This window comes from Aythya fuligula, chromosome 3, assembly GCF_009819795.1.
Source record: "Aythya fuligula isolate bAytFul2 chromosome 3, bAytFul2.pri, whole genome shotgun sequence".
Taxonomy (NCBI): Eukaryota; Metazoa; Chordata; class Aves; order Anseriformes; family Anatidae; genus Aythya; species Aythya fuligula.
The window spans coordinates 85,862,231-86,150,588 of NC_045561.1; the positions used below are offsets into that span (position 1 = coordinate 85,862,231).

Below are 288,358 nucleotides of genomic sequence, written 5' to 3' on the forward strand. Positions count from 1 at the left end.
AAAAATGAACCTTAATTTTAGAAGAGTTGCAACCAGTCTTTACTAGAAAATGGCAAGAATTTTTCAATGAAATAAAATTTCTCAAACCAAATAAAAACAATCAGTCTGACACTGAAATCACATGTAGAAAATTCCAGCTTAGATATTTAAGGTATGAGAATGCTATAGGAAACTGAAGACAGAATTTAGTTGGTAGTACCACTTTTTTTCCCCTCTTTCTCTCTTTATTAATAAATATACATGTATTGTTATAACAGTTCTTTCAAAGGAATTGGCATTTGACTAAAATATTTGGCACATTAAATTCTGATCCCATATTCAAAACCAAATTATTTAAATAGGATTACAATTTTCATAAATATATATTCATGTATCTTCAGATGTCAGGTTTTGTTACAAATAAGCAAATAATTTAAATATCTGTTCATAGTTTGCAGGTCAAAGATACATGGGATGAAGTACAGAGTGGTAATTGTTCTGAGATCAAAAGAAAGGCATTAAAAAACTTTATTGAAATTTGTGCTCTGTTTTTAAAAGAACAAGATTTCAAGTGGTCTTTGTCTTTTTCTACATCAAAACAGTGTTATCTAAACATATATAATTATTATGTACAATTCTCTTGTTTTAAAGTGTCCCCTTGGTAATAGTTAATGAGAGCAACAGAAATGTATTAATTATGCCAAATATTTATTCCATGCTGCCATTACTCCTACTGGTAAATCTAGTGTGTACTGACCTTATTCATTGTATCCAGGACATTATGTAAGGGAAAAGTATGCATAATGTTGTTATGGACAGTACATCCCACACTTACACAGAATCAAAGTACTCTTTAAGACATTTTGTAGAATCTAACCAGTGATACAGACCAGATGGCAAACTTTCAGCATACAGTGTTTGCAGATTTCAGCTGAGCCCTCTAAGAAATCTTTCTGGATGTGAATGGACTTTCTACTCTCTATACATTTTAAAACACCATTGAGGATTTCTGTCAGATCTTCTCTTTAATTTTGAATTTGGCAACAAAGTGTAATGCCCAGAAACCTTTGGAAAACAGTGACAAAGGCTATGGTAAGTGCTTTTTTGTTGTTGTTTGTTTCAAGATTCAGATTTATATTATGGTACTAGGAAAAAAAAAAAAAAAAACTTTAGAAAAATAATTTTGAAGCTTAATTCAGTGGACACATTTATTCTGTTGTTTTCACTGATTTTCTACCTTCTCAGCACTTTATGAATGAAGACCCAAGGTCATGTATTCTGTTGTTAATGGTTATGCTGTTTGACTTGGATTTTCTAGAGATATATACTGATACATACATTTGTAGTATATAAATATATGTGTGCTGCATGACATTTTGTAAGTTTATTGCATTTAGAAAAAAAAAAGTAATTTATCTTCTATCTTATTTTTTAGGAAGTTATTTTTATTACTTTTATTGATCTCATGTATATATTTCTATAAGAAGAAAGAGGGCATACGACTGAATGTAAATTTTAGAGTTTAGAAAAAGTCGTTAAAAAAATGAAAAGGATACCATGCATTTTACATCTTATCCAGTTTTACAGTGAAAATGTCTAGAAACCATCTTTAAATGAAAGCTTAATCTGTAAAGGATGTTCAGGAAGCACTGTGTCACAGAGCATCAGATCTGTTCCCTCTATGATCTCTGTGGAGAACACATGGTGTAAGTGGAAAATAGAAAAGCTTCTGAATTATTTTTATGAGAAATAGGTATGGTTTGTTTTACCCACCTATTTTATATGGGGATCTAAGCCCCAAAGTGTTGATAACTCCTTAACAAAGGGCAATGAGAGATGGTTATTACTCATGTCTTCAGGACTGCATGAGAGAATGTCCGCTTCTAAGTAGTGGAAAGGAAAGAGGAAATGAACATGAAATGATCCACATGCCTAAATTTAGTGGAGTTACTAAAATGGGAGCTTTGCTGTGTAGTGGCACTGTGTTTGTGCGGTAAGTCTGAGAAAGTCAACATAATGCTGGTGGAATATTCTTAAATATATTCTTAATCTTATTTCCATCCAAATCTTAATATGCAAAAATGTTGCTTATTGTTCCAACTGATGACTATTTCTGAAAAGACGGCCCCATCTCAGAATATCTGAGGGTTGGCTTCTGGCTGGCTGGGAAGCTCTCTAGTAGAGACTGAGCTTTATGGAAGTAGCTGAAAGAACAGCTGTGAAAAAATGAAGGGTACTTCTTTACTGGTAAATTAAGCTGGTCCAAAATAATGGCCTCAGCACTGCCACATACAGTTAAATTGTTGGAGCAAGACCTGGTGACCCTGTAAGTGGTTTGTACCCACTAATACTTCCCTAGATAGTGCCTGGGAAAGGTTCAGGTTAGCACATGCCAGGGATGACTCCCACTAGGCAGAGTATTATCTACAGATTTAGCCAGGTGACGCCATAAGCCCAGACTCGGCGTAATGAAGCTGGTAAAATGGAGACATGTAAAGACTGGTATGAAAGGGTGTATTGCCAGAGGAGTCATATAAAACATCCAGTAGAATGAGAGCCCGTGTGGTTTATCTTGCTTTACACGGTACAGAACTATGCTCTGGCCATGTGCCCCTCTCCAGGCCATGTGCCCCATGGTCTGTTCTGCACTGGCTTTGAGGTGTGATCTCCACGGGTGGAGCATATATGTAAAATGTAAAGAGTTATAAATATATGATCAGATTATTTCTAGTGTTTGTCATGCGCCTTATGTTTTCTTTTGCTAAACGTCAAAATGTATTTACGTCAGAATGGGTGCTCTATATTTGCCCTGAGACTCTAAATAGTTAGCTATTTCTTGCTATAAATGCATAATAATAAGCTTTGAAATCTAAATGAATAAGCTTTTTCTTTTTTTTTTTTTTTTTAGAAAATAAGTTTATTTTAAACACTAACATCAGAACTGTGATAGTTTTGGTCACCAATTGCACAATTAGACCTCCTAAGTAACGAACTTCAGCAGTTTTCAAAAGAAATGAAGCCCTATGCCTCTAGGTGGTGTTATGTAGTCATTTAATAACTATGGAAAGGCATAGAAGGCTGACAATCTACACAGGTAATGTGAAAACCAGTATTACTGCACCACAATAAATCTTTCTTTTCCTTTCCTTTCCTTTCCTTTCCTTTCCTTTCCTTTCCTTTCCTTTCCTTTCCTTTCCTTTCCTTTCCTTTCCTTTCCTTTCCTTTCCTTTCCTTTCCTTTCCTTTCCTTTCCTTTCCTTTCCTTTCCTTTCCTTTCCTTTCCTTTCCTTTCCTTTCCTTTCCTTTCCTTTCCTTTCCTTTCCTTTCCTTTCCTTTCCTTTCCTTTCCTTTCCTTTCTTTTCTTTTTTCAAGTAGTAATAACGTTTTGTAATGGTATCACTGCAAGAGCAAGACATAAGATACAAAATTTCAATATTGTTTTTCTAACAGAATGCTAGTAATTGTTAGTTTATTAACTCAGATTAATATGCATTTAAAAGGATTTCTATGGAAAACGTAGTAATATTAAAAAAGTGGACAAATAACAAAGGCATTGTGAGTACAATGCACTCACACAGTGTAAGGCTTTTTCTGCAGTTCCTCCATTTGAATCCAGCCTTGACTTAGAGATGCAGATGGGTCTTGGTTAAAACCCTGGAGAGGAATAACTCCAAACCCTGATGATGTTCAACACTCATTTCCAGTTACAAATTTTGCAAATGTTCCCCATATTTAGAATGAGACCAGCTCCTGGAACCAATTACTCATGATCTTTAGTGTGCTTGGAATCCAGTCTCAGATCCAAAATTTGCAGCCTTAGTACGCTCTCTACCAAGAGTACTGTGGCCCTTGGGACTTTTTTTAACAAAGTCTATTCAGTCTACCAGTTGCTATGATGGCTTCATAATGAGAGAAAATATCCATGAGAAACTAGTTTTGTAATGCCTGAGATCTGCAGATAATGCATGTAAACCAGAGGATTGTCTTATTAGTAATGGCCCCAATTCTGACCAGACCTATAGCTGTTGTTGATTTACCTTTATAGATTAGGGCACATTTGGTTTTTAAATTTCTTGAGAAGTTTTATAAAAATCTGAGTTTTACCTATCTGTAAGTTTTGTTTATAGGTGCTTTAAGTTTCTTAAAAATTTCAAATTTCTGAAGTGTATTATTGAACAGATGAAACAACATTTACCTTGAGCAAACTGTGTAGTCCTTTTCCCCTTTACTAGATTAACGAGAGTTATGGTGAGGAAAAGGTAAGCTTTGCTTCAGTTCTTTGCTGTACCAGTAGGTCAGCATCTGGAAGCTACATTTCCAGATTTTAGGAGAGCCTACCTGTCAAGTCCATAACATGCACAGCCTGTCATAAGGTAAGAGGGCTTCAAGTATAAAGTTTTAGCTTGGAACCATGCCTAACAGTGTGGCTTCTTGAAGCCCAGGACTGTGCTAAGTGATATTGCTGAATGTCCCCATCAGTCTGTAACAATGTATGAAAGTACAGCTGGGACAGCCAGCTGCACATGGTGTGCTCAGTGCTGGGGCAGGAGAGTGGCAGTGACAGGACTATTGGTCCTTGAGATGCAGGTGCAGCAGTGGGAGAACCTGAAACTCCCGTCAAATGAAGATCATGCTGCATGTAAGGTACTTGACAGGTCTGCCAAAATAAAAGAGGTGTTCTCCAGTAGCACCTACAAAACAAGAAAGGAAGCTCTTGCTTTTAACATTTCCCACAGTTTTTGCTGCATGACATGTTTTTCTGAATGAAGGAGTCTTAATAACAGATAGAGCTTGGTGATGCATAGCTCATATGATGTGTTCGTAACGGTACTGGGATGAAGTGGAGAGATACATCAGTCTTCAATTCATGGTGGAAATCCTCCATTTGTGGTACTGGTGTCTTTCAGATCCAGAAGGCTGCCAAAATCGGCAGGCAGCTGTCTTAGAACCTGAGTAGGCAAATTCTTCACTTGATTAGTAGAAGAAGAAGGTTTCCATCCCATACGCTTTTAGTATTTGTCATTAGCATATGTGAGTAGAAGGTATAAAAGTATACATTATTGTGATTTTTTTTTATCTTTTTAGATTTAACCTAACAAAGTGTCATTCAAATGCAGGCATTAGAAATGTAACCTGTTCTTTCACCTGTTGCGCTCATTCGCTCTATGCATGATAATAGTGTAACATCTGTTCTATAGTGTACTGGGACATCTGCATACAAATATAGCTAATATAGTATCATAAGTCTGTCTGCTACTGACAGAACTATCTCTGAGGTAGTTTATTTTTCTTTGGGGGGGTTGTCTTTTTTTTTTTTCCCCTTGGTACCCACTGAATATGATTTACGTTCTTTATAAAGATCTGATGTAAATAAGGCTTGGATTTGATTAATAAAACTTCTCTGAGATAACCAGGATGCTTTCAAGAGGTTTTAGTGTTTTGTTCTAGGCCCTTCCTTGTTTATACTGGCTTCGGCTGTTGTAAGCATGACCACAGAGATAGTTTACTTCAAGTTCAAGTAGAAATGTTGGGTTAAAATTTGGAGAAAAGCATTACTAACTTGGCTAAATGCATTTGTTCCAGAGGTATGTCTCTCTATTCACCCTTAGTCAAGAGTCTCAGCAGTCTTCATTATCTGTGGCATACTGTTCTGGTGAAACAGAAGAACTGAAGAAAAAATGAAAAACACAGGGCCACTAAATGTAATGAAAATGGAGAAAGCCCATGAACAGAAAATTAGCTGTTTGAAATAGCTGCTGAAATGAAAACTTCAAGTTTGTGACAGAAATAAAATTGTGGTTTTTTTTTTTTTTTTGGAGAAGGCAGATACCTGGGATCTAGAAGCAATAGCTAAGACAGCAAGGGTGAACATTGTATTGTCGAATTTCAGACATCAGAGAGATTTGATTTAGTCTCACCATTTTACCAGTGGAGAGAAATAAATAATTCTAGGGAGTGATTTCACTGGCTGTGTTAGTAAGAGAAGAACCACACTTTAGAAATGCTTGTTTCTCTCGACACCATGGGGAGTCTGGATAGCTGGCTCAAAAGCATTCATGAGCACTATAGATTTCTATATTAGTACAGCTGAATCCCATGCTGAACATAATGTGTATGATCCATAGTGTGGATATCACAATGATGGGCAAGTTCGCTAACAGCTGAAGTGAGAGTGTGAGTTAAAGAGGCTCCTGCCCCTGCTTGCCTCTCCTTTCTTTAGAAAATCCTCTGGTTTCAGATGCAAAACTCTCTTAAACCAATAGGTGTTTGGTACCAAATGAATAAACTTGGGAAAATTTTTATATACTATTTGCTAACATCTTTCTTCTTGCAGTATAATGCATAGTTATCTCAAGCTCCTTATGGATGTGTTTTCCTTCCATTTATGTGAAGTTCATTGGCTGAAGCCCACAATTACAAAAAGTCCTCCTAACACTGGACTATCTAGTCTGAAGTGTCCTGTCTTCGATTATCAGCTTTCTCAGAGTCATACTCCTTCTATGAAGAACAATTGTTGGACTACTTCTGACCAGTAAAAGTGTTGCATTTTTATGTAGCCACTACCAGTATCTTGAATTAGTCCCAGAGCAGTGGGGCAGAGTTGGAGCAATATTTTCATATTATAATATATTGAAAGGTTGCAATATATCGTTTGTTACACTGATGGAGTTATACAAATAACAGAAGCTAATTGTGGAAGCGCCATGCTGTTGTGTTTGTTTGTTTGTTTGTTTGTTTGTTAACAAACAGTGCATTACTGAGGTGTTCCATAGAAAGAATGAGAAGACTGGGAAGGTGTGGGCAGTCCAGGAGAATGGGTATCACCATAATTCCATTTTTTTCTGAAGGTCAGGTGAAGGCTGACTTAATTTGATGGCAGCTGAACAGAAAACAAACCTGCTTACATTCCAGAGGAGTTAATTCAATGATTGTGGTGAAGTCAAAGAAGAGGAACTTGGGAGGGTTTGTTCGTTAGGGATTTCTTGGAACAACATTCCTTTTATATGCTTTAACTCATTTATTTTTATCCTAATCAAACAATATAGGAAAAAAAGGTCTTTTGTTTTTGAAGTTGTTATTTATTGTTTATTTATTGTTATTTATTGTTTGCTATATAAATATTGTGCTTACTTGGTTGTAACAAGCAGATAATTTCATAATATTTGTAGATTTATAATTTGCAAAAATAATGATGTTGGAGTATTTAATGAAACTATGAATAATTTATTCTGCTGCTTTCTCTTGTACTTATTCATTAAAGAAACCTGAGGCAAGATCTGGGATGTCAGAAATATTTACATAAAGAACAGGGAGATGTTCATATTCACTTCCATAAATGCATTTAAAGTTTATTTGACCCATATATGTTTGGGCTGAATTTATTTATTTATTTATTTATTTATTTATTTATTTATTTATTTGTCTTTTGTGGAATCTCTCAGAAGTACAGGTCTTATTTTTGGAGTAGCCTGTTTTTCTATTTATTCTTGTAATGTATCCAGGAAACAAATCTGGGATAGAATAAAAGGACATGCACTAGCTAGGATTAAAGGGAAAAACAAACAAACAAACAAAAAACCAGGTATGATCAATTGTAACAAAAATGTGACTAACAAGTCAGAAGATATTCACTAAATTCACTATTCTATCCATGACTTAATGACAGTAATGGAAGGACCTCTTCCCACTGTGCCTCTGTAAAGGTTTTACTGAATTTGTTGGAGAAGATCTCAAAGTAAGAAAATACGGCTCCTCACTGGGATGTGAGTCCCTTTCTCTTTAGGATGCAGTGTCTTCCTGCCTGTGACTAGTCCTGCCTGTGTCCTTTCCATCAGGGTGGAGGCTCTCTTGCTTTGTGCCATCAAATGGTGATTGTAATTTCAGACCTTGGCCATCTTTTGTAGTCGACGTGAGTTGATTACACTTGACTACTGGTAAATTCCTTACAGTCAAGAGGATAAATGTGCAGCAGGCATCTGGTCAGGAGCTGTGACTTTTCCTACCATCCTAACAAAACTTCTCGTATGCAGCTCTGGCTCTATACCCACCTCATTTTCACCTCTTGCATCCTGATAACTTGAGATGTTAACCCAGTAGCCCAGGAGTATCACATCAAAAGGTTGCCAGCTGCTCCCAAATACAGTATTTGTCCAGGTTCACTTTGTCATCAGTTCTAGGTCTTTGTGGGACAAGCAAGGCCTGTGATAAGCTGCTGTACCAGGCAGGTCCTCTTTTCAGCTCCTCTGACTCTGTGCTTCTGCCTGGTGTACTCTGGTATTCCAAGGGCCTGCTCCAAACATGCTGACCAGCAAATGCAAAACAGTTATTTTCTTTGTTTTTCTCTGTATTTTTCCCTGTACTCCCTGAAGGATGGCAAAGAGTATTTCTTCCACAGTTTAACACAGTGATTGGGGTGAGCAAGTGAATGACAAAATGCTCATATGTGCAGGAACAGAAGGAAAGAATATAAATTGCCTACCCAACACCTTTACTACACATAGGGATACAATGTCCCTGCCTCTCTTGTTCCCTTCCAAAAGAAAATGCTCCGAAGACACAAAATTCATGCAATATTTTGTACTTTTAGAAATGAATGTTGCCCCCAGACAGGTCTCAATATCTGAGTTAAAGGCTTAAGTGAAGCTGGAGTGATTATAGAAAGCTGCTTTCTACTTCAGTGTAGTAACTGGCTTCAATTTCAATCAGCACAGAAAACCATTTAAAATCCAATTCTATTTTATTATTTCTTACCATATTTCTGTTCTGGTATTACAACAGACCATGAATATTTCTTGTTTTAATTGCTTTGAAAGTCCATTTACATATTTGGAGGCAAACAGTTTTTTTTTTTTTTTTTTTTTTTTAATATACATCTTTCTATATAAATGTATCAAAATAATTGAATCACATGTTTGTAGGCAAAGGCCTGCCTTGCTGGCTGTCTCTTGCCTTATGTTAAAGTCCCTGGCTTTGTTATGAATGCCAGAAATGAACCTCAGTGCAGGTGAAGGCTTGGAACTCATATACATACTGAAGAGTGTTTATTTTTCTTGGACTTGGAGAGATGTATATTTAACAATGTCCGTCAGCTGGCACTATAAACCAAACAGAATAGTCATATATATGTCTTGTTAGGTTCTTAGACTGCCCTCATTACTGAAATTTCCTTATTTATGCTACAATACATTGAGCAATATCTATCCCAGCTCTTCAATTGTTTGTTTTTTTTTTTTTTTTTTGTCAGCATTAGGACATTTTTCTCTTTTCTTCCCTGTCCTGGTTGGTTGGTTTGCTTGTTTCCCTTCTGGGCTTTTGCTTTTTGCTCAACAGAGAAGGTACAATTCCTACTGGTATTTAAGGTGAAGGATGCAGAGCTCTCTTTATCAGATTTTTTCTCCTTTTTTGACAACCAAGCTATTTGTTTGGTTTCTCTGCTTTATAGTGCACTAAAACTCTATGTGACAAACCAGCCGTATCCTTCAGCTACAGCAGAATTAATCTTGTCTTTAGGTTTTCAGGTTCTGCTTCAGCACTTTGTTACCCTCTGTTGAGAATGATTTATTTCACTTGTTTTGCAATGTTTTTCTGATTTGTCTTGTTTTTAACTTAGAATGGTCATGTAGTTCTATTCTGCTTGAGTTAATTCTCAGATATGTCACCATGGTCTGGTGAGTATTAGCTTTTTTTATCTATTGATTGTTTTCTTGAAGGCTAAACTGTCCCTAGAAGAGTCTTAGTGATGGTCTCTTGGAGATCTGTTACCTGCTGGAAATATTTTATGTTGCAATCCATCACACGTGTAACACTAAAAAACAAACAATGCAGAAGCCCTTAGTGGATGATGTGGCGGGCATCCTTTTGACAGAAATACAAAAGAATAATTTGAGATTCATGAGTGTCTTCTTGACGTTCTAGAAAGATTTGCTTAGGCCTGAGGGAGAAAGAAAACCAGCTTCATATGGAAGAGTTGTGGGAAAAACATGACAATATAAAGTAAATGTAAATTTGTAAAGGTATATATGTGGGAGGGAAGTTCAAAACACAGATCTTGGCTTCCTGCCTCCTGTAAAAGGAGAAATGTGAGGGCAATATTTGCCAAAAATAAATAAATAAATAAAATAAATCTGTTTCTTGTTAAGGAAATCTTAGGCTTAAAATAGATTCTAGGGATAATACAACATACTCCGTGTATCAGCTCTGAATATATAATTGAATCATGAAACTCCTCAGTATCATTTAATTATGCAGTTCAAGAGATTCTTTGGACTTTTCTTAGAAAAACACTGACTTTCAAAGACTGTGCTCTTCAGCATTGGAAGACCTGTGTCACTTAAATCACCAGGAGAGTGCTATCAGTTTGAGCAATCAGCAGTGCAGCTTGCTGCTTGACCCTCTTTTATTTGGCAATGTACTAACCATAAAGACTTAGATCTTGACATACAAGAAGTCTTGAAAACATAAAAATGACCGTAACTGTAGGAATTGCTGGGAAAAAAAATTTGTCTGCTTTATTTGCTTTCTAGTAAAAAACAAACAAACAAAAAAAACACCTTTGATTTTTGAAAATACTACATTCACATAAAATAAGCACATGAAAAATACTATTAGATATATTCAAGACATTAATATAAATTATTACTCTATAAAAATGATAAATATAAAATGAAATATAAAATGTGGAATTGTGCTAGAAATCAGATTCTTCTGACATTACTTAATCACAAAGGAGTGTTTAATCTTATCTGGAAGATGAAACAATTCACTGTGCATCAACTCTGATTGTACACCTAACTTCATGACTGATTTAGGTGAGACAAAATCTGCTCTGATGTGCTACTGTTCATTTTGTGTGCTGACTCCATCCTTGGAGGTACTCAAAGCCATCTGGACATGGTGCTGGGCAGTCTGCTTAGGGCCAATTTGCTTCAGCAGGAGGATTGGAAGATGACCTCCAGAGGTTCCTCAGAGTCTCAACCATTCTGTGATTCTCTGCCATTTTACATAAATAAATTAATAAATATTGCAAATAAAAAGTAGCAATATTTGTAAAGAGAAATGTGGCCTAATAAAGCAAATAATATAATTTGTGTATAATTTTCTTGAGCCAGTAGTAGCTCTGGCCTCTGGATTCTCTGCTCAACCTTCTCTGTTCTGGTATGCTTTTGAGTACTGAAAGATGGGATACTCAGGAGTAAGCTGGATGTAGAGCTACCTAAATAATCCTGATAATAAAAAGGAAGAAAACCTACATGGCTAGCAATGGTAATTGAGGTTGACCTGGTGTTTACCTCCTTCTGTTGAGGTTGCTTATATCCTGAAAGCCAATAGTTTACAGGATACAGAATGTTTAAAGTATTCCCTCAGATTGTCTCCATTTCAGTTTCCAGGCAGAGATGCCTTGCTAGGCTTTCTGCAAGTGCTCATGCTACCACTGGCTCAGGTTCCACTCTGTATCCCAACTTTTGACTTCTGCACCATGCAGTTACTTATTTCCCTATTGCACAGGGATTCCCCATATCATCTCCCATCATACTATTTTGGTTTCTCTGAAAAAATTTTTATTTACAAGGGCTGTGAGGAAACTCTAGTCACTTCTTCTAACTTGCAGGGTTTTTCTTCTTGGTAATTTGCATAAGTAGGCAGGTATTGGACAGCAGTCCAGTGAGATTATCAGAGGTGCGTTCTAGGTTTTAGCAATTGTATTGTCAATTGTTCTAGGTTTTTCTAAGCAATTGTATTGTCAATATATATGGAAGAAAAGGGACATATTTAATAGTTTGCTATTTAGCACTATGAACATATCACCGAATCTCTGAATGGCTGAGGTTGGCAGGGCCCTCTGGAGACCACCTGCCCCAAACCCTGCTCAAACAGGGCCATCCAGAGCAGACTGCCCAGGCCCAAGCCCAGGCCCAAGTGGCTCTTGAAGATCACCAAGGAGGAATCTCTGGACAGCCTGTGCCAGGGCTCAGTCAGTGAAGTGCTTCCTGATATTCAGAGGAAACCTCCTGTGTTCAAGCTTGTGCCCATTGCCTCTTGTCCTGGCACTGGGCACCACTGAAAAGAGCCTGGCTCCATCCTCTCTGCACCCTCCCTTCAGTTGGTGACATCCTCCCTGAGTCTCCTCTTATCCAGGCTGAACAGTGCGGGCTCTCTCAGCCTCTCCTCAAAGAGTTTCATCATCTTGGTGGCTTTTTTTTTTTTTTTTTAATAAAATTCCTATTGTGATCTTCCTGTTAAAATTCTGCTATCTAAATTCTCTTGCTCTCTTCCCGTGGTCAATAAAAAAGGCAAAACAATTCTTTTCTAATGCACCCAAGTGAACTGTGCTCATAAAGAACTGTCCTCAACACTGCTGCTTAAAAACAAGGCATTCAAAAAGACTATTTCATTTTCGAGTATCACTGGCAAACTGTGTCTGCATGCAAATGAGTGGAACAGCAATTTAACTGAGCCTTCCTCATTATTGTTTACCAAATTCTTAAATAATAGGAAATAGAAAGGAGTGCTTCAGAAGACTCCTCTTCCCCGCACTCTGAAAGTAAAACCACAAAGTGTAATTTATGGCAAATGTACAGTGATACCTCAAGAACAAGGCCTGTTGTTTGCTGAGCAGTTTGATAGAAGTAAGCTGGCTTGCATGTATCTTCCTCTTCTTTATATTTCAAGCATCAGGTCTTTGATACTTTGTGGAGAATATAATCTTGGATTTCAAAGCCTTGCTTCCACCCCCTTGCAGAGATATTCTTCAAGCATGGATTTGTGCCTGACGCTAAATACTTTATCCCTTCCCTCTTATTTTCCTTAGTGCGTGCAATTTAGTCTTGCAAATGACTATCTTTGAGAGGTGTATGTGGCCGCTTTGGTAACTGCACTGGAGACAGATCTTCATGAAAAAGGTAGTTGGACTGTAATTTACGTCTGGAGTGCATTGGTGGCTCATCCCTGGGGCAAAATTAGGAAAGGCTGTTCCTGTCAGCCGACCCTTTCCTTGCTACAGAGGTCCAGGTGGGTACAAATTTTGAATCTCATGGGCTGCTTACATGTGTTTGAGCCACTCCTTTCTCCTCAGCAATTGAAGCTCTACAGATCCACAGATAACGTAGTAACAGTCTTGGGCTTCTGTGAACAAAATCTGTGGGAGTATTAATGATATAAGAGGCTTAGCTTAAAATGCCTTAAGTAAACTAGGTATGACCAGTCAGCACTTGACCTAACAGGTGTACGTGGAACTGAGCTGGTGAGAGAAAGCAGTGTGGTGTGGAAAATGCAACTACAGCCTGGGGATGTGCAGTGGAAGCAGCTTCCCTCAGCCCGCAGGAAACACAGCCAGGGAACAACGGTTGCTGCTGAAATGGCTGCAAGGAAAACAGCCCCTTCCTGGTCCTCTCCCACCGTCTCCCCTGAATTACCCCTAATGTGCAGATAGGTGGCACTGTGTTCTTGGAGATGTCAAAAGCAGAACTTCCCTCCTATGAGCAGCCCGGAGAGCATGGCACTGTTTGCAAGGACAGAGGTGCTGTTCTTGGCGATCGAGTCCTTGGGTGCTGCAGCTTTAATAATGCGTATCAGATTATTATTATTTTTTAATTAAATAAATACTTCTGGGCTACGTATTTCTTGTTAAATATTCATAGTTTACAAAGACTGCTATGTATCACCCCATACTGCTGCATTTCATTTGAAGATAATGCATTCATAGAGAGGGGAGAGTTCTGGTAAAAACTGCATTTACTGCAGAGGGATCTTACCAAGTTGTGATGATATCTGTACTGCTACACAATTGCAATGAGGGAATTACATCTGTTTGATAACGAGTTTTCCTACAAGCTGCTTGAACTAACGAAGGCAGTGCAGCAGAATTGAAGCCTTCTTAAAGACAAATGGCCAGGCCCTTCAGTGGTTGATCTGATCAGCTGTTGATCTGACAGTAACAAAGCTACGGTTTTCTGGTTCACAGCTTGTTAGATTTTTGAAAAGCTTGAGATGCTAAGGGGGTTGAACACAGTTAAGCTGAACTGCAGGATAAGGATGTTTTACTTGGTCATCTTCCATTAAAAGTGTAAGTGAAGTTTGTGTTTGTTTCATTAAAAGCAAATGTTTATAAGATTTTTCACGTGTGCTACCAACAATTACCACTGGCAGTCGATACCTTCGTGTTTCTTTCCAAGTGTTTTTTCACATAAATTTGCTTCAGACTAGTAGTAAATGGAAGGTGATATTTAGATTACATTACAGTAATTGGTAACAAATCTGTTGGATTCCCTTCAGGGATGAACAACACACAGACAAATCTTGAGAAAATACAGGACTACTGTTATTCAGTGGGATTATTCATGAAACATATTCTAGGTATCTTTTCATGGAAATATTTAATCCTCAAAATAGTATTCTATTTTTATCTAAATTTATCTGAATTTATCCATATTTATCTCATTGATAATCTTATGTCACAGGCTTACCCAGGTAGGGTGCTTGTTTAATTGCTTGATTATTTTTTAACAACTGTATGCAATTTGAGTGTGTCCTATCATAATATGCAAATATCTGCTAAGGGACAGTGAAAACTTCACGGAATTTAGTCTATAAGAGAGAAGGCTCAGAACCAACTTGATTTTTAATAACCTGCATAGGAAGAAATGGTTTAGAATTTCATTCTGTGATTCAAGGACATCTGTGCACTGTTTCCAAGGGGGTCACAGAAAAATCAGGATACGCAAGGTTAGCTCCTGTATACTTGAACTTTTTCTGCAGGTGTTTTAATCTCCACAGGAAATTTTTTAGGATTCCAGAAATTGAGAGAAGCTGAAGGCTACTGTCTAGCCATTGAATGGGCCGGGAGCTAACGTCAGCTAATAGCAAACTGGAAATAAATTGCAAAGTTTTGGTTTGCTTGAAATAGTAAGAGTAATTAGATGTTCTGGGTGCCCCATCCCTGCATATGTTCAAGGCTAGGCTGGATGGGGCTTTGAGCAACCTGGTCTAGTGGAAGGTGTTCCTGCCCATGGCAGGGGGTTGGAATTAGATGATCTTTAAGGTCCCTTCCAGTCCAAGCCATTCTGTGATTCCATGATTCTATGTTGAGTTGGCAGATTGTCCATATTTGCTTTATATAATCTTTCTGAAGGATGTGCTTTAATTCACTGCAAGTTGCTTCTTTGCTTGAGGAAAATTCCCCTGCCTTTCCTGTGTAGGAGGCAATATTAGATTATCAAAGTAGCTTATTCTGGCCTTAGAAGCAATTAATCCATGCTCAGCTCATTTTTATCAGTCTTTGAGCAAGTTACATACCACTCCTGGGGTGTGGCAGCGGAGCAAATAAGATGATTTGCTCTATTTCCAGAGACCTGACTTGGCACTTTCCTCCAGATTTAGGCTTCAGGCTGTCTCCATTTGACCCAGCTGTTAGCAAGTGCCAGGTTTTGGAGCTTCAGACTCAAGTGTCCAATTCTGATACAAATCTTATCACTATTTTTCCTGTCATTTGTCATAAACAGTGTTGAGCCCCTCTAAGTCTGATGGGCCATCTGACATTTTTGGTGTGGTTGTCTGTCTGACTGTAGTGATCTCAGAATTATGCCTATTTCATAATGAGAAGACTTATGAAATGCTGATATTTTTGTTGGCAAAATGCAAAAATATCAAATTTAAAACAACTGAAATGCCCAAGCATTTTAACATGTTTCTTTAATTAAAATATTTTTAAAAGAAATTATTTCTGAAGAAAAAAATATAGATCAAGACATCATATGAAGAAACAAAATGAAAGACACCCTATTTTTATCTCACTGATAAAGCATGAAAAACTGTTACAGGAAAGATTATAAAACTCCAGTAAGAGTTCCTGGAAATTTGTAGCTGTGGCAAGGATCTTATGTCACTGATTTTTTAGATATATGTGATGTGTTTACAACAAATAAAATTAAGATTAATGCAGATGTCAAACAAACAAACAAACAAACAAAAAAAAAACAACACAAAAAACAGGGAGTAAAAAGGTTTAAGGGAAATAAAAATAGCAGTGTTAATTACACAATTCACTTTTAAATTACACCTAGGAAAATAATTTATGTATCTGGGAAAATATTTGAATTGGGGGATATCACAAAGTTTTATTAGTTTAATTAGTTTGGCAAGATTATAAAACAGACAACTAAATGAAATCTATGAACTAGGTGGCAGAAATGTTTTATTCTTTGGTTCTAAAAAAGCAGGTGCTTGAGCTGAGGATATAGAAGATCTAATATCTAAAAAGCAATATCAGTTTTATGAGGTGACAATAGTATCTGGAAAAGCAGAAAAAAATACCTTGCCTTCTCAAAATATAAATCTGAGGGGATGCAGCCAAGATCAGGTTAATCAAAATATGATCAACCACCCTCCCTGCCAGTTACACTGTAAAGCTGAAACAAAGGTAAAAGTAGCAGCGCAATCTAAAATAATACTGCTCTTATGGAAGTGAACAAAAGTCTTATAAAACCAGGGTGTCAGAAGATCCTTCAAGCAAATAAAAAAATATTTTTTTTAGAAATTAAAATACTAATGACTCCTTACCCTTCAATGAAGAGCCTTCTGTACTCTTCAGTACACTTCAATGAGGAGCAAAGTAATGAATAACTGACTGTAGTTGCTCTCACAAAATTTTACCCATAGTAGAGCTTCTCTGAACATACATTTCTGAAGAAACCCTAAACCCACTTGGATAATTTGTTTCTGGTACATTGGGCCAGTTAATTATGATGTACAATATTTGAGAAGAGAAAAGGTATAAGGCACTGACTCTGGATTCCCCCATGGCTTTAGAGAATGAGATGAAGTTATTCACTGCAGTGATGGACAGTTGAAATAAAAATTATATAGTAATGCTATATACATTATATATATAGCATATATAAATATATAAATATATATAGTAATGTATATTTTCCAGAATGAGGTTATTTACAGATATTTTCAAGTCAGGTGGGACCCGTACAGTCAGAAGACATCTGTTTTGATCTTGTCAACAACTGCTGGTAATTTCTGCCTCAAACCACAGGTTTCTCTGGAGCAGCTCAGGACATATTTTCTGTTTCATATTTTCTTCTGTTTTCTAGTGAAGTTGGTACAGAGAAATAGGACAGTGTGAACATTGGCAATCCCTTTTCTACATTTGTGACTAACATGATATCCAGAGATGGCAACATGTCCTGAACTCTCTAGGGCTACATTTGGTCCCCTTTGTCTTGTGTGGCTCTGGCCTTTGGTGTTTTGTTGGAAACAATGCTGAGAGCTTCAGCTTTGGGAGTATTTACATTGGACTCCAGTATCCTGGCTGCTTAATTAGGAGATATCACACTTTCTAGACTTAGTTGTAGGATGATGGTGTAAGTTGACGCTAAGACCTCATGTAGGATGTCAAACTAAAAAGTCTCTTCTGTGGTTCAGTTTCTTATCTTACTATTCTCCAGCCTTCCCAGCCTATGTTTTATAATTATAGTTTCTCTCAAAGCAGTAAGAAAAATACATACATACACATAACAATGTAAACCAATGTAAACCATTTTTATACCACACAAAGTTAGAAGTTTTACACTTTCAAGAATTGCACTGTTATCTATGCTGTAAGTGCTTGTATTTTCTTTGATTTCCATTTTTGCCATTTTTTTTCTTCTGAAATTCCCACTGTTTTATAGGAGAAATATTTATGGGGCACAGCTGGGGAGTATGATTGCAAGTGTAGAAGAATGAGCAGACTTGCATCAGCAGGCCACTGTTGAAACCCACCCACAAGGGCTGGCAGCAGAGATTGCCTCCTAAGAAGTTGCATTGTTTTCCACTCAGTGAATATGCCACTAACTAATGGGAGAGAAATGTTGAGAATCACTCAGTTTCTCTGAGATTTATGAGCTTAGTTAATTGTTTTCTTTGCCTAATTTGTTGTAGATGAATGGATAAAGTACTATTAATATTGACCTTTGAGCAAGAAGTTAAGGCCAGAATAGTCAAAAAGTTACTCATCTGCTTGGAATACCTCAATTTTGTACCATAGAACAAAATCACATGGTCTTTTTAGAATGTGGATGTACGTAACTCACTTCAGTTCAAAGTGGAAGTATGTAACACCATGCTTTGTGCCAATATATTATCTGTTCCTACAATAAACTTCCAAATAGCTGTTTCTATAAAATAGAGTGTTTATATTTTTGTACATTCTAGATACTCTGTCCAAGTTAAATATTTAAATGAACAACATGAAATTAGTATTTATTACTTGGTCTCCAAAATAAAATGTATTTGATACAATGGAAGCATTTGGGACATTTATAAATCTACCATCAACGTCTAAATATCAGTTACTTGACATAATACCTTGTATTTACTACATGTTCTCTTTATAAGCTCAGTGGGAATGGGAGTCTTCCTTCACTGTTCCTTCCTTGTTTAGAAAATATCACAGCTCAAGCAGAATGTAAGCCTGTCTCATTATGGAGATGGGTTTAGAGCACCAAGGTACAGCTAATACTACAGCTCCATCCCATGAGGGCTTGTGCTCACCCCTTGGCATCTCATATAGTTATACCCAGTTACATGTTGAAATCAGCACAAAGAGCACGATACCTCTCTGCTTCCCCCCTACTATCTGTGCAGTGACCCAGCATCACCAAAGGGTATTATGATTTGCGTGAATCTCCTGCTTTTTCTCTGAACGGATGACATGTCTCCAGGTACAAAAATGGATGCGTAATTTTTTAATTGTTTTTCTACCTTTTTCTTTCCTTTCTTCTTTCTTTCCTGCCTCTTCATCTAACCGTAGGTGAATATTGCAAATTGTCACTGGGGTAAAGCTTTCCAAGAGGCCCATTTTGCATTTCACTCTGAAGCACAGCTCGGGTCTGAACAGAGTTGTTAGGGTAAGAAATATTCTTTGCCAGAGACATTTCCAGGGGCTGTTCTGCCATGAATTGGTAGAACTTCACTCCAGAGTCTGAGACTGCGAAGTCTTTGGAGAACGTTGATATGTGGTGGTTTGTGGGCTGAAAAGCTGCCCAATGGTACTCCTGGTTGGTTGATTTGGAGACATGGCTTGGAATTAGCATCAAATAGATTCAGAAGCAAGTGTGGATACACAAAAACATATGCAACGTATCAAGTGATGTGTTCCTAATACTCCTTCTTGCCTGCTTCATATCAAGCAAATCAAGGTTTGTGTGGCTTTCCTTTTCTTCTTCAATGAGAGTTAGAGACAGAGTAGTGAAGCTCTTGGTCCTGGGGAAAAAGGTTGTATTTGGAATAAACATCACGCTGAAAACTTTCCAGCCTAAACCTTTCATTAATTTCCCTGTGTCATCTTAACAAATTTAAACTCTGTAAAAATTATGCTGCAAGAAGTTCTCCCCACGTGTAATTTTTCTTCAAGTGAAGTGCATACCTTTCAAATTATAAACTTCCTACATGTCCTAGGAAAATCCTCACTGTATAAATAATTGAACTCATCTGCTGTGAACACAAGTATTCTTTCTCTAGCGGTCTAAAATATATGCCTAAATACACATCTTGTTCTTAGTGCTTTAAATAGTAATTACTCCTGTGAAGTCACTGGAAGCCCTTAAAAGGATTTGACGGTTTCCTCGCAACCTTTCAGTGAATGTAGTAGCTGGGCTGTGCAGTGCTACATCCACTGATAATTCAGCAGCTGAGGAACTCAGCAAAGCCTGATCCAAACTTCTCAGCTGTTGACAGGCTTGACTTGCTGAGAACACTGGTTAAATATAGCACAAGCGAGCTGAGCTCAACAAAGTCATTGCTGTAACACTGTGTGAAGAGACCAGAAGAGGGGAAATACAATCTGAGAACTAAACTGCCAAAGCCTAACACCACCTAGCAACAGTTGAAAAAACTTTTAAACAAAAGTCTGGGTGAGACACAGACAGTATACCTCCTACTTCTCCTGCCTGGGATTTCTGCGAGAAGCAACTCAGTCCTCTGTTCTCTACCCTATTTCCTTCATTCCTTCAGCTGCTGGTAGACCTTGAAAAGTGGGAAAAGTTTCTCTCTTTGTGTTCTCCTGGGCTGGATCAGGCTACTGCTGTGGTAGTACCGTGGGACAAGCTACTGCGATCTGGCAGTGTAAAGGATCTATTCCTAAGTTCTTGCTGACAGGTAAGACTGAGCTAACCACTCTAATGAATTCTTTTTACAAGTGAGATTCTTTGCTACTGATTATTGTCTGCTCCCTTCTATGAACAATCTTCTGCATGATTTGCAAACTTCAGTAGATAAAAGCTGAGATAAATGTCTTGGATGTTTACTTTAATGCTTTCATCACAGAAAAACGTTGCTCAAATAACTTTTTCAGTTCTTAGAACAAGCACAATCAAGTAGCTAGTATTATTATTAAAAAAAAAAAGAAAAAAGTGTGTGGATTTTGACATGTATCTTGCTTATATCTGCTCACATGCTGACAGAGGACAAACCAAGATTTAAGAATAGAATACATATCACCCCTTACCAGCGATAGTTTAGCAGCTATTAAAAAACAGTGACGGCCTGTATGATAAGTAAGAGGAAATAGCCGTTCAGTAACTGAATTCACTGCATAGTTTGTGACCTAGCATATTTGTACTTTTTGTGTCCTTAATAACTTTCAGTGCGCGGGCACACCTGGTACCTTTCGTACTACTCCAACAGCTCTTGGTTCTTCCTCTTGTACTTATTTATACCGAAAGAATATTAATCTGATTGATTGATTAGCTGCATAATCTGCATAATGCGACTTTCCTAAAAACTGACCTTATGTTTGTTATATCCAAGCGTGCTTGAGCTGGGTCATTTTTTTTTTTTTTAAGTGTTTGTTCCTTTCAGCAAAATTGTTGAGAAATAAGTTCTCAGATCTTCTACTGTGATACCACAACAGAAGCCTGTGTATCTGTTTGAATAACCTATGGTTTTGTAATGGTCATATAATTTATGACAGTAATTGCTCAGTATGATTTGCTTTGTCTAAACTAACAAAAGCTCTTTGGTCAATTGAAGAATGAGTTTCCCTAGGTCTTTTAAACCCATTTTCTTCAAACAAAATAAATTTGGTATCCATTAATTTTTAAAAGATGCACTGATTATGAATTCATCTGTAATATGAATTTAGTTATGAAAGCAACAATTTAAAAAATGCATTTAACACGTGCAAAAACCTTGTCTGCAGATTTATGTAGAATTGTCTCAGATGAAAAATATTTGTCCTAAGGAAGGGACTGATTGGGTCTATGTTGACTGTCTACACTGTTTGACACTCAGTCTGCGGACTCAGGGACTGCCTCAGGAAGCTGAGAAGGTCTTGCTTTAGCTAAATCATTCTAGGTTCACTGCTGCATGCTATGTAAATTACATCAATACCACATCTTAGCGATGATATGCTTGCAGATTGGATGAAACAAAATGCTCTGAAGCAACTTTGACCGGGTGGCTGAGAAAATAACTGCCTATGAAACAATAAGATAAATGAAGTATTAGGATGGAGAAAAATTCTTAAAAGCAAAAGTAATATAGTTTGCTTTTTATTTCATAGCAAGTGGCATCCTACTTAAGCACTAAATAGGAATATTTTTGGTGGCCATGATTTAATGTGATAATGATTACTGTGGAATTACTACAGCACTATGGTATCCCAAGTCTAAATCTCAAAAGGAAACTTTGCTATTACTTTTTAATGTAGACACATCCTGAGAAAGTTATTTTTTCATAAGAAAGCTGTACAATAAGAAATAAAGCTGAGACAAAGATTACTTATACAGTTTTTGTCATCTTGACATAAGAGTGAAAGTTACTGTTTCTTATTTTCATTGAATTCATTGGCAAATAAGAAAAACTGTGGAGAAATGTCAAACTTGACCCTTTGAATACATGTGAATGACAAAATATGGGAAATATGCTAGTTACTGACTGCTTTTTGGTTTCAGTAGTTGCTCAGCATAATATACAATTTAAAAATTTTAGTTTTCTTGTGGAATTTATGTTTAGCAAAGTTTTTAAATGCAAAGGGGAAATTTATTAGGCTCAAAATTTTATCAAATGAAGAAACTTTGGAACAGTCTGATAGTGAATTCTAACACATGGAGTTGTGGTTTTACATACATCTGTCTTCCTCTCCATTTCAAAATGGAGAAGGAGGCTAAAATTACTCTTCTCAACAGGTGTCCACAAAGAGGCTCTGAGATTTTCCAATCAGATCTCTGGAATATGCAATGTGGCTATTCAACAGATGGTTTCATTTTTGAAGAATAGCCAATTCTACTAATGATTACAGTGAAACCAAGCTCAATTTTATATCAAATCAAAAAGTAATTTAGGTTTTGGCAATATTCTCCTTTGTAGAGATTTTCTTGGAAGACAAGCATGCTCATTTATTTCCCCTCTTCTATATTATTTTGATTTTGTTTATATTCCCATAGCCGTGGAAAATGAATGATACTGTTCATGGTGCTAAAGACTGTGTATCCCTCCTAATCTGAATCCACTTCCAGACTCTGCCTGTGGCTCATTCTTCCACCTTCATTATAGCAATATTATAATTTACGACCTCTTTTAGCCAATCTAGTCACAGTTAAAGTCGTAATCTTAACTGAGTATCTTGTCATCACCCCCATCTTTCAATCTCTTTATAGAACGTCTGGTTCTTTTTAACACCAGATTTAACACAAGACTTGAAGTTCATCTTCAAGGCTCGTCATGGTTCTGCCCCTGCCTATATCTGCTGTGATTTACCCTTACTCCTCCCACTTGTATTTGGTGGACAATTAATCACAACTGTGGTGTTAACTGGTCCATCCTCTGTGCCACAGGTTTCAGTAAGCTTGAGACTGATCTAGTGAATAAATTCTCTATTGTGCCTCTCAGTGTAGCACCTGGTGCTACTGTCACATAAAGACTAAACTTCTCTACAAACCAAGCTAGGCTGACTGATGTAGAACTCCTGAAGTTGTGTTTCCTGGTGGCAGTTTGAAAATAAGCACAAGTATGTCAGAAAATCTCTACTTTTTCTAACATCTCCTGTTTTGGTCCTCTGGATCACAACTTTGCCAGTGTAGTCATTTCCATACCGAAATCTTTTTACTGATATAGGTGTATCAGTAAAACTCCTGCTGATAGGAATTCTGTTGGCACAAAAATGTGTGTCACAGTTGCACTGAAGCAGAGGCCAAGTGTATGCCACTGAATTCAAAGTAAGTTTTCCTTAAAGTTTAATAAGATCAGGTCTTAGTGTTCAATAATTAATAGACAAATTTCCAGTCCCCTCAAGAGCATTTGCCAAAAGACATCATCTATATTCCTGTCCATATTTTTTTTCTCAAGAGACATCTTACTTTTTCTCTCATTTCCTGTTTCTTCCCTTCCTTTCTCAAGGAGCTACTGTTGCAGTTTGCCATACTGTTGTAATACATAATCTGAATCTGGGGGAGGGATTTTGCCCTACTGCATATCTGAAATGCCATTTGGAGAAACAGTTATAATGTGTTTGAAGAAGCCAGATGAAACAAGACAAACTAGAAAGAACTCCATCTACTGATACTTCCTATTTCAACAAAAATATTTAGTATTTAAAACCTGAGATAAGAACTGAAATTGAGAAGAATAAAAATGTGCATGTGACAAGATAATGTTATCTACTACATAGAAAAGTTTAAATGTTTCTTTGTAAGAAGCACAAGTGCTTGTACTTTTCGGTTTCACCATCACATTCTGGTGGCTGTCTTTTTAGCTTTTTCTCTCTTCTGTCAGTGTTTCCTGCTGAAGGTTGTTTCCTGATTTTATACATAATGCCAGAAAATTTCAGAGGTCACTTGTCATGTAAAACAGACAAGAGAAGTCAGAATTATCTAGGGCATGAAAGTTATTCTTGATACTGGATCTAATAATTAATATTTCTTAACTTCTCTTTTTCTCACTTAGTAGCTAGTATTTGTACAAAGTTAGTGTTACTAGGAAAAAAAAAAAAAAGGCATTTATAGCACAGTCCTTTAATTATTCTTTGAGGTACTGGCATCCAAAGGACAGGAACAATTGTACCTGTTTCCTGTTGACGAGAGGCTATGAGAGTCTCTAATGTTGCAGGTTGTACGAAGCCTAATGTATTTGTGAAATTCATGGCTCTAATGAATTACATAGTGTTCTTTTTTTTTAATCCAAGATGGCTTTGCCCTATCACTCTCATTCTGCTTTGGCTGAACTATGAATCTTTTCTCCAAGTAAAGCATGCAAATGCTAAATACAAAGGTGATATGCAAAATTACATAGATTGTGATTGCCTCTAAAATGGTTTACACACTTTGCAATTACAGAGAATGAAACAATTCCTACCATTAAAGGCATATATCCTAAAAGCACAATTATGTGTCATTTTGGAATTATTCTTCTAAAGATACACAGCTGTTAAAATACATGATATATCCAGGACTGTTTAGAGGGTGGTGTTATTAAGGTAATGAAGTAGTATTTCCACTTTTTTTCTTCCTTCCCAGTTAACAGAAAATCGCTGTATGTGGTATAATATAAATAAAATAAATAAATTAAAAAAAAAGAATTCCAACATCCACTTCCTTAATTTTACAGCTCTACAAGAGCTGAAGCTTAATCATAAAAGTGCATACGTGTGTGCACGTGTGCATGCCTTTTGTGAGAGCAGAAATGTTTTTTGGCATTACAGAATGGATTGCTGAAGGAGTGGGACAAACACATGCGAAGTACAGGGAAATGGGCTGGAGCCTGTACTTTTTCCCTTAAATGGGCAACCCGTCTAGTTGCCGTTAGCTGACACAACCAAAGGGGTGTGTGAATCTAAAAGATTGCTGTACGATGTCCAAATAAGTTTCATTTCAGAGATGATAAAACTGCAATTAAAACCTTGATCATTTATTATGTGAACAGACTCATCCAGATAGAAAGCAATGGGGTTTCAGAAAAAAAGCAAACATCTCACTGGATTAGCAAAAAAATGTTTTGAGTTTGATTTATATACTTTAACAGCTCTTTAATACAGTAAGGATTGCTTTTTTTGCTTTTCCTTTTTGGGGAAATGGTGTCAAAGTGTATAATGTTTTGTGATTTATGTTGTTCAAAAATTCGTTCCACTGCATGTGCAAAAGTAATATTTTTGGAAGCTAAATCCGCTTTCTATCTGAAGTCCAGAGGGGCTTATAGGTTGGGGAGGTGCAGGGAGTTATCTAACTAGTGCATTATGGCTGTGGGTAGCAAGAGCTACAACTTTGCTAACAAACTTTTAAAAATTGAGAAAAAGTAGAATTACTGTAATAACAGGGAACTTTTAGGAACTGGTTTTAAGGCTGCTTCTTTAAAAAAAAAAAAATAAAAAAGTAAAGGAAAATGAAATGTCATGTGTCCTTGGTAAAAGAATTTTCATTAGAGTTTATCAGACTGCTTGCATTTTTCAGAAAATATAAACCAAATGAATGCAACGGAAAGCAGGAGACTCTTAACATCAGTGTAATCGAACTGCTGCCAACTTGCCTTGTTTATCTAAGAGATCTCTGTGAAAATAAGGTCTTTCCCACACATGCATGAGTCATAGGATGTAATGGGGCTAAGCAGGCTTGCTTCAAGCTTTCTAATGCACACATATCTAAACTAACCTGTTTTAGTGCCTGTTCCTGTAACTAAATGAGATCTAGCCAGACAACAGGAAGGGAGAAGTGGTGGTGAGTTCATGATGCTATTTCAGTGCAATAACCTGAATGCTTAAGGAAACGATGCAATTTCCATTTATTGGGAAAATTACAGTTACTGTGACAACAAATATACACTAAAGAAAACATACACGATTTATCCTCAAGTTCAAATTTGTGAAAATAGTAGATAGGATATTCATAAAACCTCATACTATCCGGTTATATGACTCAAAGTATATTCTTACTTTTAAAATATATAATTCAGATTCTTGGAAAAAATACTCATTTAAAAACCGTAAGCAAGAACATACATGAAAGGGTGGCAAGACACACGTGGCTAACCACGATTGGTTCAGTGTTGAGCTGACAAAAATAATAAAAAAAATTAGGCATATACTTGTCCCACATATTTAATCACAAACCATTTTGGATCTAAATTTTAAGGTAAAGTTTACAGGAGGTCTTCTGTTATATCTCAAATTTCCCACTTTTATTATTCCACAAGGACTTACATAATAAAAGAAACCTGAATCGTATTTCAGTAGGTAAGGATTTCAATTCCTCAATCTGATTAAAAAAAAAAAGAAAAAAATTAACATTCTGATTTTTGACTTTGGGCAGTAGGCAGAAGGAAGGGAACCATGACCATGCTGGATGCCCTCAAGCATGTCAAACAGCACAGAACAAGATGTCCCTTCTGGACGGAGCGACACACATGGCACCAGACCTTCTGAGTGCCAGGGAAACCATGCTGGTATGAGGCAGCTGGCAGTGGGAACCACTGTTGCTTTGAGTGGCAGAATCCAAAAAAATGGAATCCAAGTGACAAGAGATATCACATTGCAAACAGTAAAAGATGGAGTCACAGCTGAATGTCCTCTGAATGGAAGCTGCCACTTACAGGATTCCAGGACCAGAATTTCAGTATAAGGAACTGCCAGAAGCCATCCAGTCTCACTCAAAGCAGGGCTAAGCTCTAGAGTTTGATCAGGTTGCTCAGGGCTTTGATTATTTTCAGTTATCTTAAGTACTTTCAGGTCTCACATCCGGTTAGGTTCACAAAGTTTTGAACATGGCTAGCTGAGTAATATTTTGCTGGTGATCACAATGACTGTATTCGTATCCATGTGCTGTAATACAAGATGACTGGAGAGACAGTTGAAAATAACATAAATCATGGTCCTTTGGTTGACGCTTTCAGAATTGCAGAAGATGAAATATCTGTTTTGTTGTTGTTGTTGTTTGTTTTGTTTTGTTTTGTTTTGTTTTGTTATGTTTGCTGTGGTATATCCTTAAATAAGCATAATAAGAACCAAAAATTTCATTTGTAATTTGCTGCACTAGTTTATATCAGCTAATAAAATGTACACTCCTCCTTCTCCAGGACACATTCTGTTTCAAAGCTGAACATTTAGAATTATGCCATTAAGATGACATCTTTCTGCAAATGAATTCTGAAAAAATGTTAAGTATACTTCATCGTTATATTTTCAGCTAGTCCAGTAAACTGAAAGGCTGGCATAGAGATAGTAAAGAATAAGCAATAAGGAAGGAAAACAGAGATTTTGAGGAAGGAAACCCTGGAGACTGCTCCCAGCTGCTGAGTTCACTTTTCTTACTGAAAATCTCTTTCCAATGGTATCCTAATCAGGAGCATAGAGCAATACACTTATGGCAAACAAGATTCCTAGGTGGACTTCTGGTTAACCTGGGACAAACTTAGGCTCTTTTTGGTCTAGAAGTTGTGGAAGCATCTCTACCTGGTGGTGATTACTGTAGCATAAAGCAAAGGCAAAGCAGTGGTCTTGTGGAACTCAAGGGGATGGGACAAGCAGTCTTACCATACAGGATTTCTCACACTTATGGTGCCTTTCTCATACCTAGAAACAGGTATTCTGTTTCTCTTTAGAGGGATCAGCAAGTAATATTCCTAAAACTGGATGCTGGAACTAGAATTTTGCCATCATCAGTAGAGATGAGTGAAAAAAGCCAAAGGAATTCTCACTGCCAGTGTTGTGCAGAGGTCTTGGATCCCACTGTGTTTGACTAGAGCAAACTCAGCACTTGCTACAGAGAAGAACTTGAGCTAATATCACACGCACACACAGAGGTCATACATATTACCCTTGGAGCTTCTTAAATACAGGCTGCCCAAATACAACCATAGGGGTTAAGCTAGTGAGAAAGCTACTGTGATGTAGGAAGATGGGACCATGCTCTGAAAGACACCAGAGTGAACTAGGACAGACAAGAAGTGTTTCAGCACAAGGCCAGCAAGCATAATCTTTTAAAGCTTAGGGCATCTAAATCACGTGTTAACCAGATAATAGCATCTTTAATTACCCTGCCCTAAATCCATATGGCCAGTGGTTTTAAAAGTAGTTTATGAGTTGGAGAAAAAATTAACTAAATTGATTTTCCTACTTTCAGAGAACTTTCCTACTTTCTTAACCGCAACATTATTTTGTCTTAAAGAGGATAGGTTTAGATTATGCACTGGGAAGAAATTCTTCACTCAAGGGGTAGTGAGGCACTGGCACAGAGAAGCTGTGGATGTCCCAACCCTGGAGGTGCTCAAAGCCATGCTCGATGGGGCCTCGGCCAACCTGATCTAGTGGGTGGCATCCCTGCCTGTGGCAGGGGAGTTGGAGTTAGTTGGTCCATAAGTCCCTTCCAACCCAAGCCATCCTATGATCCTATGATTCTATGATTATGTGATTTTGGAACAGCTTTTATGAGAAAGATGGAGGGGCTACAATATTAATAGCTTTGAGACAGAATTGGTCTATCTGTAAATGGAAATGCAGCATGGGATTGTTCTGGTACATGAGGGCCCAGAAGGACATGTTCAGGGCCCACTCTGTGAACGTGAAAGTTGCCTGGTTATGGAAAAACAAATTCCCCAAAGTAATACCAGTTTCTTGTCCCTGCTATGAGCCACATGACCTATATCTCCATGGTTCTCTGAGAACTGAAGTACCAGAAAAATATGTGAAGCTAGCTATGGACAGTGTAGTACATTTATCCTTAGCTCCAGTAGTACAAAGGAAACACAGGAATGTATCAGGAATAGACTGAATAATCTATGAAAGTGTTCAGTGAATACCCTGAACGTAACACAACAGTTTGTAGCAGCTTCTTAATAAATAAGCAGAGCAGGAACACCAATTCTGCAGGCCACTGCTGTCAGCTCAAAAAATTCCTCTAAGGCAGTAGCAAGTACCTAAGCATGTGGCAAACATGACTGCACACAAGGAGAGTTAATTTAGATACCTCCAGCATTAGTTATATAAACAAAGACTAAATCGCACTGCAGGGAATAGACTGTAGGAGTGACAGGACATCTGATTGATTACTTATTAATGAGAAACACTGGTAAATTCATGTTTCATGTCCGAAATATTTGTGTCATGTTTTAATTTTGTTGTTTATCCCTTTCAGGTAGTTTTGCTTATCCTTTTCAGGTGTTAGGTACATACCGTCGGGAGAGGAAGGCTGGTTAAATGGCTAGCTTTCATGTCAGTGACTCCTTGTACAACTCCCAGCAAGCTATTTACTTCTATACTTTTAATAACACCTGGGATGTTACAAGGATAAATATAGCAGTGACTTTGACACCCTGAGATGTTGCAGTATTGAACATCATGTCAACAGCTTTGAATAAGGAGATTTAAATAGCCTTCCTTGGAAACCAGATTCTACTGGGAGAAGTAGGAATAGCAGTTGAATTTATCTGAGTGACAATAATATGTATTTTTAGAGGAGCTCTCCAGAGGGAGGAAGCATAGCTGTGCCCTGACTTGTGGGTAGAAAGCAATTAGCTATACGCAGCAGAAAAAGGAAAGAGAAGGACCAGGGTTGTGACCAGGAAGCTATGAGGAGAAAAGCATGCCAAAATAGGAGCCAAACTAGTGTCAATACTAAGAGGCTTCAAGAAAAAGAAAACCATTCCCTCAGATTCAGTTGTACCACAAGTAATCCACCGGGCAGAGAAGCTGCTGTCAGCTCCTGGGGGTGTTATTTTGCTAAGAACTGCTACGGAGCTAAAGGTAACAGAAGTCCCCATGAGTACTAGTGGTATTGGTGGTGGTCTGTTTGCTTTTTTTGTGTCAAAAGGAGGGGGCAGAAAGTGCTCAGAACAAGCAGCCTGGTACAAGAGGGAGGGTGCTGAGGGAAAAAAAAAAAAAAAAATTCGGTGGGAAAATTTTGGTGCCTTTGAGGGAAGGGTTGGATATTTGGGGAAACACTGTTTGGCATGTAGCTATCTCAAATCAGCTAGTGGTGGGGCATCCCCAGAGCAGCCATGGGTATAAGGACAGGCCCCACTGACCGATTGTACTGGCTGGAGGAAGAGAGAGCTCCTGGAAAACAGGAGCAGCCTGCGCTGCTGCCTGGCTCCTGTAGGCCCAGCAAGCAGTTTGGGTCTCCAGGCCTGCCCAGTTGGCCAAAGCAATGGTAGCAGCTCAAAGGGCTCTCTCAGCAGCTGGCATTTTCAATAAGGACTTACTCTAGGAATTAGGTCATCATTATAGATTCAGCTTTAATTAAAAACAGAGAAAAAATAGAAGAAAAACAAACAAACAAAAACAAGCACCACATCCTTCACAGCTTCAAGAGTTGAAGGCTACAAGCTCAAGATCTGACACCAGAAGGCCTCTAAAAAGTTTCCACGATGTATTGCTTTAAAATCTCCTGAACCCATGGCTTTGCAAGCTTGACTCAAAACTTTGTACAAGCACAATCAGCAATACCATTAGACAGGGGAATGAGTTTGGGAGCAGGAAGGAGTCCAACACTCATCTATTTGCCATGGCACACATGAGGCAGGCCAAGGTTTGCAGGCACAGCTGCCAAAACACAGCAGAAGGCTGCCACACTGTGCCCTGCCTTCGTGTAATGGCAGCAGCAACTGTGACAAAGGGCCCAAAGCTGCTCCAGAGAGAGGCAGGAGGTCTGACATTATTTATTAGTTTACTTGAGAGCCTTCCCATGGAGGGAAAGACTTGGGTAATAAATTGCCTTTCCATAGATTTCGTAAAAGGAAGATCAGGTCTTTATTGTAAGAGCTTCCTCTGATAGAACTAAAAGGTGCAAAACATGGAAGTCCAAAAAACCTCCACATACCTGGAAGGACTGGAGGGACAGGGGCTCAACTGCATCGTATGCCCTGCTCTGCCCCAAGCAGCAGTGGCAGCTCTAGTCCTCCCCTGGGACAAGATGTGGGGAAAGGTTGTGGGAATAGAAGAAAGCACAGCTACCAAGAAATGGGGAAGAGTGAAAAATGAAAGTTTCCTGGGTTGGTTGTATTAACCTGCAAGAGTGGGGAGTGGAAAAGAAAAGAAATCAGCAGCACCCTTTACAGGATCCCCAGCTATCTTTAGGAAAACAGTTATTTTCTCTCAATGTTTCTGGTGGTAAAAACATTTTAAGGTCTGCAAAAATGCTAGGAAGCTATATATGTACCGTAGTGCTGTTCAGAAATGGAGCAGCGTTTCAGCAACTGCTTTATTGTTGTGGTGAGGGGAGCTCCTCCCCACATGCATGAAAACAGCACCCATGCTCTTACAAGGCTGTTATAGAGCCATCACCACTCTTCAACACACCATGTGTCCAGAAGGTTTGTTTAAAGGTCTACAGTAAATTGCATCATATCAGTTTTTCATTTGTTTGTTTGTTTTCTGAATTTTGTGGGTTTTGTTTTAGTCTCTTGTGTATGTTTTTTTCTTTTTTTTTTTTTTTTTTTTTTTTTTTTTTTGGGGGGGGGGGGGGGGGTTGTGGGGGGGGGTTGTTTTGTTTTGTTTTGTTTTTCCTTTTATAGAGAAAGAACAAAGTAAAACCCGCAGGGTTTTGGACCTATTGTCCCAAGGCTGAGCCTAGTATCTAATCTCTAAACTCCCCTGGAAAGCCTACTTCATTCCTGTTTTCCTGGTGTTCAAACAAGGGACTCTGAGAAACAGACAGCCAGTAACTTCGTTTCAGGGTGGTCATTTGGTTGCTTCTTGAATCAGGCAGCTTGAGATGCTTGAAAACAACTCCGTGTATCTCCCCCAGAGGATACATATACATCACATCTCTGATGTGTCTAAGCTCTCTTGGCCTCCGTCCAGGAACATCCAGATTTCCTGACTCATGGCAATGTACCCTGTCTGGTTGTACTTCATTAGCAGCAGCTCAAAAATCAGAACAGTATTATGCCGTTGCATAAGTTTTTCCAAGCAGTAAACAATAACACCCCGCCACAAGCTTTATTACATTTATCTTGGAATTCAGGATCCCGAAGAGACTGCAGCTTATTATTTTCTTTAATCATTACCCAAAAAGACTGTGAGATGTTATTTTTTAATAAATATTTTCAGGATAGATACGTATCTATTAATGAAATGTTCTGAAAAGGAAGAAAAAATCCTACAGAAGCTACAATAAGATAAGGACTTTTCTTCCAAATGAGAAATGTGGTTATGATTTTATATTATTGTATCAATATTGTTGTCATATCAGCACTTATGTACTAAAACAGTGTGGGCAAATTTTGGGATACAGAAGCTGACAATAATTACTAGGAAAAAAATGCGTTGTGTAGGCGTAGTAACATACCTCGCAATAAGTCCCATTCTAAATAGATCTTTACTTGCATTTCAAGCTTTTGTTTTGAACATTTTAAAAGCAGGAGCATTATCAACTGGCTCAAAGCAGGCTTGAAAATAAATAGTCTACGGCTATTAATGGGGTTCATTAAAAGAAAACTCTGTCTGACTCGAAGGTCTATTTTGGAGCTACGATTGCTCCACTCCCCTGCTTGTGGCATGATGCAGCTGCTCTTTCTTTAATATTTTTGCTGACAGCTACAGCTGACAGATAACATTTCAGTTCACCCCAACATCAACCCTATCTGAAAGCTCCCTTACTTAGGCTGAAAATGCTGGCTTCCTCATGGCTTTACCTGCATCACAGCACGACTGTGTGACTATGAAATTAGTCATACCACTCATTTGTAATGGGGCACATATAGATAGATGGTAACACACTAAAAAATAGGTTCAGGGAGCAAGGTGCAAAGACCAGAGAACCTGAGTGGGTTCAGTGAGAAGGGGACACAGGAATAAAGTAGCCAGTGCTTTACAATGCAGTCAGTCTTTAAAAGGCTGCAGTTAAGAGTTTTATTTTTATGAAATACCAGAGGAGACAGGAGTTTTCTAGCCAAGGGAGAACACCCTGGTGTTCATGTAGTCAAAGTGTGAGAGGATTTCCCAGCCTCGGGGCAGGCACAGCTCCAGCCTGGGTGAGCATTATGGCTGCAGCCAGGCCATGTTCTGGGGAAGTGCACCACGACTGCTGATGGTGCAGCAACAGCTTCTCATCTTTCCCTTGCTTCATCTCCCCTCCCACGCTCTAAGAAAATATGCTTCTTGATCTGGGAATAAAAATAATAATGCATACATAGACATGCAATATGTCAATTGCTATTTGTTGCCATACATTAGTTGTTGCCATATATATATATAATTGAAGTAGTTTTTTATATTCATTACCATTGTTAATACAAAACATATTTTCTCCATCTTAATGCATAATCTGCTAGAAAACAAACTTTGATTTCTGAGTTCATAAAAGTTTTTGGGTAGTAATCACTCAGTAGTACCGTGATGCACACAAAATGAACTTTTCACAAATGTAACACCTTTCCTCCTAGACAAAAATAAAAAATAAATTATTTGCAAGAGTTCTGCCCTTGAGCCTCCAGAGATGTAAGAGAGGGGAAGAAGAAAGTAGAAGATAGATTTGAGAAGCAGACAGCAAGTAAGAGAGAGGCACAGACAGAATGGTGGGAGGGAGATACTGTTCAGTTAGTCCTTTAAAGGATTCCCAGAAAAAATAATTATGATTAAGTCTATGTATATCTTTGTACTATTTGGATTGATGGTTGAACCTAAAAATAAATAAATGCTTTGCTATATTTTTTCAGGATTTGCAATGAAACACATTAGTTTTTGTTTGCTTTAAATATTTTACCAGACAGCAAAATACTGTTTTTCTTATGGGACTCTTCTAGCAAAATTTAAAGAACAGGAAGACAAGTGGGAGTTTGGAACCATGAAAAAAAAAAACACAAAGCAACCCACAAAGGAAAAGGTTAGGATACTTACTGTGAGATAGGGATTAAATCACAGTCCTCCACCTCCCAGGAAAATACTTTAAATGTGAGTTATTCTGGGATGACTGCTTCATTCTCTGCATAGAAAATTTTTCTACTTTATATGAAATACTTAAATATTTACTGGAGCAAGAGCAGACACTTGGGGAGACTCAAAGTTAAATGCAACGTCATAGAGTTTTCCTTACTCCATGCGACTCAATACTCAGTCATGTCAAATACCTGGTTTGAATCATGTGGACTATTTGAACAACAGTTTCTTTCTGTATAGTAAGAACTTTAAACAGTACTTGGCCTTGAAAGGGAATAGGGACTAGTGAAAGAAGAGGACAGAAAACATTTTCTTACCAGTTTTCAGCCTCACTCTGATAGTACCTCTGGCTACCTGTGACTTCAGTGTGGGAAAAAAAAAATCAGACATAGCAAAAGGAACTGTTTCTTACACCGTATTTTCATTTATTTTCTCTGAAACTACATACTGAATTTAACCCGAATCTCCTTCAGAGTACTCAGAACCATAGTTTTAGGTGGGATGAGTTGTTTACTAGAAGATATCACCCAACATTTCAGCTGCAGCATCTACTCAGGCTATTCTGCTCCCAGTCCCCCTGCAGTGTGAATCCTCATGCAGGTGCTCTGGCTTTTCTCTAGGCCATGGGAACTGACTCGACATTAGAAAATTTGGAGATTAACTTCATATTACCATTTCTCTCCATAGATATAAGAAGAAAGCACAAGCCATCACTGAAAAAAAAAAAAAATCTACCAGTACAAATAAATAATACTGTGTCATTGTGCAATCAACAAAGCAATAAAACCTAGGTTTCCTGAGCCACTGTGAATCCAGTGGTGACAATAGATTATGAAGCCTGTGACAATCTAAGAAATATATACAGTATGTAGTGTTGAGTTTTAGTTTTGGTTTATTCTAAATCTCTTCTTTGGTACAATCTTTTTTTTTCCACAGGCTTATCAAGGGTGGTAAAACCGTAGCATTTTTTCATGCAGTTTGCTCAGTCCATCGGAATCTTTGAGACTCTAACTGAAGAGTAGTGTTGCATCTATGCAACTCCTAAAATGAAAACATTTATTTATTTATTTATTTTATGGAAATAAAGCCTTTCTTAAACAGCTTGCATTAAAGCTTCATTGTATTTTAATAGGTCAGAATTCTCAAGGACATTGCAGAAAAATCTGGCAGAGCGTCAGATAGGTTCATCTTAAAAATGCTGTCATAGAGCATTGCAGGCAGGAAAACATAAATTGCAGGTTTTTTGCTTGTTTGTTTGTTTGTTTGTTTGTTTTTGTTTTTTAAATATATATATGTTCTGGGTGCTGCCAAAATAGGTCATTTGCAGATCAAATAAAGGAAAAAACTTAGTAAGCTTGGCTGAAATTGCTATAAGGAATATTCAGACATTTCTAAGGGCATCTGAAAATGTACTGTCTGTGTCAGCTCACCAATCTCTAAACCGTCTCCTTTTCTCATGTACTCTCTAAGAAATCATGAAATCCACTGAGAATAAGATAGTGAATGTGAGAACAGACACTGTTTCTGATGTTGCCTTTACAAATGAAAATATTTGAAAATATGAACTGTGTTAACAAAAGCTGTGTCTTTATTTTAGCATTTTAAAATTATTATTTTATTTTATTTTGAACACGGAAGGGAATGCTTTTGTTGATAAGCAGTCTTATGTACACAGCTAGATACATTCTCAATCTCATCTGTTTAATTCTAGCAAGAGAATTAGTTGATCTAAGTCAACTGCTTGAGTTGTTTTATCTTAAATTTTCTGTGTGAGTCCTTCCTTAAAGTCATGGGAAATATGGAAAAATCAGGATGTTCCATCCAAATACTTCTGTGAGGCTTACAAAGATTTCTCTGACCTAGAAAATAATCTGAAACTCTGTTAACAAAGGCATTTAAAGGATTTCTATTAGTCTCTGTTTTGTCATAATGCTAGCAAAATGTAGCTAATCATCTCTGAATTAGCAAGAGATAAAAATTTGAAGTATAAATGTGAGCAGATATGAAGCTATATTAAAAGCCACGTATGCCAATTGACTTGCAATGATGTTAAGCTGGGACTTAGAAGAGCATAAATATTACAGAGCAAACTTATAGCAAGACGTCTATCTAAGTTTGCCTGACAATTTTCATTAAAATATCTACTATTGTATGAAACAGTTGCTTACAACTTTGCCAAACTTCAGTTGTTCAGGCTGGACGTCTGGCTGAGTCTGAATTGTTTTTGGAAGTTCCAACTAAAATGCTTCAAGCATTTCCAAGAATGAGATGAGAAAAAAAAATGTTGTTTGCCCATGTTAAAACAATCCCACAACCATTTTGCTGAAGTTTTAATGTCTGCATGTTCCAGAGCAATCTACTGAGGTTCAGCTGGGGTACTGCTCAATGGCAAGGAACTGACTCTTGCCATCCCTGCGAAACTTATGCCAGGCTAAGAGCCACTGAAAAAAAGCATTTCACAAAGGTCACCTGGTAGAGATTGGTAGCTAAATTCTCTGAATAGCCTGAGTATGCTGATGCCATTCCAGTTGCTCACACCTCACCTGTTGCAGCTGCCCTGTGCACATGCCATTCACAGAAAGCACACCCATCTCAGGGCTACAGGGCTAAACAGTGCCCTTCCCACTACTGAAGCCACAGTGCAAGAACTGAGGTGATGGATCTTGTTCCTTCTGTTTCAACAATTCTTCCTCAGCACAGCTTGTGACACAGTGGGGAGGAAAAAAAAAGTGTGGATGGCATGATTACCCTTGCCACTGGGAAGGGAGAGTGGGGAGGAACAGTATTGTGACAAAAGATACAAGCAATTCTAAGCTCTGTCAGAGAAGAGAACAATAATATTTTTTAAGATTTTGTACCCGTCAGTCAGGATCTCTTTTAGTGATCATCCACCTTTTTAGGTATCATCCACCACCTTTGCCATGGGATGGAAACACTGTACAAATATGCTTTTATTGGCAATTTATTTGGGTCTTCAACTGACTGATTCAGAATCAACAGTATCTCGGTTCATGTCTCTCTGTGGTCAGAGCTTTGTCATTGCTCTCTTTGGCACTCACCACTGCCCACCAAGCTGAACATCCCTCTGGGTCCACCTTGACTGACCTGCCAGCTATGAGCTCTAGAAGTGCTCTTCTCCATTTCTTCTCCAACAGCTGCAGCAGCTCAGAGCCCAGCATCACCCATCTGCATGGCACCACATTTCCCTGCAAGGCTGTCTTCTCAATTCTCCCCTTTGGATTTGGGCATGGGGCATGCTCCCAAGGTGATTTGCTTAGCCTGTTTCACTTGTGTAGAAGTAGCTATGGCAGCTGCCATTCCCATATTTTGCCATGCCCACTGTTCTCCTTCTCTCTGCTGTGCTCCCCCTCAGGAATTCACTCCATCTGACTGTACCATCTGTCTCAGCACTTCTCATTTTCTTGCCCCCCTCTCAAAAACCAGGGCTTTGCAGTTCTGTTGTGGTTTTGTAGGGCAACAATATGTGTTTCCACTTGTCACAGCTGTATCGTTGTTTGAAAGCAACGTGATAATGGCCATACAGAAACTGTTAAGAATTTATGGATGACACTTTGGCTATGTCTGTTATCAGGAAATTAGACAGTGCCTGTGCCAGTTCTCTGACCCTGAGTGCAATTGTCACTCCATGGTCATATCTAGTCCTCAAACCTCCTTAGCCTTCGGAGCAGGTTGGCTATGTCCAGTCTGCCAGCCCCCAGCAAGGCTGGTCCCCAGCCAGGGCCAGTTCCAGAACCCTTCCAGGAAGACCACTGGTTGGGCTGTGCCAACATTTTACCCGAGCCCTGGCACTGTTTATCCTGCTAGTTTAGACATAATCCTCATGTCATACTCATCTGAGCATGTCAGATGCCTGGGATCATCTGCACAATCACATGAAACCTTTTCTGCATTATAAAGAAATATTTTATTATTATTGAATCAGACTTCTCTGAGATCACAGATAGAGTGACTGCTTTCCAAGAATATTTTGAACATCCAACACTGGAAAATTCTAACATTGGAAAAAAATTTTGTGACGTGTTTAAGACCTTTTATTTTTTTTTAAGTTGGTTTAGGCATTATTTTAATATCTCCTCTGAATACACCTTTGTTTGCTTTCTGCTGTTCTGCTTTGAATGTCTGTTTCCTTGTCCTCCTTTCATTAGATGAGCTTTGAGAAAAAAATTAATAAAGTTTGGGGACAAATGTTTCCACCTGAACTATTGTTAATGAGCATAGCAGATGATACTTCAGTCAGATGAGACAAAGCTAATAACACTCCATTGGGTCTTCTTAGTTCTTCCAAGCAGCGCTTACAGCTACAGGCACAGTTGTGCACAGAATTTCTCAGGACTGGCTTTACCTCTTTTCAACAGGAAACCTAAGCAGGGAAAAAAACTCTGCAGAAATGCTTATTTTAACCATATGTGGTTGTGGAGGACTGACTTTTATTGAACTGCAGTTCAATGAGTACCATAAAAAACTCATACAAGCAATTCTAAGCTCTGTCAGAGAAGAGAACAATAATAATTCCTTGATACATCAAAGGCTAAACTGGAAACAGCCAACAAACCAACCAGAAACTCAAGTAACCAGTTTGTGCTCTTGGCTTCATCAGAAGGGAGCACAAGACTTTAGGTAGTGGCAATGCCATGCATGCTCTGAGGAGGTTTCTGTATTGTTACATGCAGGACTAGAGCACTGGGGTGTGCAGTAACTAGTAGGGATTTGATGCCAGCTGAATCCCTTGCCCTTCTCCTTACAGCCCTAGGAGTTGTTCCCTGTTTGTGAAGCAAAACCTCAGAGGCAACTCTTTCCTGAAGTGATCACATGAACAGTGCATGTTTCCAATGCCCCACGTACAATGCACATTTTCTTAACATTAGACATCACAATTCTGAACCAAAGCAAAAGGGCTTTTATCTGCCAACATCCTTGTTCAAGATCCTTCTCCAAGAGCTGATGAAATCATCTGACATAAAGCAGAGCAGAGGCTGTATTCTTTGCAGAGCTTTGAGTGATACATATTTTACCAACTCTGCCATGAGAATGGCATTTTTGAACAAAACTGCAAAGTGAAAGAAGACATAATTTTAAAAATATGCTTATGTGGAATTTTAGCTGTGACATACACTGTGAACATTGCTAGTGATTTCAGATATTAAACTATTCTGAAGCGATTCAATACACCATTAAATTGTAGCTTGGAAAATGCGCCCTATGTTTGCACTACTTTTATCTTAAGTAGTCTTTCTGGTGTAATAAAATTTTGGATACAGATTGTTTAAAACCAACAACTCCAGCACTAATTCAGCTGAAAAATTTCTGAGGAGCAAATGTTACATAAATAAATATGACTGTCTGAATATACATGTGATGAAGATCCTCACTGTTCAAGAGACTCACCTTTAATTTTTAGGCACTTAAGGCATAACTGAAAGCTTAAAGATATTACTGAACAGAGTGCTGTGACATCGAAGCCGTGGCATGCAACTCATTTGCAGTGACAAACAACTTTCTCTACCCTTCTTTCTGTCCATGGGAAGGGTTGATTTTGGATTTAATTGAAGGGTGAGGCAAGTGCTTTTGAGATAACGTTTTGCAGTTCCCTGCTGCTCTGTTCTTATTTTCAGGCCCATTAGATATTGTTTTGCAAGAACAGCTTTCTCATTTGAACTGCCCAGTAATGACAACAAATTCTTGTGGTTTAAGGCTAACGTGAGCCAGTTCCAGAGCACCTGCCAGGAGTTAAGATTTTTGTGTACCTCAGCTGAGGATACAATTGGCTTGTATGAATGAGTATGAATTATAATTTTTATTCTAAAAGTAGAAGTCTTTCGCATTTGGACAATGAAGGAAACATAACATGTACTTTCAAAAGAATTCAGTGAAAGCATCCTTGGTGGGAAAACAATGTTTTTCATGTCAGTACTGCAGTGGGATAAATGAGCTTGCTTTCAAGGGTCCCAGCCAAGCCATAGTAATTTAAAAGAGCTGAGCATCAAGTCCTTCAGATTTAGCTCCTCATCCTGTCATAAGCAATCAGACAAAACCAGAGAAGTTTGCTAAATTAGCAGGAAGCCACTGACAAATTTTCCCAAGGTAAGGTTTAAGCCTTGCACTCTCTTTTGGCCAACCCCTGCAATTCAGTGAACTTGAGGGAACTCCACAGCATAATTTGTGGCAGCCGGGGACTGCATTTGTTCTCTGCCCTGGAAAAACAAACAAACAAAGAAGTAAACACACAGACTGATGGCTGAAAACAGATAGCCAGGGAGAGCAAGTACAGGGCAGCGATACAAAACTTCCTCTGAGCACTCTCACTGCCTCCAGCTATTTTCAAGTATAGAGATTGGTTGAAGCTGATGTGGTTTATCTGATAGCAACAAGTGAGTATTTCTCCCAAGTATTTCTCCAGTCTTCCTCCAAGCCATGTAAAATCCAGAGACAAGGAGCTCTTCAGATCTGCTGTTCAGTGTGAGAAGAACCACCTCATTTTGTTCATCTGAAGAGAGTTTCTGAAAGCTTGTATAAACCAAAAATAACCAGCCAAAGCGAGCAGGTGCCAGGAAACAACAGGAGCATGCACTGATTTTCTACTAGGACTATATCAGTTGGAAAGATGTCAGTTACCTGCCTTCTTGGCCTCCTACCCAGACATAGGCTGAGCTCTGCTGAGCGCTGCATGAGTAAGTGTGAAGGCCAAAGCCCTTACAATGCACAGAAATGATCAGATACGTCTGTGGGATTGTTGAGAACAGGTTTCCTGATTAATAAAAAGCCTGCACGTGAATTCGTCCTATGGGGTCAAGATCTAGAATTAGTATTCTAAACTTTGTCATCACCACTAGAGTGTTTACCTCCAATATTTCAGAGGATTAGAGACAACAGCAGTCCCTAGGGAGGTTCTACTGTACTTAAACTAGACATAAATTGGACTTAACAGCTATAGTGCTGGAGATTCCTTAGAGAAGCCATCCTTTATATCTGATAAACAAACCTCAGTGAAATAATGTGGCCTACTAGGATTTTCTTAGACACCTTCCAGAGCCCTGGCATCTTTTCATTGACTGCCTAATGAAATTAGTTCATGACCTTTGCCTTGTCAGTGTTCAGCACCTCTTTGTAGGATCTGTGTACCAAGATACCCTGGTGCTTTTGTTACGTGAATTTGTGTCTTTTAGGAATTCCACCACAACCATTAATTCATTCCACAGAAACAACAGAGAAGTCTTGAGAAAATACGGACTTCTGTTTACTACCAGCCTGACCCATCATCACACAGGCACATTGAAATGCTGTGTTTTAATCAGCACTTGCTAAGTATAGCAGCCATGCTTAATTTATCTGCTCTAAATCAATCCAGTTTTACTTGACATGGAAATTATTTAGTTTATGGATTAGGGAAATCGGCCTATTTACACAGTAAAATGTGTGTTAGTCATTGAGAAAGAAAAATAGAAAATGACTAACCATCTTCTTTTATTTATTTATTTTTTTTACAAGACTAAGAAAAATTAAAAAAAATTCAACTAAAGATTAGCATAAGTCAACATGTTACTGTTTTAGAACTACATTAGTGTATTTATGATAAAGTAGTGGAAAAGTAGAAGAGAGATTGGACATTGCTTTAAATTGTTAGGTGACAGTGATTTATGTTACTTTTTATGTGAGAGGAAAAAAATAAGAATTAGCAGTCTGATGGAAAAAAAATCAAAGGAGTGCATTTTGAAAAAAAAAAAAAAAGTTTTGAATTGCAGATATGTAAATTCAGAAACCACTGTAAGAAAATATAAATTCAGCACATAACATCTCTTTTGCAAATGCATCAAGTTTTCTCTTAAAGTTGGTGAGGCCATTTTCCCCTATGTATGAAAAAATGTTCCAGAACATCAGTCTTCTGAAAGCTCATCAGTCTCCATTTATTCATGACCAGCTTGTTTGAAAGAGTTTGGAACACACAGACAGTTTATATTCAAATCAAGGACTACTTTTCCTTGAGATAAAAGTAGCAGTTTAAAAAGGAAATTAGATTGTTGGGAGGTATATACACGACATGCAATGCTGAGGTAAATGGGGAACTTGAGAAATGCATATCCTTTCTGATTGTATCCTTATAAATATATTATGAGAATAGAAACATGCTACAATGAAGGTCACTAGCATTGTCAGCATTAAAAGTGAAACTGGGATTGCTTTGTTGAGAGAAAAAGGTATAAAGGAGGCATGAAGGGAGGATATTGAATAAGGGGAGGCTGAAGAAGATGGATGGATGCTCCTTCACAATGCATGGGTGAACATACATGTGCTAAAAGCAAAAGGCAACAAAATTAAAACAACCAAAAACAAGCAAAGCTATGCAGACAAGCACATATGTAAACGGGTGCTTGTTTTTCAGAGTGCTTGATTAAAGCCAGAAGCTTAGTATGCTTTCAAGGGAATTTTTATGTAAGATAGGGAAAGATGTTAAAATTCAGTAATGCAAGTCCTAAACCATCCATTAACTGATGACAATGGAGAGATGTTTTCCATTCTACTGGATCCTTTCTTCCTGAGCATATCATATTGAATCTGAAGAGATGAAACTGGCATTTTTCACAAGAAACTGGTGAGAGATTTTTAACTTTACTTGCTGAATGAACTGGTAATAACAAACCCACTTTGGGTGGGATTAGGGTGAGTGTGATTAAGATAAACAAAATCTTATGTTTTGGGCATCTTCATAGTAAAATTTGCCTTCAGTGTGCTAATATACTTTATATCAAGATAGCATGCTGGTAATTCCTGTAAAATTTTTGTCAAGGAGTGACAGGAAAGTGAACATATACATAGCTCCATTGCGGCAGTAATTTTGTTCCATTCAAGGTGTATGTGTGTCTGTGCATTGAGAAAAAATACCTTTTGTAAATGATTGATTTTATGTAAAAATGTTACTGGCTTTGGCAAAAGTAAACTTTTTCCAAACTTTTTTTTTTTTTTTTTTTTTTTCCTACAAAGTTTTCTGCTTTGTAGAAGTTCATGAAGTTTTTGTAGAAGTTCTTGAAGTTTTTGCTTCAAGCTCAGCATAAGCTATCTTGTAAGCATGAGAAAACTGAAGTTCTGTACAGTTTTTTCCCAAAACAGACAACAGACAGCTCTCCTTTTAACAAAATGTCTTTCCTCTCACATGTACAACCCATGCTATGACCAAAGTAAATGAGAAACAATCATAATTCTGTTCCTTTAGCTGTATCTTTTGGATACCCTCCAACATAAAATGCATTAGCACGAAAATGTACTTGTCCTTAATTAATTTATAGCTTAGAGCAGAATACCAGAAATAACACTTGAAGTTCAGATACAGAGGTTTTAAAGTCATGGATAAAATATTGTATTAAATTTGTAATAAACCTTAAATAGGGCAAAAAAAAAAAACAAACAACTAATCAATAATCTTAGGAATTTCAGTGATGGACAAGTGAATGTAAAAGATGTTTATTTTGTAAAACATTTAGATTCTATTGAATTTATTGTCATTTTGGAAGACAAAATTATTTAAGTTTTTCCACTACCCTGAACAAGGACATTTAGGACATTTACTAAACTTTTGTGTGTGTGTGTTTTTGGTATTTTGTTGTTGTTTTAAATAGCTTGAAGCATATAGAATATGCTGTAATATCTTGTTCTGAAGTGTGCATGCTAAATGGTTACAGAATCTGTATTATATAGTACAGCTTTATTCAGGAACATGGGGATAGAAAGGGTATAATGGATCATCACATTTATTCTCCTAATATTGTAGAAATCACACTTTATAACCCCCCTTCAGAAGTTTATCAGGTTTCACTGTAAGTGTCGTTAGGATTTTTGCTGCTGTTACTGCAACTGGAAAATTGTTCCCAAATCTCAATGCTCCAGGTGAGAACCTGTTTCTACCTTGTAGCACAGAATAAATTCTAGCCAATCTGTGCCTTTGGGTTCCCTTGCCAACACTGTCATGTAGTTTAAATGGCTCTTCCATCTCCCTGATGTTTCCCTCACTGATATATTTATAGACAGCAACTGGATCGCTTAACAGCCCTTATTTTGCTAAGCTAAACAAGTCAAGCTCTTCATTATCTCTTCTCATATGATAGGTTCCCTCTTCCTCAGTCACCCTAGAAGTCCATCTTTGTTCCTGAACAAGTCTGAGGTAATGTGCTACAAATGACAAAGTACAACAGTCTTGTATAATAGCGTAATAAAAGAAGCTATAGCAAAGAGAGTAATAATTTCAGGCTTGCAAGGATGTGCAGTGCCAAATATTTAGGAGATTGAGTAAAGGTTTTGAAATCTTCTAAGGGTATCTTTATTAGAAAGAATGCTTTTATCTAAGCAGTTGATTGAAATTGCATTATAAAATGTTTTAGGGCTTAATCAAAAGCTGGGAAATCGATGAAAATCATGATTTAGTTGAGAGTTTCAGCCAGCTCAGTATGCAGTTGATTAGACTTGTGACAGCAATCACAGAAGAAAAGGATCTGAGATTTTCAAAGATTGTTTCACAATAATAGAAAATTCCTGTGAATGCTGTATAGAATGTGATAAATCTTTCCTGGGAAAGCCACGGTTGTATTCATACGACGTCTTTAAGAAATTTCAATGGAAGAGTTCAGCTGGTTCCTTAGAGTGAGTGCTGCAGAGTGGGGTACTTGCTGATGAAAGGCACTGTAAAGCAAAGAGAGTGTGGGGACAACTGATCCCACCACCTCCAAGGATGGTAGAGAAAAGGATATTTGATCACATCCAGTATCCCCTGGTTTCTTGCGCGATCGCTTCTTGGAAATCTTCAGGAAACTCATGACTCCCAGCTGTAAAGGCTGTGACAGCTCTCTGTTGTTTTTTTTGTTTGTTTGTTTATTTTAATCCTTACTGAATAAATAGTTTCATCAAGTCTAATGGGTAGCTTTGTACAGAAACTTTTCCCCAGTTGTGCTGAACCTGCCTTCCCAGAGCAGGGGCCATAGTCACTGGTGTGTAGGATGCCTCTTAGTTTGGAGATGAGAGGGATTTTTTTTTTTTTTTTTAAATTTTTTGTACTGAAATCCTTCTTTTTTAAGGAATTAACACACTAATTTCCTTCTAGCTTTTCTCTGTCCTATAAAGAAAAAAAAAGGGGGGGGGGGGGTCATGATAGACCATAGGAAAAGAGAAACACTACTTTTAGCTGGTACACATGCGCACAAAGATCAGTGAAAATGAAATGCTCTTGACAGCACAAGCTATTTCTTAAGTGAGAGCAAAGGGGATTCCCATCCATGGTTAGGAGCAATTCAATACATGCTGAAGAAAATACATGTCAGGGCACTACACAGGTGGCCAGGGGCTGGGAATGGTGGGCTCCTGGCACCTCCCTGGGGTTGGGGCCAGGCCATGGACCCACAAGTGGGCCTGGATCATTTGGGCCCATGGCTGAGCATGGCGGGGCTATGGGGAGCTGGATCTGGCCCTGCTGCAGCCTCACTGGGGCAGGAGGTGATGGCCCTGAGGCTGACTGGGATCCTGGGCCCTTGGGGCCCTGATGATAAATTAAATGGAGATGAAGTTGTAGAGAACATTTCTAACAGTTAACAGGGTAAAATAAAGCCACAGAATTCATATATGTGTCCATATGATGCAAAATACCACCAGCAGGCAGTGGTAAGAAGGAAATTTTCATCAAAGTTGTCATTAGAGTATTTTGGTCCAAATGCCAAAGAAGACTTCAGCTTTCCTCCTGCTGAATTTGGTTTCCCAGTCCATGGTTTCTTCCCACCAGGGAGAAAGGGATATGTATATGTGAAAGGGGAGAGCTGAGGCAGAGTTTCTCCAAAACAGATTTATAGAGAATCAGTAGCTTCACATCACTACGTTGAGAGTAACAAACAAAAATTAACCAATTTACATTTATTCAGTTAAATTGTGATGTTATACCTGATATTTTGATGTCATGTGCTTATACAGTTGGTGCATGGGATCAACACCCTCAGCAACAGGCATGGAAAAACAGGGGACAGAGGAGCCCAAGAGGCAGCCTGCTGTGAAGAGGTGGGATGATTTCGTAGTCCTGTTGGGTGAGAGATGCCAGAGGGCAAAGTCTGCAAGCAAAGCTGCTGCTTTGGTTAGCCCAGCAGGTGGTTAGGAGTGGTTTTGGTGTGATTGTATGATCAACGTGGGTGAAATCCTTCCTGAACATCAGTAAGAACTTCTTTACTGTGGAGGTGATGGAGCACGGGCACAGGTTGCCCACAGAGGTTGCGGAGTCTCCCTCCTTGGGGACATTCAAAAGCCACCAGGACATGGTCCTGGCTGAGTGGCTCTAGAAGTCTATGGCAATATCTCCTCTTGGTAAGATTTAGGAGTAGCTGCTACACTTAGATGACTTTAAAACTATATATTGTGGAAGCAAATTACTCTTAAGGGTATGGTTTTAAACCACATCTCCTATGAGCAAGTTTTTTTGAAAACAATGCACCAAGCCACTATTTTGCATTGAGTACATCAGGTTTTAAAATCATTTAAGCTGATGAAAATCTGGAGTGATTTTGTAAACTCAGAAGAGTCAAGACTCTTCAAATATGAAGTCAGAATTTAGCCCTTTTTTTTTTTTTTTTTTTTTTTTTGTAATTTTAATAGATTAGCATGAGCTGATTAACATAAAACTGTTCTTTATTTCTTATAATATGTGAATTGCACTGAATTTTAGGCTCTTCATTATGAGTACATGGCTCACTTTCTTTTATCAGCCCTAAATACTTGCATGCTAACTTTTAAAGACAATAATCTTGCTGCTTTGTTTTTCAAATTAATTAAAAAACTTTCACGGACTCTTCTGAAGGACAATCTTTTCATAGGGCAAAAAATTAATTTCTGTAAATCCCATGTTCCTCATACAAATTATCTACAAATTGCCTTTTGTAAACTGCCATGTCAAATGCGATTCAGAGCTTGTGGGTATAACAGTGAGATAACCCAAGTCCTTGTGCTTGTAGCAAATGTTTTGTGTGATAAATAAATTACTAAATAAATAAATGCTCTACTTTCTTCTAGAACTTGCTGTTCAAGACTGAAGTTTCCAAAACAAAATTTCAAGAAAATTTAAATATTTGTCAATGAAATAATCTATAAAGCCAAGGGGTTTTACCCTTTAATTTAAGGGGTTTGCACCACTTTAATTGTGATTACATCTGGTTAAGACATCTTTACTGTGTCTATGCTTACATTGCTCATAATACAGTTAATCATGTTCTGTCAATGCAGAGCAGGGACAAAAGCCATCTGTAAATGCCAAGCTGGTATTTACTATTTTGCAAGAATTCACATACAGTTTGTTGAGAAATAATGGGGAAATGTGCCATACATTGTTCTAGCTGCTTTAAGCTTAGACACCATAGTGTTCCTGCTTTATTCCTTAAGTGTTAATCCCCCCATATGTCTGCATTGTTATTAGGAGAATTATATAAATGATTTAAATAGCAGTCAGTCTCTCAATGTTGGCTATACTTCCAGACTTCCATGGTTGTTGGAGTTGTCACCATGGCCCCATCCTTATTTGCCTTGCAGGCTGTGGAAGAAACTGGTCTGCAGCTCCTGCTGTGTTGCTGATTGCCCAGCTGGGCCAGCCAAGGGAGTCACACAAGGGAGTCTGTGGACTATGTGCAGTGTGATTACTGGATGGGACAAGCAGGAGAGCTTACATCTCTGCAGTCATTTCATCATCACATTGCATTGCACTCCGTATATTATACAGAGCTAGTCTATTCAGTGAGGAACCCAGCATGTTACATACCATTTTTTTTTTATTTCACTTGTTACAGCTACTCTCTTTTGGGAAGAGAGTTTTACTTGTTATTGATCGCTAAATTAGAGCAGAAATCTGCAATTTGTAGCACTGGCTCAGGAGAAGGCAGCAGGAGTGTAAGGTTTTACTGCCTGAATTGCTATTTCTGTATCATGTCTTTAAGTGCATCACCTGGTGTGTTCTGAATTCTGTGCTCTGCCTGTGGAGATACCTAGATAAAGTCAAAAGGAATCTTTAAATTAAAATAAATAAATAAATAAATATATATATATACACATACATTTTCAAGGCATTTTAAATCTGGAAGTCTTCAGCCCCTGAGCTTTATCTTTTCTCCAGGGAGCAGCAGGGACTCCAGTCAGCCTCAGGTGGGAGCAGCAGAGCGATGACACAGGGACAGCTCCATCCTCGACCCCCTCCTACCCCCTCCGGACCTAGATTCTAGCGAAGCCCCTGCTCTGGAAGCGTCCCTCGACACAGGTACTGCTGCACACCACGGGCTGTCCAGCCAACACAACGTTTAGGAGTTGCAGTTGCAATAGCATGGCTGGAAAACAACTCTTGAGTTTCCTGCAGATGTCAGCTCCAGGAGGTGAACAAAATAACTTATGTCATCTGCTGCCTTTCAAAGGCTCATTGGAATTGCAGGGCTGCCAGAGCCCTTAGGGGTTGTTGAGGATTAGCAAGGACATCCTGAATGTACAATATTTTCCCTGAAATCTTTTAACGTATTTTTTAGTTCATAATAAGCATCCCGAGTTAAGGAATTACTGTAAGGATGAACCCTTCAGCAGGCACCACTGACTCTAATGACCACATCGGATGCCTCAGTACTGTTTGGGATTTTGCCTATCTTTTACAAGCCCTGTTGCTAGAATTATGTTGGTTACACAATTCTCTTTATTTCCAGTTTTAAAATGTCTTGCGGTGCTGGAATGTACCTTGAAATTGAGAACCCAGATCAAAACTTGGAAGGCAACCACTGACTAGTTTTCTAAAAATCTCGGAACTTTAAGCCCAGTATCATATCATATTTTGAAATGTCTGACTCATTTGGAAAGCTTGGGATTGTGTATATTAATTATGGCCCCAGAAGATCTATCTTAACAATCAGAAAGCAGCTCCATTTGTAGTCAAGGATTGCAAACACAATCTTCCTGGAACTGAAAATTGTACATTGTGCAATTTTTATGGCTTGTATAGCTTTTCTATTTTTAGTGGGTTGAAACCTGTGATACATCTCATAATCTTCCTTAAATTGTCATTCATAATGCTAATTTCCATTAACTTGGCATAACTAAGTTTCTATCTTAAATTTATATAGTTACTGTTTTACCTAACAGTGCTACACAGAGAAAATTTTATTTTTCTCTGGCACAAAACAGATGCGAGTACAGTTAATGATATGTTTCTAGTTAATAGATTTTTTAATCAGATTTAACACAGTATCTTCTGTTTTATTTAAAAATGTGCATGCATTATGAAGTTCATTATCTTTTCCATTACTTGAACAAACCATTTATTTAATCCTTCACCTTTTAAGGCATTTGGAACAGTTCCTCTGAGGTTTGGGAAAGCCTAATAAACTTATGCTTTTCAGCTTTTAGGAGGATACAATGGGAAGAATGATTCTGTTGTATTTTTGTTTTGTTTTGTTTTGTTTTGCTTCCCTTTATAAAATACCTCTTCAAGGTACAAGAGATCATTACATGACACGTTTTTATACACAACAGTCCAGTCTTGTTCTTGTTAACCTAAATACAAATAATGCCAAGTATTTGGCTACCCGTAGAAGCCAAGTGCACAACATTTTTTCATCCCCAACCTTGAGTGCAGGGGAGATGTGTGTGCTGCTGGCACACCAGTCTGTGTGCCACATTTTTCTGTGGTCTGCCACAGAAAAATGCTAAATTCTAGGTTCTGACAATATTTTTATTTTCTAGACTTTCTTATCCATCTAATTATAATCCGTTAGCTATCTTAGGTCAATCACATGGCAAACTCACAGCTATACAGAGACTTTCTAAACATTGCCATTTCATCGCAGGTCAGTTTTATAGCCCTAGAGCCAACTGGCACACTACTGAGTAATTATTTTTATTATTTATGCTGTTTGTTTGACATACACTCAGTGATGTTGTATGGGAGGAATTTAAAGGATATAGTAGGATACGAGCTTTTGAAATTAACTTTGATTAAGTGAGTTACAGAACTTAATGTGGAGGCCAGTAATATTTTGGGTGTTTGACTGAGTTTAGCGATTACTCTAAGGCAGTGATATACGAATACTAAAGATCTGTGCTGATTAAAGAAAACCAGAAAGTGTGACTGGATAGAAATAAACATGAACTGATGAATTTAATTTAGCTTCCTAGCTGATAAATATTTTAACAATAAACAAGTGCATGTATTCCTCAAATTACAGTTAGTTTAGCAGTCTTTCAGATTTAAGGATATAAAATATCCTTAATAATTTGGTAAGGAAATATTTATTTAACTTGAGGACTTTGTCCTGACTTTTCTGAAATCCTTTTGAAGTATCCTCAGCACATATTCAGCAGAGGCTCAGCTGGCTAGTCTGAGTGTGCTTTTCCTGGACTGTTGTGCTCACTAGTCAGCTGCCCTGGGCTGTGGTTTAACTCTCAGCTGGGCAGGTCTGAAAAAAAAAAAAAATTTCACTTCTGATATTCCTGCAGTGTGCATGTGAACAAATACAGATAAGGAAAAGCTCTTATCCGTGGGCCATTCAGGGAGTAGCAACAGGAAAGAGGTTGTACTCAAAGTTCACTTAGACATTTGCATGAGGTATAAGAACATGAGAGAGCTGGGAATAAGTTGTGGGGGTGGCAAAAAATGAGCATGTGAGAATAGTTTCTGTTAGATGTTGTTTCTTTAGATAGCTGAAAGAGCACCATGATGTGATGAGATGAACTTCCATCCTCACAGGAGGAAAACAGGTTATTTTCCAGACCACAGGTGGGAAGCTAAAAAACAATAACAATATCATTTTGAGCAATTCAGACAGAGGAATAAAAGTTAGGCTTTTGATCATAACCAGCATTTATACCTCTTGTTGCACAGAATCAATGGGATTTCAGTATCCTTATTGCCTTTTAAGATCAATTCCCATCCTTTACAATGACAATTTGGGAAAGAGAGAGAGTTTTACTTGAGGTTGTCCTGAGGCACTGTTGGGGAGGGGACCCAATGGTCTCTGCCTTCCTTGCAAGCCACAGGGTTTTTTGCTGTCCCGTGCCAGTCACAAATCTCTGCCTCCCAAAGCATCCCACTGCCTGGGCTGGGGGCTGGCTCCCTCCCTGTGCAGCCAAGATGGGACGGAGCCACCAGTGCTGCCCACCTGACCACAGCACCACCTTGCCAAGGCTGCGGGTCTGCCGCACAGCGCACCGGAGAAGCAGCCCAAAGTAATTTCTCAGTCACCTACACTTCCTTGAAGGCAGCTGAAAAGTATTTAAGTAAACAAATAAGTAATGCTGAGACATTACATAAGTGCTGGAAAAAATATTTTCTCAGACTGTTTTTCAGTAACTGAAGAGAAACAGTGATTTCTCTTTTTATATGCCACTTTCTTAGGTGACTTCTTTACCCGATTTACCAATTAGAATTGCAGATGCATCCCCCTGGCTTTTTTGGGTAATGACCGAACTTTTTGGCATCTTCATGAAAAGTCAAGTCAGCCTTTTCAATTTGCATTAAGAGACCCACTGAGTCTATGATATTTAGAGGCACCCACCAGTTTCTTTCAGCAACACTGTGAACCAAATTGCTTTTCTGTCATCTTTCTCCTCATAAGAAACAGGCATTTGAAAAATTTATGATGATTTTTTTTTCAGATTTACCTTCATTGCCAAAATTGAGTCTCTGATGTATTTCACTTACTCTAACTAAAATAAATAAATAAATAAAATCTAACATAGATCCATTGCTTGTTGCTGTTTCTGAAATTATTTGTTTTGGACAATAATAGACAAATTCTTCCCCACCCCAAGTTTTTCTCTCAGAAGGAGAGTTCAACACAAGGACTTGTGGCTGGGTAGTCAAATGATCTGCTTTCCTATTTAGGTAACCCAGTAAAAGCGAGGTTTTGGCTCTTTTGAATACTTTTTAGAAACACTGGGTTCTCTACTCCTCTCAGCCAGAAGTGTCCCTGAAATAGCGTTTGTATGCTGATGCCTTGGGGAAAATCCACCCCCAAAGCAAAAGGCACTGTTTGTAACTTCATTAATGCAACACTGATTATAGCAGGGACCGTGGGGGGAAAGGGGAGCACAACCTCTGTCACGTCCTAACTTTTGCCACCGAGTAGGCACTCTGTCAGATGCTGATAATGAGGTGCCAAACACGTGCCTTTGCCTCCCTGCCCAACAGCAAAACCAGACTTCATGATGTTGTGTTTATACATCCGGCTCCAGTTTATCAGCCAGCCAAAAGAAGTGCCCAAATTAGGGGCACAGCCTCTTAAGGGAGCCAGTGGTGGCCCTAGGGGGTAAAGCTGAGACCTCCCAGCACTTCCCTGGGGCAGGATGCAGCAGTGTCCTCCAGCCAAGTCCTTTCACAGGGATTCTGGAGCATCAAAGGCCACTTTCCACCACCTTTTCCATGGAAAGAAAGTTGGGGAATGCTTTACTTGCTAGGCAGGAGCCATGGCAGGCTTCAGAGGTGGTCACTGAAGCTGCACGACCAAGGATGGGGACAATCCTGAAGTCTTGACATAGCCTCAGAGAGCTCTGGCTCCATTTCAAGGACACTGCAGATTAAAAATGAAACCTAAAGCCCTAGTTCAGTCACACAAGTAAGATGCTTAAAGCTCAACAGTGTGACTTTGTGCCAGCGCAGATGATTTTATCTTCATGTAGGCTTGTAAAACACCCACTCCATTTGTAGGAGCTCCTTTTAATATTTTTCCATGGCTCTGAACTGAAATTACTTTCTAAGAAAACAGCTAACATTTTTTTACTCTACCCTAGTGGAAAAAAAATAGAAAAAAGAAAAACGAAAAATCATCCTTTTTTTCTTCGTTCTTTTTTTTTTTTTTTTTAATTTTTTATTTTTTTATATTCACAGTGAGGCAAATGAAACAGACTTAGATTTTATCCCTGTTGCAACTGGATTTTAAGAAGTCACAGACATTAAAGCAAGGTGAAACTGGCAGCAAGTAATTTTAGTTGTGTTAATGCAAGACCATGCCGGGGTATTCATTAGCATCTTTTTTCTCTCTTCCTCTGCTACTCAAGGTAGCTATGCTATGTTTTCAGCTTAGCTTGATTTTTTATTTTTATTTTTATTTTTTTTGCTGTGAACTAAAAACCCCAGTGAAGATTTAAGCAGATTAACGGTGAGAGGATGTTCAAAAAAATCAAATCTGCTCAACCTGTAGATGCAGCATAACTATTTAACTTCATTCTTTTCAAACAAAGAAATTATCTAGGGATTTTGAAACCAAGGCATTAGAAGAGCCACCTAAATACGGTTTCTATATATGACAACTATTAAAGTGGATGAGACCATATTCAATGCCCTGGTGAACTTTCTGAAAGTTTTTGTGCTGCTCCCTGTCAGCATGAGGCATTGGTATTATTTAAATCAGTCAGGCTGACATTTACTCCTTTACTTTTTGCCACGTGTTCTTAAGTCAGTGGAAAGCCTGCAGGAGTACTGGGAAATAATGACAGTCACTGGGCTGGCACTGCCAGGAATGAAGTAAGACTCTCCTTTCATTTTACCTCTTCACAAATGGTAATGACAACTGAAGGCCAAGGTTCTCAATAATGCAAGAGCCTGTGGAGCCCCACAGTGCTAGTCTGTTTTATCAGTGATGTGTAGCAGAAGAGCTCAAATTTTGTATCACTAAGCTCAGCGAAGTCCAGGAGAAGCCTGGTGTGAGGTGGGGATGTTGTGCCACCTCTCTCCTTCAGCTGTGGTGTCTCTTAGTGATAAGTGCTGAACTGCTGTACTACCAATCAGTACAGACTTAAAAATACACTTCTAGAATAAACAGTACACTTTTGCGTGCCTTGACCTGACTTGCTTGAAAAAAATATGTTTTCTTTTCTGTTTTCCCACCACCCTGAGCTTATTTTCCCTCTGTAGACTTAGTATTTATGGTGAGTTGCACTTTCTCTGTGCAGAGCTGAGTAGTTTTCCATTTCCTTTGTTTGTAAAGAAGCAGGCTGTGGAGGAGAGAAAAAGACAAGCAAATTAAGCAGTGCCAGGGCATGAGCACAGATACTGGGAGGTGAATGTCTGTGCTCTTAAACAGTTGGAGTGGTCCCTGGCACGCTTTTGGCCCGGCCACTTAACACCCTCCCAAACCATTTGAGAGCATGTTTCGGGAGTCAGCAGAGGCTAGGAGCTATTCCCAGTGGGCAGTGTGGATGCAGCCAGCATGTTATGGATGCTAAGAGGGCTTAAGAGCCTGAAGGATTTTCCAGGACAGCTGGCCTCACAGTCAGAGAGCAGCCCTGGCCATGGTTAATCTCTAGTGTGCGTGTAGCCAGAGAATTCCTTTTTTTTTTTTTTTTTTTTTTTTTTTTTTTTTTTTTTCCCAACAAGAATATTATTGTAAACCCACCAAAATTGATAGTGAAACTCAAGGGCAGGTTTAGTATCAGAGGCTTTTTTAACTTCTTGTTTTTTTTACCTTGGGTAAAGGGTAGACTTGACAGTTCTACCCTTCAGGAGGTAGAACACAGCCCAGCTTAAAGCAGGGGGTTAAGTTCACCTCTCACCAATGGGCCAGGCATGCATGTGCAAGCTGGTACTCTATGTCTATCAACAACTGAAGCTTCCCACAAAGAAGTCACTGAGAGAGATTTGGAACTTGCTCCCTGCTTTGGTTGACAGCTGAAATTTGAGATGCTGCAGATGTGTTTTTGCACTGTTGTCTCTTGGAGACACTATTTGTAGAAGATACAGGTCTTCTGTATAATTATTTTTTTTCCTTTGCTGTAAAATCTGTGAGCATATCTACATCCTAGTTCTTTTTGGTTATTTTTATAAAACAAAAGAAATTAAAATGAGTCAAATGTAAAATATAGATATAGTTGTTTACTAGCTTCTGTGAAACCAGAGCTGTGCCAATCACAGCTACTGAAAAGAAAACTGGATTTGTGTCTGGTCAGCAAGAGACAGCAACACTTTCTTGGACCCAAACCCTGAGATTTGCTTTTGGGACATTTAGCTTTTTGTCTTGTCTCACACTTGTTAAAATCCAAGTCAATTTTATAATAAAGTATCATTTTGAAGTGAAAAGTTGAAATAGATTTTTAGAAAGCTAGTAATAGTTGCCTCCTTTCCTAAGAGTGTTCCCTATTTGCCATGTGGTTTATAAAAACATGTTTCTAGGTTAAGACAGGATTGCAAGGACAGCAGCTTGACTTTACTTTCCATGCCATGTTCCCTTGGTGACATTGGTTTTATGTCTTTTGGTTGGTCACTGTAAGGATAGGGACAAGGGACTTGGAGACAAAGCTGTGATTATTATCAACTGGCTCCTGTCTGTGGCTACTTTCAGCAGTTTTCTGCCACCTTGGAAGCAGAAAATACACTGGTAATGGAGCAGTGGTCTTTAAAAACTACTTAAAAGAGGTATGGCATGGTTCTTGAGTCCACAGTATATTTGATCTTGCAGGTTGTAAGCATGGTTCTGTGGTGTCAACAAAACAGAAATGACTAATGTTTATTTAACACCAAAGATTACCCATTTGCAGGAGTGAAGAATCTTTGGTAGGCCAGCTAATCTGCATCACCTCTCTTACCATTTTCCAGGCGTGTTCTGGCTGTCAGACGATAAAACAAATGTTTAGTGGGTTCAAAACTGAAACTGCTGGTGACATTGCTAGCTTTATCTTCATGTGAAGCTCAAGGTTTGATTTTTCACTCAAAATGGAAAAACCAAAAGGGCTGAAAGCTGTAAAAGAAGATGCAATGAACCACAACAGGGCACAGTGCTCATCCAGCCCTCAATGAGTGGCCATGTCTCAAGAGAAATGTTGAGCAACCACAGGCCCCATCAGCTAGGCATGAGGTATGTGCCCCAGGAAGCCATCTCCTCTAAAGATCTATCCCTTTCCTTCAAGTCAGGAGTAGTCCTGGACACAGGGCACTCCAGCAGGGTAGAAACAAGCCATGAAGAGGGTTGAGTAGGAGCCAACCTCCTCCCATCTCTTTCAGCCCAGCTGAAACATGCTAGAAAGGCCACACCGCAGGCAGATAGCACTTTTGCCACCTAGCTTGCTCCTGGCCAGTCCCTTTCAGCCACTCTGGAGAAAAAATACCTTAACCCTCATCAGACCTAGAGGCATGTTTGTCTAGTGGTGTCAGCTACTTGAGCTGGCTTCTTTGCAACTCCTGTTTGTACTTTCTGGCAGCTGGAAAGCAAGTAATCAAAACATGGATGGAGTGATATATAAAAGTTTATTTTTTTTGACTGAATGATGATCTAATAGCTTATCATTCCTCATGTCTCATGCATCCAAGATGTTTTTCCAGATGAAGCCTGGGAAACATGAATTTCTGTGAAACAAGTCTACATTACTCCTTAGTTCGGTCAGTGTGCATTACTCAAGAAAAAGTATTCCAGCTGAAACCACAAGTTTGTCTGAAAATGACAAAGTTAATGGAATTATACCAGCATAAACTCTGTTCTTTGTAAAGCTGTGCCATAATTTAGCCAGAGAAGAGTTTATCTTGGAGTTAAGAAAATGGTGTTAAAGCAGTATAAATCTGCCTTAGTGATGACCGGGTTTCCTCCTAGCTCTGCAAATTTCTTTTCTGCTTTCAAGTAGATTACACCTATTCAGAATGGCAACTGGATATGGAATTTGCAAAAATCTTTTCTTCTTTCAGAACATTCACGCTTATCCCTTTCCTTTCTTTTTCCAAGTGAAGGAACTATTATGAACATAATCGCTGGTGAATAGAATCCATGTGCTGTTATGCTCCAGTGTTACAAGAATCAATTTTAGAAGCTATAAAATAAATCTTTGATAAAACAAAAAAGCCTTACAGAATCTCATGCTGTACCTCTACAAGCGTATCTGCTGTAACTTTGCTAATGTTCTACCCTATTTGTTAGCAGCATAAAGAGAAAAGTTGACCAAAATGGATTAGGGAATAATGAGCCGGCAGTGACCCGACAGAAGAAAATAATGTAAGTCCTGCATTAAAATCAGTCACTACATTTTTGTCAGACAGCAATAATAAAGACAAATTCTCCATTTTTCTGATAATTAAAGCTACTCAAATTTATTCTGCCCATGGAACAAAGTGTATCAAGAAGTGAGGGAGACAGTGTGACAGCTGTCTGTCATGGGGCAGTATCTGCTTCCTGAATGAGCTCCTCTGAGTAATGCCATGCCCTCTCCCCCTCTCCTGAGTGCAGGCTGCAGACGCAGCTGGCAAATGGTCTTGCGGGGTGGGAAGGAGCCTGCAGAGCATCACTCAGTGCAGGTGATGCAAACCATGCTATGGAGGTAGCATCAGCAGGAAGATGAACGTGAACATCTCATCTTTGGTGCAGGAGGTTCAGCATGCTTGGGCATTGCTCATCCTAACTCTGTTGTGACAAGTGTTTTTCCAGCTCTACAAGTGGACCAGGTGAAAGGGTGAAGGCAGTAGTGGTGTTGTGTAGTAGCCACAAGTGCTCTCCTTGTGTATAAGAATTAGGGCCCTGTGGCTTGGTTATTCAGGCTGTTTGTTGAGTAGAGAATTGCCCCTATTCACAAGGTACCACTGTGCCAATCTCCAACACTGAGGGCAAGCAGCTAACACACACTCTCACAAAAGCACATGTATAATAAGGCCAGAAGGAACAAAGACCTTTCATTGTCTGCTTTTGCAGATAAGTCATATGTATGAGGACAAGAGACTGGGGGACTCTCTTGACAAAGCGTATGATGATTAGTGCTCCAGTTGCAAATGTTTAGAAATTCAGGAAACTCCAGAACTGCTAAGGGGAGATATTTGTTCCTTTCTTCATTGTATTAGTCATTTGGTTTGACACTCTCCTCTGACCGGCATGACTGAAACAAACACTGGAGTCATCTGCGAAAGCAAACCAAGAATGAGGTCTGCATTCCCTTGGCACAGCATTGCTTGGCTATCGCAGAGTCCGGAGTCTGACACATGTCTGCTCCATGCAGCATCTGAGTCCAACTGCGCACAATGCAGCCGTCAGTTCCTACCAGCTCCTTTGGGAATGCACTGGTACCCCCCATCCTTTTTATTTTTTCAGGTCAGTCAAAACAACGATAATGAAAGCTTGCAGAGTTCAGTCTCTGAGGTGGTGTGAACAGTTGTGCCTGTAAATGTTTTTCATGTAACCACCACACTACTGAGGCCACATAGCCTTTGTTCTGTCTATCAAAATCCCTTGGGGCTAAGGACATCCATCCCCATCTGGAGCAGTCCTTGCTGAAGACTTTTCAGAGAACAAAGCCAATTTGGTGTCCCAATCTTCCTCTCTTCCAGATGCCTGATAAGGTGCTGTCTTTTTTTTTGTTTGGTTGGTTTTGTTTTGTTTTGTCTTGGTTTGTTGGTACTTATTGCTTGCAGATACAGCTAATATTTTCTTCAGTCATCACTTGGAGCATATTTCAAATTACCTTATGCTTTTAATTTTCTTTGCAGATCAGTAGTCTTTGGGCAGAGATCTCTGCCATATACCAGGTCCTTCTGCACCGTGCACTGCCCTGCTCCAGTGGCCTGTTCAGCAGAGCTGCTGAAAGTTGCAGTTCCCCATCATGCAGCTCCCAAAGCCACAGCTTAGAAATAATTTCAGTTTTGACTCAGTAATAACACAATTGCACTGACCCTACCATCAATTGTTAGTCTGTCAGAAACCCAGCACTTTCATGTGATATTTTAATCAGTTAAATCTGCAACTGAGCTCCAGACTACAAATTTACAGCCAAAGGCAACAACTATATCATGGCTGTAAATCAACATTATTTATTAATTTATTTTTCTATTATAACATTGTTAGTATTATTATTATTATAAGGGAAAGCACTACAGAGCCAAAATCAGCATGTCCAATTAACAGGAGGGACTGCATATTAAGTTTAAAGAACCCTTTTGCACTATCTGATTCTAATAGCAGAAATAATGGAGCCTAATCTGACCCATCATTTCTGAGCTATAGGGAGAATAAATTGCTGTCGACGGGGGAAAAGTTTGGACCAGCATGCAGCCTGTCCTCTCCTGACATCCTACTCAGCAAATTCCTCACAGATTTCCTCCCAATGTCAGTACAACTAACATAAAGGTTATTTCATAAAATTTTGTGTGGATTGCTAACTGAGGACCCGTGCCCAAAACAACAATACAGACTCAAGTAAATAATCATAGCATTTTTCCCTTATGCTTAAAGCTTCACAGACAAATGCAGCAGAAGAGAGACTGAAGTTTCCCTGCCAAGTACCAATACTGTGAGCACATATTGAAATGAGTAGCCAATAAATGTTGAAATCAAGGTGACTGATCACATAAAAACTTCTTGTTTGACTGACGACTGTTCGGAAAGGTTTCTAGTTTAATGTGCAGTATGATGAAGGGTGGAAAAAAAAAACAAAACAGCAGAATTAAATATTAAATGCTGAAGTCATTATAAATCATACCAACTATTTCTTTAGCAGATCAGGAATGCTGTAAGACACAGAGGTGTGGTCAGGGTGGATAGGAGGAGGACATTTGTTACCAGCATTAGACTAGCAGTGTCCCACAAATCAATTTTGGAACCTTGATGAAAAAACAGATAGACAAAGTTTTGGAGGTTTGGTATTTGCATACCAAAATGTCATGCAACTGGTCTGAAAGTTTTCTTGTTTATCATGATGCTATCAGACATGTGGATGAATATCCAAAATGATAATACCAAGGTCTCATTCCCAACATACAGTGTTTCAGCCAAGATCACTGGTATGTTCTGGCTACTTCACACTGCTCCAATTAACACTCAGTCAGTCTTACAGCTGCTTTGTATTCCTAGAGCAGTGCAGAACAGCTGGATCGTGCCATTGACTTTGGCCTTCAAACTCCTTGGAAATTACTATGTCAATATCAAAACTTTGGCCTTTTCTGTCATTATTTAGGCTTGAGTTGACCTGCATTTCTGGCTTCAGCAAGTAACACCTTCTCATTTGGGTAACATGTTGGAAATGTATCAACATTATAACTGAAGACAGAGTAGGTGTCAGCGTTGCACTGATTTTGGCAGGCTTTTACACAAAGAAAGGCTGTTAAGGGTAATGTCCCTGAGAGTAACAGGCTGTCTGCCACACTTACTGTGATGTAAGACTTGATGCAAAATAAACCTACAAGTGCTAAAGAAATTAAAAAAAAAAAAACTCAAAAGTTTGATTTCCTTTAGTGACAGCCATAGTCTAATTAGCTGGTTGATGTAAAGCTCCAGATCAGTTGGTTAAGATATTCTGCTGCTGTATTAATGAATTAAAAAAAAAATAAATTTGACATCTGTCCTTGTGGTCCTGCATTACCTATATTGATTTACAGCAAATTAAAATGTAAGACTACTCAGTCTTTAAATGGCTTCATGGCTTGCTATCTCTGCTTCCACAGGGACTGGTGGATCAAAGTGGCTGTCTTAAGTTATGATTTGACAGGGTGACACACCAGCTTTCATGAAGTCTAACATACCCAAGTGCATCTGTTTGATTATGCTGTGCTTGAGGTGGATACTGTGTCTCAACTCGTCATGAGTTAAATTTAAATTTAGTTGTGCACCTTCAGGTTGAGTCATCTTTCTACGGAGAGATCACTAACACAACATGTTACTAAGCAGTGTAATGTAATAATCTGTTTTCCACTGGAAAACATGTGTAAGACACACTTACAATATTTATTCTTAAAACATGTAGGATATTCTAGAGTCACGAGGCCATTCACGGTAAGCCATGAAAAATAAGCCATGGTTAAGAGATGAAAGTGGCTGGAGGCTGTGGCCCACAGGGACTCAGAAGGAAATACTCAGAAAACACAGACAGCTTGAATCCCAAGTGCTCTCTCCTGAGAGGAAGCATGGTTGAAAAGTTTAAAATCCATTAAAGTTAAACAAATTGAAAAGCCCTATCTGAGAGGAAACATAGTACAATGTTTATTTTTCCATTAAAAACCTGAGACCTAAAAGATTTCCTGAGGTTCTCAGGTATTGTTCAGGGTTATAATGGAGATCTGTTTTTAGAAAGTGTAATTCATGTGTTTAATCCAAACTATTTGATGAAAAACACACTGCTTAAGCATTCAGGAAGTTAAAGGCCATTGTATACCTGTATCACACATTGTTTGGATAGGAGCTGACCTACAATGCAAGGAATCTCATCATGAAACTCTCTCTCTCAAAAACATTGGGTCTAATTCACTCCTCATTCATGCTGCTGGCTGAATTCCACCGAATTAATGAAGTTAAGACATGAGTAACCAATGATAATAAAAAGCCAATCTTCCTTCTGAATGTGAAATTACCAAAATGCAAGGCTAATCTGAGTAGGAGATTTATAATACTCGCCTACCTCAAGTAAGTAGCAAGCCCTAGCAGGCCCAGCCTAACATTAGCCAAGCAGATTAGTCAATGTATTTTAGGGTTTGCCCCACCACTACTATCTGCTACACTGAGATCCTTATCAGCAAAATGTGTGATGTTGAGAAGCATCTGTTTGAATAATGAACAAGCTGCAAACTAAATCCAGAGGTGAATTTAAGTGAAAAGAAAGATTTGGAAGCAGAGGAATATTCCTCATTAGATTTACTGATACAGAAACTGGGCAAGTTTAAGACATACAGACCCTTCTTCAGCTTTCTTCTATTTGTTTTGCTCATGCAACTAAAACAAGATACATCTCTGTACAAATTTTACTTTTCCAGTATTCTTAGACTATCTTGGGTAAACGGGGCTTAAGTAAAAATGGAGGCAGCAGGAGATACAACCATACACATAATTAAGTTGAAGTTAGGCAACATAAATTTCTGGTGGTTTCCCTTGACTGCTATACAAGCAATTTCAAGTAAGATGATTTTTTAAGAGATTAACGTAATTTAAATTTGCACTGCCTTACATTTTACCTCTAAGTTTGACACTGAACCAAATCTAAATTCATTCTTGCCTTTTTATTTCATATGGCTGACGTATCCTGATGCCAAATAGCAATCAAGGCCACCTACATTTAAGCATGGACAATCATTACAAAGACCTACTTCAACACAGGAAGACCACATAATAGAAATACGGGTCCATATATAAGCATGTCTGAGTATGTTTTGTACATCTTTTTAATACTGATAAGTAATGAAATACGCACGGCTGAATCCATCCTGTGTTCTGCCATTGTTGTTTAGTGACAGAGAATGAAACTTTACAGGATAAATGGGATTTTAAGGGGTGTCAATCTCCCCAGCCAAGTCTGCAGGGTCAAGGGAGAAAAGGGAGAGACAGTTATAGAAGGAGAAAACGGACAGGCAGATTAAGCTAATTTTAGCTGAATGTGTTGATGGTTGATAAATCAAAAAGGGATGACAGATAAGAAAGAAGAGAACTGTGAAAAAAATCTGAAGACAAGGGCAAGTTGTTTAACTTGATATTGCTGAGCAGCATCCAGCAGAGGGAATCATCTTTGATGAAGATGATTCACGGAAAGGATTATTTTAGCAGCTGTGTTTTATGTGACACCAAAGCTACGTTACTTGTAAACTAAATGGTCCCAGGGCCCCATTCTGTCCATGAGGTCAAATAGCACAACCTGGCTGTGCTTGCACTACTGAGCTCTTCTGTTCCAGAACAGGGGGGCTGCATCTGCACTGTCTTTTGGACTGGTCCCTGGTGTGGGACAAGAACTGGCTGGGAGAGTGGTAGTTCTCCTGGACCAGAAGTGTGCCAAGGAGCTGCAAATAGTTTGATAATACAGAAAGTCAAGTGTCAGAGCTCAGGAATATTTGCTTCACCAATGTTCTAGGATAGATATAGCCTAAGCGTGCAGTGTAGGTGCTTTAAGAGAACAGAGACGTGAATGTTCAATAACCAAGACCTAACATTTTGCAGAAACAGTGAATCTTCTGGAAGGAAGGACTGCTTTGATCATGGCCATTTACCTCTTATTGTTTTCATGCCTTCTTGTGCTTTTTATTCAAACTTCTTTTCAGCTTTCCTTCATCGCACTTGCAGCCTAATGATCTCATGCAGTATTTATCCTAAAATGCAGTTTACCACTTGATTTAGTCTACATTCCCAAGTTTTCTTAGTTACCTGGAACAAAACCAATGCTTCACTGAGGGGAGCTATAGAGTGACCATTGCTTATCATGCATTGTCACTCCACTCTCTCATAAAGACTTTATGCTTAAGGAATATACTTTTTGAGAATTTAAATTGCATTTCTGCCTTTCAGGTAAACCTTGTGTTAAAATAGGGCCTACTTCAGCAAGCTGTTTTGTTCAGTAGTAGTTAATTGCAAATAATCAAAACGTTGATTTTTGGAAAGGTCACCCTGGAAAATGTTTGTTATTATTTTCCTGCATCGCTTTAGGCTCCATACATTGTAGCTCATATCAGTGTCCTGGCATGCTGACAAGCAGGGTTACTCTTACTTTAGGACTCCATTAAATTTATAATCAATGCTCTGGATTCACTGTCTGCCACACACAAAGTTACTGAAAAATTTGAGCTTTGTGCCCCCTTCCTTTGAGCATGACAGTATATTTCTGTATTTAGAAGACTGTTGTTCTGCCAAAAGGCAGTATTTCTGCTGTGGCTTTTTGTAAATAGTTTTGTTTATAAAATGCACCTTTATGTTTCTTTCTAGGTAGGGATGAGATCCCGAAACCAAGGCGGAGAAAGCTCGTCTAACGGGCACTTCTCCAATTCCAAGCCTGTCATCAGCCATGCAGAGAACGAAAAACTCCAGGATGATGCCAAGAAAAAGAACAAACCTCATCGGAAGGAAGATGAGGTCATGGTTTCAGCAACTGTCAAACGGCACTCAAGATCACCTGGGCCTAGTGAACGAAAGAACAAGAAGTCCATAGAGCTCTCTAAAGAGGACTTGATCAAACTCCTCAGTATAATGGAAGGAGAACTGCAGGTAAATTAAACAACTTTTTAAATGTATTTTCTATTTATCTATATATTCTTAGGCTGTCCAAGAATCATGGGGCTCAAGAGACAGTGACATGCAAATGTAAGGCAAAGGACCATAAGGAGAGTGCTAGTTGGTTTCTAACAGGATAGTCACAGTTTTAAGTACTGCTTAATTTACCATGTCTATCTGCAGCTACTGTAGCAAGTGATATTACAAACACCTGTCAGAACTGATGAAGAAAGGGGAGTCTGATGGTCTTCAATGCTTAAAAAGAGGCACAAAACAACCACAGGAGAATCAGGTCAGAAAAAGACAACAAATACAGTGAGTGCAATTACAGTCTTAAATACAAATATTCCAGGGAGAAATCCAGAAGTCACTAATACTGGAAAAGGTCTTAAGATAGCCCAGGACCTTATGCATACTCAGGGAATTGCTCAGGTCTCAGTCAAAGCTCTGCCTGTCCCACCTGACCTCCGGCACTATCTGCACATCCCCTTCCTTGCAAAGGTCCATTGGTTTTCTTTCCTGGAGCAGTGCTCACTCGGAAGTTTACTCAGTTGTCCAGATTTGCATATTTATTCAACCCAGTAATAAGTCTGCTATGGCAGACAGCTTAGGTTTGTGTTTAACTCACATCCCCCTAATTTCCATCCAGTTTCAAAGGTTCTCTTTAACAATAATAAATCACTGAACTCTCAGGAGTCTCAGCCATTAGGGAAAATGCAATTTCAAAATGAAAAGCTGAAACACAGTATTTGAAAAAGTCAGTGTGAAGACTTCTGACTTTTTATAACTTATCCCCATTTGCATTAGGACTGCTTGCCAAATTTATACATTCTTTTGTTTCCACTCTAATGCTATTTTTCAGTGAATCTGTGGACAAGCAGAAAAAACTTGTCTAACCTGTGTGAAAACATGCTATATTGTGATGTCTTATTTCTACGTAACCATTATTTAGCATTTCACATCAGGCTTTAGTTTTTCCCTGAAATTTGCATTCATTTTTATCATCTTATCTGATTAAGGGAAGCAATTGTTTTAGAAGTGATCCATTAATTTATTTGGTACATGAGTCATCTGAGTTATACCATTACTGCAACTCTGTGATTTCATCTCACTTCAGGTTGTCAGAAAGCACTTTCAAGTTTCAGGAAATATGCATTTAAAGTAGATAGTTGTGTCACAAAGACCAAGAACAGTCATTTGGCAGTGAAAAACTGGGGAAAAAGGCAAAAAAAAAATCTGCTGAATGCAATTTTGCTATGAAAAAAATTGTATCATTATAGAACAGTAGTCATAGTCATAGCACTTCCTTTTACTTTATACAAAAACTAGTATGTGTTAATTCCTAAAATATGGAGCTAGCATGCAGCTCTGGGGGTGAGTAGAGCCAAATCTGATTATAAACATATTGTTCTCATGTAGTTCAGAAAGATTTACCCTGAAGTCACCTTTGTGGTCTTCAAAGGGGATGTGAAGAAAGTCACTAATACTTCATGGGTGACATTAAATGTGGTCTTTATTCTTATCTCCGAGTAACTCTCTTGGTCAACACATGGAGCTGTGGCTCTTTGTCCTTGTCCTCCACTTCATAGCCAAGTTACACAACCTTTAAAGGGCTGCCCACATTCTCATTATCCCTATGAGGAAGATGGGGATAACTGCCATCTTCTGTTAGTATGGGTTGAAAATCCTCACCAAGGTTATACATGCATTGTCCCGCACAATACTTTTAGGGATATTCCTATGTAGAAGCCCCACAGAGACGTTAGGCTGCGCTAAAGCATCCCAGCATCACAGGAGGCTTCTGAGGACAAACACACTGACAGCTGTAAAGTGCATCTCTTTGTCTGCTCCCTCCAGACAGCGACAAGAATCATTTATGTTTTTAAGCCATCGGAGTTTTAAATTTCATTTCAAAACCCCCTGTTTGAGGCAGTTATTTAGCTGGTACCTGTGTTGAACCATTTCTGAAGTGGGCAAGCTACAGCTCTTTGGCCTGAGATGAGAGCCTGGCTTTGACACTGCAAATGAGGATGAGCCAAGGCAGACTCCAGCCAAGTAAATACTCTGGTATTACCTCCTGGCTGTCACAGTGACCTAATACACTGAGTCATTTTGTGGCTTTTCATTTACAGATCTGTACAGACATTGCTAGTGACTGGCTGGCATTTTGTTGGACTGGCAAATCAGACTGTGGGTTTATTTTGAAGCCACTTCAATATTGGCAAAGCAAACAGTGTATAGGCACATGTAAGGAGATTTTTGTTTTGAGAATAACAGTGGGCCATACCTATAGGGTCATCCAATAATTTCTGAAGAAAAAAGTGCAGTAAAATACACTGACTATTTACTCAGCAGCCAGCAGCAGAGGCCTTACATCTGTACTACTGAACAGTGTGCAGGGTGACACTGCCTTGCACTCTCCAAACAGAGAGCCCAGTTGGGGATGCTATGGTCATGGCAACCATGGGCTTCCGCAGATTAAATTAAAAACTCTACATATGCTTCATGTGCTTAGTTCTCTATTTTCACCTGACATCGTAGCAAACACAGTCACAAGCCATGTTGCTCCAGGTATCAGTTCTGAGTCCTTACTTTGGGACTCGATCTCCCAGCTGTAATTTTGAAAGGTGAAAGTGCCAGTAAACTGTGAAGACATGCCTCAGCAGTGATGTTTATGTCTTCTTCTTCTTTTCTTTTTTTTCTTTTTTACTCTTTATTATAATGACCTCAGGTAGCTTGCTTTCGTTTTAGCTTCCAGTGCCAAGTTGGACTTGGCTTTGCCTGTCGTCAAGTTTCTTGGCTGGGCCCTGTGCTCTTACTGCATGTAGAGAGGAGAAACTTTTCATCAACTTCTGAGGTCACTGGAGCTTAGGCCTTATTTTGTAAGAAAACAAAAGGGGAGAAAAAGTATACAGGAGCTACAGTGATGAAAATGTGTCCCAGTATACATGGCAGGAGAGCTCTTAAGTGCAGCCTCTTTAGAGGAGAGTGAGAAGAAAACAGACTGATGACAGGAATTGATTTGAAAGGCCTTGTAGCTCAGTAGAGGGTCTTTTTTCTTGAGGGCTCCCACTGCTCATATAATAAACCAGTGATTACATGGTCTCTAACATGCATTGGATACACAGAGATAAAAGATCCATGAAGGTGTTTTCTCCATATACAAGGGAAAAAAATAATCTGATAATGCCATTGGAATAAATTGGACTATGAATCACAGTGTTAATTTGTCTGATTGTTGCAGTTGTTTCAGTCAAACCAATGTGTAAATATTACTAATTACAAAGCAGCACAGACAGCATGAATCTCTACAATGACTACATAATCCTATCTGTGGTAAACAGATTCTTGTCCAACAGCCCATATATTTGGCCTGTATGCTTTCTGAGCAGTGACTGTTTTTCTCCAGCAATATCAGCACTGATTTTCAACATTTCCTGATTAGGGGTCTGAGAGGAAATGGGGGGCAGTATTCATACATGTTTACCATGCACTCTTTTATTGCATGTTCAGGGGAAAAAAAAAAAAAAAAAAAAAAAAATATATATATATATATATATATATAAGTTTGTTTAAAAACTACAAATTATTTAATTTTTTAAGAGAATTCATTCCTTTGTTAGGTTCTATGCCTGTTGCCAGACAGATGAAACTTTAAGTTTGGGAGGCAGTTTTCTGTATTTCACACCAATTAAACCAGGACCAACTTTTGCACTCAAGGCCTTTGTTATAGTCTGTGCTTTGCAGCATTTCTCCAGTGCAGAAATGGCATCACCCCCTGCAGCTCAGCCATGCGTTCTGTTGCCTCACCCAGTGAGGTCCTTTGCACTCTTTAGGACAGATGGACTGGCTTCCAGCTTCTATTTGACAGAACCAGGTAGAGCTTGCCTTCAGGCTGTTTCCAGACGTTCTCCTTGACCTGGGCATTTCAGGGGAGGGTTTGCAGAGTTGGGTGACGACACTGTTGTGTTTTCTCTGGGAAATACTTAGGTACAAGCAGCTGTACATCCTGCTGTGAGGGAAATCCTCTCTCATAACAAACTCAAATAGCCGGTTCCCACATGGGTAGTATAGTAGCTAGAGCATGTTAACATTTTAAAAGACATTTTAGCACTTTACCACCTGCCTTTCTATCAGAAGACTAAGCTTTGTATATGTAAAGGGTGAAAGGAAAATTATTTCCTGTTTCCATTTTCTGTTTTCTTCCTTTTTTATATATGTACATATTTTATTAAAACATTTTATTCTATTTTTACTCTATTTTATTCTATGATAACTATGAAATAAAATGACTTTATGAAACTGTGCTATACAGCAATCATGTTTTAAATAGCTTACCTCTCTCTACTGTTTAATGCTCGATGTGTTTGTAGATGGCAGTCACACACCTTCTGAGTCTTTACTTCACTGTGCTAGCTGTGCCACCTTCATTTTCTATAGCAGAAGAAGCTTCCCACTCTTTCAATCATCATTTGATCAGCACCAGTTGCACTCTAGCTTTGTCTTTCCTAAATGTCTGCAGCTAGAACTGTACATAGTGTCTCAAACATTGGTTTTAATATTTCATTTTCTATGCTGAAATGGCTTTACTTGGCCCTTCCATCCCTTGATAAAATGATTGATATATGAAATGGTTTGACTTAGTTGCTGTAGTTGTATTATTTTTCTCCTTCTTCCTCTTGCTGCAATGTGTTAACTTTCATGCAATGCCTTAAACTGCTTTTGTTTATTGAACTGCTTTGTCAAGGAAACCTGAGTTTCCTAAGAAGCTGAAACACCACTGTGACAGACATCTCAATATTACTTAGTTAAAAACACCATACAAATTCCTATATTTTTTCTTCCGTGCCTTTCTTGATACTCTTGAATACATACAATTGAATATTGAGTTCCCCAAAAGCTCAAGATCTGGAAATACTTTAAATAGGTGGGTGGAAATCAGACGTGTTTCTTTTGGGTAATGTTACAGTTGCAAGATAAAGCTGGGAAAACACGCCACAGCACTGATCCAGAGGGAAGAATACAAAGCATAGTGAAGAGGAAAGAGCTTCCAACTGATCACTAGTCATATCTCCCAGTTTGTGAAGCTGTAGTTATCTGTAGAGAAGCTTGAGTAAGTAAAGGATGGGTAAAGCCACAGAAAAGTGTGTGTAGAGTAGCTTTGCCTAAGTGTTTATAACTGTGAAATCTTGTTAATTGGATTGACATAGTTTAGTATTTTCTGAATATATCACACAGACAAAATTCAAATCCCCCTACAGAAAAACCTTGGCATAGACAGAGCTACAGGGAAAAAGTGAGGATAGGGTTAATCTGAGGAGAGAGAGGTGACAAGGATAATAGAATGAGAGGAAAGAGTTTGGGCAACAGAAGAAAAAGAGTGTAAGGAAAGGGGGATGCAACAGTGATAAATGGATACAAGTTAGAAATGTGGAAAAGGGATGTAGATATGACAAGAGAATGAGGAGACAGATGGTATGGGCTAGCATAGCAATATCACTACGAGGAGCTAAACAATTCTCTCCTGTCTGACTGAGTCCTTGTTTGTTTGTTTGTGTTTTCTTCGTGGAGCAGGCTTTTTCAGGACAAAATTTAGGGTAGATTTCAGACCACAAATTTATAGCCAGAGATGAATTTTGCCTAGAATAGTGTGCTTTTCTTCAATTCACAACCATTGCTGTGCAAAATGCATGAAATACAGGGTTTGTCTAGCAAGTCACAGAAATTATGAATTTTAAAATAGAATCCTGCTGGTTTATGAAAAAAAAAAAAAAGATAAAAAAAAAAGATAAGACAATTCACTGAAATATAGTTAAATTGTGCTATTCAGGCAATTTACTACTGTGAAGTCAAGGGCAGAGGTACTATCAATTATAGTAATGAAAAAATCATAGAATGGTTTGGGTTGGAAGGGACCTTAAAGATCATCTAATTCCAACCCCCCTACCATGGGCAGGGACACCTCCCACTAGATCCAGTTGCCCAAAGGCCCATTCAGCCTAGCTTTGAACACCTCCAGGGATGGGGCATCCATAGCTTCTCTGGGCAACCTGTGCCAGTGCTTTACCACCCTCTAAGTAAAGAATTTCTCCTAAATGTCTAACCTAAATCTAAAAAAGTTTTTTACTTTAAAGCCATCACTTTTTGTGATGGTTTTGTGATGGACACTTTTGTGACAGACACGATCATCTATTTGGTAATAAAACTGCTTTAGAATTACATGTTTTTCAAAGTCATTATCTTTAATAAAATGTCAGTATGACTGGACAGCTGTAGGCTGAAAACCACTTCCACAGAGTTTTAACATCCTTCTCTGCTAATGCCTGAACTGCACTCACTAGAGCTAGATCATGTTGTTTAGACTTGGAGGGTCAGCTGGACAGGAAGGAATACTGGAATAACTGTTTCTGATCCACTAAACATCTTGTCTAGAGGGGAGGGAAGAAGATGAGCAGCTTTTTTTTTTTTTTTTTAATTAATGCATTTCTGTACAAAATGTAACAGAAAGTACTGCCCCAGATCAACTTTAAGTTTTGGTCTTGGGACCAGTGTCCTTAACTGATCCTCCTTTGCAATCTTCTTCAAATCATTTTAGTCACCTGATGTCACTTGACCAGGTTTTTATTTGTTTGGTTTTTGTTTTGTTTTTTTCATGTACGTAATAAGAATTGTACACTCAGTGCAACAATAATGAGAACATGTATGTCATTTCTCATTTTCCTGGGAAAAGGCTCACTCTGTGGGAGAGAACATGGCCAACCAATTTGTGATAGATGCTAGATGCATGGACTTTCTGCCTTTAAAATATCTGGGATTCTCAGGAGAGCTTGCAGTAAGCATATCTCTTATGTGTCATACTGCTGTCCAGTCCTCTGAGTCACCAGCTGTTAATTTAACATTTCAGTTGTAGCTAAGTCTGTTTTTATTAACTTTGCTGTCCCCGTTGTGTATTTATTAAGTTTGTGTCTCCTATTCTCCAGCTGACAATCAGATAAGCTCTTGAGAGCAAAACTGATTATTTTCCATCCAAAATGAGTTTTAATAAAAGCAAATATAAGCCTTTATATAACAACTGTGAGAACATGGCTATCTGAGAAAGTGTCTTGTTTCTAGGGTTAAAGGCTCCACCTATTGGTTGACTAAAACGAGAGAAATGCAATATTTCAATATAGAAAATGGCTGGTCCTACTGAACATCCTGTGTCTTGCCACATTTTTGCGAAACTGCTGGCTTCAGTGTAAGACTTTGCATGAGGTCCAAAGTAAAACGAGCTCAGTGACATATGTCTGAGAGCTGTGCACACACGACACTCAAACTGATGCAGGGCTGAGAGATCATTAAGGGAAATCCTTTTCTAAGACAGGAATGGTTTGAATTTTTGCAAATGAAGAGCTTCTTACCCTGGAAATGACTATTTTTATTTGGAAAATAAAATAAAATAAAATAAAATAAAATAAAATAAAATAAAATAAAATAAAATAAAATAAAATAAAATAAAATAAAATAAAATAAAAACATAAATTCTTCCAAGCCAGCAAAATTAGTGGAACTGACTGAACCAAGTACAGTTAGAAGGTACCTTCCAGGTGTTTGTGGCCTTTGTGTTTAGACAAGACAGGAGCAGAAGTGTTGATGGAGTCAGTTTTATAATGAAAGCCCATTTACCAAGATTGTCCCAGGCAGTTTCAGCAGTTCAGGCAAAATGGTAGTTTGAAAGCTCCGGTATTGTTCCTGGGGATGCAACGGGGAGATGGAGAAGGGAGAGGACATCTGAGAGAAACTTGGGGAAGACAAGAGGAAGGACAGATGTTGAACACAATCAGGGGGATTTTGGAGACAGTGGGAGGCTATGAGGACATTGTGGGCATTGGCAGGAGTCCTCATTCTGCACCTTTCATTGTCTGCCCTCGCAAAGTCACTTTTCTCTAAGAGCTTGCTCCACTTCCCTTGTCTCCTCTGACTATTCCTCTGCTCAAGTAATTGGCTGTACTGGTAAGTGCTCGCTGTAATGCAACCCTGCTATTCTTGCCCATTCATCAGTCATCAGTAACTTGAATGCGTATCCGTGGAGCACAGAGCACTGGAAAACATTTTGTTGAAGCCAACAAAATGCTTGGACAAGAGAAAGTTGTGTATACAGTTTATTACACATGTATACACGCTTGCTGCTGTTGGTATCCTGCTCTGAGTTATGCAGTCTCTGCAGACAAGGCAGAAGGATTTCCTCTGAACTTCGTCATCCTGACAGCTATGGCCCCAGTGGCACCAGCTTGTCTCTCACTCTGACCTACTCCACACATGCTCATTCCTGCCAGAAGCCAGCTAGATGACTGCAGAAAGAAACACCTGTTTGGGTTTGTTCCTCTCAGAGAAACACCAAGAGGTACATGTACTTACACCAGCATCTTCTAGTGCTTACCTGACGTTCAGGTCAGACCATCTAATTTCAAGTGCTTCAGATTCTCACAGAGGCAATGAAGCACTTTCAAAAACCAGTTTGTAGAGCTTGAGTTGCACGTCTAATTAAGATGATTTTAAGTTTCCCATGGACTTCAGCAAATTGGATGGTAATGTAGAAATACATAAACATGGAAGAAACAGAGGAATACAGTGAAATGAAGAGAAGAGAAACGATATTGATGTCCCAGTGCTGTATTTTTCCGTAGCATTCAAAACCTTAGAACCTGGGGATCTTGTATGTATTAATAAATTAAGTCTCCTGACATTCCTGGGAAGTATTATTTCTTTTACAAAATGGAAACTGGAGCATTATGAAGGTTAAATCATATGTGGTAAACACTGGAAAGAGGTTAATGGACAGAACATGGATCTCTTGAGTTATGGTCCAGACTTTTTACTGTAGCATTAAAGGGAAGATTATAACACAAGAAAGAGGAAAGGAAATGCTTTTCCTTTCATTACCCTTTCATAAGTCATCTTTTTTTTTTTCCTCTCTCTTAATTATGTGCTAACTGATCATAAAATAATTTGTTACAAAGGGAAGGTCTCAAAGGAAGGCACCTTACTACACAAGTCCAGTAATACAAAGACACCTTAATGTGTGTGAAAAGTATTGCAATTTTACTGATTTCCTCTGCTGCTAAAGTGCCTCATGATCTGCCGCTCACCTAGGATGTGGAAAGCTGCAGAACATTTCCTTAGCATGAAAAAAGGCAGAGGAGGCACTTATGCTATTGGAGTTTTCTATGTCTGATTTGGTGTACCACAACCAGGGGGTCTCCTCTGCCTTTGCAAGCATTGTAGTGACTGCCAGCTGCTGCTCTGAGATGTTAAGCTGATTTGTTAATTACCTCATTTGTTAGGTTGCACACCACAACACAGCAGCCACGTACCAGCCAGGAACTGTGAATGCAGTCACTCCTGCACTGGCGTTAACGATTCTCCCTGCGCAAGTGTCCAAAAAGGTGCTTTAACAGATGTTCCTCCCTCTCCCTGCTGGCTGCTTGCATCAATGCGGGGCCTCCGCTTGCTGCCGGGCTTCAGGTCATGTGCAAAATGTTATTATACGCTTAAAGTTGGCTGAGACGTATGGTCTGAATGGCTGGATACGGTAAACCCAAACCAGCGGGGTTAGCCCTGGCGGTGCATTCCTGAAGTATGTAAAGCACATCCCAACATGCAGATTTGTGCGCATAATTGAAGGTGACCTCCTGTATCTGTCTCTCCGTGCCGAGTAAATCATGACACTGTAATTCTTCATGCTGCAGTAACTGCCCTGCGATTTGATAATATCGAGCAAAACGCTCTTTCAGTGTGAAAAGGCAGGATAACCCAGACCCTAATAATTCTGAAAACATCAAGCAGTGTGGAGTTAATACTTCTCGAGGCCTTACCATGGGAATTTTCTGGCTGTGGCCCAGACTACAGATAATTAATTATGTCAGTGAAAGGCTCTGGTGGCCTGTTTTCTTCAGAAAAAAGTGACATCATCCATGGAGCTCTCTGGCAATAAAGCAGAACAAAGCTGTGTGGGCAGGAAATAACAGACAGATGTCTTCTAGTGCTCATTTGATCTGTTTCGAAGCTTGCTGTAAGAAGTAATATACTGTTCAGTACTGCTTCTCCTCAGCTCTCCAATCTTTAGTGCGGATGTTTTTAAACATAAGAGGCCAAATTAATTCTTCTGGAGCCACTTCAGAGGATTTATGCAATGGTTGAGCTGGTCTATCACGTGCCTCTTCTTCAGTATTGATTTTAGGAGGACTTTCTGTGTTATCACTGTAAGATAACTCACAGCAGGATGAGATACACCACGTAGTTCCAAGGGCTTTGTACAGGGCCAGAAAGTTCTGTGCGGTATGAACAATACAGGACAACCCTGTTTTACATCACCAGTGTCACAAGACATCACTTGTATTTCCTGGTATATTACACTAAACTTTTGTACAAAAAGCACTGGAGGTCACTTCTCAGCACTGAACTCATCTCTCTACTTCCAGCACAGATCACTTACACAGACCCGAGTCCAGAAATGTTAGAAGAAATTAGTGCAAGTGAACTCCACAGTTTTAAGTATCAGGGAAGTTAGCTAAGATGACAGGAAAGAAAAAACCTTGCATTGTCTTCTTTGCAAGAAAAACAATGCATACATGTCATTACCTACCATTTTCAATGGCTAGAACCATTAGGTGAGTGATGCAAACGTGGCTACTTCAGACATCCAGTATAGGAAACAAAAATATTTCTTGAGTTTCTAGCAAAAATGAGCTTTGTATGATGCAATATACAGTAAAACATCTAACTTCCTAGCTTTGAAGCACTAAATGTATCTGTCCCTGAAAATAAGTTTACATTCAATCCTTGCAGCAGTATGTAGGGATAGCCTGGGGAAGCAAGCCTGTAGCAGGTGTTGTTCTATTAGGCAGGGTAAGTTTTATTAATTTCTCTATTTGTGCTCATAGTATCACAATACAAAATGAATAAAGTTTGGTTTCTTTTTAGTTGCTTGAATTTCCTTCCAAGGTAAGAAAAGAAGGGAAGTTACTGAGTATAAACATGCGGATTAGTGTTAGGAAAGTTTTACAGATAGAGTTTTTCAACTACTGTTGCCCAAAGATGCTGTCTTCATTAAATTAAACTAAACAAAAATGCTGTGGGTCTCTAATGGGAATTTTCAGAAACAAGACTATTCCTGCTGGCTGTGACACAGCATGAGCGTGTTCTGGATAGTGCAGAAAGCAGTGTGAGAGCATCCTCCCAATTTCCTTTAGAGGCATGCCTTGGTCGTGATGTTTGCTAGCTCTAGGTGAAGTTTGCGAAGTCTGCTGGAATTTAGGAAATCAGACACTGGGAAGATCACAACATTGCATGGAGAACCTGTGACCTTATCTAGTTTCTGATGCAGTGCGGGGCAGCTGTTGCACTATTAATAACCTGAGCTGTGTGAAGCACAAGTAACAACACCACAAGTAACAAATTAAGGTTCCTGTCTGTGGTTTTATAGTTATTTCTTGCCATTAATCACTAGCAAGAAAAACATGATTTCATAAACATTAAACCTCTGTTACTTGGTGTTTTCACTCATGCAGGCATAATAGGGTGTCATGATAACTGGGAAAGAAATACTCAAAAGATGGAAATATCAGAACTTCCAAATATTGTATTAGTGTATTCCCTCTTAGCTCTGCTCCTGGTCCTGAATTTTCAGAACTACTTTCAATAAATTGAGAGGAGTCTCATCATGTTATTGAAGTGTTTAGGTCGCTCTGAAGTCATTAGATGTATTTTAGATTGAACACTGAACTGTAAGGGACATGGTTACAGATTTAGAGAGCAGTAACACTGTGAATTTGCAGGAAGACAACTTATGAACAAACAAAATTCATGAGAACAGTTTAGTAAATGGCCTGGCAAAGGATCTCAAGTTGGATTTTCCTCTCATCTGACAGTGATTACTTTGAATCCATTTGGCCCATCTTGAATGCAACTGAATTTTTTTCCCAATTTACTAGATGCCTTATATGAAACGAGTTTGACCAGCCCAGTCCCATTTCCCAGGTGACAAATGGGCTATCGCAAAAATTCCCCGTTTAGTGGGTGCTAAGTTTTGTTCACAGTCTCACGGGAGAGGCCAAAGACTGTGGGAATGGGGAGAGAGGGCTGTGGTAAATTGGCAGGGCAGTGCAGGAGGAGGAAGCACGTCCGAATGCTGGGCTTGTGTAACAGTCTTTCCATTGACCAGGAATTTGGTTGCTAGGCTGCCAGTCCCCTTTTACAAGCAGCAGAGTCATGCTATTGTTTCCTAAATGGTTTCAATTTTATGCAGGGACCTCTTTACATCCCTTCTATATCATTTAAATATTTTACTAGGCACGTATTAAAGTGAGGTTTGGAACTCAGACCCCTGCTCTGCTCAAGCCTGTAAGCAGAAGAAAGCCCTTCTCTTTTATTCTGCCAAAAAGTGAGTATTTCAGGGTAACCATGCGAAAAGTGGTCTCTCGTTGGCCTTCCAGTGGGGCAGCCAGCGTGCAGGCCTGAGGGGAGGAGAGCATTGTGCTGTGGGAGTTCCTGTTCCCAAGTAGAAACACCGACCCTGTCACCTAAGTAGGTGCTGCAACCACTGGGCAGTAGGGAAGTGGGACAGGAGAGCAGGAGAAGCTCTGCAAGACATCAGTGTTTGAATTTCAGCCCCTCTGTGGATTTACTAGAGACTTGAGGTCATCATCCTTTAGATTTGGGCACCTCCAGTAAGGACAAAACGAGGCTTAGACAGATGATACAGTTTGACGTTGCAGTTCCTCTCTCAGCAGGGACAGTAGGAGTTTGGTGAACAGGGAGGCTCTAAGCAGGCTTTGCTCCTGAAGAAAACGAATGTGGAAAAACACCTCTCAACCTATATGGCCATTTGTGTTTCTTGCCTTGAGAGTATTTCTAGGAGGTCAAATTGAACTGCTCATTCATCTGACTTGATCATTCCTACAGTTTAGAGGATGAACTGTTTCAGAGCACTTTGTTAGCAGAAAAATGTGTTTATTTTCTGAGAAACCACAATCTCAACAGTAAAAAAAGAAGTTTATCTTCAAGTTTTCTGGAGGACAATTTAAGTCACAACATGCTAAAGAGGCAAATACACTTATTTTCTAAATTCTGTATCTTGGCTTTCAAGACCTTCTCTGGCTATTTGCAGTCTTCTGGACTTACTCAAATAATTGTAGTATTCTCTCATCAGAGCACCACCAGAAAGAAATGGACATGAGAGAGGGTTTTCCTTTGCCAAGCACAATGTTTCTGTCACTATAATAGCTAAGAACTTTAGCCTGTGATTTATATACAAGTTTACTTCCCATTTGAAATCTCTTCCTTTGTTTGTCTCCTAGCTTATGATTTATGCTAAACAGCATTGTGCTTTGAGGCAATGGAAGCACATAAAGTAGATGTCCATCAGAAGGGACAGCTTGTCAGTATAGCTCTTCCTAGCTAGGAAGAGGGACCTCTTGTAACTCTTTGCAGGTACATGTGTTGAAGTAACCCAAATGTTCCTCCCCAGGATTATTCTTGTTATCTGGAAATGTTCTGTGTCCTGAGGTTTAATACGGTGATAGCTGTTCCCCATACACGGAAAGAAAACATCTTCTTTTGGGTCTTCTAGTTTCAGTGGAAAATTAGTCATTTGGAGGAAACAAGAAATCATGAATTATACAGGCCTGCAGTTTCATCTCCTTCCCTGTACATTTATCCTGAAAGAGCTTCAGAGAGGTTAATTGGGGTTTTCAAATCCCAAGGTTGATGGGAAGTTAGGACATAACTACCCTGACATGGGGTAGCTGCACTGCAGAATCTTTCTGTACTGAGGCTTTGTCTCTGACCAAATAAAAGGAAATTTCCCTCCGGTTTATTATTAGCACAAGGCCTCATTTTTTTTTTCTCCAGTGCTTCCTAGCAACCCGAGTGTCTGTTTGTTAGTTTTCTTTTCACAAACTGTTATCATAAATCCATGGAAACAGAATACTTGGTGAAGTAGGCGATACCCTTGAAAAGATAATGACAGAGTACTGGCCAAACCCAGAAAAGGCAGAAGGCACCTTGCCATGCTATCGTCATCCATGTCCCGAGTGCCCACAAAGGGGAACATGAGAGGGCAGGTGCCACCCAACCTGTCCCACAGGCTGGCAACCCTTTCCTCAACCTGCAGTGAGGGGCCTCTCTGTTCAGGGTTTCCAAGGCTCTGCTCTGTGCTCTGGAGCTTAGAGCATCACAGCTTTCCTTTAAAGATGGCAAAGTGAATAACTGGACGTGGTCTGGGGGCCCCTTCTCTAGGTGGCCCAGCTAGAGCAGGGGGTTGGAGCAGATGGCCTCCAGAGGGCCCTGGCAGCCTCAGCCATTCGGTGGTTCTGTGAATAAGGACCTTCAAACCTTCAGAGCTCTGTCTGAAGTTGGACACTTTCCCCTTTCTGACTTGGGGTGTCAGTCCTTTGTTCACCTGCTTCCTGACATCTCTCCTGATGGCTCTTAGGGGACCCAAGCCTTCAACATCCAGAAACCTCTCTTAACTGGCGAGTTTTAAAATGCTTCAGGGACTTTCTCATTCCCTCCTGCTAACATTGCTCCACTTCAGTCGTCAATGATTAAAGACTAATGAGGCTGGAAGGAAAGTATGCACAGCCGTGTGTAACTGGACAGGAGCTAACGTACTCACTGGGAAGGGCAGTTTGGTCCATCTGTCAGCTTTACTGGCACTAAATCACCACACCGGAGTTGTCTCTGTTTGCTTTACCTGTCAATGTTTAATTATGCCATGTGGGGCCCGACAGCTGCAACAGGAGAGAATGAATTCACCCTCCTTCCTTCCCTTTCCCCCCTCCCTTAGCCGAGGCTCCCAGGTGGGTCTGTTCCTGAGAAGTGGGGGTTTGGAGCTCCCTGTGCTCAGCACTAAAATGTGCCAAGGTTTCAGCATGGTTGTGTCCGTGGCCCTTGGTGCACAGGGCAAAAAGGTGCTGCCTCCTTTGTCCCCATATTTTCAGTGTTCCCCATAAGCATGCCTGCGGTGTGGAGCTGGCAATGGGACACCGAGTTCATGCCTTGAGACAACACAGACATGGCCAGGAAACTGAAGCCAAGGTCCTCAGGTGCTATTTAGTGGGTTCAGCAGTAGGTACTAACCAGAAGAGGTAGGTGCCAACAAGAAGAATTGACCATTTATTTTAGGAACCCAGTGTAGTCATTGTCTGCTGATTGTAGTGAGGTGATGGGACAGAGAGGTTTCCTACTCTCTGCCTTGCCAGAGCAGGTGATGGTTATTGCATTCATTCACCATGGAGGGAAAAAAACATTTCTCAGACTAGAAGCACTAGCCTCATAGTAACAAAGACATTAAGATAACTGTTATTTTTACAGGAATATAAAAAATGATATGTTCTTGAAACTAAAACTTTCCTAAAATATCATTTTTTTCTGTTCTGAGAGTGGCATATTCCCAGGATGTGAGGCAGGGAGGTGGACAGGCTCTCTTGGCACTCCTTGTGACTGGCCTGCATAATTCACTTGTAGTTTTGACATCTGTGAGCGATGCACCCTTCCCACACTCATGCTGAAAAAACTTTAATACCATTCCAGTCTGTTATTTGTATCTTGCAGACAGAGTGACATGTAAAGCTACTACTTAAGGTTACAAAATGTTGTACAGGGTAAGCCCCTACAGTTAGCTGTTTATAATTCACCTAGTTCTCAATTGAGTGGCATGATCTTTGCCTCAAGCTCATTTTTTATTTATTTTCATGTTACTCTATTTTATTAAGAAAAGATTAAATGGTCTTTGTCATTTCCTGAGATTATTTCCTTGCTCATTTCAAAAGCAGATGGTTTTGTGGAGCTGTGATGTCTCTGTGGTATTGGGTAAAGATTTAAGATTTGCTACAGGGATAATATAGACTGCCATTACGAACACTGGAAAAGCATGAAGCTTTGGCCAGTTCATAAATCCTAAACAGTCATTGCTTATATAGGGGCTGGATTTGCAAGAGATTTTTCCTAAAACATCCAAACTTTTCCTTAGCTCTTAATTTGCTTCCCAAGCTCACATGCTTGAATATCTGAAAGGCAAGCAAAAGAAAAATTGGTGCATGTACCCTTCTGCTTTGTATCCCTTTCGGCTTGTGAGAGATATGCCCTCCAGACAAACCAAGGAACTCCTTTTTTTTTTTTTTTTTTTTTTTTAAGCAAACTAAACTGAGAAAACTTTATTTAAAAAGCTACTTGAAGACAACCTGTAGTCACAAAGTCAGACAGGGGGCTAATACAGGGGAAATACTTGACTAGAGGCTGTCTGAGAAATATTAATTCAGTACACTTGTGCTTCTTCTTTTACTCATCCCCTTACTGCAGTCAGTAAACAGCATGGACAGGGAATAAGTGAAAAAATACATGAAGACTAATAATGCTTCCTTGGCTTTACTTTCAACTCAGATAAAAACCCACCGCATTCAAATGTAATGACAGGCAGGAATAGAATAATTAATGCCTGCAGGGACTACATTTGCTTGACACAGATTGTGTTTACTCTGATATCTCCCAAAGTTTTATATTTGCATTGGCAGCCCAGCATTCTTCTCATTTATGCTATTTTCGTGTATGCAGTCTGTACATATGAAATGTCCCTATTTTCCTTCTTTCCCTTGTTGGTTAGCACGTTGGCTTATGGTACTGATTTGCCATGTTACAGGCAAGAGAGGATGTGATCCACATGCTGAAGACAGAGAAAACCAAACCTGAAGTTTTAGAAGCTCATTATGGGTCTGCCGCTCCAGAGAGTGTGCTGCGAGTGCTACACAGAGATGCCATCCTTGCCCAAGAAAAATCTATAGGGGAAGATGTCTATGAGAAACCAATTTCAGAGGTAATAACTTCTTGATTTGCATCTACAAGTCTGTGCAGGGGGGAATCCTAACAAAAAGGGAAACTCTGTGTATTTTGCATGTATGCAAAGCTCACAAGAGAATAATAAAATTCTTGTGCAAATTACACAAAATTGAAGAAAAATTGAATATACTTGTTCTCTCAACCGTCAGAATAAACTGTAAGCAAAATCATTGGGTCTGAACACAAACAATATGGACCTTGTATGCTCCTTAGGGCTGGTGCAGGTAAATGAGAACAAAATCTTTGGGTGTTGCTTTTTTGTTTTCCAAATTTCCTTTCAATTATAAGCTCCAACCTCTATTGCTCACAGCACTGGTAAGTGCTCTGTGACTTTCTTGGCATACTAAAGCTCTATCACAGCAGTAGTTAGGGAAAGAAGACCAACAGAGATTGATTTTGACTATGTTTACGGGATCACAAATCCCTAATCATTTTATGTCTCTTCAGTTCCAGGGCTGTGAAGTCAGTTCAGCCCTAAAGGAGATCTGCAGGACATTAAACCAAAGATTTAAACCCTTGGTTTAAAATCTAAGCAATAAATAAATGTAGAATAGACCTGGAAATGTCTGAGGCCAGTGTGAACGCCAAAATAAGCAACCACTGCTTATGGTTATAGTTTCTTAACAGTCCAGGGCATGGAGAAAGAGCACGCAATAACATACCGTACAGTGCACTGTAGCATCTGTCCAACTCTTCATAGTTCCTTGGTTCAGAACATTTACTGTTTAACCAGGAATTGTATCTACCACAGGGCATCTTTATACTCTGCACCCCTATTACAGTATCTTCTGGGATTTTAGGGGGGTGATAGTAAATAAGGAAAGCAGACATTAGCATTTGGGAACATGCATGAAATACTGGCTATCAAGAGTAAAAGAACTTAGCAGGTCTTTTGTCTAAAGAAGATGATAATTTGACAGGAACCTCAGTCTACAGTAACTTCTGTCATGCTTAGGTCCACAGAGGTTATGTGGGAGCTAAAATAGGATGGTGCAAAAGATTTACTCTCAAAGGCTGCACCCAGCTAGGTTCCTTTACAAAATGGATCAACTCTTTTTGACTGTCGTGGTCAGCTTCTGGAGGGCTGCTTAAGAGCAGCTGCAGCCCTCCTGCTCTCCTATTTCCCCCAGTTTGCAGAGGCACCCTGTGAAACAGCAGCTTTCTGGTGAAGCCGGGGCAGAGTGAGATGCAACTCCCACAGGGGCTGGGCACCAGGTGGGGAGAGCACACTACATTCAGACTTTTTATCTCAGCAGTCCTACAGGTACAACTGTGTTGACGATGAAGTTCAAATTTCAGCCTTGAGCTTATATTTTGCTACTCACATAGGTGCCCATGTCCCTGTAGAGGTACTTGAACTTGGGGTCCTAGGGTCTGAGAGCATGTATTCCTCCTGGGGATTTGTTACTGCTGTTCCCATGTGAAATGAGGAGAGTGCATGCAGCACCTTGTCACGGGAGGCATTCTGCACTGCAGCAATATTGTTTGTTACCCTAAAACCACATGAATCCCTGTCCTTTGTGTATCCAAGAATGATGTAAATGTTTATTGCAAACGCGTTGTCCAAAAAAATTATTTTTACAGGACAGTTACTCCTATTTTTAGGCACTGCTTTATGTAAAGTGCAGGATGTAAAATTCTGGGGCTTGCATTTACCGAACATGACACTGTTTGTTAATAAATCAGATGAAGTAAGCAAGGAAACCTCTAAAATAACCTATTCTCCTTTCCTACAACCCAGCTGGACAGGCTTGAAGAAAAGCAGAAGGAGACATATCGACGCATGCTGGAACAGCTTCTTTTGGCAGAAAAATGCCATCGCCGCACAGTTTATGAGCTTGAAAATGAGAAGCATAAACATACAGATTACATGAACAAGAGCGATGACTTTACCAACCTCTTGGAGCAGGAGCGGGAAAGGTGAGTACCAATGACAGTGCAAAGAATACCCTTGATACCCCAGTATTTTTCAGCTCAGCAGTGACATCGTCTGGTCTTTCCTGTGTTTAAATGGCAATAAACTCATGTAAACCATTGGTAAAAGTCAGTCCTCTCATGTTAGTAGTACATTACTGTGCAAGTCTAGGGCTGGAAGAACACCATTGAACATTCATGCAGTGTGCGCTTGAATTTAAAAATGAATTTGTTTTGACTTACTCATGCCCATTTTGGGTTCATCTCCTGATAGCTTTTGAGAGATCAGATGTTATTTATGTTGGCTAAGGTTTGAGCTGGCTTGCTCAGCTGAGTTCTGCATTTTGTGAAGGACAGGGCACTGTGTCACTGTGGGAGGAATGGGTAAGGAAAACAACCATTTGGTTGTTGGCACACAAATGGTAGGGAATTTGCCATGCCCTTCACATTTAGGCTTGTAAAGTCACTAACAATTTGCATTATTTTTCATATTTCTGAATGGGTTTACCTCAGGCAAGATCTACATCCCCCTGGAAGAAAATATTTTCATGTTTTATAAAATGTGCCCAGCCTGTGACGGACTACCTGAAGGTCTTTATCTAACAGGCTCAACGCTCAGTTTTTTTCCCTTCAAGTATTAGTCCTCATTGTAGGAGTAATTTATCCTCTAAGTCAAAAGAGGACACCTTTTGCAGCACATAGTTTAGGTGAAAAATGAGCACTCGGCAACAGTCTGAGTTTTGCAATATGAAATGTCATGCTCATACCAAACTACTTGAAATCAAACCACAAAGTTTGGTGAAAAAAAAAAAAAAAAAAAAAAAAAAAGCTCTGGGAAGAATACTTAAGGCAAGTTCAAAGAAGAAATGCTTTTGAGGAAACCACAGTCTGGTGGCAGACATTTTCAAAAAGCCAGGAGCTAAATTGTTTAGTGAATTTCCTGAGCTCTGTTCAGTGCCAGCTTTGAGTAGGTGGCACATGAGCTAAAGTGACCGTATTTCCTTGTTTAATAGCTGCTGTTTTTCTGGCTCTTTGTCTTCCTGTGTTCACTGGCAAACTTTAAAGGACAAAAATGTGTCTGCATATTAACAATTTTATTCCCTTAAGAGAAAATAAAAAATCTGTTGTATTTGCAAGTAAGGAGTAATTTCATATCTGATTCTCTTAGATGTCATTTTTTCTCAATGATGAATATCTGTGCATGTGTGGAGATGCAGGCAACTGAATTGCTACAAAAGTAAAGGCTATATTAAAATACCATTTACATTTCTCTTTACATTTTAAATTCACTTTAATTTATCAGTTGCTGCCTTCTTATTATTCCAGCTGAACTCCTGAAGGCCACTAAACAGCCTGAGTTTATAAACTGTTTGCTTTGAACCAATTTCCTTTAATGAACTGATTTAAAAGATTTCTGTCTCACATTACTATAGCTGGCATATCAACTCCCATCCCAGAGGCATTTTTGCATACTCTTCCTGCTGTTCTGTGTCTTTGAAGCTCCAGTTTTCCTATACCCTACAATTTTTGGAAAAACAGCAATAAAAAGGGGGAATTTGAGTTTGAACTTGTGTTGAAATCTTTGAGAATAACCAAATCCTCTAGCTTTAGTCAATGGTACCTCTGTACTGGTGGTGGCAGGTGAAGAGCTGCAGTGCTTTTGGGTTATGCTGAGTGACCAGAGAAACCTGGTGTTTGCTATTTAATCCACTTTGTCCAAGGCACTAATGAGAAAAATCACATCACGTTTAGTAGCAACCAAGTGGAGAGGACGTGACATATGACTAAACGTGGAAAACCAGCATGCAGAACCCTCCCTCTCTAGGCTGCTCCTCCTTCATCCCTTACAGAGCAGGTTAGAAAAGCCAGGATGGCCTGGAAACCACTCACTAGCATATATTTTGAATGACCTCAACTCCTCATCTTTGTTTGCCGAGTGCACATAAAACTCAGGATTTGCCTGCATCTTCATAGGTTTTGAAAACTGGAGGTAGTGTGGTTCAAAGACTGTGTTCCAGGACAGAGCAGACGATGGGATGACTTCTCAGGAAAGCCCTGTAATGGCAGCCAGCAAGAGATTTTTGTCAAAATGACAGAGTTTGCAATAGAAAGATTAAATTGTGGTAGGTTAATATATATGTGTGTGTGTATATATGTATATATATATATATATATATAAACACAACACCATGCTCACTTAATGTGCATAGTGGGACAGAGAACTGGCCTGCCTAAAGGCAGTTCATAGGCTCCTGCCTAGCATTCTTGTTTTATAAGTATCACCATATACATATTTTTTTTATTGTTGTGCTTTGAGGCCCAAGGGTTACTTTGTTAAGAGCTGAGCAGACTTGTAGTCGCCATAAAAAAAGAAAGGGACACTGAGGTGAACTTTGCCCGTCAGCCACGCTGCTGCACTCGCAGTTATAACGTTAATGAGACAGGGTGAGCGGGAGGAAGAACAGTCCTGTGGGACAGCCATTTCACAGCCGTCTGGTACAATGAGAGCAGCCATAATTTCTGTCCTGTTTGCAAGGAATAATTTCTGCCCCTGCAGTGTTTTACCAATCTTTCCTCACTAGTGTTGTCCACACCAGCTTTTAGAAGCCACATCTGCTTTGCCGTCCTGTGAGAGTTCAAACAAGATAAAATGGGGAATTCTCTAAGAGCAGAAATATCCCTTGGTTCTAATGCATTTCCAGCACTCTCATAATGCATTTACTTTGGAATATTTATTTGCATACACTTTCACACATGAACTCTAATCCATCCACAACAACATAATATGAAAGCTAATAGTCTCTATGTGAAACTAATTATTAGGCCAGCCTTGCACAGTGAGAAAGAAGTGAGAGAAAAACATGATTTGTCAAGAATAATTATGCATGAAAGGTATAAAAAAGAGAAAATTGTACACAAGGATATTTGAAATGTAGACAGCTAGGAGGAGCAAAATGAAGCAGCGAGGAGGGCCTGGCTGTTGGTGTTGGCTCTGTGAGTAAACTGTGGAAAGGCTGTAGGAAAATGCCAAGTCATTACAGGACAATGGTAGAAAACGAGATTAACAAAATCTGATACCTTTAGTGGAAGGTGCTTCTGTAAACATGGTGGCTGACGTGTTTTGCAAATTTCCCTATAGTATGCTAAAATCATTGCATAAAGATGAGTATGTCTTGAAAGTTAAGGACAGTATCTTCAATTTTTACCAAAATTGACCAAAATTACCCTTTTCGACACCTGTATACCTCATCCGCTCTCTCCATACCATCAAGATCTTCTTTGGCATTTTACTTCCCCTCCCCAGGACTGCAAATCAGCCCGCTCCCTGCAGCCTCATGACTAGGCTGAGGAATAAGGAGAAGAGCTGGAGCCCCCCGGGCCTCCACAGAGACCTTTAGTGGCAGATGGTGGGGTGAGGGGTCTCTGAGGATGAGGGGTCTGTGTGGAGCTGCACTGACAACGTGGCTTGGACATCTGAAGATCAGGAGATCCCACAGCAGCTGGAATGGTGAAGTTAGTCCTTTCAGCACAGGCACCCCTCCTGGTTTTCAGTGGCACATTAGGAAATGAGCTGGTGGCATGAACTTGGTCACTGGGTGATCTGGCTGCAGCTGAACCAGCTATGGGCACTTCCATACCCCGAAAAATTCTTGTGCAAAACTGGGTCAACATGAAGTTAAATTTGGTTGTTCTCTGGGCTGCTGAGTCCCAGCCCTCAGGCCTCTTTAGGGAACCGTAGGGGAAGAAAAAGTAAATCTTTAGGATCGAGTATAAATGTTTTTGTCTGATCAGCAGCCCTTTTCCCCCCTGAAAAGGGGAAGAGCTCTGCATAACCTCGGTACTGCTTCAAGCTCTTGATTCAACCTAAAAGGTGAGGTTTGAAATCCTGACATTTTCAGAGGTGCTAATCTCTGAACAATTTGTCTTGTACTCTTCTTCTAATCCAGTTTGTTGACAGCATATTTTGCTTCTATTAAAAGCACTGGAAAGCTCCTATTGATTTTAATGGTTCAGAAACAGGCCTGTGGTGAGGACGGCTGCGGCGGTCCCGCGGGATGGCAGAAATAGCCTGCAAGTCTTCCAAATGTGAGGGGGGGGTGTTCTTTCAGATGCAGGGGACATTGTTTGCTGCATACATGGTGCGATGTGGCAGCAAGGCTTTGTTGGAACTTGCTGAGGGTGATCTGTGCGACAGCTTTGTGAGTCATTTGATCATTTCCAGCATGATCCTTGAGACTGCTGAGACTTTTACTGCACCACACAGCGTGTCAGTAAATCACACCAAGTATCTAATGTAAGCATTGTTCATATGGATGCATCGATATTACATCTGGTCACATTTTTATGAAACGCATCATCATCGAAGCTATGAGGATTTTAAGTTGGTTCTTGCTTCTCTTGCTGTGGCTTCAAGTTATTCTTTACAAGGGACAGCGCTCCCTGCACACTGAGGCATTTTGCGCTTTCCTCAAAGGCAGGGCTGAGAGGACTCATTCTGTACTCCCTAAGCAATGCCCTGTTGAATCTGGTTTTAGTTAAACCCTCTTTTTGAAGTACACAACCATAATTAGATCTGCTTAGAGGAGACAGCAGGACTGTGACCCCAGATCTTTCCTCTACAAAGTTTCCTTTCAGCCCTTGCGTAAAATCATCTCCTCTCTGCCTCCCCCATCACAGCACCCCCAGCAAGGAATGCACTGGCGAGTCCCTCCGCGGTCTGTGATAATGCATTCCTCTCGGCTTCGGTCATCCTGGCACTGAGATGCTCTTGGCTGCTCTGCTGGTGATGTAATTCTGGGCCCGCATCACCTGCAAAGGAAACCAATCTGCAAGCAATAAAGCACACAGCCGTCTTGAAACAAAAATGGGAGTGTTGATGTTAGCAGGTTTTAGAAAATCTTCTTTTGTTTTCCCTTTTTACATTTCTGCCTTTTTTTTTTTCTTTTTTTTTCTTTTTTTTTTTTCTTTTTTTTTTTTTCTTTTTTTTTTTTTTGTCCAATCTCCCCCTCTTCTTCTTCCCATGAGACAGCAGCACCAAGTCTTTCACTGGGGAGCGCTTGCATTTTTGTTTCCCTTTATTTAATTGCACCCAAGCAAGTGTAGAGGCTGGAGTGCAAGAGGGCTTGGAGATTTTGTGTACGTTACCTTTCCAGTTTGCATTTTTTCTTGATTTTTATGGAGACTGTAAAATAAAGAACCTGGCAGAAAGACAGCAGGGCAGAGCCTCCATCTCTTGTATAGAGAACAATCAAGCCAAAAGTCTGAAGTGTTCAGGGCTAATAAATCTCTGTGATTTACCAGTTTAAGGCCAAATTCTGTGATAAGAACAGCCCTATACTGAGATATTGGGGTGAGGTGTATGGTACAAACAGACAGCACAGTCTTTGGCCTGCAACTGTGTAATCTGTCGGTGGTTCCTTTGAAGTATGGAAATTAAGTTCTTTTACACAATTATTTTTTTTTGTTGTTTCTTTTGCTCCAGTATTTCTTAGCCATATTCATACCCAGACTTTAGGTTTTTTCATCTGTTCATTGTTTCTCTGTCCTGGTTTCCAAATTGTGACCCAAAAAAAGGAAAAGTCAGCCCAACGGGACTGTGGGAATTCACCATTGCCTACAGTAGTTACTCATCTTTCTGCACATTACTGGCTGTAGTAAAGCACTGAGTCACTCTCTGTCTACTTTTCAGTAATTGCATTTCTAAACCTTTAATCTTATAATGTAGAAGGCAAGGGCTACAGTTTAATAAAAAAATAAACAGTTTTTATTCTTTTCTTTTAAACTGACATACTATCTGTATAGTTTGGAAACACTTTTTTTTTTTTTCCTACAAATGTAATATTTTTGTAGATCACAGATTACAAATTCTGTGGTAGTCTATTAAAAGAAATAAATGAATAAACCTGGCAGTGACAAATACCAGTTCTGCACAGTTAAGTAAATCTGAAGGTCATCCATTTTACAGGTCCTGTTTTACAGTCCTAGCTGTAAAGACTGCAAGGCCGCGGCTGTTCCCTGCAACTTGCTTGAAGCTCATGTTTTAACTAATGATTCTGGTCTCAAGCTCCAACAAAATAGCTCCAAAGGTACCTTAAAAATGAGAGAACAAACAGCCACATCGAACTGTGGAGAAACAATGTGAAAGTATTGCGAGTCTTACACAATGCGAGGCTTGCCATGAGCTGGGACTAATCCAAATCCATCTCTTCACACTTGGATAGTCTTCAAAACTGTCCAGTTTCAGTCACTTCTGGGATTATATAAAATAGCATCATGTGTTGTTTCAGCTATTCTTCCAAAATTTCTAAGTAGGCATCAGCTTCACAGCCCTTGAGAGAGAATTATTATACAAAACTATATGTAGTTCATTATTCCTACCAAGTTTGCTTGCTAAAATCATCAATTCAAATGCTCCCAGGGTCAGATGGGGGGAAAAAATTACTTCATTCAAAATCTACTCACGGACCCAAACTCTGTCCAGGGTGCAATAGGTAACAATTTGAACATTTAAGGGGCCTTTGGCATGTTTCAGAGTTATTATACTACTGAAATAAATATCAGTTCATGATTCTATTGAGGCCATCTTTTTAAGTTGTCATTTTTTTAGGCAAAGAAAATGAGAACTGAATCGGGGTCATGTTGGGAAAATTGCTTCCTCATTCAGAAAGATTAGAAACAGGTTTTAGTGAACGTGCCAGGTTTCACTGAATTTCTAAACATTTTAGACAGATGCCACTTATTTACAAGTATAAATATATGCTAAAAAGGCACTCAAGCTTGAACATGCTGGGCATTTGCTTTATGTATAAATGGAAGTTTACCACTGCAGAGATGTACAGAAGGACTAGCGAAGAATATGACATACTATGTTTATTCAAGACCTGTTCTACACTGTCAAATAACTTTCAATAACTTATGTGAAGAACCTCAGGGTTCCATCTGATCTGGGGTGCCGTTCTGACTCAGTGAGCCTATACAAGGAGCTGTCCTAACCCTAAAAAGATGCAAAGCTTTTTCAATCCTTTGCTGTAATTCCTGCCAGGATCTCAGGTGCCTTCTCCTTATAGATATGAGTACATAATCGAGGGCAGTGGTAGAGTGGGGGTGGCAGAAGGAAGAGAACTGGGAGAGGAATGGATGCAAGTGAATTTCTGTCAGTTTGGCATAATTGAGAGGTTGACTTGCTGTATTGTTGGGGGAGACAAGATCTGAGTCAACATCTCCCCTAAGGATTTATTTTCTTAGGAAGACCAAAACCAGGTTTCAGTAAAAATGGTAGGTTCCACAGAAATCCTAACAATAATGCTGCTGTTGGGCCCCTGAACATGTAATTTTACCTCTTCATGCCTCATTTTTGTTCCTTCCACACGGGAGCATGTATCTAACCAGGACGGGATAACTGGCAAAGCTTACCTCCATGGCCATGAATTAATCCCAACTGCCTGGAAGGAACTTGGGGCATCCCTGTGTGTTGAGGCTGCCAGGGTGACCCAAAGCTGCAGGCAGGACCCCTGGCTCTGTACTGTTTCTGGTATCGTCTCCCTAGCCGTAATCAACAACACAACATTGGGGAAGAACTGGCCCCAGTCTGACGCAGTATAGCTCCCCTTATGTTTTCATATCTATGTAAGCCAGAAGAGACTTCTGGCAGAAGTCCTTTTTACTTGTGAGTTTAAGTGCCAAGTACCATGAGGCAATAACTTTATTTAAGACCTCTGGACAATGCTGGCAAATAATAGCTGATAGATTATAGGCATGCCACCAGCAGCGGAGAATACCAGTAATAAGTTTTGTATTTGCATCATTTCAGTTTTCATTTCTTTTTAAGGCTTATATGTGGAAAAAATCTTAAGGCAGAATGAAAAATAATAAAAAATAAAGAACAAGGGGATGCAAAAATCCAAAGTAAATGTTCTCGTGAAACTTGCTGTAATTTGTGCAAATGTAATGGAGAAGGACTGTAGAGTAAAATATGTATAATTGAGCACGTATTTATAAAGCGCCTATGATACTAATAATGAATTGTCAAAGTTTGCATTTGGACTAATTATTTAAAATTTTGTTTTACAAAGGCCACTTTGTGTGTAAGAAAATTGTTAGAAATATCACAAATGGAAAGCTAGTGGCTTAATTCATAAGACCAGCTAGTCAAAAGCAAGCAAACAAACAACAACAACAACAAAACATACCAAATAACCCTGTGGTTATGCTGTTCACCTGGACTGTGGGAGACTTTCATACCTCCCATCACCCTGATGGGATCTGAAGTCACCTCTTGGAGGAAGCCTGGTCACGTTGTTGCATCTCCTGGGGAGGTCTCTTCCCACTCAAAATTGTTCCACTTTTACAAATCATTTACATGCTTTTTGAGTTCTTTCCACCCAAGGGGTGAAAATGTCCTTGTAGGTCAGTGCCTGGGGTATTCAGACTCCCCAGACACAGGAACTCACTGGGCTGGGACTCTGTCTCCTGGAAAGGGAGGATTTCTCACTTGTTGGTTTGGCAAATGGTGCCAAGTTATTGCCTCCCTGTTTGCTGCTTTTCTTAAAAGACAAAGATGGATGAAAAGGCTTATTCAAGATGAACAAATGTTTCACTGAATTTCACATTTTTTCTTGAATGAGAGAGAAAAATAAAGCTTTTTTATTATTATTTCATTTGATAATTACTTGTTGAATTTTTAGATCAGCTAAGGAATTGAAAAATCAATTATTCACACAGCTCTGTTATCCAGTTGCTTATGGTGGGAAAAGATTAATAGTAACATAGCTGAATATGTAATGCCCTAATGAGAAAGGATAATGAAATGAGCAGAAAATGAGGCTAAATTACAGCAGAGCAGCAGCAGTGCTTCTCTGATGGTAGCAATTATGTCATAGGTGAAAAAGTGCCTCTTGGTGACAAGTATATATATCACAGGCTGAAAGTTCCTCTACAATTCCATATGAAATGTTTATTTTCAGAGGAATTGGAAATGGATAGAAGTATTCTCTTTCAACATTTACATATTGGGCTTTGCCTGGATGACTTAACTCATTTTAAAATGATGCATAGCTTTCAGCGTTTTTCATTTTGCAGATTACTGGATGGGATACAACCCAGTTTCCAGAAGTGGCAGGGGCAGAGCACTGTCCATCCCGGTGGTGTGGGTGGTAGAGCTCTGCTGCTCGCAGTTGTTGCACGTCTCGTGCCTCTGTGTGCTGCTAATCCTTCGGCAGAGAAGACCGTGTCCTGGTTTGACTGGCTCGTGTCCTCACCTGACAGGCCAAGCGCTGCTGGTCCAACTTGCTTTCACTGACAGGCACTATTGCTTTGTGCCCATCGTTAGCACACTGAGCTCCCTGCATCCAGCTTCTTTGGGTCTTAGGAAATAACTAATCTGTAAAAACACCAGCCTGACTCCGAGTTTCATGAGCACAAAGCTGGCACTGGTGCAATTCCTTTGAAGTCAGGAGAGCTCTTCTTGATTAATGGGATAAATGAGTAGGAACTCCAAAAATGCATATATAAATGTAGCACATACAGCAGTTAGCAGAGTTACAGCTTCTGAGTAAGAACTTGCTCTCCAAAAAAGTAACGCATCAACAATATCTATTTCCTTTATGATTATATTTTTACATAAGTTCTGTCTGCATTTATGTTCATGATAATAAGCACTTAGGACCATACTATTTTAAAATAATTTCTATAGCCAAATAATGTCTTTATATTTTGAGTTATTTTGGCCAGTATCGCCTACTGGTTCTGCCAAGGAAGCTGTAAGCTTTTCCAAACTGTTGCCTCTCTTGTTGTGTGAGGCATCATTTGCACTTACATCACTATAACATTTTGAAAAATAATAGCAATTTGTAAGTGAGGGATGCACAGTGGAAGTTGACAGCTGAAAACCAAATACACAATTAGAAATCAGCGGGACCAGGACACGCAGGCGGTGCAGTTGTTCAGAGGGCAAGGCAGAGATGGTAGAAAAGAAGCTGTAAGGCAAGCAGAGGCAGGAATGGCAGCTTGCAATTTACACTTACTGTGTGAGATTGGCCTCACGTCTCATATCAGCTGTGAGATGGGTTAATGGGTTTGGTGTTATGGGAGAGCCGTGGGCTCTGGGCAATCAGACTCCCATTTTTTTTTGCTCTTAGCAAATACAAATATAAGGTTAAAATAACAGGTTAAAAATATAAGGTTAAAAAACAGTGAGGGCATTCTCTGCTGCAATGGCCTCTCAATAGACACACATCTAATGCAAGCAACAAACCCAACAAATGCATGAGCTGTATCAATTAGCTACGTGGTAGTAGAAAAGCTTTGTGTAGGTGTAGGGATCTTTTTTTTTTTTTTTTCCCCATTTATGCTGCACATTCAGAACACAGGGGCAGAAAGAGCTGGCAAAGCTGTGTTTGTGAGACAGATGTGGTGGGCAGGTGTGTGCTCCTTTGTGTTCTGGGCAAGAGCTGAGGGTCCTGGCATGAGTGTTAACAGAAATACCTTCTTAGCTCTTCAGACTGACAGTTGGGACATGGCATATTAGGATGTGGTGAAAGCCAGGATTACTCAGTGCTGATGTTGTTAAAATCTATCAGTCTCAGTTTAGGTCATAAAAGCAGCAGCTGATTGCTCTTGCACAGCATATGAAGCCTTTAACTGAGGATCCATTTGCTAAATCACAAAGTTTGGAGCTCACAGGAAATTATGTTTAAAAACCAGGAAGGAATCTTCATGAGATGATTTATTTTTCTCTGTTTTTATAGGTGCATATTGCTTTATCCTTACATCAAGCTGTGACTGAGGTGGCAAAATGTAATATAAAACAGTGCAAGCATAGCCTGCATTTCTTAGAAAATCTGAGATCCTGCACTGAGAGAGAGAGGTTCTTTATATTGACCCCACTTGAGCAAAGTCTTGTTCTCAGGCTGCATGGCTGTTGTACGAAGCAGCTGGAGAACAAGCTTGACTAGCACAGTGCATGCAATTATTTGAATGATGGCTGCTTCCTATATGTAGTTTTTTAAACTTCTTCAATCTTTTATTTGTAAACACTCGTCCCTTGTTTTCATGGTGACACTATCTCTTGGTTTGGTTGATGTTAAAACAAAGCAGTAATTATCTGGAGTCTGTTTTCTCTCACTTTTCCTCCCCAGTGGTTTTATTCACTCTACCAAATGCATTATTTCAGTGACATATCAAATAAGAAACAGCGAGGTGGACAACTTCTAGTTTTAGATGCAGGACTCAGGTGTGCATGCTTTCCAGCCCAAATCAGTTCCTGTATCACATTGCTTTGAGGAGAGGTCAGTGAGAAGAAGCACAAAAGAAAAGGAAGTCCAAAAAAAAAAAAAAAGAGCTGGAATTAAAGCAGTTAATCCCTTCAGGGGCAAGAAATGAACAGATGGAATAGGAAGGTAAAGGAAGAGGAACACCAAAGAGGCAGGTTTAGGGCAGGGGATGGCAGCGGCAAAGCAAATAATATGGAAGTGAATATGAATTAGAGTTTAATGTGAATTAGAGAACCAAGGGAGTGGTGAGGGGAATGAAGTGTTGGTGGACGTGGAGTCCTGTAGGCCTGCCAGGTGGATGACAGATGGAAGAAAGATGGTGGAGGTGAAGATGGAGAACAGACCAAGCTGGAAGCAAATGCAAGACCAAAATGCAAGAAGATATCTAAAGAAAGATACACCAAAAATAAAGGAGAAGTCTTCATATTTATCATGTTCAACACGTGATCAATAGCACAGTCACTGGGACTTTCCTGAACTTGTTTGCACCAGAATATCATACACTTGGAGGGGGGGGGGGGAATACTTTTGCCTTAATTTTCATTTTCTAGTTAGGGAATATTCACTGCAATTCTTTATGAGTTACTTGCTTTAAAAGTTATTTACAGCTCTTTATGAGTTTCATGCTTAAAAATGTGACCCTTACCTCTGGGTGGAGTATCTCTGTACTGTAACCCCATGCTCAGAAAAGTCAGATGAGAGGGAGGCAAACGAAGGGGCAACAGCAGAGCCAGCTATCAACAGAACAAAAGCAACACACTGGTGAAAATCAGTCAGGCTTACTCCTTTGTTGTTAATGTCATTCTTTCTTCTTGTGATAGCCACCGTCATTTCTTATGCTGTATATTGTAAGAGTACTTGAGACCCTTTGCCATCTGAGGAGGCCCAATTGTACAAATACAGAACAGGAACAGGCATTTTCAAGAGCTGCTTGAAAGACCCTGAGATTTGTCATGTCACTCTGAAGTAAAATAATTGCTCTAAAATGGGAGGTTTGATAGAGAACATTTATGGACAGACAGAGGGTGCTGTGTGAAGGAGCAGAAGCTAGGTTCTGCTTTGTGAAAATGTAGTATGGGTGTTACAATTAATTTTCTCTTTAAGAGAGTCTCTGGAAACACATCAGCCTGGTCCCACACCCTGGGCCATTGTGGCTTGCAGTCTCTAAGTTCCAGCACTAAAAGTCCTCCATCACTTAGGTTTCATAAGAAAAAACGGTTTTCTCTGATAGTTTCCCATGGCACATATGCCCTAGGAGAACTGTGAAGCTGCTCATGTCCCAGACCCAAGTCAAGTGAAAGAGGCCAAGACATCACCAAAAGATGAAGCATCTCTCTCCTGGTAATCTACGAAGAGTCACAGCTCTTCCTGTTCTCAAAGCCTCAAGCTCACTCCTCCATGTCATTTCTCCGTATGAACACCTAACACATCAAAAGTGAGTAGATTAGTAAAATGAGAAATGATAGGGACACAGCAGAGAGGGTGCTCTGATTAAACACAGTTGTCAGTAAAAATGGTAGGTCTACAGGGGGCAGCAAGGAACTATCCTGCCGTGTGGAATTTCTCTGAGGTCCTGAACACCTCTGATGTTGACTCCAGAGACGCTTTGGTCAAAGGGCCACAGCCAACTTCTGTGACAGTATTGGTGCCTATTCACAAAATAAAAATCAAAACATACTATAAAAATGTGTCATTGACTAGGTATAACTAGTGTAAATGTCTCCTTTTTAATCTGGAATCATCTTTATTTCAAGGAGGTCAGAGTGTACCCATACCCCCAGTGACTTTGCAGATAACACAAAAGGGTTGTGCTGCCATCCAGAGGGATCTGGACATGTTGGAGTGGTGCACCGATAGCAAAATCATGAAATGCCAAGTCCTGCACCTGGGAAGAACAACCCCATCCACCTGTACGCACCCATCTGGAAAGCTGCCTGTCAGAGAAGGATTTGGGGACCTGGTAGTGGACACAGGAGGTTCCCTTTGAACATCTGAAGCAGTTCTTTACTGTGTGGGTGACTGAGCACTGGCACAGGTTGCCCAGAGAGGCTCTAGAGTCTCCCTCCTTGGAGACCTTCAAAAGTGAACTGGACATGGTCCTGGGAAGCCTGTTCTGGGTGGCACTACTTGAGTACGGGTTGGACCTCATGGCCTCCAGAGGGCTGTGCCAGCATCTGGGATTTTGTGAGCCCCACCAATGCAGGTTTTGCTATTCATCGAGAGAAAAAATGAGTGATATAACTTCACGTGGTGTATTTCTGTAACCATCTATGGTTTGCAGTTAAATTTGCGCTATTTATTTATTAAAATATCTGAGTCACACATGCAACTGTGAATATATTAAGCTTTCCCAGATACCAGGAGGATACACACAAGTGTTATGGAAGTAGAAATGCAGAAGAAAACAAACAAACAAACAACAACAACAACAAAGTGGAAAAGAAAAACAAATCCAGAACTGCTTTTTTTAAAAAAAACCTTTTGAATCATGCTTCCATAAAAGGCAGCATGCCCTAATGTAGGGCAATTTTCATGCTGCAAAGAGAAAAAGAATTTTAAATCTAATCAGCATGACATATTTAGAAAGATCTGGGGAGTAATAAAAAAGCCTGTATGTGAATGTGTGCATGTGTGTGTGTGCATGCACAGGTTTTTTTTTTTAACAGCTGCATGGAACAACCTGTTTTAAATAAGAACAAAGGTGAACAAAGCCAGTTGTCAGTGTATCTCACCAAATGAAGTTTTTAGTGTGCATGATGTAAGCCATATAAAATGTATTGCCTGAGATATAACAGCACAGGGTCCAACTTGAAGTCTTTTTCTCAGGCTTTTCCTACAAAGTCATGTTTCAAGAATTTATTACATCTATCTTCATTATTTATTTGTGTTCAGAAGGCACAGCGTATCACCTTGTTCACCGTATCTTCACCAGCAAATTAATATCAGCCTCTCCCCTCCCTCAATATTTTAAGTTTTCACATTTTGTCAGGATACCACTGGACTCATATTAGTATGTTACGCTCAGAGCAGGCAACTGGGTGAGTAGAAATTGTTTGACTTACAGATGAGTTTGACTACCAAAAGGAAAAAATGAAACATCATGGAAGATTTTCACTGTTCTTGAGGTTTTATGAACAACAACAACAAAAAAATACCAGTCTTGCAAGCTACACAAAGTACTTTTTCATGTATATAAGTAAACACAAACTCAGGAAGAGCTTTGTTCTGTTTTGCACAAATAAAAATATTTGGACTTTTTGTTAGATGATAGAAAACTTGGAGAGAGTTGCAAGGGCTGCTTTCCTTGTAAATGTTACATATGTTTCTACACAGAAGATAAAGAGCCAACAGAGAGTAGGGTAGTCTGCTGGAAAGATTACAAAGCCCTGTTTACAGAGAATTTTATAATAAGGCAATCATTTGTTACAAGTCTCTACGATCTACAAGAGAAGTCCATTGCTGTGCACAGTTCACTGAATTTTAAAGAGAGCAACATATCAAAGAAATGTGTAGTCTATTAGCACATCATTAAGCAGTTAAACCAATTCCATCCTTTGCTTCCCAGTTACTCTCCTCTATGGCAGAGACAGTGCCAGATGCACAGTACAACTTCTGACTTTCAGAGGTGAGCTGGAATTTGGGATTCCTAGCTATTCCCTCCCCTGCATGAACTTTTTTTTTTTTTTTCCTTCTTATCTGGCCTCACCATGTTGCAAGTGCTGCTTTAGTCAGGAATTCTTGGACTACATCATCCCAATATCCCAATGACAGCATAAACAAAAAGAGACATGACGTTCTGGGGAGCAGGTTAGATTTTTCCAGCCTTTAATGTGACTTAAAAGTGATGGTATTGTTGAGCAATAACAACATACAAAGTGTCTTTATACTTATATATATTTATATATATATATATATATACACACACACAATATTCAATTACCATTCAGTAGAAGTTGTGGAGGTTGAAAGCCAGTTTGGCCTTTGCTGTGACGTCCTACGTGATGCTTTCTCTACCTTTGGCACTGCTGTAGTGGTGGTACCTGGAGTAGTTGGCCTGGTGGTGGAGAACACTTTAATTATTAGGTCCAGTGGGGGCACAGACATACCTCAGCTAGTACTGGCTGGGCAGGCACAGCACTGCCATGCTGTGCCTTCTTTAACAAGTCTTGCATCTGCTGGCTCACAACCAGATGACTTCTGTGTGTCTGTGTCCCATTCCCTGCATTTTTATTTCTAAGTCATGGAGTAAGCTGGGGGTTCTGATGGTCTGGGATAAGAGCCCTGTGGGGCGAGCTTGTGGTCACAGGTGCTATTAGTGGCTATCATGAGGCAGTGTATGTGATATATGTCACCTTGTGTCAATGATCCAACCTATTTTCGGTATCTTCCAGCATACAATTGGGCAGGTCCTGGAACAGGCTGCCTGGAGGGGTTGGAGGCACCTGAGACTCAGGTAGAGCAGGCCCTGTGCTTGGACCTGCTCTTAGACATCCCCAAGGTCCTTTCTGACCTTGACCATTCTGTGTTTTTATGATTTGGCACTGTCCAGAGGATGCTTTGGGCTTCCTTGGGACTCTGCTCGCATCTGGGTGAGCAGTGGTGGCATTCTGTGATGCGGCGGCCTCCTCAGAGGCCTTGCTGTCCGCTGCTGATCGTGGTCCAGCACGTCCACCAGCAGATGGCTCAGCAACTTGCTTGCAAAGTGCTTCGCACCCTTCTGGTATGGATTGCCTCGAGACTGCCAACATGCTGTTGCTACTGATTATTTTGCTAACGCGGGATGCAGACTTTTATGCAGGTGATCTAAAGGATCTAAATGCTTCTGGCGATCCCTCTGGGTGCCAATGGTTGATTTTTATTGTAGTGTTTCCCATTATGTATGTGGTGTTCTCTGGCAATTCTATGTTCAGTTGAGACTCTGATGAGTGTGTAGTAAAAAGAGCCTTGAATAAAGAGCATAAAATCAGTCATTAAGCACCTGCTTTGCAAATGAACACTGTCCAGCTCGTATACAGAGAGTCCTAAGTAAAAATAATGATAGAAGAGGGAATTTAATAGTTTCCCAAAAATATAAATACACACTTGTCCATTTTTGTGGATAATGATATTAGATGTGATAAGTTTTCAATGTTTTGGGATATTACAGGCTTCTTGAGAAAAGGGAACAGGAAGAGGAAGAGAAAAGAAAGGGGTAAGGAGAAGGGAAATGGGAAGGGCAAGGGAAGGGAAGAATGGTTTCTAGTTCTCCTGGTAAAGACTGAAGATGGAGACCATGGCCAATCTAGGGAGTCATTTGGTAAATAGAAGGAATGCCCAAATTCTTTTGTGGTGGTTGGGGAACAGAGGTGCTGCTGCAGGACTTTTAAATGCCAGGAGTGGGCAGAATGGTGCTTTGCAGACTTTATGCATACTCTCGGTTGGCCTTGCTACTCTGCATGAATTTTGGAGACCAGACAAGCACACACGTTAAGTCCACTGGGGATTTTCAGGTATTCATGCCTCCACCAGCAGCACGAAGCATCCCGGTGAGGGTTCCCCGAGGATCCTTTACCACAACCCCACATACCCCAAGCCCGGAGGGGGCTTGTCGGGTCCCGAGCTTGGCGAAAGGCCACTAAGAGGAGATGCTGCCCGAAGCCCCCCGCGGGCCGGGCAGGGCCGGGCAGGGCAGGGCAGCCCCCTCCCCTCTGCACCCCCCTTCTCCCCGCCGCACCCCCGGCCCCGCAGCCCGGCCGCCGCCTTCCCCGCTCCACCCCTTCCCCTGCCCCGAGCCGGCGCGACCGGCGCCGCGGCCGGCACCGTGCGGCGGGGACACGGAGGGGACACGGCGGGGACACGGAGGGGACACGGCACGGACACGGCGGGGGGACCTGAGCGACAGCTCCGACCCGCCGGGGGCTGCGGGCTATTCCTTTCGGTAGCTTAAAAAAAAAAAAAAAAAAAAAAAAAAAAAGTCCATTTATAAGGTAAGATCATGCCAATTTAATAATTATTTTATTTATTTATTATTATTGTTATTACTATTTTGAGTTGGAGTAGCTCCCATCCGTGCGCACGCCACTCGCGAGCTGGATGCCCGGCATAGGCAGGGAGCAGGGGGCTGCCCTGAGAGGGGGAATTTTGGGAGCTGCTGCTGGGGCCGGGAGGGAGCCCGGAGGGAGCACCCCCAGTGCCGAGGGGTGCCCTGGGGCTTTCTGGGGAGAACTGAGCCCCGAGGGGTCAGGGGAGGACAACCACGGGGCTGGCAAACGCGATCGCCGAGCGGAGCGCGGCGCCTTCCTTTCCGATGCTCTGCTCGCCCTCCCTCCCGGCTGGGAAATTAATGGGGGTGTCTTAATTGGGATAGAGGGTGGGAAAAAAATGCCTGTCCGGTTGTAATGCTGTTTCATTCCCTGAGCAAGTTTCGGTTGTGGTGTTGTTCGTCGAGATCTTTGGTGCGTTCCTTACCTGGAGAAAGTATGGGCAGGTCGGTGGGGCGCTGGACCTCGTAAGGGTTCCTCCTCCTGCCTTACTCACTGTGCGGGCTGACAGACAGCCTCAGCACCGACAGACTGCTTCGGCACAGGGGAATTTCATTTGTACAAAATCAGGGTTAGGAATTAAAAAAAAAAAAAAAAAAAAGGAGAAAAGTAGCATTGTATGAGACAATCAATGCCAATGTAAGACGATTTCCTAAATCGAGAAGATGTTTTCCATGATATAATTTGGGCACTGTCATGTAGTTTTGAAGTAGCAGGAGTATTAATTTGCTTTTAATTTTATTTTATACAATCACTTCTCAAAAGTTAATTCAGCAGTGAAGAATATGTTTGTTGTTTTTTTACACTTTAATTTTGCATAGTAAATAGCCACAAAAATGTGTCCTTAGGTTCACTAGAACTGGTAACTATTTTTTTTTTTTAACAAGTTGTATTTGTTTTCATATTTGACCCTGTGATAACAGAACAGCATCTCGGGAAGTTCTGTAGCAAGGCAAAACAAGCAGATGCCTCTTTGTTAGTCAGCTTTAAAGTCTGATGAATTGAAAGGAGAAAGGAGCACAAATGTAGTTTGTTTATTGCTTTTCCTGCCCTAGGACCTGATCTCATTCACATCTTTCTTCTGTCAGCTGAGATGCGTATAAGTGTATAAGGTATAATCAGGCCTGAAGCTGATGATTTGAAAGAGCTGTCTAATTTTCAGTTTTCCAGCTTAAGTGTTGTTAGGCCTGATTGTTGCTTCCTAGGGAGCCTGGCCACCTTCTGCCTCTGCTTAGTTTGAGTTGAAATTGTAGGTTCTCAGAGTCCTTGAATCCAGCCTGGTGGCTGGGACACAGAGGCAGTCAGAAATGGAGAAGTGGAGAATTTCCCAGTGGCCATAGAAATAATCTTCAAAATCAGCTGTTATACATTAAACAGAAAAAAAAAAATAAAAAATAAAGAGGGAACTGCTTTATTAAGTTAAAGTACCTCTTGGTGGTGTTTGTTGTCCCTGGATTCTAGCACTCAGCCCCTCACATCACCTAATGGGCAGCAGCTTTTGACCTCCTGCTAGGAAGTTGTCTAGTCTGCCTAACACTGCACCAATGCAGTACCGACTCTTCAGGGCTCAAGTGGAAAGGCAGAAGAGAGGAGCTTGTGAAGGTGTTTTCTTGCCCAGTCCTTCCTCAGGACAGCTGTGTGAGTGGCAGAAACGCTGCCAGCTGGTGTGGTTGGCCCCTCGTGGAGGAAGCAGCCTTCACCAGCTGCCAGCCAGCTTATCCTTGGAGTGACTGTGTCCTTGTTAGTGTGCTTCTCTTAACCCTCACTTCCCAGCCACACACAAAATAGGGTAGAAGTCATTACATCACATCACAACAAGCTTTTAGGAGTTGAAATGGTGAAGGAGGTACTACAGGAGAAGTACATCTGAGGTGGCTTTGTGCTAGAGCAGCAGTAAAGAGCTCTGTGGACCTCCAGGCTATGTATAAACTTAGCTAAAAGGTGCTCCTGAGATCTTACCTGCTTCCCATCCTCCTTCCCATCCTTCTATCTGGTGTTCCCTCTGCTGCCCCTGGCTTGATAGTGCGGGAAATACCTCTTCAAATATCTCTGGCTTACTCTCCGTGTTGGCCCCTCTTGTGGGTTCTTCATTAAACACTTGGAGATACCTTGAAAGCTTAACTTAGTCTTCTTGCACTGGGGGGAGCTAAACTAGGCCAGCACAGCTAAAGTGTGGTGCCAAAATGTTGATGTGTTGATGCACACATGAACTGCTCATTTCAGGTCATGTTCTGCCTTACCAGGGTTTCCTCGCATAGCTGAATTCCCAATTTCTGCCTTAGAGGTGGGAAAGGCTGTGCAGTCATTGGAGATGTTTTTCTTATCTTGATGGAAGCACTCTGACAAAAGGAAATGGAAAGTGCAGTGCAAACTCTGGTATAATTTTCAATAAATGTTTTGGGGGCTTTTCACTTTTACATTCTGTGCTTAAGACATTCTGAAATGAATGCTTCCATAAGAGGACAAGTGGCTTACTGGAAATCACCAAGCATCTTGCCCTGGATAACTGAAACTTCTTTGTGTTTTCTTAAAAGATTGTAAGCCATCTTGGAGAATTGCTCTCTTATCAGCTGTCAGTGCTAGGCATGGCTTTTATAGTTCCCAGTTTGCTGTTTTGATTATAATTCAAATGCATTCATAAAGATTATGGTCCTTTAGAAAGCAAGAAAATGCTTACTGATCACTATTTGCAATCTTTCTGCAAATGTAGGCAAGAACTAATGCTTGATTTTGGCTCAGGTCTTGCTGCTGTTACTTCTTCTACCATTTACAAATAAAATAAGTCCCATCTGAAATCCAGTAATGCTCATCTAAGTTGTGGTATGAAGTTATCACTGTGTCTTTCAAAACCACCAAAACATCATTCTCCAGCTCTAAGTTATAATTTTTGTTGGAGTCTCACTCAAGTCTGAGAGGAGATGCTGTGAAAATAGTAATGTGGGGTTCCTCCTGCACATCTCAGCAAGCAAATGTGACATATGCAGAAGTAAACCAGCAAAAACAGTGTATATTGCTAAAATAAGTCTGTAGCTTTAGTGCTTCAATTAATTGATCAGAGTTAAGGGAACGTTAAACCACCCTGATGGCTAACCAGCAGCATTAATCCAGTGCAGACTCCAGCAAGGAGCCCTTTCAGTCCTTGTTCATTCCCATTGGAAGGACTGGAGAGCCATCTGTGTCCTATGTCACCCATCCTTTGGGGCATAGTCAGTGCCCCTCGTAAGGCAGGAGCAGTGCTTGCAGCAGGCTGAAGCCCTGCCTGTGCTGGAGAACTCTTCCTTCACAACATACCCAACGTGCCTCTTTACAAACCCAGTCTGCACTGTAATCCAGAACTGTCTCTTGCAAAGACGTTGACACAATAGCCAGACTTTCTGGCAGCAGGCATCTGGCTGAGGGGGGAAAATTGTATGGTTTTGGCCAGGTTTCCAAACGGAAAAAATGCCTTCTAGACCTGAAGGAGTGATTAGCCCCAGCCTGAGCAAGTAATTCGGGACAGGTAGGACAAAGCATAGACATATAACCATAACAAAAGAAGTGGAGCAACATCCCTGGAGGGACAGGGCTTGGCAGATATCAGCATCCCAGCCCACTTCTGACAGTCTGAAGCATGGAGGAGCGAAGGGGAAGCAGAAAGACCTTGTGCAATGAAATGCTTCAGCACCAAACCCACAGGAAGGAGGGCAGGGAGGGCCTGGTGCCCACTCCCTCACACCTCCACTCTTGCTGGCTGTTTCCAGCACATGGCTCATCAAGAATGTTAAAACCAAGTCTGTAGCTGCTCTTCTTCCACTCTTGTGTCTGCAAATCGACTGATTTATGAAAATTTTCCTGTTCTTAATCCTGCGGTTGGTTTTGTGCTGTCATGGCACAAACCATGCCAGGCTGTGCCAGAAGCTTCAGTAGGCCGGTGTCCTGCCCTGGCACCAGGATTGGGTACCTCTTCCATTGTGGTACAAAATTAGGGAATGGTGTTGTCCTAGGATGTTTTTAACTGAGGCAGCTAACAGTTTGCATATAATTGTACGTAAGGATTTGCTATTTTATTTACCCAATTTACTGTAAAGGAGAAAGGAGGGTACTGCGCCAAGCTCAGCAGCGCTTTTCACTGAGAAGCAGGTGTTATGGTGAAGCAGTTACAATGCGTTGAGCAGATCTGCCTTCCCTTCATCCCTACTGTGGTCTGTATGTTTGAGTCCTTTATACTCTTATTGATGAATGCAGATAATATAATTATACCCAAATATTTCTCATCTCTTAAAAAAAAGGCAAACCAAGACAGAAAATACAAGGACTGGACTCAGAGTGCCAAACTGTTGGCTTGTCAGTATTTTGACTAGCTCACATTTCATTATTAAAATGCTGCCTTTTTTTTTTTTTTTTTGCATATTTTGACCCTGAATGCAGGTGTTTTCAACCTCCTGACAACCCAGAATGCAGTTGCTCCAGACAAATACATTAAGGACACACGTGCTCTGAGTCTCTGAGGTGCTTTCAGAGTTTCATCAGAGCCCACGCAGGTCGGTGTCACTTAGCAAACACCAGCAGCAGCAGCAGTCAGATGAAAAGCCTGGTAGCAGAGCAGTTGTGAGGGTCAAGATGGGGCAACACCACTTTGCAGTCCTGCTGAAATTCCAGTTTAGCCACTGAGGTATGAGAGTTGTACAGCAGACAAAAGCAGGAGTGAGCTTCAAGTTAACTTTATTATAGTGGTTAGCAATACCGTGGAAGAGGTGTAGATATTGTTTATTTCTTTGGCACCTGCGCAGCTTTCCCATCCATCCCTCACAGAAGCAGCTTCCCTGGCTGTGGAAAACAGAAGTGTCATCAAGTGTCGGACTTCTGTGAAAGCTCACTTGCCAGATCCTAGGCAGTCCAGTTTCACTGTCTAAAGGCTGAGGCAGAATAGAAGGCTCCACGATGTTTCCTACCTTGTTCAATATGCATACATAAGCTAATTCACCTAGTTGTATTGGCACAGTTATGGTATTTTTGCTTTTCCCAGAGGTGCAAGTCCCATTATTCCACACTGCTGACTCTCCTAAGAGTTGCAGCATGGCAGTAACAGGCAGTAATGTTCTTTCTTCTCCTCCATTTGCTCTGTCTCATCCCTGGCTTAGTTTATCAATCAGGTGTTGGTTTTGTTTGTTTGTTTGTCTGTTTTCAGAGAGGGATTGTCTCAGCAGCATTCCCCACTAGGTTCTCAGATAACTGTGAGGCCAGTGAATTGTTTTGCACTCTGCATAGCATCCTGGCTTCATTGTACCTCCTATAGCAACTGCTGGGTAAAAATCACATATGCCCTTTACGAACAGCCTAGGAATTCAAAATCATACACAATTTTCTGAGCATCTCTACATAGAGATAGGCTTTCAGAAGGGAATATTTTTAAAAAGAAAACAAAAGAGTCTTCTGTTCTTTGAATTTATAGGTGCCACTTTAATTTTTTTTTTAAAGATCTTGCATTCTTGTATATATGTTCGTGACTTTGGGAGCTGGTTCGTTCAGAGCTCCGCCAGGCTAGTTCCCACTGTTCTGTTGTGGCAAAAAAAAAAAAAAAAATATATATATATATATATATATATATTCTGTGAGAGCACGCATCCTATTTCTTTATAAATGTAGCCTGGGAGAGAGAGGGAGAGTTCTTGGCAGAAACTTTTGCATGAAGCAGTGTGATGGAGTAGCTATGGAATATATTTCATGCTAATAAAGTTCCTCCTTTGGTGTGAAAAGGGAGTGCTTTGTGAGTGGCAGCAGGTCTTTTTTTTACTTTTTGACATTCTAACGTGACCCATAGTGAGGCATATGCCAGCATGTTTTTTCAGTCCTTTCCAAAGAGTTGCCAAAACTAAAGAGATTTTTTTTTGTGACCCAGCAAGGTTGGCTGCAAGGTTTGTTTGTTTTTCCCTCTCCTGCTGGTTCCTACTATTCTCTTACTCCCACATCCTATCCGACTCTTGTTTTCAAATGCATTCTTCAGCCTTCTCCTTCCCTACCTACTGCATCCTGTTCTGCTTTCTGACTTCCTTTTCTTTTCTGATAGCTTTGCATTCTAGTTCCTGTTCCTTCTGGTCCCCGAGGGACAAAGAGTGAAACATTAATAGTTGCTGGAAAACCAAGTGAATGTGGCTAGTTTTATGAGTTTAGAGTTCAGGTCAGCGCTCTGGGAGACATTGCTGGTGTTTCACTTTGTGCCCCGGAGCTCCCTGCACCACTTCATTGCTGGGGCAGCAGAGAGGAGTGTGTACCTGGGCTTCACCCACTGCCATGTACAGTACGGCATTTTACATAGCAATACTGATTAAAGTCAGTCTTTGCTAAGATTTGGATCTTTCAGTTACTACAAGTCAAATTGTGGTGGCAAATTGCTCTGCTGTTACCACCTTATTGTTTGTCGCAGTTAAAAGAAGTTTAAATGTTTCAGGCATAGGGTGAGCAAAACAAGTGGACGTGAAACATTACACTTCTTTATATGGGAGTTGTAGGTGCTTTGACAGTGATTTGAAAAACGTCATTTCACAATAAATTAAGCATGCATGCCTGTATCTTTTCTAAATCATACTGCTGTTTTTACAGTAACGCTCTTATATTAGTAGGGGATATATTCCTGTGTTATCTGTACCTCTTTATCAGTTGAGGATCACCATCCTCATAAGTCTGTGCTTTTAATATATGCAGATGTCAATGCAAATGTCTTGTGCTGATGTCAAAGTATTCTCACTATAAATCACAGATACAAAGTACCTATGAGTGTGCTTCACTTTCCCATTGAAATGTTGTATAGGTAATGGGTAATGCATTTTCCCATGCTGGAAAATGTAGGTCTATATTATCGTTCTGAGGATAGATCTGATTTGTGTTTTTATATTGTCTGAAAATACAGCTTTAAAGGCTATATAGTAGAGAATTTTCCAGCTACAGTTAGCTGTAGCCAAAGGTTTGATGGGTCTGACCTTTGTAGTCAACAATATCTGCTATTGGAAATGGAAATGCAACAGGGAGAACAAACCTCTCAACATAAGAATTGCTTTGCTGGCAAATTTCTCTTACTGCAAATTTCTTATGCCTGGGATGCCCAGATGGTTATCAGTCATGTGCTAACATATTCTTTTGTCCAGCTGGTTTGTTTATAACCAGGATTGATCCATTTATCTAGTTGCATTAGTTTTTTTTTTTTTTAAATCTTATTTTACACATTCTTATGTATGTAAGACATTATTGAGGAAATCACCTTTTAAAAAAAGTTCAGTATAAATGGATTGGTGAATAGATATATCTGTCCTGATATACCCTTATCAACATTATCCTAGCTGAGAAATAAATGTAAAGGAGTTAAAAACTGGTGTGTCTGCTATCTATACATGTATAATATTTCACTGTTTTTCAGAATTCTAGATGATTATTTATAATCTTCTCTTAATTTTAGAATTTAAAATAGTTTGTCTTGGGAATGTAAGTGTGATAGGTAGTTACTTGTTGGAAGGCTACCTACGTTATTAATGGAGAAAAAAAATCCTAATAAAATGAAAGTGAGTTAAAAATGGAGAAAAACACCAAACTGAGAAATGTGCCAAATATGTATATACTTTAACGTTTTTGTTGTAACTTGTTTCAGGTTGAAGAAACTTCTTGAGCAGGAGAAGATCTATCAAGCCCGTAAGGAGAAAGAACATACAAAGAGACTCAGTAAACTAAGAGAAGAACTTGTCAAGCTCAAGTCATTTGCACTCATGCTGGTGGATGAAAGACAAATGCATATTGAACAACTTGGTCAGCAAAGCCAGAAAATACAAGATTTAAATCAAAAACTAAAGGAAGAAGAAGAAAAGCTTAAAATCATTACTGCAAAAGCAAAAGAGGATGGACAAAAACTGATGAAGTTAGAGACAGAACTTGAACACAAAACATCATCATTTTCTCAAGAACATGAGGAGATGACGGCAAAACTGGCTAATCAAGAGTCACATAACAGACAGCTAAGGCTTAAGTTGGTTGGGTTGACTCGCAGAATAGAGGAGTTAGAAGAAACTAACAAAAGTCTTCAAAAAGCTGAGGAGGAACTTCAAGAACTAAGAGATAAAATAGCAAAAGGGGAATGTGGGAACTCTAGCTTAATGGCAGAAGTGGAAAACCTTCGCAAGCGTGTGCTTGAAATGGAGGGAAAAGATGAAGAGATCACAAAAACCGAATCCCAGTGTAAAGAACTGAAAAATAAACTGCAAGAGGAAGAGCACCATAGCAAAGAGTTGAAACTTGAAGTGGAAAAGTTGCAGAAGAGAATGTCAGAACTGGAGAAGCTGGAAGAGGCTTTCAGTAAAAGTAAGTCTGAATGCACCCAGCTACACATAAACTTGGAGAAAGAAAAGAATTTAACTAAGGATTTGATAAATGAGTTGGAAGTGGTGAAGACTCGAGTGAAAGACCTTGAGGCATCAGAAAGTAAGTTGGAAAAGGCTGAAATAAGCTTAAAAGATGACCTTACAAAGCTGAAGTCATTTACTGTGATGTTGGTTGATGAACGGAAAAATATGATGGAAAAAATAAAGCAGGAGGAAAAAAGGGTTGAGGGTCTAAACAAGAATTTTAAAGTTGAACAAGGGAAAGTTATGGATGTAACAGAGAAGCTGATAGAAGAAAGTAAGAAATTTTTGAAACTGAAATCTGAAATGGAGGAAAAGGTGTCTAGTTTGACAAAGGAAAGGGATGAGTTGATTGGCAAACTGAAAAGCGAAGAAGAAAAATCCTCTGAACTAAGCTGTAGAGTTGACCTGTTAAAGAAAAGAATTGATGGTATGGAGGAAGTAGAAAGAGAAATTACGAGAGGTCGAACCAGAAAAGGACCAGAGCATGGTTGTCATGAGGACAACAAGATTAAGGAGCTTACCATTGAAATTGAAAGACTGAAAAAACGTCTCAAACAATTGGAAGTGGTTGAAGGAGATTTGATGAAGACAGAAGATGAATATGATCAGCTAGAGCAGAAATTTAGGACTGAGCAGGATAAAGCTAACTTACTTTCTCAACAGCTGGAGGAGATGAAGCTCCAGATTGCCAAAAACAAAGCAATAGAAAAAGGTGAAGCAGTGAGCCAGGAGGCAGAGTTGAGGCACAGATTTCGTCTGGAAGAGGCTAAAAGCAGAGATTTGAAAGCAGAAGTTCAAGCTCTTAAGGAGAAAATCCATGAGCTGATGAACAAAGAAGACCAACTTTCTCAGCTTCAGGTTGATTACTCAGTTCTGCAGCAAAGGTTTATGGAAGAAGAAAATAAGAACAAGAGCATGGGACAGGAGGTTCTGAACCTAACAAGGGAGTTAGAGCTTTCTAAGCGTTACAGCCGCGCTCTGAGGCCCAGCATGAATGGACGAAGAATAGTCGATGTTCCTGTGACGTCCACTGGTGTGCAAACAGATGCTGTAAGCAGTGAAGCAGCAGAAGAAGAAACTCCAGCTGTGTTTATACGAAAATCCTTCCAGGAGGAGAATCACATCATGAGCAATCTGCGACAGGTAGGTCTGAAGAAACCCATGGAGCGTTCTTCAGTCCTTGAGAGATATCCTCCAGCGGCGAATGACCTTGCAATGAGGAAATCTTGGATACCATGGATGAGGAAGAGGGAAACTGGGGCTCAGGCAACTCCAGATAAAGGAGCCCGAGCCCATGGTAGTCCAGCGCATCCTGGGGAGGTTGTCCTTTCGCCAAAACAGGGTCAGCCTCTTCATATTCGGGTGACACCAGATCATGAGAACAGCACAGCTACTTTGGAGATAACTAGTCCAACATCAGAGGAGTTTTTTTCAAGTACAACTGTCATTCCTACTTTGGGAAATCAGAAGCCACGAATAACCATAATTCCCTCTCCAAATGTTATGCCCCAAAAAGGAAAAGGCAGCGAAAGTCCAATGGGCCCAGACCGTTCTATGTCTCCAGTCACGATTACAACATTCTCCAGAGAAAAGTCTCCAGATGGAGGGAGAGCACCCTTCGTCGACAGACCTGCATCACCGATTCAGATTATGACAGTATCAACATCTGCAGCACCAACAGAAATCTCTGTTTCTCCTCAGTCACAAGACACGACCATGGGAAGGGCTGTCTTCAAAGTTACACCAGAAAAACAAACCGTCCCAACTCCAATCCGGAAATACAACGCCAATGCCAACATTATTACAACAGAAGACAACAAAATCCACATCCACTTAGGTTCCCAGTTTAAACGCGCTCCTGGTGCCACGCTGGATGGTGCAAGTCCTGTGATAACAGTCAGACCAGTGAACATAGCAGCCGAGAAGGAGGTTGTCACTGGCACCGTCCTTCGATCACCCCGGAACAACCTGTCCTCGCGACCTGCAGCGAGCAAAGTGACAAGCACTATCACTATAACTCCTGTTACTACGTCTTCCACACGAGGAACACAGTCAATGGTAAGCAGCATGGTCTCATGGTCTCATTTTGTAGTCTCTGTGGTAAGGAGAAGGGAGATCATAGTTTGGGTTTGGGACACCAGCAGGGCAAGAATGGGTGGGAAGAGGATAAAAACTCTTGACTTCCCTACATTTATTTCAGATATAAGCTTAAACATAAATTCAGAATTTACCTGATTTCCCTGTGGTGGAAATGGATATTTTTATACCAGCATTGGACACTAGTATACTTTTGGCATTATCTCCCAAAGGATCAACTCTGAAAAGAAATCCCTGCAAAGTTACTGAAAATAATGTCAATCCTGTAAAATTCCAACTGAAAGAAGGAGAGGGACAAAGAATGATGGAGCAAGAAACTCTATTTTTATTTTTCCGAAGTGCAAATTCTGACTCCTGAAAATACTCCTAATAGGTTTTGGCCCAGCTGGAGAGTCTTCAGAGTCTGATCACGCAGGCTGGTATTTCTTTGGTAGAATCCCCTTACATTTATAATTTAATTAAGATCTGCTGTACTGAACTCCAAAGGAATGAATAGCCAGACATGGTATCATTGCTTTTGGCTCCAAGTCTTTTTCAGCCAGCAAATACTAAAGATCTTTCTGTTCCTCTGACATTCTCAACTTTTATAAGGGCCATGTTACAATAGTGCTTCCTCCACAATATTAGAATCATAGAATCATAGAATCATAGAATGGCTTGGGTTGGAAGGGACCTTATTTTTTGCTGATCTCTCTCTGTGCCATAGTGGTGGTTCCCTAGTTTCTTTTTCATAGAAAATCAAATTTAAATCAGTCTCTCACCTCTGTATTTAACCACATTGGACGAGATTTTTTGATAGGCCTACCTCCAAGGTTTACTAGGCCTTGGACATCGTTTTGCATTGTTTTAGTTGGGAAAGAAGGTTTTGACCAAAATATAAAAGCAGCAGTACTGAATTAGTCCAAAATATCATTTAGCTATACAGTAGCTTGTAGCAGATGCTTTGGGTAGAATTATTTTAAGTGAGTAAACATAGATTAATGTTTCCTTCAGTGTCTGTTCCCAATTTTTGGCTAGGTGGGTACTTCTTTCTGAACCAGAGCTTGTAGTCGCCTCTTTGTGTTTAATAGACTGTGGTAGATTTTTATTTTTATTTTTTTTCAATAATTCCTCATTCTTTATTACTGGATGTCTGTCCCTTCTATGATGATGCTCTGAACCATGACACATAATTTTTTTTTGTTTTGTTTTCAACTGGCTAAAAAGTGGCTTCTTTCTTCACTTCATCCCTGATTTGGAATGTAAGGAAGAATCGTGGCTCAACCCTGCAATTTACTTTATCTTATGCTTTCCTTTGTTTTTTAAGACCCCTACCAGGAAACTTCTAACAAGCCCCAAAGTGCTTTTTCCTCTCTATGAAAAAAATAAAAAAAAAGGAAGAGAAGTTGAATATTCACCATCTGGTATGCAAATGGCTGTTTTATAAACACGTGCAATACCCCTTGTTGAAAAAACAAGTTGTAATCATTTACTTGGTAACACTAGAAGAAACCAACATAGATACCGTTTTGAGGGGGTGAGTTCATAAAAGCAAAGAAGACAAACCCATACAAAGCTGCTTTCTTAGCTCACAGGTTTTACTTTTTTCTAAGCTCTCCTCATATGAGATGCTCTGTACAATGTACTTATGCAGTACCAAGCTCCAAAGGGGAAACTAATTCTAAGTTTCTCGCTGGCACTTTCTGCTACAACAAATTTACAGTTACAGTTTTCGTATCTGAAAACATGTGACTCTTGTTCCAATTTGAAGTTATAGAGTTGTCTTCTGTACTGCAGGCACTGGAGCAGTTAACTTTAAGGTGCACACATGGTACTTTCAAAGATTCAGCCTGACCTGTGGTGTCTGCCTGCCTAAGAGTCTAAAGCCAGAGACTGGTTTTGTGGTGGAGCAGGTAGGCGGGTGGAGGACTATGGGGCGTTACTGTTGATTTACAGCAACTCTTCTGGTTCTCTCCTGGTGACCGAGGGCACAGGGCACGGCTGAGAGGCTGTTGGGTGCCAGCACTCACTGGGAACACATTAAAGTAGCTATAAGGCTACTCTCATTTGGGCAGTGTTTAGGTTGAGATCAGCATCTAAATTTACATTTAGCTCTTTGTAGGCGTCCACTGGGCTACCGTGGCTGCACTTAGTGACCAGGCCTCAAGTCCCACCCATTCAGGATTCAATTGCCTAAACATACTTCTTTCATGCCATTTAAAGTGCTGTCAAGTAGGCTGCCTAACTTCCAGCTGCTTTATCAGAGGTTGCAGGTCTACTTAGATCCTCTCTTATCTACCAGCCCTGTGCAGATAGCTTGAATAGCCCAGAGCATCTCAAATTGCACTGGATACCTTTGCCTCAGCTGCTGAACCGAACCGTTTTTGTCCAGGGTAAGCTGCTCCCCGATCTGATTAAGAACAAATGCTGAAAATGCACCTCTGTTATTAAAATATCCCAGAAGTGAACATGTGCATGAAAGCTCTCTTTTCCATCAAATGCACCACGCAAGATCTGTTACAAACCACCAAAACACAGTAAATGTTGTGTACATTCAAATTGCTTCTCGCCCTTTAATGCAACTGTCCGACCTCACTGATTAATGCACTTTTAAGTGAGCTCTGCTTATCGACCCAAACAGCTTGGTGGCTGCACGTATTTGTCCCACAGTCAGAATGCAGTAATGTGTTCAGTGGCCTGCCTCTGGCTGCCTGCACTGCTCTAGTACCATGCACAGCCAGCTCACAGCCAGGGAACTTCACCCTGCTTTCCTCTGGAGCTGCTTCGCTGCCAAGTTGTGCTGGCTGCACAAGAATTGAGCGGGTTTTCTGGGGTTTCGGCCACAGACATGACTGAAGCCTCCCAGCATCCCGTGCCTGCTTCTGCCGTCACTCTTGCTTGCACAAGGGGACGTCTTGCTGAAGAGCCACCTTTGTGCTGTTTTTCTTTGCTTAGCAAACACAAAATGCTTTTGCAGCCGTCTGTGAAGCGGGCATTAGCTTCTACACGATCAACATGTTTGTATGCCACAATGAAGGAAACTAAAAATTTTAAAACAAGTTAAGAGTTCTTTTCAAAGTGATTTTGAGTGATTTAGGCTTGAAATGAGTAACTTGAAAGCACCCAAATCCTTAGCTAATAATTAACATGCGAATAAAGCTGAAGAAATGCCTGAGATTCCAGCTACTTCATTTGATTGCCTCATGTTTACACACTGTGGAGCTCTTTCAGGGAGCACAAGATGTTTGTCATTTGGGTTCCCTGGGATGTTGACATATTTTCCAAGGCTGATGGAATGCATTTGCATGTTTTGCCCTACAGAATTGTATGGACCTAACTTGTTTTGACATCTACATGTGAGTTCCATATTAGCCTTTAGACTGCTATTGTAAATGTTGCTTTTAGTTATTGAAAATGGCTTCCTTCCTGCCAGGCAGACAGCATTCAAGTTTTCCAATTGTGATTTTTTTTTTTTTTGTGTACACATAGGGTTTTGAACTGGTTTTAGAAGATTAAGGAATGGCTTTCCTTTGAATGCTCAGGATGCAGACAGACGGCTCTGATGCTACTGGCTGGAAATCCTTCGAGAGAGAAAAATGCTCCTTCGTGGAGCATTTTTTAAAAGCATTTTAAAGTAAATGTGCAAATACATGTTACAATTGACAGAATCCCCTAATCCAATCTTCCTCAGCAGCTTAGTGTTATTTTGCTTATATGCCATAACTTGCAGAATTTATTCATTTAGCAAATAGATCTTGCTAGGATTTCAGGATCGTACGAAAAGTGTTGCCTTTTGTGAGATCAAAATCTTCACTGCTATCTGAAAGGAAAAAAGCCAAATTTGACATTCAGCTGATGCAGAAGTTGTCCCTGTTAACGTGTGTCTATATTGCAAACTACAGAAGGTAATGCACATTTTCCTCTCAGGACTGTCATGGTTGTAGGTATTTCTTTTAGGTTGCAGTCCATAAGGGCTAGCTTCCAGTTTTGGTCAATATTATCTGCCCAAAAAAGACCAGTTGGCTCTTTTGAATCTTTTTGTCCTATCCAAGTGCTCCTTGTATGTTTACACAGTGGGATTTGATTGCCTGAACCTATGTGTGGATTGCCGTTTTCAAAGCCATGGGATAGCCTGCCTGGCCGCCAGCTGGCACTGTGGATGGGCACAGATCCCTGGTAGCTGCTGTGCTGGATCTGCCAGCCCTGTGCAGAGGGCTCAGGCCCTCAACCAGCTTCCCTCCAGAAGAAATGAACATTAAAAATTGCTCTGGGCCTTTTTAATTTAATTTTATTTTTTTCTGATGTCCCCTAACTTGAGGATCAGTGTGCTGTAGTTAAGGCAAAAGTGACCACCTCCATGCTGCCCTGAGGTAGGCCTGGAAATGCGGTCTCCTTTGCCAGAGTTCACCAGGTCATGGCTATGGCTCCCACGTCCTTCCTCCTGCAGGAGAAGGAAATCCAAATCTTTGCCCTGTCTCTGTCCTGGCCCTATTTGCTTCCTTCTGCCCCCGTACTTCCCGATGCAGAAGTGGCTCCAGCCATGGCCCAGCGTACTTGGGGAGGCAAAGTTCAATTTTATTTACATGGCTGAGAGATCTTGTCCCAGCCCTGAAAACATGGCAATTAGTCAGGGCTCAGCTTTAGCCAGTCAGGCCTCTGAGTGAGCCCTGCATTGTGTTGTGCTGCAGAAGCAGTTCTGCAGGCATTCCTGTCCTTAGGACATCTTGATCCAAAATGCTACCTCAGCTCTGGAAAGCTAGTTTCACCCTGATTTTGTACCTTCAGCCCTGCTCTAGTAGCATTTGCTGATGCCAGGTTTGAAATGCAAACATTAATTTGCTAATAGGCATGATTTGGGACATTGTTGCTTCAGAGGTAAATGAAGAACCAGTTAAAAGTGTATAATGAGAATATATGAGAAGCAAAAACCCTCAGTTCACGTAATTTCTCTCTCTGTGTGTCTCTTTTGCAGACAGGACAGGATGGGTCATCCCCGAGACCTACACCCACCCGCATTCCTGTGTCAAAAGGTATGAAAGCAGGAAAGCCAGTAGTGGCAGCCCCAGGAGCAGGAAATGTGACAAAATTCGAGCCTCGTGCTGAGACTCAGTCTATGAAAATAGAACTGAAGAAATCTTCAGGCAGCGGTTCTGGCTCCCTGGGCGGGGGTCAGGGCTGATGGCGGTGGCTCAGGGGGTATGGTATGTTCTGCAGGTGTTACTGCTACCATGAACTCAGCCCCCTGTCTGTGTTTGCCCATACTAACGAAGCCCGGTCACTTACAACAAACTAATGAGTGTGTGCGTTGACTACTTCAGTAACAACATCCTTTTGCTTTCTCCATGAAGGGGGGAAAAAAACCACCAAAAAAGGCATTGTATGTCAGGAATACGTTCAGCCGGGGAGGTGAGAACGGGCAACCACACCAAGTTATTAATCCAGCCCAGGAATTCTTAATGATAGACTTGATCAGTTTTAAATAGATCAAAGGAAGATCGGTCACTTTTAATAGATTGTGTCCCATGTTAACAGATCACTTCCCACCCTGGCTACTGGGTGGAGCACCTGCCTGTAACCCCCTTTCTGAGAGGCTGCCCTGTCCAGGGATGCAATGCCAGGATGCAGTGACCTTGAGGTTTTATTTTACTAAAAGGCCGTGCCTCAGGTGCAGGAGGGAGAGGCAAAGGACCACGCTTTGTGGTCCTTTGTGGTCCCAGCCTTCACTCTAGGAATCTCTCTTTTAAATCAGCATTTCTCCCTTGTGAGCTGCTTTCTCAAGGCGGTGACACAATTGAAGGGGGTATGGAGGTTGTCCAATGCAGGCAGCAGCAGCACTGAGCAGCAGTGTATTTCTTCCCAAGTGGGGTCCATGCTTGCAGTCAGTGCTTACAGTCAGGGTCTCCATTCTCTGACTTTGACTGGGTTACTGCCAGTTCTGGGGCTGGATGCAGGCAAGTGAGCCAAAAAGTGTTTAGTCTTTAAAAAGAGCTTCAGAGAAACATTGATCTGGCCAAAATCAATACAGTCCATTTGTGCCTGCTCGAAAGACCACAGAAGTCTATGAAGCAAGTCATTCAGCTGGCTTCATGAGGTTTGCAGTTTTCCTTGTTGGATGGACTTGTGCTCTATAGTTAAACATGAGTTCCCAGGCATCCTTATGGGGGACATTAGAGGGGAAATCAACACAGATTGCTGGCAGCAAATTGCTATCTAAAGGCACAGCTTGTGCATGGGCAGTCAGATAGATAGGGTTTGGTATGCGAGTTACTCTCAATTCTCATTTGTTTGAAATATTTTGTCTTAAATACAGACCACCTAAGAATACCATGGAGATTCATCTTTCTTCTCTCTTTGCAATTTCTTCATTTACATGTTTGCATTTTTAAGCATGTTTTAAGGAATTGTTCCAGCATGGAAATGGTGTGGATATTGATGATTGTTATGGCTATTTATTTAATAACACTAAAGTTATTAAAGGGCATTTCTATTAAGTGATCAATTTTCACAGGAGAAAGTTACAAACAAAAGAAACTGAGCTGAGCAGGCTGATAAATAAGGGTTTTAAAGCTTGTATGTCTCAGCCATCACGGAAGACTGTAAAGGACCCAATGGTTAGGAATAGCTTTCGGAAGGAAAGGCAGGAAGACAACGCATAAATAATAAATACAATTCACAGGAAAGAAAATGCACGAGTGGGTGAAATATTAAATGGCTTTTTGTCTGGGAGAAGAAATTAGATGGAATAATCTGCCACAGAAGGTCAGCAAAATTATATTCAATCCAAGCAATGTTTAGTCTTCAGTCTGTGCTTTGCAATGCTCTTCAATTTAAGATCCAGATATGGCCATTATCCCAGAGTAAAGCTGGCATTTTTTGATTCACATGAAGGACACTTTGTCTGTGATGTAAAAGCTGCTGTCATATACAAAAAGAAACAGGCTTCCATTTCTACATGTGTGTAGCACCTGCAATACCTGCTAATTTTAAGGTTCTGGATCCTATGACATCTGCAAATCAGATTCACTTGAGCAGCATTTTTCATAATATTCGAGAATTTCAGATAAAACTTGGAGACTGGAATTATCAAGCGGTGTGGTTTACCATGCCAGAAATGCATCAGATCCTCTCAACTAAGTGTTATCACTTAAAAGCTTCAATTTGTCAATAAATGGTTGCTGAGATCTTACTGTTCTTGTAAGATAGACTTGTATTTTGTAAGATAATAAGATTGTAAGATAGACTTTTCAGCAGATGTTTGAAGAAAACACGTTATTAAGAGCTTTTAGCTGGATAGTCACTCTAAATACTGGCACTGAAGCAAGCCTTTAGTTCAAAACAGTCATTTAAATAATACTGCAAACATGAGCCTCAAGCTAATGTGGCTTGATACAGTGATGAGCTACAGCTGGCTTAAGCCTTCCTTCTCAAATATTTTTTTCAAATAAATTAGCTATTCCTTAGTTAACTGTTGTCATACCCAGGACAATATTCTACCTGTGCCTGTGGTTGAAAAATTTGTTTTGCCTAACATCCGAAAACACTAATTCACCTGAAGAAAGAAGCCAGACTTAAAGTACCTGAAATCCAGGACATGAAAATCAACACAACTGAACCAGAACTGCAGGCACAAGCTAAGAACTGCGCTTATAGAGTCAGTAGGATTTTATGAGACAGACTTGAGAAATTCCAGACAGGTCAGACCAAGGATCTTGTTATTTTTCCCAGGGGCAGCACAACAAAAAGGAACTTTTGCTCCACAGCCAACCCAGCAGAAGTCCAGGGAGTTGGAATCAGGCAACTAGTTTGACTGTTGGCTAAAATTATGTATTTAGTTGTACTGAACATTTTCTAACATCTGTTTTAATTGACCTGAGATTTTTGTTTCTTAAAGTCAGAAAAAAAAAAAAAAGAAAAGATGATGATACCATAAAAGCGTAGAGCCTATAGTTTAGAAGTCTTAACAGTTGAAGGCTCTTGAACTTCAACAACACTGAACATGTCAACCACTTTCAACCTGACAAAGCAACAGAGGTCTCAAGAGGAAGGAGTTCTTCCAGTTTAATGAAGAGGGTGACTGAGAGAAGGAGCAAGACCTTAGCAGAACTCTGTTGCACAAAAGAATGTAGCATGAGCTCACCTTCACACAGTATCAAAGAACAAACACAAGAGAGTGATGGCAGAAATGCCACAAGGACAAGCTTTGCTCAGACCTCAGATTTTACTCGGCACCAAAGGATCAAACTGTGAGACATAAATCCATAGGAAATTACTCGGGCCTTTATTTATGGGGCTTCATTCTGTGTATTTTACATAACTGGATTACAGTGCAGAAACCAATCTTCCTCTGGCCAGGTGACCATCAGGGATTACTCATCCTCATGCTTTCTCTCTCTTCCCTTTTACTCTGTATTGATTTTTGTAATGAAGTGGAACAGTTTCAGTAGCAAAATGTATTCAGCTCAGAGTAATAGTGGTGGTTATGGTGGTCTTTGAAACAGGAGAGACACAGACTTGAATCCCTTCAGGCACAGGTGAAATTGAACCTACAGCCCGCATATTATGGAACGCTTCTCTTACCATGGAATTTTGGTTTAAGAAGTGAAAATTTCTATTTCTTTCCCTGTCTTTTAAGATCTTCACTATTGTAAAGACATTGAGAGAAAGGGCCTGATTTTCTGTTTTCATGAGATTGTTACAGCCTGTGAGTGTGTAACAGAGGAAGGAGCCTCTGGCAAGGCTTAGCAAGACACCTGAACCTCAGAGGTGGGGCAGGATTCAGAAGTTACAGCTTTGTCCTCAGCATTACACTTTTGGCTGGGTTTAGGTGTCTTCCTGCTCAGCATGCTTTTTTTTTTTTTTTTTTTTTTCTGTATCCAGTGCTGAGTTCTGTGCTCTTTGTGGGTGATAAAGATGACAAGGCATCAAATATGTAATTCTTAATTTCAGTAGAGGAACCAGCTTAGCAAAAGCAAGACTGTGGTGCCATGAACATTTAAAGCAAGTAGAAAACCTCCCCCTGTTGCCTAGTCACAGCAGTGCCAAAGACCTTGTTTGAATCCAGTCACCATTGAAAATCCATGTTACTGCCTGAGATGTGCTACATGTCTTCTAAAACACGCTCAGTATTTACACGGCTATTTGGTGGTTCTGATCAGAAACTGAAGCGTGTGTCTTCAGAGAGAGCAATTCTCCATCCTGCTGCGTTTCAGGTGCTTGGCACAAGCTGCAGCAGTCAGGACAATTTTCAGACCAATTACATGTTCCTATCACACACCAGTGGCTGATTTCACTGAGTCAGTTTGAAACCTGTAGTTCGCTGGCAGGAGTTTCTGTGAGCTCATCCTCTGAACTCGTTTTCATTTAGGGAAATGTTTTTTTTTTTCCCCTTTGGCAGTGTGAGTTATCCTCTTCCCTTAATTCTGACTGAGCTCACTCTTTCAGACCTGTATCCAACATATCTGATCATAGATGTTCACTTCATTTTGAATTTCTCTTGCTACCTACACGCTGCTCTTACTTGTTGGTTTTTTTTTTTTGGAAGATGCAATCAGGGTTAAATACTTACAGATTCAGAGCTGTCAGCTCTGAGATTCAGGTATGAATTGTTCAGGTATGAATGGTTCCTCCCTTTAAAAATTCTTTTCAACAGGGTTTTAAAAACAGAAATACTGACACATGATTTGCTTCTGTTATTTGGGTGTGCACTTTCTGTGGTACATACATTTCTGTATCAGTTGGTGGTGTTTGTATATATTGTAAGAAGAAATTAAACTTTGTATATAAAAATTCTATCAGTTGATGTGGTTCATTATGGGAATTGGTATTTTTGATAGGCCAGCTGTTAATTCTGTGTTTCCCTAAGAAATTCCAGTTTACATCAGGGAGACTGAAATCAGAATTAGCATTTTTACATTAACATACCTTGGTTCTCTTTTCCTGTCACTAAAATAAATTCAGTTGCATTTAAGTGAATTCACAGCACCTTGAAATGTCCAGACCTTTAACCCTAGAAAAATCCATGTAATCATATCCTACAGATATCATATTCCTACAGAGGTTACACCTACAGAGCTCTGACAAAATCTACCCTCCTATAATTGCAGTTTAATAACTGTTCGGACACCTATTTTAGTTACTACAGTATGTATATAATATATACACATTACATATATAACATTTCAATACAAAATAAATTTTTAGAAAAAACAATACTTGCAAACACACGTGTGTGAGAAATTAATGAAAAAATTAATAGTGGAGGTAGATATTATATATTATTAAAATATCTTTCCTACCCTTTTCTGCAAAAATGTTATATTTGGGCTGTAGGAGGAAGACTGATTCAGAAACCTATTATATTTTTGCTGTTCATTTAGTAATTGCACCTTTGCAAGGAAGATGGTATTTTCTGCAGCCCGTTTAGTTCTTAGAATTTTGTAACTAAACTCTGGATTAATAGAGAATGTGCAAATTGAATATTAAGAAAGTGTTTTTATAGAGTTCATGTGACTCCCACTGAAGTGAAAGGGAGATTTCACCTGAGGTTATAATCTGATACTAATTAAATGCAGCTTTTTGCATCCTCTTCAAGAGCTTGTTAGAGAATAGCACTGGTTGTAAGGTAATTTTTTTACTGTAGTTTGTGGTTCTTTCATATTGCTTGAGTCTCTGAGAACAGGTATACTTATATTTTTGAAAATTATTTTTACTGATAAATTATATAAAAAGGGAATGCTTTTACTTCGGAAATTCTATTATTTAATCTGACATACCATACTTTCCTGAATGCTGCCTTCAATCCTGCTGTTCTAGCTCAGCGTGGATGAAAAGCATAACTGGAATCTGCCATCTAGTGGAAAAGGTCTGGCATGACGAGTACATGAAAAACGGCGATTCTCTTCCTTCTTACACGTAACTAATTCAAGCACCTTGCAAATATTTGCAGGCAAAGGCAAAAGTCAAGACAAATGTAAAAGGCAATAAAGACCTGGTTGATTTAATGTCTTGGCTTGCACACTTTTTGAAAAATCTTCAGGCTATTGAGAAAGAAAATGTTGCCTGTCCGAGCTGTGTGCTCAGAAGAACCGAAGACCAGGTGATCACCTTGTATTTCAGCAGAGCCTGGAGATTAATCTGGGAGCTCCCGTGTTATACAGAGCACAGTTAAACCCAGCCTTTCAAAGACAAGGCAAACACTTCGTTTTGCATACTGTGGGTGGAATTTATGTGCATTTAAGTCAATAGTGTAATTCATGCAGACCTGCTGAATAAAATCAGCATAGGTTTCTGAAGCAAAATTGAATTAAAAACAAGAAATGAGCCCATACATCTTTCTCATCCCCACTTCAGAATTGCCAGCTGGGTTTTGATGGCTTTGCTCAGATGGGATGCAAGAGTCCCAATTTCAATCATCCTCTACCTGATGCAGGTGTGGGACTGGAACTGTTGTGTTCCAGTGGTTCAGCTATACAATATTCATATATATTCTTCTTTTTCCCTACGGATGACCAAGTGGTGGCCTCGACACTGAAGTGGAAGCCGAGGGCTCCTGAGCCTTATCCTGGTACTAACTGAGGTTCCCCTTGTAGTGCTAGTCAGTGCACTTTTAATCAAACAGGGATGTGAGAGCAAGTCTACAAGATAGTTCTTGAAGAAAAATGCATTGCCGGTGTAATTGTTCTTCTTTATAGTGACTTGCAACTTCTCTACAGCTTCATAAAACCAAATGTTTTGCTATCTTTTCTTTTAGAGAGCGTCATCATTCACCAGTTACGCATGAGCTCCCGATGAGTTACCAGCCCCGTAGATTCTCTCTGTGCGTGCTGCCCTCCTTACCAGTTGGATGGATCACTGGAGAAGCTCTCTACCATCAACACCAGGGTCACTTGTGCTACTGATTCTTAGTGGAAGTATTTATTGCTTCCATTACATTTTATGTATTTTATCTTGGTAGAGCTTTAAGAACGAAGGGCCTTGCTAATATTTTTGAAGGGTACAGGCCGGGATACAGGGGGAAAAGCAGTCTTTCTGCCAGCTGAATTTCACTTTTATTTGCAAAGCCTAAGACACGCGCTTGATTTTGTTTGATGTTTGCTATATAATTTATTTTTATAATATACTTTGTAAAGTAACTGTCCCGAAGTTGCAATTCCTGTTGTCCATGGCGCATTTATTTGTAGAATACACTGTCAAATTCGCAATTCGATATTTTTGTAATATAGAGTATGTAAAGAAAGAAAAATTTAACTTCAATAATGTTTTGTTTTTAAATGGAAAAATAACTCAGCGCAATTTTTTTGCCACCATATGATTCTGTGAGACTAAATACTCTGAAGACTGCTGTATGGAATTTGTACTATTGCAGAATATTTCTTGCACTGTGTGACTGTTTGGCATAAAACTATTAACTATTAAAGTCCAATGTCTTGAAATACAACCAGATTTACTCATTTTAAACAATGTAAGCCGGTTTTTAAAGCTGTGATTTTTTTTTTCTATATAATGTATGTTTTTATTCTGCCTGTACCAAAAAAGTTGATTTTCACTACACTGTAACTAATAAATTTTCACAACTATGCAAATGTAAGCAAGTGTTTCAATTTTAACTCTAATTTCTTAACGTTGACAGTCTTTGCGTATGCATTTGTTTATAGGGACAGAATGTATGGCTTTGGAAGTGACTTTTTCTGACAGGTATTTCACTGCAGTATCACAGTGACGTACCTAGTAAAACCTAATATTGTTTATGATCCAAAGAGGGATCTATCACCAAGCACTCAATGACATAATTGTGCTAACCTGGTGCTCTCACTGCTTTGGCAGATAGGTTCGGTTGATATGATCAGACTGTTTAGTGCATGACTAACAGGACTGTATACATGAGATTCCATGTGGTGAACTCAGCATTTTACACTGGTGGCTGTAGCTTTTCAAATAGCACCCAGAGACTTCTGTGGCAGCTACACTTAAAATGATTTTTGAATGAATTACACATAAAGCTGGATAAAACCCATGCCAGATCTTTTTTTTTTTTTTTTTTTTTTCCTTATACATTTCATAATAGATTACCTTTAATCTAAGTTGTGGGCACATATTTAAAATACCACATTTTTTTTTTTTTATTGTAGAAGCTACTGGGAGAAACTATTTTTTGGAAGAGAAAGCAGCGTTGCTTGCAGGAGATATGTTGTGGGATGCCAGAAAAAGTGCATTAACTCAGTGTCCCACTGAGATGAGTAGGCCAGTTACCTTTGAAGCTGGAATAACGCATTGGTACGTAGCCAATTTGATCTTCATGCTTTAGTTTGCTTGCCAACCATGGGAGCTATTTTATCTCCTATATACGAGCTCCGCACCAAATGCTGAAACTGTAGAGAGTCAGGATATTTTGGGACCTGTAGGAACTCTCTTGGAGTTGATCTGCACTGGGAGGAGATAGCCAATGCAACTCTACTGAGTAATCTAAACAAAATAAATGCTGTTTATACTTACCAAACTAATTTGTTGCTATAGCTTTTGACTACACCAGGACTTCAGCAGGTAGGCTTTTTTTTTTTAATTTTATTTTTTAATTTTTATTACAACTGACAATTACGTAGCTGTGACTGTAGGTCAAATTTTAGAGTGCGTTGAGAAGAATTCCAGCTTTCAGAGAGTAATAGAGCTTGGGGTGAATCATGTTTAGTATGTGCCATGTTTCAATTTACTGTGCAGTGGAATGAACATAGTGCTGACCCAAATCTTCTAGTTTCAAAGCATCACTTGTGAATCCAGAACTATCCACGAGCTCACCTGGAATGAAATTACCAGCTATTTGAAAGTGACAGTGACATGCCTGAAATAGTTTTGCATATGAGCAACATATAATACAACCTTACTTTGAAGTTGAGACAGGATTAAAAAAGATCCTATCAAAGTAGAAAATATTTTCCTTGTCTAGATTTTAATATAAAGCTGATTCAGTATGAGTGTATGTACAAGTTGTCCCCTTTTGTTTTATGATTCATAAACAAATGCATAAACTTTTACGGTTTCGCAAATGCATTATGTTTTTAAGCTTTAAAAAATAAAGACTTGTTTAAAGCATATAGTTGTGGTGTATTTGAAATCTTTTAGATTTTAAAATACTGTAGATGAACTGCAGCACTTTATCAGAATGGCAATGCTGGTTGTAAAAGGTCAGTAGTGACACACACTATTGCATCATTGGTAGTGGTTTATGCAGGTAAAATAATAAATTCTGATCTGACACCTGGCAAGCAGCAAACTATTTCATTAAAATGCCTGGTCAGTAAAACTCCTGTGTGCAAGGGGTGCTTTGGCAGGTGTATTTCATCCTCAGTGCATTTATGTTCCTGGGCATTTTTTTAAAGCTTGCCTAATCTGGATTTGAATCTAAAACAAGTAAACTAAGTGCATTAGCCACATAATTAGCTGATACTTTGGGAATGCTCAGGAAGAAATGTATCAATGTAGAATGAAAATGTGGTTTATTTCTACAAGTATTACAATTTTAAAGAAATTAATCATGCAGTGTTTACAGACAAAGACAACATAGAGGCTACCTGGGACTGCAGATACCAGTAGTTTTTAAGCAACTGAAAATCAGTGAAAGATCAGCTTTTCCTTTAAGAAACTCTTACAGAGGATTGAAAGACCTGTGTTAGTATAATTATAGGTGATAAAATATGATGCCCATTAAAAAATCTCTAATACTTTGATTTCTGGAGAAAAACTTTTACAGCCACTGAGTTTTCCATTTGCCCCGTCATGAAACATGGTTGGACACAAAGGAGACAAAACTACCTGTTTTGTAGAACAGCCTGCAATGTAGAAAACAAGATATAAAGAGAAAATTGAGGTTACTGCCCTTAATGTTCCACTTTCTACTATTAATTTCTGGGTTTTAGCTCTTCCTCTGAACAGTAACATTTAATTTTAAGCCAAAGACTTTTTATTTAATGCTTGATTTCACCTACGTAGATTTGTTCACTGAAATAATCCATTTGGCAGTTAATGCGTTTTATTTGCCTTAATTGACTACTCGATGTATTAGTGGTTCTAACAGCATGATGTTTTATTTCTTTAGATTTTATTTTAAAGAGCATCAATTAATTACTTTTTTTCTTTTCCAGAAATAAATGGAAAATGTTAAAAGGTAAGTGTCAGAAGAAGATCATTTAGGGGTGCTTAATAGAATTCAATTAAAAAGTAAGTGTCAATTGTTGTTTAGATTAACCACAATACATTCATTTTTGTAATTTTTGTACAATTTTAAGGCTCATTTAATACCCTCAAAATCAGACGTCAGTTTTCAAAGTTCAATTTTGTAATTTCAGCGTTTGGTTTGAGGTGGTCTGATGTGTATTTGCTTCTTCCTTGTCTTAAACATTAGCATGTGTAACACATTGAGGGTTTGACTGTGTAATATGCCTGCAGCATTCATTGCCAACTTAATGCCTAACGAATCCGTTTGCCATATCATATATTAAAAAAGAGCGTTATAAGTGTATGTTTTTGTAAGTATTTATTTCTATATCTGTTTTTCTTATAACTGTCCACAAACCAGTACGAGGCATACAATATCGCACAGCACCTCACTTTAATATTTCATGAGCATGAACTATGTTGGTTGGACTTGCCTGGATATAAATTAATTTCTCCTAGCGTAAAACTACAGAATAATATCCATCCAAGATGGTTACAGGCAATAAAGTAGTGCCAATATATTGAAGTATTCATGCTGATATTCTTTATTTCTCTAAAGAATGGAGGTAACATACACCCCGTGATTGTATCCATATTTAGGTTCTGAGAATATGATTATCTTGGTAAAAAGAAAAAAAGCATGCTTGTAATTAACCTTGTTGTTACAATGAAAATATATGTATAGGCTAAGCTTATAGATGAACATATGCCATTTGATATATGGCTCCATTAGCACATCAAATGGAGCAGATCAGAACATAAAAGTACCAAGCCTGTTCACATCTTCATGAGAATCATATAATCACGGAATGGGTTGGGTTGGAAGGGACCTTAAAGACCATCTAGTTCCAGCCCCCCTGCCATGGGCAGGGACACCTCCCACCAGACCAGGCTGCCCACAGCCCCATCCAGCCTGGCCTTGAACACCTCCAGGGATGGGGCATCCACAGCTTCTCTGGGCAACCTGCCTTGCCACCCTCTCAGTAAACAATTTATTTCTTATATCTAATCTAAATCTCTTTTAGTTTTAAAGTGTCACTATAATCCCTGACCAAGAGTCCCTCCCCAACCTTCCTGTAGACCCCTTTTAAGTACTGGAAGACCACCATAAGATCTCCCCAGAGCCTTCTCCTGGCTGAACAACCCCAAGTGGCTCAGCCTGAGGTCCCTCAGCTGTTAGTCCTAATTTGACATTTCCTTGGATTGGATTTAGTCTGGTCCCCTGGGCTATAGTTTTTTTTGTTTGTTTGTTTGTTTGTTTGTTTTTTGAGGAAAACTTTCACACCAGGTTGTGTTTCTCAACGGAGGGCCTCCCTGCAAGATCCTGTAGGAAGTTACCCCCTATTGTGTGTGTTACACATAAATGATGGTGCCATATTTTGTCACTGTGGCCCACCGCCCTGCATCACTCATGTGGCTGTTCCCCATGGGCTGTCAGAGCCCGTGCTCAGCATAACCGCTTGCTTGCAGAACAGAAGTGGAAGGTGTATTTGTGTATTTGGTTGTCTCATTCCATGATGACAGGCCCCATTTGATGGACCTTGTGCCAAAGCTCCCAGCACCATCCCAGTTAGGACTGCAAAATGCAGTGGCCTGTGGTGCCTGTGTGTCTCTGCAAGGATGAACGGATGCCTTTCCACCAAGTTTCTGCAATGGCTGTGTTCAGCCCTGCCAGCGGTTGAGGTGGTCCTTCACTGATGGAGGCCATGAAGATGCTGGGTGTCTAGGAAGGGTCAGGGTGGCATGGGAGGAATGTGATCAACCCTTGATGGTTTTTCCTGAGCAGTTAATAAAATGCAGAAGTTAAAAAGACACAGATTCCCACCAGAATTCAATGTGCCCCTTCTTGCCAGTCCTCTTGGACCTGGCATCATGAGTCTAGCATTTTGCTGCCATCTCACAGCACAGGTTTACAAGCAGAATTATTCCCTCAGCGGATTTTTTGGGGGGCTGAGGGGGCACAAGCTGCTGTAACTGATGACAGAAGACAAAAGATAATAAAGAAAAGGGCTGTAATAGGGTGAAGGGGTTTGGCTATGGGGAGCAACAATGGCAGGTGGGCCCACCAGAAGCTGTGAGGGATGTGTTAGGGACGAGATACAGTTGTGGTGCAGACACTGCAAGGAACACGATTCATTTTGGACCCCTAGATAAGTGCTGAGGCCCCGAAGCGACTCAATTTTAAGTTTTAGCTGCCCAAAAACCCAAGGCGCCCGAGGACCGTCGAAACGGGACGTTTGCTCCCCCCAGCGCTCTCCGTCGGTATCTCGGATGTCCCCACGAGCCGCACGGCGCTTATTTGGGGGGAAAGCCGGTTTTAAAACACCCAAAAAGCGCCGCCTGCGTGACGTGCTTGTGAAACTGCTTCATTTTTATTTCTCCTGAAGGCCACACCAACGGGGGGTCGGATTTTTGAAGGGGAAGCGCCGACAAGAGCCAGAAACGCGGTCCCTCTCAGCACAGCGCCGCCACCCCGTAATCAGCCACCCGCCTAACGAGCAGCGACCATTACGGGCGGCCACAACCCTCCCTCACAGCTCGGCGGGAAACCCGCCCAGCCGCACTGCGCATGCGCACCCCCCAAAAGGGCGGGAGGGAGGGGGCCGTTCCGTTCCCCCTCTCCCCCGGGCAGCCGTGAGGAGGCTGCGTCACCTCCCAAGCGCTCGGCGGTCACGTGGCGGGGGCCGGTCACGTGCCGAGGGCCGGTCACGTGCCGAGGGCGGTGGCGGCGGCGGTGGCGGCGGGGCGGGCGGGTGTCATGGCGGTGAACTACAGCGCCAAGGAGGAGGCGGACGGGCACCCTGCGGCCGGCGGCGGGGCCCAGGGGGGCAGCGGGGCGCCGGGGGGCGGCGGAGGGACGGGAGGAGGAGCAGGGGGAGGAGGAGGAGGCGGCGGCGGGGCGGTGAAGAGCCGCAAGCCGGACAACACGGCGTTCAAGCAGCAGCGGCTGCCCGCCTGGCAGCCCATCCTGACGGCGGGCACCGTGCTGCCGGCCTTCTTCGTCATCGGGCTCATCTTCATCCCCATCGGCATCGGCATCTTCGTCACCTCCAACAACATCCGCGAGTACGAGGTGTGTATGTACAGTGTGTCTGTGTGTGTAGGGGCCGCGCCAGGCCGGCTGCGGGCGGCTTCCAGCCCGGACCCCAAATCCGCCCCCTAAAAGCTTCAGGCGTCCCCCAGGCAGGCCGTGGGGGTCCGGCCGGTGCCCCCCGGTGGGCTTTTAGGGAGCTCAGTGCCTGGATTCACCCCTGGCACTGCTCCGTGAGGCAGGACGGGGAGTGTACACACCACAGCTGGGGTGTCCCGCAGTCATGGGCAGCGTGTGTTTAAACAGCTTGTCTTTAAGCAGTTTAACTTTACAACTATGGGTATTACAGCCTTAAACAGTCCCGGGTAATATAGTTTCAAGGTAGAGCTCTGCACTGAGCGTACGGCTCCAGTTCTTACGTGTAGAGGTGACTTAATGTTTCAGGTGCTGCGTGGGAGGCTGGTGTGTCAGGAGTGGATTGGAAAACAAACTCTGAAGAGCGTAGCCTTTCCTGGTTATACCTTCAAAACCTCAGAGCCTTTTATAATTCATCACACTGCTGTGAAAAGCTGCTGAGTGTTAACCCCAAAACTAATCTATACATCGCTCTGAAGTCTGTTTGATAACAGAATTGCTTTGTCTTATAAGGAAACAACCCAAAGGGCTCAGAGACAACCTTGAAAAGGAAGTTGACAGCTGCCATTAGTTCCAGTAAGTTTAATGGAGCCAGGATTGATTGTAGAAAAACACAGAGTAAAATCTGCAGCTGTTTGTTGTATTGGCGTATTGGAGAACATGAATTTGTGGATATAGCCATTTTAGCTGTCAGAATAACCTGTCTCTTTCCAGTAAGTGATGTTCAAAGCAGTGGCTTGTCTAGTGATACCCAGGTGACAGCAAAACTAAATTAACTAAAAAAGCCTTGAGACAGACAGTGAATGGTATTATCTTTTTGTATATTTACTAAAACATGCACAATGTTACAATAAAGCTAATTTAAAGTTCACTTTCCTTTTACACTAAAAACTAAAATTCCACATGATGAAAAGATGAAGTGGAAAATCTGGCATGTATTTTTCAGTATTTAACTGTTGTATGTAGGGATATTTGTGAAAATCAATTCCTTCTTGTCTGGAAGTGTGAGTAAATTTTCAGATGCACAATATCAGAAAACTGACACAGGTGCTTCAGGGGACATTGTCCTGTTGTCATGGACATGTTGGCCTTTAATGCCATGTTATAGTCTTATTTAAGGGTAGTACAAGTGCTTGTTTTCAACAGGGTGCTGAACTGAGGAAAAAGAAAGCTTGCTAATGCTTTTTTTCATAATGGCATTTGAGATAGCCGTTTCTTTACTAAAAGAACACACAGTCTTATGCTGATTTTAAGACAAAGTATAAGTAGGTGAATCTCCTTTTTTTTTTCCATTTTGACTGATTCTTGGTTGTTCTGTAAGGACAGGAAATTCAACAGTTCCATTTGAGTCCTTGTGACTGCATTCCTGCTGTGTACGTACTCATTCTATGCTGTTGTTGCTTAGCAGCTCAGTCTTGTAGTCCTGTGGAGTTCAAGTAGGAGCCACAAAGAAGATGTTCTCACCTAACACATACAGTACTGACAGCCCTAGGTGAACAGGGAGTGTGACTGATGCTTCCCTGTGCAGTCAGATTATGTGTATGAATATAAATATTTCCAAATTTATATTTGGAGACCAGATGGCAGGTGGTGGCCTTCTGTTAATTTCAAGGTAGTCAGGGTTGGAAAGGGGTTTGTTTTACTAAGTGTGTTCATTGTTTACTGTCTTCCTCACCTGCAGCTCTCTGAAGTCAGGTCATAATGTTTTTCTGAGGGCAGGAGGGACGGAGCTCTTGTCTTTTGAGCTTGATGTCGTGATCAAACAGGATGTGTAACTAAAAAGGAGGAAGCCCATGTTCGGTTCTGGGATGCTCATGCGTTTTTATACAAAAATTGTGGGAAGCAGGAATATATTTGTGCATATATATATATATATATACACACACACATGTAGGTACGCACAGCAAAAGAGATTCTCTTTTTAAAGGCAGGTTGCTCCAGTTGAATCTGATGGTGGTGGGCTGTCTAAATCGGAAAAGACCTTACTGTCTCAGTTACAAAACTGGTCAGTAAAATACTTCATCTAAGTGGCTCTCGCCACCCCGAAGGGATGCAGTTCAAGACACAGCTCTCACCTGTATGCCTATCTTAGGTCCTTGCTTGGTGTGCTGCATTTTGGTAGTAACCTCCAAGTGTTCTTCACAAGTAGCTGTCAGTTTGCAACTCTGGGAAGCTATTTGTGAAAGCTGGGTGCGGTGACTAAGCTCTTTTAAAAATGTAACTGGGGGAGGAAGCAGAGGTAGTTACTTACACCCACCTCAGACAACAGCCAGCTTGTTCAGTGCCTGCGTGTGTAGCTGCCTGTAGACTTGGAGTGTTGGAATTGAACATGATCTGTAACTGATGTCCACAAAATTTCTATTTGTGTACAGTTCAAATCCTCCCCAGCCCTCCCCTGGAACTAGATATTGCAGTCGTCAGCATCTCTGAGAACTGTGCTGTTCCTGTGCAGGTGCCAGGACTGGGCAGCAAAATGTAGCTTTTCCATTGATTTCCTTTATAAGCTCTCTTGAGCTTGAACGTGGAAGATATCCAACAGCTTAAATGCACTAAGATTATAGTTTTTTTGTGTTGGTTGTTCCCTGGCTTTTTCTCACTGTTTGTTTCAAAGGGGATAAACAACCATTTACATAGGGTCTATCAGGAACATTGCTCCTTTGGGTGGAAAATGAGGAAAAAGCTGCATAAGTATCTATCTTTTGTACTATTCTTTGCATAGAAAGATATCCTTATGCTTGATACTCTTATGACTGCTGATGTGAATTGCTAAGAAGTAATTAAAATGCCCGATAGACCTAAAGGCATTGCTAGGAATGAAGAAAGAAAAAGCTGGGAAAGAAAGTACATGGCTGTTGCATGCATCTTCAGTGCTGCCTGCAGTTCTGGTAACTCTGTTTCAGAAGTGACTCAGAACTTAATGAAACCTACAGAGAGGGATATCGGAGAGAAACAGGATTGTGGGATGCCTTCTACACAAGTGGCCAAGCAGAACAGTATAAATTTGTGACAGTGTATGAAGTCTATGAAATCACAGATGGCTTTGAAAATATTTATACACAATGTCTCTGTTGCTTCTCCACTACAAAGATGTAAATTGACTGGGAAGGACAGCAACAGACTGAGACTGGGCTGTGGGTGACCGATAAACACCAGTAGGTATACCCAGGTCAGGTGGATTTCTGCTTTGGCTCGGTAAATCCGTTCTTATGTTCTCAAAGTAAGGGTTTAATTATTTGTCAGGAGATGCAGATCTGCCTGTATCCCTTTAGTGTAGCTGCCTGATGAATGTAACCTACTATGAATGCAGGAAAAAAAAAGTCTGCAGTTACTGCACAGGAAGGCTTCTGGTTACCTTTGAAGTTGATAGCACTGATCTGAAGCATGGTTTTGTTTCGATATACATCAGTTTCATACTCCACAAACTTAGTGAATTCTTGACAAAAGTGAAGTCTTTAGATCTTTTGCAACCTTCAAGTATTGGTGTTTTGTTCATGATCTAAAACTTCTGCAGTGACTGAAGAACTAGCTCAGGATGTGGATGTTTAAGGTCTTTCCAAAGAAAATGTTTTTCCCCTATAAAGCAGGAAAACTGCAAGCAAGTTATCAATAAACGAATCAGCTGCATCATTTGTTTAGAGCCACGTTGGTCTGGTCTGTAGCTGAACAGAGCTGTTGCAGACTGGTGAGGCAGTGCTACTTCGGTGTCAGCACAAACTCTGTACTGACCTTGGTGAAGGAAACAAAGATAAGGTGAGTCTTTCTCCCTCACCTAATGGCTTCTGAAGCTGATTTGTTTCAGCTGGGCTTGTTTAGGGTATTGGGCTCATCTGTCAGAAGGCTGGCAGCAGAACACAGGCTATTAAAATCCCTTTGCTGCAGGAAGGGCTGCAGCTTGTTTTTTAACAGTTATCAGAGAATCTACAGGAGGAGAGACCTTGAAGAAGATCCAGAGGAAAACAGGCTTCAGTTGTTCCTTGAACCTACTTGTTTTATTTAACCGTAATACAGACATTAGCACAGATCATAAATTGTTCTAATTCTCAGTAATGTTTGACTGCGGGCATAAATCAGGACAAACCACTTGCAGCAGTCTTTCAAAAAAAAAAAAATAAATGCAGGAGTTGTAGTTCAGATGACACTGGTGTAAAACAGTTCATTGCCTTAACTTGGCATGTGTTGGACTGAGTTTTAATTCTTGATAGGAAGCTCCTGTGTCTAAGTACATAGCTCATAAGCAGATGGAAGCTGTCTCCTCCTACACATGGAGCTAACCTGTTGAACACAAGGTAATTCTTCCCTGGCATTCACACACTGGAGCTGTACATGAGAGAGCAAGCTAATGCAGTCAAGAGACTTCAGTTGGCAAGGGCCATGGAACGCCAATAAGTGCATGGCTGCTCTGGATATGTTATTTATACTGTACAGGTATTTGAAATCCATACATCCAGGCTACTTTTTCTTGTAGCTATGCTATTAAATACAGATATTTTAATAGGCTAAATTAAGTGATCATCTTGCTCATCTGCTGGGGTTCTACTGTTCTTGCCTGACCAATATTAGTGTCTTCATCTTCCCTACTTTAAGAGAGTTCTTGATCTTTAAGAACTTGGTCTTCTGTAAAATCCTTCTGACTGATTCAATGCCTGAATATGGGCAGCAAAGCAAGTTCTCTCATGCAAGACCTTTTTTTTATTATTATTATTATTAAGGTAGACTTCTAGAAACTTAACTTCTATGGAAGGCATGTAATAACCCAAATTTGCTTGTTTTATATAGCGTGTGTTTGGAAACATGATGTTGTCCTGAGTATTTGGTGTTTGTGTTTTGGGTTGGTTTTTCTTTTTCTTTTCCCAGTGGTAACGGCCCACCCCGGGGCCAAATTTGTTTGAGGCTCAAAAGGAATACATAGAATCGTAGAATTACAGAATCATTTAGGTTGGAAAAGACTTCTACGGTCATGATGTCCAGCTGTTAATGTACCACTGCAAAACGTACTGCTAAACCTGTCACAAAACACATAGATAGAATCACAAAATTGTTTAGGTTGGAAGGGATCTTTTGAGATCATCATGCAGGTCTGAAAGGGCTTTTGGAACTGAGGTGCGATAAAATTGCAAAATATCACATCAATTCTCTGGCTTATTGTTTTTCTTTATTCTCCCTACTCTAAGATAATGATTTTTTTTTTCTGTTACAGATTGATTATACAGGAACAGACCCTTCTAGTCCCTGCAACAAATGTTTAAATGTTTCCTGGGATAGCACACCGCCTTGTACTTGCACCATCAATTTCACCCTGGAACATTCATTTGAGGTATGCAAAGTGAAATTGGAACAGTGTGTGTGGTTCTTTCCCTAACTGATGGGAAAGCTGCATCCCCATAGCCTTAACTTTTTTTTTTTTTTTTTTTATACCTTAAAGGATTTTTTTTCAGTAGTACTTTGAATTCAGATCTGATTGTTGTTTATCTTTTCGGTAGCAGGGATGTGATGTTTTTAATGCCTCTCCTTATCCAGAATTGTACACCATTAAATGGGATGCTTATGTTTTGCACATCTGGATTTACTTGCTGTGTCCTAGGTGTGTGTCATGTGCTTGGCAAGTAGATCAGCTATTCCTGCACAACTTAAACTGAGTTCAGCAAGAACTGGCAATACCAGATATGTGCTTTCTGGTAAAGTTGAAGCAAATAATGAGGCTTATGTGCTTAATGTTGGACAAGAAAACTGCTGGGATTAGTTGTGGTGAATGTTATTCTGATGGTTTATGGTGTGTTGATATTGTTTGACTTCAGAATGCCAGGTTATGTTGGAATAGCAATTTGTGTACTCAGTGTGAAGAGAATTGAGCCTCTTCCTACTTTGAATGTTGCTGTAAGATAAAACTCAGTTTAAGCTTTCAGGTAACTACTGTTTGTTTCATTGATCCATTGTGTGAATTAAAACCCCTCTTGTCCTGCCTTGTAGAGTAATGTATTCATGTATTATGGACTCTCCAACTTCTACCAAAATCATCGTCGCTATGTGAAATCTCGAGATGACAGCCAACTAAATGGAGATAACAGTTCACTACTTGTAGGTATTCATACTTCAATATTAATAAGCAATTAGCAGCTGACTATTTCATAAATCTTCACATAGTTTAATAATAATGAGGTTCTAGAATTTTCGCATACCAGAGGGCAACAATAAGGAATACATATTTTGTTTAAAGAAAATGTAAAACGTTGTGGTCTCACAGCAATTGTTTCATTCAGTGGACAGCAGTGCAGTACTTCAAACGCTTCTGAAAATTGAATAGTTCTACGCTGTCTTGTTACCTTCAGTCAGTATTACTTGTCTGTATCTGTTCCATCCGAAGCTTTCATTTTCGGTATAAAATAGTACTTACCTTGGATAGTGTAGTTAAATGCATCTGTTTTTACAGGCTCGGGTTTGATACTGAACATTAGCATTATTGGAAAATACCAATACTGTGTATTCTGCTGAAAGCACTGTGTAATGTGTAGGTAATGTAATATTTGCAAGGAATGTAAATATCTTTGGGTCCTTGTTCCATCAGGATTATTTTACACCTTTATATGTAAGCTTTTTTTTTTTTTTTTTTTTTAAAAAAAAAAAAAAAAAAAAGAATGGGGAATAGTTTCCAGAAATTACAGCTGGTGACTGACACTAGATTCTGGGGGGCTTTTTTTCCACTTGTGTTATTGGCATGCTGTTGGAGTCCTTGAAACATTTTGCATTTTCTGCTATGCTTGGCTTCCTATTACAGTCTATTTTCTCTAACACTGGTGCACACTGGAAAAAAAAAACAATCCTTTAAAGGAATACTTGAGTACTTGATGTTAGAAAACCTTATATTAAAATATAAGTCCTAACAGCCTCCAAGCCTTCATTTTTCTAAGGATTGCCCATCATGGGATTCCGACTTCATTCACATTTTAGTTTATAAGTTCCTGCTTATAAAGGAAAAAATGAGTCATGTTTGACTAGCACTGAATACTGAAGTATTTGCAAATCTAACTTGTGAAAAGATCGTGGTACATTTAAGATGTACACAGAGGTATTGCAGTAAAAAACAGGTTAGTTAGATAAACTGTCACAGACTGATCTGCCTCTTTTTTCTGTTTCACTGTTAGAATCCAAGTAAGGAATGTGAGCCTTACCGCACGAATGAGGACAAACCCATTGCTCCCTGTGGGGCCATTGCCAACAGTATGTTTAATGGTATGGTAATACTTCCAAGTTACTACTTAAATGTTTTCATGGTCTTGTGGTGCTGAAAACTGTTCTGAGTAAAGACATCATTGGCTCTTGTTTTTTGAATTAACACTCTTCCATTGTTCAAAATATCTTGTTTTGTACTGATGTTGCTTTTTTCCTAAAATCTAACAACTAATTTGATCTGATAGTACAGAAGGGACTAAAATCTGCTGTGAGAGACTGTTACAGCTGTGGAATAGACTTAAAGATAGTATACATGTATATGTTTAGCACACTGCTATATAATATACATGGATTCTAAAAGAACAGTTCTTGGTTGTGGTAGGCAGATAAATGCCTTGTCCAGTTTTGTTTTGTTTTCTCCTGGAGATAATTGTTTCACTACCCATCAGGATTATTCATCTAATGAAAGTTTCTGTACCTGGCTTTCCAATTTGATTTTCTCCTTAGATACCTTGGAATTATACCGCATTGATAATGACACAAGGACTCGTATTACTTTAATTAAAAAAGGCATTGCATGGTGGACAGATAAAAATGTGAAGTTCAGGAATCCTACAGGAGATGGGAATAACTTAACTGCACTTTTCCAAGGTAAGAAGAATGGGACATTTTAAGAATAAAAAATCTCAGACACATACTGATTCCCATGGATTTTTACCTCACTATGTTTTAGTAAGTATGCTAATTAAAAATATTGTAGTTCTCTGAAGAAAAGCAAACTAGCTGAGTAGTCCTTATCTAGAAAAGTTGTCTGTTAGCAACGAATGATGCAAATTTTAATGTGGAAGTGTATATTTTCTCCTAATTTTACTGTAATCACTAAAGCCGGGAAATTAGGACATCTTTTTGTTCCTATTTTAATCTTCCTGAAGTTTCAGAAAAACTCTTTCAGTTGGTTGGCATCGGATTGATTGCATTGACTTAAGCCTGTTACTCCTATTTTGTGTATTGTTCAGTTCCCATATTTTTCTGGGCTGTTTGGATCTCAGCTATGCTTTATACTGATTACATGAGAGAGGTGGGAAGCCTGTTCCATTTCAGCTTTGAAGTTACTAGTACAGAAATATATTAGCTGATGGGGTTTTCACATCTGACAGGTAATGATTATTCAGTGCATTCAGATCAGGTGATTGCACTGAAATTATTCCAACAGGTATTCAAATAGAAAGTTATTTTTAAATTTAGAAATCATGTAGATTTTTCTCGTTTCTTAACGCTGCTTGTGGCAATTTAGTTCTGTAGTTTTTACTTTTCTGTCTCTTGGCATTTCACTTTGGTAGTTTGTCCAATGTCCTTTATGATGGTTAAAAGGTTCCTGGCTTAACTGATATTTCTACTACCAGTTGCTGTTTGGGGCATGGAAATATAAAATATTTTGACATTTTTATTTCTGATAACATTTTATACCTTGAATACTGAGAAAAGCCTAGCACGTACACTGCTGTAATACATGGTTTTAACTTGAGAAGAAATCCTGCAGTTGTTTAACCAAATTCTTCAAATGGACTTGCAAATGGAGAATGGAGACAAATCTTAACTTTTCTACTGGTAGGTTGTGCAGAGTTCTCAGAAATCTGATTCTTTGTGGTTAGAAGCAACGGATTTCTCTCATTTTCTAGGGTTACAGTCTGGTAAATCAAAGTTTCTTTGGTTGGCAGTGTCTAAAACCAATCTTCTCAGGGCTCTAGGGACCATGTATATATGCAAGGTATGTAATAGCTTTAGGTTTTACCTGATGTGGATTTCTTCCATAGAGACAAATTATGTATTACCAAATCATACTACTCTTGAAAAGGCAGATAATTTACCCTAATGCATGAGGGTAAATAAATATGCACTAGTATTTAAGCTGGGTACTGTGCAGGTGACTGAGCACTGGCACAGGTTGCCCAGAGAGGTTGTAGAGACTTGGATACCTTAAAAAGCCACCTAGATGTAGCCACCTAGATGTATGTGGTCCTGGGCAACCTGCTCCAGGGAACACTGCCTGAGCAGGGGGTTGGACCAGATGGCCTCCAGAGGGCCCTGCCAACCTCAGCCAACCTGATTCTGTGCAAATAAAAAGTTCTTTAACAGTCCAGTAATACTGCAATAGTAATGACCCAACCTGGCTGCTCATACTGCTTAGAACTTAATACGTGCAATACTAGAATGCATTTTGGTGATCCAGTGTGTCACTTAGTCCTCTCTTTGGAATACTTTGTTATCTTTGTTTAATTTTAGGCACGACGAAGCCTGTAAACTGGCCCAAGCCAGTGTATATGCTGGACACAGAAGAGCCTGACAACAATGGCTTTATCAATGAAGACTTTATCGTGTGGATGCGTACTGCTGCTCTGCCAACTTTTCGCAAGCTGTATCGTCTCATTGAAAGGAAGAATAACTTACAGCCTACCTTGCAGGCTGGAAAATATTCTTTGGAAATCGTATACAGTATCCTTTGAAAAAATTCTTAAAGCTGCTAAGGGTGTTAGCTGGATTACATGGGTATACACCTGTGAAAGTCCAATGCAAACGAGCTTCTTTTCTTACCGTCTATTAAAAAGATGGTAGTGAGAGGTGTGGTTGAAAACTGGTGGTGAGAATTTGGTAGTGCAATTACTGTTTTTTTACTTCTGTGCAAGTTTATAGTATTGTTTGTTCTGTTAGAATGTGGAATTCACTCAGTTTCTAAGCTTTGTATGGGAAAGAGTTGAGTGACTTCAGGATAGCTGTGTGAAGTTTGGAGTTATCTGAACTAGTCAGATTATCTGTAGGGGAGTATCATGCTTTAGAGAAGCCCCAGAGGTTTTCTTTCTTTGCATGTTATCTCTGCCTTCTGTTATATCATCTTGCCCAAAAGCAAATTTTGGAGGACCGTAGTATCTTTTTTGCACAATTGAGTGCTCAGAAGGGTATGGTCAGACTCATTCACCTTTCTTATCACACATCTTATTTATTTTTGTGGATCCTTGCAGTCCCTGCTAGCTGTCTTTCATTCAGGACCTTGGGGCCTGCTTTGCATCTTCCTGTGGCCATGTGCTGTTGTCAGGTTACTGTCTATTTGTAGACTTGCTCTGCTGTGTAAGTGCTCAAGTCCATGCATGAAATTAAATTACTAGCTTTATAATGAGGGGGAATCACATGGCTTGGATGCTGTAAAGGAATTGAGAGAGACACAGGAAAGAACAGAGGTATTTGGTTGCCTAGAAATTTGAGAATACATTCTCAATCTGTTATCTTCATGATATAATGACAATATGTAACCTAGGGCAGACTGGCTTTGGAGGTGAGAAAAGAAAAAAGCCAGAGCTGTGGATCGGGTAGGTATAGGTATGCAATTGCTTTTGAGACAAACAAAAGACAAGGCGGAAGCGCAGGAAACTAGAGGAGGTGGGTTGTCATAGCTACTGATTTCTTAGAATTAGAAAACTCTTAATGATAATTTAAATAGCTACTGCAGTATTTTTCTTTGCTGCAGAACAGCAGGGAGTGCATGTAAAACTGAATCAAAATACAGTTAGTAAGAAAAACTTGGTACTGAAATATATTCAAGAATTAGTTTGGATTTCCCTCATTTTATTGAAGTTGCTCTCAAAAACCCACAAATCATGTGTTGCTCTTCACTTAAAAGGGGTTGACATCTGTACCGTGGCATTTTTCCTGGAGCAACGAGGTCAGTCTTTGCCTAAAAATCAGCTAAATTTTTAGTATTTTCACTTCTAGTATTCAAAGGACATTAATGTTTGGAGCGTGATTGAGATGATCCAACACTTTAATGTGCCTGATGAAATAAAGCTAGGTTTGGAAATGTGCTTCTTATTTTCCTATATGTGTCTCAGATTATCCTGTACACAGTTTCGATGGACGGAAAAGGATGATCCTAAGCACCATCTCATGGATGGGAGGCAAAAACCCCTTTTTGGGAATTGCGTACATCACTGTTGGGTCCATATGTTTCTTCTTAGGAGTTGTATTGCTGATCATCCATCACAAATATGGAAATAGAAACACTAGTGCAGACATTCCTAATTAATCTTGCATTCTGAAAGCAAATGTACTGCATGTGCATCAATGCCAGTCCAGGACGGGCCCAGTTATTGAAAGGTAAATCTCTGTTAATCTCACTCCAGAGCCTGGGTACATAATTTTTATCTAAAGTCCCCCCCTTTCCCCTTGCTGTGGATTAACTCTTGAAAATGACGGGTATACAATTCGCTCTATTGATTGTATCTCTGCCTTTGTCAGAAACAATTCTCTGATAATTGCCTCTAACTGGGCAGGCCACTTGATGCACATTGCTCTGGTTCCTTTGATGCATCTGCTGCTTGTTCATGTGCTGTGTAATGTCAGGATGATTCAGTACATACGGATTGTGTGGAGAGAGACTGTTGTAAGATACCTTTTAAATTGTTAACTTAGCAGATTTCAGGTGTCAGTGCTGTTGAAAAGAAAAGTCAAGTCTTAAATGTTTTTTCAACTTACTGTCTTGTGTGCATGGACTCTTATATTTCTGGCTGAAATTTTAATATATTTATATAAGTTAAATATTTTTCCTGTGTCCTACCCACCTCTGTTATGTTAAATCCTTGAAGTGCAGTGTGAATTACAACACTTGGAATTCCTTTTATATTTGCAACAAATGTGCCTGGCCAGTAAACTAGCATCCTCTGAAGATATCAGAAAGCCTGTTTGTTAATTATCTGTTTAAGTCCCTCTTAAATTTTGTTCTAAACGGGGAAATGTTTGTTGCAGGTAGAACCTGCTTTTTTTTGGTAGTTTGCGTTGCTTTGTTGTACCAAGTACTAGTTTATCTATTGTGCTTGCTGGTTTTGCTTTTTAAGAGCAGCTCCAAGCATTAATCAAGATAAACCTAAAATGTGCTTTCTGTTCACAAATTTGGGTTGATTCCTTTCACTGAAGGAGTACCCTAATTTTCTTGAAGCGTATGTATTCTGAGCTGAGCAGGCTTTGTTGTAAAGGAAATATCCTGTTCTGTTATTTGGAGTAAATGCCACAAATTCTTGCAGTGTTGAGATGCTAAATTAGGAATTTAAAAGTTGAGATGACAGTAACCTCTGTTATTCAAATGCAGGTTGAGCTTGCTGTGAAACATAATTTAAATATCGCAGTTAGAAGCGATATGCAGGTTAGTGTCTTAAATCAAACTCCAGAAAGGTTCACTTTTAGGTAAATTCAAAGTTAACGGTAATCTGTAAAATATTACTTTTAGGATGATGCACAGAAATTGTAATGTATATGGTGGAGATCACATTATATGCAACTAGCTTGATAAAGTATTGAGTATATTAAAAAGACCTAATAAATTCTGCAAACCATTTATTAAGAGATTTTATTTCTTTCTTGAACATGCGCATATTTTTGTCTGGATTAAAGACATTCCTATTAAGAATTCCATTACATTAAGAATTAAATTATAGTTTAAGCGAGTTGTATTTCTGGGACTGTGTATTTGTTACAAAAAGTTCAGTAGTTTAACTTATAGTTGGCTTTAAACAACACTTAATTTATCAGAAATGCATGACTATTTTTACAGAATTACTTGTGTAATCTTTTTCAGCTAGCAGCTGAAGTGTATCGCTCGCTATAAACTATGGAATGGGGCCATGTTCCAGGGTGCTAGCTTTCTGTAATGGCATATAATAACTTGTTTGCACAGTACAGTGTGGCAGCATAGGACTTTTAAATACTCAAGACTTTAGTGTTGTAGCTATGTTGCTGGAACTATAGGATAAGGGTATATAGTATTTGTATATTGCAAGGGAGAAAACTTGGAGAATCTTAAGCTGCCTTTCATTTGTAGAGTAGTTGTTAGTCCAAAATGTGGCAAGAGTAAGGGGATGTTTTGCAATTACTGGTTATTAAAATATTTTGACTTCTTAAAACTGTTTGTCACTTGAAAAGTAAATGTTTTGCTTTGTTCATAGTTTTTTTCTTTTTCCAAGTTGGGAATGCTGCTTCTTGGGCTGTGTTCAGAATTGAAAACAAAGTATTTTTCTACCTTGAAATGTTTTTAATGCCTTTCCTTTTTCCTGTTGACCACTGATGTGGCTGTCAGTGCTGTTTGGATCTTCTTAATGAAGTGCACTGTTTGGTTCTTGCTACAAATAAAGGTCTTCTCAGAGCTTACAGCTCTAAATACTTGTCAGGCAATATTCCTGATGAACAGTATACATGAGGAGCTTAAAATACTTACAGGAGCTTAAAATATTAGGTTAAATTTGTAAACTCATACTTTACTCTGGCTAATTTGCCTTACAAGTAGATAACTTGAGATCTGTGGCTTTTGTATTTCTTGTAAGCTGCCCGTAAGTCGCATTCAAAGATGAAGTCACGGTGTCCCTGTCTGACACTTGCCAGGGCAGTGTCGCTGTCCCAGTTTTCAGTGTCATGTGTTGTTCATGTGTTGTATTTGGATTTGACCACCTGTCACCTGCCCTCTTCAGCGGCACCTTTCTGTAGTATTTGCTACTAGGGCTCAGAAATAGAGAGCAGTGCCTCTCTCCCTTCTCAGTGTCGGGTAGGTGGTTTCCAAGCCTCACCCAGTTGAGGCAGTGCCCAAGCACGGGAGATCATAAGCTTCCTGGAAGTGGCTGATGCTAGGAGAGCCTGCTTATGAATGACTCTTTCCTGGAGAGAGTAATTTGGGAAGCTAGGATATGTCTCTGTCTTTTGAAGGAGCTCTCTGAACAAATTCTCTTGTGTATGACCAAGTTCCTTTTGGTCTTGTGTCTACAATGTGGTCAACATAACTGTAACACAGCAGCATGTCCTCTCAGGTAGGTATTATTAAATTGGGTTGGGCTATGTGGGGAGTTGTTGGTTGCACTCAGAAGGAAGAGTTAACAGTTCATAACTTAAATGTGAAGGATCCTTTACAGCCTTTGCCTCCCAAGGTCACATCAGCACTGAAACACGATTCTCAGCAGCCTGGTTTTTCTTTAATTATGAATGTTAAACCTTGAAGAATGCAAGCCTCGTATTTTTATAGAAATATCCTTGGGATGAAAGGCCATGAAAATCTACTGTCAAGTAATATCCACAGGCATATGTATCTTCTTGAATCTGTCAAATAGCACAACGAACATACTGGCATTTGCTCTGGATTCACAGCAGGCGTTACTGACTGCACCCTTCTCAGATGCTGTAGCTGTGGTGGGGGGAACATCACTATTATGTCTGTAGACACACATGTCCAGAATTCAGGTGAAATATCCAGTGGAAAAATATGGCTAAGCCTAATGTAGAATATACATTCAATTACTTAAAGTTACTGATTGGAATGCAGCTGGAGATGAACAGGTTGTAACCATGGAGTAATCTGGAAGTGCTGAAAATGATTGTCTTCAGGAACTGTTTGTCATAAGAACTGATCTTGCCTGAAAACTTGTGATTTAACCTTGGTCCTTTATCTTTTGTCTTATAGAAATTCTGCATTTATTACCTCACTTTGTTCCCTGCAACTGAACTAGCTGTAATGACTTAAAAGCGAAGAGGGTAACCATGCAAGGGCCTTCAGGAATGTCCAAAATAAAATACAAAAATAAATCAAGCCAGTCCCATGAGGGTTTGTATTGATCTAGTCAATGACTTTAAAAAAAAAAAAAAGTCTTTAATGACTACATGTGTTGAAAAGCCTACCAAAAAAACTCTTCCATACTTGAAGGAATAGATGTGGATCTTCATGCTACTTTTATTTCTAGGTCTCTCTATAGCAGTGCAGTCAATTTATGGGCTCTGTCATAGAGAGTACAGTTGCATCTCTTCCTCAGATCAGAATTACTTTCATGAAAAATACCATGTGCTGTAGCTTACAGAATCTGTTCTAATTAGTGTATTTCCTTCTATACCTTAAATGTCAACACTTGACAGTTTTGATTTAGACAGATGACCAGTATGATAAGCCTGATGAGAATGAGCATCCTTATATGACCAAGTCTCAATTAAGAAACTGCCTTCCCCTGAGTCTCCAGTTCCAAACATGCTCAACCAGCATTTGAAATAAAATAATGCTATCTGTAGTTTGAGTTAATGCCAAATGCTGCTCTGTCTGAAGATGCTGTTGGAAATGTTCCTATTCTCTGTTGGAAATAAAGTGGGCAGGAATAATATAATGAATCAATAAATAGTGAAGCTCAAAAAGTTTTAAAAATTATTTGAAACAAAGTAGGTAGTGTTTTTCCAAACCCTTATTTCAGTTAAAGATGACCTGAAAGAACTGAACAGAGTTATGTACAAGTACAGTTGATTGTGTTTGGATTTTACAAAGTGAAATGGTGAGATGTTTTAAGTAGAGTTAGAGGGACAGGAATTAATGACCTCCTTAAGTCTGTTGTGAAAATATGTGAGACTGGACCATGCTAGCAGTGGAAGAAATAGTTGTTTAGAAGCATGTATCCAGAATTAGTTTCAAAAGAATATATCCAGAATTCAGAGGTCAAAATTAGTGTAAGCTTCATGGTAGATGCTTGTAAAATTTGGAACAAATCCTTGTACTCTGTTATGTCTGATCATTCCCCCAAGGACCTTAGAAGTTTCCCCTCTTTCTGTTAACCATGATACAAAGCTTCTGTCTTGGGGAAAGCAAGTACTAACTACACTGCAATTTCTGACTGCAATCATAGATTGGTGTTAGGTCCAAGTTATGCTATTCAGAGTCATATCTGGTCCTGCTTGCTGTCTTTTCAAGCTGCTGCTGTCTCTGCCACTGAAAACAGATTCCATGCAGCAACATCCCAGAAAGCTTCTTGCCTATGCAGGGTTTAAAGCAGTGGACTTGATATAAGAATAGGGGATGATATACTGCCAGTCAGTCCAACAAAAAGAACACCCACACACAAAGCAGAGCGTACACTGTAACACCATCAAGTTCTTTTAATGTAGTTTTAGTGTCTTACACAACTAAATATAACTTAGCAAGTAAGTTGTGTTTTCTCCCATACCCAACATGGATTTTGACGGGGCTAATCAATTATTTTGTTTGCAAGAAAAAAAGTGAACCAGTGGGCAGGCAAGATTCCAGAAGTTTTTAAAAAAAGATTGTGTTCACCTATCTCATTCTGCCAGGGGTTTCTGCATCTACAGGCACACTGAATGCTAACTTGGTTGTTTTTCTTAATGTAACTTCCATTGCCAGTTTAGAGAGAAAATTATTTTGTGCTAGTAACTACTCATCAAATAGATTAATGGCCATGCTCCTTCAAACCTAAACAGAACTTTTCACAATGGGTAATGATTAACAATTCATTGTTCTTCAATAAAATACGTGCAAAGGTTACTCTAGCCCCTTAAGGAAAAGCAGTCTGATCTTTTAGTAAAATATCCCTACCCTCAGGTTGCAGTTTCTCTTCCTTTCACTCAAGTTCTTTTTCTCATAAAACAGCAAACACAGATGACAATAGTTCTTGCTCTAAGCAACACTCTTGTAGCTCTGATTGGTACGTAACCCACATACCAAGTTTAAGTGTGGCCTTTCTGTTGTGAAGTGTATTTTGCTAGGCAATAGCACTACAGCTCATGTTTAAACATACCGGGAAATAGTCCACACAGCAGAAATTAAGCAATAATCACTCTGCAGATTATGATCATCTAACTAGTATTTAAAATCCAGTATTTAAAATTTAAAACCAAGTATATAATAACCAGAATATGAATTATGCACTCCTGAAAGATTTCAAGAGTAATGAATGGAAATCTATCTTACAGTAGTAGTAATGTATTCTAAGTGTTATTCTATAATACACTGCTTGAGTGTTTGGAAACTTTATTAAATAATTCATCCAAGTTATTTTTTTACATCACTTCATTTTTCTCTGACTATGCTATCTAAAAGGTATTTTAAATTTCATACTCAGCTAAGGCTGTATCTATAAATACCCCTACATTTTTGCATTTTTAAATAGTTTCTTTCTGGGGCATCTCATCAGACTGAGAAGTGCTGTGCTTTGAGATATGATCCTTGTTATTTCTATACTAGGTTGAACACTGATTTGCTGTCTTTGACAGACGTTATTCATCATGAGGCTTGGCACCAGTGCGAAAAGCAGTGTAATGCCAAAATTGGAGTGCACTGCAACTGCAGCAAAACCACCGAGTAGTGCTCCTAACAGCACTGTATTTCAGGGTCAAGCTGAAGCGCGAGAAGATGAAGTTACAGGGATTGATCTACAATGCAGAGAACAGGCTTGTCAGAGGACTTACTTAAAGGGCAAACAGCTGCTTCCTTTAGGTTCAAATAGGCTTGCGTTTCATACAAATCTGGCTTTTTACCTCACTGTCTCTGATTGTGTATTGTAAATCATGAAAGTGAACTTGGGTTTTATTTATTTATTTATTTTCGCATGTAGAATACTCAGTATCCTTGCTACTAATAAAGTTTGAGGAAGTGGGTAGTATGTGCTTTAGTATTGTTCTTCCAATGTGTTGCAGCTCGACGAGGGATGTTGTGTTTATCCCAAGGAGCCTATGAGCCACTTGACTGGGACTGAGCACAGCTGCGGCTACCTCAGCACCTTGCCCCCAGTAGCATCATTGAATCATAGACTCCTGGAGAGGTTTTGGTTGGAAAGCACCTTAAAGATTGTTTAATTCTATCCCTGGCCATGTGCAGGGTCACCTCCCACCTGACCAGGTTGCCCAACGCCCTATCCAACCTGGCCTTGAACACCCCCAGGGATGGGGCACGCTCGAGGGTCCCAGGCTACCCTTCCGACCCTCTGCAGGTCCAAAATTTTTTAACAAAATCTTCCTCGGCGCCGGCCTGCAGCGATAATTTCACCGAGGGCCAGCTTTGACCTAGAGGAGACCGAGAAAACCCTCGGCTCCATCACTTTCCCCCTCCCATCCACAAGCGCCGGCGGCCGCCATTTTGTGCGCGGCAGGGCGGCGCTGAGGGCCCGGCCGCTTCCCGCCGGGGCCGCCTCCCCTTCCGCTGCCCTTGCCGCTGCTGCCGGGAGGTGACGGGACCAAGAGCCGCGATGTGGCGGAGCCTGCTGGTGAGGGGCCCGGCACGGCACGGGGGAAGGGGCAGGGGGCTCCCCTGGGCGCTGGGGGCGAGTTGCAGGTGGAGGTCCCGCTGCCATTTCGGGTCCCATCCCGCTCGCCCCACCTAGTGAGCGGCCCCCAGCGCTTGGAGGGACCGCGGCTTCCTCGCTGGGTCTAGGCCGCTGCTGTGACTTTACTATTTTTAAAAGGGAGAGGTTGTGGTGTGTGTTTGTGTGGGGTGGGAGGCGAGGGAAGAACCGGCATCATCCCTCTGCCTGCCCCCTGGCAGCGGTGGTCGTTGTAGGGGTGGTGGTGGTGTTACTTCGTGGGGGAAGAGGGAGATCCTCCTCTTTTTGGGGGACACTGTTGAAAGCATAGAGATTACTGAAAGGTTCAGCTGAGTCTTAATTTTGAGACGTGGCAGACCTTGAGCCACCAGAAGGATTTCATTGTGGTGGCCTGTCCTGAGCACCTCTGCAATTCTGCAGCAGGAATTTCACGTCCTGGCTGAGCGTCTGTGAGCTGTGCAGGTAACATTGCCTCCTGCAGCCCTCTGAAGGTCAGTCAGCTCTTCTGCAGGCTGCTAGCTGCTGAGCTGCAGCTGCGAGAGAAGATGCTCGTCTGCACCAACACACCTGTCCTAAATACAGCTCCCAGTGCTGTAGTTAAAAGTCAGGGGGCAGTCACAGCAAATGGTGCCTAAAACTGAGGTCTGAGGGGGCTGGGGATGAGATCTTTCTCCCCAAAGGGTGGTAACATAGAAGACTTGTATGGTGCAGACCTGTAAATCTGTTGTTTCTTACTGAAAGTAGTTGTTTTGAGTTTTTCCTTTTTAGCTAGCCAGTCAATCCATCCATTAAGTAGTCTCTTGGAGGATTTACTGAATTTCAAATCAGTGTTTTGTGGTGAAGCTTTTTTTTTTTTTTTCTTTTCCCTGAAGCGGCCCCCTTCACTTCCATCCCATTGTGGTTATAGCTGAAAAAATCCACTGTTCCTAAAATGCTGTTTATCTTTTATTTTAGAGCCTTCGTCAAATTTCCCAGAGGACCATAAGCACTGCTTCACGCAGGCAGCTTGAAAACAGAGTTCCTGAGAAGCAGAAGCTTTTCCAGGTATTGAGTGAACGGTGTATCACCTTGTAGAATAGCAAGGTTTTGGTAGATTGTAATTGCATATATATTGTTTATAAAGAATAAAGTTTCTATGCGTAGTTGGTACTGTACAGAATATGACAGAATACTCTGAAATGGACAGGAGAAGTAGGTACTGTGAACAAATAAAGATCAAGAGTGAGAGAACAGAACTGTACTGAAAAATCAAACTTAATCATGCACGTATGTTGTCTTTGAGCCCCATAATGAGGATGTGACATTATTATATTTTCTAGTTATGATATTTTCCAGTTATGAAAATGCAGAAAGTCTTAGAGAACTGGATTTCCTCCTAGAAAAATACTGAATATTTAAAAATCGTTTCTGAATGCATTTCGTCCTGATTGGTAGGCCACCTAGTGAGAACTAGTGGTTCTGCAAATCCAGAAGCAGTGGATACTGAAGAGCATACTCATAACTACGTGCCTTAACCTGGAGCAATAGTTTCATATTGAGGGTAGATGAGACTGAATTTAGGAACATGAAAGGCGGAAATGTGTTAATAGTTTAACATTTTAATAGTTTTTGTGTCTTGTTGCTTTCCTTTCACCTGAAAGAGAAGGCCATTTTTGATGGGACACTACCTGAAGAGCGCAGTGTTCAATGACAGCTAGAGAGAAGCAGGATGTTGATGATGGGGAAGGTCAGAGATTCTGTTTCTGCTAGCTGGTGATTTCTACATAACATGTAGAAATCACCTGTCTGGCCAAGAATTGTTTCTTTCTCTAGTTCCTTTCTTGTGCAGCAGCAAGTTCAGCTGGACAGAGCTGTGTATCACCAGCACTAGAGGCAGGCTAGAATTCCAGAGCAGCATAAACATGCCAGCAAGGGTTAAGATCACGTGGATCCAGTGTCCAGGGAGTTTCACTTCAGGTTGAGCAGAACAGTTTCCTGTATGATAGCAGGAACAGTACAGAGAGGCTCCTCCCCTTGCCTCTCCTGTTCCTTATAGTGAGGCCTGACTGTTCTGAAAGCTGATGGGAAGTTCCTAGGGGTGGAAATTGTAACCTGTGGGCCCGAAGGGGCTGGCAGCCGGTGTCTCAAGTGTTTAAGCATATGCTGGTCACTGTTTTAGAAATGAACATGCACACCGTTACTACACCTGCATAGCAAGTGGTTCACCTGATAGCAGAGTGAAAACTTGAAAGACGAGGCTGAATCTAAATGGGGTTTTAAAGATTTTCAGTCTTTTGTGGGTAGTGAAGATAATTTTGTGAAATAATCCTTGTTCCAGGTAATTCTAGTTACGTTAACACAATATAGGAAGAACTGTATTTAAATAGTTTCATTTTGTCCCTTGTTTCCATTAGGAGGATAATGGCCTCCCAGTGTATCTTAAAGGTGGTGCAATGGATGGGCTGCTGTATAGAGTCACCATGGGTCTCACGGTTTTTGGTAAGGCTAATACTAAAACATTTATGCTTTAGTACAATTTCCAACCTGCTAATACTAAAATACTTTTTTGGTATTATCTCCAACATGACGGACACTTCCTCTGTAAATTAGTTATTTGTCTTCTTAAGTTTGTTCTTTAGAATATGTAAAATGTATGTAGAGAAGAAAAAACTTTGGACCTACTATGTATTTGTTTTCTCAAATTTGGCTTCTCATCTGAAACCTTCCCCCCACCCTTACTAATAGTACAATGTGCTGAATACTCCTTCAGAATTCATGTAAAAATGTTAGACAAAGCACAAATAACTAAGAAAACTTACTCTGAAAAGGACTAAAATGTAGTTATAACACATACATATACCGGTTTTCTCACTAGTTAGACTCTTTTAAGTGTTAGGTGATACTTGAATTACTGAGGTTTCATGTGCTGTGAAAACAAGCAGAATATATCCAAACTTCATGGTACTGCCTATATTTATATGTAATAAGCAACTTATTTGTTGCTTGTTACATGGCTTTGTAATAGCCTGTAATTAACTATACTGATATCCAAAGGATTTTCTGTTCATTTACCTTAAGAATGAGTAACCATTGCTTTATTATCATCTATGTAGTTTCTGCAAACATGCCTCTCCCTACTTTTTTCTTTATTTCTATGCCTTTTTTTTTTTTTTTGTATGGTCTGTGGAGAGATTTATTTATTTATTTTTTTACTGAAACACAAATTGCTTATTGTAAATCTTTCTATAGGAACAAACTGGGAAGGGAAAGCTGACTTGAAAGAAATTCTTCTTAGCATTTTGAAAATCTTTTTTTTGTTTCTTTCTTCAGGAACAGGGTACGTTCTTTATGAGCTGATGGTAGCTTCAATGCCCAAGAAGCAGAAATGACTCCAGTTCAAGATGTCCCGGTGACTAGCATCTCTTCGTCCAATTCCATGTGACTATGATGGCAGCTTATATTTACTATAAGCACCTGGCTTAATGCTTGAAATCATAATTTAATTGTAACATGTTAACTGCAATCAATAAAGCAGTTCTTATGTTGCTTTGAGGTGGTGTGGTCTGTACTGTGTATTCTCTGTTAGAGTGATTTTACTTCCAGGAAATGTACATTGAGTTGATCAGTATGCAGATAACTGAATTGTGAGTATGTTAGTGCTTTGAAGGTGAGTTAAATGCCCTGAATCCTCATGAGAAAATAATACCTTGTCTTTATTACAGGAATTTTATCTTCTTGCTTCAGTGGAGCAAATTAATCTGGAAATAAATTATTGGAATTAGACTAAATGTACATGGAAGTTAATGTTGAGGATTTGATAATTACTCTGCATCTTTGCTAACAACTTCAGCTGCTGGGAGATTTCCCAGGGATAACCAGGAGTAACTATTGGCTGTTATTGTGTATTTAGGAACAACTGTTATATCTGAAGTAGCTAATGCTGTTAGTGGGAATGCCTGGTATAAAAAAAGCTGCTTCTAGGAAGCATCTTTAAGTTGGTGGGTGACATGAGAATCACTTAAAAGCTGCCCTCATGCCTCTTACTGCAATTACTGAGGAAGAGCATTTCTGAGAACCAGTGTTAGCTGAGCATCCCAGCTAGGTTTTATGTTCCTAAGCACAATGTACCTTTGTAGTCTTGCTGTCAAGTTGCTACCTACCTGCGCTTCATTGTGTGTGCTTGAACTTGTCTTGACTGTCTGAAGGCAAACAATCCAGATAACTGGCAGGGGCAGCGTTCAAAAGTGTTTGAATCTTATCCCACATTCTGAGGTGGAAATGAAATGTTGGGCCATATCCCAGAAGGGTGTATTTTGGAAACGCCATTCTCACAGCATATATTGCATTGTTCTCTGAGATCACTGTGCGATTCCATGTGTGGAACTTTTTTTTTTAATAGTCCAGGGAGGTGAGAGGCACATGTCAGGGGTGGAATCTCAGAATTCCAGTCAGTGTCTCCATCTGTTGCTGCCGTCTACAATAACAAACACTCATCTGTTTCCCCTCTATGTCCTTGTTAGTCTGATGTTGTCTGTGCAACAAATAAAGCTTCTAAAAAAAAATAAACCATTGTCTCAAAGAAACAGTGGGTCTTCCAAAATGTGACAGTGAGCACAAAAATCTAGCTTCCCGTGACAGTGCTATTTTAAGCCTCTTCTGGATTAAATTGTTTGAGAATTTTTCATTGCTCTCCTGGAGAACCAGAATATGCTTGTAAACTTGAGGCAACCGGGAAGGGAAGAGGCACTACGTTCTGAACTTGAGCAGAATAAAAGATCTTCAAAAGGTGTGTGAGGGGAAAATACCCCTCAATGGTAGTCTCTATGCAGTGTTTGGGGTGTGGGAATCTGTTTTAAAATAGCATAAATTATAAGGATCCTGTTATCAGGTAGGCAGTGAAGCGTGCATTTCTGTGTGCGACCTAGCAGAGCATGCAGCCTTCCTTGCTCTTGCAGCTCAGCAGCTGTGAGCGGTGCTGTTGCAGCAGCTTTGCTGGTGGAGCAGCGCAAAGCAAGCCAGCAGAGAGGTCTTTGTGCAGCAACGTCACCTGGATTTATAGACTGAGCCTGCTGGTGTTAACTGCAACCGAGCCAGAAGCTGCCTGCTGACAAAAAGCTGTTTCGGAAGTCAAAGCAAAGCCAGGCACGAGGGAAATGTTTAGCACTGAAGGCCAACAACGAGGGCAAGGGAATCGCTATTTAAACAACAACGTGCCTGGCTTGGCCACTCTTGTAACAGAGGGGATCGTGGTCCTGGTGCTGGGCTGATGCCCCCGTAGGAGATCCACAGTGGTGGGAGCAGCCCATGGGCCACTGAAGGTGAGCAGGGAAATGCCTGTCCTCTGTTCAGCCTGTGGTTACTGCCCTTCCATCAGTATTTTCTGGAGCTAGGCATTAAGCTGATATGCAATATTGCTACCTTACTGCAGCCCTGGTTTTGATTTATGTGCGGAGTATTTTCTGTTTCCCAAAATGGGAACCACTAGTTCACATAACCTTTATTTTTAGTTTTTCATGTTATTGGGAATGGTAGCTATGATTTTGGCGATGTTACACTTGAGAAGATGGGAAAGCCTCTTGGAGTTGAAGACAGAGAACACTGTCCTGGGCTCCACTGAGCTGGATTATTCCAAATGTCACCCCGAAAATACAGAGAATGCCTTCTGCTGGATAAGTGATGAGTACGCCATCTCTGCCACCCTATTTTTCATTATTTAACTTGTTAAGTTTGCATTGTTTTAAGCTTAACAAAGAAAGCTTACTAGTGTGCCAGCTTTGGCAGAACAGAAAAATAGTTCATGCTACTGTAAGAGAAGTGGATATTTGAATTGTAATCAGACAGATGAAACATCAAAATTAAATCCAAAGAATTGTTTTTCTAGTTTAAGCATCCCTTTCTGGGACTCCAGACGTACAGACCATGTTTTACTTTCTCCATCAGGAAGATGGCTCAGGACTATCTACTCCTAGAACTGTGCCCCGGGCTGCGTTTTCTTGGCTGCTGAAGGTATGTATAAACCCAAGAGGCCTGGCGCACACAAACATTTCCCCAGTAGAAGTCTGATGACTAATAATACACAATATCACAGCACCAGCTTCCTAAAAGACAGCATGAAAAAAATGTTCACAAACTCAGAGGAAAACACCAGAGATCTCCTAAGTGTATGATCTTGTCTATGCTTTTTTTTTTCTTTCTCTCTCTTTTTTTTTTTCCCCAATCCTAGAGTAAAAATACCACTTTTTCTAATGTTGCTTACATTGGGTATTGCTGCTCTGAACAAGAAGCAGGCATGCTGAATTTATTTTGGCATCTTTTGGAAGCTATACTTCCTTATTCTCCCATTCTTTCCCCATTTCATTACAAATGAAAGAGCTGGAGATTGAGCTTCACAGTTGCCAGCATGAATCAAAGACATGTGAAATCAATCTGATCAACCTGACTTGACCCTAAGTGAGGTGTGTAGGTGATGAGTAAGTCAGAACCAACATAACTTTCATGTGCATACTTGTGATTTTTTTTTTAAAGTTCCTTTTAATAATAACACCTTTTAATCTAACTTGCCTGAGCCCTTTCACTTATTTTTTACAGTACTCAGTCAGAACTGCTGGAAAAATAATGGCTAGTCCAGAAACACAGCCTGAGAAGGATCCCTTGGCTATGTTGTGCTGGTTTTCTCAATGTGAGTATTCAGGACTTCAAGCTCAGTGGGCAGTGCAGACAAGCTGTCAGATACATTTTGGTCTTGTCTCAATATTTCTCAACATTTATTCTTGTTGGTCACAGGTTTTCTATTAGGCGAACTGATCACAGGCTTTTTCTCGGTTTTCTCAATAAGGTACATTCCTCCCTGCAACAACTACGTGGTCAAGATCCCCGTGTTGTTGTGGGAAGCTCAATTCACTCGTAGGACTGATGAGGGACTTGAGGGAAGTCTGTCTCCTGTGCAGTCCCCAGCCTGACAGTCCTGGTCTCAGCTCCACTGGGACTGCCACTGCCTGTGACCAAAATATTCTTTCCCATTGCAAATAGCCTGCAGAGTCCTAGAGAAAACTGCTGAAGATGGATGAGTCTGTCCTTTTCTAAAGTGCTTCTGTCTATGAGTTTCCAGCCCACCAATCTGAACTTTCAGAATGGTAAGGATCTTTCTTCTCCTGTTTGTAATTATCTTTCCTATTCCTCTGCAATATTTTACTGTTACAACCAAATTTTTCTGGAGAAACTGTCTGTCCCCTGTCTTGTCAAATCTTTGCTGGTTGCAGGAAGACAAGATGATATCTGGTGGTCATGGAAATAAACAGGAAAGGAATGATCAAGGAAGTTCAAATGATTTATAAGCTTTACATATAGCAGAATTTGGAAGAAGCTACAGCGGAAAAGAAGACAGGAGGCTGGGAGGTTTAGAGATACCTGATTTAAAACTTCCTAAATATAATTGTTAAAAACACCAAATGAGGTGACTGAATTTTTACAGTGTTGCTTCATAAAGCGTATTGCAGAATAGGTGCTCTTGTTCCTCTGCGATCAATACTTGTTTGATAGCTAATGGAGAAGTAAAATAGGAGTAGTGTGTCTTGTGATATATCAGTCTAACAAAAAAGTTTCTCTATCATTAGAGTTATATTAAGAAATAACTCTCTTCTCAAGGCTGCCTGTGAGGTTCAGCTACAGATGCAGCTCCCTGTGCACCAGCAACAGCAGAGGAAAGTTTTCCTTGAAAAGAACAGTGAGGTATTCAGTGGAGATGCTTTATATGTGCTTTATAAGTGTGTCAGCTGCCACAAAGACCCAGAAACAGCTTGTGCTGTCTTAATTTATTTGTATTAAATATTTGGTAGAGAACTTTCTCAGGGTTGAAAGAGACATGTGGTTTGTTGTCCAGTTTTAAAAAAATCTGAAACAGCAGCAAAAAATTAAATACTTGTAGATGGCTGTCTTTCATTTTCCACAGAAGTTTTCCATTTTTACTAAGAAAACTGGGCTGTGCAGGAACTGAAGTATGCGATCTGCCCTTGATGTTTGTACTACCAAATGAAGATCCCTCTAAGCACGTTCATGCAAATCTCCTGGGTTCATTCTCATCAACGTGACAGTAATGTTATGCATAGATATTCACGGATGCTTTGTGGAAAAAGAGAGGGAGGGAGATTCAGCGCTGCCGGAGCTTGCCCCACCTGCTGAAATAGGTGGCTCCCAATCCCCCTGAGCAGCTCCTGTTCCTGCAGGAGTGCAGGGAGGAGGCTGGGATTTCTGCAGGACCTTTAAGCTACAAACATGCTCTTTAACTAGTTGAATTATCTCTGTTTATTTAGTATCAAAATGATTCCACGTTGTTTCATCTCCACATGAGCACTTACTCTGGATGACTAATGCCTCGGGACCTGAAATTTATAATGGAAAGGCTGACACATACTTGCAATCTTATCTGCCGCAACACTATGCAAAAGGGAATTATATAATTAAAACTTCTTAACGATCTCTATTGCCCAGTGGGAAGCTACAAGCCCCAAAGGAGCCAGGCCAACTTTGTTATCAAGGTTTATTCAGTGACCTCTTAGGAGCAGCTGGGCACATCTTGCTAAATATAGTGGGATGTGCTAATACGTGCTGCTCGGGGGGTGTGGCCCTGGGGCCACCATGTCACGGCACTGGGAGGCTGGTGCACCTTCTCCCTACGGTGGTGATTTTCTGAACCAAGTGCCTAAAGTTAGCCTCCTAAGCTCATATTCAGGCATTTACATAAATAGCCTGATTTTTTAGAAGAGCAATACCAAGAAATTCTCTTCTATTAAAGCCATACAAATAATAGAAACAATCTTACAACAACAACTCTGAAAGATTTTATTTTTTCTGGAACTAGCGCTCAAACATACGTCCAGATTTCTGGGAAAAGAAGAGGGGAACGGCAACTTTTGGTTACCTCAGCTTAATTAGTTGAGGGGTGTAAATGCATTTTCTGACAGGAAGTCACAACACTTGGGAATGGAGCAGGAGACACGTCATCTGTGTTACTAAGCAGCGGAAGTTGCATATGATGTGTTTTAGAGAGGCTGTCACAACTTCTGTCACAATCCTTGCCTTTCTGTTTGGGTCTAGAGCCAAAAGCAGTTGGGTAGGGACTGCAAACTACTACTAACCATCCAACAAACTGCTGATCAACATCAGGCACACTTGCTGGTCTCATTCAGGTTCCCAATGAGTAGGTATTTAGATGAGCAGACTACAGAGCATGCCACTGACAAAGGACTTGGCTGACAAAAATACCAGGGACAGAAAGTAAAAGTGCTCAATCCAGTTGCCTACACTTGGTCCTGGAGCCATCCAGAGCATCCTGGGCATCAGCAGCTGAGCCAGGCCCTGTGGACGGAGGGTGGCCAGGCTGCGCAGGCACTGCTGGTTTTGTTAACTGGGTCTTCATCAGCTACAGTGAGAGTTTAGGTGCTGGGTTCACATGCGGGCACCTAAATGTGAGCGTCTTAACCCAGAGCTGAATGCCACCCGAAGTGCAGGACAGAGCAATGGGTGCAGTCAATGTACTGAGCAGCAAAGCTGCGATGGCAAGGCCCCAACACCCTCTGCCCTTGCAGCCTTTCCAGAGGTTAGAGAAGGAGATTCTGCAGTTTTTATTAGAAAATTAGGTCCAATCAGATACTTCTGGCATAAAGAAAGATACTTCATCCTGTAAATGCTGCTCTTCTTAACTGGGGAAGAGGATCATGATGGAATAAAGCTGAGCGGTGTTTCAGGGTGTAACTGAGTACCTTGTACCTGAAAAGCTGTTTGTTTAAAAATACTATGCAGATTGCAGATTTTTTTTTTTTTTTGTAATAACAATAAAAAAAGAGCTAGCAGCAAGCCCATTTCTGCAGACCAAGAATACATCACAACAGAAATCAGGACAGCGCCAGAAATGAGACAAGTTCAATAAACTGGAGTGACTAAAAACTGACACGGTAGTGAGGCCAGAGGGAAAGCATCCAAGAGAGTGGAGGAAAGGGCACACAAGAGGAGACATTTTAACAGTGTCCTGCAAAGGCTCTCTGCAAACTCTGGAGGTGTTGATGCATGAGAGAGACACAGGTGAAAAAGGCTGCCAGCACAGTGTGGGTAGGAGCTTTCAAGTAACCTTTAATAGCAGAAACAAACCCCAATTGTTTTCTGTTTACACAACAGAGTGCTTCTGATACTGAAGCACAGGGCAACATCTATTTATAATCCAAATAAATCTTATGTTCTGGTATTTGGAACTGTCAGCATTCAACATATTGGGAAGCAGCAGCCACAAGGCTGCATTAAAAAGTAGCAGTTTAAATCTGCATTGCTTTGCTCCTTGTATTTCCCCCCTTATTTTCTAGACAATTATGAGTTGTGCAGGAGAAACAAATTTCTTGTTTTTTCTGAAGTTAGCTTGAATGGAGTTCATAAATGTCCAGACAGGTGATTCCTAGGCAGATTCCTTTAATACTTGTGCTTGACTCTTGATTTGCTTGCTGGACTTTTTTCCCACAAAAGGTCAAAATTTCCATGCTCATCAACAAGGGTTTCCTGTGATAGTGACAAAACAAGTTATTAGCTATTGCCAGCCATTAAGGAATGGCTTCCCTAAGTATAGTAGTATGGAGGATTTCTCTTTGCAGCCTTAGTGTACTTTAAATAATGGGGGATGAACTAAATGGCCTTTCAGCATCATTTCCAGCCTCATTTCTTACGGTTCCAAGCATTCATATCAGATTCACTAATAAGTATTTAAGCTTTTGACTGTTTGTCCTGCTGAACTTGCAGGAAGTTTGGGGCTGACATTTAAATCCTCTAAACCTTCATGGAAAGATGCATATCAGGAAGAGAGGGCAGCACAAACTGGGCATTGGCAGCTCCAACCTGCTCCTCAGCCAGGGGAATCGCCACATCCCTTCCTACTCTCAGACCCTTTTGTGACTTTTGGGGAGAGAAGGACAGCATCAGTGCCCAGCCTCATGACAAGGCATTCAGCCTTAAAATTCCTCCAGTATCATTAATTCTTCTCTTGTCTGCAACAATGTAATCAGGTTACTCATTAGGTCATGCAGCTTGAACTTTGAATGTCTTGTCCTTGCAGGCACAAGCTTTCCTTTCCCATAAGCCTACATACCACCTACACAGACCCTGCTGTCACAGTATATAATTATATTTTATTGATATAGATGTACTGAGAAGAATTAGCAAAATGTTCAGCTTCAGAGCCTGGCACTGCACCATTTCACACCTTGCTGTGGATTAATATCATCTGCTTCTTTGTAGTGGGTGACTACATTGGAAGAGTTGAAGGGTTACCAAATGTAAGGGAGCTCATGGCTATTGAACTTTTATTGTACTTGAATTAAACTCAGACACTTCTGTGTTGTTCTGCAAGTAGCAGCCAGTGGCTGATGATTTTTAAACTTTTAAACAGGCTTTTATAAGACTCCACAATTGCACTAGAAGGCCTGTTCTCTTCTATTTATACCTCTGCATTTGAATGATTTATTTACTTTCCCAGCTCTGCTTACTTGTTGCCATGATCATTCCTTACTTCCAGAGTATTACACGACGGGAAAAATAGGTTATAGAAATTAAATTAATAAATAGTTGCTATGGAAAATACCTGGTGAGGTAGATAATTATTTCATAGCTGTAACACTCTGCAGGGGCACTGCTTCAGTAAATGAGTGGATTTGAGACAGAACCAGTCCTCTGTGAACACAGTTAGTACAAGAAGCCATTCCTCATTACGAGAGGTCAAACCAGTACTGCTCTCTGAATACCAGCTCTGAAGTGAAATTATCCAAATAAATAAACACCAGGCTGAGTTCCTCTCATGCCATTGACTGGAAATCTCTCAGAGAAGGCAGGGCCTGCAGGAAGCAGTTTGATGTATTTTTCCTTCAGCATTTGATGGATACAGATATAATACCATGCAATACTGGCTTTATGGCTGATTTAGAAAGGAATAAACAACACGCTGAAAAGGTCAACCTTTGTGTTGTAAGGGAAGAACGGGCCTCCTAAATGACGGCATTAAGGCAATGCCTAATTCCCATACAATGTGGTGACAGATGCGGTGACAAACCAGCAAAGTACCTACGGGGTCGGTGCATGGAGGGCACTGGTAGCAGCACAGCTTTGCCCGTGTAGCAGCACTAAATGCTGCATCCTTTCAGTGTTTAATGTTCAAGGAGCTGACACTTTTTGGATTCTTCTGCTGCGTAAAGCTTACACATATGTTGGCGTACATATGAGTAAAGGCATTTATCATGTTCGTACATAAAAGCAGCTGCAACTGGCTGTTGGGAAGCCACAGAAGCAAAATCTAGTGTGATATCCACATGGAAAATGATATTCAAGGTTTACAGTGCTGAAATGCAGAACGTCCTGTTTTATTCTGCCCTGGCAATACAGCCCGAGGAAACAAGGAAAAATGCCAGAAGCACAAAGTATCCTAATTTACTCTAGACCCCAAACTATTCCAAATTTTCTAAGGAATCCCTAGATACCTGCAAAACCACTACCACATACCCACATGAGAAATGGGAAACATTTTAAAAAGTATAAATACAAATTCACATTTTGATTTTTTTACTTTTAAATTTGTCATAAGGTCTCATTTTATTCAGTTTAAAGAGCAAAGAAAATGGCAGAGCTGGAGTGCATGGTCTTAATGTGTTTAACACTTGTCTAGGAAACAAGCAGACAGGAGAGTGTTAGTAAATGTTTATGCATTTCAGAAATGCCTTCTGCATCACATATTATGTACTCAGACTATGAATGTACATAGCAACAGAGCTGATTAAAAACAACCCGTTTTGCCTTTTAATTGCTGTGATATACGGCAGCACGAGCTCTCAGTGCAGTTGGTTGGTGTGTTTTGCATGTAAATGAGCGGGAGCATGGTTAGTATGGTCAGTTAAAGGTAAGAATGAAGTCCTGCTGCCCTAGGAATCAATGAGTTATTTGCTCTTGCCATCCTGAGCCTTATTTCACTCCAGGAAATTGAGCAAAGCTCAGCTGTGAGGGAAGGGGGAGAGTGCTCTCGTCATATATACATCATACATATGTCATCATGCATCATCCCACTGGTGGCTGTGAGGTCCTTGCCCCTCCATCAGACCCGCTGATTCCAGCACTTTCGCTCACGTTAATTCAGTTGTAACATTAGTAGCAAAGTGTTTATACATATAAAAACAATTGTTCTGAGTGATTTGTATTTTAAATGGAATAACACATATTCTCTTCTTTTCTCATTGTTGGCATTAATTGATTTTAACAAATGCAAAATCTTGGTCATCCTATGATGGAGAAATCCAGAGCACATTATAAAAAGCAGTCTTGGTGCGCAAGTGATAAAAAATACCTCGTTTGCATTAATTCACTTCCTGTGAAGGATATCTTCTCACAAGCCCCTACGTCCATTCTTCTGAAGCTATTGTTCCCGTGACATACCACATTTATATTGGTGTTCTTGGCATGCTTGCTCAGGAAATGAAATTAAAATTAAAAACTCAAAATGAATTTCTTAGAAATACTGCCTTTCCGTATATCAGATCTGGATAGGAAGAAATTAAATTCCTTATGCCAAAATGCTGAAGGAAAAAATCCAACTCAACAGCTGGGCAAGAGGGTCAATAGGTCAAGAGCATCTGACAGTTTATCGGTGAAGGAGATGCTGCTTTTGGGAAGCACATTTTATCAATACCAGACAGCTGAAGCCGTGGCATGTCCCTAAGAGCAGCTGACTCACTTCCAAAGTGTCTGGAAATGTCAGCGCACGTCTTCTGGTTATCACTTTCTTTTCAGCATGTGGGTCCGCATGCAGATGGCAGGACTGCCGCAGAGATGAAGACAGCTGAATTCAGCTCAGGAGGGACACGTCCTTCCGTCGACACGTCCTTGATCTCCCAGTCCTGCGGAAAAGGGCCCGGGAGCCTTCCTCCAGCACACTATCAATCTCCGCTAACGGGCACTTCCACCCCAGCTGGACCCTGTCCTGACTGCTCGGAGCTTCACGTGCGTGCAAAAAGCTGACGGGGGCCAACACGCTGCTGAAATCTTACAGGCCTCTTCCAAACAGACCTCCCAGAGGTGTTGGTGCTCCTCAGTTTTGCAAGATTTCTCCCCTCCACCTTCATCTGCCCCTTTCTGCAGCTTTTATCATTTTGTTTTCCAGGTGAATTGTATATATATATATACACATATATATATGAATTGCTTGTATTTAGGATAATGATAATTATTTTATTCAATGATTTTATTTACAATCCTAGTAATTACTATCCTATTAATTGGTTTTATCATCGTCCCGCCGCCCCGCTCCCGCACCTGCAGCGCCGTGCCCGCGCCGTGCCGCCAGGAGGCGCCGCCGCACCGCGAATGGCGCAGCCCCGCGGCGTATGGGGTGTATAGGGCGGGGGGCGTATGGGGCATATAGGGTGGGAGGCGTATGGGGCAGGGGGGCAGCACCCCGCGTCCCTCGACCGCGTTCTCGCCCCCTTTTCCCTTCGTCCCCAAGGGGTGAGCGCGGAGATCCCCGTGGTTTATCGGTTTTCCTTCTTCCAAGGGGTGCGGGAGCGAGCCCCCAGCAGGGGTCTACGTGTCCTGTATGTCCTGTATCCCCCCTCTTGATGTCCCCCTCCCTTCGTGTCCCCACCCGCGGTGCGACCCCCGGGAGCCCAGGGGGGCTGCCTGCCTTCGAGGGGTGCGCTTTGAGCTCGAGGCTCCCATCATTTAGGGGCAAGGGGCAAGGGCTCGCCCCCCAGGCGAAACACGTCGGGGGGGAAGGGTTGGGAGGTGTTAACATATATCTGTCGCTGGTTACACAGCGGGTCGGGAGGGTCACTGTGGGACCCCCTCCCCGTTCCTATCCCCCCCCGGGACTCAGTTTTTCCACCGCTCGGCCGGAGCGGGGCAGGGAGGGGGCGGCGGGCCGGGCCCCTGCCCCCGGGCGCGCTGCCGCGGCGCCCGGCCGCCTCATGCCGCAGGAATGCGCGGAGGTATGCGCCAGTTTCCAGCAGCGGATCCCCTTCCCTCGCTGGAGCAGAGCGGCGCATATATCATCCGGTGGCAGCAGTCCACCTTCCCTGCAGTTTCGTAACCGCTTACGAGGGTAAATTGAGCGTTGGGAACAGCCCTCTATTAAGGAGCAGATTGAGAAGAGGCTCTTCCCACTTGGAGGAGGCAAGTCTTCCCCGACGGACCCCGCACGCCGGCCGGGAGCTACGCCGAGCGAGCCGCCGCTGCTACGCGCCGCTCCCTCCACCAGGTGCCCCCGGAGCTTCATCCTTTCCTCCTCCTCCTTTCCTCCGGCTCCGACGGCTGCGGGCACCGCGGGACGAGCCTCCCCGGCACCCCGCAGCCGGCCCCGAAGGTCTGTGCCTGCCCGGCAGCGGGGACCCCCCATCCTTCCCCGGCCGCCCCCCTCCGCCGCCGCTCCATGTGCACCGCGCGGGCGATGCTCCATAGGCTGAGGGTGGCGGTGATGGAGGAAGGCTGGAAGGGGGCACAGCGGGGGCCGGGGGCTGCTGGCAGCCTGGAGGGACGCGGGGGACCCCGTCCCCTCGGCCCCGTCCCGAAATGCCGGGGGAGGCGGTGTCTTTGGCTTTGGCTGGAGCCCGGCGCTCTGCCCCGGTGCCCGCAGCTCCCTCTCCTTCTTGCGCCCCTTCCCAGGGCTGGTGGCTTTGGTAGCCCGTGGGGTTTTCCCGTCTGTTTGCTTGCCTGTGTCCTCTAGGGTCTTGCTGCCGGCTCGGAAGCGGTAAATGTTGCTCGCTGCACGGTCTGTAAAATTCTTTACCTTTGGTAGTCTGAACTGGTGTGAGGTTGGACTGCTACTGGTGTTGCTTTTTATTTATTTTATTTGAAAGTGGTTTCTTAAGATGAAGCCTTTAGTCATGCTCCTACGGTTGCTTTTGTCCCTGTTGAGCCAGCTCAAGGACCTCTCCTCCAGCACTTCCAGGCTTTCTTTCACACATCTCTGAGAGAAGGGAACGAGGTGTTTCTAGTGAATGCTTTGGCTGAGAAGTTTTGCTGCATGAAAGAAAAATGTAGATTGGGAACGGTAGGCTTGCAGCGGTGGTGAACTCCAAGATGCCTTTGCAAGATGAATAATTTTGGTTGTTCTTCTGGAGGATCAAAAGATGGCACTCCAAGCCCACACAAGATTTCCAGGACAAAAGTCCTTTTAAGCATTGTTTAAGTGATCCTTAAACTCACTGCAGAATGCATAAACTGTACTCAGGGACAGCCGTTTCCCACGCAGGGTGGTGAGAAGATTTTGGAGCTTTCAGAGCAAGCTCATGCTAACCTTGGTCCTTGTGTTAGTGTCAGAAACTCGTTACGGTCAATTTTACTCTTTGGTTCCCCCACTGTATCACTGGACTGAAATGATTGCTTAGATTGCTTAGTTTTTAGTTGGGCTCTTGGTAATTTTATGTGTAGTATAATTAGTTGGCTAAGGCAAGTGTACCCAGCTGCCCGGCAGGCGACCGGCAGAAGACTGCTAAGCACAGTGTCAATAACCGGGAAAGGCATTCCTGGATTTTGGTAGCCTGCTAAATGCGCCTTGCTGGTTAGCTCTCTAGATGGCAGAAGAATATTTTCCCCTTCAGCTGTTTCTGCTATGATTTATGGCTAATGATTTATGTATTTTTCTTTTGTTTTGCTCTTGGCACCTTCATGATAAAATCTGTTGCCTAATTGCTTGTGGGGTTCTCTTTCCTCCAGACTAATTATGATGTATGTTATGTGATGCATTTATGGCTTTATTCAAACAAATTACCCCTCCCCTACTTCCCGAGCTAAAAAACAAACAAACTTTGGAAACACTGATATGCATATGTAATAAGGGCCACACATACTGGTCCTTACATAGGAGAAAAATCGTTTGGAAGTTTTGCTGGAGTAATCGGGAGCAGTTTGACACGACTTTGAGCATAGAGAGTAAAAAAGATATAGCTGCTTGTGACTACGAGCCATTAAAGTTGCCTAATCCCACCTATTTTGCTAGACAACCTGCAGTGCTTGTGAGACTCTTTCGCCCGCCTGCTCTTTATAGTGTATTTTAAATCTATTTTCTCTCAGAATGTGTAAATGAATTATCAGATGTTGAAACATCATGGCTAGACAGACGTGTCAGGTTTCAGTTGTGTTACACACACTTCTGTATAATCTATTTCATACCTTCGAGAAATGAAGAATAGCACATTTGTAGGCAGAATGCCTCAAAAAAACTTTTATTACAGTTTCCAAGATGCCTTGAGACCACTAAAACCCAGCTAACTAAGTGCTTCAGCAGTTATGAAAAAGAAGCCGAATGAAATCCCCAGCTGAAAGAGACATTTGGTTGATTCAAGGCAGAAATGACCTCTGAATTAGCTATCATCACACTCGGCGATGAAGTCATGGAGCTCCCTTCTGGCTCCTGCTGTGCAGAGGCATGGATCTTCACCGCGCTTCCCCAATCATATTAACCCTAACGAGGTCAAAGCTGTGTACTTACCATGATTAGAAAAGTATCAGTAACAAAAGGCACATTATTGTGAGACTAGACTCTCCAGTTAGTCATGCAGATCTGTCACAGTTCTGGACGACTTTCAAGTCTAGAGGTTTTAACCTGGTCCCGTGGGTGGGGGCTGGGGATAAGGGAACAAAGTGAAATCCATGGTTCATCTTTTTTATATTTCATGAATACACCCACACGAGCCTCTAATCCATGCGACTGATGTCCTTCTTTCTTCCCTTTTTTCCCCCCCACTGCTGCAGATTCATTCATGTTGTTGTGAGCCGAAAGGTCAGAAATGAAGACAGTGCTGTGCTCGGCGGTGGCTGTGCTGTGTGCAGCTGCCCTCCTCTCCTCCATCGAGGCTGAAGGTAACCGAACCCCCTGCCCCTTCGCGCGGGGTGCCCCCCTGTGAGATAACCTCCCACCAGGCCCGAGCTGCCAACTCTCTCCCTCCCTGTTTTTGAGTGTCACTCCTTCACCTTCTCTCTTTCTCTCCTTCAGAGAAACGCCTCTCCTTCCTTGCCCAGCTCCTTCTGTGCTCTGTTTCTCCCGGCTGGTCAGCCGAAATGTAGCTCCCTCTCTCTGTCTCTCTGGTGTGCTGTCCACACCGCCCTGTGGGCTGGCGGCCACCCCGGGGGAAATTCAGCACCCCGAGGAGCCCTGGGCACCGCTGGGGCCCACGCTGCTGCCCCATGCCTGCTGGAGCTCTGCTGGGCTGTGCAGTTGTGGTTAGTCGTGATGAGAGAGGAAATGAGAAACTCACCACCCAAAACCACCCGCAGCTCTGAAATAAAATACTCCAACAGAGTCTGGCTCTCTGCGCCTGTGTGTTATGTTCGGGCTGGCCTCCTCACCTCCTGGCCACCCCTGCTCAGCGGGGCGACCCCCGGCCGAGCCATTGGGGTGGCCCGACCCTTCCTTGGGGACACTTTGGTCTCTGCGGTGGCCCTGGTCTGGGGGTTGTCCCTGGGGAGATGTTCGCCAAAGGGTGTCTGGGCCCGGGCCAGGCACTGCTGTGGCCACTGGGCCCTATAGCTCTGGCATACGTGTGGCACCGTCATCCCCAAAGTGGCCTTTTTCTTCTTCTCCTCCTCCTCCTCTTCCTCCTCATGGGCCCCTGGTCTTGCTGGAGGTTAAGGTCCCTGTCAGCCTGTCAGCCCAAGGCAGCATCCTGCTGTGGGTTGAAGACCTGGGGAGACACACTGCGCCAGTCTTGCCTTCTTGACATGGCATCTCTGCCACCCTGGTGGATTAGCATCGAGTGTGAGGTAACCTCTGCGTGGGCTGAACGGCTCAGGTTGCAGTAACAGCAGTCCTGTTAGCAGGCTCTGCCAGGAGAAGTAAAAAGATCTGAGGCTGCGTTGAACAGCCTGTGTTGAAATGACTTGTCTGACCTTTGGGACCTCCATCATAGGGTGCGCCCTGGGTTTGAACTGGGAAAAGCAGAAGCCAGTGCCTGGTAATTCAGTTTTTCCCTTGCTCCTCTTTTTGTACCGGGCTGAAAGAAATTTTCTGATTGTGGCCTGCCTCAATTGTCTGTGTCTGGACCTGGCTGTCTTGGCTGATGGCTGCTAAAAGCATGGCGTGTCAGGGATGCCTCTGGGATGTTTCCCCCCTCGGCTCAACTGCTAGCATGGGGTCACGCAGGCATAAAGGAGACCAGCTTTCTGGAAAGTATAGCATTTCTGCTACTAGTACAACATCTGGTCACCCTAGGAGAGGATCAGCCTGCTGCCTCCCTCTCACGCTACGTTGTTGTTGGCTGAAGAACTAAAAAGGTCATTTAAAGTCATTTCAGAGTTGCATTTCAAATGCAGGACCACTGTGCTGGAGAAAACAGATGAAGTGCATGGTTTTGATGGAAGAAGGGAGTGTATGTTTTTGTGCATTCTTGCCTGTTTTAGGAGGGAGCTTGTTTGGAGCTTGAGTGATGTTGCGGTTGTCCTACATTGTTGATTGTGGAGTGGACTATTTCAAAAAATATGGGTGAAGGTGTTTCATTTAGATGTGTTGTGGATTAAAACACTTGTAGTTTGAGTACTGCTGATGAAAGCTAGAAAAATGTATTGGAGAAGCACATAGTTATTTTGTAAGATTGAAACTAGATACATCAGTCAAGCTGGCCATGTGCGTTTAGCTTTCATTGTGAAGCACGCACCATTGTTCAGTAGAAGAATGAACAGAGGCTGATCTTGTAAGTTATGGAGCACTCCTGGGTAGGACTGACATTGCTCTGCTTCAGAAATCTGTGTTAAGTAAAATGCATAACTTACAGAGATTGGTTTTCTAAGTGAAAATTCTCATAGCTCCAAGGTTCCAAGGTAGAGAACAGGAAAGTGTCTTGAGCAGGAAGAGCAGTGAGAAATAGTGGTGCTGAAAATAGAAATTCAAAACTAGGAATACCTTAAGACTTGCTCTAGTGAGAACTGCTGTTGTAAAGCCTTTTGTAGTGTTTTTTTTTTTTTTTTTTTAATTATTATTATTTTTATTATTTTTATTTTTTGACAATGCTGTCCATCTTTCTGCACTGTTTTAACTTTGTGCTTTAATTTTGTGTCATTTTGTACATTGAATATAGTTCCGATCTCATTCCAGCTTAACTCCTGTCTGATGAACTGACTTTCTCCTATGGATGTTTGTCCCTTTTGTCTATTCCTCCCAGTTCCACATCACCCTGTGACAAAGTCTTCTCCCACCAGTCCTCTCTCAGGCTGCTAGTACAGTTGTATGACTGTGCATTTTTTTTTTACTCCTTTTTTTTTTTTTTTTTTCTTCTTTTATTCCTTTGATTCTCCCTATAGCAGTCTCAGGAGATGAATTTTCTTTTCCTGAGCTATATGCAGACGCTTGGTGGGATGACAAAGTGAGAGGGGGGATAAGGGAGAAGAGCATATGATGTGGTCAAAGTTGATCTGGGATGGGAAGGTGGCATGAAAGCAGAGGGAAGCAACAACAAAGTTCTTCTGTCTTCTTTCAGCTTTCATTTTTTTTCTGTCTCCCCTGGGAGCAGATCTGGTGTTTATCTGGTACTGCTGTTCACATTCCTAAATACTCCAGGATGCAACTGGTTCTTCATCAGCATCACAGCTGCTCTCCAAGTCCTTCGTGAGAGCAGTGCTCTGTTGCTGTTGGCACAGCAGTGAAGTGCAGTAATGGTGTTAGAGCTTTTCTATAGAGATACAGCAAAGCAGGGGTTTCTGTTTGGACATTTACTGTGGCAGTGGAGGGGGTAAAATCAACTTATAGTCTGAATACATTCACAGCATTTTACTGGGGAAGTTGCTTATTTATCCTGGACAAGAAAGCAAATCTCTTTTCAAGCTCTGTTTTTCTGTGCATTTCTTTTACAATGAAGTTGTACTTGTTTTAATTTGCAGTCCTTCTGATGTCTCTCTCTGGCCTTAAACTTCTCGTGTATGATGCTGTATTTTATGCTTTATTTAAGTTGTTTCTTGCCCTTTTGGTCCAGCACTGCAATACTGCAGTGTGTTTGGCGTATGTCCTTGTGTCGAGATTTTTTTCTGTCATAGTATTTTTTTTCTATCTGTGATCACATGCAGCCAGGGGGAAATCTGTGTCCTTCTGCTAGAAGAGAATGTTTTCATTATTTTAATTTTAGTTATGGTTAAGCCAAGTAGAGAAGTACGCGAATAACCTGTTTGTTATAATCTCAAGGTAGTGCTGTTATCATGTTGTGGCTCGTGTAGTGTGTGACATTTGCTAAAATCAAGGGATTTTCAAAGGCCCAAAAAAGTAACAAAGAAATCATTGGTTCTGTGTGACCTCATTGAGCATGTGGTGGCTCTGACTTTTAAATGTTTCAGGAATTGGTTCAGACCTAGAAAAGTCTGTTTGCTAGGGTATAGAGAAGGAGGGAATCACTGAGCCAAGCATGGGACGTAGTGTAGGATAAGGTTTGTGAAGTGAAGAATCTGTCTCCAGGACATTCAATACAGTAAGTGACAAATAATTGCAGCACATTATGTACAGAGGATCAGAAAGTTTTTCATGGAATGGTTTAGAGACAACCCAGGATAGTTGAAACTTCGAAGGTTATCCACCTAATTAGCTTTGGAACTGGTTGGTGGGACCATTAGTTTATTATCTTTTGATGTCTGTTTTCTATCTTTTGATAAATTAGCTGTTGATTTTTGAATTCCTAAAGACAGAACCATGTAGACTGAAGCATGAAAGTGCACTTTGTATATACATGATGGTGACTGTAACTACCTGTTTTTCCTAATTCTAATTAGAATTAGAAGCAAAGTGTATGTGTATGTCTATGTACATACACACATGCACGCAAATATATATGCACAAACATGCCTAGAATTTGGTCAATATTCATGCATGCAGAGTACGTATGTAAATATGCAACTATGCTTAGTGGCATACATCTTCATATATGTAAGTATACACATTTAGCTGTTTTTCTTTCAAAATACACTTATGTGAGCTACATATCTCGTATTTTGAAGAAACTTTGCATATACATATAAAATAAAAAGAAATGAAGCCGTACAGATGACAATGTTTCTGTGTTGTTGGCAATGAATATCTAGCAAGGCTGAGAAGCTGTTCTTTGCTACATTGCTAGGCCAGAGGTCATTCCTTCTCCCACTCAGACTGGCAAGATTGACTTCAGAGGAGCTTGTCTGGGTTGGTGATCTAGTTAACTGTGTCACTCCAATATAGGAAGAAAAAAGTAGATCAGGAGTTTTGGCCTCTTCCAGACTTGGTGGGGCTTATCTCAGTGTGAGCAAATGGCCTTATTGTTCAGCTACCATGGCCTGTGTACTATTTTAACATGGGCTAACATCTTATTTTACTAATTAGTGTTAGTCTTTTCCAGTGATGCAATTACAAATTTGTTTCACATAAGGACTGTGGAGTGCAGCTACTTCCAAATTATATTACTTTTAAGACTGGTTCGGGATTTAAATTGCTTGATCTGCTGATTATATTTTTCATCTAACTTGTTAAGATATTCATTGGGATCCTCTAGCAGTCACATTGTCTTATCTCTAAAAAGCTGTAGACTTTTACACATTTGGTTTGTATTACCTGTTAAGTAATACAAGCTAACATAGGACATACATAACATTTGAAAGATTCTTTGCTGTATATTTTTTGTTTATGAAAATATACTGTTATTACATATGCATATAATACAAAGTGAATGAAATATGTCTATGAAATATGAAATATTGTTATTGTTTTCTTTTGTGGTGCATAAAGCAGGATATACAATGGAGGAAACTATCATAGCTTTAAGAGTGGTGGAAATTAACACGGTGTAAACATTAAAAATTGACATTATACAGCAAGTTAAGTTTTCATGACAATGGAAACCTGTAGGGGAGCCATACATTTGTATGTATGAAGGGAACACTGAAGTATCATCACATTACAATCATGATCCTGTACCTTGACGAGTCAATGAGAGGTTTGTCCTGGATTTTGATACTCACGGGGCCAGACTGATCAGCACTGTCATGGCACTGGACGCGGATGTGCAGCTTCACTTAGGCAAATAGTCTTACATCAAAACTGCTTGCTTGAATAAAGCTTAGCCTCTGTTGAGTGGAGTTTTAAGGTTTGTCCCTGCAATGGGACAAACTCCCACCAGAACCAGGTCTGGTCTGATTACATATTGCAGCTGTCTTGTTTTTCCAGTGGTGAGTTCCGTTCTGGAAGAAGAATTTCTTGGAGAACTGGTGGAGTACCAGTTGCCCTCTTGATGGTGGTGATAAGGTTTTTATCATCTAAATATTTTGCTGTACTTCTGATCACCTTGCTTCTCTCAGTCACATGACCATGGTTTGGTCTTGGTCCTGCAGCCAGTTTCACATGGGTGAGATTTGCTCCACATGCAGGCTGGTGGATGTTTTGGAGGTTCTCTTGGAGTACCAAAAGCTCATGAGCCACTCAGAAGACATTTTGATGACACTGGATCCAAATTTGCATTTCTTCACTCAAGCAGAGTTCGTTTTCACATTTCCATGGGAGAAACACTCAGTGCTTTAGTTTGATGGCCCATCACAGGCCATCTGCTGAGAATGAATGGATTTAAACTGCAGCAACAAAGACTGAGCTTAGGTGTCGGTGATAAGGGGAGTGAGGCACTGGAGGATTTCTGAAGGAATCCAATAGTTTTGCCCATGTTGGAGGTCTTTAAGAATGATCTGAGCAACCATGTCAGGAGTGACATGGGATAGCTGATTTTGTCTTGACCATGGGATGGGCAAGGGGACTTTCTGAGGTCCTCTGCGACACCATTGTTCTAAAAGACTGTGAATACCTGGGTGAATGGATACGTTCATTATGTATCAATGTATTACTCTTTTTAACTGTCGAGATCCACATCTGAATTTTCATAAAGCAGATTAAAATCCTTTAAAATGTTCAAGACTTTTCCTCACAGTCAGTTTTTCAGTTTATCTGGAATCCGGTCATTTGGATATCAACAAGTTGGGCTGCTGCTGTCCTTCAGCAGTTAAAGCCTAAAGTCTCTGCTGCAACATGCCAATTTACTTGCAAGGTTGGTGGCGCTATTTTTTCCATGTACTGAATTTTTTTAAAAGCATGCTCAGGTCAGTTGTCTCTGCCTTTGCATTAAATTTGTCCTGAGCCATTGCTACTGAAACAATATTTTATAATGATATTCTTATTACCTAAATGTATTTTACTATTAACATGTGTTGCATGATTTTGATACTAAGTAACTACTCCGCTGTCTCTAGCATTGTGATACTCATAAACTGAATGATGAATAAAATGTGCATGCAGGTTAATAGTCTAATCTCACTGCCTGTGTATGGACAATAGGAAAAATAACAATTACTTCAATACTACTGTATCAGTATTTCAAAGCCATATTATCCTATGGTTGGAAATGACAGTAAATTAAAAGAAATAAAACCAAAACCTCCTACAAAACTTGTTTCCATTTTTGGAGTTCAATGTTACTTATTGCAATTGGACAGTGTCTTTTCATAAGTTTTATATGTTCTAGCATTTATTTCTTGATCTGCTCTTTAAATTATGCTCAAAACCAAAACAAAAGTCTTATTTGAGTTATGATGGAGATCTCCCATGAAAGCGTGAAAGGTCTGTCTATTAAGTATGCCTGCAAAATGGTCTGCAGAAGTAAAGGAAAGTATGGCTGAATCTAATCTTACTTTGTAGACCTATTTAAACAATAATATATAATACACCTACCATGCACTGACAGTGAGTCAGTAAAATATTGCATGAATAAGCATGACAAATTTACAAAGAGAATATCATTATAAAATATTTATGAAACGTCTTTGTGTAATGAACCTTGTACATGGAGGCTTTTGTCCATTGTGGGAAGCTAAAAAAATAATAATCAACATTTCATTTACATATGCATGATGCTGCAAAATAGCGTATGTAAACTATTTCTTCCTGTACTGTTCAGTTACTTCTGTCATCAGCTCCTATAAGTTTTATTTGCAGTCATTTGTTCAGATCACTGGTACCCTCTTTGCTGTTTTCTATAGATTCTGTAAAATAAATGTCCATAAGTATACTTTGATGTTGTCTTTTCATAATTAACCATTGTGATGTATGGAACCATACTGGCATTTTGTGTCAAAATGCCACTACTAGTATGGGTACACCTGCTGCAAAGGGAACATGAAAACATCAGTTTACACCTTTGAATTTGTACAGCAATCTGGTGTAAACAGGTAGAACCTTATTTTTTGTGAGCTTTCACATCAGCTCAAATATTTCAGCAAATTCCAACTATTACTAACCCCATATATTCACCCCTTAATTCCTCCATTCTTTGCAGCCATATGCAAAGTATGTCTCTTTAGTGGCTCCTAGGAACCAAGGGGTGGAGCTTTCCTTATTTTGAAATAAAATGATACATCAGTCTATCATTATTACTGATATACATTTTACATGTATATTCCTATCTAGACCCTAACAGAAATTGTTTTACTGAACATTAAATGCCCAATCTTTCCCCGTATTCTTAAAATATATATATTTTTTCTCTGCCAAGTTTCTAGAATCAGTGAAATTGATAAGAAATATGGCTGTGCAGAGACTACACTCAAAAGCTGATCAATTCTTTGATGTCTAATTAAGAAGAGTGCTGTGTCCTCAATGTTCTAAATGATCTCATGGTATTGTAAGCAGGTTGTGATTTGGCATGCTTGACATTGCACCCAGCATGTACAAAAATTTCCTTTAATTGTTATGTGAAATGTTTGCATATGTGGTGATTATCTGTGAACTCATTGTACATGTATCCAAATGTGTTTTCTATTGTGCTTGATTTTGCTGGCCATTCTTGAATGTCTTGGCAACTCAAGAAACATATGTTCTGTGCTGTCCTCTGTAATGCGTATACTCTTTGATGTTTTGTCATATTTTGTCGGCTTTTATTTTACTCTTTTTCCAACAACATATCTCTTTATATTTGTTGGAAACAAATTTATGCAAAGACAAGTTTAGTAAGCTTTGCTCAACATTATTTTATTTATTCATTTGCCAAAGCTTGTTCAAACTTTTAAACATCCACCTGGTATAAATCTTTTGCAGTTAATCCACCGTCAGACTTGAATTTTACAATTATAGATGAACATAATGTTCAAATGTCATGGAAAAGGCCACCAGATGAAATAGTGGGTTACAGGATAACTGTTGTTCCTACAAACGGTGAGTTCTATAAAATTTTGTTACTTAGTTTTGTAAAAGCTGGGTTCATTTTTACTTGTATCTAGTTAGGTATGAGAACCGCTATTGACATCTTTCTGAAGTTTATGACTGTCCCAAGTTAGATTTTTTTTTTTTTTACCTCAGCATTTACCTTTTGGGAACTGCAGATAGTAAGCTTTGTTTTCTTTTCCTTGGCAAGGAACAAGAAGGTAAAATCCTCACTCTGCTCTTCTGTGCTTTTACCTTAAAGTTAGGAAATTGCATTGTACTTCTTACAAGTACTTCTCCCAAGGGAGATATTGCATATGTCAGGTAGTGATGAAGTGATGTCATCTAACTTCCATAACATGGACATAATAATGGTTGTGTAAGACATCCATTATTTTATATAGCTTTGAGAAATAATCAGTGTAAATCTGATACTAGACCAGAACTGGATCATGATTTGTTAAATTATAGTACATTTGGTATGTGCATTTTAAGTTTCAAATTTCCTGAAATTTATTAAATACTGCTGTAATTTTTTCAGTATTGAAACAGGTTACATAGAAGTTTCATGTTTCAAAATATTTCAGGAAAAAAAATCATATCATTCTAAAATTGTCACTTGATATTTAGCTATATTATTCTTTGTTGCATTTTTTGGTTGTTTTATGATCAACTTGTCATTGATATTACTGGATTTAAGTACTGCATTAACCGTTTTATATATTTATTGCAGATGGACCAACTAAAGAATTTACTCTTTCACCTAGCACTACCCAAACTGTCTTATCAGATCTTATACCTGATATAGAGTATGTTGTATCAATAGCTTCATATGATGAGAGGGAGGAGAGTCTACCTGTTTTTGGCCAACTGACAAGTAAGTACATGTAACAGAGAGAATAGAATAGAATAGAATAGAATAGAATAGAATAGAATAGAATAGAATAGAATAGAATAGAATAGAATAGTTCATTTGGAAGGGACCTGCATAGATCATGTAGTCCAAATCACCTGACCACTTCAAGACTAACCAAAAGTTAAAGCATATTACTGAGGTCATTATCCAAATGTCTCTTGAACGTTGACAGGCATGGGGCATTAATCATCTCTCTAGGAAACCTGCTTGACCACCTTCATGGTGATGAATCTATTCATAACGTCCAGTCCAAACCACCCCAGCACAGCTTTGTGCCATTCCCATGTGTCCTGTCATTGGTTACCAAGAAGTGGAGACTGGCACCTCCCTCTCCACTCCCCTCCTCAGGAGATTGCAGAGAGCAATGAGGTTGCCTCTCAGCCTTATTTTCTCCAGGCTAGTCAATCCAAGTGTCCTCAGCCTCTCCTCATAGGTCCTTCTAGCCCTTTTTCCAGCTTTGTGGCCATCCTCTGGATGCTTTCAAATATCTTAACAGCCCTTTTACATTGTGAAGCCCTGATCTGCACAGGTATTCAAGGTAAAGTTGCAGCAATGTTAAATACAGCAGGAGAATTACTTCTTTTGACTGGCTGGCTACACTGAATTCAATGCATCCCAAAATGTGGTTTGCTCTCTTGGCTGCCAGGGCTTTTTTAGGCTTTTTTGGCTTTGTTCCAGTTCTTCAACCGATTTTTTTTTTTTTTTTTTTTTTTTAATTGAGCGTAATTTATTGCAAGAGCAGAGATAAGAGGAGAGTAGCATGTAGCATGGGTATACAACTCATACAGAGGTCTTTGCAGAAGACTACTGCAAAGCTATGTTTAGCTGACATAGACCTACTTCCTATCAACTGCATCTGCATTCAAAGGGAAGACTGTCATTGACCTCAGTTAAGAAATGAATTGGACTGGATTTCTGTGAAGATTTTTTCAATCATTTATATTTAATAACTGTGAATTAAACACAGCAGACTGTATTTTATGACACATTTTTTCACATGTCTCAGACTATACAAACAACCACAGGAAAATTACTTATGATGAGTTTCCCAATGTGTTAGAGAGGGGTATTTCATCTATTACCTAGAGATGTACTTGTACAGAGGACTCCTAGTTATTCTAGTTTCTGTATTTTGTGTTGCCCTGAAAGCTATGTCATCAATTTTACAATTACAGGGGATGTATTCATAACTTGTATTCATGTATTCATGTTCTGAGGCTTGTCAGATTTGTGTCCCTAATTCTTTACACACTTTTCTTTGATGTTAAAAAATTATCCTAATTTCCTCCATTAATTCTGCCTATGTTGTGCTTTGTGCAGTTCAGACAGGTGGTCCAGGGATACCAGAAGAAAAGAAGGTTGAGACTCAATTACAAAGTAAGATGTTTTTTCTTTCAGTTTATCTGATGTTTTAGAGATAATTTAGATCTGGATCAAGGGCCCTATAAAGTTAAGCTGCTTACCTTTGTTACTTAGCAATAAAGTTAACTTTTAAAGTTGTCCAGACTTAAGAAAACTTTGGAAGATGGAAGGAATTTGTAGCTACACTGAAAGGATGACCTGCAGAGTTGGTTCTGAAACCTAAAATGTCATACAACTAATTAAGGAAATCCACAAGTGTCTTAGTCCTATCAATAAAGGTCATCATCTTATGGATACAAGGGAATTGCAGAAGAAACTGCAATTACTATGGGGAGATAAAGATGGAAAACAGAAGTGGTAACAAATGTATATGTTCCCATAACATCAAACTATTTCAAAAAGTTTTATATCTGAGTTGTCATCTGCTGTAGGAAAACAGATCTTGTGGAATAGAATGAGAGGTGTCTCAAAACTGAATTTGTAAGTAACAGTTCCCTTTTGGTAATGGCAGCTAAAAGGCTCTTATCTGTGTTCACCTAGGTGAATAACGCTTCCTCAAATAAGATATTCCAGATAAGAATATGAGTCTATTCAATATCTGTTGATTTTGACTTTTATCTACTAGGTTTCTGTCAGACATTTCTCACTGATTTGTAAGAATGAAACTGTTCATCTGCTGACAAAGTTTTTTGTTGCCTCCTTTTTTTTTTGTTTTGTTTTGTTCGTTTGTTTGTTTGTTTGTTTGTGTGTGTGTTCCAGGATGCTCCATAAGTGCAACAACAGATTTAGTTTTCCTGGTAGATGGTTCATGGAGTGTAGGGAGAAATAACTTCAGATATATTCTGGACTTCATGGTTGCCCTCATATCAGCTTTTGACATTGGGGAAGAAAAGACAAGAGTTGGAGTTGTTCAGTACAGTTCAGATACAAGAACAGAATTCAATTTAAATCAGTATTTCAGAAGAAGTGATCTTATTGATGCAATTAAAAGGATACCTTACAAAGGTGGCAACACAATGACAGGTACAGATTTCTCAAGTGTTTATGAAGCATTTTACTTTTTATGAGAAATTTGCTTTAAATCCTGATTCATTTGCGCATAATAAGAGCACAACTTGTGTTGTTTTCAGGTGAGGCTATTGATTACTTGGTTAAAAACACCTTCACTGAGTCTGCTGGAGCAAGAAAAGGCTTTCCCAAAGTAGCAATTGTCATTACGGATGGAAAAGCTCAAGATGAAGTTGAAATTCCTGCAAGAGAGCTTCGCAACATAGGAGTTGAAGTCTTTTCTTTGGGTATGTTGAGTTTTTTTTTAATGATTAAGTGATTAGCATTTCTAAAGCAGTAAGGGACATGTTTTACAAATTCTGGGTTTAAAGTTTTGCTATACCACTGTTTCCACATCTGTGTGCCTTGAAATGTGCTATTTGTAACCTCCAGAGTGGAACATAATAGTTGTATTAATTGATAGGAACTCAATCTGATGACTAAGAGGGTTTGCAAATGCCAATGACCCTTAGCCTTACTGAAGGTATCACATTATTTTCTCATGTTGAAAATGGAGTATATTGCTTCATTGCATTAACTTATTTAGTAGTTTTGTTATTGATAATGACAGAAGACAGAACTGAATTAAACTCAGCTTTACTCCCAGGGTATTCTGATACTTTATTAGTACATTTGTAGATGGCTGTATTTAATGGCCTCTTATGGTATTTAATGGCCTCTTATGGTCCTGACTATTGTGTCTTCCAGGAATCAAAGCAGCAGATGCAAAAGAACTCAAGCTAATTGCATCTCAGCCTTCACTGAAACACGTCTTCAATGTGGCTAATTTTGATGGAATTGTAGATATACAAAATGAAATCATCTTGCAGGTGTGCTCTGGTGTTGATGAACAGCTGGGTGAATTGGTTAGTGGAGAAGAAGGTGAGATACTTTATATAAATGCATTTATTGGTATCAGTTTATTCTTATGCATGTTTAAGGGGCCTAGCCCTACTTCCTTTTTGATTTGTTTCTGAGGTCTGATCCTTTGCAAGTCTGGAAAACAGGTTTCAGCTTTGTTCATTAAAAGGCAGGAGGACAGAACATGTGACAGTAGATTTGGAATAGCTCCATTATTCCATAGTTTCAAGGGCAACACAATGCTGTTCAGTTATCGGAGTCTCATACAGCCAGTTTGGACACTGGCTTCATTTCTGTGGAAAAATGTACCAAAGGGAAAAATCTGCTTGGTGAAGGGGCAGAATGTGTAATAGGTTAAAAAACAAGGAATGAAAACTGGAGAATGCTGTAAAAAAACACAACGCGGACATCAAACTGTATCATTGTAACTTTCTGGCTCTGTAAGATTCTGAGTAAATAGCTATTCTTTGCCCAAAATGGCAGTAGGATGACTCAGCTTTCTTAGTGCTCTGCTCAGGTTTGTATTTGTTCAACTCCTGTAGTATTTTCCTGTGGATGTAGCTTTCAATTCTGATTGAAACAGGATTAAAGCAAGACAGCAGTTCTCCTGGAACTGCTACTACACTTGGGGCACTACAGATGCATTGCTTATATTTCTTACCTCTTACTGATGTGGACTTTTCTGTAATTCTGTTGTGTTTATTTATGCTAAAAAAAAGATGTGATTTTTAGTAAAGATTAAGCAAAAATGACTACATTTATTTCAGAAATAAAAATGTGCATAGAAACCTGCTTATAATTGTAACTAATATTTTGGGTTTGCTTTCAATTTATTTCAGCGGTGGAGCCTCCTTCAAATCTGGTAGCTGCTCAGATCTCCTCAAAATCTGTTAGGATCACTTGGGATCCATCCACAAGTCAAATAACTGGCTACCGGGTACAGTTTATTCCAATGATAGCAGGCGCAAAACAACATGCACTGAATGTGGGTCCTCAGACTACTGCTCTGAATGTTAAAGATCTCTCTCCAGACACAGAGTATCAAATTAATGTTTTTGCAATGAAAGGACTGACCCCCAGTGAGCCAATAACTATAATGGAAAAAACACAACAAGTAAAAGTTCAAGTGGGTGAGTTAGGAACTACTGTGTTATTTTCACACAGTAGATTTTTGTTGTTTGAATCTCTGATGCTTGCTTTAGTATCATATCTTTGTTGTTTATAAGAAAGAGTTTTACTTGGAATGGTTTATTTCTATCATAAAAAATGGGATATAATGCATGAGCTGCAGATGCAATTGAAATGCTGTGGCTGTTGAATACCTGTTTATAGTGGTGATTCTTTTTCTTTACAGAATGCTCACGTGGTGTGGATGTAAAAGCTGATGTTGTGTTTTTAGTGGATGGCTCCTACAGTATTGGTATCGCCAATTTTGTTAAAGTAAGAGCCTTTTTGGAAGTGTTAGTTAAAAGCTTTGAGATATCGCCTCGAAAAGTACAAATAAGTCTTGTCCAGTACAGCAGAGACCCCCATATGGAGTTTTCTTTGAACAGATACAACCGAGTGGAAGATATAATTCAGGCTATTAACACCTTCCCCTACAGAGGTGGATCTACTAACACAGGCAAAGCGATGACATATGTGAGGGAAAAAGTATTTGTTACCAGCAAAGGATCAAGACCAAATGTGCCAAGAGTCATGATTCTTATTACTGATGGAAAATCATCAGATGCTTTTAAAGAACCAGCAATAAAGCTGAGGGATGCAGACGTAGAAATCTTTGCAGTTGGTGTGAAGGATGCAGTACGTACAGAATTAGAAGCAATTGCATCACCTCCTGCTGAAACCCATGTTTACACAGTGGAAGATTTTGATGCTTTCCAAAGAATATCATTTGAGCTTACACAGTCTGTCTGCCTACGGATTGAGCAGGAACTTGCTGCTATAAGGAAAAAATGTAAGTAACTACTATTGGGATATGGTTTAGTGGGGACTGTTTGTGTTAGGTCAGAGGTTGGACTCGATGATCTTGAGGTCTCTTCCAACCTAGAAATTCTGTGATTCTGTGATTCTGTGATAACTTGGATAAGTATATAAAATGCAATGAAAAAAAAAAAAAAAAAAGTGACCCAATGTTTTATTGTTGTAGATACATACAAGAATTGATGATGACATTGACCATATACAAATGATAATTTTAATAGCCAGGGATTTGGTTATTATTTTCAAGCATATTGAAAGCAATTGGGTGGAAAATAATGAAGAAATAGAGATGAAAAAAATATTGGAGAATTATTTTTTTCCTCCCTCCCTAGGTACCTAGAAACTTATTAGTGTGTGTTGATCTGGAATGACCTCAGTGGATGTACTCTGCTTTTACACTGTAGTAAAGGAGGTTCAATTACATCTTGAGTAAAACATTACTTCCTAGGTCTATTCTTTAGCTGTCCAAAATGAGGTAGCTAATCTAAGCTCACATTTTAGAATTTTAAAGGCAATGAAGCAATACAGGCACCTTGAGAAGGTGATTCAATTAATTTTTATGGTAAAATGCATGTCCCTCTGAAACTGGCCTTCTGTCTTCCCCAGCTGTAGAGATGGGCTTAGACAGGACATAAGACAATTAATGCTAGGTCATATTCAGCTCATTCTGACTATACAGCCTTAAGTAAAATAGGATATGAAAATCTTCCCATGTATCTGAATTTGGTGAATTTGGTTAATGTTTGCAATTTAAAAAAATTTTAAATGGCTAACTTTTGGTCAGCTAAAGTTGGGATTAGTTGCACCCTCAGTGTCTCTACCTATGTTTATTAGAACACTAATGTTGAATAGTCCCCAGTAATGAAAACCCCACTCTCTTTAAAAATAAGCCTTTTGTTTCAGGATAGCTTTGAGGAACAAACCAGCAAAGCAGCTTTTGTTTTAGAGGGCTCAAGCAGTCTTAACATCCCCACTGTTAGGCTGACTAGGCCAGCCAAAACAAGCCCAGGATGTCAGGTTTGTGTTTGTGCCTCATGTCAAGTTCCTTGTTTCCCTTTTGATTCCACTCCTGAAAAAATACTGGGATTTATTTTGTCCTATTTCTAATCTTGATCTGAAAAAAACAAAAACAACAAGGATTCTTAGTTTCCATTGAGGGCAAAATGTTATTGCTGCTCATGAGACATGCAAAAGAGAGAACCCAACTTGATTACCAGATTCTAACTTAAGTTTTCATAAGTACTTTTTTTTTTAGATGAATTGCTCTTATTTGACCTAGAAATTGCTGAGTTGGTGCTTCTACTCATTTTCACATCATTTGAGACAACCTAGATATCATCTTCATGAAATTTGATAGCCATAAACAAGTATGGAAAACAAGAACTGTTGCACATATGGCAAAATACATTGTCAATTAGAATAAACTGAGTAATTGAGGGATGTTTTTTACTGATTTTAGAGATTTTGTGTTAAAAAAAAAAAAAAAACAGAAAGTATGTCTTATCTGCACATTTTTTATTTCCATACAGCTTACATACCTGCAAAGAATATGGTCTTTTCTGATGTAACATCTGACAGTTTCAAAGTGAGCTGGTCTCCAGCTGGATCTGAGGTTTTGTCCTATCTCATTAAATATAAAGTAGCAGTCGGTGGAGATGAATTCATTGTTTCGGTACCAGCTTCAAGTACTAGCTCAGTTCTCACCAACTTGCTACCTGAGACTACTTATGCTGTCAGTGTGATAGCTGAATATGAAGACGGTGATGGGCCTCCTTTGGATGGAGAGGAAACCACCTTAGAAGGTAGGCTTCCATTATTCTCAGATACAAAAAAACCATGTGTTCAAATAAGAATTTACTTCATTGAGGGAACCGGTCTATGTGGAACAGCCATCTGAGACTGAGAAGCTGTACTACTACATGCGATGAGAATAAATATTATTGTCTTAATGCATTTTCTAAAGATATAAAATTCCAATAATAGACCAATATTAAATTGTAAAGATTGGATTTTATGGTGCTGTGTTTTTCTGCATTGATCTTTTTATGAATGAAACGTTGTGCTGCAAATAATAAATTCCCTGGCATCAGACTGTGATGCAGGAATGGATGTTGACTTCAAAACATTTAAAGGCAAGAACGTACCTATGTAATTTGCTGTCTCTACATCTTTAACTTGCACTCACAGAAGTTCTATTTCATATGCCATAGAATTAAAGGGGGCTGAAATTAGGTCAGCTGTTTTCCATCAGAACTTCATGGATCTGATCCAGTAATTCTTACTGATTCAAAACTTCCATTGATGTCAGTGTGACTTTATGTGATCAATGACTGTAAATTTCAACATGGTAGCTATCCTTTTTTTCTTGGCAGAGTTGCCAAGATGCATTTCCACTAATTTGAATGAGAAGGATCACAGTAATTTTGATTTTCTTTTCCAGTAGTTGGATACTCAGTCTAGTCTAAACCAGGCTTTTGTCTTTAATATTGATCCGCTCTGCTTTGTTTTTCCATGCTGTCATTAGTGACCTTTGATGATGTAAGTGATTCCAAGGGAGCAATGAAACAGCATGGAAATTTGTTAATTGCACTTTCCTTTTAGGATTCATAGAAATACACTTTTATAAAATTGCTTAGTTTGGATGGCAAGTTTGGAAGATACAAGCTTCACTGTTGGTGTGCATATTTCCATGACTGTACCAGTCAGAATGTTTTTGCCACACATAACTTTCCTTTTCCAAGACAAATCCTAGTCTGATAGAACATGTGGCTTGTGAATGTAAGGGACAGAGAAGGAATAGCTCTAATAAAAATAAACAGTGTTCCCATGTTGTGATTGATACTGCCTTAAATAATTGCCAGCATTTTAATAGGAAGAAATCTTAACATGTCTGAGAAGACTGAGTTCTATATCATGTAAATTTCAGCAGCTCTTCATGCAGATCTGGGTAGCAATTTGAGCTAGACAGCCCTCTTGACAACGAACTTTTGTTCCAGCCTTTTAAAGAATTTCAAATTGTGTATTGTGTTTCAGATCAGTAGAAAACAAATTCTTCTCTCTAAAACTAGGGTTATTAATTGCTCCACTATTAACACGCCTGTATTTGAACAGTGAAGAACAACACTTTTGGCACATCATGTTCCAGTTGAATAATACTTTAGATAGTAAATCTAAATGAAATGAAATGAAAACAAATCATTTGAAACAATAAAAACATTTTTTTTTTTTTTTTTAATTACAGTGCTAAATACTGCTAGACAACTTGCAGTACATTATATTTTAATGTCAGTTGTAATAGTCAAGTTGTGCTTTGGTGCACTCACTCATGAAATGGTTCATATGAAATGACATGAGTTATAGACATATCTTTTTTCAAGGACTAGTTAAATAGTCTACCATGTTTTTTTTTTTTATTATTCTGGGATAACAAACTATTTCCTGTCTTTGAGGTTGTGACTTCATTCAGATTTTTTTTTTTAACAGTAGATGTAACTCACATTTCATTGAATGTATCATTTTTTGGTGAACATTTATCTTAAAGGAGTGGAATTATTTTGGTGTTTGATTTTTTTTCCTGTTACATTTACTTTGGATATTTCTTTAAAATAGGAGAGCTGCCTGTGTGTACTCTGATGTATCTGATAATTATCTGTAAATGGAGGTGGTACAGAAGCAAATAGCCACAGCAGTGAAATCTCTACAATTTGTTGTTAAGAAATTTCCCACAGTGTGCCCCAAGGTCCCTTAGATATTAAAGTTCTGCTGTCACTGCTAAACATAGTCAGACTGTCTTGAGTTTCAGAAGTGGTTGTATAAACTGGGATTCATGCACTTTTGGAGACAACTCTACTGCACTGCTGATTGTAACTCTGGCCTTAAATTTTCAGAAATGACTAATAGTTTGTATTAGTCATTTAAATGACTAATCATTTAAAATGGATCACCTTAAAATGGATGGAATGACAATGTAAGCTGTTATTTTGATAAACAGGATGAGCTAATAAAATGGTTGAAATGGTTTCACTTCATGGACTGCTTGATCAAAAACAAATATTTACAAATTATACGTGTATATTTTTTTGTAGTTAAAGGTGCTCCTCGAAACTTAAGGATAACAGATGAAACTACTGATAGCTTTATGGTTGGCTGGACTCCAGCTCCAGGAAATGTTCTACGGTACAGGCTTGTATATAGACCATTTACTGGAGGAGAAAGGAGACAAGTGACTGTCTCAGCAAATGAAAGATCAACTACTCTACAGAACTTGATTCAAGATACAAGATACGAAGTGTCAGTTATTGCTGAGTATCAGTCTGGGCCTGGGAATGCTCTGAATGGATATGCAAAAACTGATGAAGGTATGTGATCGATGCTATGAATGTAGTATATTTGAGAAAAATTCTGTGCATGTTGACATATTCACACTGAAAAGAGAATAACCCATATTGGCCATATGTATTATTCCAGATGAACAAAGAATTATAAAATTATTCAAACCTCATTGAGAGGTAATCTAAAACAATATAATTTATCAAAACTCTTATATTTCTTTTTGAAACATAAAATATTGATCCTCCGGCATCAAATATGCCAAGGAAACTTGGGTGAAGAATCTACCTGTATGTTTAATTGTCCTTATGATTCTTCTTCCTATTGCCAATGATATAAGTTATGTTTCTTTTCAGCAAGTTCAGGCCCAGTTTGTGCTTCTGAATGGAAAGCAAGGAAAGAATGAAGCATTTGATTTATTAGTTATCACTGTAGCCCTAATGTTGGCTTAGACATAAACTGTATGATTCTGTAATGGGTATCATGCCTTATTAAACTAAATCCAAAGAGTATAGACACATTATGAATGCCTTGGTCATCAGTGAAACTTAATTGAGATTTTAAGTTTATTAAACACCAAAAATAACTAACATCAAAAATAACTCAGAAGGAAGCCTTAAATTGTTAATTTGACATCTCATTACCGGTCTTTGGCTTGATTTTTGATGGATCTTGGTGTGAGCTTATATTCAGGTGCTAATATATGTAAGTGTTCCAGGATAGAGCCTGTAGTTTTAGTAGGAAAAAAAAAAAAAAAAAGGGAGCGAAATGACTTTATTGGGCATTTTTGCATAAGGAAGGTGGGAATGGAATTGTACAATCCTGGTTACAGTAAACTTATACTACATTAGTGCTAGTTCAGGCTATTCAAGAATTGTATTTTCAACATTAAATCCCATGTTAAAGTGACTCAGAAAATAAACCAAGGAATGAATCTTGTTTCAACTTGTTTTCAATATCTTTTGTGCAGTCCGAGGAATTCCAAGAAATCTGCGAGTTTCTGATGCTACAACATCAACAATGAAGCTGTCTTGGAGTGCTGCTCCTGGAAAAGTGCAGCAGTACTTTATAACGTACACACCAGTTGCAGGAGGCGAAACTAAGGAATTGACTGTGAAAGGCGATACTACCTCTAAAGTGCTGAAAGGCTTAGATGAAGCCACTAGGTATGCATTGACTGTGTCTGCCTTGTATGCCTCTGGAGCAGGAGAAGCCCTTTCTGGAGAGGGAGAAACACTTGAAGGTAATTATTTTATTTTATTTTTTTGTTTGTTTCTGCACAGTCATTCATTTATTTATATGGTTGCTGCTTAAGTTGTCTTAAAACATACCGTCTTCCTGAGATATCTACAGAAGTAGATAAGTGAATGAAAAGTAGGCATAAAGACATTCTCCTATGTTACAGGGTTTATCCAAACCTACTGTCCACTGGAGAAAACAACGGGGTATAGTCACTGGTTGTGGTCTCTTGGAAAAACGTATTGCCAGAAGCAGTGTTCTTCTCCACCAGCCTCTGAGATATTCTGCCTTATAACTCAACTTTTGAGTAGTTTTAGTGGCAGATTGTTATTAATGTAATGGGATTAATCAATAGGATTAAAATATCTCATCCATTTGAAAATCTGCAGGGTTTCATCTGTACTGTGACTGAAAGATGTTCAGGGAGTTTATTATTATTATTTTTTTTATTATTATTATTATTAAATAAGCAACATCTGGACTCGGTATAGGAATAATGAAACATATCCTGCTTTTAACTATAGGTGTAAGAACCCAGGGCTGATCATTAACAGGGTGCTGGTAAGGCAGAGCCAGAGACTTATAAGGAGGGCGGACCGCTCTCGTTCTGCCTTTGAGTGGAGAATTTCCCAGACTTGTTCCCTGTGAGCATTCTCAGTGTCATCTGTTAATTGTCAGGGGATAGGGAAGGCTGCCTCCTAGGCCATGAAAGGAAGTGTGACTGTGCTCTTTGCTGGCCAGGTATGTATTGCTAAGGCCTGGCATTTCAGCTCTGTGGGGATAGTACTTGAAAACATCTTACAGATGAATTACGTGGAATTAAAACTCCTCCATTGACACTAATGGAGTTATAGTAAGGATGTACTTGGCTCTCATTTTCCCCGTCAGTTTAACTTTTTGTTTATGTCATAGAGTAAAGAACAAACCAGGAAACCTGATTTAAATAGGAAACCATAAAAAAATCAGTTCCAATAATTTGCTAATGGGATGATTTCATCCCAGTAAAGTTTAGGCACTGATTTAAATGCTGAAGTTTTCAGCATAAACTCTCTAGGATTCTTCTGTGATTAATGAAGAAAGGCAGATATGTCCAGAAGACAGGTAGTCCATCTAAGATCTTGTTTTTCCTTCAAAGTAGTATTTCTCTGTCTACTGACTATAGAAGGAGGATCCGAGAATTAGGCTCCAGCTCCCCACTGCCACTACCTATGTCTCAGACAACAATCCAATGCCCCTACTTTCTGTGATGACTTCACTCTGTCTTAGTGTATGAGGCACCTTGCAATTCATGCTGAAACTCCCTTGGCTTTCACTGCCTGGCCAAACCTCTTTTTTAATGTGGAGCTCTTGAGATATCAGGTGCGTTTTGAGTTCATGAGATAAACCTAGCTTTTTACTCTGTCATAAAGCTTGAACAATAGGGAAGTCTTTTAAAGCATTGCCTAAAGCTTCAGTTAAAATGCATTAGAAAAACAAGAGAGCTGTAAGCAGTAGAATTGAAAAGACAGAGTCATTAGAAAAACAGAATTCAGTCACAGGCAGAGATTGTCTTGTCCTTTCAGTACTCCCTCATGCAGGAGGGCTTGGATTCTCATTTGGACTTCCTGCAGAATGCTATGATAAATTGTTGATAGGAAGAAAAACAATCTGAAAACTGGTTAAAAAGTCAAAGAAGTTGAAAGAATAATTGATTATAGTTCAGGACTGTTTTTTTTTTTTTTTTTTTTTTTTTTTTTTTTTTTTTTATGCAATCAGATGGAGTTTAAAACGGATGTTGCACCTAGAGGGACACAGAGGCCTTCCTATAAAAGTTTTTACTCTAAGCAGATGGTTAAAACCTTGTGTCAAAAATTATGTGATAGTTTTAGTCTTGTAATAAATATGAATACATTAGCATCCTTGATACAACTTAACTGAATTTCTATTCAGTTTCTCATCTGGGAGAAAAACAAACTAAAAATTATGTTTACCATTTAGATAGGCATGACATATTCTTTGACAATTCAGCTAGATTTGAAAACCCTATCACAGCGCACTCCAGAAAATGTTACTTTTTGTATTAAAGCTGTCTATTAAATATTCCTTAGTTATCTAAATTGTTAGTAAGAGCATATGCAGTTGTCTGTAATTACTGAGTGATCAAAGGTAAAGAACAGAATACAAGTTTATTTTTGCAGCATATCTGCAGTTTCAAGGAATATTAAAAATATTTGAATTAGGCCAAAACTCTTTGGACATAGTTAATAGATATTTTGAAAGACTGACAAATAAATGGTACGAAAGTAGGCACTGTTAAAGTGCTTATAGGACAATGTTTCAATGTATAGTACTGTCTTACCTCATAAAAGGATGAAAAGACAAAGCTTGTGAAGAAAAACAGGCAACTAAGAATGAAAGGACTGCAATTTTGGTAACCAAAAGATAACATTCAAAGTTTAAACCCTAGTATAGAAATTTAGCTGAAAAAAGAAGTCATGTTGCCTGTAAAGTCAATACAAACATGGTGGGACTCTGTTGAAAAGTTATTCAGGTCAGTGAAGTGAGTACTTGACTAATCATTAGTTGAAATAACTTGTCTGACAGGCTTGGAATGGGACAGATCTTAACTCCTGGAGAAATAAACTTATCAACAGTAATGACAAAAAAGCTGTGAAAGGAAGCATAAAAAAGTGTTTAGTATTTCAGTTGGTTTTTCCATGAGCCATAGTGTCTGAGAAACAAAATAGTGCAGTGAGTGTTTTTGATTGCCAACAGCACTGAAGTACTGAGTACTTAAGCATTTTCCTGTATCAGGAATCCCAGTGGGGCTTACTTAATGTCTTTGCCATATGGCTTCTCACCAAAGCCATTCAGTCAGTGATGCCACATTTGCTGGCCGCTTCAGTTCATCAACAAATCAAGAGCTAGGGCTGAGATTGCCTCTCATACTAGAACAGTTGTGAGATTCTGGTATTGATATGTAATCTGAAGAGAAGTAAGTTTGGGTGTAATAATTTCAGCTCTAGTAGCAAAGTGATAAAGGAGGAACTGAGGATACAGTAGCTTCTCCAGCTATTGTATAGTCAAGTGTCAGGAAATGAAAAATCCAAACTCTCAGATGTTTATGGAATTTTACTGAATCACTAAATGGTCCCCTGTGACTAAGGGTGTAGACAAACATTCTTACTGCCTTCAGTAATGATTTACTTTGCATGTAGTAGGAGAACTCACACGGCAGTTATTTTATCTCAGTTGCAAGAGTAGCATTCAGCAGAGAAAAACTGGCCCTTATGGCTGGTAATTTTTTAAAGTGCTGTAACATGATTTGCAGAAACATGTCTAGGCATTCAGGTGAAAGTCCTTCAGTTACATATGCTATCACCAAAGTGTTTGGAACTCTCAATGTAATTCCACCTCTGCTTTGTCCTACCCAGCAGTTTGTCAGTGTTTTTAGGCGGTTTTGCTTCAGGATACTCAAAAAATCCTTCCACACAAACCCAGTAATCATCTTTTAATTTTTCATTTTTTTTTTCCAAGTATGTGCATGCCCTTACTGTTTCTCCACATAAAACAAAGAGGGCATATACTCCCCCAAGTAACTGTAGATATTCTCCTCTATAAATGGTTTGCATAGCTATCTGGTCCATCCCAGAGACAAACACATCCCAGAGGAGCTGAGTGTTGCGAACCATTCACAGACAGTGTAGACAGTTTAGCAAATAATTAATCATAAATAAATGTTCCGTACCGTACAGGTATTCAGAGAGCATGAGTTTACTTCTTCTTTGCCTTTGTGTAATAGGAATAGTAAATAATATTTTTTCACCTCTGTTGAAGGAAAGAAACTGTGTGTTTTCCTTCAGTAATCCAGATTTTAGGAAATTTTTGGTGCCCTGCTCTTTCACTCACTGGATCATTTTGTCTCCAGTTATGAAATACCATCCAGAGGTGAAAATTCTGGAGCTTTATATTTCATACTGCATTAAACATAACTGCATGTGCAAAATATGTGCTGTAGAAAACTCTCCACTTTCATACTCTCTCTTTCAAAAGTGCATGGTGATCTATCACTAGACAGCTTTGGTTGGAGCCCTTCTATAAGGGTGGCATGGAAATTTTTTCCTCAGACACATTTTGTTGGCTGTGATTTTCCCCCCCCATCTCACACAAAGACATTAATACTGCTAAAATAAATTTAACCAGTGCAGGCTGGTGTTTGCCATTTGATGAAGCAAGGCTTGTGACAACTGGAGTAACTAAACAGATTAGCACTAATCATTATATTTGATGGTACTTGGTAAAGATTTAAGAACAAGCAAGAAATTCTGACAGGAAACCCTTAGGGAAAAGTCCCCCCCCCATTCCTAAACACCCAAAACAACCCATTTGGTTTTCAATTTTTGTTTGGTCATAAAATCTTACTCAAATCATCTTACACCAAAAATAAAATGCAATGATAAACCTGGTGAGGGTGGTGAGTGTCAATGCAACAGTCAGTGAGCATTTTGTGAGGGCTACTGTTTTTCTAATCTGCCTATTTTTTTTTTTTTTTTTTTTTTCTAGAAGAGGTAGTTGCAAGTCTGACAAGAATTTCATTTTCTGCCCAAAGGTTTGCTGTCAGATGAAAAGAACATACTGTACATTAACTGCTAAATAGATTAGCTTTCATAATTTGCAGTTATTTTAAAGAAAAACAAATACATTAGGCAATCTGCACAGAAATGTTTAAAGATAATGAATGTCTGAAAAGCTGCTGAAATATTATACGAGTGCCCTCTTGCTGGCTGTTACATATTTTTCAGAACAGCTTTAAGAATATTTCAGTTACTGACCCTAAGCAGAAATGGATCAGAAAAGTCTGGAGCATTTTAAACACAAATTTCAGAGACAATTAGCAAATAAACCTTTTTTTTTTTCCAGAAAAAAAGTTCAGTGGTCAGATATTTCAAAATGTTTTCACTTATATCAGTAAAGTTTATAGTCTAGAAATGGTTTTGGTGTAAATGGCTGTAGGTCTTTTAAAAGAAATGAGATTGCTAGTCTACATTAGCATGTCAATGCATTTTACTTCTTACATTTGTACATTTTAGAATAAAAAGCACACGGTGTAGTTTATTATAACTAGATGATAAATTTCATAGAGATTTATGTCACGGTCCATTCCCCTTTGGAATCTTTATGTGTGAGTGATGTAGGGCCCAATCCTGCCATCCTGTTCTAGGAGTGGGTGTTTGTGCTATGAGAATTAGGCTCCACTCACTGTATTAAAGAAAAAATCTGTCATTACACTTTGTAGTTTTAAGTTATTTTCTGCTGTACATATTTATTAAAGCCTAGGTCTGAGGATTTTGGTAGAGGAATCCTTTTATTTTGATAATAAAATGAATAGTAGTTCTTTGGTAAATAAATGATTTATTTTTGCTGTTTCTATGGTAACACAAGAATGCTTTAGAAATGAATGACCTCCTACAGGCAGAATAGTACAAATTCAAGTGACATTTTCTTACAATGAGGTTTTTAGCATATCATAGGAACTTTACGTAATGCTCAAACTGTGTAGTGCTTCTTTCATCCTGACAGAAACAAGGACTCAGTGTTTCCAGGAGATTTAATGCTGTTTCATGCATTTCTTAAAATTATACATTCCGAGATTTTTGAGTCTGACATTTGAAATTGTCATTTGATAAAATTGACATTTGGAAAATTATTTTAGTTTTACATAGCAAATTAAATATATATCAGAAAACACAAAACCACCACCACCACCAAACAAAAATGACCTGCACCCCCAAAAGCAAACAAAAAGGTGTTTCTAGACAATTGAGAGTGGCGTTAACTGATTAACTGTTGGAACAGATGGGTAATATATTAAAGGACTATGACTTCCTGCTGGCCTTATCCTACAGTGGGGGACTCAGGAGTTCTCTAGCAGAGTCTCTGTCTTTTGAGTCAGAACCCTCCTGGTTTTCATTCTCAACCTTTTTTTTCATTCCCACTAGCACAAGACACTTGCTCTAACAGGGTCAAGTGAGAATTTCTTTTGTGTAGCAAGTCCTTCAGGACTTCCACAACGTGTGCACATCCCCTCTCACATAGGCAGCGTGCTTGAGGGCTGGTACTCCAGGAGTAACCAACTACTTTTCAGTTTTCAAAGAAGAATACCAGTTGATAGAAGTGGTTGTCTCCTCCAGTGCTGAGGAGAATTTGACCTCTGGAGTCAACCTGAAAAGATTCTGCCACCATCACATCTGATGTGTACACTTGGGTCCTCTGCTGCAGTGCCCTAGCCTACTGACTAAATGGGATACTCTTGGTGTATGCCATTGGAAACAAGGCAGGACTCAAACCATAAAGGTTTGGTATATGCCTCTGCAAGAGAAGGATCATTTATTTAGCTGATTCTGAATTTAGCTGATTCTGATTTTTTTTTTTTTTTTTTTTTTTTAGGATGCTGGCATAGACCAATTCTCTGTTTAACTTCTATTAAACATGGCTTTGCATGAAATTTATCACTGCAGGTTAATTTTGAAAGTTGGTCTTAAGAACATGTATAGAAAATTGTTTAAACTTGACCCAAACTGCATGTACAGCTCCCACTGAAATCAACTGGAGCTGTGTAAATGTTTCTGAGGATAAAGGCAATTTGAATAAAGCCATTTGATTTTTATGAATGTCAGCATTTAAATTTTAGCTGATTCACACAGTCTTGTGTTCAATGACAACAGCAATTGCCTGAGAACTGTGGGAAGCAAGCCAAGTAGACACAGGGAAACAACTTTAATATTGTATTTTGTCTCTGGCATACTATAGTGGAAAAACTTAATATGGAAACTGGACATTGCAAAAGTCCAGAGCTGGGTGTAAGACTGTCTGAGTTACCAAATTAGTTTCTGAGACTGTGTCTGCATGGAGAGACGGTAGGGATGGACAGGTACTACAAACAGATTGCAGTTCTGAGCTAAGGACTGCTGTGTAGAATCTGGATGGCTAAAACAGGTGACTAGCTTGCTTCCTTGGTCATCAAGGGTTTGAATTGTGTGTGCAAGTGTTTTGTTTCCCTGTGTACTCACTGTGGCTTAAACACTGTGTACTGTTTGGTACTCCCGAGCATCATAGGACTGAATGTGTGTTAGGGAATCATTTTTAAAAACAGCTGCTTCCTCACATACTGATGACATGGGGGCTATATGAAATTAAGGCCACACTTTAGCTTCCAGTTCCAGTCAGGAAAAAGAAGGAGTCATTTGAATGTTAACCGCCTGAGATCCTGCCAGCCAGCACTTTTCCTTCTACCACTTCGCAGTGTCTTTCCACTCTCCTTATCCATCCTGCTTAAACAAGCAGGTGAGAAGCAGATGTACAACAAGCATTTCTGAACATGTGAACCAAAGAACAGAATGACTGCTTCACTATTACAATATATTATTATTATTATATATATATATATATAATATAAGCAATGTACTTTGTTTCATTCTGAAGGAAAAATGTCTCATAGATCTACTTGTATGTTTGCTGGTCACTAAATAATGCTACTGTTATTGTGGAGTGTAAATACGTTTCTTGACTCTGAGTGTAGTAGCTTAGATAATACCTGATGGAATCCTAATAATTTCAGACTTACAGTTGGACTGCATCTCAAACACAGCTGCTCTCCTCATACAAAAGCACTTGTGAGAGATTCTAGTGAAACAGAAAATAAGCTGTCGGTGAACTTCCACCTCACACATGAGGTGCAAATCAAGTTAGTGTGTTATGTTAAAGAAATGTTCTCAGTTGCAGTGTAACACATAAAAAGTCCAATTTCCCTTAGTAGGTAAGTTGTCTTGTCAGCAGTTTCCAACTATTTGAAGTCAGAATTTTCCATTTAGGTCTAGTGGTTTGGTAGGAATCCCAGTCCCTTTCCCTCTCTTACCTTGCCTTATAAAAAAGACTTTTAGTTCCAAAGGATATATTTTTTTTCAGAAGTAACATATTACAGTAACTGGTGTTCATTACAGTCCATTCCAAACAAATTATTTTCCTCCGTTATTTAATGACCTCAATAATGACTTAATCAATAACAGTTTTAAATATACAGTTATGTTTGCAGTGTTTCCAACGTATATCATTAACCGTAGTGTCCAAGAGTAGACTTGCAAAAAATTGTGCTGTGGTAGCAGATACTTTAATACTGAAATCATGTTGTGGCAAAGCCATGTTTTAAAGTAGCCAAAATAAAGTGACTTGTATATTTATATTACATTAAAATATGGAAAGAAAGGTTTTTATTGTGAGACATCTGTGCATTCTATCAAGTTAAGTTTTCCATATTTTTTCCATTTGGATTGCCTTAATATTTTTTTTTATTGTATGAAAAAGCCAAAATTTGGGAGTAGAAGCTTAAGAGCAGACAGAAAAATTGGTGTAATTTACTTTTGAAGGCAAATCCTTTTTCAGGCTTCCAGGAAAATTGGTCTTTGGGGTTTAGATTCTGCCCTGGCTTTTATTTAATGCAGTCACTGAATTCAGTGAGACTGCATGAAGCATGAACTGAGTTGGGTCTTCTCACTGTAACTTTTTCACTATATGCACCTACTATTTTTGTGAACTGGTAAACAATTGAACTTTAGCTAAACTCCCATATCTTAACCTGTTTTTGAAGAGAAGATGCCATAAATTGTGGTGACTTACATTGTGAAGCTAAAAACTGATTTGAAGAGTAAAATTGTAAGAAGTAATGCAGGGTTAGGATGGAAAAAGAATTGCCTTCAGAAAAACATGATGGGATGTCCCAAGATTGTGAATTAGAACTGCAAAAAAAAAAAAAAACAAACCTACAGCACAAAGGAGTTATTTAACAAGCTCTGTTAGCTATGTTTGATAGAGTCAGCTAGGTGGTTGGAGTGGTACCCTCTGATTCTGTAATCTGTGAAGTTGGTGATTCTTATCAGCTTTGCTTGCAGATACATTGATATTAGTTTCTATTTTATCATTAAGCCAAGTGGGATTCACTAGCTCAGTTTTAATGAGGTTGTGCTGGCAACGAGATAATTCCAAAATGAAGCCTTTCTGCAGGTAACCCTGTTTGTTCCAGTGGTATTATGTTTGGAAGCATTGCAGATTTGCAGTAGAATTGAAAGACAAATGAGTATGAAAACTGAAAATGCAGTTTATGACTGTGAGCAACTTGCTGCTCTGTCTTGGACTGAAACTGCTTCATGCTTCTGAAAAGTGAGGTCTGGGTTTGTGATGAGCTCAGACAGTGGAAATTGGATAAGTATTAAATTTCTCTGTGTTCAAAGAATTTTGAATCTGGTCCTGTGGTTGCTGTAGTATAATATACGAATATATTTTTATCAGTGCAGGTGAAACTTAGCCATGATGCCATAAGGCCACCTCAAGCTTTTAAGTCCTATTAGTAATCAGTCTCAGAAATGTCCTGTACAGTGAGATAGGCCATTGAGAATATACGTTGAAGAACCAAATGCTTCTGTGTGTATATGGATCTGTTTTTGTACATCTGGTTTTGTAGATCCCTTTTGCAGATTTTGCTACAGTGAGGCCATTGCATTAAAACCAGTCAGTGCTCTTTTCCTGCCTCAAAAGCCAGCCACTGCAATAGGAAAATTGAACATATGTTATAAATGTATGTTAAACATTAAATAGAGGCACTCCTTTTACTGCACCACTTCAGACCAACGAGCTCCATTTTTAAGCAGTGGAATTACTCTGGTGTGTTAGGTGAGGCTCACTCATCCAGCTGACAACTGGATTTCACATACTAACGAGCTGTTTCCTTCATTCCAGGCTGGCTGGAACAAACTATAGTCAGAAAGAAGGTACAAGTCTTACAAGTGGAGAGATAAGATTGTTTTCTGCTGTAACTGCTGTATGACGGAAACACACTGCAAATTAGTTGTAAACAGACAAAATGAAATAGCAGGTAGATCTAGTAAGCAGTAAGCAGTACTCAAGGAGATAAGAATAGTAATATTAAACAAATAAACGAAGTTGTCAGAGAATTTGAATGGACTATTTCACTCAGGTTAAAGTCTTCTTTATTTACCCCTCAGAAAAAAATTGCACATATGAGGGTGAAGATGAACAAATGAAGGAAAAATATTTAGTTGTGAGTTAAAACCTATGCAAATGAGCTGCAGCACATTTAAGCATTGGTTTCATTCTGATACTTTGCTTAATATCATTTTTATTTTGCAAATTTTAAAGCATAACTGCTAAGGATCTTGTACAGTATGGGATAGGTTATTCATAGCTTAAAGTTAGCTTTCAACATTTTGTTGAATAAAGCAATCAGTTTTCTCTTGGAACTACACATACATGTATATGTTATTTAAACTAGTATTGACAGGCCAAAATTTTGATTCTGCTTTTATGATCATTTTAATTTTCCATTTGTACTTTGCTAACTTATTAGTTAGCACGCTCTTTGTATTTCAGTGACAATTTGTTTTTTTCTTTCTTGCAGAACGTGGTTCACCTCGTAATTTGGTTACCACAGACATAACTGACACTACAGTTGGGTTATCATGGACACCAGCTCCAGGGGCAGTTAATAACTATAGGATAGTATGGAAATCACTTTATGATGATACAATGGGAGAGAAGAGAGTCCCTGGAAATACAGTGGATGCAGTGCTGGATGGCTTGGAGCCAGAGACTAAATACAGGATTTCAGTATATGCAACCTACAGCAGTGGAGAAGGAGACCCTGTAGAAGGAGAGGCTTTTACTGATGGTGAGTGTACTATGGCATTACCACCATTTGTAATATTAAGTTCTTGACAAAATTATGTTTTAAAGAAAATTGACCTTATTTTTCTTCACCTTTACTTTCTGAAAAGTCCCTTAAACCAAAGTCTCATCTCGAATCAATCAATTCTAGCTTTTTCTTTGACCATTAAAAATGTAAGTCTTTTCTATGTCATGTGGGGTTTGATTCAGTGAGAATTACCTCCAATTTGAGATGTGATTTTTGTGAAAATTACTCTGAATCCAGTCTTTCATGGGTTCTTTGTGTGACTGCTGGAAATCTGCTAGAATAAGTGATGTAGATAGAATAAGGATGGAAGACAGTAATTCCCACAGAATCAGTCAATTTCCATTCCAACTTATTTCCCATTTAAATCTTTACAATCTTCAAACTGAAGCTCTTGCAGTGTCCTGCTACCAAAACCTTGTCATGTAAACTCTTCTTGAAAACAACAACTTGAACTCTGGCAGGCTCAGTGCCGTGACCACTACCCTAAGGAGCCTGTCCCAGTGCCTGACCACCCTCTGGGTGCAGAACCTTTCCCTAACCCCCAGCCTGACCCTCCCCTGTCCCAGCTCCATGCCGTTCCCTCGGGTCCTGTTGCTGTCTCAGAGAGCAGAGCTCAGCGCCTGCCCCTCCGCTCCCCTCATGAGGGAGCTGCAGGCCACCATGAGGCTTCCCCTCAGCTTCCTCTGCTCTGGGCTGAACAAACCAAGGGACCTCATCCACTCCTCATATCTCTTGCCCTCCAGACCCTTCATCATCTTTGTGGCCCTCCTTTGGACACTCTCTAACAGTTTTACATCTTTCATATACCATGGTACCCAAAACTGCACATAGTACTTGAGGTGAGGCCACACCAGCACAGAGCAGAGTGGGACAGTCACATGACTGGCTAGCAATGGTCTTTTTGATGCACCCTGTGATATGGTTGGTCTTTCTGGCTGCCAGGGCACACTGGTGACTCGCTACCAGGGCTATCAATAGACCCAGACCTGAGACTAACTAACATTTCATCCTTCTAGTGCAAACACAATTAGAAATTCTCAGTTCTTTGGTCTGGGAGAGGATACTGTAGCCTGCAAAGCCTACCTGACTGTGTGATGAAATACTGACATGGATTGCCATGACTTGGCATGGATTCTGGCATGCAAAGGAGGTTCTGTTTTGCAACAACCTAGATGGTTTATGCTGGTTCTCAACAGCATACCTTTCATTTAATTTCAGATCTTTTGTAACATTTCAACAGTCTGGAAAATATCTCTTAAAAGCTGAGTGCTGCAATCGGTAGAGAGAATGCTTTATTAGTCCTTGTCCTTATTTCAGCACTAATACTGTTCTATATTTAGTGTTCAGTGACTTTCCAAATACTCATGAGTATTTGTATGGGGCCCAACACCCAGGAGTACAGGCATTTACTAGTACTGTATCAGACCTGGAAACCCAAAATTTAGAAAATCTTAAGTCTGTAGATCATTTTACTCATTAAAAGGCTATATATAATATATATATTTCATTTATGATATATATAATATATGTATTATATATTACATTATGTATCATATGTATATTATATATAATATATATAAAACTTTCACTTTAGCATCCTGAATCCATTACTTAACAGATTACCAATAGGTGCTAGTAAATAAAACTCCCAGTTAGGCTGTAATCGTGTAATCGCTCTTTTTTTTTTTGGTCTTTAATGGAAAATGGACTTAGGTTTATTTAGTTCATTACAATCATGAAAGAAAGTAACAATGCTCTGTGAGGTTTACCTGTGCTTCCCCCAATGAAATAATGTAATTTTTAAGGAAAAAAAAAAAAAAAAAAAAAAGCTAAATTAATTTAGTAGGCATGCATTTGAACATATCTTTATGTGACAAAGTAAACATTTACCCATATTTTTGCACTGAAAAGTGTCACCAAATGCCAGGACTGTGACTGTAGACAACGAGACAGAGAATACAATGAGAGTTACATGGCAGCCTTCACCTGGGAAAGTCTTGTCTTACCGTGTGTACTACCGACCACGCAATGGAGGAAGGCAGATGTTTGGAAGAGTAAATGCTCCTGCCACAAGCATAGTGTTGAAGAGACTTAAGCCTCGAACTACATATGACCTCAGTGTTGTTCCAATTTATGACTTTGGACAAGGAAAATCAAGAAAAGCAGAAGGAACAACAGGTATGTGCATACTTTTACAGGGTTTGATCATTAAAGTTTTCTACTGCAAACTGGTAACCATGATACATAGAAAAGCTGTGGTGGAGCCTGCTAAGATTATGAGTTGATATCCAAATTGAAGAAAATGTTAGAGGTTGAGAAGAGAATTTGATTTGTTGAAAATTTCTGTATGAGAGCTGAACACAGCTTTCTGCTGTTACACTGAGGATGTAGATGTGGTTTATGTTCTGACAATACTGGAACTGTTTTGAAACACGGTCACCAGAAGTTAAGGTGTTTTGTGAGGAAAACAATATTTGTCTACAGACTATTTAATCAGGCACTGTCATTTTTTTGTTATTATTTGCATTTTTGTTCTGGATATTGATTAAATAGCTACCCTGCATCCTGTTATTTAGATTTGTCTTCTTTGGTAATCATATTTTCTGTGGAAAACCTAAAATGGCCATCAGATGACTCTGAAGAGTCCTCAGTGAAAGCCTGACTGACTTCAGAGACCACTGCCTTTTGGACAAGCAGTCTTCTCTCTCAGAAATTCTCATATCTTTAATTCCTGGTGAGGGGATGTATGGGGGTCAAAACAAAACTAATTTTCTACTCTGCCTTTAGTTTTTGTCTGATGCTGGTCTTTTGTTTTGTAAGGAAATGGTCTCTTGCTCTCCAGATCAAATCAAGGAGATTTAAAATCAGTTTTCTGCTTCCATAGGTAGAGAGCTGTTACCAAAAGAGATTTTTTTTTTTTTTTTTTTTTTTTTTTTTCCTGAGATCTTTCTGCCCTCGTTGGGCAGAGTTACACTGAGATATGCCATTCTTTATTCTCTGGCTCACCTACCCTTTGCCGTTTAAAAGAGAGAAAGCTAATCTAAGCTGGTTGTATAGTTTTAATCTGTAATAAATAGAAAGATTGATAGTGATTAATCCATGGTCAACATTCACTGTAAAATCAGATGGATATTTAAGATAGATGACATAAATTGCTATCTATCCTTCAGTATGTTGACTGTAGAGGGAGCCTTGACAATAAATGTAGACTGTGTGTCTATTGTTTAGATAGATAAAATTAGGTGAAGTGAATCTCACCCTTCATATCTTGGTACTTGTCTTTATGTCAAAGAAAGGGACAAAGAGTTTAGGGTTGACACTAATACTGAATTTACATATGCATTTTTACACAAAATCATATTTGTCATTTTTTTCCTAAGCAGACCTGATTTAAATCCTTTTCTTACATTCTTGCAGCCTCTCCCTTTAAGCCACCTCGAAATCTGAGGACTTCTGATTCAACTATGTCCAGCTTCCGAGTAACCTGGGAGCCAGCCCCAGGGCGAGTGAAGGGGTACAAAGTAACTTTCCACCCAACTGAAGATGACAGGAATCTTGGAGAATTAATAGTAGGACCATATGACAGCACAGTGGTTTTGGAAGAACTTAGGTATGGATAATAAAAATCTCTCTTTTTTTTTTTTTTTATTTATTTCTTTTTCTTTTTTTTTTTTTTTTAAATAACTTCAGCTTGGGGCTTTGCTTAACCATGATTAGGGATTGTAATACCTGGCAAAATCTACTGTAAATTAGGAAGTATTTATGTCAGTAAAGTATCATGACCTGATGATGCAATCTTTGAGAAGAACCTAGCAGGGCTATTTCTGAGGTTATTCACATGACTGCTGGTGTTCTCATAGGAACTGAAGGAGGCAAGAAGTTGTATTCTGCATTTCACATATGATGGTATTAATGGGACAATGGAGAAGACAGCAGGAATTTCTAAAGTTTCTCTGAAAAGTTCCTTATGTTAAAAAAAAAAGCCTAGTTTAGTTCTTGATTCATTTTCTAAGAAGCCAGAATTTATAAAGTAGGCTTCATGTCAAAATCTGTTACACTGTCATGAATAGTATGCATATAAACTTGTATGTGTATTTAAAATGGGATCATTAAAAATCTTAAATTACTTGAACAAAGAAGACTATAAATTTATGTATAGAATCTAAAACCAGCTTCAGGTCAAAACTTCACTGTCTTGTGGAAGAACTAGTATCTGTGCTTCATGTTTTAACACATTCTTCTCTGTGGAGTAAAACTGTGAAGATTTCATAAGTGAAGTATCAACATTTAGCTAGCCAAGTGACTTCAGTTACAGTATATTTATTTAACTATTGCAGGGCAGGAACTACCTATAAGGTAAATGTTTTTGGAATGTTTGAAGGAGGAGAGAGCAACCCACTTGTTGGACAAGAGATGACCACCCTTTCAGATACTACTACGGAGCCATTTTTATCTAGAGGTAAACATGATTGTATTCAACAAAATGCAGGCTTGGCTTTTGGATAAAAGAGATTTAAAGTTTCACAGCATTCCTTATCATTTATCTAATGCACATAAATATCTATTTGCAGGATTCAGTAGACTCCCTAGTCTGATGACATAACCTCTCATTTGAAATGACCACTAAATATGCCCTAGTTCATGTTTCTAGTCCTCTGCTCCCTTTAGATGATCTTACAAAAAAGATAACTCGGGCAACCCATGTTTTACTGATTACTGAAAGCCATCTGCATCATATTTTCAAGCCATCCACATCTGTGTTAAATCATATAAGGTCAAATTCTTGAACAGAGATCATTGCTCATCTACAGGGGTGTTCACAGGAATAGAACAAAGAATTTTAGGCAGATCTCTAGCCATTTGCTTGTCCTTATATGGTGACTTTTCCTTTTAAGACTAAGATCATATAATGGACAAAGATCTGTTAGCTGGGGATGTCAGGATATTACTGTGCATTATTTAAGTTTATATGCAACATAGCCATTATTTAGTCACTTTTACCATAGAAGGAGAGTTAGTACAGAAATGCAAGTGCTGAGTGTTTTCCAGTATCTGTTTGGGAATTTCTTCCTGCATAGCTAAAAATTCCAATCAAAGTTTCTACGATTGGTATGACAGCAGCTCCCTTGATGTGGTTAATGGTCCTCTGTATATTAACTGAATCTTACAGCCAGTATACTTGCAATTAATACTGGATAAAGAGAGTTTCAGAGTTTCCTCCTTCGTGGAAATCATAAAGAGCTTGTCTGCATCAGGTTGTTGCTTTTTAGTAGCCAAGTATACACATAGAAGTGAGACTTCTCTGCCATTTTAAGATTTCTATAACCATAAGAGAGAAGACAATTTCAGGAGGACAAAGAACCTCAGTGCAAAGGCATCTCAGAGTTAAAAACAAAACAAAACAATATAAAAAAACCTTCTGATAATTGACTCTATATTCTTCTTGCTTAACCTCTTTAATGCCCTGTTTCCACACTGGGCTGTGTAAAAAATACTACCCTCACTTTTTATTGACAACGTTTTTAGAAACTTCTGAAGTTATTGCTGTCCCACTATGTCTAATGCAAGAGGGTAAAACTACGAAAAACTACATAACAGGCCATCAGTGACATTAAAGTAAAGCTGTAATAAGTCTGGCAGAAAAATAATTACACCAAGAGTGGTTTGTTATTTTTTATTACGCCAGCTGTCATTTCTGTCTTGAGTGTTATATTCTTTAAGCTATTTAGTTTTACTAATGCATGGATTTGAGTCATGGTTAATGTGAGAAATGAATTTTATATCTGGGACTGTAAATGTAATAGTACATTATTTATTAATGGGGGAAAAAATTGCCCTAGGTGCCTTTGCTAGAATTTTCCATGTGGGGAACTATGGTAGTTGGAAGAAAAAAAAAAGTCAGAATAGTTTAACTTTTATGTTGTACAAGAAGCTAACCTTAACTTCCATATTAAAGTTATGCATGCAAGTTTTTGAACTAACATAATTTTACTTAAACCCTACTCCCAATTTATTTTATTGTCCTGACTAAAGACTAGATCTATATTTTCTATGCAGAAGAGGATCATGCTTTTAACCCCCAGGTACATGGAATAGTTATATTCATGAGTCTGCAGTGTTGGATCAATTATGTGGAACATATATGAAATCACAATATCTTTCAACTGTGATGAGTGTGGCTGATTTTTCTCAATGGGATTTCTTCCATATAAAGACCAGAAGCTCTGATGGCAGGAAGCCAGAAAATTTGCAGCTGGTAACACAATCTACAGGAAAAGAGAGAGAGCAAGGATTTTTTTTTTTTTTTTGAAATGGCTGTGGATAAAATTGTGTCTTTCTGCTTTGTATAAATATTTTGTGATTTTCCTTGTGATGAAAACAATATGATGCATATTTCATTCTGTAATTTGTGAATTGAAGATACCTGAAATATCTTCTTACATTTTCAGAACATTGCAGCTTTATATAAATGTTTGTTTTTGTCCCCTCTCTATTTCTTGAACTGTGTTTATGTTTGTGTATCTTCTAAACTGTGACCTTTCTTTCCTCTACGTGCAATCTACTGTACCACCTGTCTTTTGTCCCTGAAAAACCAGAAATTATATTTATATGAAAGTGGTTGTTATATATTCTGTTAATTCCACTGCTACATAGTTGAAAATTGAGCAATAATTTAGTCATGAACAATAGACCAAAATACTGTGACTTTGGATAATCTGATAATGTTCACTGCCATGTCAGTGGTTAGCTCAGTAGTCCTTTGGAAATCCTCTAAAGTAGTTTACAAAATCTCTGAAAGATGGTTATCAGCCATCTTTAAAGACCAAAATAGATACTGACATGACAATAGGGAAGAGTACTGGCCCTGACATTTTAGAAGGCTTATTTCTAAAAGGAAACATACATGAAAAAAATTTATACAGCTTTTGCCATGGAACTAGTGACTAGTGTGAGTAACGTTCACAAATAGGTCATACTTGACAGAGTGCCAGTGAATAAAACTAGAGCTATTTTGGAAACTAACTCATGACATATGTCATATAAAAGAGGATTGGGAAAGAAAGCTGTCATGCTAAGGCTATATTTTTCTGGTTGAAACGTATCATGCTAAGGTTATATTTTTCTGGTTGACATGGCAGGTTTAGAATGTAGAACCAGAGCAGAAGCTGATATCGTGCTGCTGGTGGATGGCTCATGGAGTATTGGGCGGCCAAATTTTAAAACGGTCAGGAACTTCATAGCTCGTATCGTTGAAGTTTTTGATATTGGTCCTGACAAAGTACAAATTGGTAAGTTGTCATATGTCAGAGAGAAAATAAGGCATAGTTGCTGCATAGCTACATAATAACTGTGTAATAATGGCTTTTTCCAGGTCTTGCACAGTATAGTGGAGATCCCAGGACAGAATGGAATCTGAATGCTTACCGAACAAAACAAGCTTTGTTAGAGGCTGTAGCCAACTTACCATACAAAGGAGGCAATACTCTAACAGGTATGTCACACCACTAGGATTTTCTTAAGCTCCATGAAAAGAATTCTAGTAGCTGAGAGTGGAATTGTGTAGGGGGCTCAAATTAATCCGTGGTGAAAGGGCCTTATAATGCACTCCAGTATGGTTGGAAGAGAGTAGGGCCTATGTATATGCATACATATGTGGACACATGTATGTGTAAATGGAAGTGTATTCTTAGTGAAAATCTAGAGAAAGAGAGAAGGAAAGAAGATCTTGGGTGATGAAGAGCTTGGGTTATTGTTGAGCATATGAGAAGAAGAAAAGGTCAGGGTTGGCAGGTAACGCCAACCTATGTCAGGGTTGGCGTTAAAGCAAGGTGACCCAGAAGGGAGGATAGAGTGGACCATATAGGAGTGTGATGCATAGGAGGTAAGAGATTATAGACCTTCAAAGGGCTGAAATAGTGCCAGATGCTGTTAAGCGTACATGACAGACCACAACTAGGTAATGAGTGCCTCTTGAAGTGGTAAATTGTGGAATGATGTTTTCAGAGTGAAATCACTAGGATGAAATGCTAGCCTTTATCATGACTGTATGTTGAAACAGTTTATAGTGATGGTTGTCCTCTTTGTATCATGCTAGGAATGGCCTTGGATTTCATCTTAAAAAACAACTTCAGGCAAGATGCAGGTTTACGGCCCAGAGCTCGCAAAATTGGTGTTCTCATCACTGATGGCAAATCACAAGATGATGTAGTCACCCCTTCAAGAAGACTCAGAGATGAGGGAGTGGAACTTTATGCAATTGGTAAGTATTACATGAAGAGGTGACCTGAGCCAATTTCCTCCCACCCCTCTGCTAAATGTGTAGAGAAGTGGAAACACGTAAGTACCTAAAACGATACTTACATTCAAAGTGTGTTTAAGGGCTTATTTTCATAGTGTTATGTTTCACAGTTGTCATTTCTAACAAGTTTTGTTTTCATGTCTTCTCTGTAAGGTATTAAAAATGCGGATGAAAATGAATTGAAGCAGATTGCAACGGATCCAGATGACATCCATGCTTACAATGTTGCAGATTTCTCCTTCCTGGCTAGCATTGTTGAGGATGTAACACGAATCTGTGTAACAGTGTGAAAGGTCCAGGTACATCACATTTTCAGTCTAGTTCATCCTTTTTCCATCTATGTGCTTGTGATGCTAATTCCTTTTTATTACTTACTGGGAACACTGCGTAGCCCTGGGCTGTTTTTTCAGCTGCTAGGGTGAGGAAGTTGTGCAGACCACCTGGACTACCCTGCAGGGATTCTTTCTTTCCTTTAAACAATGACTGTGTTATACCTAACACAGCATGACATGGCTGGACATGCCTGCCTTTTTTCCCAGAGTCAGGAAGTACGTTTCTCAACATGTTACCTTTTTGCTCAGTGTGGCAGGTTCTTTGATGATTCTCATTCAATAAAGAAAATTATAGCAACCCTACCATTTTTAAGTATTAATGTCTGACAGCTCAAAAGCAAAGCCTGGCATGGAAAAACAGTAATGGTAGCTGATGGTACTCCAAGAAAACACTGGAGTCTTTTTTTTGTCTTTTTTTTTTTTTTTCTAAAGTATTTTTTGTCTTGTTCTAGTTTATGTTTTCAATTGTCAATATCTGACATTTTCATTTTGTCAATTCCTGATGACAAAAGATAAATTAATATATTTTTAACTTTTTTTCACTTGTAGGTGATTTGCCACCTCCCTCTAACCTAGTTATTTCAGAAGTGACACCCCGTTCTTTCCGTCTGAGATGGAGTCCACCTCCTGAGAGTGTTGATAGATACAGGGTTGAATATTACCCTACCACTGGAGGTCCCCCTCAGCAGGTTAGTACTGAATGTTTATCTCTGAGATTGGCCACAATAATATTGGAATTCCATATTACAGTAACATCGTTCTAAAGATTTTGCTCATTAGTGTCTGTACAGTATAACAAAAATAAAAAAGGCTTCCAAGGTCGAGAATTTCAATAAATGCTAAACAAAACTACAAAGAAATAGGAGCATAAAGATGGCTTTGGTTGTTTTAAAATTATTAATCCTGGAGTAAAATGTATTTATTAAAAAAAGTTTACTGATATTTCCAGTAATTCCTTTCTGTTCGTATTCCATTATCCTATATCAGTTTAAATAAGTGTATAGTAACATTTTTCTGAGCATACTCACAAGTAAGCTCACTGTCCTTTTAATACATTTTCTTTTTAAAAGAAAAAAAAAAGATAGAGTGAACTCTGAATGTACCATCTCTGAATGTAGTTTTTAAATCATCTTAACTCAAATTTGACTTATGGTGAGCTTAATCTTAGTAAAACATGACCTCAGGATTTGACTTCTGATTTGGGTTGGAGCAATCATTCTGGTGCACATGGACTTTACAGCTTGACTGATTGCTGGCATTGCTATTCTGTGAGGTGTTGCTAGTGGCATGTACTGTAACAACCTGGATTATCCTGGATGCTTGAAATCTTTTTCCAGGTGGTAACATTGTGATGGCATTTTCTTTATGTTGCTGAATAATGTAAAAATTTACATCATGTGTGAAAGCAGGGTGCTAGCTATACCAAGTCCCATTGAAAACAAGTCTGCTTGAGCATTCCCTATAGCTTGCTTTGCAAAAATAATGTTATCCTGTAAGATAAAATATGTAGAAGATTAACACTATAGTGATTTTCAGTTCCAAACCATTGATTTCTGAAGAGTTTCACAAGGAATTATTTTTCTCTTAGAGACAGGTTTACAAACATATTTGTTATACAGTTGTTAACATTCCTTCTCTTTTATGTAGTTTTATGTAAGTAGGATGGAAACTACAACAGTTCTGAAAGATCTGAAACCTGAAACAGAATATGTTGTTAACGTGTTTTCAGTGGTAGAAGATGAAAGCAGCGAACCTCTAATCGGCAGTGAAACAACCTGTAAGTTAGAATTATCATGCAAATAACATAAGAAGCAATTTGTTATGAGGAGAACTGTTCAAAAGAACTTTTAGCACTGTGGGCTTTCTTTTTAGAGGAGACAAAATTTTTAATTTCAGTGATCAAATTGTATTGTTTTACCCTGGTTGTTGAGATCTTGTCCAGAAAGCTGTAGCAAAGACAAATTGCAGTGTGGAAAAAGTGTTTGTTCCAACTTCATTCCGAGCTTATAAAGCACAGGTGTACACAGCTTCTTAGACTAGAACAATAGCAATGAATTACAAGGCAGAGTTTATAAATTCTAGAAATTTGATCAGATAGAAACCTGTAGTCCTTCATTTCCAGATTAGATAATTAATTCCTGCTATTAGCAGACAGAATACTATATGAAATTCATTCTGATTTTATCAGATTAATTAAAAGTATGTTCAACACAGTAAAATCACTTTTATGCGACACAGCCATTATGTTTTTACTGTTAGCTGTCTACAGCATTGATTTAGGTGGATTTGTGCTGAATGCAACATAGGGTGACTTTGTGACTTTCCTGCCTGTTCAAGGATATTGAATGCTAATGTCTCATTTCAATTCTGTCATTGTTTTGCATTGGGCTTGTCATAAATCCCTAAAGAAGCTACATAATTTTTATAAAGTCTGTGATAATTTTTGATGTTTATTTGATATTTTGAGAAATATAGAAAAAGAAAATATATAAAATCTTTTTAGAAGTGCAGATCTCAAAGTAGTCATGTACTGTTTTATATTAGATCATTCATGTGAGTTAATATTGCTTTTTAGAATATTCAAGTGTTCCATTGCAGACTTGTAAGATAGTTTTTTAGCTGTGCGTATAGCAAATCTTTAGCACATTCGAAATGTGATGACAATTACTTCATTCTTAAATTTAGCACCATTTAAAATACTACTACTTGTAGATGACTTTTTTACTGCCTGTAATGTACTCCAATACATCAAGAGCATGATTTTCTGTGATATCACTATATGTCACTATAATGTGATGATCACTATCTGTGATGTGAAATATGAAAAGTGCAAAAGGTGAAAAAAAATAATATATTTTTTTTATATGACAGTGCCAATGTCTTCAGTTAGAAACCTGTATGTTTATGACATTGGATCAACTTCTATGCGAGTGAGATGGGAACCTGTCAATGGAGCTACAGGTTACTTGTTAACATATGAACCAGTGAATGCCACAGTCCCAGCCACAGAGAAAGAGGTAAGAGAATTTGTCTTCACCTCTTGTACTCTACCAAAATAATCAGAAAAACTGATTTTCTTGATATATCACAATAACCAAAAGAGGCTGATATGTAGCACTCAAAGTGCAGTGATTACTGGGATATTGTATACAATGACATCAGTCAGGAAGCTGTAAATATACTGTGAATCTCATAAACAAAATTCCCTTGAAGTTAAATCATTGCTTGCTCTTCTGCCTTTGCATTCTTTAGTTTTTAAACATGGTGTGTTATTTTTCTTGTACAGATGCGTGTTGGACCATCAGTGAATGAGGTTCAGCTAGTAGACCTCATCCCCAATACTGAGTACACTTTAACAGCTCATGTATTGTTTGGTGATATCATCAGTGACCCACTCACCTCCCAGGAAGTGACATGTATGTACATCTTGGTTTTTGCTTTGTTGTTATTGCTTCAGCAGAATTTAACTTTCATTTTATTTAATGCAACAGTTTTTATATATTCTGTTTTATTTAGAAGACTGTCTCATCCATATTTAATGCATTTTATAGCACTCTCACATTGCCAAAAGACCTTACAGGCAATTTCAATGAAAAGGTACCTACCTTTTCCTCCAAAGAGGAACATATTTATTTTTCCTTCAGTAATGAAGGAAGTTATAGTATTATAGTGTTTTTAAAAATGACTCAATCTTGCTTACATTTAGAAACCTTCTTCTCAAATTCAGACATTCTCTAAAATACAGAAAATGCAATGGCCCCAAATATTAATAAATTGGAAAAGTTAGGTGAGAAGGAAACATGCCATACAAAGGGAAAAATTGATCTAATCATGGCTTAAACATAGCTTACTTTTCCTTAAACATCTTTCCTTAAACATTTCCTACTGCCAGAAGAAGGTTTCTGGGCTAGATGGTAATCCTTATGTACTTGAAAAATGCTAAGCCCTTGACTGTACATGAAAAGTGATGTTTTTAAGCTCTGTTACTTCTGTATTGTGCTCATAATTTACAAATATGAAGTTATTTGTTTATAGCTGTTTTGCTTATTGCTGGGACAATATGTTCTTAAGCTGTCTCAGATAATGGTCTGAGCAATGAACTTCATGTAAAATTATTGCCTCCATTTCAATGCAATATATAAAAATACTTAATGACTTCTGAGAGACCTGTGGCTCTGCTGTGAATAGCATTTTCACCTGCTACTGTCATTATTTTTACAGTACCTTTGCCTGGACCAAGAGGCTTGACAATTAGGGATGTTACTCACAGCAGCATGAATGTCCTCTGGGATCCTGCTCCAGGGAAGGTTCGAAAATACATCCTAAGATACAAAGTAGCCGATGAAGCTGACATAAAGGAGGTAAGCAAAAAGAATGTTTTTGCAAGTACTTGGTAGTTTTGTTTTGAGGAGCCAGCTTATTAATAAATAGTAAAAGCAATATAGCAAGCCAGCATTAAGAATAGAGAACATCAGTTCTTGGAATTTGCAGTCAGGAAAGGGTACTGATGTCTTGGAAGCTGAATAAACTTGAGATGGATTTTTCCTTTCTTTCCTTCCTCCTTCTCTTCTTAAAGAAAAGGGAAAGAAAAGCTCAAACTGATTGGAGAATTATTATATGCTTTGATAAACAGCCATTTCTGCTCTCTGCTTAAGTGTTACCTTGCCAAACTTTTAGAATTAGGAGAACACGATTGCAGAATAAAGGTATGTTAGCCCCTCTGTCTACTGGCAGCTCATGGGTAAGCATTGCTAGAGATGTCTTCCTTACAGTTAGGTGCAAACTTTCCATAATTGTACTGCTGGACATGAATATAACTCTTAATAATATAATATAATATAATATAACTCTATAATATAACTCTTTGAAGTTTAAATGTGTTTTTCTAATTGAATGAGAATTTTCTGTTGATGCATTTCCTAGGTGGAAATTGACAGACTCAAAACCAGCACCACTCTTTCTGATCTTTCCTCCCAAAGACTGTATAATGTAAAAGTTGTTGCTGTGTATGATGAAGGGGAATCTCTACCAGTAGTTGCAGAAGCTGTTACTCGTAAGTTTTCCTAACAACCCTTCTTTTAGTATTTTTATGTTATATTCTATTTGAGTATGTTGCAATATACTCATGTTAAGTTAAGGTGGAAACAATTTCATCTGTCTGAGAAATATTTTATTTGTAGCATAATTTGCAATATAACCCCCAGAAGTCTCAGATGAGTTGTGTTTTACTGCAGCAAACACTGAAACTGCAGTCTGCAATGAGGGGAAAGACCAGCAACTGAAGCATAATTATTGACATTAGGATGCTGAAGGAGGAATGTAAGGGTAAAATTAGAGAATGCAGAGTAAAGGGTTTGCAAATCTGTACAGTTCGTTGACATCTAGGAAAGCAAGTGAGAATCTGGGACATATAGTAGGGGCTTAAAGAGATGTGATCTTTCTTCTGATAGCAGAGAGTTTTTGTAGCATGAAATGGTAAATCAGCCTCCTGTACTTTTAGAGATGTTATTCAGGGAATCATAAAGGTGACTCTTCAGTAATAACAACAGAATAAGACAATCATATTGCATGGAGTGTAAGAGCAGATATCCATGTAAGAGACTGTACTGGGTCTGGCTGGAATGTTAACTTTCCCTGCAGCAGTGAGAGAGCGGTTGTGGTGTTTAGCTGCCTAGCACGGTAAAGCCACCACAGAGACATGTCCAACTGAAAAGAAAAAGCTGACATCAGGAAAGCCCTCATCCTGATCTAATCTTTAGAACACAGTTAAGAACACAGTTAAAATGAAGAACTAGAATAGAAATGAGCAGTGTTACCTTATCACTGACCATCACTCTGAACTGAAAAGAAAGAAAAATGCTCTCACTTTTTTTTTTTTTTTCCCTGAGTTTCCCATTTTAAAGCCTGGTGTTTTGAAAAATATTTTTGAGTTTTTGTTGTTGTTGTTGATTTGCTTGCTTTTGTGTAAGCCTGTGGTTTGTAGCTATGGTTTTGTCCGAATGTGTAAAGAGAAAGAGGAAAAATCAGCCAAAATAATTGCTTTTAGTTTAATTCTTTGGTTTTACCTCTTTACTAATTTCTTTCCAGTATCTATAACATTTTGCCTTCTTAACCTACAGTTAACCTCAGTGAACTTTTTCTAAGACAATCTTGTAATTCAGTCATGACTTACTTAGTTTGTATAAGGAATTTTAAGATCTGGAAGAAACTCATGCAGGACCTCAATGTCTGTATGTGGGAGTTTGTAATTACCTACTCTAACTCCAAAATGCAAGAGCTAGGACTTTGTTTGTTGTGAGTAGGTGTGTGAGTTTTTCTGAGGTCATTAGAATGGTTTTATCAGGTGACAACATGTTGATGTGAGATTATGAAGGACAATTTGCTTAGAGTAGGTGGGCTGAGTTATACCACAGTATTTTACTGTAGTCATTTGAAGCATGGTAAGTAAGGTCTGAATCTTCTACATAATCTTCTAAATTCTTTGTTTGAGCAGTTCCTTGGCTTAACTTTGTTTTGTAGTTACATCGTTTCCTTCTCTCACAATAGAGCCTGTGCCAGCACCAGTCAATCTCAGAATCACAGATGTAACAAAACATAGTTTCAGAGGAACTTGGGATCATGGAGCTCCAGATGTCTCTCTCTACAGAATAACCTGGGGACCCTACGGAAGATCAGAAAAACAGGAGGTAAGAATAGTCACCATAAGATTTTGGGGGCAGTCTCTCAGAGGGCATATTTTAAAATCAATCTATCTATCTATCTATCTATCTATCTATCTGTTTATTATTTCTCCACAAGACCATCTTAAATGGGGATGACAACAGTCTGGTCTTTGAAAATCTGGATCCAGATACATTGTATGAAGTCTCAGTTACTGCCATCTATCCTGATGAATCAGAAAGCGATGACCTGATTGGCAGTGAACGAACATGTAAGTAATTACAGGGTATCTACATGTTATTATTGATATTTGTTAAATCAGAAAGCATACACATACAAGAATACTGAACACTCTTTCTATTTTTATTTTTTTTTCTAGTACCCTTGGTACCTATAACTACACCAGGTAAGAATCTGAATTTCCGGGTATGTTATTATTAAAGAAAACTCATGGCTACCTCTTTTTTTCTAAACTGAGAAGAATGTTGACATTAAAAAGCTGAGATCATTTAATGAACAGCATTGTGTATTTGGAAGAATACTAAACACTAGATTACCACATGTTTATTGTTTTACAAACATTACAGTTTATGTTTTCTTGTTCTTAATATATTCTGCTCTTGGTCAGGCATTCATTCAGTCCTAAAAGTATGAATGAAGTGTTTGTCCCTGCTTTTTGCTTGAATTAAATATTTATTCTTCACTACCTTTTTCAGCCCCAAAGAGTGGCCCACGAAACCTTCAAGTATACAATGCAACGTCACACAGTTTGACTGTAAAGTGGGACCCTGCCAGTGGCCGAGTACAGAGATACAAGATCATTTACCAGCCTATCAGTGGAGATGGCCCTGAACAGTCGGTAACTAATTTTGAATTGCTGTAGTTATTATAAGGTAGTTCTGCAAATTAATGTGTTAGAAGAATTTATTTAAAAAGCACAACTACATATTAATCACCTTTTAGGTGAAGACATATTTGTAGTAGATAAGTATATATTCCTACCTTTTTCTTTCTCTTCTTTCAGATCTGAGATAGAACATTCTCTAGGGAGCAAATAACCCAGTAACTTCGGATACAGCCCTTTAAAAAAATCATATAGTCTATAGATATAACTAGAATATAGTTACAGTCAGTTGAGGAATAAATCAAGCAGCACATGAGAATACAAGTTACAGATACACAGATAGTTATCTCAACAGTCAAGAACTACCATGACCACTTCCATAGCCCAGTGTTCATCATGTTTTTTTTTTTTTTTTTTTTTTTTTTTTTTTTTTCATACTGTGTCTTGTGCTTTATTAGAGGCACTTTGCCTTGGAACATACCGTGGGCAGTTGAGAATTGCATGGTATCCTCTCTTACTATGCTGGGGACAGAATAACCCCCCAAGAAGTCTTAGCTGCAAACATGGGTCCATTGGAAACATGCTAGGGAAGAGTTTAAGGTTATTTGAGTGTCGTTTAATATGACTGAGCAGCTGTAATAATAGGGAGAACCAGTACTGTATGATCAGCCAGCTTTCCCTGCATCATTAGAAAGAATTGTGATGAGTGCCCATGGTCCATGCAACACCACTTGGGAATGTTAATTCAGTCAGCCTGTTTACCAGAAAAAAAGTGCTACTTAAAAATGCCCTCTTCTGCGGTGGGAAGCTGTTGTGGTTACTGACACATGACTCAGAGTCTCAGATGAAAACCACACATGTTTAGCTTGTTCCTGTAATCAGAGATCACCATGTTCAGAAGTGTATCCAGGAATGTTTTGGATACTTATGCACCCGTTTCTACTTTCTTCTGAACAAAATACATTTCAGTTAAAGTAATTGAATTGTTGAATGACTTTAGTTGAGAAATCATTAAAAGAATAAGAAGCAGCAGCAAGGTTAATTCATTTTTTTTGCTTGTACTGGAGTGAAAAAAAAAAGAACTATGGGCATTCTGTGGAAATTTGTGCAGTGACAAAGGATAGACTTAACTAATCTTAATGGACATAATTATTCACAACTGGATAAAGTCCAGCAGTGGGAGCTGGAGAAGACTCCATTTTCTGAGAAAAGCATGCTCTGTTCACAACATATTAATGTCTGCAAATAATTCTCAGTCACAGGATAGTAATTACTTACTTTTTGTCACTATGATATTTGATTAAACTGCTGTGGCTGGGTCCCCAGGACTGTCCCACTGAATTATAAAATGGAATTTCTGGAAGGTCTTAATTTCTCTTTAATACTGGTCTCACATCTCATGGCCTTGGCATCAGGAGTGACCACCACAGATGATTTGAAGACTACATGGCAAAAACTGCGGTTTTTCATCAAACTGTGGAGACCACTGTGATCATTTAGGGACAGATTTTGAAAGACAAATAGACATGAAACTATGGAGGCAGCCACAATAGGATGCTAAAAGCTTTTATGGTTTGAACTGTGTTTTGGACACTTCAGTACAAATCAAAAGTTTCCTTGTAAATTAAAATTATTCAATGAAATACGAAGATGAGTGAATTCTTGCTTGTTATCACTTCATCAGCATAAGATCTTATGACAACATACACATATGAATTGAGTAGGCTTTGAAAATAAGTAGGTAGTCTTAAAAGTAAAAAAGATGCTCTAGAGCGAGTGCACTTTTCACACAATTAAAAACACAAAATCTCAAAATTCCCAGATGCCAGAGATCTGAGTATTATTTGTAATGCACTGCAAATCTTTTCCTTGGTGGAGATTGTTGGAACAGGATTATATATACCCCCTCTGAGGACTGGAGCACCTGTCCTGGAAGAAGGGCTAAGAAAGGTGGTGGTGTTTAGCCCAGAAATAAAAGTCTGTGGGGAGACCTTATAGCAGCCTTACAGTATTTAAAGGGAGCCGAAAGCTAGGGAGGGACTCTTCATCAGGGGGTGTAAGACAAGGGGTAATGGTTTAAACTAAAAGAGTGTGGATTTAGATTAGGTGTAAGGAAGACATTTTTTACTCAGAGGGTGGTTGGAACACTGGAACTGGTTGCCCAGAGAAGCTGTGGGTGCCCCATCCCTGGAATGTTTAAGGCCAGGTCAGATGGGGCTTTGAGAAACTTGACCTGGTGGACGGCGTCCCTGCCCATGGTAGGGGAGTGGAATGAGATATCTTTAAGGTCCCTTCCAACCCAAACCATTTTGTGATTCTACATTAAAGAAAAATTGGAATGAAAGATGTATAATGATTTTAGACTTTTAATAAGGATGCATTAGAAACAGAAGTGTCATGTTATAAACTGCATGAAATCAAGGATTGACAATGTCAATCAAATGTTATATTAGAGATCTGCAGGGTATTGTAATTTATTCCATGCTTGCCTTCTACCTGAGAGTGGAGCATAATAAGGACAATTCACAGTCTGTCAAAATGAATAAAAGACTTTTTCATGATTTCAATATTATATAGTCAGATGCAATGTGGAGAAACAGCGCTGTTCTGGCACAGAACTGACAATGTGTGATTGTGGTTACATGCAAGTTTGGAGGTCTTAAAGAATACTGGCTTTGTGTTGCTGTACTCTCTCTGAAATTTTAAAGATAAATATGAATATGTATGAAAATATTATTCAATGCCTACTGTCAGATTCCATCCCAAGAAGATTGCACAATACGATATACCATAGTGTTTTCCTTTCAGCATCAAATGATTACGTGGTTCATTATTACAGAAAGCATAAAAACAGCAGCATGAAAAGCACTTTAATCTTTTCCTTTTGTTTTACTGCAGACGATGGTAGGTGGACGGCAGAACAGTGTAGTGATACAGAAGCTGCAGCCTGACACACCGTACGCTATCACTGTGTCCTCAATATACGTGGATGGTGAAGGGGGGCGAATGACAGGACGAGGCAGAACCAGTAAGTAACTTTTTGTGGTCTTCTTGTTAGGTGTGAAAAAAATTTGATGTATTGCATTTCAGATTAGATGAGAAAATATTTCTATGGTGAAATGCATCATGCCTATTTGTTATTTGTCCTTTGGTGGATTTCAAGTTTCTAAACTAATTTAGGATGGCCTATCAGTCTACTGCTTAAAGAGAAATCCTAAGCCACTAGTTTTAGACTTCTGAAAGCTGAAACCCTAATGCTACCATTGAACTTCCTCACTTTAATCTGTTTAATTGTCCCCTTTATGTCACAATTTAACCAAAATGAGGGATTGGAAGGCATGTGACTCTCATATGTGTGCTGTTAGGTGTAAGTTTACTATCTTCTTGTAAGCACCTTCCATTTGGAGGCTGGCCTTTACAGAGTGCAACTTGAGATTGTACTATTTTATGTTAACAATACTGTTTTAGTCCTTCTGTGGAAAGCACTGAGTGATTTGCTAACAGAGGCACTTCAGACATAAAAAACAATTCCCTGTTTTTTCAATTACTTAATTAATTGTATATTTAAATTATCTATTTATTAATAGATTTATTAATTAATTTGTACTTTATTTTTGAACCTGCTTTGGAAGGTCAAACATAGCAATGTGCTTGGAGAGAAATGAGGAGAACAATCCTAATGAACTCATGGTATAATTTTGAAATAATGTTCAGATATTTTTTTACCATATTTAGCATTCCTTATGCTGTTGGGCGGGTCTGATGTGTTCTGATTGTTGAATACAAGTAACGTTTGACACGAACTATTAAATCTGTTTTTAAAAAACTTCCCATTAACATGTTGCATGAGCGTAATCAGATAGCACAGGGTAAGAGAATGTGGCACCACATTTCTGACAGCTCATTGATCTGTTTCAGAACCTCTCACTACTGTGAAGAACGTGCTAGTTTATGACCCAACCACCAGTACTCTGAATGTTCGATGGGATCATGCAGAAGGAAATCCTCGCCAGTACAAAGTATTTTATGGGCCTACAGCTGGAGGTGCAGAAGAAATGGTAAATCCTTCTGTGGATCTTACTATCCAATAATTGCAGCCCATGGTGGTAGTGAGAGGAATGCTGTGGACTGACTGCTGTCTTGTCTGTCTACACCATGGCTTTTTCAGTTTGTATCCACTCTGGAGCAAATGCAGGACACCTCCATGAAAATCATTTATTCTTAACTCTAATACTGATATTTCATTTTATGTATTTGACCTTAGCATGGAGATTTAATACCACACACATTATTTGTTTGTTTATTCTTAGGGCGGTGCGTGTGAGCATAAAGCTGATTTCAGGGTGTACAAAAGGCTGTAAAGTCAGATGATATTTCTACCCATTTTTACTATTAAGAAGTCATATGGCAGTAGACAGTCATTTGGGATGATATTTTTGAAAGCATAAAAAAAAAAGATTAGAATCCACATGGGTGGATTCTAATCTTCTAAAATTAGTTAATTACTAATGAGCTAAAACAATCTTGAAAATAGGATTCGATCACACTTGTTGCAGATTGGGAAAATTTTATTCTTTTCCACTTCTGTTTCATTTTCCACATCTGCGCAAGTTAATGTGCCAGTGAAATAAGGACTACATGAATTACTCCTATTTCAATAGCATCCCCAGAGCTAAAATGCCATGGAATTTTACTTACAACATGAGGTGCTCATTACTTGTTGTCATTAGCATGTTGTAGTGTTATGTAATGCTGATTTTGAAAGTGATTTAATGACTCTCGAGCTGCTAAATAGTAGGCATTAAAAAGATCACTGTAGATTCTCTTTACTGATAATAGTAGAACAGGATCAAAAGTGAAAGTCAGCTAAAAGCAATTGTACAGGAGAGCATAGGACTTAATAACCATTGTCCAAGACAGAATCTTCCTGAAAGACAATTCTAGAAGATAACGTGAACTCTCTTACCTCAAGTATCAACAGCTTTCTTCCATAATGTAGATTTTATTACATCCAGTCTAGAAATGAGATATGGTGGACAAGGTGATTGTTAAAGGAGGGGAAATTGCAATCTGCCATTTTGGATTGTGAGATTACTGCTATATTCAGCAAAAACAAACAAACAAACAAATATTGAAATTCTCTTGGGTTAAATCAGATCTAGGTTGATGTTAATAGGCCTGCCTATGTTAAGTGCAGCACCCTTGTGGATTAGTAATCTTGCATATAATCTAAAATAAATATCAACACTAACACAGATGCAAAAAGCTGAACTTCTTGCATTTTCATGTAAATGTTATGCCTCTATATTTCTTTTTAAATTTGTAGACCACAGTACCTGGAAATACAAACTATGTCATCCTGAGAACTCTTGAGCCCAACACACCTTATACTGTAACTGTGGTTCCAGTTTTTCCAGAAGGGGATGGTGGACGTACGTCTGACACTGGCAGAACTTGTAAGTAAAAACAGTACTTTAAAATAAAATGTTGGGATTTTTGTTTAGTGACTCAAATCATTAGAAATTGAAGTCTTCTAATTCATTTATATCAATTATAGAGTTTTTTTTTTTTTTTTTTTTCCCCCAAGCTAAAACTTTACCTGCACGTTTATGGTTGTAGCTCTGTAACTTATTCTTTTTCTTTGGAGACTTTCAGTTCATTTATCTCAGGCAAGTTCAGCTCTTATATTGTGAAGCTAGCTTATTGTTTACTTACACACAATAGTAAAATTTCAATTCTAGTGCCAGTAGCTGCCCTGCTGCCTGGCAGGGATGCATTTAAAGATTAATAACTAAGATTCTTAGCTTCATAGAAGGGTAAATAAATAACATTAGGGTAATACAAATCATGTGTTTATTTTGGGCAGATGTATTTCTCAGCTTATTTTGAGCACTGTTGAAAATTCAAGTAGAAGTAGAACTTATGTAAGCAGCCTTGTAAACTTAATTTTAATTATCCTTGACCTAGTGGAGAGAGGAACACCGAGAAACATTCAAGTTTACAATCCCACACCAAACAGCATGAATGTCCGTTGGGAACCTGCTCCAGGTCCAGTACAGCAATACAGAATTAATTACTCTTCACTATCTGGCCCAAGGCCATCAGAATCTGTAAGTAATTTAGTTTTTATACAATTCCTTAAAAGTGTGTGGAGGATATTTCTTCCTTCAATGAGTGTAGAACAATAACAATAAATGTAGGCCAACCATCTGCCTAGAATTGTCCCTGCTGAAAATACTGTACTGATAGAAATTTAGTATATTGTAAACAAAAGCTTAATTTGGTGAAATGAAAAAAAAAAAAAGGAAAGAGATAAGACTGTCACACTTAAAGCTGATTAATGGGTATCCTTTATTTTACTGCAGGTAAAGATGAGTTAAAATCTTTATTTTATAAAGTCAGAAGGGAACAATATTTATTAGGAAATGTTTAATTCTGAAACCAGATGCCAAGTTTATATGATATTACCACTGGATCATCTCTTTGCCCTAAATCATTAGTGCTTAAATAGGACTGGGTGAGCAGTGAAGTCTGCATAGGGGTAAAAATTTGCCCTCCAGATGTGAAGTAAGAGTTCTTGGATTTGTGTAGAAATGGGTGCACGTTTAGATATAGGCCTGTGAATATACTCATATAAAATGTGCACCCATGTTGTACATAAATATGTTTTTGTGTAAGGAAGAATAAGAATTTTTAATGAGTCATTGGTATCTGTAAAGTGTAACTGCATAGTACTTTACACGAGTAGGAACCTATCAATTAGAAAATGACCTTTACATGTCAGGAAATCATGATAGAATTTGCATTTTTTGTTTTGTGTTCCTGATTTATTTATTTATTTATTTATTCTGAACAAATTTAATGTAAAATATAAGGTAAAAAAAAACATAGCAGAACAAGCTCTCCATTTGCAGAATTAACGCTCCTTATGTATTTATTTATTTATTTTATTTATTTATTTAGTAGCACCTGCTGTTGAATTGATATCAGTGTTATTTGGTTATTTTAAAATTGTGTTATTTTTCTTGAAAAATACACATCATGGTAATGTTCCCAATTTTTCTATATTTCATTCAAATTGTTATTCTAAAAAGATATGGCATAAATTGAAGATTTTTTTTTTAATGTAGGTGCACTTTCTTTCTGTTTTAGATTGTGGTACCAGGCAACACTCGTGATGTGATGCTGGAACGCTTGACTCCTGACACTGCTTACTCGATAAATGTTATAGCTCTGTATGCAGATGGAGAAGGAAATCCAAGTCAAGCACAAGGAAGAACATGTAAGAGGCAGTACTTGTTTTGTGAAATCTATTTCAAGACTGATGTGTGAGGATTCTATAAAATTGGTTACAATCAAAAATAGTGTAAGCCATTCAGTGCAACTCAGATATCAATATGTCTGAATTACACACAGAATCACACAGAATTTTCTAGGTTGGAAGAGACCTCAAGGTCATCGAGTCCAACCTCCAACCTAACGCTAACAGCCCTCCACTAAACCATATCCCTAAGCTCTACATCTAAGCGTCTTTTGAAGACCTCCAGGGATGGTGACTCCACCACTTCCCTGGGCAGCCTGTTCCAGTGCCTCACAACCCTTTCAGTGAAGAAGTTCTTCCTAACATCTAACCTAAAACTCCCCTAACTCAACTTAAACCCATTCCCCCTCGTCCTGTCACCAGGCACGTGGGAGAACAGGCCAACCCCCACCTCGCTACAGCCTCCCTTGAGGTACCTATAAAGAGCGATAAGGTCACCCCTGAGCCTCCTCTTCTCCAGGAGCCTCCTCTTCTCCAGGGAGACTTTAAGACTGAAGCAATTGTAGGCCTCCATGGAAGCGAGCTGTTGCTATATTGCCTGGCAGCTGGAGTACATGCATAATAACCAAACTCACTTTCACTTGTTAAGTAAGCCTAATTTGAATTTATATGTTTAAAAAAGAGTTTAAAAAATATTCTTTAAAATGTGTTTAAAGACAAATATCAATTTCTCTTTCTGAAAACAAATAGCATGTAAAGATGGCTAGAATTTGTTGTCAACAGAAAAAAAAAGTGCTTCATTCTCTGTGTCTTGCTGATAATTGTATGTCAACCTTCTAAATGCTAATTTGTTTTGCTGAAGAGGCCTAAACATTAAAAACGATCTTACAACTTAGCTTGCAGAAATGAAGTGTAAAGGAACTTGCTATGTAACTCATAGGCCAGCACTCTTTTGCTGTTTCTATACTTTCTCTATTAAATCCTCATATACATCTAAAACTCATAGATGTGATAAGCTGTAGGTGTACTTATGCAGCGTTCTGTATTTTTTTTTTCTCTAGTGCCTCGCAGTGGTCCAAGAAATGTGAGAGTGTTTGATGAGACCACAAACAGCCTTTCTGTACAATGGGACCATGCTGATGGGCCAGTCCAGCAGTACAGAATCATTTATTCACCCACTGTGGGAGATCCTATTGATGAATATGTAAGTTCTGTCATTCTTTAATAAGCACCAAGATGGTTTTGGTTAATTGCTTCAGCTACGGAAAAACGAAGACACCTGTTTTACCTTGTAATACACTTTGGGTGTTTTGTGGGTTCTTTGGTCATTTTTAATTCTGAGAAGCCATGTTTTGTAGAAAACTTTTTTTTTTTCCCACAAAATTGCAGAGCATATACAGTTTAATGAACCAAATTTTGTTTAAAATAGTGTTAAAGATGTGAGTCAAATTGTTAATCAGAAGATTCTGAGCAGAGCCTGCTTCCTGACATTTAGTTAAAAAATTGTGCTACAGTGAATAGCCATCCATTACTTCATACTCCATTAATTATGCAGTCAGTGTGCTAAAATACAGAATAAACATGTCTGCTTTTCATAAATTGAAGAGAGTTGGCAGAGCTTAATCAGAAAGCAATGGTAACTTTCATTCAGCATCTAACTTGTATTTGTAAGGTTCAGTATGAATTGTGTTTGTGTTTAATTTCCTGTAGCTTAATAAGCTTAATAAGCACAAGTTAATCTGATGTTTATAAAATTCTCTGAATGTTTATAGCAAAGCCAAACTCAGATCGTATAGAGGGCAATGGTGGAATTTCTACTAACTGCCACTAGCCAAAATGTAACATGTAGAGCATGTTACTAAATGCTCTAACTGCTTATATATGTACAGGACATGCTGAAAATTCACTGATTGAAAATTTCCTACTGGACCTGTTATGTAGGGCACAACTAATTTTGAACACACATATCTTCTCTGCAGAAAGCATTGGAAATTTCATAAAAATAGCAAGTCTGAAACAACTGAATTCTTTTATCAAGTAATAATGGAAAAGGTTGACTGGGACATACTTTTGAGATATGTTAAGTTAATTTCTGTAGTTTCAGTGCTTTATAGCCCTTTTTTGAAGCAGAGGCACTTTTTGGACTATGCCTACCTGTTGATTAGAATGAAGCAGTAGTGCACAGCTACACCAAGACATTCAGGAGATTAAGGGTTGCATGAATAGGCAAGTTTTTTCATATCAAAATATTCAGAGCTTCTTTCTCAGAACAACGTGTTTCTGCTGAAACAGTGATAGCCTGACATGAGGATAATGAAGAGATAGAAAGGAAACTGATGAGTAGTTTAAATGGCTTCGTCTTCCCTCCTTGTTTTAGGAGCTTTTTATTCTCTTTTTCTGTCTCCAAATGCATCATCATGACTTTTTCCTTTCTGTAAGGGAGCAGTACTGAAATACTGAAATCTGGGGGAGAAAATGCAGCATCTCAGTGTGGTTGTAGAATCACAGAATCATTTAAGTTGGACAAGATCTTCAAGATATAAGTCCAACCATCAACCTAACCTGCTGAGTACCATCACTAAACTATGTCCCTTGTGAGGGTAGAGGCTGAAGAGTCAATCTGATTTATCTTTTTATGTTGGCTTTATAACAGTGCTTTATATTTTAAAATAATGAGTACTAAGAATTGTTCCTACGCTATAATCCTTAAAGTATCCTGAATGACTTGATCTACATGTACAGTGGACATAAAAAAAAAAAAAGCCAAACAATTTTTTAGTTCTACTTACTGCTTTTGTTGATCAGTTACAGTACTGTGAGTTTGTTCACCTCTGTTTATTTTATATGTTCTAGACCACAGTTCCTGGGATAAGGAATAATGTGATACTCCAACCACTTCAATCAGATACACCATATAAAATAACCATTGTGGCTGTGTATGAAGATGGTGATGGTGGACAGCTGACTGGAAATGGAAGAACTGGTAATTAATTTTAATATTTTATATTGTTTTTAAAGTCTAGGATATATATTCCTTGAGCAGTCCAACATTGTTAAGGTCTCATTATGTTAATGATATCTGTTACATGGTTATTTCCCTACAGAGTTACAATACAAGTTTCTAGAGTTGAAAAAGCATCCACTAGTCTAATTAATTATCATGTTTTTCTTTCTTTTTAGTTGGTCTGCTTCCTCCTCAAAATATGTATATAACTGATGAATGGTATACACGATTCAGAGTTTCCTGGGATCCTTCACCATCCCCCGTTCTTGGCTATAAAATTGTATATAAACCTGTGGGTAAGAAAGCTAAGTTAATTCTGAGTACAGCACTTTCAAAAATAGTGAGTAGCTAATGCAAGATCAGAATAAAAATAACATGTATCATGAAATATGTGTGCTAAAGGATCCCTTATTTACTCATTTGATGAAAGCTTAAGTCTTATAATTGTTTTGTAAGAACTACCAAATACAGTGTTTCATACAGAGTCTGAATTTTATTGACATTTAATACACAATCTAACCAGTAACTAGATAAAGCTTGTTTTTTCTGTCTGTCATACTTGTCATCCTGAGGATACAAACTGGGGTATATGAAATTAGTATTGGACAGATATTTAGGTACTAAGATCTTTTATAACCTCTGTTTTATATGACAATGAAACAATATACATATCTTTCTACAAATTAAATATGTATATTGCACAATAGCTTGTAAAGCTATGCTTATGTTCTGTTTGCAACAGTCTAATATGTTAAAATTAGGTGATTTAAGAAATTAGTATTTTGTTTTATAAATAAGATTAACAATTAACGACACATTAAAGGAGGCAGTTAATTCTGTAACACACTTAATCATGAATCTTTCTCTCTCTCTCTGTATTTATTTTGATAATTCCTTTCAATGAAAGGTTCAAATGATCCCATGGAGGTTTTTGTGGGAGAAGTGACTTCCTACACCTTGCATAATCTGTCTCCCAGTACCACTTATGACGTGAATGTCTATGCCCAGTATGACTCTGGAATGAGCATACCTTTGACAGATCAAGGCACTACATGTAAGTCAACAGAATTTTGTTGTAGTCATGTTAGGTACATATGCTGATCTGAGATAATGTTGATTAAGACGGTATTTTTAAGGCTGGGTGTTTAGATGGTCTGAATATCCTCTCATAGTGAATACTTGTCACCCATCAATGATATAGTTTTTAGAAACACTAATCTTCAGAACAATAATGGAAATATAGTTTAAAGTAATGATTTGATGGTATAATATTTTCTAGTCTGCTTCCTAAAATTGTATTTATCAATTTTATTTAGCAATTTTAATTTTAGTTGGGGTAAATCTATAATTTTCTCCAAGATACTAAAGAATTTAACCATGCTAAACAGGTCTAGGCTTTTTGCTACTCTGTCTTTATCTCATGGGAATGTCCAGGCATTGAAACTTAACCTTTTTGGAAGGAGATGATTTTGTTGATTCTTTTTTTTTAAAGAAGTTTCTTAAAATTTCTTCAGTTAAGACAACTCAATCATCCTGAATTTTGTTTACTCGGTACATGCTTTTCATACTGCCATATATATGAATCAGTTTCCAATTTTTAGAAGTTTCTTATTTTATAAAGAGCTCCACTTACTTCATGTGAAAACTGATAAAATGAGCTGTTACCCAATATACCCAATATGAGAAAGGTATCAGACTTTGGGCTTTTGTAAATAGTGAGGCTGGGATCTTTAGGGCATAAGAAAAGACACAGAGACTTGACTAGAACTGTTCTTTTCTTCTATAACTCTTAAAAAATCAGGTTCTGCTAATGTAAATTTAATTGTGATGTAGTTCTTTCAACATCTATTATGTACTGCTTTACAGAGAGCAATTTTTGTCTTTCTATGTTCACAGTATATTTAAATGTCACTGACCTAACGACTTACAAAGTGGGTTGGGATTCTTTCTGTATCCGATGGTCAGCTCACCGGTCAGCAACTTCCTACAGACTAAAGCTGAACCCAGCTGATGGTAAATACATTTCATTTTTTGCATTTTATGGAAACATAACTGTCTTGTTTCAGTGGCAGAATCACTTATTTGGTATGGTAGAAAGCCTCCACCAGAAGTTGTGCTGCATTTGATTGAGCTTTAAAGATCTGAACCACCTGTGGCAGTGAAAAATTTGCAAAGAAGCACTGCTTATTATCAAATTAACTTTCAGTAGTGGGAATTTTCTAGTTACCAGGCTTTTTTACATGCACACTGGGATGTAGTTACTCTCCTGTCTGTGCCAGGCATCATAATCACTGAATAATCTTGGTCTAGAAAGGCTTTTTCGGGATAACAATAAGACTGCTGTCCAATTCATTCCATCCTCCTCTCAAGTACCTAATTTCTAAATTTATTTACACACATATTAAAAGGGAAATACTGGATTCTAATTTTCTTTCCATTGGGCTTTGTTTTTACAGGATCCAGAGGACAGGAAATTACAGTTCGTGGATCAGAAACAAGCCACTGTTTTACTGGACTCTCACCAGACACAGAATACAATGCTACCATCTTTGTTCAGACCCCTAACCTTGAGGGACCTCCAGTCTCTCTGAGGGAGCATACAGGTAGGTAATAGACACAGTGAACCATAAGTTTTGAACATAGAACTTGTTTCAATAGTAGAAATTGTCTTGTTTCTAAATGGCTTCCAATACCTCTTTTAAGCTATCTTTCCTCTTTATGCCAGTGTATTGTTAACTGGAGTTTGAGGGAAAGAGAAAATCTTATGTTCTTCAAAGCAAGTATTTCCTAGCACTTGGATGAAAAAGTGGGTCAACAGAGTGCAATGTTATTCAGCTCATACAAATCTTTTCCTCTGTCATAAATGAAATGATACAAATTTTTAACATCAAGTATAATCTCATTACCTTTGTAGCACTAGAAAATTTTCTTTGGTAATTACGCATTGGGTGGGTTAGTGACAAAAGATTTGAATGTTTCTGTGGTAATGTAGTACATAATATAGAGTTTTCCTTTAATTAAATATTTTTTATTGAGACAGAATATGTTTGTTTTATTTCAGTTGTCAAACCTACAGAGGCACCAACTCCACCGCCTACACCTCCCCCACCTCCCACAATCCCTCCAGCTCGGGATGGTATGTCTATTTGTGAATTTATTCAGTATTTTTACATGGTTACTGCCTCAGGGTTTTACCCTATTTTTTATAAGTTTAAATTGATTTAAAACTAGTGCAGTATTCCAGGGTCTGGAGATAAAGATGAATTTCCTAATTGCATAGATAGAGCTTTATTGCAGAATTTCCTAATTGCATAGATAGAGCTTTATTGCAATCTGAAATTTCCTGGTTTAAAACAGCAAGATGCATACCTTTGGGGAAAAAAAAAATCAAGATATTTTGTAGCTCTGCAGAAAACCTGTGAGCCTAACCCTCAATAGACAATTTGATTGCTACGGTAGCTGCTCAGAAAAAATGTCATTTAAGATATTTGCATTTGATTCTTGAGCTCTTCTTCATTTCTTGCACCTTTCTTTGGGAATTTTTAAGAAATGTTTTCATGCTGAGCATAATCCTCCTTTCAGGTTGACTGTGCAGGAGGAGAAGTTTGCTGAATATTTGTCATTTTTGAATATTAAATTTTTGAAATAATGCTCTTTATTTCACTGTGCTATGAATGGTAAGTTTCAATTATTCATTTTCTTGGTCTTTCAGTATGCAGAGGTGCCAAAGCAGACATAGTATTCTTGACTGATGCTTCCTGGAGTATTGGTGATGACAACTTCAATAAAGTAGTAAAATTTGTTTTTAATACAGTAGGAGCCTTCGACTTGATTAATCCTGCTGGAATACAGGTAGGTTTGTTGTTTCCATTGGGTAAATTTTAGAAGGAAATTGAAGCTTATGCTGGATTACTAAAGTTAAATTTGATTTTTCCTTTCTTACAGGTTGCTGTCAGTTTTCTTTTGTATTTGATTGTTCAATGTTTGTGTATGGGTGTGCATTCATTAATTACGTTAATAACATTCAGTAATTATATTCAGTGATATATGTACTGTATGTACTTAAGGCAAGAGAGTACACAAACTTGTATATGTCCAAATTTATTGACATTCTGTCACCAGGTACTTTTACCAGGTATCTCCTAAAAAAATGAAAGAGATTTTGAAGAAAAGTTATGGTTAATTTATGCTTGGAAGCAGAGAGTACATACTGTATTAACTGCACCATAGTAAACATTTAATCATACTTATATAAGATCATATCCCATTCTGTACACAAAGGAAATTCAAAGTGTTGTGTGTACATTGCTGTGATGGTATCTGTGTATGTAAATATGTGTGAGGGTATATAATCATACATATACGGAAAATATTTTTCAGTTAATGTTTACCACAATGCATGTTTCAATGGAGTGAGTTTGAACATGGAGATATGTGACTGAATATTGTTACATATTCCCCTTCAGGTTTCATTTGTGCAGTACAGTGATGAAGCAAAATCTGAGTTTAAACTGAATACATTTGATGACAAGGCCCAAGCCCTGGGAGCTCTTCAAAATATTCAGTACAGAGGAGGAAACACACGGACAGGTAATTCTGAGCAGTAATTATATTTCTTAAAGATAAATTGCTCTTGGAAATTGCCTCATTATCATAATATTTAATGGTTGAAGGATTAAGTTTTTATACTTTTCTGTTTTGGTTGTGTGGCTGTCACTCTGTCTCATAAAGTAAGGAATTTCTTCTCCTGCAGATAATATGACTGACTCATTCATTATGCACTTTGCAGGCAAAGCACTAACATTTATCAAAGAAAAGGTTTTGACTTGGGAGAGTGGCATGAGGAGAGGTGTTCCCAAGGTACTTGTTGTTGTCACAGATGGTCGATCACAGGATGAAGTGAGGAAAGCAGCAACGGTCATACAACACTCTGGTAAGCAATTCACAGTACCTAGCTATTTTATTTCCTTACTGTGTTAAGCAATGCAATTTATAAGCAGTGCTTCAGTTGTTTGTGAATTCTTTACTCATCATTTATGGACTCAGAAATGTATTGTCAGTGGTTGGACTCACTCAAAAGTATTTAAAGAATTTAGACTTTTTGGGCCAGACTTACTTTTTCTTTCTCTATACTTCCTTCTGTGGAAGCATATGGCTTCCCAGGGCTTTCAAGGAATACCTTATGCATATTGTTTCACAGAACTGACTTTTGGATACTTCTCCTTGCTGTGTGGACCCCTGGCATTATTGTAAAGTGTGCTCCATTCTGGTGCCTTTGATATACTGGGCCTGACTTTTTGACTTTTTTCATGTTTTACTTGTCATGGACTACAGGAGCTCCACTGAATGGAGGTGCTCTTGCTGGAGCTGGGTCTGAACTGACTTCTCCATTGTCTTTTCAGCTGAGAAACATTGCATTCCCTCTTTAGATTGCTGAGTGTGACTTACGTGCAACTAAGCATTTATTCCTTTCCCTGCTCTCAGTAGCCTTTACTGAGATTCCCCAGCAGTCTTGCATTTAATTGCATGAACCACCTGGAGAGCAGTTTTCCTGAGTAAGGAGATAGACTTCCTTATACTGGAAGCATATTTTTGGCAGTATATTACTGGCTTGTAAACCACAAGTGGTCATCTTGACTGCCTCTGCGATCTGAAAGAATCATCTCTGTCTGGGTGACTTCTAAAGATGTTTGGCTAACCTGTTCATAAAAATCTCTATATCCCCTCTGGATAATCTGCTTCAGTGCTTATCTACCCTAACAGTTGGAAACCTTTTCCTCATATCTCACCTAAGTGTTCTTCAGGCTAATGAAGCTGTTGTCTTCATTTACCTACTTAACCAGGAAAGCAATTGATAACTGTCCACTGTAACAGGCCTTCATATTTGAAGCTTTTTGTCATTTCCTCTTTCTGTCTTTTCTTTTCTAGACTAAACAAACTCATTTCCTTCAACCTCCTGCTGCTGATGTTTTCCAAACCTCTTATCACTTTCCCTAGCTACTCACTTCTTTGCATCTTAAATGTTGTACTCAAAGCTGGACAGAATATTTCAACCAAAGTTTCAATAGTATTGACTGCAGACAATAACTATGTCCCATTTCCTTTTGAAAAATTCAAAATGTAAATAAAGTTGGGTTTATCATGTGCAACAAACGTGAATTCTGTGTCAAGCCTCCTGCCAGCATTTCCATTACCTGTAAAGGTCCTTGTCAATGAAATTTTTGGGGAGAGGTTTTTCTATTTAGTGCTGAATTGTATAGAGGCATTTTTTCCCCTGCTTTCTGGTGTAGCACAAGAGGTCAAATTATCATATGGAAGATTAGGTGGGAAAAGGAGAGGAAGAAATGAGTCAGAAGAATTCTGTAAGTGCTATAAGATAATAGAAATCAAAATGGAAGGCAAGGAGGCACTACTTTAAGGACTCGAAGAGGCAAATCACCCAGACTTCTGTCACAGATTATGGGGAGATTATCCTTTTACACCTAGTGATAAGATTAAATTCTAGAGACTGCATTCTTCTCATTTTACTTAAGCCATCTAACAATTAAATATCTAGTCTAAGGTGATCATGTGGAGCCCTTTTATAGTTATTGAAGAGAGCAACAGATAGGCATGTACAGAACACAGTTTCTCCTGTCTTGAAATTCATGTTTTAGGGAGGTGAACTGAATTGTATTCTGAATCTGTCCCTGTTTGTGTGTTGAGTATAGAGTAAGCCTAGACAACTAGCTTATACTTTTTTATAACTTGGAAAGTAAAAATTGGTGAAATGGTCCCATCCTGAGGTGGCAAGAGGTAGAATATTGGATAACTAATTTAGATAACTGATACTTTGCAGAGATATTGGACACAGAACAGGTTTAAGATATGGTAGAGTTGAGAGGATCATACATTTTATATGAAAGAGACCATGCAGCCAAGCCTGTGTAGCTTAAATAATGTCAAATAATGTCAGTAAGTGATGGAAGAAGGAGAAAGTTTTGAAAGAAAGATGCAAAAAACAGTTTAATTCCTCTTGAGCTTTGATAGGTGAAAGACTACCCAGAATGTGTGCTCATAATGAAGACCAGACACAAGACTAGATAGAGCTTGACAAATCAATGATAGAGGTGTTTTGTGAAATACTGACTTGAAAAATGGTTGTGTACATTTTACTACAATCCAGGTAAAAAATGTTATTTTTATAGGCTTCAGTGTCTTTGTGGTTGGTGTGGCTGATGTGGATTACAATGAGCTGGCCAAGATTGCCAGCAAGCCCAGTGAGCGTCATGTATTTATTGTTGATGATTTTGATGCATTTGAAAAAATTCAAGATAACCTCGTCACCTTTGTGTGTGAGACAGCTACCTCAAGTGAGTAGAAAACATCATTTTCCTTTTTCCCAAACTGATATATTTGCTTATATACTGCTAAAGTTGTCATACCATTTACAGCACTTAAAAAAATGCATAAAAATTAGACTTTGTAAGAACTGCACATGGTTTGATCAATTTTTTTTTTTTTTTTTTTTTTTGTTAATTTTGAAGTAGCTATTATGCTTGATATAATCTTCTCTCACATCCCAAAAGTACAGGTGTAACACAATGAGAGCAACAGACAGTGAGAACTCTTGCTCTTTAAAAGGAAGTAGAATGATGCCTAATGTGAATAGGGGGAAATAACAGGTCCTTTTACCCCTGGTCCAAACTGCTACAGGGCTGCAGGTGAAGTGTGTGATACTGTTTCAAAATGATCTAAATTAGATGTCATTTGTTTACTCAAGAAAAATCTTTCTATGGCAAAAATGAAAAATTCTCAGGCCTGTCGTGTGCAACTGTGTACTCCCTAACTACTTCATCCATTGGCTCCTGAGGAGACATATAAATCTTCAGTTTTTCCTTGTGAATTTGACAGCAAATATGCTGCCTGACTCATGCCTTACATATTTATGGAAAGATCGAGTCATTATATCCCTTTCCTCTTATGAATTAGAATCAAAATATTTTGGGGGCTTATTTGTTATCACATACTATTTGTCATGGTAGAAATATATAACTAAAAGTAGAGAGTAAAGTTTTTAGCAGTCCTTCTAATGAAGACTGCATCCTTCTAATGCAGTCCTTCTAATGCAGTCCTTCTAAAGCATGACAAATGTAGCAAAAGTTGGCTGATAATTAATATTAGCACAGATTTCTTAGTAACAAAACTTACTAAGTATGTACCTCTTCATATCCTGGTAGATTTCACAGTTTTGAACTTAAATGTTTCCTCTCTTTTAGCTTGTCCACTTATTTACTTGGAGGGATACACTTCACCTGGTAAGAAACTGTCTATTATATTTTGTACAGGTTCAGTTGTGTTCTTTACAACCCTACATTTTTTTTTTACCATTTTCCTTTCCTGATTTAAAGGTTTCAAGATGTTGGAGTCATATAATCTAACAGAGAAGCATTTTGCTTCCGTACAAGGTGTATCACTGGAATCAGGCTCTTTCCCAAGCTATGTAGCATATAGACTACACAAAAATGCTTTTGTCAGCCAGCCAATACGGTAAGTAAACGTAGAAGACTCATATTTAGAGCAAAAAGGTAGGGAAGGGTTAATAGAGTTTACAGCTAATGGCATTAGTATCTTATGGAAGATGCATTTATTTGATATTCTTTTTACTGAACTCCAGGAAATATACTCCAAAGAACATCTACCATTGTTCTCATAAAATGCTAATCTCTTTCTTCCTTTGTGATCTGTTCACTGTTAATCCAGCTGCTTATTGTTCTTTTATTTGAGACTATGCTTCTTAACAACTCACCCTGCTTATATTATACAATTTGGCCTTAGGCAGATGAGCAACAGCCTCCTTAGTACAAAGACCTCTACACTGACAGAGGGAAATGGTTTCGATATGGAAGTATATGCACAACTATTTACAGGGGCATCATTTGTATTATGATAGGCAGCAAACTGATGCCATCGACTTAGGTTATTTTCTCCAGTATCTGAGTTGTTGTATTTGACTGATGTAAACACCAGTGATAGGACCCACGGGAATAGTGCTAAGCTGAGGCAGGGCAAGTTTAGGCTAGATATCAGGAAAAGGTTCTTCACCGAGAGGGTGGTCACACACTGGAACAGGCTCCCCAGTGAAGTAGTCACTGCACCAAGTCTGTCTGAATTTAAGAAGCGATTGGACTGTGCACTTAGTCACATGGTCTAAAGTTTTGGGTAGACCTGCGCAGTGCCAGGAGTTGGACTCGATGATCCTTATGGGTCCCTTCCAACTCAGGATATTCTGTGATTCTATGACTAATGAAGTGGAGTTTTAAATGGCCTGTGGTCCTAGATCTTGTTTATGATTATTCTTTCCTACTGTCACAAACACACACAAAAAAGACAGCAATTAGTTTTACTAGAATCACAGAATCACAGAATCACAGAATTTCTAGGTTGGAAGAGACCTCAAGATCATCGAGTCCAACCTCTGACCTAACACTAACAGTCCCCACTAAACCATATCCCTAAGCTCTACATCTAAGGAATCTAATACTTAGAGTAAGTTTCAGAAAAGTCATCCTGAGACAGAGCAGACACCTAAAGATAGACCACTACTCCTAATTTAATTTAAGGAAAGTTCTTTTTGTAAAAGCCTTTGAAATCTGCCTTCCTGTCAGGTTGTGTGTACAGGCACTGAGGTGTATGAAGAAGCAATTTCTCTTTGCTGGCCTTCTCAACTCACAACTTTAAAAGTGGAGAATTTAAAGACTTTTTGAATTCACTGATATGCCATTATAGTTATGTGAGTGAAAGATCCCTTACGGCCTGGATTTTTACAATCTAGGGAAGTACAGATAATCCTAGTCAGTAGGATCTTGTTTTGCAATTCTGTAACATTAAGATATATCTTACATTCAGCAGAATAGGATGATAATAAGATAATAGGCAGACTTTTTGCTTATTTCAGGTTTTTTAGAATGCTGTGATTCAGTCTATTGTCTGTCTTTTGTAGGAGGTGGAGTAGACTTACCACAGTATTCTGGACACTTAGTTTTCATAAGATACCAGAATATAAAACTCACTTTAGACTGAGTCAGCAAGGCAATAAAAGCATCCTGATCATGGTGGCATAGTTGTTTTGTATCTGAGACAATTTGCTAACAGTTATAAATACTGTTGCTATATCTACTTTATTTTCTTTCTTGCACTGTGTTGTGTGTTGTTGTTGACGTATTGATATAACTATAGTTGGAAAGTGTCTCTAATGGTGTGGATACATAACCTTTGCCAAAAATACAGAAGAGCTTTTCTATTTATTTCAAGGTTTTTCTGTTAATGCTCATGAGGTCAAATCCCTCTCTAAATTCCAGTACATTGGCTAAGGAGAAGCATAAGCTACTGCCCTTCTTACAGCTAACTTCCTGCATTCCCTACCTTTCCTTCAGAAAATTCCAGAGGCCATTTAATGCATATTTTTATTTACCTCCAGCTTTCTGTCTTTTTAATGTCTTACAGTCTGAATATCACAAATCTAAACCTCAGCAGCCACTGGTGAATGAGGCAGACCCCAAATACACCACTCGTTGCAGGGAGTACATTAAATACCTCCCTCATTACATCTGTTCCTGAAGGCCAGTGATAGTTAAAGCAGTATTTTCTGTTGCTTATCTAAAATGAGCCAAGTGAAAGAATATTAATGTGACGGTCCTTTTTTATAAACTTATCTTCAAGGAATTCAAAATATGTGCAGTTTACGCAGAATCTTGCCACAAGAATAAATATCCAAGAGTTCTTGGTTGCATTCTGGCTGCCCCCATAACTATGTCTGGACCAACTGAAAACAGGCTGTGAGTTCATTTTAACAAAGCACAAAGTAATTTTTACCACACAGTTCTTTTCTAGAGTAGTTAAAATACTTAGTTCTGTTAAACACTGTTATTTTCCCATTAATCTTGTTTCTTTGAAAAAGGACAAATGATGAAGACCTTATTTTCCTCATGTGTTTCTATGTGAAAAAATATCCTCATATTGTCTTAACAGGGAGATTCACCCAGAGGGATTGCCACAGTCGTACACTATCATTATGTTATTCCGTCTTCTACCAGAATCCCCCAACGAGCCTTTTGCAATTTGGCAGATTACAGACAGAGATTACAAACCACAAGTTGGAGTTGTCCTTGATCGTAAGGATGATTATGCTTATTGATCAGAGAATTTATACATTACATTACTTTGCATGTATTCTTCTAAAATCTTTCCAAAACCATATATAATCTTTTACATAGTAAAAGGATTAAATCTTTTACATAGTAAAAGGATTATATATTTTCAGTTATAAAAGTTTTTTTTTTTTTTTTTTTTTTTTACTTTGCACATCAATTAATTTTTCAACAGAGTAATTCAGCTAAGATGCATTTTAACTTTGTTATTACCTCTCAAACCAAAAGAATGTGCATCTACATAGTTATGGGTTAGTGACACCATACCAGTCTATGTTTACCCAATGGAGTAATGCATTACATTTTATCTGTGAGTATATCTTAGAATGGATTTCATCTGTACATCTAAAATGAAGTGTATTATTTTAATTTCTTGCAGCTGCCAGCAAAGTGTTGTCATTCTTTAACAAAGATACAAGGGGAGAGGTTCAAACTGTAACTTTTGACAATGATGAAGTCAAGAAAATCTTTTATGGAAGCTTCCACAAGGTAAAGGATTGAAATTATGAATGTTGCTTTCTGAGGTGCAGCTCTTTGAAATAGAAGACGAGCAAGCAGAAGTTTTCAGTTATATCCAGTTTTTCTATAATGCTATAGTTGACACAAGGGTTTATAGATTGCATGATGCAAGATCTCTGAAGTTGTAGTTATTTGTTTTTTGAGTTAAAAGCCTACTTTGAACCAGTGTAAAAGATGAATTTGCCAAGATTGTGTAAGTGGAGAGATATATCTGAAAACGGCATAATAGTTTGCCTGGCATATGAAAGAAAACGGGTAAAAGATAAACTGGAAATAAAGAAAAGAAAGCTGTGATGAGAAGTTCTTTGGGGAAGGAGAGTGTAATGATTTGGAACCATTGAGGGAAGATGAAGATATAGCCACAGAAAGTTAATAGTTACTGGTTTATAGAAGAAGGCAAGGAGACAGTTCTGGGATATGAATAGAATATTGAATGAGATTTGTATGTTTAACAAACGTAACACATGTATACTTACATATTTTCTGTGTATGCATGTGTATTGGTATATTTTCATCTTTAGGTTCACTGGACCTAAAATATTCCAAATTATTCTTTAAGTATTTTAAATGAGGGAGCAACAATAAGGAGAGAGAGCACATAATAAATTATATAATGTATTTGCAATTTAGAATGGAACTCAGGTTTTTGAATTGCCAAAATGGCTGGCAAAATCTGCATTTGCCTACAATTGTGAAAATTTTGTGCTTGCCTTTAAAGTTTTGTGTACCTAATTATGAAAACTTGATCCTGACAGACTTGCTTGCCTCTAGGCATGGAAAAGGCTATATGTATGTCTAAAACCACAAATTTTAAAACGTTTTCCTGCTGTTAAACATATATGTTTAAGGCAAGAAAGTGAGCTGCAATTGCAACATTTTCAGTGACTGAAATGCATGTTCTGATGTTATCTATCTCTGTTTAGCTTAGCTTTCCTCTGATGACTAAATATGGCTGCAGTATAACATTTGTTTTCTTTATGATACCCTCTCCGGCGTGACTAGTCACTACCAGCATTCCTTTGAGGATACTGATAAGGGGTTGCCTCTGTTGACTTGCTGATACTGGAGGCTATGTTGTGAACCAAGCTTTGCTACAGCTGACTGCAGGGAGAGCTAGCTGGTGCCAGCATTCTCATGTGTTGGGACTTGATCTGTTTGAAACAAAGATGACCAAAAAAGTCAGACAGTGCTATAAAAGCTGTTGTTTTATTCAGAATTTGACAGTGGGTAATTACGCAAACTGTTTGTGTATCATGTCCAATTTTTCATGTATTTATAAGTTACCTAATGGTCAATTATTTTTCTATATATAAAGAAATGTTTGTTTCATTAACTTTGTTACTCCAATTTAGGCTTGGATCGCATTTTCATCAGGCAACCTTTGTGCTGTCTTTGGCATTTGGCTCTTTTCCAATGAGTATTGAGAAGAACTGTCAGTATAGGCTAGGACAGATATTGTTTTGGTTTAAAAGTTGAGCCATCTTATCACCTAGAAGTACTGTTAAAACCTAGAATAGTATTTAGAATGAATAGTATTTAGAATAGAATAGTATCTAGAATGATATTTCATTCTAGATATCAGTGTGAGAGTTGAGACTTCACTTCTTTAGGTAAGGGGTATGAAAGTAACAACATGCTGTATTACCAGCAGTAATTTGTAAGTACCAACTGCTAATTTCATTGACATTCAGAATCATATTTTTTTCTTGTAGTTTCTCTAAGTGTGATAGAGCTGAGGAGGATTCTCTGATACCATTTACACTGAAGTTCTGCTATAAATCAGAGCAAATAGGGAACAACCTGCAACTTCAACAACACTGGCAATCATCTGTAGCCATTTACTATACTTATTGGTGAAAAACAATTACAGAGAAAATAAAAATCCAGATTTTTGCATTATTTTAATTCCTATAACCCTCACACATATGAGCAGAAAATTATCCTAAGGTGCTGAACAATGTTCAGGAGTAGCAGCTGTCTGCAAATCATGTTAAAGCTCTGAAACTATGAATTCTGGCTTATGAGACTGTTTCTTAAGCAGAAATGAACTGTATATCTGTTATTTAATGTGGGGTGCTGATCCCCCTCCTTCTTTTCCCAGAAATGAATAAAAAGGTCATATTTTGATAGTATTTGAAGTAACTGGAGTAGCCTTGATTTAAATAGCTGTATTCAGGATTTCACGATGTAACTGAGCAGACTTCTCTGGACTTTCTCCAGGATGATTACTGAGATTGTTATATGAGTCATGTTGTTAATGATAGTATCATGGGACTCCCCAGCTCATGTGCTGGGAAAGCCTTATGTATCAACCATGTTGATTAGCTCTTAACAAAGGATAGCAGTAGTTTCAACTGGATGAAGGAAGGAAAGTAAGATTAACACATTTCAGAAGGTACTTTTGCAATTTCTCCTACCATCTAGTTTCAAAGAAATGACAAGTCTTAAAAATACGAGAAGATGTTTTCCAAAATGTCAAACATTTTTGTGGTTTTCATTAGATGACTTACTGGCTCGTTCAGTGAAACACAGTTAACTACACCTAACTGTGCAGGGAAATTTACTTTGGCATACTTGAATGCTCTGTGTAGCATGGTTATGGTGAAAGCTGTTGAATCTGGCAAGTCCCATAGGAAAAATCCTTACTGCCTGAGGCAGTCATTAAATTTATAACTGAATGTTTTGGAGAGACAGACTTCTTCTACTTGCTTATTCTTACTATGCTAGACTTCCTTTTTGATTGGAGTTTTGCAGTAGTTAGCCACAGGAAATTTGATAATGGGTTTATGTCTTTCTTCTGGTGTACATATGGGATAGTACTTTGCTTAGCTTATTGATGTGGTTCATTTAGCAGTAGATCAGAACACCATCAAACTTGATCTTAGAAAGGCTCTGCAGAGGGATAAAGTGTTTTTTTTCTTAAAACCTCAGTGCTTTCTGGCACTGTAAATGGTCAGAAGTGATGAACTTTATGTTAGTGTGTTAGAAATCAAGTAGAGTGTTTCTAATATTTTGTTGAAAATAAAATCGAATGGGATTGAATACAGAGATGTTATATTTACTGTCAATGCTAGATTTTTATTATATTTGTGTCTGGGCCATAAAATTCAGGCTGGAATTCAAAACTGGCATTAAATCAGCAGCAAACTGTCTGAGTCAATAACTTGGGGGAGCTCTACTTATTTTTGACTGCTAAAGTTGCTGCTTCTTTGGACGGATAGATAATGTTCAGATAGTGATTGCTGTCATTTTCACACTGTTGGTCCGATTCAGCAATATGTTGTAGGTTCACACAAGTTTTGTGTGCAAACGAAGATGCAGTAAAATGTATTCACTGCAGAAGTAATTTGCATTATTTAACTTGTAACAAATAGTTAATGTTCCAGTAGAATGACTTGCACATTAAGTGCCTTTCAGAGTTAGTAAATTGCATTTGTGGTGATGTTAAACAGTTGGATGCAGTCATTAATCTGTAAAATTTAATTATATGATCAAATGACTGAGGAAATTATGTATAAGTGATAATGAATTTAAAGTTTAGGCATGGTGTTTATTTCATTGTGTGGAAAGTTTAGTTTTTAGTACCAAAATATACTTTGGACTCTGTTTTTTATTTGGTCAGTGAAAAACATTGGGAATGTTAATTAAAAAAACACTCATATGCACAGTGCTGAGAATTAAACTGTGAGAGCAACTGAATTTCAGATGACAAAAAAATAGGGTAGTTTGAAAAGTCTTAATTCCAACTATATGGAGCATAAGTACACAATATTTAGAGAGTTTTAGATAAGCTATGCTGATGCCTTGGAGACAACTACACATGGGAAAATATTTAGTATGGAAAAAAGAACAAATTCTCAGGAGATTGTTCAGACTCTTGTTGACTCAAGACATTTAAGGGAATCTCTGTTTCCAATTTAAGCCAATTTTTTCAAGCAGTCATCAAATAGCAATATGTTTCTGAAAGGTTATATATGGTGATAACAGAAGCCTTAAAACATAAATACATACTTCAAGGATTTTTTTTGATTGCTCGTCCTAAGATGTTGATGTTTAAATAATTACATAGATGTTACAATATTGTCTATAAAATATATGCAGTATGTAAGGTACATAAAACCACTTAAAACTTTTCTGTTGCCTTAAATGTTCTTCCATCCACTGCATATTAGATTCACTGAAATGTCAGACCTTTGTTTCTTTGTTGGAGACTTGTGAAGGTCTTGTGTTTTCATAGATATGTAGGAAATTCACTTGCATAACTTTGATGAATATAATGGTAGTGGTCTAATTAAGTGATTTGCCTGCTTTGATTAAGCACTAGATCGTCCTTTTGTTTTAGTCATATATGGTCTGGTATTTAATCCTGTGCAGTCACTGCAGGATATATCACCATATTTACTGTAAATTTTTAGAATGCTAACCTTTGCTTCAATTTCTCTTGTTCTTCTGTTTAAGGTTTACTGTGTTTTCTGAAAACAATTCATTCTGTTCTTGTAAACTTACTTTCCTCCTTTTGTTACAGCCATTCTTTCTTTCTTCCCTCCTTATTTCCAATAATGAATCTCTTCTTCGCCATTTCAACTTATTTTAGCATAGATTTTTGTATCCAGATTTCTCTCATAGAAATACTCCCATGCAACTTCCATTATTTTGTCCTTTTCTGCTCTCTTTCTCAATCTCAATGTAACTAATGCCTCTGGTTGAGTCATCAGTCAGGGAAACTGAACCATGGATCTTTGGATCTGAAATGATCTACTCTCTGAACTACAGACAGAGTTTATTAGCCAGTGGGCAGTCACAGACTTATAAACCTCTTGTGTGGTCCCAGTCATCAGAAGAGGACAAAATAGAGCTTATATTCACTTCCTCTTTCAAGTTCTTAATTTTGACTTTTATGACACCTTAAGGCAGTTTTTAGGCAAGTTTTTTTTTTTTTTTTTTTAATAGATCATAGCAGTTCAACAATTTTATTAAGTAGTACCTATTAGCTGTACCTGTGTATTCATTTAAATGACCTTCAACATATTTTAAAGAAATTACTAATGTTGTAAGCTTCCATAAGTTATTTTTTTTCCCCTCACTTGAAAGTAAATCAAGATTACTAGGAATAAAATTGGAAACAGTATTACCTAAACAGGGAAATACTGTTAAAGCATTAACTATGCTTTTTCTCACATTAAACTTTTTTTCAGGTCCATATTGTTGTAACTTCATCAAGTGTTAAGATTTACATTGACTGCAGTGAAATACTGGAAAAACCAATTAAGGAGGCTGGGAACATCACAACTGATGGCTATGAAATACTTGGGAAACTTATGAAAGGTGACCGGAGATCAGCGACAGTAAGCAATAAATATTAATTAATTCATTAATGCAAATCCTTAACCCTTAACTGCACCTATATTGCAAAACCCAATGTACTTAACTGAGAAGTATGGTACATACTTCTTGATAGCTTTTTATTCTAGCAGAACTGCAGGAATAGAAATCCAATAGCTAGAAGCTGTAGTCAAGTGAATACAAAATAAGAGGAGGAATGTTTTTCTTTTAACGAAAGAGAGAGCAGTTAGTCCACTAACTGCTAATCCACTAATCCACTATTGCTGTGGATTCTCCATTGCTGGAAATCTTTAAATGAAGATTGTTTTGTTCTCCTAAAAGGCATTCTGTAATGAACTGGTTTTAATTCCTGTGGTCTGTCTTGTGACCAAGTAATCCTCTCTGGCTTTATGATCTATGAACCTATAAGGAAAAAGTAGCTGCTGCTGTGAAGAGCATGTCAATTATCTTGATGGATTCATTATACTTAGTGCATACTTGGTGCTATTACCTAGGCTTTGTGTTAGAAGATTTAAGTTTGCAGTCCTGTCCATGTGTGCAAACCGTAACATCTGAAGAAGATTCTTGGTGCTCACCACTAGATGTGTGGTTGTATATATCAAACTACAGGATCATAGCTCTGGAGGTTAAAAATAAATAAATAAATATATATATATATATAAAAAGAGGAAACTGCTTTTATTATACCTAATGTCCCTACTTAAGCCTTTCTGCAGAACTGTTCCCCACTGATGTCAGTGGAAAGTTCCATACATGAATGTAAATTAATGTATGACCCAAGTACTGCAGTCCTTAGAGCTGGTCCAAAAGTTCTTCAGCCAGATGTTGTGTTGAACTGCACAGGCACTCAGCCGATGTAGGAGTTCATCAGTATCACTCATAAACTATTGCAAATTTTTTCTTTAGTTGCTTTATTTGTTTACCTTATGCCTCAGAACAGGAACAGGCTCCAGATATTGATGTTGCTTGCAGCCTTAAGTAGGCTTATTTTTTATATTTTTTAGTGTTTTGAAGTATTTTTTCTGTCATTGTCAAAGAAAAAAAAAAGAGAATGCTGTTAACTACATTAGAAATAAATCGTTTTAGGCATAATTTAATTGCTAATGCCAGTAGATTTTATAAATAACATGTCTTGTATCTTTCAAGAGTTCTCCTTTCTTTTACAGTTAGAAATCCAGAATTTTGACATTGTATGCAGTCCAGTTTGGACTAGCAGAGACAGATGTTGTGATCTTCCTTCTATGGTAAGCATAAACGAACCAGAGGTTGTTCAGAAAATCATTACTAATAGCAAGTGTAACAATATCAATATTAGCTTGATATCATGCCTTGTTTAAAACAAAACATTTAAATCACAGTTGTCAGAGCAGCCAGTGAACAATGCTGCATTTCAGTTTCGTGTCTGAGGGAGAAAGGTTGCAATATGCTAGACTGAGTACCTTAGGAATGGTGGAAAACTATCAGTTACCTGTTGTATTTCAGTAATATTTAAGATCCTAGTTCTTATGAAATGAATAACTATATTATGTTTTATTTAATCTATTGTTAGATTGGCATTCAAAAAGTAACTTATTTATTCTTTGTCAGTGCAAGTGGATTATCTAATGGATATAAATATTAGAACAACAGAAATGCTGCATTATTTTTTTTTTTCATGTGCCTCTGTTGCTAGTGCTTTGTGTTGTTTACAGAGAGAATAAGTTCCTAAAAACATGAAAAATCCTGCAGAAATATTTGGAAAACACTGTTTCACTGTGAGTTCTACTGTACTTGAAAACAGGATGATAGAGAATCTTCTCGTAGAAAAAAAATGTGTGCTGCCAACAACTACTTTTCTTGAAAAGGACAGTAATAGTTGTGATTGAATTTTCAGAGAGATGAAGCAAAATGCCCAGCTCTTCCAAATGCTTGTACCTGTACTCAAGACAGTGTGGGACCTCCAGGACCCCCAGGACCAGCTGTAAGAAACTATTTGCAGTAGAGATTTTTTGATTTTAAACTTCATGGAACTAGTTTCACATTGATCAAAGTGGAAAAAAGTAATCTTAGTTTGTGCAGACATCAAGCTAATTTTCTTCAGTATGTCATGGGGGAATTCTGACAGTTGTTTTCTGATGTTCTCTGAGTAAGTGGAAACCTCCATGAAGTTGATTTGTGGTTTTGTGAAATAAATGTCCGTCAGAGAGACAGTTGGCAATCAACAGGTTCATAATATTGTGTTAATCTGTTCTCCTTTTGTTTTAGTTTAAAACACAATTGGTCAGCTCCTGTCACTTGTACTTGTATATATAATAATCCTTTCCTCCTATTCAAAGTTTAATCACTGTGAAGAGCTCATCATTGCTTGATAGGCTGAAAGAATCTGGCTCAATCTCGTCTGTTTTGTGTTCTGTGTACAAGATGTTTTAGAGGAATATGCAAATACTTTTCCTAAATACAAAGTCATACAAAGTTTCCTAAATATAAATTTCATTCCAAGGAAATACTATTTATCAGGGAAAGAAATCGGTAACTTTATTTTATCTTATTTTATTTTATTTTATTTTATTTTATTTTATTTTATTTTATTTTATTTTATTTTATTTATTTTAATCTTATTTTTATTCATTTCATTTCAATTCACTTTTAATGTGGAGAGATCATTATCTCTACAATGGGTACACTCCTACCAATTTGCTTTAAATATAAATGAGTTATATTCAGTCTAGAAGTCTACTTTGAAGCTACCACCAAGTGCTATATGAGGAACCTGAAGCCTATTTAAGTTGCCTGGCAGCCTATTAGAGAGGACTTTGAGGATTACTTTAACTCAAAAGACTGAATATACATTAAAGAAGTTTATATCTTCAAAGAAAAAAATGACAATAATTTTTAATGGGCTGAATTGGCAAGGCTGAAACTTACATGGTTTACCTGAGTTTCTAATGCATCTTTTAATCTAATACTCTTTAGCACTTCAAATCTGTGAAATTTCACATAATAATTTGATAGAGGATTATTAACTCACCAGTGTGATGTACCCTTGCTTTCCCTGAAGTATGAAATACATTTTCTTTCCAAATGTTCAATCTAGGGTGGTCCAGGTGCTAAAGGTCCCAGAGGTGAAAGGGGTTTGACTGGATCATCTGTAAGTATCTTTCTGGAATGCATTGGTATTGTGACATGCTTAGCTGTACAAAAATTTTTATGCTTATTCCATGCTGAGCTAAGAATGTAGATTAAAAGTTGAATTGGTAATACTATTTAAATTCAGTCTAGCTATTTAAGACTGTATGTGCATAGCCTAAGTATATATGCCTCAAAGGCATTGATTTCACATCACAAGACTAGATCATATTCATCGTGGTGGTACTATGCACTCTGCAGCATTGCTGTCCTTCCTTCATTCTGTACAGAGGGGACAGCTACCCTTCCAATTAATGCTGCCAAGAAGCATGCGTTGGCCTGGGACTGCCAACCTGAATCAGAAAGTTGCTTCTTAAAAGATATGCTACTTGAAAAACTGTTTCGACAGTGCAGCCTTTTCTGAAGTATCAGTGTGTCTTCAGGCTGCTGACTTACTCCAAGTGCCTAACCAAAAGACTTTGCAGTTACAGATCTCAGAAAAACTTGCCATTTAGAATCTCATTTTAATTTTCTTCTTTAAGGGGCCACCTGGTCCTCGTGGCGAGACAGGTCCACCTGGCCCTCAAGGTCCACCAGGTCCGCAAGGTCCCAATGGACTGTCAATCCCAGGAGAACCGGTGAGTGGCAATTTTGAGCGTGGGTAGCACTGATTATAAAATCAGAGCTGTCCACAGGGTCAGTGGTATTGTGAAGAGGGTGGCAGCTTTGCCCTAATGTTCATTTTTCCCTGCAGTGCAGTAGTGTTGTGAAACAGGTCCTTATCTGAAACAACTCTCTTCCAATGCAATAGCATCTTCTGTCCTGAACGCTGCAGTTACTTAGGAGATGCCTGTGAAGGGATCTGATCACTGTGATGTACATTGCACTACACTATTTTTTCTCCTACAGCTTTTCTGTGTACCTTAAAGTTCTAGGACTCAAAAAAATCAAACTGTAGTGTAGGAAAACTAAGTGTTCAGTTCTGTTCTGAAGCCTTTCTTACGTGTTCAACTTCTATTTTCTGTTTAAATCAGTAGCTGGAAGTTCAGAGAGGCAATGGACGCCTAGTTCTAGACATACCAAATAGCTCTTAGTATGTCTATATGTGGAATGCAAGCAGGTTGTGAAAGGCAATACAGTGCTCATTTATATGCTCCCACACCTTGTGTCCTGGAAGTGTGCAATGCCCTTTAGACCACGGATTAGAGAAAAGCTGTCCTACTTTAAAAAACACAACTTTTACCTTCTTTTGGGAGGGTAGGCAGCTCCATTCACCAGATCAGAAAGATAAGGGAGGAGAAAATGTTACCTTTCCCTGCTTTCCTGCTTCTGAAGACAATAATATTACAGTCTCTCTTACTGAAAATTGTTACACTTCCTCATCAAAATTTGTGCTCCTTCTTGCTTGCCTGTGTTTCTAATGTAATATCAACCAGTTGTCCTGCATTTTCAAATTTGTGAGATGATGATTACTTCAATTAAGAGGTATATGTATATATATTTTTTCCATAATACATAGTTCTCTTATAGATTTCTTAATTTAGGTTTCTTGCAGTAATTATTCTGTGTCCACTTACACAGATTAATTATTTTTCTACTCTGTTCTGTAACCCATAATGTGTAACGATCATTTATGAACATTATAGGGTCGTCAAGGAATGAAAGGTGATGCTGGCCAGCCTGGACTACCAGGACGATCAGTAAGTTGTTTCTTAGAAAAGATACTGCCATTTTACACTATTCCTGATGCAGGTCAGCTGCTGGACAGCTGTCTTTGATATCACTAGGAGTTACAGAATCTTTTCATATCTTCCTAAGCAATAGTTTTGGAAACATGATTATCTTATACTTAAGAATTTGAAATGTAGAAATACTAAACCATTCAAAACAGAGCAAGATTAAAAGAACAGCTGTACTGAGTCATACCAAATATCTATCTGGCCAATTGTGAATGCATAGGGAATGCATTGGATAAGGAAAATTACACTTGTAACTAGCCAGGAAGGTCCTTCAGCTTTTGTAGTTACGTGTCTTCTGAAATTACAGGTTGCAAAACCTTTCTGAACCCTTCTTCAGTAAAGTTGTCTGATTGCCTTCTACTTTTGGAGGTCAAATTATCTTAGGACAGTGAGTTCTACAACTAATTTTATGATTTCTGAAGGAAGAAAGCAATATTTAATATTTCTTAATTGCGGATTTCTATATTGTTAACTAGGACTAGGCTTTGAGGAGAAAAACTCAAAAAGTTTTATTTGGATCACAGAATCACAGAATTGTCTAGGCTGGAAGAGACCTCAAGATCATCGAGTCCAACCTCTGACCTAACACTAACAAGTCCTCCATTAAACCATATCACTAAGTTCAACATCTAAACGTCTTTTAAAGACCTCCAGGGATGGTGACTACACCACTTCCCTGGGCAGCCCATTCCAATGCCTCACAACCCTCTCAGTAAAGAAGTTCTTCCTCATATCCAAACTAAAACACCCCTGGCGCAACTTTAGATAATCATCTGTTTTTGGATAATCTAAGGTCATTGATCTGCCCATGCTCTGATGTAACTAATATTCCTTGTTATACTGCCATTGATTTTATTGTGGTTATAGTTACTATATGGGAGATGTTCAAATGGTGTTGTGGATTTAGCTTCATATATCAGATGAGGTCTATCATGGTCCAGGGGCCTTAATGTTATTTACCTGTTTTATAGTACTTACAACCCTGAGAAATGTACACTTAGGCAGTAACATACTGTATAGAGCAATGCTACAGTTGAATGTACAGTGAGATGAGATGGAAAAAGGGAAAGAAGTGGATCATGTAATGCAAGGCTATTCAATATTTGATTCCTACAATTGTGGTCCTGATCCTACAGAGTGTTGAGTGACATCATTCCTGGGTGTACTCTAATGTAGCTCATCTGTTTAATTTTAGTGTTCATTTTTAACCCAGAAGCTACAAGAAACAGAACCAGAGAATTTAGAATACATGCTATAAAGCAACACAGTGTAAAGAAATAGGAGACCAATGGGAAAGAATACTAAAGCAAGAGTCTATTTTTTGTTTCTTTAGAAACATTCTGATTGATGATTGCAGATAGACTTTAGTACTAGGTGTGAAAGGATTAGCTGACATCTGTTATGGTTGTAAAGGCAATAATAAAAATATATATTTTCTGCTTAAAGCACTGAAAATTCTTTTTGAAGAGGAAAATGCAGTAAAAATTTAAGTGAGGGTTAAGACTTTTATATGATGTATATGAAATAAATGGTTTCTCCTAAAGATTTTGTTTTTGTAAATGTCAAATAATGACATTGAAGACAGATATTTAAATGCGTGCATATGTACTGGGATGATTAACATAGCAGAGATATTTGTTCTATCTTGGATACAGTTCATCATTTCCTTTCCCTCTAGGGAACCCCAGGTTTACCTGGCCCACCTGGCCCAATGGGACCTCCAGGTGAAAGGGTAAGGTTTCTGGTTTCCTCAGTTTATTTAATTAAAAGAATTTTTTTTTTATTTTTTTTTTTTTTTTTTTTTTTTCCTTTCTTTATCATAGCTTTCTGTTTTCAAATACTTTTCAAGAGGAGTCCTTTTATCCATATTCAACCTGGAGAGGTAGAAGTGGAAGGGCTGGCAAAACTTTTGTGTGAAAATCTCTCCAGATAGTCACAGGATAGTTGCATAATTTCTGTAAAAAATTAATGGCTCCCTGTCCTGACAAGGTTCTTAGATACCTGCACCTGATAAGCAGTAAGTCCCCTGAGCAGGGGAGGGGCCTGTTGAGGTACTCAACCCTGCTGTCTTCCACATGCTGTTGCTGCTGTGGGGGATCCCCTGAAAGCTCTGCTCGTCTCAACATCTGCAAGATGTCATATCTGTAAACAATCTGTCTGTGCCGTTCTTACTCTGAAGGTCAAGTTTTCTCCTTAGCTTGGAGCTCAGAACTTTATTTTGAATGAGGGAATTCTGAAATGTTTTCATGATGAAGAGCGTGCTGACAGGTATTTAATTGCAGAGTTGTTGCAATCCCTCTCTTCCAATTTGGAGTCAACTGAGCAAATCTCTTTTGTCTGCACAGTGGCATGTTACCCTTGAGATGACTGAAGCAATGAATTACTTTGGAAGTCAAAATTATTAGTTGATATATACATTTATACTTATGCTTTACTGGGAGTTTATAGCCAGAAATCAAAACAGAACCATGTGATAGCCTGTTGTCAAAGAACATACCATGGAATTTGTGGGTCATCAGTGGGCCGTGGACAATCAATGCTAGTTTGGGAATGCTGTGTTAGATTATTGAAATGGAATGACTCAGCATCACTTCTTGCAGAAAGAGTACCTGAGAAGGAGGTGTTCTGTTGTTCACCATTTAACCAGAAACCTCAGATATTCCAGCTGTCTGTGAATGAGAGAACACTGAAAAGAGAAATCTTCCTTCTCTGGAATACAACAATAATTCCTTTCCTTAAAAAAGGTTGAGACAGACTCTTTCCATCCACAGTCAATCAACAGCAGCTGAACATCTTCTAAATTGGCTCAAGTTCATTGTTCCATATATAGCCTTCCTCAGCACTAGCAGTGACAGCTATTTTTGTAACTACCGGTGTGGATAAGTTTTAAAATACATCATAGTAGTAATTAGAAGTATTGCAATTACCTAATCCTAAGGATGATTTTAGTCAGGGATTGCTGCAATTTTAGATTAATCTCTAATTCTGATTTTTTTAAAATAGGGTTTCACTGGAAAAGATGGTCCCACAGGTCCCAGAGGCCCACCAGGACCAGCGGTAAATATAATTTTGTCTTTGGTAAACACTGACATAAGAGACCCGAGCAAAGAGAGGGACACATTGACATTTTCAAATTGTGTTAAATATGAAATGGATCCTTTGCTTAATATCCCAAATGGATCTGAGAAACTCTCAGTAAAAGGTGAGCAGACAACTGTGTAAAACATGTATTCACAAACATTCATGTAAGCTAAATTGTTCTTTCAGTTGCTTTTACTCATGTGACTTCCAGTGGTTTCAAAACTGATTTAATTCAGTGTAAATATGGGAAAAATGAGTTTACCTCATTCTCTCGCCATGAGCTTTAAAAGCACACCAAGATCTTCCCTTCCCTTCCCTTCCCTTCCCTTCCCTTCCCTTCCCTTCCCTTCCCTTCCCTTCCCTTCCCTTCCCTTCCCTTCCCTTCCCTTCCCTTCCCTTCCCTTCCCTTCCCTTCCCTTCCCTTCCCTTCCCTTCCCTTCCCTTCCCTTCCCTTCCCTTCCCTTCCCTTCCCTTCCCTTCCCTTCCCTTCCCTTCCCTTCCCTTCCCTTCCCTTCCCTTCCCTTCCCTTCCCTTCCCTTCCCTTCCCTTCCCTTCCCTTCCCTTCCCTTCCCTTCCCTTCCCTTCCCTTCCCTTCCCTTCCCTTCCCTTTCCTTCCCTTCCCTTCCCTTCCCTTCCCTTCCCTTCCCTTCCCTTCCCTTCCCTTCCCTTCCCTTCCCTTCCCTTCCCTTCCCTTCCCTTCCCTTCCCTTCCCTTCCCTTCCCATTGTTTTAATTTTTTTATTTTTCTGGAGGGAAGCTTTCAAGCCTGATACATACCTAACAGAAGAAAAAAATTCTCAAGAGCCCCTCTGCAATTACAAATAACATAGCATATTTCTTATCAGCATGTAGGCCATTGTGTGTTTCTACAATTCACTTTACATGCGTTCTGCTGCAGGGTGCCCCAGGAGTTCCAGGAGTTGCTGGCCCAAGTGGAAAACCAGGGAAACCAGGAGATCGTGGGACACCAGTAAGATAATGATATACTTATAGGATCAATTTTAAAATTATGCTGTCTGTTGATGAATGAGACTTATCCTTTCTTTAAATGCTTGTCTCGCACTTATGAGACAGTGGTTAATACAGCAGAGCTGACCTAAGACCACAAACCTTCTTTCAAACAATTTTATTTTTATAGTATGCCTTTTTGCTGAGTTTAATAGTTGGGGCTGGAAACTGCGGTCTCTGGTTTCCACTAAAAAGATTATAGACTATTATGTGCCAAGACATATATTCCGACACTGCATAAGCATGAAGAACTGGGTCAGCAAAATAACGGGTATGTCCTTACATTTGTGTGTGTGTGTGTAGTGAAAAAGTGGTACACTGACGAAGGTGAAAGAATCATTGATAATGTTACATAATCACTTCTAGTTTGCAAATGTTTTGGTTTTCTACAATGTGATTCTAAAATTATTTGAGGGTAGATTCTGTGGGTTCTATTCAAACCTTTAACTTTAAAGTGCACCCTGAGAAGGGAGAAAGAGCAGGAGGTGCTGCCTCCCACCAAAGTTTCAGAAGACATTTGAATTGATTCCTTTATAGGATCTCTGAGAAATTGTTTGATTCAGGAGTGGAGACAGCAATTGAAACATGAAGTCATTCATTTTTTCTATCTTAATGTCAGCAAGAATTTTCCCTCTCACTACAATTTCCTTATGTAAATGGCAGCTGGATAATTTGGAGAAGTATACAGTAGGCTGGGTAGCTTGATGATTAGGAACTTTTAAATTCCTAAGAGGATCTGGAAACTGGGTCATTTTCTCATACACATACTGAATTCGGTCTGCTTTTTTCAGTCTGTAAATCCCATTTGTCCTTGCAGTAGAGGACATTGGGTGTCTTAGGAATGAACTTGAGCTTTCCTGCCTTTAGATATACATGCCTCATGTGATATTCCTACTAGGTCAGACACAACAGGGGCATAAGGTGCTGTGGCTTACTGACAAGTGAGCTCCAAAATACTAGTTGTATCTGTATTTTCCTTCTCCTGGGATACTGAATAACTGCTCCATTGCAGTAGCAAAGATGTTTCGAAGATAAATAATGCGACTAAAAGCAAATTTGGCTACAAGGCCAGTTTCAGTGCTTTTGCAAAGCAAAGCAGTCAATGCCTGTCCAACCACCACATGTAAGTTCTTTTGCAGTCTGATCCTAAGAGTTTCTTTCAGTTAAAAATACATTTTTTCCCCCGCTTATTGCACTTTCTTGTAATGTGATGCTACACATCATATTTACCAATTCTTATGTTTCTAGAACAGATCCCAGCAGGAATTCTGGCTTGCACCTTGCACAGATGTTTTATCAGACTCTTGGCGGACAGAATTTCAATGCTTTCCTTTGTGATGTTTTGCATTAGAATGCCAAAGTTGCAGCCTAATGGCTAAATGTAACTTGCAATGCCCTGAGTCATAGTTCAGGCCTGCCTGAATTTGTGACTTCCTGCCCTGGAGAAAGATAATAAGGCTTCACATTGCCTCTGGTAAATACAAATAATTTTCATCTACATCCTGCCATTTTTTTCTTCTACCCAAACAATCTTTATTGTAGGTATTATACAACACAAGTCAGGTGATCGGCCCCTACAAAGCAAGGGTCTTTATGTCCCAGTCCAAGGATGCACAATTACATGCAAATTATGAGGAACTTTGGCAGTTGCTAAGACATTCCCATTGAATGCACTCAATTGAAACTCTTTCCTGATGTGTAAGATACCACTAATATGCTAAGCTGAGGCACACCACACCACTAATGTGGCTGTAAACATTTCTATACCTCAATGTGTACATATATGGAAACAAGTTGACTTGTTAACTGAATTTTCATGGAAATAGGAAATTTGACTTTATAATATCCTTATAAGTATTTCCAAGAGAAATTATGTGGGTTTTCAGTGTAGTAACAAAATGACTGAGAAAGCAACAGTAAGAGCATAGCTGAGTCAGTAATCTGTTGAGAACTGAGGACTGTCTGTGCTAGAAGAGAATCAAGTATCTGTAATCTGCCTGTCTGGTCAGAATGAGAGAGAATTTCCTAGTAGTCCATACATATGTCATGTGGTAACACCTTCAAGGCTAAGAGTCATTAAGCTAAAAGAGGATATTGTCTTAAGAAGAAATGATTATACATTTTCTGTGAATATAATGGGAAATAGAAGACCTTGGACTATCAGAGAAGAAAAGTTGTTTTACAGTACTGTTGTTTTATAGGTTTGAGAATAAAACCTGTAATGTACAAGTGAGCATTCTAAGTCTTAAAGCAGAGCTGTCTTGTTTACAAAATAGACTCTGTGACATGGTGTCTGTGACAGCAGGGTTTGATTTTTTTATTTAGAAGGACCCTAGGAAAAATATGTTTTATATATAAGGTCCTATTAGGCTGGTGGTTCCAGGACCAAACTGTGAAAACCTTTAGAATTTGAGCATATAAGGGAGATGTTTGTTCTGAGTTAAATGCAATTTTTGAGCATTTTTCACTCTTTGCTGTTCACTAATCTTGCATTCATCTGTGCAGAGATCCTAGATGAAGTCTAAAAAAGATGGTGCTTTGAGGGCAGCGGCCTGGTGGTTCTAGTGTGGAGCAAGCATTCTTTTGGGGAAAACAACTGAGTATATTATCTTTTAAAGTAAAAATAGCATCCTTCCTTTGTTTTGTCCTCCTTAAGCTGCAGATTTTTTTGCTGCAACCCCAGCCTTCATCCCACAGCTCAGAAAAATCCCACGAGCAGCATAAACTAGCGTTTCCTCACACTGACCCCAAGTGACTCCCTCATCACAGGATATCAACAAAGTAGAATGTCAGCAGCAGCTGCTGCTTCTCAAAATGCTGGCAAGCAGTTGGCTAAGTTGCACGTTTTTGTCTATCAAAGGAAAATAAAGTGAAATTTAAGCAGAATATAACCAAGTGGGAGGAAGATGCAAATAGCAACTCAGTAATCGCAGTTATAATTGTTTTTTGGAAATCATATATCTAAAATACCCAGGTGGAAAATGAACTTCGTTGTTAACATTACCAATCAGTCTCTTATCTTTACATTTTAAAATTGTTTAGGAATAGCCTATAGGTTTCCAATCCTAAGGCTGAATCAGTGTCTCTTTGCAAAGTTACAAATTGAATAATGAGGTTTATTTGGTTCAATGAATTGTAAAGTTGACTGTATATTGCTCATAATCATTGAATGTCCTTAGCATTTTTCTATATGTGGGGCCTTTGCTGGTAACACATTGGAGCAAAGTTGTGCCTTTGTTGCAAGAAAACACCTTGTCTTACCAACGTGGCGTTTGGCTGAAGGCAGCAGCCTAAGGAAGTGCTCTTGACTGTTCAGAAAAAAGTGCTTCCAGATATCATATACAGAATTTGAACCTTTTAAGCTTGCCTTTTTTTTTTTTTTTTGATGTTTGATGCAGATAAACCATATACCAGCTGCTTAACTCATTGATGGATGAGCCACCTCATGTTTTCTATGGCATGTTATGAGGGAGGTGAATGCATGGCTGCTGCTGAGAAGCTCAGACACCATACTGAGCTCACACTCTGATATACCTCATGGGATTTTTTTTTTGACCAAAACTTTGATGGAAGTTTATGAAACAGTGCCACTGCATTCAAACCATATCCTCTGTGACCGCAGTGGAATGATTTGTTTTCTTGTGTTGTTGAAATTATTTGTGGGTACTGTAAGAATGTTATGAAAAACAGCTGCAGCCCACACTTAGCCTTTGCTTTGTTAATGGTGATAAACAGGCTCCTTAAAGAAATACTAAGATGTAGAAAGCACTAACACTTAGGATGAAAAGCAGCAGATGACTGATCTGGTCATTCACCTTTGAAGTACACCTTACTGCTTTTCCTGATTTGGAGATGGGACGTGCATCTCATGTAAATGCTTTGACCATTGAGCATTCAGCCTGTCTCTAGTTCTTTGTCTTATTTAAAACTTTTCTGCACTGTCCAAAATACTAAATATTAATTAGACTACATGGAGACTGACTTTCTAGTGTGGCGAGGAAAATCACTTTTGCTGAAGAAATATATTTTTGCTGTTAAAGATGTACCTGTGACGCCCTGCAGTGAGTCTGCAACTCCTGTGTTTCAGGACTGCCCTAACCACTGGAGTGTTTAAGCATTTTTGTTGTGAGACTGTGTCCTAGCCCAGAGATACATGGATCTGATGAACCCCCTCTTCTGGACCAAAAAAACTATGTTATTTAATGAAAAGTTCCTGACTGTTAAGGGACTCTTAATTTAGTTTAATTTAGTCTTCTGACAGCAGCTTGAAAATAGAAGATCTGCGGCACGATTTGCATCTGTACATCATGCTAAAGCATCTGTTTTACCTAATTTCCAGATGAGAAAGCTCTGTCCAGCAGATGCTTGGCTACGTATCTGTTAGATGTCTTTGTCAATCTATATGGAATTTTTGTAGGTAATAGCTCTGAAGTACAGGATTTAGTTTTTTTTTTTTTTTTCCTTCATAGTAGTATTTCTGCTTTGGTCCTTCTTTGTCTATATTCCTATGCTGGCATGTATTTTGATACATGAAATAACAGTGCTACTATATTTATTTTAGGGTTCACCTGGAATGAAGGGAGAAAAAGGTGACAGAGTAAGTCTGCTTTAAAGTCAATTTCCCTTAGATGTTTTTAATTAAGCACTGTCTCTTTAAAAGCACAGACACTTACTAATAAACACTTGTTTTGTTTTTGATTATTTAGGGTGACATTGCTTCTCAGAACATGATGCGAGCAGTTGCAAGACAAGTTTGTGAACAATTGATAAATGGTAAATGTTGTTGCTTGCTTTGTTTCTCATACTAGTAATCTACTAGTTTGATTGTTAAAAGAGAAAAAAATTACTTAATTTTAAGGTGAGGGGTACTAGCCACACAGCAAAGTGAGTCTGAATGATAACGATGATTGTCCAATGCCACTGATTTGGTGGAAAAAATGTAGCACTAAATTTTTGCCAACTTTAGCAATATATAAAGAAATCTAATATCCTCTGTAGGTGCTGTGCAGGTGACTTTCCTATTATCAGTCTCTTCCAAAATTACTTTATTTGTGTCATAAAATCAGTATACATTTTCTCATTAATCATGTCTTATCTTCAGGAGGAGGGAACCTGAGAAAAAGTATGCTCACTGCAGGGGCTTTACTAGTGGGAAGTGACAGATGAGTGCTGGGTAAATACCATGCACAAAATCATTGTGCTATGCAAGTAAAAATATTTCTTTGGTTCATGTCTCTAAACTGAATTTCAGTCCTTTATAGCCACAAAGGGAGTAGTTACAGGGTACAGCTCTGCTGGGATTGAAGGTGTTCTTATGCTAGAACTGGTAACTGACACTAATCAGGAAGGGCTAGATGTGGCCCCCTATTAAGGGCTCCTTTCTGCTTAGCTACTTTGTGCTATTGCTTTTGTTCAAAGACACCTTTCTTTGGAAATGAAATTCATAGACATCATAGATTGTGTCCTGCTTGCTCTACACAGGAGCAATTTATCCTGAGCCTGTGGTTGCTTCAGAGCTCTGCATCAAAATATGATCCTCTTCGCTGTTTGAACTGGAATGAGTTCTTTCTGTTCTTCAGAGTAGAAACAACCTCTAACCAGAGCTCTGAGAGCAAGCATATTGTAAACAAATACTTATTTTTTGACTCTAATTGCCTTAAAAATAACTTTTGATAATGCTTTCAGCTTCCAGATTTCTACCTACCCTTCTTCCCTCCCCCCTCCATTTCTTTACAGCATTGTCATTCATCTTAGTTCTTTTTAATTCATCTGGACCAAAGCAACACTAATTTTTTGAATGGTCATAAGGCAAGATTTTAATGAAGAGATGCTTCTTTATTCCTTCCCACTCAGAAAAGATTTTCACGCATTTCACATGGTTTACTGTTTTCTTTCATTTTAAGGCCAAATGAGCCGGTTCAATCAAATGCTGAATCAAATCCCGAATGATTATTATTCAAACCGTAATCAGCCAGGGCCACCAGGACCACCTGGTCCCCCAGGAGCTGCTGGGACAAGAGGAGAGCCTGGGCCTGGAGGAAGACCAGGATTCCCAGGACCTCCTGGGGTCCAAGGACCACCTGGTGAAAGAGGTGAGTAATGCCCAAGGCATCTCTATATTTCACAGTGGCTGTAGTGCAGAGGCTGCCAGAGGAGAAGCCTAATCCCTTTAACCATGTCAGACTATGAAGCCCACACCTAACAGTGTCTGGTTGGGTCAGCTGGATTGCCTGAGGGACACCGATGTACTGGAGGACATGGTTATTACATCAGTGTTCTCCTCTGTCTCTCCCTTGTTCATGTTTCATAAAACACGCGTTGGTGTAACTTTTTGGCTGCTGTCTCAGGCATCCACAGGATATCCCAGAAAAGAGAATGTTCTCAGAGCTTTTCTGGCACTAAGCAGCTACATCTTGAAAGGCTGTTTGGAGTAACACAACTCTTTACAGAATAGACATCTAATTAAGAGAGAAAATGAGTCATTACTAAGAATATAAAGTAGGAGTTGAAAGAATTAGTTCTACATCCTTGGCTCTTTGCACTACTGTGAGAGGGAAGAAACGCTAACTTGAGTTTGAGCATATAGATATGCCTATTTTTGTCTACCTTGGATTCATGCAGTGATATCAAGTGTCTGTATTATTCTATGAAGTAGCCTGTGTGTATTCCTGCTACTCTACCATAGCATAGACTCACTATTGCATTTTCTAGCATATATTTTACTTTAATCTTCAAAAAAGAGACAGAGAAAAGGAAGGAAGAATGAATTTCTGAATTCTGTATCTAAGAAACTGTAAAGCATACTTTTATATCTGAAATCTGCAAGCTTGAAAATACTTTCTTCATAGTTTAAAATAATAAAGTTCTGTGGTGTTTTAAGTGTCTCAAAGACTTTCCTATGTTCTGAGAAACTTTATTTACACCAAATTGCCTGTGCATCCTACTTCGTTTTTGGGTTAGTATATTTATATCCAAATTAAGTATTTCCCTAAGTATACGTGGGGTACCAAATAAGGTTTGACCCACACATCTTCCATTAAATAATTGGAATTAATATTAATATCAATGAGAAAGCAGAGAAAGCATGGAGAAATATTTTTTGACGTGGTTGCCTTTTTTTTTTTTTTTTTTCTTTTTTTTATAGGAATGCCTGGAGAGAAAGGTGAAAGAGGGACTGGATCTCAAGGACCACGAGGTTTGCCAGGACCACCTGGTAAATATTTCTTGTTTTAGTTAAAATCAGATTACAGAAAAGTAGGAGAAAAAGACAATATTTTCTCATATAGCACCAGACTGCATATGGTGAATGAATGTGCCTTACTTTGTGTGCTTCATGTTTTTGAAATATATTAGAGTTTACTGGGAGCTCCTGTAAAAATAAGCGATTTTTAGAGACTTTTGGATGTGGCTAGTAGATATTTATCTTTGTTTTGTAACTTACCCTTCTGGCATGCTTGTTTGCAGGAAAATGTATTTTATGAAAATACATTGTCCAAATGCTTAATTTTAATTTTCACAAGTCTTAATAGATGATTCTTTCAGAGTATCTAAATTCATTTTCTACTTTGATTTTTGATTACAGAAGTACAAATTGCCCAAGAACTACATAATTATATTCCAACATATGGAGTTACTAGGTGATAGAGTCTGATGATTTGACTGTTGCTTTTACTCTTTGTGTCTTGCAATTTTGTTCACCGATGCCTTGGCAGAAGTCAGCTATATCAATTGTTTCTGCTTTTAGTTCACTAGGCTAAACGTGGTTTTTCATTACAGGACTCATAAGTTGCTTGCAGCAAATTGTAACCCCAGATACTTGAAGCTTTATTTTTCTGCTAACCATAATAAGACCTGTTCCAAAAAAAACATTACCTCATCTATCCTAGGGCTGCAGGGTAGCAGAATTAATGTACTCCTATATTTTAATTGAAATCCAGTGTGCTTGTCTAATCTAGTAGTTTCCCTTGAGATGTTCATATCTTACGCAGAGGGGAAATAAACCAGGAAATTCATTGATGTTTCTTACTTGGCTCAAAACTTACTAAATCAGTTTGCGTGAAAAAAAATCTTAAGTAAGCCACACACAGGGAAGCAACAAATGATGAGTCACATTTCTACATTTCTTTTGTTTTTCTTTCTGTTGACCCGCGTATAGCAACAAAATGCAAATGTTTTTTCACCAAAGACATAGCTTAGACTGTGTAGTCTAGACAGCAGTAATGGTAGCTGTTTTATCAAGCTGGCTCTTAACGAAAACAACCCACCAACCTTTCAATTCTAAAATTAGGTCCACAAGGAGAATCTAGAACTGGTCCACCAGGCTCCACAGGATCACGAGGACCACCAGGGCCTCCAGGTCGTCCTGGAAATGCGGGTATTCGAGGTCCTCCAGGGCCACCTGGATACTGTGATTCATCCCAGTGTGCTAGCATCCCTTACAATGGCCAAGGATTCCCAGGTATGTTATGAACAACCGAACTGCTGTTTGTCTTAAATGATCTTTACAAATGTGTCTGTTCATATTGAATTGCTTTACATGAGACAGACCTGCTAACCTGGACATGCTGAATCAGGAGGAAAAGGTTGCAGTGAGCAGGCCTGCCTCATTGTAATGTGCAGGCATATGAGCAGTCATGTGGCCCTTGATGCAGATTTAATTGATGTTATGTGTCGTTCACTTTAAATAGGAAGTAGAAACAAATTATTTAATTTTTAACATAGGTTAGTAGTTGATAATGTTGCTCATAGGATTTAAGTGACAATTTTCTTCTTCTTCTTTTTCTTCCCCCCTCCTCACTTCTTCCAATCGTCTTCAGAACAAGGTTGAATTCTCCATGTTTCTCTTGAAAAATAAAAAGAATGCTGTGGCTGGCAATTTCCGTGTGTCTCTTTCTGAGCAATGTCAGGATAATTTATACCAAATTTATACCTGAAACCAAAATTTCCCACAAAGGAAATCCATTCAGTCCAATGCAGACTACTGAAAATCACCACTGTCCTACAATTTCTACTGAGTTAAACACCATGGAGTCTCTGATTAGTCCTGGGTCATACCAGCCTTCCTCTCTGTGATGTATCTTAAAACATTAGGCTGCATCTGCAATCAAAATACCAGGGTCACAGCGGCTACCAATTTCTGACTGGAAATATTCCAATATATTTTAACATGGGGATCCTGCAGGACCACAGTATTGTTAAGAGATTAATATGTATGCATTGCAACATCTCAAAATTAGTGTATGTGATACTACTATTGAATATGGTTTGCTGTTAGTGTATTGTGCATGTACCCGTGAAAAGAAAAAAAAAAAGATATATATATATATGTACACACTTGCAGATTCAGTGCTGATGGTTAAAGAGCCAGGTGGTTATGGAGATCTCACAAAATTCATATTTAAATGAAAATGAAAGAAAATTGTGCCTGTGATTCAGCAGTGTTCTCCTTTCTAGTAATCAGCTATGTATACATATATAGATATATGCCTATGAATTAACTGTTATGTATTTAGTTGGATGAAAGTATGTTTTTGCACATCGTATGGACTTTTTAAAAGACTAACATCATCTTTGACCTGTTTCAGGTTTCGGCTAACACATTTTCTAAGTCGCCAGTGCTGCTTACAGTTTGAATACATGAAAATCCTGTTTCTGAGATGTTTGCGCACGTGCTTATTAGAAAATGAGTCCGTATGGATATTTCACCACGGATATGGTTTTTGAACCATGTTGGCCTGATAGAATGAATGGGGAGATTCTTTTTACTAACACAACTTGTGAATGAGATAAAGGACAGTGATGCCATTTCATTAAGCCTGTTGCATTTCAATAATAAAATAGACAGCCATTCTTTTTTAAAAAAAGACCCAGACCATCAAAAGTCTCACTGGTGAAGGAGGCTTATAAAACTACTAACCAGCAAAGGTAATGCCAATAGAAGAGACAGATTTAACCTGGTAAATGAGAAATGACTTATGTAAATAGTAAACTAATTGTGGCTTGTAAATGATTTGTATGGGACCGTACCCACTAAAATCTGTTAACAACTCTATGTGATGCTTTTGCATAAAAGCCTGCTGCTGCTTGCTATATGCCAGAATAACATCTTTGACAACTTAAGAAATCTACCTGTCTGTTGCTTATTACCAACATGTCTGAATCATGGCATGTGCCTTTTTTATATGTAATCTTGTTGGATTCTGTAACTGCAGTTATAAATACAAAAGTTTTATAATTATATTTCTTCTGTTTTGCTGTAGTTTTTGGTGTTCCTGAAGCACCAGCTGTAACTCGGTTTGTTACGAGGAACAGCACGAGAAAATGACATGTACTGTATATTGCCGCTGGTGATAGTTATGTGTATGCTTTCCCTTTCTCAGAGAAAAGTAGTATATGCCAAATCCACCTGTTCGTTTTGCCTGCTCCATGTGTTCTATTAATTACATAGTCTAAAATAAAGTCCAGTGCTTTGATTTACTGAAGTAGCTGTAAAATAATAATTTTATTTGATTTGCCTTTTTTTTTTTTTTTTTTTTTTAACAATAACTGGTCCCTTGCATAATTTAAGACTCTTTCTGCACTGTTTTGTGTATTATAAATACAAAGCCTTTCACAATTAATTTTAAACTTTTTATAATTTTACTGCCAAAAAGTATTCATGAACAAAACTGAAAGCACCCCCAGTGAACTATTAATTTATATATTTATTTTATGGAAATAAGATTGGACTAACATTATGTAGAAAAACTAACTTTCGTTGTATTTGCGGATTCAAAGACATGCGATAACTATAATGTTCAATCCGGACAACTATTTTCAACCAGAACCATATGTGCCTGAAAGTGGACCCTATCAACCTGAAGGTGAACCCTTCATAGTACCTATGGAGTCAGAAAGGAGAGAGGACGAGTATGAGGACTATGGAGTTGAAATGCATTCACCAGAATATCCTGAGCACATGCGCTGGAGAAGATCGCTGTCAAGAAAAGCAAAACCAAAGCCATAAAAGATCTGTGTCTTGTTTTGGGTTTTTTGGTTGGTGGTTTTTGTCTTTGCTATACTTGCATTTGCAGATACACACAGGGAGAGTGCATTGTTCCTTCCGCATTCTAGCTTTCTGGTCTTTTCATATCAGATGCACCCTTGTTTTGTATCTTGCTTGTGTGAGGATAGCAATATGTGTAACTAGAGACTTCATATTGCTCTGGAAATGCTTGTAAAATACTTTTGCTTTTAGTGGCTGCATACAGGTTACTATGTGCGTTCAGTTATCCCAGTGTTGCCGTTTCATTAAAATAGTGTAAAAACAAATTAAAAAAAAAAAAAAGAAAACAAACAAACAAACAAAAAAACACCAAAATAAAAATAACCACAGAGCTGCTGCAAATTTTCTGAGGACTGTCTGCTTTAGCTCTACATTTTTCTTCTTTTTCACATACATGTTTGCAGCTCAGTCAGATCACACGTCTGCATTATGTAGTTAAAAAAGGAAGAAGACAAAAAATAATTCTCTCTCCTTTCAATATCATTGTCATTTTCTTCTATTCTTAGTTACACTATGTAGAGCATATACTGCTCTTATACATCTCCTTTAAACACCACAAACATTAAGTAGCTGAAATTGTTGTATCAACTGGATACAGTTTAATAATGCCTGAAATCTCCTTGTTTGTAGACACAGTAACATTTATGCCGAATTGCAGTCAATCCTGCAGAGATGGAATTGCATGTTTATGTTGTATATTTAGTATGGATTTTTTTTTTCAGAATACAATGTTTCTTAGTTATCAAAAGCAGTTGGAAATTGTTTGCAAGACTATGGATATAGAATTGCTGCTTTTATATTTTAACTGCAAATTGTGAATTTCACTGCCTTATATTATTTATTTCTGAAATGAAAGAGGCATTTTTCAATAAAACTACTGAAAATTTATATTTGGCTATTCATTTTTTGAAAGGCCCATTGAGACTGATGTGTGTGTGCTCTATTAGTGTTATTTATTCCACTGTTTGTAAATGTCAGTTACCAAAAATCAACTAGAATGGGAACAGTCTTAAAATAGGTATTTGGGCTGTGGTATCCTGAGGTGGGTGGATGAAAGCAAAAGAGGTTTCCACTGTCTGGTGTATGAATGTGACTTTTAATAAAATTCAGTCTGCAATGCATTTGGTAAAGAAAATGAAGAAGCTCATTAGATGCAGTTTTTTTTCTTCTTCTTCTTCTTTTTTTTTTTTTTTCTTTCTGTCTTTCTTTTTTCTTTTTTTCCTTCTTGATGCTTCTAATTGCAGCAAGAGAGGCTCTTTCTACCTCGGGAACTACTTGGGCTGCAGCAAGTAGCTAAAGCCACACAAACTTTTAATTCTTGATGTGCCATGAGCATTGTAGCCATGGTGGCACTTAGTTCAGTAGTAGCTAATAGCTAGCTTGAGTATGGGTGTCTGTTGTTTAGTGAGCTTCATCTTGCTGGGACCATACATGACATAGCACCTAGAGCAAAGCCTTTCAACTTCATTGGGAAAGCTGCAGTGGCATTTCTAAAGATCAGTTGAAACACATGTCATGGAAGTGAAGCCAGATTTGCAGGCTGGCTTCCTGGTCACTGAGTGTTTACTCTGACTTGTGTGACGAATTTTAGTGTCCACAAATACAATTTATACAACTTCTTAGACTGCCTGATGGGTTACCAGTGAAATAAATAAAATAAATTAAATAAACGCATTTCAAAGAGTGACTCAGATTATAGCCATATGCCTTTTAGACTGTAAGGGAATAATTCTGGGCTGAGCTGAGGAACATTTAAAGAAGAATCTGTGTTATTGATTGTGTTTTCATCTGACTGTGGGGAAGTATTTTCAAAGTATCACAAGTATGTTCTGCAGCTGCCTGGCAGGAAAAAAAATAGTTGGTAGGAACTTGGAGAAGTGATTAGAATGTTTCTCTGAACTGTATTTGAAATAATGAGATCTTACATTGATCTCCCATCAGTCTGTTTCTGGCATTAATTGTGTCACTAGGACAAGCTTAACTGGATGCTTGTATCTTCATAATAAAGATTCCCTTCTGTCCTCCAAACAGAAAGCTTTACAGAAAGAATAGCTTATTAAAAGCATATATTTTAAATTACTTTCCAATTTCTTCACAAAAAGTGTATCCGATGCCTGACAGACACTCTTCACATTCTTTGTGTTCCTTATTGATAGAGGTGCTGATTGATTTTCTGATGAAATATTTAAATAGTAAATAGAACCTTAGCTTCCTGGTAGTCAGTTCATATTAAACTTCTGCTTGCAGATCTGCAGGTTGGATAGCAGCTCTAGGATGTTTCCTTCCTACAGGCACAGAACTACAAAGGATGAATCAATCTCTGAACTTGAGATATGCAATGGAAAAAAAAAATGTTAAAAAAAAGAAAAAAGAAAAAAGAAAAAAGAAAAGACAACCCCTTACCTCAAAAAACAAGCAAACAAAAACCAGCTCCCCAAGCCTGTAACATTTATTTCACCTGTATGGCAATGCTTGACAGAGGCGTCCTGCTGGCAGTGCATTTTGAAGAGAAAAGGACTTTCACTGGCTCACCAAGTCTGGAGAAAATACTTGAAATGCTTGGATACAGCATAGAAATGAGTGTTTACTGATAGAGGCCAACAAGGAAGAATATCTAATTTCCAGGAATTCTCATGGGAATGACTCTCACGGAGGTACTGATGACACTTCTGGGAAAGCTGATGTGAGGTTGAGACAAGCAAGTCCTGGAGAAGTACAAATGCAAAGCAAACACAAGTTCAAGCTCCTGAATACCTCATGCACAACTGAGCATAGTCTGGAATTTTTAAAGAAGGAAATTGTTTAGAAGCTCAATTTTTCTCTCCTTTGGCTAAAATTGTGAATATAAACAAGTAAGTGGGAGAGGGACTTGTCTAAAATTATGACAGAGCATTGCAGAGAGGATCTTAATGAAGATGGTCTTTTCTCTGACCCACAGATATTTTTCAGAGGGCAAGTTCTTTGCATTCTTGATAGCACAGATAACAAAACTGCACAAATCACCAGGGAGCATTGCTGTTTTACAAAGGCTAAATATTATGATGGTACATCACTGCTGAGATCTCCAGGCAAAAATAATAGGCAAAAATGGAGTGAAGAAAAGCACGTAAAGAGTCTCAAAGAGTCTCACTTAAAATAGTGCCTCTTTTTTTTTTTTTTTTTTTTTTTTTTTTTTTCCTGTCTGTGGTTTTGCAGCAATGTCTTTTGACATTGCACCCTAGCACTGACTGCACAGAGATGCTAATAAAAGAACATAAAGGAACAGTGATTGTTTTAACAGACATGAAGAGTTTCAATCCAAAGCATGAACAGTTGTTCTCATGAAGACCCTTTTTGCTATAAATCAGGTATTTTAGTTTTAACTTGATTAATCTCTATAGTTCTTAAAAAGGAAAATTAATTTTTTGCAAGTTTCCAGAATCACTGTCACCACTGAAAACACATTAAAGGAGTCATATATTTCTTGAGCTTACTCACTGCCTTTATAGACTGAAGTAATGTGTTGATATTTTTGACTGCAACTTAGATCAACATTACAAATAGGAAAATATTTTGTGAAGGTGTTGCACTGTGTAAAGTTGATAATTTTCATATCAGTTTTGAATATAATAATGAATACCTTTTATATAATTTTACTTCAAATGCCCTATTGACCATGCTGATATGAAGGCAGTTTCATTTCTCATATGCAAAGTCAGAAATATCACGACCAGCTTGTAGGCACCAAGAAAACACAGATTGTAACAGATTTTTCTTCCTTCAGTGTTCTTCTAAAGACCTCATACATTTGGCTTGACCAGCTAGTTAAGATTCATACAGCCATCACTTTTATGCCCTGAAAAATAGATGGGAATGGGAGAAAATGCTCCTGAAGAATTCTCCATGTATGAAAGTTCTTAGTCAACACTCATGTAAAAAGAATAGAGTCAGAAAGTGTTTTTAGGGCTGATACACTATTGGCCTCTGAAAATAAATGCTCAGTTATATTTTCATTTAGTTCTTGTCCTGTGCTGTGTTCCTATCCCAATGTTTTATTCTTTTGTTTCATACATAAGACAGCTGAGCTCATTGCGACCAATTGTACCTCAGAGAGTGAAATTTACTGGAAAGTAAAGTGAAATCCTGCCTCATGTAACATCTTGTACATTTTGCCACTGACTTTAGTAAGATTAAATTTATAGTCTTGCCCTCATTCAAGAGATCTGTTCTGTAAGCTTGGAGATGTAAAACATTCTTAGCAATAATATATATATATATATTTAATGAAGGAACGCAGCAAGATATTTGAACTGTGAAGCACATTCTGCTCTCAATCTCACTTCTGGGCCAGCATTGTTCTGAATTTCTTCATCCTTGAAAAATGCAGTTTGTTTCTGAACTGTTTTTAGAGAATAGTTTAGTGCCTAGTTTAACTTCCGCTTTCATTCCTATAAAGACCGTCCAGGATGCCTTGAAGGCATGGTTCATGGTGACTGTACCTTTCCTTTGTATAACCCACACTTATTTCTTTCTAGAGTGGTGCAAGCTACTGACTATACTTTTGAGTTATTACAGATGTGGGAACATGACATTTCTGGGTGCTTACTTTGAGACATCCATTGACCTCTCAGTTTCAGAAGTCACTATGCCTCTAATAGCTTGACCCCATTAACCTGCCTTGAGTTATTTTCTGAGTCACTACAAGTATTATGTGTATAATATTAAATATTGAACAAAACTAAAAATAGGACAGGGAAGAAACAAGATACCTTCTGTCAGATACCTTCTGTCTCTCCTTTCATAGCATGTTATCCAAGCACAGTTTGTAGGTTAAAAATACTGGAGGAGATAGTTACATTTCCTTCAGCTATAATAATGGCAGAAAAGCTTCAGATGCTCAGGAAATACTGGAATATAGAAAAGAAAATCTATATCTTTTTTCTGTTAGAGACTGCACCTATCCAGATACCTCTGCCAAAAAGTCACCAGAATTACTGGTCTCTAAAGTAGTGCAAAATAAAGACATTTGTAAGTTACCAGAAACCCAGTACTGAACATGACAGAAGTTTCCCTGTCTGGCAAGTATGTAACTGAGAAATACCTTGAGTAGTACTATTTTAACAGCTACCAAGCTGAAGCAAATGTGAGATGTTTATGAGTTATAATGGCCTGCTGTTTATGTCTCATAGTAACCACCACTGGAAAGATGCAACATGTTAATGTTTGAAGCTTCAGGCTCCTTTCATGACAATGAACAGAGCAAATGAATTGTACACTGTACACAGAGCAAATTACTGTACACTGTACAGCACCTGTTTCTCCTTATCAATTATGCCAACATATCATGCCCTGCATAATCCTTGCTGCCTTTCCTTCCTGAAGTTTATGTGCTATTCTCCTCTATACAGCCCTCCCACGTGTGCAGCTCTGGGTTTCCCAGTGACAAGAAGGACAAATTCGTGTTGGAGTGAGTCCAGTGGAGAGTCACCAAGGTGGACTGGGGGCTGAAGCATCTGGTGTGTGTGGGAGCTGGGTTTGCTTAGCCTGGAAAAGAAAAAGCTTACAAGGAGAGATCCATCTAATGTTTTCAGAACCTTCTTCCTTCCTTCTACTCCATTTTTTTTTTTTTTTAATTTATTTTGATGGCTGTATACTCTATTAAACCAGATTAATAGAGTTCCCTTGGTTCGTGGATCATGCATCCCATGTGACCTGCATTTTTCTGTTGTCTGTCTTAAGGCCAAAAGGGCAAGGTAGGATTTTAGGATCAGAATTTTAGGGTTTCTTGTTGTTGATATTTGTATGAGTATTGGCCTTTACAATCTTCCCCGTATCTTTTATACCATTTGTCCTATTCTTGCTTTTATATTACTGTTAAAATACATTAACAAGCAGGAAGTCTTCTCGGTAGATTTTATTCCTTTCTTCTTATATGTAGCTACAGATGTTAATTACCATGTGAGATATAGTTCAAGACATATTTTCATTCCAAATTGGTTTATACTACATAATTACTAAAAAAAAACAACCAAACAAGTACTTTTTTTTCCCCCAATAGAAGACAGTGAAAAATGTTTAAAATGTTTAAAATGTTTAAAACATGAACAGACTTTATGTGTAAATAACCAAAGACATATAGCTATAGGTTTGAAATAGAAAGAAAAATAATCTTAAAAATGCTACAAATATATTTTTGTATATACACATATGCACATACACACTGTCATGCATAAGTACACCCACTCAAAGATAAGGGAAGTTTTTTTTTTGTTGTTTGTTTGTTTTTTAAAATTCAAAGTCCATTTTTTCCCCTCCAATTACTGTTTTTTTTTTTTTTTTTTTTTTTTTTCTGATATCATTGTGTTTAGGATTTGTCCCTAAAAAGGAGTTAGTATTCATCCTTAAATGTTTATACTTCAGATTTCAGTTCTAGAAATTGTTGACATGAGAAATGTAAGCATATCATCAAATAAAGGAGAATCTGCAGACTTGTTTTCTTTGGCAGTTCTTCAGAATACCATGAATACTCTATGTTGTTATTTGGCAATGCCTTAAAGTACAGTATATCTGACAGAAAACTCCTGTAGACTACAAAATCCCAGCCAGTGCATCCTCCAGCATAATATCCTGAGGTTAAATTTCAGTCTTCCTAACTCATCTCTTTTCAGTAGCAACAGAAGTCAAAATGGCACCAAACATTTCTTGTATGTGTCTCATATCTCAAAGACATGTCTAAACAATGTGTTTTTCCTCTACAACACTTACTTCCTGAAATCTGAATTGATAAAGTTGCTAGTGAAATGGATGAAGATTTCAGGCATCTGAGGAGAAAATCTTTTAAATGTATAGCAACAATTAAAAGATATACTTCAGATAGTGGCATGAAATTAAAGAATTTCCATGATTCAGAACAATGCTGGCCCAAAGAGACCACCCAAAGGCCAAGGAAATTGGGTAGAGAAACTAACCAATAACAGGGTGTACAATAACAGGGTCAGAGGTTGCTCCCATCTCCTGAATCTGAGACATAAAAAAAGTGATAAAAAAAGGGGGGGAAACAGCAATAAAAAGATTCCCAGTAGTTTCCTCAATGCATATGATTAATTATTATTAGCCCAAACACATTCGTGCACTGAGTGTATTATCAGTTAGCCACGGAAATAAGGAATTTCAAGAAAAAGAGCCTCCCTAAATGCCATATCCTTCTAACCTGGGCTTTGGCTTTATTTATTTCTTTAAAAACACGCCCTCTTTCTCCAGCTGGGGTTGGAGAAGCTTTGCTGTCTTCTTGCTCAGCTAGATGAAATCACAGAGAGAAGAAATAATTTGAAAGCTGAGATCCAGCCCAACAAATTTCTAACTCCCTCACTCAATGTGGGTTACTGGACTGGCATCTGTGAACCTGAAGTGTTCATGAAAAGGAATGATCACATGTGAAGGAGCAAAGGTGAAATCACACAGGGAAATGTTCAATTGCAGTCACCATCTTGTGCAGCTTGGTGGCTTCACTTTCTCCTAGAGCTGTTTTGAAGGAAGTGTGAGCCATCAAGGGTGGAAGAAAGTTTTTTCTTTATTGTGAAGGGAAAGAGAAGAAAATATGACTTGCAGTTCTTCCTTTCAGACAAAATGTAAAGAGCTTTTGCATAGTGGGTTTCCTCATTCAAACTCTATCTACTTTTCATCATCCCAGAAGGTGAAGTAATGTGCTCATTCTCAGAAGGAGCATCTTCACACTTAATTAAAAAAAAAAAAAAAAAGGGTTAAAGGGTTTTATGAGAGACTGTTTTCCGAATGCTGTTTCTTTTGTCCCACATGTATAGCAAAAGTTATGCTATCCATTCTGGTAAACTGGCTCACCACATTAGTTTGTATTAGTTTGTATGCAAGCAGGTAATAAACACGAATGAAAGCCAATTCACTTCAGCAAGTACTTTGAACATTGTAGTTCATGATCAACAGGAATACAAAAATAGAAGGTGAGAGGTCTATGCTTTTAAATAAATGTATCCATCATCCCTTTCTGGCAGAAGATACACAGATACAGTATTTGCATATCCTAAAAATTTAGTTATTTGGAATAGGTGTCTCAGATTTTTTTTCAGATTTGTGAATGTTCATAAATATGAATAAAGATCGTTGCACCCTGTTTTATGCACCAGTATACAGAAATAGGAAATAAAAATGGAGAATGAATATGAGCTACAACCAGCTATTCATAAATAGTTATTTTAGGCAATTCTCTTAGGAATCTAGATGGAAAGACACTAAAATGAGACACAGGCAATAATCTTTCAAACAAGCACTGGCTGTGTCAAAGGCAATCTTACAGATTTCCAAAAATAAAGGTTTTCTCTGACAATGCTGCATGACATGACAGAATTCATTCAGTTGTGTAACTCTGACTCAGTTCATCTATAATATGTCTCAACTTCTGTCTAGCTGCTTTACTCAGACTTTTGACTTACAATTTTAAATTTTGCCTTAAATGAAAAAAAATCCATTCATATTTTGGATTCATTCTATGTCACTTTAAAGATGAATGTGTAGTGTTGTATATGACATACAGTAGTATTGACATATAGTAGTGTTACGTACATGTAAGACATATATGGCTAGATATCACAAAAATAGCTTTTCATATTTTTTGCATAATAGCATTGTGCATTTTTAATAAATTAATTAATCATTCATATTTGAGTAGAATCATTGAATCATTATAGTTGGAAAAGACCTTCAAAATCATCTGGTCCAATCATCACCCTACTACCAACGTCACCCACTAAACCATGTCCCTAAGCACCACACCCAACCTTTCCTTAAACATCCCTAAGGACGGTGATGCCATCACCTCCATGGTCAATCCATTCCAATGCCTGATTATTCTTTCTGAGAATAAGTTTCTCCTAATTTCCAACTGAAATCTCCCCTGGCACAACTTGAGGCCATTCCCTCTAGTCCTATCACTAGTTATATGACTGAAGAGGCTGACCCCTTATACCCTGAGTAGATCAAGAGTTCACGATTTTTCAAAGAAAAATATTATCTGTCCCTTCTTAGAAGTGCTTTCAAGATAGCCTAGTAAAATGAAATAGAGTTCAATCTGAAGTTAGAGATTTTAGACTGAAAAAGTGTATGGATGGGCATATGCAAAGGCAGTTTATTTTCAGATCTAGCTGGTGATCTTACCCAGAAGGGCTCAGGAAGATAGAACTGCCTTATTTATATTACCTGTTAAGGGGCTTTATTAGACTTTCTGCATGCATTCTGTTTTTTCACAAATGTGTGTAAATCAACATATAGTACATCGTTATGGTGACTCACAACACCAAAGATATCATAAAAATAGTGTTCAGTATGAAGGATTGCTCTTGGGATACTTTGATGCTATACTACATGTTCAGTTAAGACAGCCCAGTCAATTGAACTTTCAGAATCCAAGAAGATCGAAACAACTTCTATGTCCTACACAGAATGGAATTTTTTTTTTTTTTTAATCCACATTTTTCATTCTGTGTAAACAGAATCAATAGAATGAGATACACTATGATAAAATATGTTTTGTGATTCATAAGATATACATGTATATTCGCTATAATGTCTTCATAATGCCTTGACATGATATGTATTTTATGTATTTTATCTATTTTGATTTTCCAGTCTGAAGAATGGCCCCAGATACAACAACTGGGAAGTTCTCACTGTAATCCAAATTAGAGCACTATATTTTGTTCCAAATTAAAGTTCATCCAGCTTTATCTGGTAAATCTGATTTTATTCTTGCTATTATTTCCCCTGGCTCATCATTTGCAAAAATGTTGCAAAATTATACATATTTATAAATCTGCATGAATCAATTCATCTTTGGCAGCCAAAACCTACAAGGAACATTTCTCATTTTCTTAGTATGTAGTCTTTTGGCACATTGCATTGGACTATGGTCATCCTGTAATATTAGCAGCATTGAGCATTGTGCTGTTTGAAAAGCCACATCTCTGTGTGGTGGAAAATCCACCAGAGGAAGAACCAGTTCTTTCCAAACCAATAGGGTTTTGCCTTTAATAAAGTCTTTGGAAATGGAGAAGTATTAAATTTCATGAATTACATCCAAATTGTCAATAGGTCTCAGTATTCTGAGTTAGGTCTTTTTTTTTTTTTTTCTTTTTTTCCCCAGAAACTTCAACTTCTGTTTAGGCACTGTGTCAAGTTACACTTTGGGTTCAGCTGTGAAAAAGCTTTTTAAAGGAGGTTGGTTAGCCATGCTGTCATGATGCCGATGCATGATCAGCTCTGCTGAGACTGCATTTTTACTGAGGCTGAATGCCAAGATAGCATATCTACATAGCTCCTTGTATGGAATTGGCTTGTTACAACCCATCTTCCAATGCATGTGTCTGTCATGAAGGGGTTATGCAGCCTTACTCTAAATGAAATGGTTGCATTTTCAAAAATGTCTAGTATGTAAGAACCCATTGTCTGACTTCAGTGAACATTAATATTTGACTTTCATTGTCTGACTTTCAGTGAACATGAACTTTCACTGAAGTCTGGAAACTCGGAGAAAAAGTGCTAGCAAGTGTCTTTGGCACTCAAAGTACATAAACTAGAGGCCAAATGAGAGGGTGGAATTGTGTCTAGGTGGTAGCTCAAGAGAGGCAGTGGGATAGCATTGCCCAGACAGCTGTAATGTCTAAATGTAGCATAGGAAAAAACTTCAGCCACTGAAGTTTGTTGTGAACCCATACTTCTAAGCGGTCCAGTGCTTTCTATGAGAAAGCAGTAGGTACCTAGAGAAAGGTAGACAGTCTTGAGCAAAGTATGAAGTCTTTAGTTTTTTTTTTTTTTTTTTTTCCCTCCCTGGTTAGCCAACCAGGCCATTTAGAAGACTACATGGTGGATGCTCCATGATGGGTGTTTCAGTGTTTCTCATATCTATGTTATGTTTTGTGTCATGGAATCTCATTCCTTATTGAGGATGGGTGGCCATCCTTGGATGGGTGAATTTGAATGTTTAAGTATACTATTACTACTGTATAAAAGTAAAATGTAGAATAATTTCCTTGTGGGTTATTTTTTTTAAGGTAGAACCTAGAAAACACTACAAGGAGAACATTGAAAAGAGTTATCTCTTACATACAAAAAATATCCATCCATCTGTCCTAATTGGTTGGACACACAAAGGAAATTTTGTGCCAAAAATATTTGTCACTGAATAGAAGCATATGCTCTAAGATGTATAAAAGCATAAATATTTTAATAAATGATGAGTAAAAATGAAATTAAGGTCTTTTCCAACCTTGATGATTCTACTTTTCTATGATTCTAGTTGTGTAATTCATAGAAGTCTCTCTGTCATTATATATATTTAAATGAAACATAACTAGATGGACAATAATAAATAATAACAATAATAATAATAAAATTACCTATGTGGTTTCTCTTACACTGAAACAGCACTTAATTTTTTTTAATTTCTTCCTGTCCAATCAGAACTTGACAGATATTGAAAAGTGGCGCAAATTTTAGAGCTATTTTGCTGAAGTATGTGTACGCTGCAAAGACTTCTAAGCAAAAATACATTAATGGACTTAAGAAGGGTCACCACAAGGATCAGCATATAAACTAGGCTACCCGTATTGGGAACTTCCCAAACACATTCAGGGAAATCACCATGCTGAGGTGCCTCTCTGAAGTACGTTTACACTAATATATAGTAGAGGGAATAAACATGAGAAATTTGAGATCGGTATGGAGTTGCAGAGCTATGATCTTGTTGGGATCGTGGAGAAGTGGTGAGATAGCTTGCATAACTGAAGTTGTGCAATGTACAGATGCAGGCTCTTTAGGAAGGACATTCCAGGAAGCTGAGGAGGAGGTGTCGTTCTTTAGTGTTTAGTGTTCTTTAGGTTTAGTGGAGGACTTGTTAGTGTTAGGTCAGAGGTTGGACTCGATGATCTTGAGGTCTCTTCCAACCTAGAAATTCTGTGATTTTGTGATCCTGTGATTATGTGGGACAGCAGCATGGAGTTCTACCTGGAGATGGACAATAACCTAATGGAGAACTTATGGGTAAGGTTCAAAGAACACATGACAGTACATGTGACATTGCAGTGGATGTCTGCTACAGGCTGCCTGACTGAAGTTAAAGTCTTACACGGACATCTAGAAATAGCCTTGTGTTCACAGGCCCTTGTCCTCTTGGGGACTTTAATCACTGAAATATCTGCTGGAGAGTCAACACAGCAGGACACCAGTAAATCAGGAGGATCCTAGACAGCATCAATGACAACTTCCTGGTACAAGTGACAGAGGAGCCATTAAGTACAGATCCTGTACTGGACCTCATGCTTATGAACAAGAAAGGGCTTATGGAGGTTATAAAAGTCAAAGGCAGCCTTAGCTGCAGTGACCATGAGGTAACGGAGATCAGGATTGTGAGAGGAGAGAACAGGGCAAAAAGCAAGATCACATTACCAGTGTTCAGGAAGACTTTGTCCTTTTCAGTGATCTGCTGGTGTCATCTTGTCCAACCTCCTGCTAAATCAGGGTCACCTAATGTAGTTTACCCAGATAGGTTGAGCAGAGGACATGATAAACTTGAGAGGTCTCTTCCAAACTCAACTATTCTGTGATTCTGTGATTCAGCAATTGGCTCTTCACTAATTCTTGTAATGCAAGGTAGATTGTTTCCTCATGTAAAACACTTGGGCAAGCATAATAACACTGATGTAATTTGAATCTCTGGTACACTTTCTCGTGCTGTTAAAATAGTTGTTCAGATAAAGCATGAATCTGTTATTAGCAGTATTTTATGATCTCCTCAGATCTTGAAGTCTTTCCAGTCTAGCCTTCCCCCGCAGCTCCCACTGCAAATTTATCTCAAAGAAATGTTGAACATCCTCCATTAGCACAGAAAGTTTCCAAGTATTGTGACATGAGTCATGTAATTTAATGCAGTAACTGTCAAAACATTTAAAATAGAGGCTTATTTTCAGAGGTGAGCCTTTAGAGATGACAAAGTTTTTACGTAAGCAAATGACAGAATACTAGCGACCACAGTTTTGAAACAAGCTGGGAGCCTGATCTGTGCAGAGGTGGCTCTGAGCATCTCTGATGCTCAGTGGTGTTTCAGAACCTGCATAATTGATGACCCACCCAGGTCATCCAGCACTTTATTGTTCTGATCCTACATGCAACTGAGTTTTGTGTTTTGTGTCAGAGTTCAGCTAGTACCATGATATGAAAAGATGCAGTTCTGAGTTGATACAGGCATATCTGAATTTGGACCAGAACAGTTTTGTTTTTAGTACATGGGTAGAATTAAGGGAATTAATATTATAGAAAATCATTTTGAACAAGAGACATCCTAGGACTGATAAAAGGCAATGGAAGGAGGAGATCATAAAATAGCTGTTTTCTGACTGTGCTTATCTAACTCCTGCTCTTAACCTGTTCCCATCACCTTGCAGAATAAAGAATTGTAGCCAGCTTGGAGGGGCACTTTGGGGAAGTGAGATCTTTGCAGACCTTCTTTTAAGCTATAAAAGTGAGGCAGGAGTGAATACATGTCTTTCTGTCCCCTATTGTTCTCCTGCCTCATTATAAGGGACTAAAAGTAATGGAGGACCAACACCAACTCACTGAAATGTTCTGCTTTTAAATAAACCATTAGTTGCCATCCAGTGAAAGCTCTGTGGCATGGACCCAGCCAATAGCTGGAACACCAGTGACCAACCACAACGGGAACCTTCTCAGCCCTTAAAAGAGATGTTTGTTAGAGGAGCATCTTCTGTATGGTAATGATCTGGGGGAGATCACTGACCTCTATCTTTCAGTGGTTTGTCACTCTGTGGCAGACTTTTGGTCAAATGCAACATACTATTTTGACATTCTCTCTCAACTGTTCTTTCTGTAGAAGTAGATTCAGGCCTTTCAGTCAGAGCTTGGTTTATTGCCAGGATTTATCACAAAGCTTCAGGGAGGAAATAATTACATGTCTTTATCTAAATGGGCTTCATTTATTTTGCCACATAAGTGCACTGACAACAAACAAAAGCGTCTGATCATTCAGGAGATAAACCAACAGTTTACATCACTGCCAAGAGGACTATCCATGCCCTATAGCTATTTCTAGCTATGCTGCTCTTCAGGAAAAGTGCTGAAATACTTTGTGTCAGATGGTGGGAAAAACTGCCTTCAGATCTTTGATCAATATAGGAACATTTTGTTTCCTTGTTTTCATTCTTCCCCACCACCCTCATGTTATTCAAGGTGCCAAGTCTAAAAATAATACTCATGATGCTCTGAAAACAGAATGAAACCCTAACACTGAAGGCCTTTAGGGGCTGTGATGTCATGCCTAGAGACGATTTTATTTATGTATTTGAAAGTGGTCTTATTGGTCTTTCCCATTGCTTTTTGTTTGCTCATGACAGTACAGAATGTTCTTGCAGAGTGTAATGTTCCCAAGGAATATTTTTGAAAACAAAACCAAATCTTATCTTTAATATCTATAGATATCTTTTCTTTCGATGTCTTATTTATCATCTTAATCTTTCTGCTCTGACATCATAATCCTGCTTGACCGTAATCTAGTGTTACACTGGAATAAATGTTGCAAGTTGAGAACTTGGGCTGTTCTTATATTTGCCTGTCTAGTTCTTACATCCCCCAAAAGCTCGGACTTTAAAATGTGTTCAGATTTATGATGAACAATTTCATTGCAATTCTGAATGGTTTATATAGAATATAATTTGGAGGTGCTACTTCAGATTATATGCTTTGGAAATTCATCTTCTGAAAGACATTGCTCTACCTTCAAACCCAGCAGCAGGACCATAGTATGAAGGGCGAAATAAATTGGCTGTTTCCATGGCACCACCTTGGGCTAGAGAAGGACTTAGAGCATTCTTATCCCTGGAGTATTTTCACATTTGTATGGATATCAGTTGGCAACTCAGATGTTATTACACACTGTACTTTTTCCCTAATTTGTTTAGATGGACCTTCTGAACCTCTGAACCTTCTTGAAGAATGTCTTGGCCTTACTTGCATGAAAGCACTGTAGTAAGTCACCTCAGTGTGGTGAACTGCTTAAGGATGCACATCCAAAGTAAAACTGTTCAGGGCCAATCCAATGAGGGAAATGTGGAAATCAGTCTGGGCTGTAAAGCTGCCTGTGAAGCATGGTAAGGTTAGACAGAGCTTGTCCGGGTCAGGCACAAGCACAGCAGTGCCAGACTGGTGGGGCCAGCACATCCAGAATTTAAATAATTTGCACACAAACACACACACGACATGCACAGAATTTTGTCTTACAGGAGGGTCTACTGATTTTGCTCCAGGATTTCCACTTTACAAAATGTATTTGTCCAGTTCCACCAGGCTCAGAAATTCCTGTGCACTTCATAATAGGAATCTTATTTCAAAGTTTTTTTTTTTTTTTTTTTTTTTTTTTTCCACATTATAGATACTGTATTATTTTCATTATTGAACTTTTGCAACTTACTGGTTTGCCATTTTGGGTGTGGTGACTTGCAATTGCTATGAAGAAGGAAACTTTATGGTAAAACACTTGGGTCTTTATTTTGGATCAATAATTGGAAAAGATTTGCAGGGGCAATATGTATGTGCTACTACGTGGGTTAAAAGCAGCAAAAGACAGCATATATGTTCTAGACCAATGAAATATTCCTGGTCCAGAGAGAATAGAAGTCAACCATAAGTCTTTCTATTGACTATACTGGATTTTGGAACAGGTCTTGTGTGTGTAAGTGGCGTCCAAAGGTCTGAGCCGTTCACAAATAGCCCATATCTGCTGTTGTTACCAGGAAATGTAGGGAATGGGCCAGAGTTTGAAGTTTCAGTTTTTTCAATTCCAAGTCACACAGACAAAAAGAAAGATGTCATTATCCACTCTGCTGCAGTATTCCAGAGTGCTCAGTTTCCCTGTGATCCAACTCCACAGTAATAAAAAATAAAAAATAAAATAATAAAAAAAAAATTATGAAAACTTACTGACTAGAACTATATTGGGGAGGAACTGGTAAATCTCAGTGAAGGGGAAGAGACATTATGAAAATGATCATAAATATAGTTAGGCTGGAAATTAAGAATACAGTAAGTTTCTGAACTAAGCCTCTCAAATAATTAAGCCTGCAAATACAGTAAGTTTTGAGATGAAGATTGGTAAAAGTACAGATGAGAATTCTTATCGGAGGATTCTAATTCTGGCAAAGTCTGTAGCTAGAGAGTGAGGAAGGGATTACATGGTACAATGTCTGCCATTGTGGAGACTAAGCTCAATGAATAAAGATACTATGATAAATAATCTGAAGATATTCATATTTTCATGAATATTTGTATGTATATCATACGTATATGAATATCATATTCATATACTACTGAAATGATCTACTCAAGAGCAACTTAATGTTGTACTGCATTGAAAAATTAGTGCGGGTCTCAAATTAAATTACATTTTGTGTTGCTTTTATGTACAGTATTTAAGAGATACTGAGTGCTTTGAACCTGAATTTGCTATATTCCCAACAACGACACTGACAAACAAACAACAAAAAGACTTGAAAAATTATTGTCACTGGAAAAAAAAAAGTTTATTGGTAAAATATTTGCAAGAAACCTTTACAAGCACAGGTGGAAACTGTTGCATTAAAATAAATAAATAAATAAATAAGTATGTGCTGGTCTTTCCTTAAAAAATAGTGATGCAGAGGACAGCTGTTTGCTATACTCTGGACAAATTCTTTTTGAGTGATCCTGAGGAGGCTCCATTTACAATTCCAAGTGAGCATACTCAATGGCACAGTTAAGGAGGATGTAAACTGCATCCAGCATCTGTAAGTTCTTGCTCAGGTTAGCTAAGATAATAAAAATCATTTTTGGCAATGCTTCAGATATTGTCAAGAGGCCTGGTCTGTATAATGAAAAGGACTGAGAAAATGGGAAACAAGTTGCTCCTTGCTTATGAGTGCCCTGAAAATGATTAACAATTACTTTATCTGAAGGGAGTCCTATAATTTGACCTGGTTTATCAATCTCAGCTTCGGGAATACAGAAACTATTTCTAACTTCACTACACCTTTCCAAATATGCCAGAAGAGTTTTAAGCTTGGGTTGTTACCAGCATGTCTGCTGCTGCTAAAAGGAGTGCTAGGCTTTGCGTATTAACAATTGGATACACTGTGAAGAGCAACATCACTTTGACAATAGATTCACTGTTCAGGAAAACCTGTGTTTATGGTCAAAATATATCTTCACTTTTTGGTTAGTCTTGGATCTAAATGGGGTTTTCAGGTCTGCCTTTCCACCCGTATGGGGGATAAAAATTTGCCACAGTCATAAGAAGAAACATTTGGAAGTGGAAGTTAGTAATGCACAGAGAATTACAAGTATATCTGTCTATCATCACAATTTGTTTAAATCCTGAAAAGTAAAACTGCTGATAAATTAAATTATGAGGTTTTGTGTTTGCACTGTGTTTTCTTCATCTCTAGCAAGCACCCAGATTTTTAGAAAGCCCAATAAGATAAGATCAGAATGAAATACTTTGACTTTAGGCTTGTAGAACAGTCATGAAAAAAGTTGCTCAAAACATTGCTCACAGTCACAGAAACTCTATTCATCCCTTCTTCCGTGAATGATGACGACAAATACTTCTTTACTTACTAGTTAAAAAAAGAAAGAGGTGACTCACAGAACCAGAGTGGATGAGTAAATTTTGCATGACTGCCTTACATTTTTGACCAGTATAATGATTATTTTGAAGACCTTTTATGGATGATTTCGATTATATGTGAGCATAGAATGCATGCGGGGGTGAGAAAATGAATTTTCCCACATATAAACCCTAACCACATGAATCTCAAATGAGCCTTAAAGCCATAGTTCAAGACAAGCCCATTGGGCTGAGCTCTAGGAATTCTTTTTAGTGTGCAGAAAGATCAGGATACGGGGGCTTGTGTCATTTTCAGAGTCACTTTAGGACACCATGGGAGAATGAGAGCAGAGTGACTGCTGTCATGCCCTAATCAGAAAGGCTGTAGCCAATGAACAGGAACAGCCCGTATATTCTAGCTCAACAGGCATAATGGCACAATCCAGGTAAATGGAGTCTCTACAACTTAATGTCCAAAAAATGGGAACATTTTGAATCTTCTTGCATGAAAGACAGTTTTCAATGGCAAAAAGTCAAATCCCATCCATGGTGCTCAGCATCAGACCTTGGTTTCCCAGGCAAGCAGTCCCCTGGGGTCAGGATTTTCTTCCCATGTGTCATGTAAAGGGATAGAAAAGTTTTGTTGGACATTAACAGATTGGAGCAGGATTTGTGATCTTACAGCTTTTCTGGGAATCAGGATAGGCCAAAGCAATTCTGCAGGTATCAGCTATGTAGCATTGCTTCTACTGCAGCCCAACTGTGTTATGCTGACTGCTTTGACATTGTCTATGACAGATATCAAACCTGCAGAGACAAAGTGTCTATTATGAAATGGCCACTCATAGAATCATGGAATCATTAAGGTTGGAAGAGACCTTCAAGATCGTCTGGTCCAAACATCACCCTACCACCAATGTCACCCACTAAACCATGTCCCTAAGCACCAGGTCCAAACTTTCCTTGAACACCCCCAGGGATGGTGACTCCACCACCTCCCTGGGCAACCCATTACAATGCCTAACCACTCCTTCTGAGAAGAAATACTCCTTCTGAGAAGAAATACACCTTCTGAGAAGAAGTACACTTTCTGAGAAGAAAATTAGTATGGTCTTGTATTTTTGACCTTGGCTGAATGGACAATGCAACTAGATCTGGCACATGTCGGTGCTCCTAGGAGAAAAAAATCTGTCTTGCCTCTATCCCCATTGTGGCTTTCTTGTTCCTGTGCTCAGTGTGCCACCACTGAATCTGCTGAAAAAGTCTGCTTCTTAATCAGGCTGTAACTCTTCTTTCCTTTCTTGCATATCTCTTGGTATATCTCTTGACATGATTCTTTCCACCACAGACTTTCCTGGTTCTATTTCTCCTCCTCTTTCTCTTCCTCTTTCTTTCTCCCACCTCATTTTCCTTTCCTGTGTAGATCTAATCTGAAATTTTCCAAGGCCTTGAGAACAGGAGAAAGTTCTGCATTCTCTGATCCCTGCAATTCTCTTGTCTAGCTGTTGTGAGAGAAGCATCTGCTGTAGCCAGAATGTGAAGAAGCAGAAGGAATCTGACAGTGCATCTGATGCATGGGACACAGGCTATAGGACAGAGGAAAGACATACAAGTGATTTATTTCTACTAGGAATTATCTCCCTCTCTTTGGGTTCTCAAGATGTACCAGCACCTCTTTCTGCTGTATGAGCTGCCTGAGCTGCCTTTTTTTTTTTTTTTTTTTTTTTTTTTTTTTTTTTTTTTTTTTTTTTTCCCAGAGAAACACAGAATAACAGAATGGTTAATCCTGGAAAGAACACTCATTGGCAGACACTATATGGAGCACAAAAATATTTGTCCTTATTATGTGCATCTTCATCCTAGCTTTGACACAATCATGCATTTCTGGTACAAATAGTATTGAAAAACAGAACAAAAGGAAGGCAAGGAATTATGGAGCATTAGCTTCAACCACGCCTAAACCTTGAGGAAGTTTTTCTCTTATCATACCCAGGCATGCAATTGTCCAGCTTTCTGCAACTGGAATTGCCTAAAGTCACAATGATATTTTGAAATGAAGGATGTTTGGCTCCTAAATATATGTCTACATGAGATGAAGAGTATTTGGCTCCTGAATCTATGGCTATGTGAATTTGGACTATAGGTTCCTGGCAAAAGTCTGTTCTGTTAATAGATGTATTTTGAACTGCTTTTCTAGATATATCACTTCCATAACCTTTTAGCTACATAAGTATAATCCAAAATGTATTCCTTTTCAACCTAATTGAATTTATTTTTGAAGCCCTCTGGAGATATACCAAACAGAAAGAGGCAATTAGTCAGTAGAAGCAAAGCTTTATATACATGGCAGCATTTTCAGTAATTCCTTCCTGCTGTAAAACATATTAGTGTTCTGATCAAATCAAATAATCATTGCCAGGGTTTTCCAGGCTGTATTCCTTAATTTGAAGAATCATGTAGTTTAAAAAAATGTTTTAAATGGAAATAATTTTTGTATATTGTACTAGTTACAATTTTTATGCTGGAATGAGTTGGGGCCTTTGAAGGAATCATCCAGTTTATCCCTCTTTCCAAGCAGGGCACTGCAAGAAGTCACTTGAGAGCATCTGGAGCAGATTGCCTAGAGGAAATGTAGGCAATCTTTGGATGTCTGGCTTTTGTCAATAACACTGCATATATTTAATGATGATATGATGCAATCAAAGTCTGGTTTTCCTGATCAGCCTTGTGATCTCAAGGTCTATAAGCAAGTTTCTTAATGCTACTGTAAGACCAGACTGTTTAATCTGTCATGTAGGCAATTTAAGGATTTCCATTGCTTTTTTATCCTTCCAGGAATTGGAGACATAGTGAGGACCACACAGTCATAAAGAGTCTTAGGATATGTCTACCAAACCCAGCAATTGTGACGTTATCCCATTTCTGTTTTGGCAATTTATTTTATTTTATTTTATTTTATTTTATTTTATTTATTTATTTTTTTTTTTCAGTATATGTCAAAGCACTAATACATGCAGAGCAGGTGTTTACTATCTGATAATTTTCTGCACACAGCTCTTTCACTACCTCAAAATGAAGGACTCAAAACATAAATCCACAAATATGACTGCTATTCTTGGCAATACTGGATCATATAAAACAAAACATTTTGGCTATTTCTAGCTTGTAAGGGTCAAGATAAAGCATTTTTTTTTTTTTTTCTTCTTTTTCCCTCCACATTTTTAATATAAACCTCAAATCAGATTTGATAATTAGGTACTCCAAGACTTAGTCTTATGTATGCAAAGCTCCACTTCAGTTAGTACACTAGTGCTTGTTCAATATTGGACAATATGTCATTCTGCTGACAGATGCAGACAATGACTTCCATGGGGCTACTTTGAAGTTTGTTGTGCTGGTTAGTTTGGTTAGACCTTGTCAGATGTTCCTCCTTAGCTTGCCCCAAGGCTGCCAGTTTGTAGAGGGGTGAGCCAGAAACTCAGTTTGCCTACCAGCAATGGTTTGTCAGCTCTTTAGCTTGGAAGACGGTCATGTCATCTGGAACAAAGGAGACCACTTAGTCTTTCACTTGACAGAAATTGAAAGCATTTAGAGGATATTATTCAGGATATTATCCATGCCATTATTCAGGATAGACAGTGGAGTAAAGAAAAAGGATGATTTCCTCATTTGTGATTTCAGTTTGGTTTCATGTTAACACACTACAGTGTTTTAGCACCTGCCCTAAAAAGAACATGCCAAATATCTTGACTCCTAATTTGGAATGCCCCTGCAAGTGTTATTTTCCCAGTTCTCTCCAATTGCACTGAAGATCAGCTGTATCATAAATTTATTGCCAGGATGTCAGGTCTAAACAATAAAAGTCATCACAACCCTTTTTATGCATCTGTTTTTTAAGAAGCATTTTCATGCATTTTCCTAAGTTGCTGTTCTTAGGGGACAGGAATTTCCTCATATATATATATAAATTCAATAAATACAAATATTTTAGCATATGTCTTTTCAGTATATACCTGAGAGACTCAACACCAGTTGCTGATATGCTGAGAAAGTTGCCTATCAGACTAAGTACTGTCCATGCATGTAGATCTAACTATTGTTTCTGCTTCTACATAAGTCAGCCTGATTTTTGCTTCTGTGATTGTGCCACACACAAGGGTCCTGGACCATGACTAACATGTTTAGGTACCATCGCAAAACCTATAATCAGTAATGATTAAGAATGGCAATTGCGCCTATTCTATGAGCTTATGACGGTTCTGCAGTGCCAGGTAATCAGGCGTATAATCCATCCTGGGCCCCATGTGGGAAAGAAAAGAGATGTGGTTGTGTCACAGGCAAAGGAGATGCATCTAACAGCCTGTGGATTTATGTTCTCTCTCTCCACACAGAAATATACCTACAAACACACAACATGCACATTATATTTTATATAGGTATAGATCTCTATATAATGTAGATTTAATATATATAATTATATGTGTCCATATACATATATACTAAAATGAACTTTTATTTTATGAGTAACAACTGATAATCAAGAAAAACTTTGAGCAGCTGAGTTAAGGAAGGCTTATAAAAGTGCAGCTATTCAAAAGCAAAATTGTCACAGGATGTGGTTTTCAAAGGCTACCAAGGGATAAAGTTTAACTGTCAGGAGTTACGGTTTACATGGTGAGGCATTCTACTTTTAGAAAGCAATTTTGTCTGCCTGAGTTTCTGTGCTAAAATTCACCTCTAAAGCAGCACAAATCTACATAAAAGTCTACAGTGCCATGTTATCAGTATTTTTTTTCTTTTCATAATTGCATAGTTTTAAAACTAGAAGCAGCTCACGGTATTATTGCTCAGATCACCTCCTACAAAGTAAAGGATATTGCCAGTAACTAACATTTTCATGCCCCTTAATTTATTGAGATTCTTCCCTAGACTACTCCATGAGCAGATCAGTTTAATTTGTTTTAAAACCGCTCCTTTACAGGAACTTAGAAATAGAAAACAAAAGGTCCAACAGTTGGAAATTAAAGTAAACCCAGGTGGTACTGTTGACAGTGAGGGTAATTAACTATTAAAATGCTATTACTAAAGATGTGTAATCCTTCACAGTTTAAAGTTTTAAGTAAAGCCTATGTACCCTTTGAAAAAATGTACCTTGGTTCTGACAGTCAGCTGATAAAGGTCCATGCACAGAATAGATAGTCAAGAGGGAAGAAGAGGTAAATGGGTCTCTCTGTCCTGGCTCAGATTTTCCAGGTTTCCTGGCAACCCCCCAAATAAGTTGGAGATACTTCATTTGCTGAGAGTATTGTATTTGCATTTAATGGCACATTATCTGACCTTGTAGTAACCCATATGATTGGACACAGAGATGGATGTGAGACATACATTAGTATCTAATATATCCCACATGATGTGTGCTGACAGGTAAAGATAATGAAGTTGAGGGCACCAGGTATTGTGGTTTTACGTGGGTGAACAACTGAGCTCAACCACAGCCACTCTCTCATTTTCCCTCCTCAAAGGGAAAGGGGAGAAAATACAATACAAAGGGCTCAAGGGTTGAGATAAGGGCAGGGAGAGATTGCTCAACAATTATCATGACAGGAAAAACAGACCCAAAGTATGGAGATAGTAAGATTTATTGCCTATTTATTGCCTATTTATTATCTAGTACTAAAAAGCTAGAAAGGTGATAAACAAAGGAAAGAAACAAAAAATGCCTTCCTCTTCCACCTCCTCCCCCCGGGCAGTGCAGGGGGGAAAGGTGAATGGGGTTTGCAGTCAGTCTATAGCACTTTGCCACTCCTTCACGGTCACCCTCTGCCCCTGCTCCATGTGGGGCCCCTTCCACAGGATGCCATCCTTCCCCAACTGAGCCTGCAGGGGCTTCCCACTGGCAGCAGCTCTTCACGAACTGCTCCAGCATTGATCTGTACCATGGGGCCCATCCATCAGGAACAACCTGTTCTGACCTGGGTCCCTCACAAGCAGCACATACCCCCAAGACCCCCTGCTCCTATGTGGGTTTCTCTCCATGGGCTGCAGCTCTGGCCCAGGGCCTGCTCCTGTGGTGTCCTCCACAGGCCACATCCTCCTTCAGTGCAGGAGTTCCAATATGGTCTCCCATGGGCAGCAGCTCCTGCCAGGTCACTGTGGCATCCTCCACGGGCTGCAGCGTGGAACCCTGCTCCACTGTGGTACTCCATGGGCTGCAGCGGGACAGCCTGCTTCACCATGGTCCTCACCACAGGCTGCAGGGGAACTTCTGTTCTGGTGCCTGGAGCACCTCTCCCCGTCCTTCCTCACCAGCCTTGGCATCTTCAAGGCTGTTTCTCACTCCTCTCCCATCTGCTGTTCCCCAGCATTTGTTGTTGTTGTTGTTGTTGTTTTCCCTGTCTTAAATATGCTCTCACAGAGGAACAAACAATATCACTTATTGGCCTGGCTCTGGCCAGCGGCGGGGCCATTATTTAAATTGGGGCAGTTTCTGGATTCTTCTCAAAGAAGAATCCAGAACCCCTATGGCCCCCTGATACCGAAACCTTCCCATGTAAACCCACTACACCAGGTGAGTGGGAAAAAAGTTCAAGTCCCTATGGCAGTGAAAGAGTTGCCTCACCATATCCTCTGCAATAGGAGCAGGCCAATCCCTTTCCTTTACGTGAATCCAGGGGGCTGCCCCATGAGTCTCAGGCTTACAGAGGTCTGAAGCCTTGGGATCACATCCAAAGGCCTGTGTTACATGTGAGCAACTGCGTTCCCCAAAAGGTCATCTCTATGAGTTTGCTCATAGAGATGGTCACTGGGGGAGTTTCACTCAGTGACCTATTTGTTGCATGTTAGGTAAACACTCTGAGCCCATTCTGTCTTGGAGAGAAGGATTTGGGGGTTACTGAATGACAATTAGCTTTTGGGAATACTTATTTTGGCACCTCATTTAACTTCCTGGCAAATTATCTGAGATGGCAGTGCATTTTTTTTTTTTACTTTCATTAACTCTGCTACCTTCTCCAGCAGTGTGCTGCTGACAAGTTTAAGTGTTTGCGTTGTTGAGAGCAGTTGTTCAGTTTGTGTCTGTATTGCTCAACACTGTGTGTATTGTTAGGAATAATATTGTTCAGAACAATCAGACATTGCATTGACCTCAGAGGAAAACACTCTTGTGGATAAAACTGCATTTATGCATGTGTGCAGTGTTTCTGTCTCTTTCTGTTTGGCTTGCCACAAAGAGTTATCATGGTGGTGTAGGGAAGAGGAAGAATCAAAACACATGCTTCTTGCTAAAAAAGTTTCTCTCTTAACATCCTAATTTGGACATTTCCTGTATGAGTGAAGACTCGGATCCTTGTCTGTGGGAAGGAGCTTGACAGCTTTGCTCTCTGGCTACCACAGTCTCACCTAGTCGGACATATGGCATCTGTCCCCACCCATTTGACTGCACACCTACACACAGAAGAAAAACCCAAGAAAATTAGATTCCCTGGGGTTTCCCTAAGAATGTAGCTCCAGAAGATTAATATAAAAAACAGTGGGTTGGATGGAAGTGGTGGGAAGAGGGGAGATGATGTTGTGGTTGTGGTTCAGGACTCAAGAGATCTATTGCTAATTGAGCTCCTCCACTGGTCCCTGAGTGACTTTGAGCAAGTCACGTAGTGTCTCCGTGCGTTAGTTCTGTCTGTATGTCGAGTCAACACTTTCTTAAGCTAAGACCTCATGTTTGAATTAGTGGGGCTTGATGCAAGATGTAAGTGAACTCATGTAATTGTAGAGGTCTGCAAGTTATTTAAGTGTGATTTAAAGGAAAATGTGTTTTATTTAGCTACAAAATTTTATATTCAGCACATTCTATAAACACATTGGCATTCAGATGAAAACTTGGCCAATGTCACAGAACATGACTTTTAGAGGATCAAAAAACATCAAAGAGAAAAAAAAAACTATTGCGTTTTTAAAACTACCATGCAGTGCCAGAACTACCAGAATATGACTGCATTTTATTTGCTGATAGACAACCTATTTGCTGATAGAGTTTGCATGTGAACATCCTCTTCCACAAATTGCTTCAAAAAGCTAAATTCTTAACACCCCAACTGTTTGAGATGACTGGTACAAAGAAATATAAGTAACCATTGGCTGGCTTCAGCGGGTCAATAGATTTCATTACAAAATTAATTTTAACATGTATCATTGACTGCAGTCAATATAGAGGTTATGATGGGAACAATGGTCAAGGTAGGAGCAGAAGTGCTAACTCAAGGGTACATCTAGCCCAATAGTCTTTTATAACAGTTGCCCTGAAAGGCAGACCACAGGGCAGCAATGTGAGACACTTTCCCTAGGTACCCTCATGAACTCCAGCAATGTGCAGAATTTCCTGAGAAAATACTGAAACAGCATTCTGAAGACTGTTCTAAAATATGTCTGTCAACAGAGTGTGGTGGTTTTACCTTGCTGGGCAGCTAAACACCACAACCACTTTCTCACTCCCCCTCCTTAGATGAAGAGGGGAAGAAGTAAAGCAAGGAACAACTCATGGGTTGAGATAAGGATAATTTAATTAAAGGGAAATAATAATAATAATAATTAAAGAAAGATTATTATGAACTAAACAGTTTAACTAAAGGGGAAAAAAAAAGGAAAGGTGAAAAGGGAGGGGGAAAGGAAAAAAAAAAGGAGGAAAACAAACAAATAAAACAAATGAAGGCTATGTGGAAGTGCAGATGAAAGAAATTGCTCTCTACTTCCCACAAATGAGCAATGCTTGACCATGTCCTTGAAGCAGGGCCTCAACGCACACAGCCGGTGTTCGGGAGGAGGACCGACGTTTTCACAAGAGCCCACCCCTCTCCTCTTCTTCCTGTTTCCACCTTTTATTGCTGAGTGTGACATTATATGGTATGGAATATCCCTACCTTTTATTGCTGAGTGTGACATTATATGGTATGGAATATCCCTTTGGTTGGTTTAGGTCAGCTGCCCTGGTGATGTTTCTCTTCTCACTTTTTGCCCACCCCCTAGGAGGGTTAGAGAGAGTCCCGATGGTGTGCCAGCACTGCTCAGCAGTAGACACAGTGTGATAACACTGCTGTTCCAGCTACAAGTGCAGAGCACAGCACTGTATGGGCTTCTTCAGGGAAAGTTAACATTCCAGCCAGACCCAGTACACAGAGGAAGATATATATAATGTGGATTGGGCAGTTTAGGGATTGTCAGAGTTGGGGGCCTAGAAAAAGTACATCTGTTCAACAGTCTTCTCTATGCTGTTGCAGGTTGTCTCTTTGGCTTACAAACTCTCCAACTTTCATTGCTTTGTGAAGCTGTTTGTGGCTTTTGCTTCCAACTCATACTGACTTTAACAATGACAATAGTATAAGAGAGAATGGCCTCAAGTTGTGCCAGGGGAAGCTCACATTGGAAATTAGGAGAAATTTATTCTCAGAAATAATCATTAGGCATTGGAGCGGGTTGCCCAGGGAGGTGGTAGAGTCACCATCCCTGGGGGTGTTTAAGGGAAGGTTGGATGTGGTACTTAGGGACACAGTTTAGTGGGTGACATTGCTAGTAGGGCGATGGTTGGACCAGATGATCTTGGAGGTCTTGTCCAAGCTTAATTATTCTATGATAAACAAATGTACATACACTGCAGGTAACTGTAAGTCTGCAAGTTATAAAAGGCAGATCAATGGCGATGCCTCAGGGCTAAACCATACAGAATAGTAGAGAAAGCCACTTCCTACTCTGAGAACAATTTGTGGCTAAAAAGTATCTCTTTATGGGTCTGCTGCCTTTCAGTGTATTAAATCCCCTTCTAAGCTTGCTGATACCGTCTGCCTCCACAAATTCCTGCGGCAAAAAATTCCAGAAGTTCACTACACTTTGTATAAAAAATGTGCTTCATTTTAGCTGTTTTAAACTAATCTCCGACTAATTCAGTGAGTACCCACAGTTACAGCATTGTAGATTATGGTGAAAAACAGTTTCATGTTCTTTTTATCCATCAACATCGTGATTTTGTAAACCTCCCATCATATAAGTGGGATATAAATATCCCACTCAGCCTTCTTCTCTACAAATTTAAATGTCCCAAGACTTTTTTCTTTCTCACTGTAAGGAACCTTCTTCATCCTCTTGATCATTCTAAGTACTTTTCTCTGCACTTTCTGTATCTCCACTACATCCCTCTTTTAGACATGGAGACCAGGGTTACAAACAGCACACCAAATGTGTGCACAACAAAGTTTTAAATGGTGGCAAAATGATGCCCATCAAGTTGCTTTCTATAACCTTTTGGTGAAACAATGCAGTTTGGTGGCTCTCTTTGGACTCCTGCTGCACATGGAGCCATTGATTTCACAGGTGTAGCTCTTTCTTGATGTGTAGTGGTCAGGTCTGAGCTCAGCATATGTAGACCTGAAATATGCCATTTCTACCTATATGTGTCACTTTGTGCTTGTCTACAGTGAAATTCATCTGCCGCTTTTTGCTCATTCTGTCAGCATTTTACTGCCTGAAAAACCTTATTGTTGCCAGCCTGCTGGCATCTGATGGGTTGCCCCTTTCTCAGAGGGATGGTGACACCAACCAGGATGATGACACCATTGAATTATCTTAAAGGAACTAAGCGATACCTCTAGGTCAGACACCCTTGTCCTTATGGGTGACTTCAACTTGCCAGACAAAACTGATACAAACAGGTCCAGGAGATTCCTAAAACACCTTGATGATATCTTCTTGGTATAAGTACTAAGGGACCTAACTGGAAAACTGGGAAACTGGTTTTGAAGACGTGGGGGTCAATCATTGCTGATCAGTTTTTAAGCACTTCTGAATAACACAGAAACAGGCAATTCCAAAATGGCAGAAATCAAGCAGGTGGGGCAGAAGGCTGACTTGGCTGAACAGAGGTCTTCTTGTAAATATTAGGTGGAAAAAGAAAGTGTATGGCCACTGGAAGTGAGGTCAGGTGACATAGGAGAACTACAAAGATGTTGTTTGCCCTTATAGGGAGAAAATTAATGCAACCAAAACTCAATTAGAGTTGAAGCTGGCTATGATGGTTGGGGATAATTTAAAGTGCTTTAAAAAATGTGTAACAGCAAAAGGAAGACCAGAGGTAACATTTGTACTTAATGAGGATGGTCACCTCACAAACAGGGACATAAAGAAAACAGAGTTGTTCAATGTCTTCTTCACCTCTGTCTTCAACACTGATGATGGACCTGGGTACCCTGGAGCCCTGAGCTGGAGAACTATGATGACTATGACTGTGGGAACAAACAGTCAATTCCTAACTTGTGCTGGATCTGCTGCTTCAGCTATATGCATATAAATCTATGGGGCCCAATAGGATTCATCCCAGGGTACTGAAAGAGCTGGCTGATGTCATTGCGAGGCCTTTCTCAATTATTTTTAAATGGCCTTGGGAATCTGGAGGGGTCCTCATAAACTGGAAGCTGGCAAATAATGTCCCAGTTTTCAAGATGGGCAACAACGAAGACTGGTAGTTACAGGCTTGCCATTCTCACTTCAGTGAGATCATGGTAAGATCATGGAGAAGATTATTCTGGGAGTTATTCATTGGTCACAGCCAACACAGGTTCACATAGGGAAAGTCCTGCCTAATGAACTTAATTGCCTTTTATAACAAGATTACCCACATAGCTGATGAAGGGAAGACAGTTGATGTAATCTTGTTGGATTTTAGCAAAGCATTTGATACTG

The 288,358-nt window shown here is 39.0% G+C and overlaps 4 protein-coding genes across 9 annotated transcripts; all 4 read left to right on the top strand.

Moving 5' to 3' along the window:
- The first annotated feature begins 845 nt into the window (after positions 1 to 845).
- On the top strand, positions 846 to 122,844 carry FILIP1 (filamin A interacting protein 1). Of its 6 annotated transcripts, none has more exons than XM_032184384.1 (9): positions 1,028 to 1,071; positions 47,960 to 48,100; positions 56,721 to 56,792; positions 63,453 to 63,731; positions 80,416 to 80,589; positions 82,354 to 82,532; positions 107,435 to 110,240; positions 115,231 to 115,459; positions 122,008 to 122,027. In XM_032184384.1, the coding sequence occupies exons 4-8, from the start codon at positions 63,459 to 63,461 to the stop codon at positions 115,435 to 115,437; spliced, it is 3,639 nt and encodes a 1,212-aa protein (XP_032040275.1). In that variant the 5' UTR covers positions 1,028 to 1,071; positions 47,960 to 48,100; positions 56,721 to 56,792; positions 63,453 to 63,458; the 3' UTR covers positions 115,438 to 115,459; positions 122,008 to 122,027. The 6 variants fall into 6 exon arrangements, with proteins under 6 accessions (XP_032040277.1, XP_032040273.1, XP_032040275.1 ...); XM_032184385.1 differs by lacking the exon at positions 56,721 to 56,792 and adding an exon at positions 19,977 to 20,120 and having other exon boundaries at positions 1,048 to 1,071; XM_032184383.1 differs by lacking the exon at positions 56,721 to 56,792.
- Positions 122,845 to 128,223: 5,379 nt separating this feature from the next.
- Positions 128,224 to 141,287, top strand: TMEM30A (transmembrane protein 30A). The gene is made up of 7 exons (XM_032183490.1): positions 128,224 to 128,538; positions 133,829 to 133,945; positions 134,599 to 134,706; positions 135,771 to 135,858; positions 136,306 to 136,449; positions 138,082 to 138,291; positions 139,680 to 141,287. Exons 1-7 carry the CDS (start codon positions 128,224 to 128,226, stop codon positions 139,871 to 139,873), a joined length of 1,176 nt encoding a protein of 391 aa, XP_032039381.1. The 3' UTR covers positions 139,874 to 141,287.
- A 5,478-nt stretch (positions 141,288 to 146,765) lies between these two features.
- Positions 146,766 to 150,440, top strand: LOC116487003 (cytochrome c oxidase subunit 7A2, mitochondrial). The gene is made up of 4 exons (XM_032183491.1): positions 146,766 to 146,852; positions 147,864 to 147,953; positions 149,303 to 149,387; positions 150,219 to 150,440. Exons 1-4 carry the CDS (start codon positions 146,835 to 146,837, stop codon positions 150,275 to 150,277), a joined length of 252 nt encoding a protein of 83 aa, XP_032039382.1. The 5' UTR covers positions 146,766 to 146,834; the 3' UTR covers positions 150,278 to 150,440.
- Positions 150,441 to 161,964: 11,524 nt separating this feature from the next.
- Positions 161,965 to 259,250, top strand: COL12A1 (collagen type XII alpha 1 chain). Its single transcript, XM_032185721.1, is given in 67 exon segments — positions 161,965 to 162,156; positions 164,652 to 164,759; positions 172,975 to 173,091; positions 173,813 to 173,956; positions 175,316 to 175,372; positions 176,117 to 176,380; positions 176,488 to 176,652; positions 177,113 to 177,286; positions 178,105 to 178,395; positions 178,620 to 179,222; positions 180,778 to 181,050; positions 183,334 to 183,606; positions 184,548 to 184,820; positions 195,264 to 195,533; positions 197,469 to 197,735; positions 198,975 to 199,167; positions 199,895 to 200,016; positions 202,697 to 202,846; positions 202,930 to 203,049; positions 203,653 to 203,817; positions 204,010 to 204,123; positions 204,126 to 204,155; positions 204,738 to 204,877; positions 205,836 to 205,965; positions 207,060 to 207,205; positions 207,475 to 207,604; positions 208,410 to 208,549; positions 209,112 to 209,241; positions 210,735 to 210,874; positions 210,987 to 211,119; positions 211,228 to 211,254; positions 211,565 to 211,707; positions 214,591 to 214,720; positions 215,611 to 215,750; positions 217,019 to 217,148; positions 217,660 to 217,802; positions 218,845 to 218,974; positions 220,015 to 220,157; positions 221,807 to 221,936; positions 222,134 to 222,253; positions 222,865 to 223,011; positions 223,854 to 223,970; positions 224,414 to 224,560; positions 225,019 to 225,093; positions 225,670 to 225,809; positions 226,424 to 226,547; positions 226,747 to 226,890; positions 229,145 to 229,309; positions 230,216 to 230,254; positions 230,348 to 230,486; positions 232,968 to 233,110; positions 233,526 to 233,635; positions 238,861 to 239,010; positions 240,175 to 240,252; positions 240,882 to 240,968; positions 242,082 to 242,135; positions 242,656 to 242,751; positions 243,760 to 243,813; positions 245,531 to 245,584; positions 246,856 to 246,909; positions 247,831 to 247,902; positions 252,502 to 252,537; positions 252,647 to 252,713; positions 253,844 to 254,032; positions 255,085 to 255,153; positions 256,228 to 256,398; positions 258,764 to 259,250. Coding segments are annotated over 66 exon segments (9,366 nt in total). The 5' UTR covers positions 161,965 to 162,156; positions 164,652 to 164,686; the 3' UTR covers positions 258,946 to 259,250.
- The last annotated feature ends 29,108 nt before the right edge of the window (positions 259,251 to 288,358 follow it).

Bases quoted from the DNA above. Each gene is read 5' to 3' on its own strand.
- TMEM30A (XM_032183490.1), top strand. From the start codon at position 128,224: ATGGCGGTGAACTACAGCGCCAAGGAGGAGGCGGACGGGCACCCTGCG. The intron at 134,707-135,770 runs GTAGGTATTCAT...TTTCACTGTTAG, and splicing joins GAGATAACAGTTCACTACTT to AATCCAAGTAAGGAATGTGA. The intron at 138,292-139,679 runs GTATCCTTTGAA...TATGTGTCTCAG, and splicing joins TTCTTTGGAAATCGTATACA to ATTATCCTGTACACAGTTTC.
- FILIP1 (XM_032184382.1), top strand. From the start codon at position 1,033: ATGCCCAGAAACCTTTGGAAAACAGTGACAAAGGCTATG. The intron at 82,533-107,434 runs GTGAGTACCAAT...AACTTGTTTCAG, and splicing joins TTGGAGCAGGAGCGGGAAAG to GTTGAAGAAACTTCTTGAGC. The intron at 110,241-115,230 runs GTAAGCAGCATG...TCTCTTTTGCAG, and splicing joins CACGAGGAACACAGTCAATG to ACAGGACAGGATGGGTCATC.
- LOC116487003 (XM_032183491.1), top strand. The intron at 147,954-149,302 runs GTATTGAGTGAA...TGTTTCCATTAG, and splicing joins AGAAGCAGAAGCTTTTCCAG to GAGGATAATGGCCTCCCAGT. The intron at 149,388-150,218 runs GTAAGGCTAATA...TTCTTTCTTCAG, and splicing joins CATGGGTCTCACGGTTTTTG to GAACAGGGTACGTTCTTTAT.